The sequence below is a fragment of the Sminthopsis crassicaudata genome, chromosome 5 (genome assembly GCF_048593235.1).
Source record: "Sminthopsis crassicaudata isolate SCR6 chromosome 5, ASM4859323v1, whole genome shotgun sequence".
NCBI lineage: Eukaryota > Metazoa > Chordata > Mammalia > Dasyuromorphia > Dasyuridae > Sminthopsis > Sminthopsis crassicaudata.
Genome location: NC_133621.1, coordinates 202,777,479 through 203,016,086, shown reverse-complemented (window position 1 = coordinate 203,016,086; position 238,608 = coordinate 202,777,479). Strand labels below are relative to the sequence as shown.

Below are 238,608 nucleotides of genomic sequence, written 5' to 3'. Positions count from 1 at the left end.
AAGAGTAATCCAGCCAAAGGCCCAGACACAGCATGGGCACTATCAGCTTGATGTCACATAAATATAAACGCTGCTTCAATTAGCTAATGCCAATAAACCAGCACAAATCAGAGGAAAAAATGTTATGATACTCAGTGTGACAAACCCCACCAGCAGTTGCTAACCCTTCACAATTCAGCTAGTGATATGACACAAATGAAAATTCAAAGATACAGTTACCGGATAATTTTAATAAACATTTTATTAAATATGCTAACTGACAATCAATAAATTGATGTCCAGTGGTTTCTCTTGGTCATCAAAAACAACTAATGGAGACAGTGACTGTTTTAAATGTTGTTTTGAAAGGCAATATTCCTGACCAGTAAAATCAATCTTGTTAAGTGGATATTTAAATGAGGAGGTAGCCTAAAAGTCCTCAGGTCCTCTTGCTGAGAACATAGCTTAATTATAACATTCAGCTATCTCTAGCAGTCTGGACAGGGGAATACATCTCTATCCAAATCACTCTAGTTGGTTTTCTCCTTCATGAACTGGATTATCTTAAACTCACTTTTCCACTCACAACCCCTTTTACTTCAAGAAATTTTTACATGATCCTAGGGTATACAGGTATATAAAATAGATATACAAACCAAATATTTACTGATAATAAATCATAATTTTGCAAGTCTCCACATTCATTAATGAAACCCCATATGGATCATTAAGATGACATGGGCATAAATCTACCTAGGGCTAAAATCTACCTTAAAGATTAGTGAAAACTTGCCTGTTTACACTTTTGAAAGAAAGAATATATCCTAGTTATGTGGGTTCAAACCAGTGACCAACTGAATGACTAGGGATCCTCATTGTGGATTGTGGTGAGAAGAAAGTTTGTGACAAGGAGACCATGCAGCAAGTCATTACAATAGTCTGGATATAAATGATCAGGGATAACCCCAAGGTAATGACACCATCAGAAGATAGAAGAAGGTATATTTTAGAGATATTGCAAAGGTGGAATCAACAGGCTTTGGCAACAGATTGAAGATGGAAAGTGAGAGATAGTGAGTCAAAGATGATGTCTAGGTTATAAAACTGAAGGACTGAAAGGATTGTGGTATTCTTGACAGTAAAAGGGAAATTTAGAAGGGGAGAGTATTTAGGGACAAAGCTAATGAGTTTCTTTTTGGACATTTTGAGTTTAAGATGTCTTTGGACATCTAATTTGAGATATCTGAAAGATATGATATTAAAGATATTAGGGTTGAATAGATTTTAGAATCATCAGCATAGAGTTGATAAATATATTTGATTGATTGCTTTAATTTTTTAAAATTTATTTATTTATTTATTATAGCTTTTTATTGACAGAATATATGCATGGGTAATTTTTCAACATTGTCCCTTGTACTCACTTCTGTTCCATCTTTTCCCTTCCCTCCCTCCATCCCTTCCCCTAGATGGCAGGCAGTCTCATACATGTTAAACATGCTTAAAGTATATCTTAGATGCAATATATGTATGCAGATCCATACAGTTCTCTTGTTGAAAAAGAACAATCAGATTCAGAAGGTAAAAATAACCTGGGGGAAAAAAACAACAACAACAAAATGTTAAGTAGTCCATATTCATTTCCCAGTGTTCCTCCTCTGGGTGTAGCTGATTCTGTTCATCATAGATCAATTGGACCTGAATTAGATCTTCCCTTTGTTGAAGATATCACTTCCATCAGAATACATCCTCATATAGTACTGTTGTTGTAGTGTATAATGATTTCCTTATTCTGCTCATTTCATTCAGCATCAGTAAATGTAAGTCTCTCCAAGACTCTCTATATTCATCCTGCTGGTCATTTCTTACAGAGCAATAATATTCCATAACATTCATATACCACAGTTTACTCAGTCATTCTCCAATTGATGGATTGATTGCTATAACTGACAATTGATTAAATTGATAACTAAATCCACGAGAGCTTATGAGAATATCAAGTGAATATCAAGGGACAAAAACAAGAAAGAAAAAGGGCCTGTGGGGCACTCAGTGATTAATGAAAAGTCTAAGAAGAATCAGTTTGATAAGTAGGAGAAACAGCAGAAGGGAATGATGTCCTGAAAAACTAGAGACAAGATTGTATTAAGGAGAAGAGGCAGATTGATTTTAAAGGCTACTGAAAATTCAAAGGAGTAGGGACTAAAAAACTGCTGCTAGATTTGACAATTAGGTGATCATGGAAAGAGCAGTTTCATTGCAATGATGAGATAAAAAAATGACTATAAAGGGTTAGGAAGTAGGGTAAGAAAATAGGGGTTCATGTTGTAGATGGTCTTTTTGAAGAGTTCAGACACAAAGGGCAGAAGAATTATAGAGGGATGGAAGAATCAAGTGAAAATTTATTGGAGGATGGGAGAGATATGAATGTATTCATGGGCTGTGGGGAAAGATCCAGCAGAGAAAGATCAAAGATAAGTGAGAGAGTAGGGATAAAGGGATAATCTTCTGGAGAAGACAAATTGAAATAGGATGTCTTATAGAGATGTGAAATATTTGTCATGTGAAATAATTGGGGTAAAGGAAATAGTGACAAAAGCCATCTGAGTGACATAATATGAGAAGAAAGGGAGAAGAAGGGACTCTCGGCAAATGGCCTCAATTTCTTTCAATAAAATATGAGAAAAGGTCCAGCTGAAAAGGTGAGCCCACAGGGAGCCATGGAAAGTTATGGAGAGATAAAAAGGTTTGGAAGAGCCAGTGGTATTTACTCTTCTTCAGTGACAGCAATGGTACAAGCACTGTGGCAGCTTCAATTTTGGTTTATAATTGCAACATGGAAAATATATTTATGGATGCCCCCAAAATGGTTGCTTTTTAAACATTCAAAGACTTTATACTTTATACAGACATATATTTGTTTATCCCATGTAAGTGTTCTTTAGTCTTTTTTGTGAACGGGGCTTGACTCAGTTTATTAGTTTCTGTTTGATATCAACAAACTCAACAAATTAGGGCTTGATTTATTTTTTTGTTGATTGTACAGACTTAAAGTAACAGAAAAAACGTTAATAGTGTAAATTAAATCTTAAAGTGTGCTGTATATATATATTTTTTCTCTCTCTGTCTCCTCATGTGTGTGTGTTTGTGCGTGTCTGTATTTCCATAGACCTAAAAGCAGGTTGTTAAACATTCACTAGTATACCCTCTAGAGTTGGGTCATGAAAACAGCGAAAGTATAGGGGATTTAAGAGATGAAAATAATCAACAGTGTCACATGCAACAGAGAAGCTAAGAAGTATAAGGACTGAGAAAAGACCACCAGATCTGGTCTTTAAAAGATCATTGCTAGTTTAGGAGAGCAAGGTTAGAATTAATAAGGCCATATAGCAATGAAGAGAAGTATAAGAGAAGAAGTACATGCAGCAAATGTCAGCAATTTTCACAATGAGTTTGGCTTAGGAAGAAAGAAGAAATATGAGATTTCAACTAGAGGATAGTAGGGTTCAGTGAAAAATTTTAAGGTAAGAGGATATAGGCATATTTGAAGCAATAAAAAAGAAACAAGTAGATTGAAATGTAATTTATTCCATTACTTTTTCTTTCCTTGGTACATGTTTATCTTACCGATGTTTCTTTTTAGGGAGGTATTTGCAATATTCTACTAAAGCCTGGGCTCTCTTCCTCCCAAAAAATGTCTCAAATGCTTCCCTTTATTTGTTTATCCATCCTTTTTCATTGATGATTAGGCTAAAGTTTGTAAAATATGCCCTTTGAGATTACAGATTGAATTCTTTTGCTTTTTAGAGTATATTATTCCCTTCCATTCCACACTTTCCATGTTTTTTTTTTGTTTTGTTTTTATTGAATTCTTGAAGAATGTATTATTTATGAGTAGAATTGTTAAATTCATCTACTACAGTTTATAGCAGTCCTACAGTCATATTTTGAGGCTTTGAAGGAGAGTGTGAAGAAGGTTTTCTTGAGTGAATTTCTGCTGCTTGTGGTTCACTAACCATTTCCCGCCCAGGCAAAGGATACTTCCTCATATGGAAGGGCAGAATCAGTCTGCTTCTTACTGCAATTGGATGGAAGGCTGGGGGTGGGATGTGCTAATATCTTTGCAGCAGAAGGGGAATCCCTGTGTGGTATTTAGAGATAACCTCATAAGTGAATTTCTATATCCCTGCTTTATAGGTTACGGACTAAATCTAAGAGGGGTGCTCAAATAACATATTAAAGTATTAATACGCATTCTCTAATGTTCATTCAAAAGACTTTTATCAGAATTGTTGTTTTCTTATTCTGTGGACTTAACTATAATTGTTCTATACCTGGCTCATAATTCCTCCTTTTTTTTTTTTTAAAGAGTTGATGGAGCCTGGGGGAAAATGTCTACTTAGCTATCTTGTCTCCATTCTTTTCTCTTTGTACTATAAGGATTTTGCAAATAGGCTTCATTGCTATATCTTGCACTATCTTTTCTTCATAAGTCTTTCTGTCCCTTCCCTCTAATCCAGGTCAGAGACTTGAATTTAAAGATCTAAAATAAAAAGATTTTTTTTTTGCTTTACAGAAAGGTTCCCTGACATCCCTGCTCATGACAAGAAAGTCATTCCAGCTCACGTTGTCATTATGAGCCATATTGGGGAACTCTGTACATTGACCTAAGTTCTAATTAAGAAAGATTTTGGGCTTGCTATGTCATTTTCACTCAACACTACCCCTACAGTGGTATATGGGTTGGCTATTTTTGCATTTCCAAGGGCTGTTTCCTATCTAGGAATTCAGATTCCCTAAGATATCCTTTCTTTTTTTACTTTTTTTGGGATGAATTATTTGCACCCAGATGCATCAAAGGATCTAGATATTGACTAGCAGATTAATCTCATCTTACATCTTATATTTTATACATATACTAAATAAACATTATGATTATACCGTGTTCCTTACCAGCATAAAGATGGTAATGAAATCCATGGAAGCTAATGAGATCCCCAAATGAAGTAGAATAGAGGAATAATAGAAGAGGACCCAGAACCAAGCTTTGTGGGGATACCTCTGACTAGGGGGCATGATCTGAATGAGGATCCAACATAGGAGGCTGAAAAAAAGCAGTCAGACAAATAGGAGGAAAACTAAGAGAGTGATGTCTCAAAAATCTAGAGAGCAGAGGATATCAAGAAAGAATAATCAAAGTACAGCAAACTTTGCAAAGAAGTTGAGGAAAGTTAGGATTAAGAAAAAGTCATTGGCAACCAAGAGATCATTGATAATTTTGGATAATAATAATAATAAATATTTATATGGTACTTACTATACTTATTACCTTATTTGATCTTTTATAACAACTCTGGGAGGTAGATTCTATTGTTATCCACATTTTATAGTCAAGAAAGTAAGGCAAACAGAGATTAAGCTAGTAAGTATCTAAAGCTAGATTTGAACTCAGGCTCCTTGGCTCCAGGCTTCATGCTTTGTTCCTGGTATCATTTAGTTAGAAAGAACAGTTTTGGTTAAGGTTGGAAACTAGATTATAAGGGGTTAAGAATATAATAACAGCTAATACAAAGTACCTATTATAGATGACATTTTCAAATAGTTTAGCCACGAAGTGCAGAAAAGATATGATTATCTTATGATAATAAAAGAATCAAGTGAAAGAGTTTTATTGAGGATGATTCTTCACTATCTATTTTAGGTAGTGAAGAATTAATCATTATATCCCAAAGAAATACTGAGGAGGGGAAAGGGACCTGTATGTGCCAAAATGTTTGTGGCAGCTCTTTTCGTAGTGGCTAGAAGCTGGAAGATGAATGGATGTCCATCAATTGGAGAATGGTTGAGTAAATTATGGTATATGAAGGTTATGGAATATTATTGCTCTGTAAGAAATGACCAGCAGGAGGAATACAGAGAGGCTTGGAGAGACTTACATCAGCTGATGCTGAGTGAAATGAATAGAACCAGAAGATCGCTGTACACTTCAATGCTGTATGAAGATGTATTCTGATGGAAGTGGATATCTTCAACATAAAGAAGATCCAACTCACTTCCAGTTGATCAATGATGGACAGAAACAACTATACCCAGAGAAGGAACACTGGGAAGTGAATGTAAATTGTTAGTACTACTGTCTATCTACCCAGATTACTTATACCTTCGGAATCTAATACTTAACGTGCAACAAGAAAATGGTATTTACACACATATATTGTATCTAGGTTATATTGTAACACATGTAAAATGTATGGGAGGGAGGAGGGAGAGAGGGGATAATTTGGAAAAAGGAATACAAGGGATAATGTTAAAAAAAATTACTCATGTATATATACTATCAAAAAAAATTATAAATAAATATCTTGATTTGGTTCAAAAAAAAAAAAAAGAATTAATCAGGAGGCAAAGGGAGAATGCAAATTTCCCTGAGGGAATACTCTATGTCCAGCAGGAGATGAAAGGTTCAAGGTGCTTGGTCAAAGGAAGGTTTGGTACATATAATAAATGTTTTAGTTGCAATAGATGTATGCTTCAATTGTGGTGTTTTGTATATTTGTTAATATGGAGGTAAAGAGATTTATGGCTTGATTAAGGAATAATATATTTTAATTCCGTTTTTTTTTGTTGTTGAGAATCTAATAATTCTCTAAGTTGCTAAGATTACCAGATTTTTAATATTATATGATTTTTCAAAACGTTAAGAATATAGTTATTAATGGCTAGAAACTGCTCTGACTCTACCCTTGTTCTGACTGTCCTCCATTTTTGGAAGTTATGTTCTCTTTCTACCTTTCAGAATTTTCTTCAAGACAAGAAATGATCTCATATTTTAGGTTTTACAGGATATATTTCCTGATTACCTTAATTATTAGCATTCTCTGTCTCTGCCTTAAATTATTAAGTATATACATGTAGTAATTTGCGGGGGGGGGGGGGGGGGGGGGAGGGGAAGAGAGCTGTATTTGCAGGACAAAGTAAGGCCAGAACATGGCAATTAGTTTTCCCCCCAGAGTTCTAGGTAACCCTCAAGGATTGGGGGATTTCTAATGTTATTGCTCTTGGAAATGGTAGAACAAGTTTGTAAGCCTCCATGTAAGCAGGAGCCCAGGCCTGGTATCTCTTCATTTCTTATCAGGCTGCAGAATGGATTTTTCCATTATGTCTGCACATGGGTTATCTATCTTCCTCTAATTCCCTCCACTTTTCACCTTCCTTTTACACACTACTTTTCTAATAGAATGTAAATTCTTTGAGAGCACGGGTTGTTTTTCTTTTTGCCTGCATTACTTCCAACTCTTAGCAAAGACCCTAACAAACAGTAAACTGCTTAATAAATGCCTCTTGCTTGACAGAATCAAAATTTAGGTAGAGCTTTCCTTTTATCAGTTTATAAGTTCTTCCTCTGAAGTGATGATGGTTTCCTTTTTGTGTGCATGTGTTATCTCTATATATCTTAAAAGCAATATAATGAGAATTAATAACTTCCATCACACTACATTTTACCTGTGGATGAGAATTGAGAAGTTATCTCACTCTATTTGTCTTGACGGATGGCAACCTTTGGTTTCCTTTAGCCCCCATGAGCTCTACAGAGTGGTATTTAAGCCTTTCAAAGAAGGCTTATATTGATCCTCACCTATGACTTTTACACAAACATATATACATGTAATATATACATATATATCAGCACACAAGATTTTATAAGGCTGAATGTTGAAAATATCCATGTATTTATTTTGAAAATAAAAAGCTCTAATAAAATATATATGTATATGTATGTGTGTGTGTGTATATATATATATATATATATATATATATATATATATATATATATACATACATAATACCTTTGGTTTTCTGGAGAATTCTTGATATTCAGTTGCTTTGTGTAGGTGTTCTAGTGACTGTAATTTTCTCAGAATTCTTTTTTTTTCCTTTACATTTTAAGATTTGGAGTTGTATTAATGCACTTACCTCTAATTGTTGATTCATTTCTACAATAAATCTTATAGAATATTATATGAAGGGAAATAGTGAAAGAAATCAAGAAATATTATTGAAAATTTTGCTGCTACTGTGTCATAAAACAACAGAACTTAAATTTTCCAACCTAGTCTCTTGTCATTTATATCTTGAAAAAAGCTTTTAAGATATTCATTGTCTCAGTGTATTATTTCTATCTTCACTGGCATACTCAAATTTCCCTGTACTTACCAAGTGAAAATATAATCTTTTCTCATTCCACTGAGATGAATAAAAAGTGAAATCATCTATAAATAGGCTTTATATTATTCATTTGTCTATGACATTTCATTGCATGCAGTTACCTGAGAACTGTCGTATGTGTTTTTGATTTTTAGATGTTATTGTAAGGAAGAGGGTTTAATCCATCTTTGATTTCATCATTGCATTAAAATCTTCCTTATCCATTTTTCTATCCTTTAAATTTATAATATTTCAAAATTTTGAGTTATAAAATAATAAAAATGTGTACTTCATCTGCCTTCTAAAAAAGATCTGCATCTATTAGTAGATGTTTTAACACAGTAGAAATATATTAGGATACTTTATTATCATGATTTCAAATCACAAGTTGTTGTTGTTGTTACCCAATCATGTCAGACTCTTTGTTACTTCATCAATCATAGCATTCCAGGCCCTTCTGTTCTCCACTGTCTCTTGAAGTCAGTCCAAGTTCATGTGTATTGTTTCCATGACACTATCTATCCATCTCATCCTCTGCCATTCCTTTTTCTTTTTGCCATCAATCTCTTTCAAAATCAGAGTCTTTTCTAGTGAGTCTAATCTCATTATGTGGCCAAAATATTTAAGCTTAAATTTCAATTTTTGATCTTCCAGTGAATAGCATGAATTAATTTCCTTAAGATTTTCTTCCTGTCCGAGGGACTCTCAAAAGCCTTCTCCAGTACCACAATTTGAATTATAGTTCAATTCTCACAGTCATACATTGCTCCTGAAAAATAAATAGCCAAAAAAGCACAGCTTTGATTATATGACAAGGTTATATCTCTACTCTTAAGCATGCTGTTTAAATTTGCCATAGCTTTCCTTCCAAAGAGCAAGAATTTTTTTTTTTAATTTCATGGTTATAATCAGCATCTACAGTGATCTTTGACCCCAAATAAACTATAACACTGCTTCCGTTTCTCCTCCTATTTGCCAGGAAATGATAGAACCTGTTTCCAAGATCTTTTTTGATGTTAAGCTTTCAAGTCATCTCTTACACTTGCCTTTCTCATTCTCATCAAGAGGCTTCTTAAAGCTTCTTTTTCTGCAATCAGAGTGATATTGTATAAATATCTGAGATTGTTGATATTTCTCGAAGCACTTTTAACTTCAGCTTTTGATTCATCTAGGCTGGCATTTTGCTTGATGAACTTTGCATATAAACTGAATAAACTGTTGTATGCCTTTTTCAATCTTAAACCAATCAAATTCTAACTACCATTATGATCTTGGGAAAGTCTACTTTGGGGTATTAATTTCATGTAAATGACCCTAAAAGTCCTGTTTAAGATTCAGTCAAGATGAGCATATGATTCTACGTGGTTGAAGGTTCCTTCTAAATTTAAATCTATGGTTCTATGATCTGTTGTTTTTTTATTTTACTTCTCTACACCAAAACTTTTACATTTAAACCATTTAAAATTAAATTTTGATTGAATAAGTAGCTTTCTGTATTTCTTGGAGAATAGCTTAGACAAAAAATTTGAGTTCAGTCATCATCACTTGGAACTTATAGGAAAATTTAGGTAAAAGTTAGATTCTCTGTCTAAATTTACGTTTATATTTATTTCTCATTAATTTACATTTATCTGTCTCTAAAAAATTTACATTTTATCTGTCTCTCATTATTTCTCCTTGCCTCTTTGTGGTTGAAGTAAAATACAGTTTTTTAGAAATGTTTGGGTAACAACATAGCAAATTATATTGTTGTGGATAGACAGGGATTAGGAAAGCTGTGGGAAAAGTAGTCTCTTCACAAGACTTCCCTCAGTCTGAATCTTGTTTCAATATTCTTGTAGAATTGATAGCCATCCTCAAATAAAAAATATCTCTCTTTTCTGTCAAAAACTAACCTTACTTTTTTTTTCCTGATAGAATTTGTACAAATAAAAGTCCATGCTTTTTATAATTTCTCAAACAAAGATTCCTAGAATTTCTCTCTTTGGTTCTGAAATAGTTCCTTCTTTTTTCTACGGATTGGACCAAGTATTTCAATGATTGATTGAAGATAATACAGGACCTGTTCACTCTGTATTTTTTACTGATTGATTCAAATGCTAGATATATAATTACAAATCTTCTTGCACATCTAAGGAAGGATAATGATGGAGTCCTACCCTTATATTCTCCCCCAGTTTTAATATTTTCTGTCCTCAGTAAATCTACTGAAATGTTTGACAAAATCCAGAGTTCTCAAATCCTAGATAACTCTGTAATGACTTGAGGTTCTAAATTTTCCTTTTTGAATGCCTATAGGAAAAAAATTGTACTACACAATTCAAATCCAGTAATTAACAATCTTCTTTCTCCAAAAAATTTAAAGTCACATTGTAGACAGAGTAGTGGGAGAGGGGACAGTGAGGAGGAACTACTTCTCTCAAATTCTGATCCCCATGATAGCCTCTTCTTATCCTGAGTTGAGAAGAAACATATTTCTCAGGGCTTAAGTTATTTATGCTTCCCACTCACCCCTTTACAAGGCAGCCAGATCTAGTTATGTAACGTTTGCTGTTTATATTCAAATAATAATAGCATTAGCAGGCTATAGAAAACAGCAAGATTAATTTGTTAACAATAATTAACAAACTATACAGTCTATGCAGTACATACATGTTAATACAGAGTAAATAAATGTCTAAGAGAAAAAAAAATAGGAGCAAGAAACATTGAATAGATACATTAATACATGTAATTATATACAAGGTATACATTTCATGGTTAAGAGCTGGCATTGTTATCTGATTATATATGTAACTATTTCCTCAGTTTCCCTAGAGAAATGCATTAATCTGGTAATGAATCAAATAACCCTTGTTCTTCTATGATCTGAGGACCTATATTCCTCTATGACAATGCTAGCTAGTTGATATTAGCTGATTGTTTTTAGAAAGGCAGGACAGTAGTTCTGAGCTTATAGAAATCCAGACCACCTAACAGTGTTATTAGTTTATGAGACACAGTATGAAAAGTCTTTATTTGAAATGTCTATTTCTAAGCCACTGTCTGGATCAGTCAGACTTTGTAAAACTGGAAAACAGTCTTTGGTTTAGAAATCACTAAAATGAATGTCCATTCATCTCAATTTACGTGACAGGGAGCACAACTAACTCACCTATTGGTAGATTATCTGAGCAGGATTGCTACTAATCTCTAGGACTATTTTGTAAGTTTCCCAATGGCTCCATTTATAAATATTGAATGACTTTCTATGAGGCTACATGTAGGTTCTCATTTAAGATAAATATTGGTCTCTTTGAATTGTATGGGAGATAATGGAAAGATTCTCTGAGACATTCATTAGTGGAGAATCTAAAAACACTAGGAAAAACCGGAATTTCTCCTTTTTTTCTATTATTTTAAACTCTATAGTAATCTGGTTTTTTTCTAGCATATTTCCTTAAAGGTAATATGAGTTCCTTTTGAGATGATTTTTGCAATGTTTTATTAATTTTTAATTCGTGATTTGTTGAGCATTTATACACTGCCACTTGCTATATTATTGAACCTTGTGTAGATTTTAGAAAATGTGAGAAGTATGGACTTTGCATCCCCAAAATATTGGTGCCCAGCATAAAATACTATATAGGCCATAAATATTCATATTTTTTCCTAAGCAAACTGAGAGTGTTCACCTTATTTATAAAACGATCCCCGGTAGCTTGAATGAGATTCCTTTAGATAAAGATCATCTACAATATGTACCTCTACTTTCTGTTTTTTTGACTGTCTTCCTAACTTTTTAAAATCCAGCTTCTAACTCATCTTTCATCTGATGTGCTCTCTTTAGAGTTACCAGTGACTTTAGCTTCTTCTATTCTACTTTGCCTAGTAATCTTATTAGTCCCTATAAGTTTAATTTTGCTATTGATTTTCAAATCTACTCTGCCACATCCTAATTTTTCTGATGACTTCTAGTCACACATTTCTAACTTCCTTTCAGATATATTGAGCTGGATCTCCAGTACACACTTTAAACTCAACATATCCATTGTCTTCTCTCTAAATCTTCCTCCTTCTACTTTCCATATTATATAGAAGGCATTATTCTCCTCCCAGTCTCTCAGGCTCACAGTCTATGTGTCATCCTTGAATTCTTACTCTCTTTTACCGTCATATCAATCTGTTGCTAAAGCAAAAAAGATTTCATATTTGCAACATCTTTCAAAATATTCTTTTTTTCTTCTCTGACACTGCCATCCACTGGTGCTGGCCCTCATTGCCTCATTCCTGGACTATGACAATAGCTTGCTGACTGGTCTTTGTGTTACAAAGCCTTTTCCCACTTTGTAACTTGGCCTCTATTGCCTTTCCAGGCATCTTATACCTCACTCCATTGCCATGTGTTCTTTGATCAGTAATATTGATCTCATTGCTCCACGAACAATATACCCCTAAACAGAATCTCTTTCTGGTGGCAATATTTGCATCAACATGAGTCAAGGAAAGTCTTTACTCAACAGAGCCTAGCTAAGAGAGTACACTATAACTAAGAAGAACTTCTTACGCATTGAAGAAGTTGAAAAAGACCCAGAAACTAGGCTTCTATCTAGAAAATCCGTGCTTTGAATTCTTTTTTGTCACATGTGCTCTAAGTTTGAATCCTCTTTCCCCTGGACTCTGTAGGTATTTTATGGAAAGTGTAACACAAACTTTTAGGGGAATGTTGTGTGCCAACTGTTCTTTATCATCTTAGTAAATATTCCTTTCTACTTACTTAAGGCCTTTTGAGTAAATTATTTCTAACCCATAATGTGGGCAGGAAGCATATTGGTTCAGCTAGAACTAATGGCATTAGCAAATTACCCCTGATTCCATCTCAGGGATACTTTTAGAACTATTAAGGGGAGATATAGCCAGACTAACTCTGAGAACACAACTAATCAGAAGAAATGAAAGTTAGGATAAATATGTCTTATAGTTTTCAAGGGCTACAAATGCTTCTTAGAGTAGATAGATTGATTACTTTGCCTTTGTATGGAGTCTTCAGTATTAGAAAGTGGAGTGCTAAACCTGAATGTAAGTAGAAAGAAGCAAATTCCTCTGCCTTTTAAAACTCCAATTTCTGCTATCTTCATGTATTTTGTGGGGCTTTCAGAGAAAAGATTTATTCTGTGTAGGGCAGATATGAGAATAATGAATGGGAAATGCAAAGAGATCAATTTAAGCTTTCTAATAATGTTATCAAAAAATGTAATTGGCTACTTTATAGCAGAACTAATCTCCTTAAAGGGGAAAAAAAAAAAAAGAAAGAAATGAATGACCTCTTGTCAGGTAGAGTACATTTTTGTTCAGGAATGGTTTGAACTACATGGTCACTGAATTCCTATCCTGCTCAGATATGTGAAGAGGTTGAATTAAATCACCTCAAATAAGTTCTAGCATGACCAAAATAAATATACCATTGAAATGAAAAGAATCTCAGAAGTCATAGATAATAGACTGAGTTAGAAAAGACCTTAAAAGATGATATAATTCAATTTCTTCATTTTATAAATGAGAATTGTAAGATATAAAGATGTTAAGAAAACATGTATTTTCAGAACCAAATTAATCCCTAAATTGTTTTTTTTTAATAATGAATATTAATGAAGCAGAATTTTTAAGAAGTCTATAAACCAAGGTAGAAACATATTGGCAAATCTCTTCTAATGAGTTTTCCTTAAAATGAACTTATATCAAAGATAGAAATCTCCAATTTACCTTTGATATGTATTGTTTATTCAAAGCTTTTGTTTGTGGTTGTTTGTTTTTTGCATATTGTCTCCCTCTCAAGACTGAGTTCTTTGAGAAGTGACTTTTAATTGCTTTTCTTTGTATTGCCAGTGCTCAGCATAGTGGCACTTAATAGGTACTTAAATATTTGTTGATTTAACCTGACTTTCTCTGTTGATCCAATTATTTTATTTCTTTTCTTCCACTTTCTTCTTCCAGATGCTTAACTTAATAGGTTTAAACACCTATAGATAGCCTATAGGTTTCATCATCAGGCTGGGGAAGAGAAGGGAAGGAATAAACATTTATATAATTTCTATTATAAACCAAATACTGTGCCAAGTGCTTCACAAATGTTATTTCATTTGATCCTCACTACAATCCTGCCTGGTAGGTACTATTATTATCTTTATTTTTCCATTAAGGAAACAGGCAAACAAAGCTTAACTTACTGCCTAGAGTCACACAGCCAGCAAATATCTGAGGCTGGATTTTGAACACAGATTTTCCTGTCTCCAGGTAGCTGCCCCTATTGAAGGATACTTACCAGGGAGTCTCTGTCTCTGTCTCTCTGTCTCTCTCTGTCTCTCTGTCTCTCTCTCTCTCTCTCTCTCTCTCTCTCTCTCTCTCTCCCTCTTTCCCTCCCTCCCTCCCTCCCTCCCTCCCTCCCTTCCCTCCCTCCCTCCCTTCCCTCCCTCCCTCCCTCCCTCCCTCCCTCCCTCTCCCTCCCTCCCTCCCTCTCTCTCTCTCTCTCTCTCTCTCTCTCTCTCTCTCTCTCTCTCTCTCTCTCTCTCTCTCTCTCTCCCCCTCTCTCTCTCCCTCTCCCTCTCCCTCTCCCTCTCCCTCTCCCTCTCCCACACACACACATCCCCTGGAAACTTTGAGCTTGTCTTCTTGGGAGAAAAATAATGACTAAATGTTATACATTTTTTAGTTATCAGAGAAAGTGGAGATTTTCTGTTCCTCAGTTCTGGCTCTTATAATATAGTAGTGTTACTCCTTGTATGAATATGTATAATTTTATGAGCTGCAAATGGAAACTTAGTTCTAAAACTCTATACTCCCCAATAACTAACCCCATTTCCTTTTCAATATACTGTTTTCTACTGAGCATTTATGTGACCTTAGTGAAATGGAATTGGCTCCTTTCAGAATCTCAGAATGAAAGAATATATGCTAAAATGTTGCATACAGTATCTGAACTCCTGGTTTAGAGTCAATATTTAAATAAATAATACTTAAAAACCATGGATAATATATACTAAAATAAATAAATAAACATCTGCTGCAAGCTGCAAGCTCATTGTTTTACTAGGTTTTAGAAGCCCCTCATATTAAGGTTTAATCTGGACCTAAGAATACTAGGATATATATACTTTGTGCTTTCCTTTGACCAGTCAAAAGGATGTATTACCACAAGTTGTTTAATGTATTCTTTTAGAATGGGCCATCATCAATCACTGCAATGGCACGAGAGCTTAGAAATTGGTATCTATTATAATCTGGCACGCTGGTACTTTTCCTATTCTCAGTGTTGGCCTAGTCACTAGTAGGATCTTCTGACCACAGATATATCATGGAGAAGGATAAGAGGATTCAGCAACCAGCCCAAGAAAGGAGCTATCCATGTCTCTACATCCTATTCACTCTGATTGTAACTGTCTTTCTTCTACTCTTGCTTTATATCATTTCCCCTTCGACTCCCCAAATTCAAAGACCCTACTTTTTCTTGAAGCAGAGAGTAGGAGATACAGCAAAATATGGGGCATCAGTGAAAATTTAGTTTTTCTCCTGCACTCCCACATGCTCTCTGTGATCATTTTAAGCTAAAGTTTTTTTTTTTCTTTGTAAAAGAAAATAGATCAAAGAATTCTATTAAATAATGACAGGAATAATATCAAATATCACCTGCCACTCTTCTTAATAATCATAATAATGTCTGAATTCTAGTAATAATGTTGTACTCTTACTCATAGATATTTACTCTAGATTTGAGCTGCACCATACTTTAAGTCCCCACTCTGTTATCTTACCTTGTAAAAAGACCTAGCTTGAGTAAGGTCTTAGTTCCTAATGTCTCTATACTGTTTGTTAACATTCGTGGCAAGATGAACCAGAATGAGCGAAAATTCTAGATCAAATTCCAGAGAGTGATTAAGGTCTCACAATCAGGCCTTGCTACCTCATGCTACTTCTTCCTCCTTTTTTCCTAAAAGTATGAAAGCCTTTCCTGTGTGTAAGGATTAAAAAGCCTCTAGAAGCAAGGAATGCAGTTCAAGGCATGTGGGCGGACCTGAGGGATAAGAGGTTCTGAGGCTCAGTCCTATGTGGAGGTGGGGCACAGCCCCAAGAGTCTATGTCTGACTCCAGGTACCACGCCCCCCTCCTTAGTGCTCTCAAAGCCTAGCACGCCTCCCTCCTTCTTCTTGGGCCAATCCCTTTATGCCAGGTTCCTAGAGGACCTCCCCCTTCACCCAGATCCTCAGGGGCGTACAAATATATGCTATCTAAGAATAAAGTTCTTTCGCTTCACCCCTACCTCCTGGTGGTCTGTCTCTATGGGATCGGATTGGTGCCCGAAGACAGGTAAGTGTGGCCTAGCCGTGCAATCAACCGATGGGCATTAAGAGTAGCTCTAAGGGGAACTACCAGGTTAGAGTAGTCCATAGGGGGGTAACACTGTGAATCTCCTGGTGGAACATCCATTAGGATAGCAGGTTTACTATCATGTTTCTAGATTAAATATACTTTATTCCTCCCCTGGGTTTGATTTAATTTAAGACTTGACATGATCTAACAAGTATTGGGTCATCTCTCAACTCTTTCACAAAATGTTTGGTGCCATATATTGAAGTCTAGTAGTGCCTTTTTATCCCTGCTATTATCAACATTCCTTCCCTTTGCTTTTTTAAGTTCTTTTGAGAACACATATCACTGAGATCTTTCCAAAGCCTACATTTTGGTGAAGGTCCAGATCAGTCATTCTTCATTCTTTACACTCTCTCTGTTCACCCTGTCCATCCTCAAAAGTGTTTTGCTTCTGACTACCATCTCTCCAAATCCTCCCTCTTTTTTTTCAGATCCCTTGTTTTATCCCTTCTCCTCCTACTGTAGATAGATAGATTTCTATAACCAAATTGAATATGTATGTTATTCCTTCTTTGAACCAATTCCCATGATAGTAAGGTTCAAGCATATTTTCCCATCTCTCCCATCTTGCCCTCCCCACTGTAAAAGCTCTCTCATGCCTCTTTTGTGTGAAATAACTCATCACATTATATTTTCCGCTTTCCATTTCTCCCAGTGCATTCCTCTTTCTCATCATATAATTTTATTGTTTTAGGTAACATCCCATATGTTCAACTCATTCCCATGCCTTCTGTCTATGTATACTACTTCTAAGTACTTTAATAATAAGAAAGTTCTCAGAAGTTACAAGTATGATTAACCGTAATGAATATCTTATGATTTTTCTTTCTTGCTTACCTTTTTATTTTTATCTTTAGTATTTGAAAGTCAGATTTTCCATTCAGTTCTGAATTTTTCATCATGAATGCTTGAAAGTCTCTTATTTCATTAAATATCCATTCCCTCCCTCCTGAAGAATTATGGTTAGGTATGTGATTTCTGTTTGTAATCCTAGTTGCTTTTCCCTGCAGAATATCAACTAACCTGGGAAATAGATCCAGTAGTAATAATTTTAAAATTATTGGTTACCTGAAAGCCACAATAAAAAAAAAAGAAACCTAGATATCATCTTTCAAGAAATTATCAAGGAACAGTGTCCTGATATTTTAGAACCATACCATAAAATAAAAATGGAAAGAATCCATTGATCATATCCTGAAAGTGATCCTAAAATGAAAACTCCCAGGAATATTATATAGTCAAATTCCAGAACTCCCAGTCAAGGAGAAAATATTGCAAACATCTAGAAAGAAGCAACTCAAGTATAGTGGAGCCAAAGTCAGGATAACACAAGATTTAGCAATTTCTACAGTAAAGGATCATAAGGCTTGGAATACAATATTCCAGAGGGCAAATTAGCTAGAATTCCAACCAAGAAAAATTTACCTAGCAAAAATAAGTTTAATCCTTCAGTGCTAGTCAATGAAATAGAGGACTTCCAAATATTAATGATGAAAAGATCAGAGTTGAATAGAAAATTTAATTTTCAAATATAGGAGATAATCAGGAAAGGTTAATCATAAAGGACTCAATGAAGCTTGCAACTCATAATAATTTTCTCATTATTATGACAGTTAAAAGGAGTATATATAGACAGAGGGCAGAGGCGTGAATTGAATATAAAAGGATAATATTTTTAAAAATCAAATCAAGGGTCTGAGAGAGGAATGTACTAGGAGAGAGGGAATGAAAGAAAAGGAATGATGTAAATTATCTGCCATAAAAGAGGCTTTTACAATGGAGGGGATGAGGTAAAGGAGAGTGAGTGAACTTTACTCTCAGAACTAATTCAAAGAGAAAATTGCATGTATGAGTATAGAAATCTACTTTATCCTGCAAGAAAGTAATAGGGAAAGGGGAAATGAGAAGGGGGAAGGTGTTAGAAGAGAGGGCATATTGGGGGAGGGTAGTCAGAAACAAAATACTTTTGAGAAGGGACAGGGTAAAAGAAAAGAGAGAATAGAATAAATAGAATAGCAATAGTAATTGTGAAAATAATATTAAAGCAAGTTTCTCTGATGAGGGCTTCATTTCTCAAATATATAGAGAACTAAGTCAAATTTGTAAAAAATAAGAATCATTCCCCAATTGATAATCAAAAAGATATGAACTATGCCCAAAGGTCCAAAAAATCAGGCATATTCTTTGATCTAACATACAATCATTAGGAATGAATCTCAAAAGAGATTTTTTTAAAAGGTAAAGGATCTATATGTACAAAAAATATTTATAGAAGCTCTTTTCTCAGGACAAAGAATTGGAAATAGAGAGGATACCCATCATTTGGGGAATGGTTGAATAAATTGTGGTATGTGATTATGACGGAATATTACTGTTCTATATTAAATGATGAGCAGAATGCTCTCAAAAAAACCTGAAAAATCCTCCCTGAATTCAAGCAAAGTGAAATGTGGATAATCATCCAAGATGTGGATGATTAGTGGTGAATGCCTTTGCTGTTCTCAGCAATATAATGATCCAAGACTTCCCTGAAGGATTTAAGATGAAAAATGCTATCCATACCCAGAGAAAAAACTAATTGTGTCTGAATAAAGACTGAAGCATATTTTTTAAAACTTTTTTTTCTTGAGGGTTTTTTATTTTGGTGTTTTGCATAACTTCCCATGTGCCTTCTTAGTTGAAGGAAAGGGAGGAGGGAGAAAATTTAGAACCCAAAGTTTTAAAAACAAATGTAAAATTGTTTTATATGTAATTGGAGAAAATAAAAATATTTTTTAAAAAAGAAAGATGGTGTCTAGGCCCTTTATTTGGTCATGGCTTTCAGATATTTCAATAATTCTTAAATTATCTCTTCTGGATATATTTTCTGGGTCAGTGGTTTTTCCAATGAGCTATCTCACATTGTTTCTTCATTTTGTTTCATTGTTTCTTGATGTCTCATAAAGTCATTAGTTTCCAGCTGACCAATTCTAATTTTTAAGGCATTATTTTCTTCAGTGAGCTTTTGCACCTCTCTTTCCTTTTGACTAATTTTACTTTTTAAAGAGTTCCTTTAATCAGTGCATTTTTTTACTTCCTTTCCTATTTGACCAATTATGCTTTTAAAGGAGCTTTTATGCCTCTCTTACCACTTGCCTTGTTCTAGTTTTTTTAAGCTATCATTAGTATTTTTGTGTATGCTTCTTTTACCAAACTATTGACTCTTTTTTCATAATTTTCTCATATCACTTTCATTTTTTCCCCCATTTTCCCTTTATTTCTCTTATTTGAATTAAAAAAAAATTGAGTGCTTCTAAGACTTCTTTTTGGATCTGAGAACAATTCCCATTTTTCTTTGAGGCTTTAGATGTAGCAATTTTGACTTTGTTGTCTTTTTCTGGGTTCGTTTTGATCTTTCCTGTTACCATAGTAATTTTTTTTGGACAGCTTCTTTTATTGCTGTTGCTCATCGTCCAGCCTATTTCTTGATTTTTAACATTTAATTCTGATTCCTGAAACTGTTGCTATTTCTCTTGCCAACCTCCTAAGTTTTTTTAGGCTAGAAACTATCTCAGCTTTACCTTTTGTTGGCTCTACTGCTCCAAAATCTAATTTGAAGCATTACTTTAAAGTAATTTAGAGGAGAATGTTGGAGAAATCAGCTGTATTGCTGCCTTTACTTCATCAGACATAATCATTCTTTCATTTTTACTTATCTTATCCTTGCTCAGCTTGGGGAATATGCTAGCTTCAATGAATGACTTGCTTGGCCCACTAACAGCAGATTTAGACTAGCAGCCAAGAAACCATTTCATGAAATCAAGGGAGCAACTCAGTCATCAATTATGTCACACCCAGAAGTGAACTCAGTAGTTAAAAGAATTATTATAGCTACCACTTTTAATTTGAATGCATTCTCCTCAGAGACAAAAGTAGTAGGCAGGAAATTATACTCTAGTAACGAGGGGATGTTTTAATACATCTATTCTCTTATATTTTCTCAGTAAATATATTTTTCTAAAAACTAATTGATTGTAGAGGGTGAAAACTTTGAAAAGGTGTACTTGAATCAGATAGCAGAGCACTTAAGGCTAATTACCTATTCAAAGTAAGATAATGGTTCTATAAACATATACTTAGATGATATGATAATGTAATGGCTCTCCTCACCATTGATGCTTGCCGAATGTGTGGTAGTGAGGTAAGCATAGGCAAAGATTGGAGAGCTGAAGGAGAGAGGTCAGGGGTCACTCAGCTGCAGGATGAGGAGGAGAGAGACTGGAGAGTCTGGACTCCAGAATCCAGGATACATCTTTGGCAAGCTGAGTGGCAGCTTGCGTGCCTCCTTCACTTCTCCTTCTAAAGACCAAGACCTTAGACTGATCTGGACTCCGACTGATCCTGAGGCCCTCCAGAGAGTTAGCCTAGACTTTACAATTGATGTTAATGGCTTTTCAACACTATCAAGAAGCTTCCAACTGATTAACACTGAAGAGATACTAACTGGCACTGGCTAATGATCTTGGAGCAGAAGTCACTTGGGGTTGATATTGATAATATACCACAATAGATGTTTGAGATGATAACATTACAAGCACCTAATTGCCCCTCAAGAATTCATCTAGAAATTTGAGGAGATAAAGCTATTTATGGTCAGGGGAATTGATCAGCTAATATACACATAGGCTGGAGTAAGTTCAAAGTTACATTATGTACAAAAAGCAAATCAAAAAACAAAACAAAAAACCCTGTACATAGTGAAAAGGAAACAAATCATCCAGAATAGAAGTTCACATTTTCACATACAATCATTTGTTCATTGTTTTTGTATATTGAAAGGTTAATATATGGGAGACCAGTCAGATAGTGGAATGGAAAGAAATGACACAGCCTAGCTCTCTAAGTGTTTAGTACAAAGCCTGGTATATATATGATATAAATATATAACAAATACTTATTGACTGACAGACTCTCCACTATGACAAACAATCTCAAATGAACACATTTGTCAGCAGCAAGTGAATGAGAAATTGAAATAAGAGGTTCTATAGGTTCTTACCAGGGTGCTCTAAGATGGTCTAAAAAGAACTTACCATTCAGAAAGAGGAGTCTCTAGGGGATGAGTGCTCTTCCAGAATGGGAAGGCCACAGGGTCAGGAAAATGAATGAGGAGAAGGCCCTACTGTTACACTTCATCATGTATTTCCAAAAGCAGGTTCACCAACACCCCCTTCTCCCCTACACTTCACTAAAGTCCTCAAGAAACAGCACATGTTTCCAAGACTGCACCCTCCTTGGCCAGTTTCCTCCACCTAGACTCGTATAATTCACAGTTAATTACACAAATTACTCGAGCCAATTCAATTTTTTAAAGGGATATTAAGCACCTAGCTGAGCAAAACTAAAAACAAAACCTATCAGCATTTTTCCTCAGACCCTTTCCACCATAGGATACCTGGCCAAGTAGATGAGGGGGGAGATTTGAAATTTTCTTCCACCTGATTGTGAATAATGTAATTAGAATTTCTTTTGAAAACTTGCTCCATTTAATTACAATAAGACCCCTAGATTGCACCAAAAACAATCCCCAATTCCAAATCAAAGTCTGGTTATCCCCAAAGGGCTCATGTGGCTTGAGGGCTTGAGAAGAGCTGAGCACAGAGAAATTCCTTTTGATCCACCAGCCCAACAAGCTATCGCTAATTTCCCAGAGGGATTGAATGTCAATATAATGTAGATCTAAATCTCGAGGGGAAACTCCAGTATCCCCACGACTTGCCCTACATAATAGGAGCTGAGGGCTCCCAGTAAGAAGGCAGCTTTTAAGCAAAGGCAGAAGAGCTCAAATATTCCCAACTACTGCCACTGCCACATGTGACCAATGGGGCTCCGCCTCCCGTTTCAGTCCAGCTGCGCCAGATTCCTAGCTTGGAGGGAGTCTTTTTCAAGGAGTGCGAGAACAGCTCAGATGCCAGTCCCTCTTGTATTCTAGCCCCACAGCTTCAGTAGGTCCTTAGCTGGCATCATCTTCTAGCTTAAGTGTCAGCTGAAACCCCAATAGGAAAACAGAAAAAAAAAAAAAAAAGGAAGACAGGAGCAGCATCAAATACCACGAGCTCCCGCTGAGCTCCTGGAAAGGAAAGGAAAAGGAGGGAAGGAGCAGCAGCAGCAATAGCAACAGCAGCAGCAGCAGCAGCAGCAGCAGCAGCAGCAGAGGCCCGCTTTGCCCAAGGCTCCTCAACCTGCTGTACCTACCTGGCTCGGAAGGTTCTTTTTCTCTCTCACAGGGGAAGGCGAAGAAGGCTCCCCTATGAGCCGCAAAGGAAACGAGAATGTGGAGTACACTCTGCGGAGCCTGAGCAGCCTCATGGGCGAGAGGCGGAGGAAGCAACAGGATCCAGACTCGGCCAGCGTCTCTGGGGAGCAGAGCCTCATTGCTGCCACCGAGTCATTCTGCAGCTTGCAGGGCAGTGGTGGCCCCGGCCCGGGCTCCAGCTCCTACCTGGGCAACAGCGGGGATCTGGAGCGGGCTGCGCGTCGGCAATTCCAGCAGGATGAGACCCCTTCCTTCGTTTACGTAGTGTCAGTCTTCTCAGCCCTGGGAGGCTTCCTGTTTGGCTATGACACGGGAGTGGTGTCGGGGGCTATGCTGCTGCTGAAGCGGCAGCTCAGCCTGGATACGTTGTGGCAGGAATTGCTGGTGTCTGGAACCGTGGGGGCGGCTGCCCTCTCGGCGCTGGCCGGCGGGGCCCTGAACGGCGTATTTGGCCGCCGCGCCGCCATCCTGCTGGCCAGTGCACTCTTCACTGCTGGCTCTGTGGTGCTGTCAGTGGCGCAGAATAAGGAAACATTGCTGACGGGCCGAGCTTATCTTGGGACTGGGGATCGGTAAGTTTAGTAGTGGAGAAACTCCTCGGAACAAGGACCATCTAAGCCCCTCTGGTAAACATTTGTCCCTTCTATTTCTCCTGCCTCTCCATCTTAGCTCATCCCATTGATATTGGGCTACCTTTATCTTTCAGGTCTTCTCCACAACATCATGAGTGTTAACCAAGCCTCAGCTCAGCCTGGATCTTCCTGTCAGGCCTGTCTCTTGTATCTCTTTTAGTAAGCTTGCCTGATTTCCAGGCTTCTCTCATAATCAGACCTATTTTCGTGTTTCTGTCTCACACCTTCCTTTCCCTATTACCAACCCACCTTGGTGTTTATACTTTTCTTGAACCATTTCCTGAAGTCTCTAGCCTGGCCTATTTCCACTGGACTAGTTTACCTGGTTTTCTAAACAGCTTTTCTGGTTCTAAATTATTTTCCCTATCTTAACTCCCTTCTTCCCCTTCTTCATTTTTTAGTTACCTTTCCTATTTTCTGTTTTCACCTTTCATCTTTCTGCCCACATTCATACTTTCTTCCCTCCCCCCCATTCTTTCATTTTTCTTTTCCATAAATGTTTTCTCCTTAATTTATGTAAGGCAGACTTCCTATATCAATAAAGAGAATATTTTCACATTGATCTATGTAGTTCAGCCATTACTAAGATAAGGGGCATCCTCTCAGTTTTCAATTCTTTGCCATGTCCAAAAAAGAAAAGAAAAGAAAACTGTGGTTATTTTTGTACATCTGTATTTGTTTGGTTCTGATTCCTCCCTTATTCTATCTTCCCTCTAATTGCCCTTTCTCTCTTCTCTCCTTTCCTTCCAATTTCCCTGTTGAGTATTTATATACTCTGTGGGTTTTGTGTGTATCTATTTTTTTTTTTCTTTGACCAACTAGCTCAGAGAGTGTGAGGTTAAAGTGTCAGCTATTGCCCTCACTTCCTCCTTCTTGTTTATATAGACGTCTATCCACCCTGATTATGTGAAATAATTTTCCCTAACCTTCCTCTCATTTACCCTACAAGACCTAACAGAATCACTCCTAGGTCTTCTGTCTAATTAAACTCCTTCAGGGACCCCTAATGATGAGTAGGTTTCAGAGGAGATACATGTATCAAATCCCCTTATTAGAGTGTATACAGTAGATTCTTATTTAGTTCCTTATGATTATTCCCTCATGCCTACCTTTTTGTTTCTCTTGATTCTTGTGTTGGCATTTCAGAGTTCTTATGTAGCTTTTGTCTTTTTATCAGAAATACTTCAAAGTTTCCTATTTCATTAAAGGTCTGTTTTTTTCCACTATAGTTTTGTTGGATAAATTATTCTTGGTTGTAAGCCTATATTTTTTGTCTTAAGAATATCCCTTTTTTCCAAGCTCTCCTTTCCTTTATATTGGTAGCTGCTGAATTCTGTGTGATTCAAACTATGGGTTGAAATACTTCAAATATTTCTTTCTGGCTGTTTGAAGTATTTTCTTTTCTTTGACTTGGAAGTTCTGGAAATTGGCTTTCATTTTGCAATTTCTTTTAGGAGATAATGAATTCTTTATTTTTTGTGTAAAGATCCAGCTGGATCTTTTGTTTATTGATTTTTTAAAAAACATTTTACTTGGAATGAAATGCAACCTTAAAGACTGTCTAAAACAGTGTCATCTTTACATATATTAAGATCATACTACAAAATTCTCTCACAAAAAATTGCTACAATTACAAAAGTGTGTCAAGTGCATTCTAAATGTATATTACAGAACCTCAACTAGGCCTTTAGTGCTGTAAGGTAATCTTTTTACATCCCCTTAATTCACTCCTTATTCTATTCCCCACAGCAGCTCTTCTAAAACTTTTGTTTCTAAAATAAGTTTTTATTGATACATTTTGGGTTTTTAAATCACCTTAGTTAATTGCAGTAATCTTTTCTATAAATCTTCCTTCTCTCAGAAAGTCATCCCATATAACAAATAGTATGTTTTAAAGAGAAAAGGAAGGAAGTCTTAATAGATGTAAAATATATTTTTTAAGTTCAAAAGTTAGCTTTATTTATTTTATTTTATTAGTTTTTATCTACCAGATATTTGCATGGGTAATTTTACAACATTGACAATTGCCAAACCATTTGTTCCAATTTTTCCCCTCCTTCTCCACCCAGATGGCAGGTTGACCAATACATGTTACATATGTTAGAGTATAAATTAAATACAATATATGTATACATGACCAAATATTGTTTCGCTGAACAAAAAGAATCGGACTTTGAAACAGTGTACATTTAGCCTGTGAAGGAAATCCAAAATGTAGGCGGACAAAATTAGAGGGATTGGAAATTCTATGTAGTGGTTCATAGTCATCTCCCAGAGTTCTTTTGATGAGTGTAGCTGGTTCAGTTCATTTCCGCTCTATTGGAACTGATATGGTTCATCTCATTGTTGGAGAGGGCCACGTTCTAGATGAAAAATATTTTGAAAAAGTCTGAAAATTTGTAGGCTTCTCACCTCTGCAAAGAGATAAAGTGGAGAGGCTTTTCATATCTCAATTTTCTCAAGCCATGTTTCTTTATAAATTTGCAACATGTACTTTGTAGGTATGTATGTAGATTCTTTTTTCTTTACATTGTTGAAGTTGTGTATATTGGCTATGCTTTCTTCATTCTAAATTATTCATATAGATCCTTCTGGGCTTCCATAGTCATCATATCCATAGTTTCTTACAGCATGGTAATATTCCATTACATTCAGATACCACAATTTGTTTAGTTCTCCAATTTATGAGTATTCATTTGTTTCCAACTTATGCTATCAGAGAAAGTGCTGCTATAAATATTTTGATATATATTGAGACTTTCTTTTTATGAGTGGACTTTGTGGAGTATAATTTCAGTAATGGAATTTCTGATTCAGAGAATCAAATTGCTTCATTGGCAGTTCCAAATTGCTTTTCAGTATGGTTGCTATCAACTCATGGGATCACCAACAGTACACTACCAATGTGCCTATTTTTCTATAGTTCTTCCAACACTAACTATTCCTATCTTTTGTAATCTTTGTCAGTTTTTAGGATGTAAAGTAAAATGCCATGATTATTTTGAGTTGCATTTCTTATTATTAGTGATTCAGAGTATTCTTTCATGTGGTTGTTAATAGTTAGCTATTCTTTTTGGAATAGTTTGTTCCTTTCCTTTGATCACTTTATCTATTTGGGGAATAACCTTTGGTTATGAATATGTACATATATTTGTCATATATATAAACACCTAAATATCTATTAATTTTTAAATATATTTTGGATATCAAATCCTTATCACAGAAGTTTGATATAGATTTTTTTCTAACTTGATAGTTTCTATTCTAGGTACATTATTTTTTTTCTGTGCAGAAGGTTTTTTTTTTTTTTTTCATGTAAGCAGTTAACTATTTCTTCTTTTGTATCAGATTCTATCCCTTGTTTGGTTAAGAATACATCTGTCTAAAGCTATGAGAATTATTTGATCTCTTTAAAAATTTTTATTGTATTATCTCTAATATTAAGGTCATATCTAGGTAGAATATTTTGTGGAAGTGTTTTTTTTTTTTTTAATTCTTTGCCTTCTGGGTCTAAGAAATCTGGGAAGTTTTCTTATGATTTGAAAAGTTTAGATTTCTTTATTTTTTATCATTACTTTTAAGTATTTCAATTAGTCTTTGGTTTTCTCTATTTGATTTTTTTAGGTCTTTTGTTTTTGCCACAAGATATTTTATTTTCTTCTACTTTTCAATCCCTTCACTTTGTTTTAATATTTTTTGATCCCTCAAAGAGTCATTCTTTTTAACCTTATCTTCCCTCATTTTCCTCTTTCTCCTTCTCTTCCTGCTGCTGCTCCTCTGCCATTAGCTTTTTTTTTTTTTTCCTGTCATTTCAGGCAGTTTGTTTCTCAGTTAAAATGTTATTCATCTTGTGACAGGTTACCAATTACCTCTTAAAATTTTTTCTTCCATAATTCATTTCTTTTACAATTTTTCCTTTGTTTGGTTATCTTATTGATAAAATATTGTTTTTGATTATTTGATAAAAATAATTTTAATTCTTTCCTCTTCCCTTCTAAGAATTCTAGTCAAATTTATACTTAAGGCATGCTTTTCTCTGATACTTTCTTTGTAGATGTTTTGGAATCATTCTCTTCTTGGTTTGTGTTTTTCCCCCCAGTAAAGTATCATTTTATTTTTAAAACATGTTTTATTTTCCTCAGTGACATATTAAAGCAAGCAATTTTTCCTTTATTTAATAATTTATTTTTCCCCAATTGCATGTAAAAACATTAGTTTTTAAAATTGAGCTTCAGATTCTTTCCCTTCTTCCCCAGTCCCCCAAATGAGAATACAACCAATTTGATACATATGTTATACATCTGTAATCATGCAAAACATATTCCCATATTAGTTATGTTATAAAAGAAAATATGGACCAAAATAAAAATTAAAAAATAATTTTTAAAAGTATGATTTGATCTATATTCAAACTTTAGTTCTTTCTCTGGAGTTGCATAGCATTTTTCATCATAAGTTCTTCAGAGTTATTTTGGATCATTGTATTGCTAAGAATATCCAAGCCACACACAGTTCTTTATTATACAATATTATTGTTTTGTGTGTATATTGTTCTTCTGTTACTGTTCACTTCATTTTGTATCAGTTCATGTAAGCCTTTCTAGGTTTTTCTGAAAGTACCCTGCTTGTCATTTCAAACAACACAATAATTCCAATCATACACACAGCTTGATTAGCCCCAAACAATGGGCATTTCTTTGATTTCAAATTCTTAGCTATCACTAAAATAGCTGACATAAATATTTTGTATAAATAGGTCCTTTCTCCCCTTTTTTGGATATCTTTGAGATTTGGAATTAGCAATGGTGTTGTTGGATCAGAGGGTATTTCCAATTTTATAGTCCCTTTGGGCATGGTTTCAAATTACTTCACAGAATAATTGAATCACTTCACAATTCTAGTAACACTGCATTTGTTACAATTTTTCCACATCCCCTCAAACTTCCATCATTTTCCTTTTTTTTTTTTTTTGGTCCTATTAGCCAATCTGATAGATGTGAAGTGGTACCTTAGAGTTGCTTAATTTTCATTTATCTAATTAGTAATAATTTAGAGAATTTTTTTCATATGAGTACAGATATCTTGCATTTCTTTGTCTGAGAACTGCCTCTTTCTATCCTTTGACCATTTATCAATTAGAGAATGATTTGTATTTTTATAAATTTGGTTCATTTCTCTATATATTTTAGAAATGGGGCCTTTATTAGAGAATTTATTGCAAAAAATTACCCCAGTTTTTTGCCTTCCTTTTAATTTTGGTTGCATTGGTTTTGTTTGTGCAAAACCTTTGAAATTTTGTATAATCAAAATGACTTTTTTTTTTTAACATTTTGTCATGTTCTCTATATTTACTTTGGTCCATAATTCTTCCTTTATTCATAGATCTGACAATAAACTAATCTATGCACTCCTAATTTGTTTATGGTATCATCCTTTATGTATAAAGTATGTACCCAATTTGATCTTATCTTGGTGTGATATGTTGGTGATTTACTTAGTTTGTGTCCATATCATTTCATTTTCCAATCAGTTTTTGAAAAATGAGAAGTTTTGTCCCCAAAACTGGAGTCTGTGGGTTTATTAAACACTAGGTTATTATGGTCATTTACTACTAATCATTTGTTTTACTGATCTGTAAAGGGCTGAAACTTAAAAGGTTTGCTTGAATCCGACAACCCAGCACTTAAGGCTAATTATCTATTGGACAATAACTATTAGCATATGTTTGGAATTTCTCTTCTCACAGTTAAAGGAAGCTCAATGCTTGGGATTAAGAGAGTTGTAGGTAAGGATTAAGGGGTGGAGTGGGAGAGGCTAGAGAACTTCACTTTGCCTCAGTACTAAGAGGAGAAAAGTGTGGAGATTCTGGTCTCTAGACTCAAGGAAGGATTCTTGGCAAAACTCCTGGCAATTTTGTTCATCTCCTTCACTTCTCTCTCTTAAGACCAAGGACTTTTGCTTATCCTGACTCTGGCTGATTCTGAGGCCTCCAGGGAAGTAGCCCAGACTTTATACTGATCCATTACTCTCTTTCTTAGCCAGTGCCACATATGGATCTGATATAGTTGGATTATCTTTCTTCACCTTTTATTTTTTTATTGATTTCCTTGATATCCACAACCTTTTGTTCTTCCAGTTGAATTCAGTTATTATTTTTTTGAGTTCTACAAAATAATTTTTGATTGTTTGGTATGGTATTAAGTAAATAGATTAATTTAGGCAAATTTTCCATTTTTATTTTGGCTTGGCCTGCTCATGAGCAATTAATATTTTTGATTGTTTAGACCTGACTTTTTTTGTATGAAAAAGTATTTTGTATGTATGTTAATATGATTCCAGGATTTGTCTTGGGATGTAGACTCCCAAATATTTTATATTCCCTGCTGTTATTTTAAATGAAATTTCACTTTTTCTCTCTTGCTATTGGACTTTCTTAGTAATGTATGGAAATGCTGATGAATTTTGTGAGTTTATTTTGTGTTCTGCAGCTTTGCTAAAGTTATTAATTTTTTCAAGTAGTTTTTAGTTGATTTAGAATTTATTAAGTATAACATCATATCATCTGCAAAGAGTATAGTTATATTTCCCTTTGCCCATTTTAAGTCCTTCAAGTTTTTGCTATCCTATAGCTATAGCTAGTATTTATAGTAAAATATTGAATATTAAAGATGATAATGAATGTCTTTGTTTCACTCTTGATCTTATTGGGAAGGCTTCTAGCTTATGCCTATTCTAGATAATACTTGCTGATGGCTTTAGATAAATATTACTTATTTTAAGGTAAAATTCATTTATTCCAATGTTGTTTGGTGTTTTTAATAGGAATGAGTATTATATTTGTCAAAGGCTTTTTGCATCTATTGAGATAATAATATTTCTGCTAGTTTTATTATTAATAAAGTTATTTATGCTTATGGATTTTGGTTTTTGTTTTGAACACCTCTTCATCATAATTTTTTCCCTCCTCATTCTTCCAGTCTACTTCCTAACTTCCAAGTAGGTTGTCATATTTTGTATAGATGAAAAATAATTCTCTCTCTCTCTTTCTCTTTCTACATATATATGCATATATATATATATATTTCATTATTGTGAAATGCTTTAACAATTTAACTTTCTTTAATATTAAGGAATAATAGTTCTCAACTGCTTTTCCTTGAACAAGAATTATTAATGCAATTTTAATTACAAATCTGTGATAGTAGAGAAAAGTTAGATTATTTGATGAGGAGAAATTGATGCAGTCCAACAAAATTTGACACTAAAAAATAAAATAAAATCTTCTTCTCACTTTTCTTCTTTTGATAGGTAAAAATCTAATGAATTGAGGATTAGAGAGTAACTTTTATATTACTGTATTCAACTAATAGCACAGGAAATGACATAATAGAAAAAAGTGTTAATCTTTCAGATAATCATATTATAAATTGGTGACAATACTGATATTCTTTTCTTACTACATATTTTTGTCTAAAACAGTATCATGATAAATTATAAAAGCAAAATTTTTAAGGCAGATTTTAAAATACAGATTCCTCTGATATAATTTTTATGACATTAATTGTTAGATATATAATTTTAAAGAAACCCTTGAGGAAATAATGTGATGAAGTGAAAAGAAGTGAAATGCACCTAACTTTGAAAATAGATTTTCTGAAACCTTAAATTTGGGTGTTCATTTGAAATTGATAGTCTTCTGTAAGAACTTTTGGTCTATGACTTAAACTAGCATAAATAAAATTTAGAAATGACATTAAAAGTGGTATCAATCTAAAATTATCAGCAAGCATTATCTATAATGGGGAGAAGTATTCTCAGTAAGATCAGGATTGAAACTATTATCACTAGTATTATTCAATATTGTACCAGATATGTTAGCTTTAACAATAAGAGAAGAAAAAGAAATTCAAGGAATAAGAATAGGCCGTGAGGGGAATAAAACTATCACTTTTTGCAGATGATATGATAATATATTTAGGGAATCAACTAAAAAACTAGCAAACAGGAAAATCGCAGCATGGAAAATAAACCCACATAAACCATCAATACTTCTATATGTTACCAACAAAGCCCAACAGCAAGAAATAGAAAGAGAAATCCCATTTAAAATAACTGTATGCAATATAAAATAGTTGGGAGTCTACCTGCCAAGACAAAGCCAGGAACTATATGAACACAATTACAAAACACTTTTCACATAAAGTTAGATCTAAACAATTGGAAGAAGTAAGGCTGAGCTAATATAATATAATAATAATATGATTATATAATATTATTATAATAGATATAATATAATAGAAATGATAATTCTATCTAAATTAATCTACTTATTCAGTGCGATAACAATCAAACTGCTAAAAAATTACTTTAGAGGAGCTAGAAAAAATAATAAGAAAATTAATCTTGAAGAACAAATGGCTAAGCATTTCAAGGGAATTAATGGGAAAAAAAAAAGGCAAAGGAAGATGGACTAATTAGATCAGACCAAAAACTGTATTACAAGTGGTGGTCATCAAAACCATTTGGTACTGGTTAAGTTAACAGCGTAGTAGATCAGTGGAATAGGTTAGGTTCTCATTCACAAGACACAATAGTTAATGACTATAGTAATCTAGTGTTTGATAAACCCAAAGACACAGGCTTCTGAAATAAGAACTTTGACAAAAATTGCTGGGAAAACTGGAATGGCAGACACTAGACACCAAACAACATCTGATCCTATACTAAGATAGGTCAAAACTGAGTTCATAATTTAGACATAAAGATTAATATTATAATTAATTATATATATTAATATACATAATTACATATATTATATATGTATTATTATATACTAAATAAAAATCTATAAATATTATAATATTGTGATTAATTAATTATAATTAATATTATAAGCAAATTAGCAGAACAAGGTATAGTCTACCTTTTGGCTCTATGGAGAAGGTAGGAGTTTATGGCCAGGTTAGAGAAGATTATTAAATGCAAAAGAAATAATTTTGATTACATTAAATTAAAAAGGGTTTGCACAAACAAAGCCAATGCTGCCAAAATTAGAAGGGAAGCAGAAATCTGGGATTTTTTTTTCAGCCGGTGTTTCTGAGAAAGGTTTCATTTCTTTTTCTTTTTTTTTTTTCCTTTTTTAATTAAAGCTTTTTATTTTCAAAACATGTACATGGATAATTTTTCAACACAGATCCTTATAAAACGTTGTGTTTCACATTTTCCCTCCTCCCCACTCCCACCCCTAGATGACAAGTAATCCATATATGTTAAGAATGTTAAAATATGTTAAATCCAATATATGTAAACATATTCATACAATAATCTTACTACACAAGAAAAGTCAGTTCAAAAAGGAAAAAAATGAGATAAAAAAACAAAATGCAAGCAAATAACAATAAAAAGAGTAAAATGCTATGTTGTGATCCACACTCAGTTCTCACAGTCCTCTCTCTGGGTGTAGTTGGCTTTCATCATCACAAGATCATTGGAACTGGTCTCAATCATCTCATTGTTGGAAAGAGTTATGTCCATCAGAATTGATCATCATATAATCTTATTGCTTCCATGCATAATTGTCTCCTGGTTCTGCTTGTTTCACTTAGGATCAGTTCATGTAAGTCTCTGCAGGCCTCTCTAAAATCATCCTGTTGATCGTTTTTTATAGAACAATAATATTCCATAGCATTCATAAATCATAAATTCATAAATTCTCCAATTGATATGCATCTGGTTTCCAGTTTCTTGACATTACAAAAAGGGCTACCAAAACCATTTTTGCATGTGTAGGTCCCTTTCCCTCCTTTATGATCTCTTTGGGATCATAATAGCCTAATAGAAACACCACTGAATCAGAGGGTATGGATAGTTTGATAACTTTTTTTTTTTTTTTACCATAGTTTCAAATTGCTCTTCAGAATGGCTGGAGAGCATTGAGTCAAATTTATAAGAATTCAAGCCATTTTCCAATTGATAAATAGTCAAATGAACAGATAAATTTTCAGATGAAGAAATTAAAGCCATTTCTAGTCATATGAAAAGGTGCTCCAAATCACTATTCATCAGAGAAATGCAAATTAAGACACCTCTGAGATATTACTTCACATTTCTCAGATTGGCTAAGATGGCAGGAAAATACAGTGACAAATGTTGGAGGTTATGTGGGAAAACTAGGACACTAATACATTGTTGGTGGAGTTGTGAACTGACCCACCTATTCTGGAGAACAATATGGAACTCTGTCCAAAGGACTATCAAGTTGTATATATCCTTTGAACCAGCAGTGTGTTTATTGGATCTGTATCCTAAGAGAATATAAAAACTTGGAAAGAAGTTACATGTGCAAAAATGTTTGTAGCAGCCCTTTTTATAGTGGCAAGGAACTGGAACTAGGTGGATGTCCAATGGTTGAATAAGTTATGGTATATGTAGAATATTATTGTTGTAAAAGAAATGATGAGCAGGCTGATTTCAGAAAATCCTGGAAAGACTTACATGAACAGATGTTGAGTGAAGTGAGCAAAACCAAGAGGACACTATACACAGTAACAAGATTATGTAATAATCAATTCTGATGGACTTGACTCCTTCCAACAATGAGGTGATGCAAGGCAATTCCAGTAGACTTGGGATGGAAAATGCCATCTGCATCTAGAAAGAGAACTACTGTGGAGACTGAATATAGATAAAAGCATAGTGATTTAACTTTTTTTGTTATTGTTGATGGTTTGTATTTTTTTCTTTCTTATCTTTTTTTTCTCTTTTAATCTGATTTTTCTTATACAACATAACAAATACAGAGCTATATTTAAAAGAATTGCACATATTTAATCTATATCACATTGCTTGCTTCTTGGGAAGAGGGAAGATTAGGGAGTGAAGGAGAAAAATTAGAAAATAAAGTTTTACAACAATGAATGTTGAAAATTATACATGTATTTAGAAAAAATAAAGTACTTTAAAAATTAAAATAAAAATGACATAAAGAAACAATACCTATGTACATAATGCATACTCAGTAATTGCTTGTTATATTGTTTCAAAGAAATTGTGCAGTAGATTTATACATATGAAGTTTTTAAAAGCCACATATTGATGCCATTTTTTGATGTTTGAAAAATGTTATCTTGTTTTTCTCAAATATCTGTAAAAGCAATTTTTCACATTTAAAATTTATTTTTGAATTCCAAATTTCTTCCTTCATCTTTGCTCAAGAAGGCAGATACTGTGATATAGATTATTATATGTATAATCATGCAAATCACATTTCCATATTAGACATGTTGAAAAAAAAAAAGAATACAGAGCAACAAAAGCAAAGCCAAGAAAAACAAAGAAAGTTTTTTTTAAAGTATGTTTTGATCTGCATTCATACTCCATTAGTTCTTTTTCTGAAGGTGAATAGAATTTTCTATCATAGTCCTTTGAAATGATCTTACATCATTTTATTGCTGAGACTAGCTAAGTCATTCACAGTTAATCTTTCCACAATATTGCTGCTACTATGTACATTGTCCACCTGCTTCTGTTCACTTCACTTTGCAACAGAACATCTATGCCTCTCCAGTTTTTTTCTGAAAGCAAATAGTATTCCATCACAATCATATACTAGAATTGATTCAGGTATTTCCCAATAAATGAGCATCCTCTCAATTTCCTTTTTTTTTCACCACAAAAAGATATGTGTATTATCTCTCTCTCTCTCTCTCTCTCTCTCTCTCTCTCTCTCTCTCTCTCTCTCTCTATATATATATATATATATATATATATATATATATATATATATATATATATTACACATATATATATACATATATATGTGTGTGTATATATATATGTATTTGCACAATTGTGTCTCTTTCTTTTTAAAAACAATTTCTTTGGGAAACAGACCTGGCAGAAGTATTTTTAGGTAAAAGGGTATACAAAGTTTTATAGCCTTTTGGATAAAGTTCCAAATTGTTCTCTGGAATGATTGGATCAGTATACAACTCCACCAATAGTGTATTGATATCCCAATTTTCCCACATCCTCTCCAACATTTAACCTTTTCCTTTTCTGCTACATTAGCCAATGGGATAGCCGTGAGATGGTACCTGAGAGTTATTTTAATTTGTATTTCTCTAAACAGTAGTGATGTAAAGCACTTCTTCCTTTGCCTATAGATATTTTTTTTCTTCATCTGAAAATTGCCTTTTCATATCTTTGATGATTTATCAATTGGGGTATAGCTTGTATTCTTATATATTTAATTCTATTCTCTCTATATATGTGCTAAATGAGACCTTTATCAGAGATAATTGTTGTAAATTTATTACTGTTTTCTGCTTTTCTTCTAATCTTGGCTGCATTAATCTTGTTTGTTCAAAAAAGTTTTTTTATGACAAATAATTTCTTTTGCTTTTTCAACTTTTATGAGAATAGGAAATATTAAGAAATAAACCACTATGTAATATCTAAAGACAATACAAAATATGCCCATTCCTTTTAATCTTATCATAATAATATCATAAAAATTATTTTAAAGAAAATAATATTATTGAGAAGTACAAGTGAAGTATATAGTAGTTATAAATGTTCTTCCAAAAATCAAATTATCTGATATTATGGCCAGAACAGATTGTGTGCCTCCATCAATCCTTTTCTCATTACATGTCACAAAAGACCCCACCAATATCAATTACATTTAAAACCATTTTCAGTAGCTGTTTTTATAAATTAAAAAATCCATTTATTCAAGGTTACATACTGAGAACTAATCACACCAAAATTATGTTGTATTTTTTTCCCATTAAAGTATTGTCTCGTTTTTGGCATTTGTATATGTGATAGTTTTTTTTAAATTTGCATTAATTCAAAATATACAGTTAAAGTACATTATCTCAAAGTTTATAAGATATCAAAAAGTTTAATATAGAACTATCAGTAATAAATGTCACACTAAAATGAGATAAATTATAAGGGTTCTTTCATCTATCTATTAAAATTCTGGCTGACATAGAAAACTCAGAAAACATAATTGGGCATTTACACATTTGCCTGGAGCAGACAAATGCCAACATTTGGACTGCATGTGCCTCAGCATAAATGGGAAAATGGGCAGCTTGAGAATTGCCACTTGCGTCAGTGAAGCCCCAGTAAAACAAGTAGATGCCAAACCTGTGGGGGATTAAGCAAACAGGCAGCTGCCATCATGACTTTTACCACATATTATAATATAGCCCTGGAAAAATAAGCAGGTGCCTAAGGCCAGACCACCAAATACTTCAGTATATTCCCAAGGAAAGGCAGAAAAAGATCACAGGCTATTGCATATACCAGACACTAGCATTAAGACCTGGCTCAGCACCAAACCAGCTGCCAAACCCCTCAGGACGTCAGCTGCACCAGCCACACAGCACACTACCTCCTTAGTATAGCACCAGACATGAAGGTCCACTGTGGGTCTCAGAATAACATTAGTGTACAACTAGATAAAGAGTCAGGTCTTCAGGTACTAGCACAAGAAGCCTAAAACAGTGCCCCTTACACACCAGGTGCAAAGAAAAAATTTAAAAGAAAGGACAAAGGCCAAAAAAGATGAGTAAACAGCAGCAACAACAATAACAAAAGTATCTGACTGTAGAAAGTTATGATGGTGATAGGGAAGATCAAGACACAATGTTGGAACACCCATGGGCAAAGCCCTAAAGAAAAATGAGAAATAATCTTAAGCCCAAGAAGGAGGGGAACTCATGGAAAAAACTCAAAAAGAAGCTTAAAATCAGAAAGGTAGAAGAAAAATTGGGGAAAGAAATTAGGGTGATATAAGAGACAATAAGTTAGAAAAAGAAAACTACTTTCAAAGTTGAATTGATCCAATGGAAAAAGAAGTACAAAAGCTGAGGGAAATAACTCCTTAAAGTTAGAACTGGGCAAGTGGAAGCTAATAAATCAAACAAGTTCAAGGGAATGTAAGAAAATGTAAAATGTTGCTTTGAAGAAATAATTGAATTGGAAAATATATTCAGGAGAGACAATGTCAGAGTCATTTGATTACCTTAAAGTCAAAATCAAACAGAGGACCTGGACAGGATTTTTCAAGATATCATTAGATATCCTAGAATCATGTGGTAAAATATGCATTGAAAGAATCCACCAATCACTTCTGGAAAAAGATCATAAAATAAAAATTGTAGAGAACACAATAGCCAAATTTCAGAACTATCAGGTCAATAAAAAAAAAAAAAATTACTGCAAGTGGCCAGAAAGAAACAATTCAAATATTGGGAAAACACAGTCAGGTTTGCAAAGGATTTAGCCTCTGCAACATTAAAGTATCAGAGATTATGAAACATGAAATTCTGGAAGGCAAAGGAGGAGGACTACAACCAAGAATCACTTAACCAGGAAAATGAAGCATAATATATCAAGGGGGAAAATGATCATTCAATAAAATAAAAGGATTTCAAGCTTTCTTAAGACTATTTTTTAAATTGATCTCCAATATTAAAATCCAAGAGGACAAAAAGTTAAAAGGGAAAAAAACCCTAAAGGATTCAATAGAACTGAACTGTTTACATCTATACATGGAAAGATGTTACTTGTAATTCTTAAAAATTGTGCCACTAATATTACAGCTAAAAGGAATATGCATAGACAGAGGGCATAGGTATATGGTGAATTTGAGGGAATAAAGTAAAAAAATAATTAAGGGATGAGAAGGAAGAGTACAATGGATGTAAAAAAAAGGGAAAGATAGAATGCTGTAAATTATTTTACATGAAGGAATGCTGAAAAATCTATTGGAGTGCAGTGAAAAATGAAAAGATAGGTTAGGTGCATCATTTAAACATTATCCTCTTCAGTAATGGCTCAAAGAGAGAATAATACACGCAATTCATGGAATTTAGAAATCTATATTACTGAAGTGGAAAACAGGAAGGAAGGTGAATAAGTGGGGAGGGACTAACAGAAGAGAGAGAAGACTGGGGGAGGCGATAGACAGAAGCTAAACACTGGAGGAAAGACAGGGTGAAAAATGAGAGGAAAAAAAAAGAGAAAAAAATAGAATGGAGGGAAATACAATCCTAGTTAGTAATCCTAACTGTGAATAGGATGAACTCTCCATGGAAGTGAATAGGAGAGTTGATCAAAAACCAGAATACTACAGAATATTTTTTTTGTTTTTTGTTTTTTCCCCTAAGAAACATAACTGAAGCAGAGAGACAAAAAGAGAGTAAAATTAATTAGCTGGAGTAGAATCTGTTATACTTCAACTGAAGTAAAAAACAAAACAGGTGCAGTAATCTTGATTTCAGAAAAAAGTAAAAGCAAATATATACCTAATTAAAAGAGATAAGGAAAGAAACTATATCTTGCAATAAAAGGTACCATAGTCAATGAAGCAATAGTAATGCTAAACATATGTGCAGCATTGTGATATAGTATCCAAATACTTAAAAGAGAAGATAAATGAGTTACAAGACAAATTAGATAAGTAATCATTAGGAAATATCTTACCCAATTATATGCCAATAAATCTGATAATCTGAGCAAAATTTATGAATATTTACAAAATTCAAGTTACCCAGATTAACAGATAAGGAAAAAGAATGCCAAAATGACTTCATTCTAGAAAAATAAATTGAACAAACCATTAATGAACTCCTTCAGAAAATTCAGCCCCCAAGGCCAGATAGGTTCACAAGTGAATTCTACTAAAAAAAAAATTAATTCCAATAGTATATAACCTGTTTGGAAAAATAGGCAAAGGAGCCCTACCAAACCCCTTTTATGACACAAATATGATGCTGATACCTAAACTAGGAAGAGCTAAAACAGAGAAAGAAAATTAAAGGCCAATTTACCTAATGAATACTGATGCAAAAACTTTGAATGAAATATTAGCAAGATGATAACAGCAATATATCCCAAAAGTCATATGCTATTACCAGGAGGGATTTATACCAAGAATGCAGAGTTGGTTCAGTAGTAAGAAAATTATTAACATAATTATCCAAACCAATAACAAAAACAACAGAAGTCATATGATTATCTCAAAACATACTTTAAAAGCTTATGATAAAAAACATCATTTTTTCCTGTTAAAAACAATATGGGAGCAAAGTTATGTGGTGCAGTGGGTAGAGGACCAGCCCTGAACTCAGGAGGACCTGGGTTCAAATCTGGTCTCAAACACTTAACACTTCCTAGCTGTATGACCCTGTGCAAGTTACTTAACCCCGTTGCCTCAGCAAAAACAAAAAACAAAAACAAAATAATATAGGGCATACAAATCAAGGGAACATTCCTTAAAATGATAAGCAGTATCTCTCTAAATTATCTTTGCATTATAATTGAGAAAAAATTAAATACTATTATTATAGGATAGTATTAACAGAATTTTACTGGCTTCTTCTCTGTGAATAGCTAGCGTCATACAGAGCAGTCCTACAGATAGGTTTTAGAGACCAAGTAGTGATTTAATTAATTACTTTCAGAATTAGGATTACAGTGTGAAAACTGGAAGTTCATCTGGGCAAGAGACCACTTCATGTTGCAGGAAAGGTAGAGATTTTGTACTCCAATCAAAGTAAGAATGAGAAGGCAAGTGGATTAAAATACAATCATTTTCAGGGCCTAAGTGATTTCCCATGACAAGCCAAGGAAGAAAGGACAATATGGGTGTTCTCCAGTCCTGTAGCAACAATTCTTTTTTTTTTTTTTAACATATTTCCATATTTGTCATGTTGTGCAAGAAAAATTAGACCAAAGGGTGGGAGGGAGACTACGAGTAAGAAAAAACAAACAAACAAAAGAGTAAAAAATACTGTGCTTTGATCCACATTCAGTCTCCAAAGTTCTCTCTCTGGATGTAGATAGCACTTTCCTAAGTCTATTGGAATTTTAATGAATCATCACGTTGCTAAGAAGAGTCAAGTCCATCATAGTTTATCATTATATAATCTTGCTTTTACTTTGTAAAAGGTCTTCCTGGTTTTACTCACTACTTTCAACATCAGTTCATATAAATCTTTCCAGACTTTTCTGAAATCAGCCTGTTCATCATTTCTTATAGAACAATAATATTTCTATTACATCTACATACCATAACTTTATTCAATCATTCCTCTACAGAGGGACATCTACTCAATTTCCAATTTTTTGTATGGGAACTGTTCTTTTTTGCAGGGAAGGTTGGGGGGGGGAGGTAGGGGGTGAGAAAAGAGGAGGGTTGGGCGGGGCAATTGGGGGAGGGGTTTACACAACTAGTAAGTATTAAGTATCTAAGACAGGATTTGAACTCAGGTCCTCTTGACTTCAAAGCCAGTGCTCTATTCACTGTGCCACCTATCCCCACCTATGGGGCTGTGATTCTTTCAAAGCTTGGAAATCATTACTTGGTGGGGGACAGGATCAGAATTCTGTGACAAGAGCAAGTACTGCAAATTTTGATTCACATCACTTAACATACACAAGAAAAAGTTGTCAAGAATTAATCTTTCATTTCAAGCTGCATTATAAGAGTCTGATTCCCAATCAGAGTTTAATGGGGAAACGATAACTGAAAAATCCACATTATTAGGGTATTATTAGATTATTAGTATATTTATTATATATGTCATATCAATATGAAAATCCTTATAACATTTTTCTACAATAGTATTCATAGTAATCATAATGATAAAAGACTAGAGCAGAATATATTATGCTTCAGTTGACCTCAGGGAAATTTAAAGTAAGAAAAACTGATCCATCAGATTTCTGTCTGATATTATCCAGTATCCTACAAAGATCAATTAAATTGGCATTTAGTGTATACATGGTCTGATTAGCAGTAACACCAATATGATACCCTGGAAAGGTAATTCAAGAACTAAAAGGGATCTAAAAGAGGATTGGATAGTACAGAAGAAAAACTGGTTTTGCCTCTGATTGCTGTAGTAGGGCAAGGCAACTTAACAGTGCCATAGGAAGACAGACTGTGCCATTTTGCTAGTTGGGCTGGGCCAGCATCAGCAAACCGAGATTGCACAAGCAATAGTTTATGTTCTGTTGGGTGGTTCTGATCTTCTCATCTTTCTCATCTTCTAGATCCCGTGAACTATATGATTCAACATATTTCAAATTCTTTTTTTTTTAACTTTTCTTGCCTTTTGTCTGCAGACCTGCTCTCTTTGCCTCACTTACCAGCTCCCCCTGTCCTAGACAGCAAGTAATCCAACAGAGGTTAACCATGTGTAATCCTTCTAAACATATTTCCACATTTATCATGATGCAGAAGAAAAGTCAGCTCAAAAGGTGAAAAAATGAGAAAGAAAAAACAACAAAAAAGGCAAAAATATTATATGTTGATCCACATTCAAGTCCTGATAGACCTCTCTGGATTCAGTTTCTAGTATTTTTACTACTATGAAAAAATATGCTACAAACATTTTGGTGCTTTTCCCCTTTCTTGATTTAATTTTTTTTCTTTAGGTCATAAAGGCCACAAAATGTTGCAGTAGATAGAGCATTGGTCCTATAATCAGGAAGACAAGTTCAAATATGGCCTCAGACACTAGTTGCACGATCCTGGACAAATCATTTATCTTATATGTTTCCTTCAACTTCAGTTTCCTCAGTTGTAAAATGGGAATAGTAATAGCTCCCAATTCCATTTCAGAATCATTATGAAGATCAAATGAGATTAAATTTGTAAAGCTTTTTGCAAAATGCCTGGCATATGGTAAGCATTTAATCAAATACTTGTTTTGCTCCTTCCTAATATTACCTGATTAAAGGGTATGGACGATTTAGTAACTTGGTGCACAGTGTTCCAAATTGCTTTTCATATAGCTAGTTAATTAGTGTATATTTACCCATCGACCTTCCAGCATAACATTATTCATTTTTTTCCTTTTGTTATCATTGTCAGTTTTATGTCTCTGAGGTGGAACTTCAAAATTGTTTCAACTTTCTCTAAATATTAATAATGTGGAGCACTTTCAGATTGCTAGTTATAGTTAGGATTTCTTTTTCTGAAAATTACCCTTTCTTCTTATTTTTTTAAATCTGTTGAGAAATGATGCGGAATTATAAATTTGACCAAGTATCATGATCAAAAAAAATCAGAAAAATTTTGGTGAAAAGGTCCCCTTCTCAATACTTGTTTCTCTTCTTATTATAAATATAGAATTTTTGTTTATGCAAAATCTTTCAAATTTTATGCTATCAGAATGTTTCATTTTGTCTTCTGTGATCCATGTTTACCTCCTTTTTGGTTATGAACTCTTTTTCTATTAATAAATCTAATTTACTTGCTTCTCTTATTTCCTTAGAATATCACTTTTCCTGTTTCAGTCTTGTATCCATTTGGTGCTTATCTTTGCTCATAGTAGGAGATATTAGCCTATACTTATTTTCTGCCAGGTTGCTTTCCAATTTTTTAGCATCTTTTTTTTTTTTTTTTTACAAATATTGAATCCTTACCACATTTACTATAGTTTTAGACAACAATGTGCTTCTCTAGTTATTATAATGTTCTGAATATTGGAATGTTCTGGTTGGTTTTCTGGAGGTCTCTGGACCAGCCTTCGTTTCAGGAGAGTAATCACCATGAGAATAGCCAGGGATAAAGTCCAAATTCTTTATTATCTCCTTCAAAGTCTGTCACCTTCATCTGGGGCTGGCTAGCTTTCTGGAGGTCCTCCAGAGTTTTGGTTTCAGTGAAGAAGTGAAGGAGAGCCAACACTAGGGTGTGAGATGGAATGAATGTCTCTGGCTGAGTTTGTCCTAGTTTATATACTCTATTATAATTACATCACGGTAGGTATGAATCTTGTAGAACTATATAAAGTACTAAGTACATGTGCTGAACTAGAGAACAATTAATCACCATGCTAAACTAGATAACCATTATCTTATCAGTTCCAATGACAACACCTTGTAAGAATCCTTGTTTCAGAGTTCTGGCCCATTATAGTAATTAGATACCAGATCTGTCCAATTTAATAAATTTTGCCATTTTTAAAAAGAATATCAAATCATTTTAATGATTTCTGTGGTATAGTTTGAGATCTTGTTCTGCTAGTCTCCTTTCTTACCCTTTTCTTTTATATTTTTGACCTTTTTTTCCTCCATTTAAATTTAATTCTCCCCTATCCCCCAACTCTCTAAAATAATCCTTTGGAAGTTTCATTCATAACGGACTAATTTAACCCTAAGATAATTTAGGCAGTATCCGAATTTTTATTATATTGGCTTGACATAATGAGTAATTATTATTTAGTGTTGTTGAATCTTTAAAGAGTGTTATATAGTTGGATTCATGTAATTTCTGGGTATGATTGAGTAGGTAAACTCAAAATAATAGATGGTACTTTTTTCATGGATTATCTCTTTCTGTCTCTTTTTACCACTGCTTTTTGATTTTCTACAGAAATACTGATAATTTAGATAGATTTATAGACTTCAACTTTGCTACTTTATTGTTTCAGTTGTTTTTCGTTGACTCCTTAGAGTTTTTAATATATATATATTCTACTCAAAAAGCAATAATTTTGTTTCCTGTTTTCTGTGCTTATTCTCTAGATTTTTTCTGTCTTACTGCTATAGATAGCATTTCTAGCATTGTAATTGTGGCAATAATCAGAATTTTTGCTTATTTTGTTGAAAAAGACTTTAATATTTCTCTATTTCATGCCTGCCATCTAGGGGAGGGGGTGGAGGGAAGGAGGAGAAAAATTCAGAACAGAAGGGAGTACAAGGGATAATGTAAAAAAATTACCTATGCATATGTAATGTCAAAAAAATGTTATAATTATAAAAATTAATAAAAATATTTCTCTATTTCATATAAAGTTTGCTCATTATTTTAGATAAATATTATTTTCTATATTAAGAAAAGGTCCAAGGCTGGGCATAAGATATTCCAGAGGACAAAAGAATCATCTGGCCAGAAAAACTGAGCATAAACCTTCAGGGGGGAAAATGGATATTCAATGAAAAAGATAATTTTCAAGCATTCCTCATGAAAAGACAAGAGTTCAGTAGAAAATTTGACTTCCAAATATAAGACTCGAGACACATAAGAAGGTAAATAGGAAAGGAAAATAATAAAGTATTTAAGGTTCAACTGTTTACATTCCTACACTGGAAGATGATACTTGTAACTCAACATTCTCATTAGTAGAACAATTAGGAGGAATATATATAGATAGAAGGCACAGGTGTGAGTTGAATATGAAGGATTGGTATCTAAAAAAATAAAACTAAAAAAAAATAAAAAATAAAACTAAGGGATATGAGAAGATTGCAAGGAAAAAGGGAAAGGGAGAGGTAGAATGGGATCAATTTTCTGACTTAAAAGAAGCAAAGAAAGCTTTTACAGTGGGGGGGGGAAGATGGGGGAAGTGGAGAGGAATGAATGAACTTTACACAATATGTAGCTTTGTTTATTGCATAACTTTTTCTTTAAAATTTGTTTCTTTTATTTTTATAATTTCTTCTTAATCATTTAGTTGAGCATTTTCATTTGTTCTAGTTCTTTTTTAGCAACTTTTTTGCATTTAGTTGAATTTTTTTTTCTTTTGTTAAAGAATCCATTTAAAGATAAACATTTTCTTCTGAAATGTATGTTGTCTTACTATTTTCATTTTCTCGGATACATTTTTCTATTATTTCTATATTTTGTTCCTGGACCTGCTAGTTCTTTAGAACTAAATTTTTTGGACTTCAATTAATTTCTAATTTTTTTCTTCAAAGCTTTTTTACTTCATATATTTTCATTGTATTGCTGAGAATAATTATATTGTGCATAGCTCATCAATTTTCAATATTGCTGTTACTTTGTACACAGTACACTTCACTTTGCATTAGCTCATGGAATTGTTTTCAGGTTCTTCTGAGAGCATCCTGTTCATCATTTCTTATTGCACAATAATATACCATCATAATCATATATCACAATTTATTCAGCCATTTCCCAATTGATGTATGTCCCCATAATTTCTAATTCTTTGGCACCAGAATAAAAACAGCTGCTATAAATATTTTTCTCCATATAGGTCGTTTTCATTTTTGTTTTTTAATCTCTTTGAGATACAGACCTAATTGTAGTATTGCCAGGTCAAAGGATATAATGTATTGTTTTATAGCTCTTTGGGCATAATTCCAAATTTCTCTAAAGAATGGCTTAATCATTCACAACTTTGTCAACATTGTATTAATTTTTCATTTTCTTCATATCCCTTTTAACATTTGTTATTTTCTGTTTTTACTTACCTATGGTTCCAAGATATATGGACAATTTTCATTAAATTTTTTTTAAAGAAATAAAAAAAGAAATGTCATACAGCAAGTTAGTGATGGAACAACATCTTCTAAATTCTTAGTCTAGGCTTTTCTTTGCCCCATCATGCAAATTGCATCCAGATGTTAATTGCTTTAATTTTGTTATTGTTGTTCAGATGCTTTAATCGTGTCTGATTCTTGGTGACCTCATTTAGGGTTTTCAAAGATACTAGAGTAGTTTGTAATTTCCTTCTCCAGCTCATTTTACAAAGGAGGAAATTGAGGCAAACAGTTTGGTTAGATGATTTGCGCAGGTTCATAAGTGAGGTCAGATTTGACCTTAGGTCTTTCTCTAGACACAGTATTCTACTGTACCACCTGGCTGCCCATTTCTTTAATTAGCTTGCTCTAAAATATATGTGTGTGTGTGTATGTACTTACATATACACACATTTTAAAACATTACAGGTAACTTGAAACAAATTTTTTTTAAAAGTATGGTGTCCTAGTTTTTTTTGTTTTGGGGGGGTTTTTTTGGTCATCATTTTCATATAATTTGGCAATTCTTAGATTGTATTTTGTGTACTTGTTTTTTTCAGATAATTTGCTTTTGATATTATATTACTTAATTTTTTTTCTGTTTTCAAATGTTTTAATTAAAATGTTTTTTTTTTTGTTTTGTTTTGTTTTGTTTTTAACTCTTTGAGTCTTTTGCTGAATGTCCCATTTTAACTTTCAGGAAATTCAATTCTTGGACGATGTTTCTTATTGTCTTTTCCAAAGTTTCAGTTCTTGCCTTTGTTTAATCCCTAGCCATTTCAGTTTTTAGCTCTTATTTCATTTCTTCCACGAACTCTTATAATCCTTATAGCCAGAGTATTTTTCTCTTTGAGGATCTATTTGGACTCTTGGTGGGGGTATTGTCTCCCACGTAATCTTTTTTTCATCCCAAGATATTTCTTCATTATATTTGTTATTTTCTTTGATTTGCAAGTATCAGGAGTCTCAGCATCTGGCTTGTGAGGGGTAGAATGGTTCCTGCTCTTTATTCCAATTATGTTTGTTATGATAAATCCAGAGTGTGGTGGCTAAGACTATGTATGCCTCACCCCAAAGAATTATTTAATCATCTCATATTATGGTTTAGATCCAGATTATCTGGTTGCTGGTTATTGCAAGGCTTTTTGAATATAGCTCTGGAACTTTTCTTCTGCTGTAGCCAGAAGTCCCCTGCTCCTAAGATCTTTTCCTTCTGCTGCTCTAGAAATACTTTGCATCCTCCCCCCTCCCACTTCTAATTTCTTCCTAAGGTTTTTCTCTAGTCTTGGTTTCCTCTTGAAGTTCCTGTTCAGTTTTTCTGGGGCTTCTTAGTATTGAACCTTCCACCTATCCCCAATTGTCTATTTTATGGTTTCCACAGTATTCTGTGTTTCATTTATATTGCTATGGACTGGGTAAAGGTGTGTCTATAGTTGGTTCTTTTTATTTACATTTGAAAATTAAGATAAACTGAGAAACAAGAGTCTGAGCATGATCAATTTATTAGATGGACTAATAGGAACCGATAAATTGGTTGGTTTCTCTCAATGGCCAAAGACTACAAAACAGGGCTTACTAACCTTCATATACTTTTGGGAAGTACATGAAAAAAAAAAAAAAGAATAGAGTTATTGTTGAAGGCTCCCTGAAGAGTTAGAGATAATGGATCCCACTCCCAGTGTCTACCTGAATCCCTTAAGGGTAACAGATTTCCTTGAGGCAATAATAGAACAGTGATTAGCAGAATTGAGTTTCTAAACTTTACTTATAGACAAAGAAATGCAGCTTGAGCAATCATACAAAGTGGGTGAGTAATGCAGAATAAATTTATAGGATAGATTAAAATTAATATACAGAATCAATTTAATTTCTTCACTGGCATATATATGGGGGATTTGGGCTCTTCTTGGTCCTTACACACTGCTATTTCTCCTCACTCGCCCTTTTAAAATATTCTTTAATGAAGAGCATGAAGTACAGAGGTACAGGAGAGATTACTATTTCTTTTAAAAAGGCAACAGTGAAGAAAAGACAACCTGTGCTTTTGTGGTCTTTAGTTTCTCTTCCAAAGCTTCAAAACCTTGGTAAGATGTTTAACTTCTTTCTGGTTTGTGCTATTCATGCCCAAGTTATTTATAAGACATATGTTTCTTACTTCAGGTCACACAGCTAGTAAGTGTCTGAGGCTGGATTTGAACTTAGATATTTCTCACTGCAAGGTGTGTACTCTATTCACTGAATTAATCTAGCTGGCCAATTCTCCCTACTTGTTCATAAAAATAAAATATAAATTAAAATATAGTGAAAATAGGTAGAATCAATCTTATATTCTATTACACACATAACTGGAGGCTAAGAACTGATGTGTGTAAATTTATACAATCATATGTAGTTATCTAATTTTAAAATTTGGGACAAAAATAAATTTAATGAATGTTGTGTTTATTTTTCATCGCTTCTTTTGTAGGTATTGCTTCCATGACAGTACCAGTGTACATTGCAGAGGTTTCTCCACCCAATTTAAGAGGCAGATTAGTAACTGTTAACACACTATTCATCACAGGAGGGCAATTCTTTGCAAGTGTTGTTGATGGAGCTTTCAGTTATCTGCCAAAAGATGGATGGAGGTATGTACACTATTCTTATATTTAATATTCAAATATGTAAATTATCAAGTTTAAGAACATTTAGGAGATGATGATACAGTGGTTTAAGAAATGTATGAGTAACTTAAGATTGCTTAATATTAGCTATTTCCTAATTTATGTGACAGTACTTGACTGCAGAAAGTGGAGAAGTGATTTAATAATAAAGAGATTATTAATGGTATGGTATTAATTTTTTACAGTTTTTTAATGACAGCTAACTGTATGTGGCTTTTTAGAATATTATTTTTTATAAAATAAGTGTGGTAATACTTGCCTTTGGATAAAATCAACATGCTTTTGATGAATTATAAATAAGCAAATTTTGTTTCCTTTTTGGATTTAGTCAGGTAAATTTTAACCCAAAGAACTTCAAATTTCAAATAAATATATAATACCACAAAGAAAAATGTTGATTACATTTATATTGATATATAGTTTGCTGATCTTTTGGCTATCCAAACTTAGATTAGACAAAAGGGCATGTTGAAATGTAAAGCTTTGTATTCAATGAGTTTTTTAATTGAAATGATTTTTTATAAAAGTAAATATATATGGACAACTGAAATTAATTAAAATTCAAAATTATGGAATTAAGGTTGGCTACACATTTCTAAAGCTTTTTGGCTTTACTTATGGCAATTATGTCTTTGTATTTCTCTACCTATGTTCAATGTCTATCAGTCAATCAATAAGCATTTATTAAGCATTTACTAAAAGCACTATACCAGACCCTTGGGATACAAACATAACAATTAAAATGATTGAACAACAACAACAAATCACTTGAATACTTCCTACTAGAATGCTTTCTCTAATCACATAGTTGGTAGCTGTCTTTGCTTCTTCAGAATCTATGTAACTCACGTTTATAAATTATTTTGATGGTCACAAAGCACTTTCCTCAAAATATCTCTGTATGGTAAGTAGTATAAGTATCCCTGTTTTACAAATGATGAAATTGAATATCAGTCACATAGCTGTGTGTAAATAAATGTAATTGTCAGAGTTATGCCTTCTTATTCTAAATTTCTATGCTTAAGTGATTTTATATTATTAGCATAAAGATATTAAAAATAAAAGTGTCAAAATAATTATAGTTTTATGAATGTTTTCCTACAATATAATGTGTGTTAGGGACCTTTTTTCTATTTTTCTATCTTGAAACATTGGTAAAATGGATTTTGGCAATATCAGTAATTGGGTTTGCATTCTATTTGGAAAGATGTAATTATTCCTAAGGGCTAAATGCTTTATGTCAAGATGGCAGAAAACCCAAACAAAAAGCAATCCGTCCAACTGCTTTGCACTGACTCTTACAAAACTTTGACGTTTACAATAAATTGAATAGTGATGTAAATATATATTGTAAAACTATTAACCTCTTCCAATCTGAGTACAAAAAGTTTGCCGGAAGCCCATGTCATAGGAAAAAGGGCCATTGAAAGCAGTGATGCTTTATGTGTAACTTTAAGTCTCTATAGCTGGAATAAGTAAGAGTGGAAGATTGAAATAATGGATGAAGATGGATGAAAAAGAAGGATGAAGACCTTGAGAGCCAGAAACAATCATATTTCTGAGCAGTGTAGTATTGTGGTGCTAACTATTACAGCTGAGGCCCAGGGGCTCTGAAGGCCCTCACACCATGTCCAGAGATACCAAAGATGGCTCTTAAGACTCAATACTTTGCTGTATCAGGGGTAGGATTCTTGCATTGCCCATACTTAGATACAGATCAGGAGGGCAGTAACACACCTCTTCTTAGATCTTGGAAAAACTGAAAACTTGTAAGTCCCTAAAATTATCTCTGAAAACAGATTCACAAAAACCCTGAAGCTTGGGATTGTGCTCCCACCACTCTGGAAGCAGAGCTTTACTTTAGCATCAAGCTCAAAATGTTGTACTCAACAGTAGAAAAATATCCTGAGTATAGAAAGTTACTATGGTGACAGAAAAGATCAAAACACAAATTAGGAAAAAGACAACAAAGTGAAAAGTCCTATATTGGAAGTGTCAGAGAAAATATGAATTGGCTACAAAATGTGAAAGAACCCAAAAAGGATTTTAAAAATCAAGATAGATGGAGGAAAAAATTGGGAAGAAAAATCAGAGTGATACAAGAAAAAAATGAAAAAAAGTTAATATCTTGGTAAAGGAGGTGCAAAAATACTGAAGAAAACATTTTAAAAAGAATAGGCCACAGTGGTCCTCAAACTTTTAAAATAGGGGGCCAGTTCACTGTCCCTCAGACTGTTGGAGGGCTGGACTATAGAAAAAACAAAAACTCACATTCTGTCTCTGCCCCTCAGCTCATCTGCCATAACCCGGAGGGCCACATAAACGTCCTCTGCAGCCATATATGGCCCACAGGCTGTAGTTTGAGAACCCCTGGGCCAGATAGTAGAAAAGGCACAGGAATCCAATGAACAGAATGGTTGAATTAGTTCACAATTCCACCAACAATGCATTAATGTCTCATTGTTCCCACACCCCCTCCAACACTGATCATTTTCCTTTTCTATTCTATTATCCAGAGGTATGAGTTAGTGCCTCAAAATTGTTTTAATTTAATCTCTCTAATCAATAGTGATTTAAAGCAATTTTTATGTCTCTATGTAGTTTTGCTTAAACTGAAACTGTTATTAGGGAATGGCTCTTATTTTTATAAATTTGACTTCAGTTCTCATTTGAGAAATGAAGTCTTTATCAGAAAAACTGCTTCATTTTTTTTCACATTTATGAGTGCTTAATGTGTTTCACTCTTAGTTCACCCATATTTATTCTGTTCTCTCTATTTTTTCATCCTGTCCCTCCCCAAAAACTGTTTTGCTTCTGTCTACTACCTTCCTCAATTTGCCCTCTCTTCTATCATCCCATCTCTTCCCTTCCTATAGAGTAATATAGATTTTTACACCACTTGAGTATGCATATTATACCTTCTTTGAGCCAATTCTGCTGAGACTAAAATTCACTGACTCCTCTTCATCTTCCTCATCTTCTCTTCCATTGTAAAAGCTTTTTCTTGTCTCTTTGATGTTAGATGATTTACTTTTTCTACCTCTCCCTTTCCCTTTCTCTCAATGCATTCCTCTTTCTCACTTCCTGATTTTTAGTTTTTTAGATATCTCTTTATATTCAACTCATACTTGAGTCCTTTTTCTATACTTAGACACTCTTAACTGCCCTAATAAAGAGAAAATTTTTATGAGTTACAAGTATTATCTTCCCATGTAGGAATGTAAATAGTTTAATCTTAAGTCCCTTATAATTTCCCTTTCCCTTGAATCTTGTATTTGAAAGTCAGTTCTATTTAGTTCTGGCCTTTTCTGCTTGAAAGTTCTCTATTTCATGGAATATCCATTTTTTTCTGCTGAAATACTATGCTTAATTTTTCTGAATAGGCAATCCCTGATTGTAATCCTAGTTCCTTTGCCTGTAGAATATCATATTACAAGACCACAAATCCTTTAATATAGAAACTGCTAAGTCTTGTGTTATTCTTACTGTTACTTTATAATACTTGAATTGTTTCATTCTGGCTGCTTAAAATGTTTTCTCCTTGATCTAGGAACTCTAAAATTTGGCTGTATTATTTCCAGGAGTTTTCATTTTGGAATCTCTCAATTTCTATTTTAGCTTCAGGTTTAGCAGGAAATTTTCCTTGGTGATTTTTGAAAGGCGATGGCTAAGCTCTTTTTTTTATGATCATAGTTTCCAGATAATCCAATAATTTTTAAGTTATCTCTCCTATATCTTTTTTTCTGTGTCAGTTGTTTTTCCAATGAGATATTTCACATTGTTTTCTATTTTTTCATTCTTTTGGTTTTGTTTTATTGTTTCTTGATTTCTTATAACATCAATAGCTTACATTGACTCAATTCTAATTTTTAAGGGATTGCTTTCCTCAGCAAGCTTTTATACCTCCTTTTCGACTTGTCCAATTCTACTTTTAAAGGAGTCTTTTTTTTTTCTTCAGTGAATTTTTGTTTTTGTTTTTCTATTTTATCATTTCTGCTTTTCAAGACAATCTTCTAATTGCACATGTTCAACCTATATCAGATTTTTTGCTGTTTTGGAGAGAGGGAAAAAGGGAAAGAGAGGGGAAAATATTGATAAGATAAAGCTTGAAAACTATCTTTGCATGTATTTGGGAAAATAAAATATTGTTAAAATAAAAAATAAAAAAAATTCAGTAAAAAAAAAGACATTATTCTGTTCATTGGATTTTTGTACCTATTTTATCATTAGGTCTGTTGTCTTTTTAAGGTGTAATTTTCTTTAGTATTTATGTGCGTGTGTGTGTATGGGTGTGTGTTATGTGTGTGTGTGTGTATGTTTTACCAAGCTGTTGACTCTTTTTTCATAATTTCCTTGCATCATTTTCTCATCTGAATTTTTACTTTACTCCTTTTACTTGATTTTCAAAATTGTTTTTCTCTCTCAATAGTATTTTATTTTTCCAAATACATGTCAAGATAGTTTTCAACATTCTTTGTGGTAAAATTCTGTGTTCCAATTTTTTTCATCTCTCTTTTTCCTCCCCCTTCTCCAAGATAGTAAGCAATCTGATATAGGTTAAATATGTACTATCCTTTTAAATACATGTTTTATTTTTCATGTTGTATAGGATAAATCAGACCAAATAGGAAAAAATATGAGAAAGAAAAAACCAAACAAATAAAAAATGAAAATACTGTGATTCAATCCACATTCAATCTTTATAATTCTCTCTCTGGATGTGATTGGCACTTTCTTTTTTTTTTAAATTTTTTATTATATATATATATTTTATAATATTATCCCTTGTATTCATTTTTCCAAATTATCCCCCCCTCCCTCTATTCCCTCCCCCCGATGACAGGCAATCCCATACATTTTACATGTGTTACAATATAGTCTAGGTACAATACATGTGTGTGAATATCATTTTCTTGTTGCACAATAAACATTAGAATCCGAAGGTACATGCAACCTGGGCAGACAGATATTAGTGCTAACAATTTACATTCACTTCCCAGTGTTTCTTCTCTGGGTGTAGCTACCTCTGTCCATCATTGATCAACTGGAAGTGAGTTGGATCTTCTTTATGTTGAAGATATCCACTTCCATCAGAATACATCCTCATACAGTATTGTTGTTGAAGTGTACAGTGATCTTCTGGTTCTGCTCATTTCACTCAGCATCAGTTGATTTAAGTCTCTCCAGGCCTCTCTGTATTCCTCCTGCTGGTCATTTCTTACAGAGCAATAATATTCCATAACCTTCATATACCACAATTTACCCAACCATTCTCCAACTGATGGACATCCATTCATCTTCCAGTTTCTAGCTACAACAAAAAGAGCTACCACAAACATTTTGGCACATATATGTCTCTTTCCGCTCTTTAGTATTTCTTTGGGATATAATCCCAGTAGTAGCGCTGCTGGGTCAAAGGGTATGCACAGTTTGATAATTTTTTGGGCATAATTCCAGATTGCTCTCCAGAATGGCTGGATTCTTTCGCAACTCCACCAGCAATGTATTAGTGTCCCAGTTTCCCCACATCCCCTCCAACATTCATCATTATTTGTTCCTGTCATCTTAGCCTGATTGGCACTTTCCATCCTAATCTACTGAAATTGCCTTGAATCATTATCGAAAAAAGCCAAGTTCATCACAGTTGATCATCAAATAATTTCGTTGTTACTATGTACATTGTTCTCCTAGTTCTGTTCACTTCACTCAGCATCAGTTCATTTACATCTTTCAAGACTTTTCTGAAATCAGCCTACTTACCATTTCTTCTAGAACAATAATATTCCATTACCTTCATACATCTTAACTTATTCAGCCATTCCCTAGTTGATGGGCATCAACTCAATTTCCAATTATTTGCCACCATGAAAAGAGCTGCTACAAACAATTCAAATTTGTTTTTGACCCCTTCCATGATCTGACACCAATCCATATTTTTCTTGGAAGCTTTGGATGCTTGGGCTTTGACTTTGTTGTCTTTGTTTGAGTGTGTGTTTTGATTTTCCTTGTCATCAGAAGTAACTCTCTATGGTTAGAATTTTTTAATTGTTGGCTACTTTTTCCAGTCTATTTTTTTGTCTTTTAAACTTTTTATTAAAAATAAAGCTCTGCTTCCAAGGTGGAGGATTAATTGTCCCAAGCTTCAGGGGTTTGTGCAACTATTTCCTGAGATACTTCTAAAGACCTATAAGTTTTCAGTTCTTTCAAGATAGTATGATTTAAGGAGAGATTGGTTTATTACTCTCCTGTTTTGTACTCTGGTCTGTGAGTGACCACAAATACTTTTCTTTGCCCTGAAATTGTGAGGAGGATCCCCGCTTCACTGTAGTACAAACTTTGGTGTGTTAGTATTTTTTGTCACCCTAGGGACTGCCACCCAAAACTATGACCCAGATAAAAATATGGGCAAAGCAACAGAATCCTGCCCCCAGTTCCAGCAAAGACACACTTGTAATCCCTTTTGATCGATGGTTCAACCCCTTATCATTTGTTGACTGAGAGCTCTGGAAGCAATCACTGCTGATGATGATTCAGTGGCTTCCAAAGCTTGCTCCTGGTTTGCTGACCTGTCCCGTACTGGACATTTCTTCACTCTCACCCAAGAGTGATAGATCTTTCCTGCCAATCTTTTAAGTTAAATTTGACTGGAAAATTATTTTATCTCATTTTTTTGTGAGTTCTGTCACACCAGAAATTGTTTTATGACATAACTTAAAGATGTTCTTATGGCATTACTTAAAGGAGAGATTCTGGGAAGAGTTCAGGAAAGTCCCAATCTTTTCTTTGCCATCTTGTCTCTGCCTCTCTTTTTTTCTTTTCTTTTTTTTTCCCACTGAAGTTAAAGAGTGGATAAAGTTCAGGCAGAGTGAATTAAAATTTTATCTTAGAGACTTTTTGGCTAGTTGGGCAGTCATTTAACCTTTGCATCAGTTTTCTCATCTATAAAATAGGGGTGATAAGAGCACATACATTACTAGGTTGTTATGAGGATCAAATGAGATAATATTTCTGGTTTCAAAAACATATTTCTATACTTTTAACTCTTTGTGACTTTATCTAATTGGTACACATCAAATCATGATGCCTTTCTAATTATGAGCATTTCTGAAATGAGGCTGGTACTCAAATGGAAGACAAAGTTTATACCTGTACTTAATGTTCATTTATCTCTTATCATCTGCCAATGTTTGTGATGTGTAATTATAGTCTTGAAGAATATAATCATCTCCAATATAGAAAATGATATCATAAATCTATATTAGAGAGAAGGTTAGGTACCCATAATGTACAAAAAAATAAAATTTGACTATTTTAAGTTAATTTAAACTTAATTTTAATGTAACCAACATAATTATTTTATGCTTTATTACTAATGATATTAGATTCACAGAACTCTATTTTTTGGTAGGTATATGCTGGGCCTTTCAGCTATCCCAGCAATAATACAATTCCTTGGATTTCTCTTTCTGCGGAAAGTCCAAGATGGCTCATTCAGAAAGGACAGACTCAAAAAGCTCGAAGAGTTTTGTCACAGATACGAGGCAACCAAACAATTGATGAGGAATATGATAGTATCAAAAATAACATTGAAGAGGAGGAAAAAGAAGTTGGTTCAGGTATGTTAATTTTACAGTTGTACATTTTGCATAAAAAGCAATTTCATTCTGTTCTTTTAGTGATGTAATATCTCTAAAATATATGGTCTGTAGCCTTCCACCAAGATATAAGATAATAGGATTATAGAGCTAGAGCTACAAAAGACATTGATGATGATGTTCAATCACTTTTCCGTAATGGCTGGCTTTTTATGACTACATGTGGGGCATTTTCTTGACAAGATACAGGAGTAGTTTATAATTTCCTTTTGAAGCTCATTTTACAGATGAGAAAACCAAGGCAAAAAGAATTAAATGACTTGACCAGGATCACACATCTAGTAAATGTATGATGCCAAATTTTAACTGAAAAGATGTTTTTGAATCTCCAGACCCATTATGCTATTCATCGTGCCACTTAGCTGCCCTACAGGAGATCTTTGAGGTCATCTACAATAACCGTCTCATTTTATAGATAAGGAGGTTGAAACCCAGATGGTAATAGTTATTTGCCCCAGATCCAGCCTCCTTTCAAGTAAACATATAGCCAAATTCAACATAAAGAAGATCCAATGAATAATAATTAATTTATTGATCCCTTCAATGTTTGTGAAGTGTTTTGCATACATACTATATGCTATTTAGAATTTCATTCTATTTCATATTAATCATTGTAATTAAAAATTAAATGCCTATTTTATATATAATTTAGTTTCCATAGTAACATTTATATGCCCTACTTTATGCACTAGTTATTATTTTACCTTTTAATTTTATTTTTTAATTTAATTTACAAAAAATAGGAAAAATGGTTTCTAAAATAGAAAATAACTTTTGTGAGAGCTGTTTTAATGAAAGATAATTCAAGTTGGTCACTTTTTGTCCTCATGAAATATGTGAAATTTTCCAGTGTAAATAGGAGATTTTGAGGTTTAACCTTAAAAACAAAAAACACTTCAAACTACTGACTAGAATGTTAATCAGCATAAATGGTGAGGTACTATATTTTAAAAAAAATTACTCATAGCTTCTTGTAATATTCTTGTAGTATTTTTTAAAAAAGAAAAGGATTTCCCTTTACCATGGAATCCTACTTCTCCCAAAAGACTTTTTGATTATAAGTCTATATAAGTCAAATTAAATCAAGAAACATTTATTAACCATTTTATTATGCACCAGAGCTAAGGACTAGGAATATAAATACATGGAAGGAAAAAATAGCCCTTACTCTCAAGGAACTTACATTATAATTTGGGGAAGAATATATAAAAGGAAGATGAAAAATGAGAGTGAAGTGAGGGAGTGGGTTGGAGGGTAGAAAGATTAAGAGGAAGGAATAGAAAGTGAGAGATAAGATTATATCCAAGAGAAGACTGAAGACTTGGTTGGCCTGTATGCTTTCCTTAAAATGGGCATTATGAGAGGAATCAGCCAATTAGATGGAGGCCACTTGGTTACTCATATTTCCAATGTATAAAGTACAAGGATGAAGTGAACTAGGATGCAAAGCTTTCTGGAGCATTGTAGTGTAAATATGGGAGGATCAAGAATGGAGCCTAGAGAATGTTTCTAAAAAGATACTGATGTACAGGAGGGTTTCTCCTTGATCTACTTCCTAATCCAATTTAGATGGTGGTAAGAGACAGGCAACAAAAGAGAACTATATTGTTCTGGACTGGATTCATAACAGTCCCCTGATAGGTTTGATATTGGAACAAAATAAGACGCTTGCAGTCACCCAATAATTAATAAAATGAGACTACCTTATACTTAGCAAAAGGATATGTCTCCATCCATGTCCCAAGACATAATTCAATCAAATATGTGGTGGCGCTTTGACACATTTGTCACATGCCAGCTCCTGAGCAACCTCAGATACTTGCTTATGTGACCCTCATTACCTCACTTGTAAAATGGGATAATAATACCTATATTACTGTGTTCTTGTGAGGATCAAATGAAATAACTATGAAGCACTCAGAGTAGTACCTAGCTCATAAGTACTATATAAGTGTTTATTATTATTATTATCATTATTATGTTTATATGGGATCTTTAAATGTATCTTGTAGGAGAATAGAATAGAATAATAGAAATAATCTAAAGACTGGCCAGCTTCTGAAAAGAAGAAGAAAGCTTAGGGCAGCTCCTGCTAGAGAGGTAAATAGATCCTAGGAGAACCCTGAAATTTTGTCCTGAAGACTATTAGATTTCAAGTCCTTTTATCACTTAATATAAAAAATGCTAAGATCTTATATTATACTGACTGTGACTTCATGATAATTGAATTGTTTCTTTTTGACTACTTGCAATTTTTCCTTGTCCTGAGAACTCTGAAATTTGATTTTAGGGTTTTTGAGAGTTTTCCTTTTGGGATCTCTTTCAGGACATGATTAATAGATTTTTTCAATTTCTATTTTACCCTTTGGTTCCAGGAGAACAGGAAGTCTTAATAATTTGTTGAAAGATGATGTCTTAAGCTCTTTATTTGCTCATGGCTTTCAAGTAGTCTAATAATTCTTATTTCTCTTCAGTTTATTTTCTAGGTTAGTTGTTTTTCCAAAAAGATATTTCACATTTTCTTTTTTTTTCATTCTTTTGATTTTTTTATTGTATCTTGATGTGTCCTTGAGGTGTCTTGCTGAAAACTGTTAGCTTCTACTTGCCCAAATCTAATTTTTTAAGGAATTTTGTTCTTCAATGAGATTTTTATGCATCCTTTTGTATTTTACTAATTCCACTTTTTAAAATAAATTCTTCTCTTCTGTAAAATTTTCTGAATCTTTTCCCCACTAAATTAATCCTGCTTTTAAAAATTCTTTTTATTTTTTATTTTGTTATTTATTTATTTATTTATTTGTTTTTGTTTTTATTTTATTTTACCATTTAGCCTATTTGAGTTTCTTGGGTATCATTTTCTGTAATATTTTACCAAATGGTTAACTTTTTCGTGATTTTCTCTGTATTATTCTCACTTCTCATTTTTCAGTTTTTCCTCTATCTATCTTATTTGATTGTTAAAATGCTTTTTGAAACACTTCAGGAATTTTTTTTGAACCTGAGACCAATTCACATTTTTCTCCAAGGCTTTGTGTATGATTCCCTTTGATTTCATTGTCTTCTGATTTTGTGTTTTGATTTTCTCTGTTACTTTAGTAACTTTCTATAGTCAGATTATTTTTCTATTGTTTTCCCTTTTTGTTTCTTTAACCTGTTTCTTGATTTTGGCTCTGCTTTTGGCATTCAGGGGCAATGTCTCAACCTTCAAATTTTTTTATGCTGCTGTATTTAAAGCCAGTTCTGTGGGTGAGAGGGTCTATAAATTTTCAGTTCTTTTTAAGTGGTATGATCTAATGAAAGAATGGTCACTTCTCTCTTGGCCTGTGCTCCTACTTTGAACTGTGACCAGATTCCGTTAGTCCTTCTCTTAGTTCTGTACTGTAACTTAGACCTACACTGATCAGTGCAACAGAGTCCTACACGTGGTGTCAGCAAAGGTTTCCTATAATCTCTTTTTGACCAATTGTTTAATCCCCTTACCATTTTTTAGCATGGGAAAGCATTCCCACCTAATTCAGTCCCTTCTATGACCTGCTGCTGACTTGCCAAGCATAGCCTGTGTGAAATTGCGCTCCATTCTCACCCAGTGAGACAAACCTTTTCTGCTGACATTCTAAATTATCTTCAACTGGAAAGTTGTTTTATCTTGTCTTTTGTTGGTTCTTTATCTCCAGAATTTTTTTTTGAGGAATTATTTTAAAGTTTTGAATGTAGATCTCAACTAATAGTTGTTACACTAATATGTACTTACTTACAAAAAATAAGCTTTGAAAAAACTATTAATTCAAGTAAACAGAAACTAAAGAAATTGTAGCATTTATTAAAAGGCTGCTGCTGTTGTTTGTCCTTCATACTCAAAGAGAACCATGATATGCAAGTGAATTGGATTTAGGTGAGGAAGGGCTGTGTGAGGTCACCTGCCTCACTTTCCTCTCCAGAGGCATTTGGGTTCAGTGGCCAGCTATAGAAGCATTGAGTATTCCTTCCATCGACCTTGTGAAACAGTATGCAAACTTCAGTGGTAGCCCAGTTATAGCCCATGAAATTGCATTCATGAGGCATGAGACAGATAAATGTGTACATACATAACAAATACATACAAGTGACAGAGTTTCTTTGCTTAAATTAACACAATGAAATTATCAATCAGAGGACATAATGTTTACTTCTTTGATTGGGTGAGAAGGGAACAAGTATAACTGGATAAGCACATTAACTAACTACACCTTTGGAAGCTTGAAATTGCAGTATTAGTAAACGTAACAATATTATTATATTAAAATATATTTATAGTATAATGCTATAACATGTATTATGCACATTGCTTATAAATGTATAAATCCAGTGTAAATTTTTTGTTCACTTTTCTAGTATAATATTTAAATTTCTCAAAATGACTACATCCCTATTGTCATTTCTAGTCAGTGTTAAGAAAGGTGAAACTTTTTTTTTTTAATCATTCCATGTTATATTAAAAAAAAATGATTACTGTCTTCAAGAGTATGAAGGACTTTTATGTGGAAGGATTAGACTTATTCTATTCAGCCTCAGATGGAAGAACTAGCAGTAATGTGTTGAAGCAATAAAGTGGCAAATTTTCTAAAAATTAGAGCTATCCAAAATTAGAATGGGCTGCTTTTAGAGGTTATAGGGTCTTTTTTTTCTGTTTTTTTTCCTTCTCGTTCTTCTTGTTCTCCTCCTCCTTCTCCTGCCCCTATTTTTCCTCCTTCTCTTCCTTCTCCTTTTTTTAGGTTCCTCCTCTTTTGATACCTTTATGCAAAGACTGTTGTAGTACATTTGTTGTAGTGCAGTATAGTTCAAACTGGATGGTTACTGAGGTTCCTTGCAATTCTAAAGTTTTGTGATTTTGTGCTTAAACCATTTCAATTCTTCAATGTCATGTTATTTTTAGTTAGGTTATTTTATACTTGTGTAAAAATTCTTGATAAATATTTCAATATGTTAGATTCAGAGGTATTTTTATTTTGTTTATTTAATTTTTTCCTGGTTATGTGTACATATTAACTTTTTTAAAAATACGCATTTCTTTATAAATCATGTTGGGAGATAAAAATCAGAACAAAAGGGAAAAACCATGAGAGAGAGAAAAAAAAAGAAGTGTACAAGTGATTTACATTCACTCTCCATAATTGTTTTTCTGGATGCAGATGACATTTTGTGTCCAGAGTTTATTGAGATTGCCTTGGATCACATGAAGCACTGAGAAGAACCAAGTCTTTCATAGTTGATCATCACACATTCTTGCTATTATTGTGTACAATGTGTTACTGGTTCTGCTTGTTTCACTCAGTTTCACTTCATATCAGTCTTTGCAGGCCTTTTTACAATCAGCTTGTTCATCATTTTTTACAGAACAATAATATTTCATTATCTCATATACTGTAGCTTATTCAGCCATTCTCCAATTGATGGCCATATACTCATTTTGCAATTCTTTGCTACCACAAAAAGAACTGCTACAAACATTTTTGCACATGTGGGTCCTTTCCCCTTCTTTATGGTTGCCTTGAGATATAGGCCCAGTAGTGACACTATTAGGTCAAAGGGTATGCACAGTTTTAGAGTCCTTTGGACATAGTTCCAAATTGCTTTCCAAAATAGTTGGATCATTTCACAACTCCACCAACAATGTCCCAGCTTTCCCACATTCCCTTCAACATTTATCATTATCTTTTTCTGTCATCTTAGCCAATCTGAGAGATAGCATCAGAGATACTTTTTTTTAAAGTTTACTAGTCTTTATTAGAAGAGAATGGAAAAATTAAAAATAATTCTTAAAAGTAATGAGTCCCCATTAAAGACAAATACATGCTGGAGTACTAATTTAAAAATGGATTATCATATTGATCAAATTAACCCAAGTAGCGCTTAATTTACTGATTGATTATGGATATTGTAAAATGGTAGACTGAAATAGACAGCAATCTGCTTTTTCTTTCACTTTCCCTGCTCATAACCCCAATTAAGAAGCAAAACAAAGTAAAGTTCCTGTTAAAAACACAGGGTTTGGAAAACAATTTCCCACTTGGCTATGTTAATAAAAAAAGGAAAATCTCCGTCTGCATTTTGTGTTTATCTTCTATGTATCATGTAGTATGTTTTATCATGAGTCCTCTTGGTCATTGTGATGATTAGTATTTTTAGAGTTTTTTGGAATTGTTTGTCTTTATAATATTGTAACTGTAAATTATTGTTGCTACATTTATTTCACTCTTCATTAATTCATACTAATCTTTCTAGTTCTCTGAACTATTCCCTTATACTTTACAGCACAATAATGTTATTATATCACATTTATTATATACTATAACTTGTTTAAATATTTCCTTGAATGGTGGGTATTCCCTCATTTTCCAATTCTTTACCTGAGCAAAAATAAAAAAGAGCAACTATGATTTTTTAAAATATATCTTTAGTTTGTTTAGGACTGATTCATGTTTTAATTACTACTTTAAACCACTTTCTCCAGTCTAGCATCTTCTTCCCTTTCCCTGTTGAGTGTAATGTATTTCTGCAACCTGTTCTGCCTGTGTACTTTCTATCATGGTTATATTGCTTCAGGATTTGCTAATTGATTATACTCATTGTCCCCTTTAAGTCTAAGAATATGATTCTTTCTATTATCTATGAACTCGGCTAGACATTCTTTTCCATATTGCACTTCCATCCTATACCATCCCTTAATTTTATCATATGGTAGTAAATGTGGATTCTCCGCATGGATTCTATTCCAGTTGTATGTATGTATTGCTTCATCTGTGGGACTGAGAAATGATGTCTAATGAACAGTATGTACTAGGACTCATGTCCTTTGATGGTTTCTTTTGTCATTGAAGACATAATTAATTCTAGATTTCTTGTAGGCCCTATGGTTGGTCCTGGACAGAAGTAATTTTGGTGAAAGATTCTAAACAAAGAGGGTGAATTTATTTACTCACTTCTGTTCTTTTTGCTAGTATCATGTAAATGATTCCTTTTATTTCTTTCTACAACTCTGAGGGCCCATTTAAATTCCTTTAAAGGTGCTGTGATCTTTTATTGTGGATGATGATAAGTCCTGGACAATTCTAATTGTAGCTCCAGTGTATCTGATTTTTTTGTTTGTTTGTTTGTTTCTTGCAAAATTTTCTCTTTTATCTAGAGGTTTTGAAATTTGGCGATGATATTCTTATGTGTTTTCCACAAATAATCTTTTGAGATGCTGATATTTGGATTTTTTTTTTTATTTCTACTTTCCCCTCTATCACTCCAGGATAATTTTCTGGGATCATTTCTTGCACTATTGTGTCAAAGTTCTTTTTTGGTCACAACTTTCAGGCAGTACAATAATTCTTATACATTTTTCTTCTTCACCTGTTCTCCAGATCTGTATTTTTTCTTACAAAATAGTTCACATTCTATTCTATTATTTCATTCTTCATAATCTGTTTTCTTATTTCTTGGTCTTTCATAGCTTCGCTGTCTTCAATTCTAATTTTCAAAGAGTTATTTTCATCTTTGAGATTCTGTATCTCCTTTTCTAATTGGTTAACTTTTTTTTCATAATCTTCTTTTTTTGCTTGGATGTTTTTTTAAAGTTTTTTCTCAATGTCTCTCGTTTGATTTTTAAATTCTTTTTAAAGTTCCTCTATAAATTCTCTCTGGACAAGGAGTCATTTCACATTACTCTTTGGGGTAGAAACTCTTTTTACTTCAGTATCTGCCTCTGAAAATCAATCCTTGTCTTCCCTGTTCCCATAGTAAGTTTCTATGATTGGATTCTTTCTTCTTTGCTAGTTAATTTTTTTTTTAAAAGAAGACATATTAAGCACCTCTAATAGTGGGGTGAGGGTTGATGCCTCTAGTTTCATTTGAGCTCTCTCCTCTGACCTGAAACCCCCAACCAAGAGCTCTCTACTCTTGCAAGTAACCATAGCTCAACAGTATCCTTGCCTCACTGCTTCTGTACTCATCAAGTGCTAGTTCCTTCTGGCCTAAGGCTGCCCCTGTCTCTGCAGTACAGCTGGGCCTGGTGTTCCTGATCAATCAAGGTTCACTAAGCCAAACTTAGTTGACCTCTGGGAGCTCCATTGGTGTTTTTGCAGAACTGGTCTTGAGGTGTTTGTACTTCACATGGGTTAATCCCTGACCCAAAGTTTTTCTTTAGATTTTTTGGGGTTGTAACAGGAGGACCTCTGTTTTGCCCTATGACTTATTGATTTTTCATCAGTCTATATTTTCCCTGAGGTATGAATTTATTCTATTTGTTGGGAAATCTGAAGAGTTTGAGATTTACCAACGTATTCCACCATCTTCCCAGAATCCTCCACCAAATTCCTTTAAAAGTAAAACAGTTTTGAATAATAAAGTAAAAAGCAAGAAACTGGAGTATTTTTGGTAAGAGTTGATTCAGCTCTTCAGCTTTTCATATAATGGTTCAGATTCAGGTTCAAGACTGAAATAAAATGAACTGAGATACTCATAGATCATGCAACAGTTAACAATAGGAAGTTTACTTAGGTATAGAATGAATAGACTTCTAAAAGAATATAGAATCTATGTCTTCTGAAGCCCTGAACTAGTATTCAGAATTAATTTCTTTTTTTAATTAAATCTTTTTATTTTCAAAACATATGCATGGAAACTTTTTCAACATTGACTCTTGCTAAACCTTGGATTCCAATTTTCTCCCTTTTTCCCCACCCCCTCCTCTAGATGGCAAGTAATCCAATATATGTTAACCATCATAAAAATATATGTTGAATCCAATATAAGCATATGTATTTTTACAATTATACAAATATACAAGAAAAATCAGATCAAAAAGGGAAAAAAATGAGAGAAAATAAAATGTGAGCAAACAACAAAAAGTGTGAAAATGCTATGTTGTGATCCACACTCAGTTCCCACTCTGAGTGTAGATGGCTCTCTTAATCACAAGATCATTGGAACTGGCCTGAATCATCTCATTGTTGAAAAGAGCAACGTTCATCAGAACTGATCTTTGTATAATCTTATTAATGCTGTGTACAGTGATCTCCTGGTTCTGCTCATTTCATTTAGCATTAATTCATGTAAATCTCTCCAAGCCTCTCTGAAATCATCCTGCTGATCATTTTTATGGAATAATTATATTTAATAATATTCATATACCATAACTTATTCAGTCATTCTCTGACTGATAGACATCCACCCAGTTTCCAGTTTTTTGCCATTACAAAAAGGGCTGCCACAAGCATTTTTGCACATGTGGGTCCCTTTTCCTCCTTTATGATCTCTTTGGGATATAAGCCTAGTAGAAACATTGCTGGATCAAATGGTATGCACTATTGTATAGCCCTTTGCGCATAGTTCCAAATTGCTCTTCAGAATAGCTGGATCTGTTCACAACTCCACCAACAATGTATCAGTGTTCCAGTTTTCCCACATCCCCTCCAACATTTGTCATTATCTTTTTCTGTCATCTTAGCCAATCTGAGAGGTGTGTGGTGGTACCTCAGAGTTGTCAGAGAGGTTGCTATATCTCTTTCAGGATTTTAGTATTATGCATTAGGTGTTTGGGGTATTGTTCCACCAATACTTATGATCATGCTCCTGTCTCCTTTATCTTTAAACATGCTCACTTGTTCTTCCATCTTTGCAATCTTCCCATTTTTGTCTAATGGGCCAATTGTGGCCAATTCCACTAAAAGATTATCTACAATAGGTTCTTCCACTGCCACCTCCCACTTCTTAACTGTTTACAATCCAGCTTCCAACTTCATCATTCTACTGAAACTGCACTCTGCAAGGTTACCAGTGATTTCTACATTGTCAGAATCTAGTGACTTTTTCTTAAACCTCATCTTCCTCAATCTCTCCCCAGTCTTCAATATTGTTGATCACCCTCTCTTCTTTGACACTCTCCTTTCTAGGTTCTTGAGGTGGGGGAGTGGGGTATCGCCAGTTGTCTTGACTTTTGTCTTGCCATTGGACTCCAACGTGACTGTGGAGAAGAGAGTGAGGCTGATGACTTTGTGCAGCTCTGCCTTACTTAAATTCAATTCACGTGCAAGTCAAGGCATCACTCCAATGATCTTACTGGTCCTCTTCAAGAATGAAGGACAAACAACAATCTGTGAGTAGTAGCTTCCTTCTGGGAATCCAACCTGTCAGTTTGAGTTAAGCAATGTTTCTTCTTCTCCTCCTCCATTTCCTCTTTCTCCTCCTCCTCCTTCTCCTCTTTCTCTTCCTTCTCCTTTTCCTCCTCTTCCACCTTCTTTTTCTTTCTTATCCTTTATTCCCCTTTCTTTGCTGCTGTTATTCCTCTTCCTCCCCCTCCTATTTAATTTCCTCCTGCTTTCCCTCTCCTCTCCTCTCCTCCCCCTCTCCTCCGTTTCCCTCTCTTCCTCCTTCTTCCTTCATATGTGGTCCCTCTGTCCATGTTGGGAGTTATAGTCTTACATGGGAATGCTCTGTACAAAGGAATATAACTTTGGGTGGCTTATATTTTGTAAGATATCTTAGGGTTTGGGGGCTACATTTTTAGCAAATTTTCCTATTTGTTTATTTTATCATTATTTTTCTTTCTTTTTATATATAGCTTTTTATTTATAATATATATGCATGGATACTTTTTCAACATTGACAACTGCAAAACCTTTTGTTCCAATTTTCCCCTCCTTCCCCTCACCCCCTCCCCCAGATGGCAGGTAGACCAATACATGTTAAATATGTTAAAGTATATGTTAAATACAATATATGTATACATATCATTATTTTTTCAAAATAACTGAAACAATAAGCTCTTTTTCTTAAAATTTTTAATTTATGATTTCTTGAAATTGAGTTCTGAAAAAAAAAACAGGCTTAAAAAAGCTCATTGTAAAAAAGAAAAGAAAAAGAAAAATTCCTATGTGACTATGCTTTTAAAGTCAAATTCCTTTGGCTTTCATTGAATAGTCTCTTTATTTATTGTGTGTGTGTGTGTGTGTGTGTGTGTGTGTGTGTGTGTGTGTGATTTGATGGTTCAGGGTAAATGTTAATATCAATTGTTTTCTATTCTTGCCAGAAATCGCTTGAGGATTTTCCCCAAGTAGGCCATTTTTTCCCCTGAGGTAATTGGGGTTAAGTGACTTGCCTAAAATCTCACAGCTAAGAAGTGTGAAGTGTTAAGTGTCTGAGACCACATTTGAACTCAGGTCTTCCTGACTTTAGGGTCGGTGCTCCATACACTCTACCACCTTGCTGCCTTTACTAGGCTATTTTTTAAAATTTCATTTCTTACTTATTCCTTGATCACTGAGTGGGCTTTGCTTGACAGGCTGAGTGAGACCTGGGAAAGTGCTTAGTTTAAAAGGATCAGTTATCTTGATTTTTGTCTTGCCACTGAACTCTAATTATTCTGTAGGAGAGAGTGAGGCTAATGGCTTTGTGCAGCACTTAAATCCCTTGAGATATTGTTATCATGATTTTTTTCTTTGAGAATAAAGGATGAACAGCAACACATTCTTGGGATACTATATTTATTCAAGTTTTCCTTCCTGACTATTACTTCTCAGCCCCCTTTGCTGATCCTATCCATGCTTTCTAACCATAACAAGTTTCTGTTCTGGGACTCTTCTCTTCTTCTTTTATACTAATTTTCTTTATGATCTCATCACCTCCCCCATAGATTTAATTCTCATCTCCATCATATCTATCTATCCTTCCCTAACTTTTCTAATAACCACCAATCTCCTACCTCCAACTGCCTTTTAGCCATCCTAACTTGTATATCCAGTAGACATTTAAAACTTGACATGTCAAAAACTGAACTCATTTTTCCATCTAAATCTTTCCCCTTCACCCCTCCTAATTTCCCTATTACTATTGAGAACAACACTTCTCAGTCCCTCAAGCTCACACATTCTCAACTCCTCATTATTTTTATGCTCCCTCCACCACTATCTTCCACCCAGCCAAGGACTGTCAAATTCACTTTTACAGTATTTCTCAAATATGCCTCCTTTTTTTCTCTCTTGATATTGCCACAATCATAATGAAGTCCTTTATCCATTTACTTTTGAACTATTGCAATGTCCTATTGGTGAATCTGCATGCCTCAGTCTCTCCCAACTTCAATCCATCTCCAATTCAACTGCCAAAATGATTTTTCTCAGGCACAGATTCAACCATTTTTAATTTAAGGTAGATTTCTCACCCCACATACACTCTCCCCAATAAGCTCTAGTGGCTCCTTATCACATGCAGGATCAAATAAAAAATTAGTTTGGTGTTCAAAGCCATATTTAACCTACTCTCATCTCTAACTTTATAATCTTTTACCATACTCATTTTGTCCAGTGACACTGCCCTCCTTGCCATTCCATGAGCAAGACAATCTATTGCTTGTCTCTGTTCATTTTCTCTGGCTATCTTCTGATTTGATATGCTCTGTTTCCTCATCTTTACCTCTGGCTTTCCTGGCTTTCAATCCAAATCCCACCTAAAATCTGCCTTTTACAGAAAGCCTTTCTTATCCCTCTTAAATGTTATACTTTTCATTTTAAAATTACTATTGCTCTTGTATATGACTTATTTGTATATATTTGCTTGCTTGTTTGTTGTCTCCTCTCTTATAATACAAGCTCCTTGAAGTCAGGGACTACATTATGTCTTTTTCAGTATCCCTAATGCTTAGCTAAGATCAAGTATAGAATAGTATATTTATTAGTATAAGATACTAATAAATGTTTATTGGCTGACTGACTGACTAATACCATTAGCACAAACTCAAATTCTATGTGATTCTCCTCAACATTAGGTGCCAGTGAGTGACCCAGTTATAAATTAGCTTCTAAATGGAATATTTACTTTGAAGATATAGCAATAACAAAAAGTACAAAGCCAGGAAGAAAGGTGGGGTTGTCTGCCTTATACTACCTCAATGTGAAGACAAAGCAGTTTCTACATAGTCTTGATCCCACCAAGTTCACAACCAAATATGGCATCATTACTGGGTGAGTACTTCTTTTAGCTACTTATAGTCTGGGTCCTGATAGAATTGGCTCAGAGTTGGCTGCATCATCCAACATAGATTGTACTTTTGGACTCTTACCCTTATAGGATTACAGGCTCTGGAAGGTTCTCTCTACTGATCTTTTGAAATTCAGGGCAGTCTCCAGATTGATGTCCTCCAAAAAAGAGGTAGGCAAAGAATTGGGGTCTGCATTATCAAGGCTACTTTTTAATTTGGAAAGGAGAGAATCCAAAGCATTTCCCTGTAACAACATTGTTGCTCAGCAGATGCTGCCAGTAAGGGTTTCAAACCAAGAATAGATTTACCTGGAGAGAAAGAGACTAAAACTTTTTGAAGATATCCCCAGTTCTGATTATTCAAATGTAACCACACAAAGAAACTGCTACTGTGTGTGTGTGTTTGTGTGTGTATACACACACATCCAGAAGCAACACACACATTACTTCATGGAAAACTTGGTAATTTCACCTTGCAGTATTCATGATGGGCACTCACCAAAAACAAAACAAAACAAAACAAAACACTACTATGGAGAGGTACTGTGATGTAGTGGATAGAACACTGGATATGGAGTCAGGAAGACCTCAGTTCAAATTCTACCTTGGACACACCTACAAGAGGTATGATTCTGTATAAGATAAGTTCTCTGCTTCAGTTTCTTCACCTGCACAGGTGTGGCTTTTAAGAATCTTTCCAACTTTAAATTTATGTTCTATAACAAAACTTCATAAACTGTGGATCATAACCCTAAATGGGGTCATGTAACTGAAAGTGGGGGTTATGAAAAATTTGGCAACAATAAAAGGTCTCAACTATTCCCACAAGTTTAATTCTTTGTGGAAACATAAACAAGCATTTCCATCTCATTAGTATGCAAATTTGCTTTTGTCTTTAATTAATTAAAAATTTATATGTATACCAAAGAAAATAATTTTATGATTTATTATAAGTAAATGTTTGATTTTTATATCTATTTTATATAACTATATACCCAGGTCACATAAAAATTTCTTAGGCAAAAAGGGGTCATGAGTAGAAATAGTTCTGTTTTATAGGATAATTGCAGATATTCTAACATGTTTTGATGAGGATAATGAAATGGAGAAATTCAATTAAGAACTCAATACTATTTTCAAAATTAAATCAATATAAATTTTCATATTTGATGATATCAGAGCAATGAATTTTTTAGGAGCAAATAATAAAAGGATAAAAATACTTCCAAGAATTACTGGAATACCTAGAGGAAGCTAACGATTTTTGTGTAGGGAAAGTAATAACTAAGATCACAAAAATGAAATTGAATCTATCTTAGAAACAAAATAAAGGACTAGTTACTGATGTGGGAGTTATTTAGAACTTAGCTGTTTGCATATAATCAGATTATGAAATTGTTAGAAAAAAGATAATTAGACAAAAGAATAAAAATGAGAAAAAAGAGTGAACAATAAAAAAAACAGCTATAATCTGATGTATTTAAATGTGTTATAGTTACTGAAATTTGGAAATGGATAAAGGAATAAAGAAATTATCATTTGCTTTAGAAATTTAATCAATTTTATGTCTAGAATACAGAGTCTAGAAACTGCCAAAATGAGCAAATATATTCCTTCTATTAAAATAGACATGGAAACCAAGGGTGACACTCACTTAAAATATAAACTTGTTTCAAAAACCTCTCAGTGGAAAAGATTATGAGCAGTATTTCTTCATTAGATAGCAAGAAATTAATATAGGGGAAAATAATTTATTAAAAAACTCACTTTAAAACCAAATTAAGTCAAATGAGTCCAAGGCCATTTAAAGATCAGGTAGGAGGGAGAGTAGATCAGAGGGAATTAGGACAGAATATCAATAGCTAGGGCTTTACTGACATTGAAGAAAAGGGAAATAATGAAACTATAACAAGATGCTCAAGAAAGGCTCCAGAGAGAAATTAAGAATCTTCAAAGAATTTAAGAGAACAAATGGCAGAATTATAGCTTGTATCACAGAAAGAGAAAAAATCTTAAATCCATAGTGTTAATTAAGCCTTTCTAAAGAATAGGAAGGAAACCATCTTGTAGATAAAATTGGAAAATATATGCCAATTATATTATTCTCTCACATAGATAATTTTATGCTCAAGGAAGATAACAAAATCTCTTTTAAAGTCTACTTGATTTCCTTTTGGTGCAGTTTCTGCTAGTATGCTCTGTTCCTGACTTTCAGTATCTTGTTGTGAATAGCAGAAAATTTTGATTCTGCCCTGTAGTGTTTTCTTTTGGGCTTTCTTAGGATCTCTGGGAACAGCCTTCCTTTCAGTTCAGTAATCATCATGGGTACAGCCAGGTGTTAAAGTCCGAATCCTTTATTATCTCTTTCAAAGTCTTCTCTCCTTTCCTGGGGCTCGGTTTAGTTCTTAGAGGCCTCTCTCTATCCTTGGTACCGAGAGCTTGAGCTCCTGCCACTAGTCCTTTGTGTTCTCTGCCTCTGGCAGCTTCAGAGATCCTCCTGAATGTGTCTTGGTTTCTGTAGGGGAGGCAGGACGACCACCACCATTGTCTCTGTCTTTCAGTTCTGTCTCTTCCTGAGTTTGTCTGAGCTTATATGCTCTCTTGCCATAGGTGTGAATTTTGTAGAACTATAGTAAGTACTAAGTACATGTACTGAACCAGAGTACTGTTAAGTGTAAGGATGCGGTTCCCGCAAAACAAGAGAAGGGAATTGTAAGGGCCTTTTAAATGGGCGGTGCCACAGTGCAACGGGAGATTTGAGTGGTCCAGAAGTATTCTCTGTGGATATTAGGACTGCCCTGTGGGTGGGATCTTGGCCACATTGAGATAGCTTTGTAATGGGTGACTCTCTTGCTGATTGGCTGTGTGTGTGACCTCACAGGCCCTTTATAAGCCCACTGCAGACAGCAGTTGCTCTCTTTAACCTGGCGCTCTTTAACCTGGCTCCCTGAGCCAAGCGGATGGATAGCCCAGAGAGGTAAGGAGTTTGGTAGTGAACACGTGGTTCTTCTGACCAGGTGTTCACTAGGGAACCAACAAGTCAGGGCATCAAGTCAGGGCATTATGTGAATAAAGGCTTTTAAGATTACATGTGGCTATTCTTGAGTGTGCTACCGGTTATTAAACTATAGATTCAAGAGATTGTGGCCAGAGACCTTTGAAGGCCTCAGAAGAAGCGAGCCGGGTAGAGTTGACACTGCAAAGGTCAGTGGTCAAAGGCACTCTGTTGGGCCTAGGACAGACTGGTAATAGTAACTGCCAGGAGGGCATGTTACAGTTAAGCACCATGCTAAACAACCATTGTCTCTATCAATTCCACTGACTTAGCACCTTGTAAGAATTCTTTGTTTCAAGTTCAGAGTTCTGGCCCATAACACTGCCCAGTCATATGTTAAGGAGTAGGAAAAGGTCACATATGGAATCCATAATGGTAGTCTCTCCAAAGAATAGGGAAGAATAGTATGCAAATATATTGAAGGACAGTTTGAAAAAAGAGAAGGAAAACCTAATAATATTAAAAGATCCTCACATAACAAAATATTGTTCTTAAAAACAAAGTGGGATGAGAAAACTTAAAGACCAGAAGAACATATCAATTTTAAAAATCTGAAGCACTTTAATGTGAGAAATAATACAGGAAAACATCCAATTTCTTAATACATAATAAACAATAATAAACAATAATAATAAACAATTCAAATATCATGAAGCCAAAGTATGCATTAAAGGATCAGAAGGCTTGAAAAATAATATTCTGGAAGTCAAAGTAACTATGATTATAACCAAAAATGACCAACCCAGCAAAACTGAGTATAATCATTAAGGGGGAAAATAAATGTTCAATGAAGTAGAGGGCTTTCACACATATCTGATGAAAAGATCAGAGGTGAACAGAACATTTGATTTCAAACACAAGATTCAAGAGAAGTATAAAAAGGTAAATAGTATAAGAAAATATAAGAGATTTAACAAAGTTAAACGATTCACATTGCTATATGGGAAGGTGATAAAATTCATAAGAACTTCATTATTCAGGCACTTAGCATGAGTATATAGAGAACACTGTGTAAGTTGATTATGATGGGATGACATCAAAAAAATTAAGGGGTGAGAAAGAGGGATATACTGGGAGAAGAGGGAAGAGAGGTAGAATGGGTAAATTATCTTACATGAGCAGGTGTGAAAAAGCTATTACAATGTGGAAAAAGATGAAGTGACTAATAAGCACTTGAACCTTACTCTCATTAGAATTGGCTCACAGAAAGAATAAGATATACACTCAGTTGGATATAGAAATCTTTCTTGCAATAGGGAAGTAGTAGGGGATGGGAATAAAAAGGGGAATGACTGATAAAAGAAAGGGCACGTTTGAGGAGGTGATCAAAAGCAAAGCACTTGTGAGGAGGGACAGAATGGAAAGAGTGAGAAAGAGAGAGAGAGAGAGAGAGAGAGAGAGAGAGAGAGAGAGAGAGAGAGAGAGAGAGAGAGAGAGAGAAACAGAGACAGAGAGATAGACAGAGAAACAGAGAGAAAGAGAAAGTTTGAGAATGCTAAATTATGGGCTGGAGCCTAAGCAATCATGCTTCAGGTGAAATAGAAAAAAAAATTAGTAGCAATCATGATCTCAGACAAAGAAAGAGTATGAAGGGAGTAGGGGTTGGGGGAAGGGGGATTTCCACCTAATAGGAAAACTATTAGCATAATTGATCATATCAATATATCAAAGCCAACAAACATAATATTATCTTAGTAGATGACAAAAAAGCCCATTCCTATTAAAAATATTAGAGAGAATTGGAGTAAAGGGAACTTACCTTAAAATGATAAATAATATTTATCTAAAGCCATTAGCAAGCATTATTTATAATGAAATAAGCTAGTAGTTTATGTCAATTAATATCTCTCTTTTTGAATATTGTACTGGAAATTCTAGCTATAGAAGTAAGAGAAGAAAAAGAAACTGAAAGAATTAGAATAGGCAAAGAGAGTACATGATGGCAAACTTAAAGAATCCTAAAGAATCACTTGAAAAATTACTTGAAATAATTAACAATTTTAGTAAAGTTGCAGGACATAAACTCAAATAAATCACTAGTATTTACACACACACACACACAAACAGCAGCAAAAGATAGGAGAAATTCCAATTAAATATGAATATTTATGATGTGAATATGAACTAATATGAAATATTTCAGAATCTACTTGACTGGTTGAATCCAGGATTCATACAAACATAATTACAAAACACTTTTCACACAATGCCAGATGTAAACAATTGTTTAAAAATATGAATTTCTCAGGTAGGTTGAACCAATAAAAGAAAAAATAACAATGCTATCTAAATTAAAAGACTATTTCATGAAGTTAGAACAAATAAGTGTGTTTTTTTTTTCCTGGAAGAACAAAAGGGCAAGAATATCAAAGGAAACAATGAAAAAAATTTTAAAAGGGGTGTCTAGCTATACCATGTCTAAAAGTGCACAGAACAGCAGTTCTTATCATAACTATGTGGTACTGGCTAAGAAGTAGTATGCTGATATTGAACATATATTGGATTACTTGCCCTCTAGGGGAGAGGGTGGAGGGAAAAGAAGAAAAATATTTGGAAAACAAGGTTTTGCAAAGGTGAATATTGAAAATTATCTATACATATGTTTTGAAAATAAAAAAAAGCTTTAATAAAAATTAAAATAAGAACAGGCACACACAAAACCAAGTAATGTGCTGGATTAATAGAATAGATTACATACAGAATGCACAGTGGTAAGTGACCATAGCTATATAGCATATAAGCAGCCCCAAAATCCAAAATTTTGGGGTAAAAACTCCTAATTTAACAAAAATTGTTAGGAAAACTGGAAAACAGTATAACAGAAACTAGATATACACAAACATCTGACAGTATATATCAACATAAGGTCAAAGTGAGTATGTAATTTATATGCAAAGGATAATACTAAAAGGAAATTAGGAGAGAAAGGATTGATTTACCTATCAGAATTACAGATAAGGGAAGAATTTAATACCATATAAGATATAGAGCATAATGATATAAAATAGATAATTTTGATTATATAAATTTTTTTTTTTAAATTACACAAAAAATCCCTAATGCAACCAAGATTAAAAGGAAAGGAGAAACAGGGTGGGGAGAGGAATTTGTAGAAAGTGTCTCTAGGAAAGGCCTCTCTGGCTTGGAGAGACTTACATCAACTGATGCTGAGTGAAATGAGCAAAACCAGAAGTTCGCTGTACACTTCAATGCTGTATGAAGATGTATTCTGATGGAAGTGGATATCTTCAACATAAAGAAGATCCAACTCACTTCCAGTTGATCAATGATGGACAGAAATAACTACACCCAGAGAAGGAACACTGGGAAGTGAATGTAAATTGTTAGCACTACTGTCTATCTACCCAGGTTACTTATATCTTCGGAATCTAATACTTAATGTGCAACAAGAAAATGGTACTTATACACATATATTGTATCTAGGTTATATTGTAACACATGTAAAATGTATGGGATTGCCTGTCATCGGGGGGAGGGAGTGAAGGGAGGGGAGGATAATTTGGAAAAATGAATACAAGGGATAATATTATAAAAAAATTCTAAATAAAAAAAGCTTCTCTTCTTGAGTATATAGAGAATAGAGTTGAATTTATATGAATATGTTATATGATTGTTTATGATCTCTTTGCTAGTATTTTATTTAAGATTTTTGCATCAATATTCATTAGGAAGATTGGTCTATAATTTTCTTTCTGTTTTTGTTCTACCTGGTTTAGGTATCAGTACATGTTTGTGTCATAAAAGTAATCTGGTAGGAGTCCTTCATTCCTTATTTTTTCAAATAGTTTATATAGTATTGGAGTTAATTGTTCTTTAAATGTTTGGTAGAATTCACATGTAAATCCATCTGGTCCTGGGATTTTTTTCTTAGGGAGTTGATTAATAGCTTGTTCTATTTCTTTTTCTAAAATGGGACTATTTAAGTAATTTATTTCCTCTTCTGTTAATCTGGGCAATCTATATTTTTGTAGGTATTCCTTCACTTCACTTAGGTTGTCAAATTTATTGGCATGAAGTTGGACAAAGTAACTCCTAATAATTGCTCTAATTTCCTCTTCATTGATGGATAGTTCTCCCTGTTCATTTTTGAGACTAACAATTTGATTTTCCTCTTTTCTTTTTGTAATCAAATTAGCTAAAGGTTTATCTATTTTATTGGTTTTTTCATAAAACAAACTCTTAGTTTATTTATTAATTTATTAATTCAAATGTTCTTTTAGTTTCAATTTTATTGATCTCTCCTTTTATTTTTTAGAATTTCAAGTTTGGTATTTCATTGGAGTTTTTAATTTGTTCTTTTCCTAGCTTTTTTTAGTTGAATCCCTATTCATTGATCTTCTCTTTCTCTATTTTATGCAAGTAAGCATATAGAGATATAAAATTTCCCCTTTTACCATTTTGGCACCATTGCACAAATCTTGGTATGTGCCTCATTATTGTCATTCTCTTGGATAAAATTATTGATTGTGTCTATGATTTGCTGTTTCACCCATTCATTCTTTTTTTTTTTTTTTTTTTTTTTTTTTTTTGATAAACCAACAAAAGTAAATATTTATTTATTTATTTATTTTTATTCATTTTTCCAAATTATCCCCTCCCTCCCTCCATTCCCTCCCCCCATGGCAGGTAATCCCATACATTTTACATGTGTTACAATATAACCTAGATACAATATATGTGTGTAAATACCATTTTCTTGTTGCACATTAATTATTAGCTTCTGAAGGTATAAGTAATCTGGGTAGATAGACAGTAATGCTAACAATTTACATTCGCTTCCCAGTGTTCCTTCTCTGGGTATAGTTATTTCTGTCCATCATTGATCAACTGGAAGTGAGTTCACCCATTCATTCTTTAGGATTTGGTTTCCAATTAATTTTTGGCCTATTTTCCTTGGCTTTTTATTGAATGTAATTTTTATTGCATCATGATCTGAAAAAAATGCATTTACTATTTCTGCCTTTCTGAATTTGGTTTTAAGGTCTTTATGTCCTAATATATGGTCAATTTTTGAATAGGTTCCATGAACTGCCAAGAAGAAAGTATACTCCTTTCTGTCTCCATTCAATTTTCTCCAAAGATCTATCATATCTAGTGTTTCTAGTATTCTATTTACCTCTTTAACTTCTTTCTTATTTTGTGGTTTGATTTATTTATTTCTGAGAGAACAAGTTTGAGATCTCCTACTATTATAGTTTTGCGATCTATTTCTTCTTGCAGCTCTTAACTTCCCCTTTAGGAATTTAGATGCTACACCACTTGGTGCACATATGTTTAATATTGATATTGCTTCAATATCTATAGTACCCTTTAACAGGAAGTAGTTTCCTTCCTTATCTCTTTTAATTAGATCAATTTTTGCTTTTGCTTGATCTGAGATCAGCTTTTTTGACTTCACCTGAAGCACAATAGGTTCTGTTCCAGCCTTTTACCTCTACTCTACATGTATCACTCTGCTTTAAATGTGTTTCTTATAAACAAGATATTTTAAGTCTGGTTTTTAATCTAGTCTGCTATCTGCTTATATTTTATGGGAGAGTTCACCCCATTCACATTTACTGTTAAATCTACTAATTCCTGCCATCTTATTAACCCCAAATTATACTTCTCTTTCCTTTTCCCCTTTCTCTCCTCCCCAGTATTTTACTTACAAGCACTATTTGCCTCAAGCAGTCCTCCCCATTCAGAGACCCTCCCCCTTTCTTATACCTTTCTCCTATTATTTCTGTTTTCTCTTCTATATAGCCTACCCTTCCCCTTTTTGCCTGTCCCCTTCCACTTTTCTATAAGGTGAAAGAAGTTTCTTGGTGAAACCAAATATATCTAATATTCTTTTTTTTTTTTTTTGGCGCCAAATCTGATGAGAGTAAGATTCACACAATATTTGTCACCCTCTCTTCTTTCCCTCAAATATAATAGGTTTTCTTTGCCTCTTCCTGAGATGTAATTTCTCTTATTTTACCTTCATTTTCCCCTTTTTTCTGTTACAATCAATCCCCTTTCCACCTCTAGTTTCTTTTTTATATTATAAGAGTAAAATCAGATTATGTGTGTATTCTCTATGTATAGCCATAACAGAAATAGTTCTCAAGATTTTTTTCTTTTTACCTTTTGAGTTTTATATTTGGAGATCAAATTTTTTCTTTAGCTCTGGTCTTTTCATCAAAAAAAAATGGAATTCACCATTCCATTTCACTGAATGTCCATCTTCTTTCGTGAAAGAAAATGCTCAGTTTAACAAGGTAATTTATTCTTGACTGCATTCCAAGTTACTTCACCTTTCAGAATATCAGATTCCAGGCCCTTCGATCCTTTAAAGTGGAAGTTGCTAGGTCCTGAGTAATCCTTATTTTGGTTCCTCAGTATTTGAAAAATTTTTTTTTCCTAGCTGCTTGTAATAGTTTTTCCTTGGACCAATAGTTCTGAAATTTAGCCACGATATTCATTGGGGTTTTAATTTTGAGGTCTCTTTCAGGAGGTGTTTGGTGAATTCTTTCAATGGTCATTTTAATGATGATTTCCTGAAAAATAGTATGAAAGATCTTTTTTCATCACGGATTTCAGGGAGTCCAATAATCCTTACATTGTCTCTTCTAGATTTATTTTCCAGGTCAGTTATTTTCCCAATTAGATATTTTACATTTTTTCCTATGTTTTCATTTTTTGGGGTTTTGCTTGACTGATTCTTGTTGTTTCATTGAGTCATTCATTTCCATTTGTTCAGTTATGAATTTTAGTGAATTAGTTTATTCATTAATTTTTAAAGTTCTTTTTGTATTTTTCCAATTGAATTTTTAAATGAGTTGTTTTATTCTATGGATTTTTTTTCCCATTTCACAAATTCTATTTTTTAAGTAGTTATTTAAGTAGTTATTTTCTTTTTCTGTTTCACAAATTCTGTTCTTCTGGGAGTTATTTTATCAAATCTATCTTTTAATGAGTTATATGCCTTTTCCAAACCCTCTTGCAAAGTTTTCATTTCCTCTCCCCATTTTTCTTCTAGCTCTCTTTTAAGATTCTTTTAAATTTCTTCTAGGATAGCCTTGTGTGATGGGGACCAGTTTATATCACCTTTTGGGGCTTTATCTGGAGACAATTTGCCTTTAGTATCCTCAGAGTTTGATATCTGTTCTTTTCTTTAACCATAAAAGCTGTCTATCATCAGAGTTCTCTCTACATTTTTACTCATTAAAAAAAAAAATTAAGATCTGCTTTTAGGGCAGGGTAGGTTTTCCACACTTCCTCTATAAGTAGTGGCTTCCTCTCTAAGCAGCTATTACTGCGGTGGGTCAGTGCTGACTCACTCCCAGTGCTGGGTAGATGTGGCCAGGTCCCTTGAGATTCTGGTGCTTCAGGGTTCACTCTTTACCTTTTGTGTTTGTCTTGGATATTTTTAACTTCTCTGATGATCTACTGGCTTGCAGCCAGGGAAGAGTAGCCAATACTGCTGCTGTAGATTCCTCCCCATAGCATGTGGAGTCTACACCACCACATGGAGTCCACACCACTCTGGGACTCTGTATGCTGTTTGCTTTGGCATTTGTGCTCAGCTGGTTGTGCTGGCTGCCTCCCTCCCATTTCCAATTAAAACAGACCTTTTCTGGTGATTTTCAAGATTATCTTTTGCTGGTAATTTGCTCCTCTCCCTGCCAGTCCAGAGCTAATTCAGAGGCTGGATTTGCTAATTAGTCTGAGAGTTGTAGAAGGTCAGAAAGAAACGTGTGTCATCTCTGCCATCTTGGCTCTGCCCCCATAACATCAATCTTTTATGAAAAAAGAATTGAATGCCTTCGCTATTCTCAGCAATATTGAGCAAAGCAAAGTAAATTAAAATGATGAAACATGTTTTCCATCTCCAGAGGGGGGAAAAAACCTGATATTATCTGAATACAGCATGAAGCATACTGTTCTGTTCTGTTCTTTTTCTTTCTTGCTTTCTTTCTTCCTCTTTCATTTTTTCTTTCTTTCTAAGCTTTATTGTTAAAAATTACTAATATGGAAATTTTCTTTTATAAGCCATGTTTGGGTTACTTACGGTATCAGGAGGGAGGAGTGGAAGGGAGGTTGAGAGAGACAGAATTTCAATCTTAATAGTTTTTTTTAAGTGTTAAAATTGCTTGAATATATAATTAAGGGGCATATTATTAAAATGTATTTGGAAATTACCTAATCCAAAAAATGAGTATGTCATATGAAAAAAATACTCTATATCACTTTTGATTAAAGAAATATAATAAAATAACTCTTTTGCCACACCTCATGCTCATCAGATTGGCAATGTGACAGAAAATGAAAGTGATAATATTGGAGGTGATGTGGGAAAATTCAGAAACTAATGGACTCTTGATGGACTAATTGATGCTACTCTTCTGGAATATTCCAAGCAATTTAGAATTATTCTCAACATATGATAAAACTGTGAATAACCTTTGATTCAGAAATACCACTACTAAATTTGTAAACCAAAGTGATCATAAAAAGGTAAAATGACCTTTTACAACAAATATATTTATGGTATCTCTTTTTTGTGACGGCAAAGTATAGGTAACTGAGGGGATGCAAATCAATTGGGGAATGGATCAACAAAATCAGGGGTTCTCAAACTATGGCCCACAGGCCAGATGCGACACACTGAGGACATTTATTCGGCCCACTGGGTTATGGCAAATGGGCTGAGGGGTGGAGACAGAGTGTGAGTTTTTGTTTTTTGTTTTGTCCAGCCCCCCAAAAGTCTGAGGGATAGTGAACTATTTAAAAAGTTTCAGGACCACTGAACAAAATGATTATTGTAATAGATTATGAGTGGGCTGTAAGAAATAATGAGTAGAATGATTTTAGCAAAATCTGGATAGACTTACATGAAGTGATACAAAGTGAAGTGAGAAGAATCAGAACACTGTAAATGGTTAACAACAATATGATTATCACCTGTGAATGACTTAGCTTTTCTTGGCAATGCAATGATCCTAGACAATTCCAAAGGACTTATGATGAAAAATGTTATTGCCCTTCAGAGAAAGAACTGATGGAGTCTGAATATAGATCAAAGCATTTTTCATTTTCTATATTTTTCATGTTTTGCCCCCCTTTGCATCTTTTTCTTCTTTTACAATATAACTAATAATTATAATATATTTTTCATGATTTAACATATGTATATATTTATTTATTAGGATAGCTAGATAGGTCTATCTAGCTATCCTAATAAAATTGCTTTCTGTCTCAGGGAGAAGGGAGAGGAAGGAAGGTAGAGAAAGCCTGCAACTCAAAAGTATTTTTTTAATCCTAAAAGTTGTCTTTAGATATAATTGGGGGGAAATTAAATATTTTTTTATAAAGAATCATTTTATTAAAGAGAATAATAACATACCAAAATTTATGGGATTCAGCCAAAGCAAGACTTAGAAGAAAATTTGTAATTTTAAACATTTACATCAACAAAATAGAGAAAGATCTGATCAATGAATTGGGCATGCAACTTTAAAAAAAGAACAAATGAAAAATTCCCAATTAAATACCCAATTAGAAATCCTGAAGATCAAAGGACAATTGAAGCTAAGAAAACCATTGAATTAATAAATACAGCTAGAAGCTTTTTTTTTTTTTTTTTTTTTTTTTTTTTTTTGGAGAAAAATCACCACAATAAATTGGATAAATTATTGGTTAATTTAAATTAGAAAAAAAAGAAGAAAACCAAATTACTATTGTCAAAAATGAAAAGGAAGAATTCAACATCAAGAGGAAATTAAAACAATTATTGGGATCTATTTTACCCAATTATAGGGTAATAGATCTGATAATCTAAAAGAATTGAATGGCTATTTATAAAAGTAAAACTTGCCCGTATTGATAGAAGAAGAAAAAGAATACTTAAATAACCCCATCTTAGAAAAAAAAATTGAACAAGCCATCAATGAACCTCCTAAGGAAAAAAATCCTCAGGGACAGATGAATTCATAAATGAATTGTGCCAAACAGTTAAAGAACAATTAATTCTGATACTTTATAAACTATTTGGGAAAATAGTCAAAGAAAGAGTCCTACCAAAAATTTTAATAACACAAATATGGTGCTGATACCTAAATCAGGAAGAGTTAAAACAGAGAAAGAAATCCATAATCCAATATTGATATGAATTTTTTGAATAAAACACAAGGAAGGAGATTAAAACAATGTTATCACCAGGGTACTACACTATGACCAGCTGGGAATTATATCAGGAATTTGGGGCTGGTTCAGTATTAGCAAAATTACTGACATAATTTGCCCATATCAATAACAAAACCAACAAAAATCATATAATTATCTAAATAGAGGCAGAAAAAGCTTTTATCAAAATACAACACATTCCTATTAAAAACACTAGAAAGCATAGGAATAAGTGGATATATAATTGTATATACATTTATATATATATATAAATGATATATAATAATAATAAATGGAGCTTTAATTAAAATTATAAGTAGTTTTTATCTGCAATGATCAGTAAGCATTTCTATAATTATATTATAATTTATAACATAAGATGAGATAGGAATAGTCCTAAAATCTAAATCAGGAAGAATAAAATAGATGAAAGATACTGTAGGACAATATCATTAGTAAATATTATTACAAAATTTCAAAAAGTATACTGTATTACAAATTGGTGATTTTTACAAGTAATCTTTTATAATGTAATCTTTTAATAAGTAATCTTAACGTAATCTTTAATAAGTAATCTTTTTATAATATGAGGTGTAATGTTGTGTTGTCTCCAGAAACTGCCGATCGCTCTCTGGGAGGAGATCTGCTGTCTCAACTCAATCTCTCAGCCAGATTCTTCTTCCTGTAGAGAGCTACCAATTCTGACCTAGAGTAGACTCTCCTCCTCCAGAGTGCCGCCCTCTTTTATCCTCCCAGCGAATGGGCATGGGATAATGCAAGGGCTTGTGGGAAGATTACTTCTACCAATGAACTTGCTCCTCTTAAACATGCAAGCTCCTCCCCAGAAGTTCAAAGGGGTAAAACTGACCTTAAAGGCCGGAACTAGAGAATTGTTAAGTACCGACTTAGCACTTAGTAAGAACCTAATATCTCATTATCTCATTAGCACTTTGTAAGAACCTAACAATGGCTGAAATGGATTTTTAGTAGGGACAGTTCAACAATAATCACATGATTTATTTCAGTCGATGAAGAAAATACATTTTACAAAATACAGCACTTATTTATGTGAAAAAACATTAAAAGTACAGGTAGAGGGAGTGTTTTTGAATATCATAAGAAATATTTATCTAAAACCAAAACCAAGCATAGGATTCAATGGGAATACATAAGACCCCTTTTAAACAAATATGGGAGTGGAACAATGAGTGCTCACTTTCTTTCCTCTTATTTTATATAGTTCTACAAATGTTAGCCATAATAATAAGAAAAGATAAAGAAATTAAAGGGATAGCAATGAAGTTGCGATAAATGCATAAAGTATCTAGGGATTTATCCACATTTCATTTACAAAATGCTCCTTAAAGAAATGAACAACTTAAATTTTGGGACGGATATTCATTGTTTAATGTTGGTTTTTGCCAATATACAAGAATGACAATACTACGAGAGTTAATTTGTACTTTTGATATGATGACAATCAAATCACCAAGAGTATTCTTTATAGAATCTGATAAAAAACAAAAGTCATTTGGAAAAAACAGAGTACAGAATATCAAGGAAAATTATCAAAAGAAGTAGGAATGAAAAAGAAAATCACACTTCTAAACCTTGGAATATATACAATGTAGTGCAGTAGTCACCAAAACCACCTGGTCTTGTTTAAAAAATAGGAAGAGGAATTCAGACTAGACAAAGAAATATCAGAAACAGTTGAACTAAATATTTAGCCCAGAGCTTGACACAATAAAAATAACTTTTTACAAATAATTACTGGTAATATTGAAAAGCAATGAGGCAAAAATTATATTTAAGCAAACACCTTACACCTATTCCACAAAACATTCTAAATGCATATGTAACCTTAAAATTAAAGGACATAGGGGGCAGCTAGGTGGCGCAGTGGATAGAGCACCAGCCCTGAATTCATAAGGACCCAAGTTCAAATCTAGTCTCAGACACTTAACACTCCACTTCCTAGCTGTGTGACCCTGGGCAAGTCACTTAACCCCAGCCTCAGGGGGGAAAAAAAAAAAGAAAGAAAGAAAATTAAAGGACATAGTATTGAAAAGAAACAGATCATATGCCTCTTACAGCTATGGGTATACATTCTTAACTTTTAAACTGACAAAATTAATTGCAAAAGATATAACAGCTAACTGATTACATGAGTTCTGCACAGACAAAATTAATGCACCTAGGATAGGAAGGAAAGTGATTGGCAAAAAAATCTTTACATAACATTTTTATAAGACTTTAATATCCAAGATATATAAATAGTAAACATATATATTCTACTAGTTATTCCCTAATGTGGTCAGAGGATAACAGTGGTCTCAAAAGAATTGCACAGTATTCATAACCATATGAAAAAAAATGCTCCAAATTAATAATACTACTTGCCTCGGGAGGACCTCCTGTGCCTGATGACAGGGAGACATCAGAATTGGGAGTCTGCTATATGCCTTAACACATAAGTAAATATCAGCACTTGGACTCCTACATGCCTTGACTAAGCATCAGGTAAGCTGCCAGATACCTATGGCCTCCAATACCACCACCCACCACCCCTGAACCAACCCCTTCAGTACAAAATGAGATTCAATGGGCCCCCATGAGTCTCAGGACAACACTTAGTATAGCACTGGGCAAAGCAGTAAGTCTTTCACAATAAGCTTGGTATACTGCCCCTTCTACCCTAGTAGCATAACTCAAATATAAAAGTAAGAAAAAAGGCTAGGGCCAGCTAGTTGGCACAATGGATAGAGCACCAGCCCTGAAGTCAGGAGGACCTGAGTTCGAATCTGGTCTCAAACACTTCCTAGCTGTGTGACCCTAGGCAAGTCACTTAACCCCAATTGCCTCAGGGGGAAAAAAGGTTAAAAAATGTGCAAAAAATAACAAAATAATTTGATCATAGAAAGTTGTTAAATTCAGAATACCTCATTGGAAAAGCAATTAATCTGGAAAATAGATCCAGGAGAGATAATTTAAGAATCAATAAGCTACCTGAAAGCATAGCTTATTGATTCTTAAAATCCTCAAAAAGAGGACCTGGACATCATACTTCATGAAATTATCAACGAAAACCACTTTTGTATCCTAGAACGAGAGGACAAATTAGACATTCAAAGAATACACCCATCATCTCTAGAAAGAAAAACCCCAAGTGAAAACTCCAAGAAACATTATTGTCATATTTCAGAACTATGAAGTCAAGTCTAAGACTGCTAAGACTATAACCAAAACCACCTATTTAGCAAAAGTGAGCATAATCCTAAAAGGGGGAAAATGGTCATTCAATGAAATAGATTTCAAGCTTTCATAAGAAGAGCAGAGCTAAACAAAAAAATTTATTTTCAATATCAGGACTGAAGAGAAGCATAAAAAGGAAAGAGAAAAATGTAAGGTATTCCATAGGGCTAAACTATATTCATCCCTAAATGGGTAGGTAATACTTGTAATACTTAAGATTCTATCAATAGTGAAATTAACTGGGTTTATATCCCAAAGAGATATTAAAGAAGGGAAAGGGACTTGTATGTGCAAAATATTTGTGGCAGCCCTCTTTGTAGTGGGCAGAAACTAGAAATAGAAACTAATTGAAACAGGAAGAACCAGGAGATCATTATATACTTCAACAACAATACTATTTGAGAATCGATTCTGGTGGATGTGGCTATCTTTAACAATGAGTTAGGATCCAAATCTGTTCCAATTGATCAATAATAAACAGAACCAGCTACACCCAGTGAAAGAATGCTGGGAAATGAGTGTGGACTACAAAATAGCATTTATATTCTTTCTGTTATTGTTTACTTGCATTTTTGTTTTTCTTCCCAGGTTATTTTTACCTTATTTCTAAATCCGATTTTTCTTGTGTAGCAAGACAACTGTATAAATATCTATACGTATATTGTATTTAACATATACTTTAACATATTTAACATGTATGGGACTATCTTCCATCTAGGGGAGGGAGTGGAGGGAAGGAGGGGAAAAGTTGGAACAGAAGTTTTTGCAAGGGTCAGTGTTGAAAAATTCACCATGCATATGTTTTGTCAATAAAAAGCTATAATAAAAAAATAGTGAAGTTAAAAGGAAAAAGACAGATTACAGGTACAAGGTGAATTTGAGGGAAAATAAAAATAAATTATTTTATAGGATTACACTGGTAGTAGAAGGAAGAGTGGTAGAATGGGGTAAATTATTTTATATGAAGAGTTGTGAAAGAGCTATTATAATGGAGAGGAAAATGTTAGGATGGAAGATGGATACCAATTGAATATCACTCTCAGTAGTGGCTAAAAGATGGAATAACATATACAATCAGTTAAGTATAGGAATCTATTTTATCCTTCATTGAAGTAGGAGGCAAAGAGATTAAGTGTGTATATGTGCATGTGTATGTGTGGGTTGACATTAGGGAAGGCAGATTGGGGAAAACCTTGTACAGAAGCAAGAAGCTGTTGAGGAGGGAAAGAGTGAAAGCAGAAAAAGAACAAACAGGAAGAAAAATGAGATGTTGGGAAATATACAATTAGAATCATAACTGTGAATGTGAATAGGATGACTATTCCCATAAAATGAAAACAGATAGCAGAGTAGATCAGAAACCAGAATTCTACAATATGTAGGTTAGAAGAAACACACCTGAAGCAGAGAGACATACACGAGTAAACATAAAAGGCTGGAGCAGAATATATGATGCTTCAGCTAAAATTTTTTAAAAGTAGGGGAGAAGTCATGATCTCTGAGAAAACAAAAACAAAATTATAATTAAAAGAGATAAGGAAGGAAACTACATCTTGCTGCAAGGTACCATAAACAAGTAAGTAATATCAATACTAAATATATATGTACCAAGTGGTATACCATCCAAATTCTAAAAGAAGTTAAATGAGTTACAGGAAGAAAAAGACAACAAAATTATATTAATAGGATACCTCAATTGTCCCTTCTTAAAATTTGACAAATCCAACCAAAAATAAATAAAAAAGAAACTAAAGAGTTGAATAGAACTTTTGTGAGTCATTTCTTTTTTTTTATTATTATTATACCTTTTAATTTATAAGATATGTGCTTGGGCAATTTTTCAGCATTGACAACTGCAAAACCTTTTGTTCTAATTTTCCCCTCCGTCTCCCCACCCCTTCCCCCAGATGGCAGGTTGACCAATACATGTTAAATATGTTAAAGTATAAATTAAATACGATATATATATACATGCCCATACAGTTATTTTGCTGTACAAAAAGAATTGGACTTTGAAATAGTGTACAATTAGCCTGTGAAGGAAATTAAAAATGCAGACAGACAAAAATAGAGGGATTGGGAATTCTATGTAGTGGTTCATAATCATCTCCCAGAGTTTTTTCACTGGGTGTAGCTGGTTCAATTCATTACTGATCTATTGGAGCTGATTTGGTTCATCTCATTGTTGAATAGGGCCATGTCCATCAGAATTGATCATCATATAGTATTGTTGTTGAAGTATAATGATCTGGTCCTGCTCATTTCACTTAGCATCAGTTCATGTAAGTCTCTCCAGGCCTTTCTGAAATCATCCTGCTGATCATTTGTTACAGAACAATAATATTCCATAACATTCATATACCACAATTTATTCAGCCATTCTCCAATTGATGGGCATCCACTCAGTTTCCAGTTTCTGGCCACTACAAAGAGGGCTGTCACAAATATTCTTGCACATACAGGTCCCTTTCCCTTCTTTAAAATCTCTTTGGGATATAAGCCCAATAGTAACACTGCTGGATCAAAGGGTATGCACAGTTTGAGCATAGTTAACTTTTTGAGCATAGTTCCAAATCTTTCTCAAGAATGGCTGGATGTATTCATAGTTACACCAACAATGTATCAGTGTCCCAACTGAATAGAATTTTTTAAAAATATTAGATATGAGAGACCTTTGGAAAGGAAATAAATGGGAATAAAAAAGAATGTGTCTTTTTCTCAGTAGAAGATGGTATTTCCACAAAAAACTGGCCATGTGTTAGGGCTTAAAAAAACCTCATAATCAAATATCAAAAGGCATAAATACTCAAAGCATTCTTTTCAGATCTTAATGCAATAAAATTAATTTTAACAAAGGGCAATGGAAAGATAGATTTAAAATTAGTTGAAAATTAAATAATCTAATCCTAAATAAGTAGGTCAAAGAACAAATAATAGAAACAATAATTTCATTAAAAAGAATAGAAATGAAAATATAGAAAAATTCATGGCATGCATTCAAAGCAATGATTGGGGAAATTTTATTTCTTTAAATTTTTATATCAATAAAATCAAGAACAAGCAGATCAATAGATTGGGCATAGAATTAAAAAAAACTAGAAAAAAGAACAAATTAAAAATTTCCAATTAAGCACCAAAGTAGAAATCCTGAAAATTAATGGTGAGATCAATAAATATTGAAAGCATTTAAAAGTTTGGTATTGCACTGAAAATAGATTAATTTAGGCACAATTGTCATGTTTTTATTATATTGACTTGACCTATCCATGAACAATTAATACTTTTCCAATTATTTAGATCTGATCTGATTTGTATAGAAAATATTTTGTAGTTATATTCCCATAATTCCTGGGTTTGTCTTGGCACATAGAATTTTTTTTTTGTCCCTTGTTGCTGGACTTTGTGGATAGAAAAACTGGTGATTTTTGAATGACTATTTTGTATTCTGCAACTTTGATTAAATTTTTAATTATTTCATGCAGTTTTTGAGTTGGCTTTCTAGGATTCTGTAAGTATATCATTAAATTATCTGTGAAGATAGTTTTGTTTCCACATTTCCTATTCTTATTCCTTTTCTTCCCTTATTTCTACAGCTAACTTTCTAGTACAATATTGAATATAATATTTATTGTATTAGGGTTTAAAAGGGCATGTTTAATATTTCTGCTTTTTTTTGCATTTGTGAGGTCTTTTTGCCCTAATACATGGTAAATATTTGTGAATGCACTAGGTACAGTTGACTAAAATGAACTCTTGTTTCTATTCCCATTCAGAATTCTCCAGAAGTCTGTCATAACTAACTTTTCTAAAATTCTATTCATCAACTCCTTAATTTATTATTTTCTATGGCTAGATTTATCTAGATATAGATGGATAAATTGAGGTGTAATTTATTTAACTTCTCCCCCCAACAATTTAGATGTCATACATGTCATTTGATGTAAATATGTTCTGTAGTATTATTACTGCATTGTCTGTGGTGTACCTTTTAAAGAAAATAAAATTTCCCTGATTATCTTTTTTAATGAGTACTTTTTTTTTTTTTGCTTTTGTTTTGTTTGAGATCGTGAGTACTACTCTTCCCCTTTTCACTTTGTCTGAAGCATAATAGATTCTATTCTAGGTCCTTATTTTAACTCTTTATGTGTCTTTCTGTTTCTAGTGTGTTTCATGTAAACAACATATTATTGGATTCTAGTTTCTAATCCATTCTGCTGTCCTATTCTGGTCTATGGATAAATTCAAATTCTTATTCATGCTTACTATTACTGTGCATTTCATTCCATCTTATTCTCTTCTATTTATGCTTCTTGTTGTTTTATCCTGTCACCTCCTCAAGAATTTGTTTTGCTTCTGACCACTGCTTCCTTAACTGACACTCCCTCTTTTTACTGTTTCCTACTCTTTCTTTGAACCCCTTTCCTGTTTCACTTTCCTGTGGGGGAAAATGAATTTCTATCTTCTGCGTATATTTTTCCCTCTTTACCAGTTCAGATGAGAGTGAAGTTCAAGCACTGTGACAATCCCCACTTTCTCTCTATTGTAAAAACTCTTTCTTGTTCACCTCTTTTATTTTAGATAATTCTCCCCATTTTTCCTCTCCATCTTTCCATTGCATTGCTCTTTCTTATGTTTTTATTTTTCTTTTGATATTAACCCAAAATAGTAGATGCATATCTGTGCCTTTTTTCTAAGTGGACTCCTAGTTAGCTTAATGACAATAAAATTCTTAGTCATTACCTGTATTATTACCTTCCCATTTGGAAGTGGGTACAATTTAACCTTATTAAGTCCCTTGTGATTTCACATTCCTGTTTACCTTTTGATGTTTCTCTTGAGTCTAAATGAATGTGAGATTTTCAATTCAGCTTCGGTCTTTTCATCAGAAATGCTTAGAAGTTTTCTATTTCATTAAATACCTCTTCTCCCCTTCCTCCATATGATTATACTCAGTATTTTGGGGAAGATTACTCTTGATTATAATCCTAGTTCCTTTTAACTTTCCAAAATATTATGGTAACTGTTAAGTCTTGCATGACCATGATTCTGGATCATTGTATTTGAATAGTTTCCTTCTGATTGCCTTTAATATTATCTCCTTGACCTCAGAGCTCTAGAATTTGGTTTTAATATTCCTGGGGGTATTCATTTTGGGATCTCTTTTAGTAGAGGATCAGTGGATTTTTTTTTGCCCTCTGATTCCAAGATATATGATAGCTTTTCATTGTAATTTTTTGAAACAAGATATATAAATTCTTTTAAAAGATGTCTTTTAGGTAGTCCCATAGTTTTCTAGGTCAGTTGTTTTTCCAATGAGATGTCACATTTAATGCTTTTTTTTTTTTTTTTGGTCATTCTATTGAATTCGTTAAATTGTTTCTTGATGTCTTGTAGTCATTAGCTTCTATATGACCTATGCTACTTTTTAAGGAGTTAGTTTTTTTTTAGTAAGGTCTTGTACCTCTTATCTTTTGGTTAGTTTTTATTTTTAAGGAATTATTTCCCTCCATATGATTTATGCTTCTTTTTCTAAGCTCTTTTTCTTTATAACTTTCTTAGTTTACTCTAATTTATTTCTCAACTTTTCCTTCACCATTCTATCAATCACTTTTTTAGCTCTTTTAGCAATTATTGTTGGGTCTGTGTCCAATATATAGTCTTCTTTGAGGAAGATTGTTTGATGATATTTTCAAGCTGATGTCCTCTTTGAAGAAGTGTCTTGAGTTTTCCTATCCCCTTAGAAGCCTTTTATAGTCAGGTTCTTTTTTGGTTGTTTGCTCATTTCCCCAGCCTATTTCTTGATTTTGGATTTTATAATTTGACTCTATTTACTTTTGAGGGAGGATTCCTGGCCTGGGCTTCTATTGCTTAATATAGGGTCTGTAATTTTTTTGGTACTTTCTAGATGGTATGATCTGGGCATAGGTCTGGTTACTTCCCTCCTGCTCTGTGTTTGTATCCTTCATCAAGTATATAGCCTGCTTCCTTGTGACTGGTATTCTCCACACTAGAATTGTGACTTGGAATTTGGTAACAAACTATGAAACTGTCCAGTGTCATAGGATACTGTGGTCACTGTTAGCACAGGAGCCCTCTGGAATATCTTTTGGATAAAATGTTAAATTGTTTTACTGTTCTGGTATGTTGGATGTGTCCAGTGCTCATGCTGTTGCAAGAATCCTCCTCAAATCCCATAGCACTGTGTCCTTCTATTTTTCTTTTGCTATTTTACTATTATTTTTATGCAGGGCTCTCTGTCTTCATTAGCTTACCTATAGTGGAACAATGAGTAATGCTGATTTTTTGTTGGCTTTTCTACTTAGAATTCAATTTGATATCTTTTAAGTTAATTTTGTAAGAGGTTTTAGGGAAATTTTGGCAGTCATGATACTTCACTTTGCCCTTTTGGTTCCATGATCTGGTCCTAAAATACCTCTGTATATTTTATTTGTATGTAATTATTTGCACATTATTTCTACCATTAAACTGTGAATTTCTTGAGAGCAGACCCTGAATTTTTTGGGGGCAATTCTTTAGCACTTGTACTTTAAAAATTCTAATTGAGTTACTGAATGACTTTCACTAATTCTTGAATAAAAGAACTGAAATGGATTGATGCACAATGTCAATAATTCACCTCTTTTTGGATTGTCTCTTAAGCAACCAGTGGTTTTCAATGCTGCATTTGTGTAGTACTTAATATCTAATTCTATAGAAAAGAAAGAAGAAAAATGGCTTGCCTTTCCTTAGAGGGTTTACCAGTTTTAGCTTTTGCCCCATAAAGTCTTGAAGGCACCTAACATCTTTTCAGTGTTCTCTTGGGAAACTCATTGGAAATACGAATTATCTTGGATTGTGGATATGCTTAAATTGCCTTATTTCTTTTGGAAAGTCACTAAAATAATGTTAAAAAAAGACTTATGAAAATGTTAGATCAAGTAGAGATGGTTGCTATGAAGATATTAATTTATAATTATCAGTTTGCAGAGTTTCTATTAAGTATTTAGGTCATATAATATCTCAGCAAGGAATGAATGCTGATCCAGATTCAAATATGATCCCTGATATTAAGTAGCTGTGTGACCTTGGGAAAGTAATTTAATATTGTTTAACTTCAGTTTTTTTCATATGTGAAATGAAGGAATTGAACCCTACGTTTTCTAAAAGTCCTTCCTGTTCTATATCTATGACCTTATAAAACTATGACTTAGAAGAAATGTAATTCCAAATGAGTGATGAACATCAGAAACCAACACTTCTTCCAGTAAAGAATTTAGTGACATTGAAATTTGCTATTCTGTACATAAACTGTAATTCATAATTTTGAAGTTATATGTCACCTGAAAAATCAAAGGCCATGTGTATGTATGGAGCTAAATGTGTATTTGGAATAATTCACTGACATATTTTGACTAGTGCCAAGTTACATGCTGCTTTTCAGAAATGAGTAACAGAACTTGCCAATTTTAATTTCACTAATGTGAATGAAGATGCTCTATTTCAAAGGTCACATTTCTCCAAAATTATAGTAACACCTAAGGAAGGAGCAAAGGCTAAAAGTGATGATATCTAAAGGGCTAGGTAACAATCAAATAAAAATATAGCTGAGAATTTAAGATTCCATAAGAAACTATGCCAGCATTAAGTGTATGAAGACTATGTTTTTATCTCCGTTGTCTATTGATGATGAGTAGAGAAAGCAGATGGCTGATGGAGGTCTGTGAGAAATAATACAAACCAAGAAAAAAGGAATTCAAACTCACTGATGCCCATTTAATTCCCCAGAAGGCATCCTATTATTCAGATAATGACAGAAATTAGTTATTTAACAGAGTATTCTATTGGACATAACTTATTCCTTATGTGTAATCGGGGGAAAAAAGCTATTGCTGCCCCATGCATATAGATCTATGGTAATAAAAACATTTTATAATGCCTTTGGTCATATGGACCAAGAAATAAATCTAAAATTATTAGGGCCTAGCTTTATTGGCCCAAGATAGCAAAAAATATAATGATGAAATGTAAGAATTGTACATGTACTGCATATTTGGAAAATATATTAACAAATCTTTAGAACGTAATTGTATATGTTTTTAATCCCCACGAGATAGTTAATATATAAGCTACATTTTATAATAATTGATCATTTCATAAGACATGAACAAACATATGCAACTATGAACCAAAAAACTTCTACTAACATATTGAGGAATATGAATTTTTTAGTGTATGGGTTTCCTATGACACTATGAGAGTCATTTGGATAGGAATAGAATTTTGAAAACAAATTACTTAAATATAAATTTCAGCTTTACCTTCTAATAAAATATCAAGAATTATATCTCACTCAAGGAAATTCATGACCTGAGCATTTCAAACAATGATTATGTGGCATTTTTTAGTTCATGTATTCAATTCTACAGGAAATGATGACTCAGGATTTATATGATATTTAGTATTCTTTGAATAAGAGCCACATTTACTTATTGGCTTATGATTTGGAGAGTTGGGGATGAAATCACTCACAATTATGCACATTACTCACAATTAATAGCTTTTGTGGTTGAGAAAGAAGTTGAGCTTAACCAGCTATACTTTTACTCAAAAGAATTCTGACAAATAAAAATACTTTGCCCAAATTTGTTATCAAGAACTGTGAGGTAAGAGGCCTATAAAAAGAATTCATAAAGCCATCTGTTTTATGTATTGTCCATTTCATAATGGTCATTTCTAAAACTCTGCTATGTATTGTTGATGATATATTTATGTTCATGTGCTCTGTGTATATATACATGTCCATATGATTTTCTATGTCTATATGTAAATACATACACACACACACACACACACACGACTGTACTATATTTCCACTTGTCATCCATTTCTTTGGAGGTAGATAGCATCTTTTTTTTTTCCTTCTGAGACAATTGGGGTTAAGTGACTTGCCCAGGGTAACACAGTCAGGAAGTATAAATTTGAACTCAGGTCCTCTTGACTTCAGGGCTGGTGATCTCTATCCACTGTGCCACATAGTTGCCCCGCTGGATAACATCTTCTTTCATAAGTCCAAGTCTTTCTATGTTTTTCTAAATCAACTCACTCATCATTTCCAAGATGAGAGTGATATTCCAATCCAATCACATTCTACCTGAGAGACCATATAAAAGTTTTTCCTCATTTTCTACATTCTCCCTATTTTTGGTTACATAGGTTTTATTTAAATTACACATTTTTAATTAAAATAATCAAAATTATCTTTTGTATACTGTAATGAAGCTTTCACCTTATAATATGATTTAGGTTCTGGTAGTACTGATTCTTTTTCCTTTACATTTTTTGTTCTTGACCTTTTTTTCTTCTAATTAAACTTTGTTGTAATTTTTAAAATAAACCAGTTAAGTAGTTTTTAATAATTTAGTTGTGATGGCATTACAAAAACAGATTATTTAGATAATATTTCCTTTTTCTTATTATATTGGCTTTACTTACTAATGAAAAATAAATATTACTTCAATTGTTAGATCTAACTTTATATAAAAAGTGTTTTATGTTTATATTTATATATATTTTGGCAGATACTCTCAGTTATTTTATACTGTCAAGTTATTTTAAATGGTCTAGAACAACACTGAATAATGTGGCTGATAATTTGGTTTCTTTATTTTTTTCTTTTGATTAAATCTCTTTAAGCTTTAACTTTATCTGAAATCATGATCATTACCCCTAGTTTTTTTTAACATCATAATTTCAATCCTGACCTTTGTTTTATGTTTCTGTATAACATTTTATAGCATTTCCTGAAAACAACATATTGTTGAATTTCAAAATTTTAATTTTTTATCAGTTTTTATTTTATAGTAGATTCATCCCATTCAGATTCTAAGCTATTATACTTTTATATATTTATATATTTTTCTTCTTTCTATTTTTCCTCACTGTCGTCCTTACCTTATTCCTTATCTCTCCTCACTCCTCTGTTTTACTTCTACCCACACCTTACCCTTCTATTCCTTAACCTACTCACCTCTCCAAAAATCTCTCTCCTGTTCTCCCCCTCCCATTCTATCTCCTTGTCCTCATTTCTTTTTTTAATTTGGAAGACTTTTATACATACATTGACACATATGTACAAAGATAAACACACACACACACACTTACACACATACACACACACAAAATTCCCTTTTTAACTCCTTCCCAATGAGAGTAAGATTTTGACCCTATTCACTCTCTCCCCTACTAGCTTCTTTTTAAATTTATTTTTTTTTTTTGTGGCTTCATTTGTTTGAGATAATTGATCCTTTTTAATCTCTTTACACTGATTTATATGTATATGTTAGAAGCACCCCATCATTATTAGCTTACCCCAACTCTTTTTTTTCAGAACACTCATTTAAAAATGACAATTATGAAAAATTAATAATATTTTCAAATATAAAAAGTAGATAATTTTACCTTACTAAGTCCCTTATTGCTCCTTAATGTTTACTTTATATTTCTCCTGGATGTTATATGTAGAATTTATCCTTAAGTTCTATTTTTGTCACAAATATATGAAAATCTTTCTCCATTTTTTGTTGTTGTTCAGAATTACATTTAACTTTGCTGGGTAAGTGCCCTTGGTTGTAACTCCAGTTCTTTTGCTCTATGAAATATATTATTCCAATACTTACAGCTTTTCAATATAGTAGCAGCTAAATCTTGTGTAATCCTTATTGTAATTCCATTATATTCCATTATATATTTTTTTCTTTTTGCTTCCAAAATTTTTTCTTAACCTGGGAGCTTTAAAAATTGGCTGTGATATTCTTGTAAGTTTTCCTCATGGAATCTCTTTTAGATTGTGACTGATGGATTTTTTCCTATTTCTGCTTTGCCTTTTTATTGTAGAACTTCAGGGAAATTTCCTTTGATAATTTCTTGTAATATTGCATCAAGTTTTTTTAATCATAATTTTCCAGTAATATAACTATTCTTATATTATTTCCTCCTCAAATTGTTCTTCAAATCAGTTGTTTTTCTGATGTTTCACATTCTCTTCTACTTTTTTTCATTCTTTTTATTTTGCTTTATTATTTCTTTTTGTTTTAGAATGCCATTAGTTTCTCCTTTCCCCAATCCTAGTTTTAGAGAATGATTTTCTTTCTTAACTTTTTGGTTCTATATGACAAGTTACTCACCTTTCTTTTCATAATTTTCTTGATTTTGTTGGATTTCTCTTCCCCTCTCTAATTTTTTCTTGATTCTTCTTATTTGATGTTAAAGTCCTTTTAAAGTTCTTGTAAAAATCTTTCTCTGCTTGGGATCATTTAATGTTTCTCATTTTAAAAAAAGAATGACTTTTTAAAGCTCCATTATCTTCCTCTAAATATGAACCTTGATCTTCTCTATCTCCACAGTAATTAACTATGGTTAGATTCTTTCTCCCTTACATGAGTTTTTCAAATGTGGGGAAATTATGTCAGGGAACAAGTCATGAAAATCTACTGGAAGAAAATAATCAAGAGGCCCATAAGTACAACTGGGAACATCAAATCCATCAAATGGAAGATAAATTGAATGTTGTGTGCTTATCCTGAGTTTGAACTATGTGAATTAAAATAAGAGGTTTCAAACCTCTTTCATTCAAAATATCCTAGGACTGAAATTTATAGAACTCATCATTACCTATCTGATATTCCTAAGCCTGCCAGCCAAAACCTCCCTTCTTTAGAAACCCCATCAGGAGGATAACAACAAATTTTGGTTGCTTTGAAAACATGTGAATTTGATGATTTTCTCTTTCATCTATTAACTTAAAAATACAACTGAATAGATCAAACTCCTTTTCCTAAAACTCCTTGTCACTATGATTTAAAAAAAGATAATTTTATCTTCTCTTTATACCTTTAAAAAAGCAAAACCCCTCCAATAATTCCACCTTAATTTGGCCCCTTAAATACTTTTTGGTCAAAGGAAACTTATGACAAAAGAGAGACCTAAACAGTTTCTTTGTATTGCTTGGATTCTTTTGATCAGAAAAAGCCTTGGGTAATTCTACATGAAGGATAGAATAGGAAAAGCCAGAAAAGTATCAAGGGATACTGTATAAAATGCAGTTTCAAGAAGCTGATGATGATGTGGAGAATCCCTTTTTGTGGAATTTATTAAAGATACAGCTTCTGGAAAGTAGGACAGCCACCAGTGGTAACTAGGGATGTAATAATGAAGCTTTAGTTTTTTTTTAAATAGAAAATTCAGTGAATATTATGATGACAATAATACCAAATCTTATTTGTAATAAACTGGGTACCCTATTAGAAGTTAAATAAAGTTATAAGGGGGCACATAATGAAAAGAATGTCTTCAAGTATCTTGATAATGGCTACAGTATTAAAACATTTAATTATCTCTACAAACCTATATTCTGAAAAGGTATCAACTAGAATAAATCTCTTGTCCTTAGATGGAGTAAAATGACTGACTTAATAAAATTTCCAAGCAAAGGCAGGTTAAAAAATATGTGACATCATGAGATCATACTATATTTATTTTTCAAAAGAGGATGCTCTGATTGGCTTAGGTGGGCAAAAGTGGCTGCATAATCCTTGGTTAAATTGATCAAGTAGTCCAATGCAATGGAGCATCACAGTCCCTACGTCCAGCTATCTGATGACTATAATCCCTAATCTCTTCTGTTCTTGTGAGGGCATTATCTTTGTTACTTAATTAACCACAGCTAGCATGATGTTTTTGATGGGTATTCAAGTGGGGACAGGCTCAAGTAATCAAACCAGGCAAAGGGAAGGAATAGAATGGTACTTCTCACTTTCTCTGTTAGAGAAGCTCAAGCAGGATAGCCCTGGAGAGAACAAGGGAATTGTTCCTTTCCCCATCAGACAGGATTGGGCACTTAATCTATGTAGGAAGTGAGTAGGGTGATATCTCTCCTACTTCAGTAGGCAATCCAGGTTAGGCCAGAAGACTGACAGAAGGGAATGCAAGGATATTTATTTCTTTCCTAAGCAGGTAGGCAGGAAGATAAGCAGACCAAGCCAAGAATCCAGCTGAGAGAGCATGATTTTCTGTGGAAGAAGGAAATGAAAACAAAATAGATGCCCATCGTTTAGGGAATGGCTAAACAAACTATAATATATGACTATATGGGATATTATTTCACTACAAGAAATGATAAAAATGAAGAATTTTGAGAAGCTTGGTAAGAGTTGTATAAATAATGATAAATAATTACAACAGTACAAATGAAAATAATAATAAAGCAAAACTCTTTCTAAAGACCAAGCTTGGCTCATTAGAAAGCTGAGAAAATGTAACTTCTTTACTTCACTGCAGTTGTGGAATATCATAAAAGTTCTCATATATGTGTTGTGTGCTTGTTAGTTTTGCTGTTTTGAATTTTAAAAGTCAGTGTTACATGGGGTGACTCATTGGGCAGTGAATGTGGAAGGGATAGCCACATCCCACATATATTCAAAAATATAAAGAAAAATGTCATCTTTTTTTAAATGTTAAACTGAACTAGATGTTCATCTAGTTTCCACTTACAGATCTGAGTTCATTAACAACAGAATAATTCATTCCATTTTTAGAAACTTTTAGTAGTTCATTTATTTTAGAGCCAAAATTCCTAAAAAAAAATTGTCAACTACATTGCAATAATTTTTGTATTTTTGTAAACTAGCATAGATACTATTCACATGGTAGACTTAAAGTTTTATGACTGACTTTGTGTATAGGAAAGGAAGGTCTAGTTCCTACACAGAGTAATTTTTTATATATTCATAAGAAGTGGTAAACATAAAGTAAATGTTTGATCAATATTTATCACTGAAAAATTAAAGAGATAAAGCTTAGGTTTTTCCATTTGGTCCTAACTATGTAATTCAAGGTTTCCATGAAATTCTTTGCAAAGTTTTCTCATGTTGATTTCAAAGTTTATCCCTAAGGATATTCAAATCTAATTGAAGAAAATGGCTTGTAACACCAATAATTCTAGAAAAGTAGACATTTTGTTCTACCTAGAAGTATTTAAACAAAATTGAATAATCTGAATTTTGAAATTCAGGGTAATTTTAATGTAGCTCCTCAATATGAGAATGAAAAAATAATACTTCTCTCTGTTTCTTTGTTTTAAAGCTGGACCTGTGATCTACAGAATGCTGACTTATCCTCCAACTCGCCGAGCTTTAATAGTGGGTTGTGGCCTACAAATGTTTCAACAGTTATCAGGCATTAACACTATCATGTATGTATTCATTTCTTGCTTTAAAATGGAATTGTTGATTTGGGAGTTTTTCAACATTAAAATTATCTGAAAAAGATTTTATAAGTAAATTTCATAGACTTATGAAATTACTGTTATTTGCTAACTACATTGGTTTATTCTTTTAAGTTTGGCTATAGATAAAATGTGGTTTAGAGTAACATGGTTTATGTGGCTAAAAATATTATTGATTTAATTCACCTTAAATATTTGCTACAGTAGATAATATTCATTATAGTTTTTATGAGGGTATCTCAAAAGTCTTTTAAGCTTTAATAGCTATTAAAGGCTTATATTATTAAATTTTAATAAATATCATAATTTAAAACTTAGTAAGACTTTGGGAATATCCTGTATTCTTGGCCATAACATTGATTGTTACAGAGTAAAAATGGCAGAATAGAATGTATAGAGGGAATGTATATGACATAGAATTAGTCTGCTTCTTGTGTAGTTTATGTGATCTAACAAAGACAGAGACAGGAAGTCAGAGAGAAGGGACAAAGAGTACAGTCTCCCTATGATGGTCTTGTGACAATACCTTCTTAATAGTTTCAATTTGTGATGCCAAGAAAATAATAGGGGGTCACAAAACCTGAGTTCTAATTCTCACCCTACCACTTTTATTAGCTTTATAACCTGAACTAGTCAACTTCCCTGAGTCTTTTTTTAAATTCAGTTTTATTTCATTTTCAGTTCCAAATTCTTTCCCTCTTGTCTCCCTTTCCCTATTCAATGAAAAAGTATGAAAAACAAAACTTCTTACAAATGTTAATAGTCAAGAAAAACAAATTCCTCTGTAATTTATGTCCAGAAAAAATGCTTCATTTTACACTCTGAATCTAGTACCCCTCTATCCAAAGATTGCATTTTTCATTAAGAGTCTTCTAGAATTGTATTTGATCATTTTGTTAATAATAGTTCCTAAGTGTTTCAAAATTGTTTCTCTTTACGGATTCTTATATAAGCATTTTTCTGGTTTTACTCACTTCATTTGGTTCAATTCAAACAAGTCTTCCCAAGTTTCTCTGAAATGCTCCCCCTCATCAGCTCTTATAGCATCATATATTCCATCATATTCATAAAGCATAACATTTTTGGCTATTTCCTCAATTGACAAGTACCCTCTCAATTTCCAATTCTTTGTAACTACAAAAGTAGCCTAATATTTTTGTACATACAGTATGAAATGCTGGTCTATACCTAATTTCTGTCAGACTGCTTTCTAGTTTTCCCAACAGTTTTTGTCAGATAGTAAATTCTTTCTCCAAGAAAGAAAATAATCTTGGGGGTATCAATATAAGAGTACTTTGCTCATTTATTTTTATATATTATGTACCTAATCTATTTTACTTAATAAATGTCTCTATTTCTTACTCAGTATCAAATTGTTTTGATAATTATGACTTTCTAGCACAACTTGAGATCTGGTACTATTAGTTGTCCTTTCTTCTCACACCTTTTCATTAATTCTCTTGATATTTTTTACCTTTTTTTTTTTTAAACTACAAGTGCATTTCATTATTTTTTTTTGTTTCATAAAATTATTCTTTGGTAATTTTGTATGACACTGAATAAGTAAATTAATCTAGGTAGTACTATCATTTTTTATCTTATTAGCTTAGCTTTTCTGTGAATAATATTTTCCTAGTGATTTAATTCTATCATTATTTATGCAAAGAATGTTTTGTAAATGTGTTTATGAAATTCTGGTGTGGGTCTTGGCTAATAGATTCCCAGTGTTTTATATTATCCATATTTATTTTCTATCTCTTCCTGGCTGATTTTGTTGGCAATATATAGAAATGCTGATAATCTTTTTACATCCTGCAATTTTGCTGAAGTTATTAATTATTTCAATTACTTTTTTAGTTAACTCTAGGTTTCTCAAAATAAATAATCTCCCTATAAAAGAAATAATTTTATTTTCTCTTTGCCTTTGCATAGTCCTTTAATTTCTCTGTCATATTATTATTGCTAGCATTTATTTATTAAATAATGGCAGCAACAAACTTTCTTGCTTTTTCTGTGTTTTACTGTAAAAGCTTCTAACATATCTATTAGAAATAATACTATTTGTTTAGAAAAATAAAGCTTATTAGTTTTTTTAAAAGCTTCATTTATTCTTATGCTTTCCAGTAATTGTTTTTTTTTGTTTGTTTTTGTTTTTTAATTTTCCAAACAAGAATTGCTGTTGTATCTTGTCAAAAGGTTTTTTTAAATTTGATGGTCTAATCTTAGGTCATTGCATTGTTGAGGATAACTAAGTCATACACAGATGATCATTTTATAATATTGTAGTGATTATATACAATGTTCTTATTCTTCTCTCTTAACTTTGTATCAGGTCCTTTAAGTTTTCCCTGGATTTTCTAAAATCATCCTGTTCATCATTTCTTATAGCACTATAGTATTCAATTACAGTCATATGCCTAATCTGCTTGTTTTCCATAATTCTTTCAAAAAATCATGATTTTTGTTAACTTTGTCTATTTGATGGTGTAAGGCAAAACCTCATAGTTGTATTAATTTGCATTTATTTAATTTTTAGTTTTTAGAGAGTTTTTATATATATTTGTTGGTAGCTTGTATTTCTTACTTTGAAAGCTGTTTATTTCCTTTGACCATTTATATATTGGGGATTGGCAATTATTCTTATAAGCTTTAATTTTGGTGACTTTTACATCTTACATATGACTTTTTTTTCAGAGAAATTTGATGAGAAATATTCCCCCAAGTATGTTTCCCTTCTATTTTAAAAGACATTCATTTTATTCAAATTTTTTTTCAATTTGATAATAATAATTAACATTTATATAGTGCTCACTACATGCCACATACTATGCTAAGTACTTTATGAATATTATATGAACAAAGTTGTCCATTTTATCTTTACCAATTCTCTCTATGCATTGTTTAGCCATGGACTTTTCCACTACTCATGGATGTGGACATTATTTGTTCCTTGTTTATTTGTGATATCAGCGTTTTACAGCTAAGTCATTTGAATCCATTTGGGGTTTATTGTGATATATACAATGTGATCATGATCTATACTTTATTTTTCCAGGTTGTGTTCCACTTTTCTCATCAGATTTTAGTCAGATAGTTCTTGGTTAGATAGTTTGGTCAGTAAATTCTCTTTCTAGTAATTGGGGTCTTTGGATTTTTTGAACAGTATTCTACTGCATATATTTGCTTCTCTGTGTTTTGTAACCAATCTGTTCCACTGATCAACCTCTTAATATGTTAAAGAGAACAATTCATTTTGATGATCCCACTTTGTGAGTACTGGGTAAATTTGGTCAAAGTATATACCCTTATTTCCTTTCTTAAAAAAAAAAAAAAAAAAAATTAATGGGACAACTAGGTGGCGCAGTGGATAGAGTCCTGAAGTCAGGAGGATTTGAGTTGAAATCTGGTCTCAGACACTTAACACTTCTTAGCTGTATGACCCTGGGCATAACCCCAATTGCCTAAGCAAAAACAAACAAAAAAAAGTTTATTTTCTCTATTTTTTCTAATTAGATAAATTTAAAAATTGATCCTTTGTATCCACCCTCATTGAGAAAAACAAAACAGAGCCTTTAATACATAGTTGCATAATAGCAAAACAACATTAGCCATGGCTGAAAATATCTCTTTCTGCATTTTAAGTTTATCACATTTCCTTCAAGAGGTGATTGGCATCATCAATTGGAGAATGGCTGAATAAATTGTGGCATATAAATATTATGGAATATTATTATTCTGTAAGAAATGACTAATAGGATGATTTCAGAAAGGCCTGGAGAGACTTACATCAACTGATGCTGAGTGAAATGAGCAGGACCAGGAGATCGTTGTATACTTCAACAATAATACTTACTATATGATGATCAATTCTGATGGACGTGGCCCTCTTCAACAATGAAATGAACCAAATCAGTTCCAATAGAGCGAGCAGTAATGAACTGAACCAGCTACACCCAGCGAAAGAACTCTGGGAGATGAGTGTGAACCACTACATAGAATTCCCAATCCCTCTATTTTTGTCTGCCTGCCTTTTGGATTTCCTTCACAGGCTAATTATACATTATTTCTTTTTTTATCAATTTATAATTATAACAGTTTTTGACAGTACATATGCATAGGTAATTTTTTTTACAACATTATCCCTTGTACTCCCTTCTGTTCCGAATTTTTCCCCTCCTTCCCTCTATCCCCTCCCCTAGATGGCAGGCATTCCCATACATATTACATATCTTATAGTATATCCTAGAATTGTACATTATTTCAAAGTCCGATTCTTTTTGTACAGCAAAATAACTGTTTGGACATGTATACATATATTGTATTTAACTTATACTTTAACATATTTAACATGTATTGGTCTACCTGCCATCTGGGGAGGGGGGAAGGAGGGGAAAAATTAGAACAAAAGGTTTGGCAATTGTCAATATTGTAAAATTACCCATGCATCTATCTGGTAAATAAAACTATTAATAATAAAAAAAGAGATGATTGGCATGTTTTATTGTCATTTTTTTTATTTTTAGTTTGTAATTACATAGAAAATGCCAAAGCATATAAAAGTTGCTTTATATTATCATTTTACACATTGCTTATTAATTCTTCATAGCTTCCTCTTAAAATTGTCATCATATTCCCTAAGAAAGCTACTTCTTAGTTTCTAATTTGTTGACTAGGAAAAGAACTGTTATAAATATGTTTGAATGGGGGCAGCTAGTTGGTGTAGTGGATAGAGCACCATCCCTGAAATCAGGGGGACCTGGGTTCAAATGTGGCCTCAGACACTTAATACTTCCTAGCTCTGTGACCCTGGGCAAGTCACTTAAGCCCAATTGCCTCAGAAAAGAAAAAAGAAAGAAAAAAAAAATATATGTGTGTGTGTGTGTGTGTGTGTGTGTGTGTGTGTGTTTGGATGTGGGGATATGTACTTTTTTCTTTTCTAGCTAGATCAATTTGGTAACTTTCTAGTTATAGTTTCAAATTATTTTTCACAACAATTGGACCAATTTATCAAAAGTGATACTTGTCTGTCCTTGGGTAAAATTGCTTAACCTCAACATCTATAAAATGAAGATTATAAGTCTAGAAGGAACTAGATAAGGATATTGAGGTCCAGGAAGGTTTAGTTAGTTCATCTTTAGAATGAAGGGCCGGGTCATGCTGAGGTTTCAGAATGATAGAGGATGGCTAGAGTATTAAGTGAAAAAGATCACATCTTTAAATTATCTAAAGCAGGATTCAAGCTAAGACCCCTAATTTTTTTAATAGTTTTTATTTACCAGATATATGCATAGGTAATTTTACAACATTGACAATTGCCAAACCTTTTGTTCTAATTTTTCTCCTCCTTCCCCACCCCCAGATGGCAGGTTGACCAATACATGTTAAATATGTTAAAGTATAAATTAAATACAATATATGTATACATGTAAGACCCCTAACTCTAATTCAGTATTCTTACAATTGTACTAAACAGCTTCATTGCAATGTGTCAAACTACATTTTTATAGTTTTCCCATTCATTTTTTTAGGATTAGATTATTTAGTTTCCAATTAATTTTTGGTCTATTTTCCCTTGACCTTTTATTGCATGTAATTTTTATTGCATCATGATCTGAAAAAAATGCATTGACTATTTCTGTCTTATAGTTTTCCTATATAAGATAGTATACAGGCTCATAGTCATCTATACACAATGTGACTTACTATGAGAATAAACTAATATTTACAAATATACTTCAAAGATTAAAGTATAAGTCAATACAATTTTTTTCTAATTTGAATACACACATGTACACACACACACACACACACATTACAAATTAAATATAACAGTTTGGTACTTATTGTCTTAAGTACATTACAAAAGTCTATACTTGAGTTAGAAATATCTTGGATAATATGGAAAATATATATATGCATATTGGTCTACATACATATAGACACACACTATTTGAGTATATATATTTTATACATATTCAGATTGTCAATAAATTGTTTTTGTCTCCAGTTTTATTACACATTCAAACTAGTTGGTCTTTAACTCTCCCTCATGTGGAATCATTTAACTCTCTCTCTCACTCTCTCTCTCTCTCTCTCTCTCTCTCTCTCTCTCTCTATATATATATATATATATATATATATACATATATATGTACATATTGATATACATGCTGTTGATCTAATATGTATGAATATTATTCAAGTATTTACCTTAATATTTCTACTAGCTCTGTAAGCTTTATGAGGACATATTTTTTTTTATAGGACTGAGAAATAGGAAAGGAGGAAGATATAAAAACAACAACAACAAAAACAAATTATATGCCAAATATCTTTACCAAGTTAATACAAGAAAAAATAGTTAACCCAACTCAAAAAATAAATAAAAGTCACATGAGTGTAGTGTTCCATAGCTAATAGTTATTTAATCAGTATAAAGACCAGTTGTGGTGGTTATGTGATGGTAATTCCTGCTATTAGGGACACTGAGGCTGGTGGATATGTTAAACTCAGGAATTCTGAGTTGCAGTGAGCTAAGACAGTAAGTTGTATGCTTGAAAAATAAACAGAAAAAATCAATGACAATTTAGAAAAAAAAAATATATATATATATGTATATTGTATATACACATAACCTATATATGTATATATATATATATATATATATTGTTTTATTTTGATTATCTTAAGGAAAAAAGAGGCAAAAAGGATACAAAAAGGAAGAGGAAAGAAGTGTGAAACTTAATATTTTACATAAATAGAAAACATATAATCATTACAGAAATTACAGAATTAGAGCAACCTATCTAATATTTAATATTTATTTTAACTAGACAAAGTAATAAATGTGTATCTTGTGAACAAAGAGTTTGGTATTGGAAGTTGGAATAGGAAAGAGGGTAGAAATTAAAAGAGAAAGTAAGTACCTTATTATTACCATTTTATGGATGAAGAAACTCATCCTAAGAGAGGTTAAATGGTTTGAAAAGGGCAAGATAACTAGTCAGTACTAGGGCAAGTAAGAAAACTAGGAGATAAGGTTTTCAGTCAGGAAGACCTGAGTTTCAATTGTGACCTCCGACACTTACTAGCTGTGTGACTTAGGCAAATCACTTCATCCTATTTGCCTCAGTTTCCTCATCCATAAAAAGCTGGAGAAAGAAATGGTAAACCACTCTAGTATTTTCATCAATAAAATCCCAAATGGGGTCACTAAGAATTAGACATGATTGAAACAACTGAACAACAACAAAAAAAAAGGTTGGCTGGATTTACATTCAAATCTTGATTTACACTTTACCCACTTTCATTTTTATTATATTAGTATAACCCAAAAGTAGACATTTAATTCTCTCAAATTGTTTGTCTCCTTTTAGTTTTGTAGTGAGTCTTGTTTTTATTGTTCTAAACTTTTTATGTGTCTTGATAAGTTATATTCCAGATTTCTATACATTTTGTTGACTATTTTGAAAGGAATTTTTTTCTTTCCCCTGCTGGAATTTTTGTAGACTGGCTGATGATTTTTCTGTTTCTATATTTTCCTACTTGACTCACATTTATTATATCAAATATTTTAATATCTGATATACTAATTTTAGCTGAATTTTTAAGGTTCTCAGTTTATCTACAAAAAAATTACATTTTTCTTCATAAGTATATATTTTTTGTCTTACTGCAATAGCAAATATTTTTTGAACTATATCAAAAGATAATGGTGAAAACAGGCTTTTTTTTTGGCCATGGAGCCACAATATAGAAAATTTTAGAAGAAAGTATGGATATCTCTGAACTAACATGGAGTAAAGTGAGCAGAACTTAGAAAATGATTTATATTACAACAACATTATAAAGAAAACAAGTTTGAAAGATCTAAGAACTAGGATTTGTACAGTGTTATCCACAAATCTAAAAGACTGAAAATAAAGCATATCACCTGTGTCTTGCCAGAAATGGACTTAATTGGCCATAGAAAGTAGAACAAGACATGTATTTTTATACATGGCCGACACTGTCATTTGTTTTGTTTAAATATGAACATTTTTTTAATCAAAGTTTCCTTTTCCTTTTTTGTCATTGTTTAATTGAGGGAGAGCAGTAGGAGATTGATAACAATGTATCACAAATAAAAAATTTTTAAGTTCTTTATGCTTTCTAAGTTTTTTTTAAACACAAATGTGGTATTTTGTCTATTAAGGTTTTATTCTTTCTATTGTTAATGTAGTCTAAACTCTTTAACATTTTTCTAATGTTGAATCAAAGTCTAGGCTAGATCCCTGGAGGCCTCAGGATCACTCAGAGTCAGGATAAGTAAAAGTCCTTGTTTTTTAGAGGGATAAGTGAAAGAAGCAGGCAAACTGCCAGAAGGCTAGCCAAAGATGTATCTTCGATTCCTGAGTCTGAAGTCACCAGCTTCTCTGCTCCTTGTCCTGCTGCAAAGTGAATCTCTAGCCTCTGTCCCTCTGCCCACTAATCCTTGCCTATGATTATCTTAACACCAGACATTTAACCCACATCAACTGTGAGAAGAGCCATTTATCCAAACATATGCTAATAAAGTCATTGTCTCATCTGGAATAGGTAATTAGCCTTAAGTACCTGATTCAAGCACACCTTTTTCAGAGTTTCAGCCCTTTACAAACCAATTCTGCATTTCTGGAACAATTCCAGTGTAATTTTATTGAATTTCAAATGGGTTGTTAGCCAATTTTTAAGATTTTATTAAATATTAATTAATATTTATTAGAAATATTGGCCAATAGTTTTCTTTCTTTGCTTTGTCTCTTCTTGTTTTGGGGATGAATCAGTTTTCCTATCAAAAGAATTTAATTGGGTACTTTCTTTCTCTGTCTTTGCAAACTGAAATATTATAGTAAATATTTAACATAAGCCATTTGTAAATCTACATGTACCTATTTTCTTCACCTGGAACTTCATTTGTGACTTTTATTTATTTTTTGAGTTTGGGTTAACTCTATTTTTTCTTCTATTAACCTGGTAAAGATTTTTGGCACATAATTTGAAAAAAACATTTCTAATACTTTGCTTTTCTCCTCACCTTTTCATCTATGATTATTTCTTCAGTTTCATTTTTGATTTAAGTAATTTGCTTTCATTTTTATTTCCCAGAAGTTAAATTCAAAATAGTTTAACTATTTTATTAATCTTTGCAATAACATTGCTTTAATTTTGGTCAACTCAGTGTTTTTAAATTTTGCCTGACCTTTCTTTGATTTTCAGATTGTTTATTTTTGTGTTTGGTTGGGGGATTTGATTTGCTGTTTTTCTAGTTTTTAAATGTTCTTGTCCAATTATTTGTTCAATTTCCCCTCCCCTATTTTATTGATGAAATTATTTATAAATGAATATTTCCTGATAATTAATTTTTCCACTTCATCCAAAAAAAATGGTGTCATCTTATTGTTGTCATGCTGTTTGGAAAAAAATATTATTCTTATGTTTTGGTATTTGACCCACTCTTTCTTTAGGACTATATTATAGAATTGTTATTTAAGTCTGACTCCTTTCTTCAAATTTCCCCTATCATAATTTTTGTGTCATATTTATTTGTAATGATGAAAACTAATAGGACATTTATGCATTTCCTTATATGTTATCTCAGAAAAATTATGTGCTTAGTGTCTATTATTCTTCATTATCTATTAGGTTTTTTAATGCATGAGTCATAAGATTAGTTTTTATAAGTTGGCATGTGAAACTTTGAAATATACAATATTTACTAAATATATAAATTTAAATAAATAAAATATATAAATATATAAATTCCAATTCATTAATAATCAAGCAATCACTCGAAATCCTCAAATTGCATCCTATCCTTAAACTTATTTTATGGTTGTGCATGTGTGTGTGTGTGTGTGTGTGTGTGTGTGTGTGTGTGTGTGTATGAAATAGAGAGAGAGAGAGGGCTTTGTCTTTGTCTCTGACCCCAATAATTATTGTTTTGTGTTTAATTTCTCCTGGAAATTAAATTGACTTTTCTCCTAAATATTTAAAGGAATTTTTTTTAGCATATATATATTTACTATACATTATTTTGTTAAGTGATGTCAGCTTGTCATAGTGGATAGAAATCTGATGCTGCATTCAGAAGGCCTGGGTTCAAATTCTGTCTCTGATACTACTAGCTACATGAAATTGGGCAACTTGCTTAATTTTTCAGTATCACAAGCAGCTCCCTAAGTCTTTAATTTAGTAAACATTTATTAAGATTGCATTATAGACCAGGCATAGTGCTAAGCACTGGGGATAAATCTGATGATCAAATCCTAGGCCATGTTAACTCCCGTCAATCCTCCTCAGAGGTACCGTGTAAAAGTCAGTTGGTCTTGCAAATTTCAATTTGTGTATGCCATATAATTTTCATAGGTAGGCAGTTCTAAAAATCTCAGTGTAAGGGTGATTCAAATTAATATTTCCATTGTTTTGATTCCTTTTAGCTTTGATTACTGTATGTAATTTGATGACCTTATCTCTAAATTAATGTTCTAGTGGGTTTTAATGGTTATGTTCTAATGGGGATTCAATAGACCTTTATAAATATCATCTCTCTTCATCAATCCTCCATGGCAGGGCCAGACTCACATTGGTACCCAGTTACTTTAAGTTTGGTGTCGGAACATTATAAAATCATATTCAACAATTAACAAAAGGACATTTACTTGGTTATAACACTGAAAGTATATTGAATAAGAATATTGAAACACTTAACTTGGGAAGAAGTAGTTCCCCTTAGGTTCTATATGGAAACAGGTCTGATCAGCAGGGCAGTGTGTGGTGAATTACATGGGTCATCAAATGTGAACAAAGAAGACAAATCATTCTGGTCAGATATCCTAAGAAAGTTGCATCAAAGGCTTAGCTGCATCCTTTTCCTTCTTTCTCCCTCACTACCTGATCCCTCATTCCCACACTACTTTCCAGAATGCCTGCTCCATAGGCCACCAAGCTGCTTTCACTTTAAATCCTTTCTTTTCCTGCTTAATTGGTCTTTTGGCTGTCATTGAGATCTAGCTCCCTCCCTGGCTGTCCTTTCTAGATACTGGCTATATATTCATTTATCTTCCTGACTCATTGGTCACAGCAGATGAATTGGATTGCTCTTTGCTCTCTACAGCTACCTCTAGGCTCTCTCTCTATCACCATGACTTAAGAACGTCTCTTTCTTTGAGGTTCACGCAATCTATCACTACCATTCAATCAAAATTCTAGTAGCTGTTGTCGAAGTATCTACAGGACACTTCTGTCTTTTCCCTAATGAGTTCAGTACCTAGCTCATAATTAATCCAATACTTGGATCAAGATTTCTCTCCTCAATTCCCTCTTCATACTAGGGGATATCAACATCAATAAAAATATTAGTGTTCCCTTAAACTCATTATTTCCCAGTTCCTACCTTACTTATATTACCATGATCTACTGCTCCATCCCCATTACACATATACAAAATATAATTTGATGATTTTGTCCCTAAATTAATGTGTATGATTATGCCCTTGATCTAGCCAGGACCCAAAAACATACAAGTTCTATGTTCATTGTGAATGCCCTCAAGGCATTCACTACTCTTGTGAATACCCTTGTTAATGCCCACTCTGCATTTACTACTGCCAGTCTCTCCTAATTCCCAGGCCCTCAGAGAACTCTCCTGTTACTTTTGTGGTGCTTAAACCAATTTTATCAATCTTACCTTGGTCTGAGGTCTTCAGAGATCTCTGGCCATCACTTTATGGAGCCATCATTTAAATGTACAATAGAGTTCTTGAGAACAGTCATGTGCAAGCTCAAGATCTTTTATTCACAGGCTCACATCCTGATCCTAACTGACCTCCTGCTGACTCCTAATGAACTCCTGATGAATTCCCAGCCAGAGAGATCTACTTCCTCATGCCCACAGCTTAAAAAGGGTTTATGAGGTCATACAGCCAATCAGAGAAGGAGACACCTCCCGTTAATGATGTGATCTCAATGTGCCCAGAGTTCCCGCCCACAAGGTTGTCCCTGTTTATTCACAGAAATCACATCCTGGAATCTCAGGCTTCAATGCCTCTATTTACTTCCTGATTGTACAATGCCTGATTCCTCTTTCCACTCTTATAATTCATGAACTCTGAAATTCCCTCATCTGATCACAATCTATTGTCATTCCAGTTCTCCCTTTGCCTTTCAACTCCACACCCTGTTTTCTGTCAATGCCATGTCTTCCAATCCCCTGATCCCTTAGTTCTCTCTCAAATCTTCACCCTTGCAAGAGCCACCCTCTTCTTTTTTTCCCCTCATATTGACTTCTTGGGGATCCAGTCTGACTCTGTAAAGTCTTTGATATCTTGTTCTTTACTCCTATGTAGTCTTAGGTCCTTCCCACCATTTACTACCTTCATTCCTACCTATGTCCCGTTGACCAGAGGTGGAGAAAATCATGAAAATGTCCTGACTGGGTCCAAATTTGTGTTACACAGCCTCAACTGGGACTTCACTTTTGCCAGGCAATTTTTTTACATCTCCCCAGTTAAACCACTAGGAGCAGCTTAGATGACTCACTGAAGTTGGAATGAGGAAGACTCATTCATGTTCATGAGTTCAAATTTGGACTAAGTCATGTACTAGTTGTGTGATCCTGGACAAGTCACTTAACCCAGTTTGCCTCAGTTCCTCAAGTATAAATTGAGCTGGAGAAGGAAATGACAAACTATCTTTTTTAAACAAAAAGTCCATCCAAAACTACTTTCTCCAAAGTTAAGAACAATCTTGATCAGTCTTCATTCCTGTTGACTTTCTCTGCAATCTTTGTTGCATTCTGACCTATTTTCCACTCATTTGCAAAGTAATCTTTCTAAAATGTAGGTCTGACATGACTGAGGTCATACTCAGTAAATTTCAGTGTCTTCCTGTCACCACCAGAATAAAATATAAAATCCTCTGTTTGGCATTCAAAACACCTCATACCCTCACATTCATCTTAAAAATAGTACTAAACATTTATAAACTGCTTACTCTGTGTCAGACGTTGTGCTAAGAACTTTACAATAATTCTCCACTTGATCCTCACAATCTTGGAGATAAGTGATGTTATTATTTATTAATGGAAACTATTATTATCCCCATTTTACAGATGAGGAAATTGAGGCAAACTGAGATTAAGTAATTTAGTCAGAGTCACCCAGCTAGTAACTGTAAGGCTGTTTTTGAACTCAATCTTCATTACTCTAGTCTCAATCTATTCATTGATCCATCTTTCAGGCCTGGATGCTAAATATCCTGGTACATTTTTACTAGTATCCCCATGGGCTAGCCATTAATTATTTTCTTTTCAACTCCAGGTTTCAGGAGTCATACTCAAAGCTGGAAAGAGAGGCCCTTTGCTTACTAAGTTAATTCTTGATGGTAAAGTTTTGAAGACCAGTACTCTCATAGTTCAGGCTCCATTTAGGAATGAACGAGACATTCACAAATCTTATATGTTTAACAAGAGGAGGTTTACTTGACTGTATCATAGCAAATGCATTAGCAATTAGTCTCTTTCAATAGGGCTTCTTTTTTCCACAAATTCATCTGGTCAGTAGGTAGGGGAGTTTCTTGCAGTAAATAACACAAATCCACCAAATCTAAGGAGCCCAGATTCATTCCATATGCCTGGGAGGATCATTGCCCTTAGATTACCAGGAAGCTGTATGGATGAAGACTGGGTCAATGAAGTTTCATGGGAAGTTTTGTCCTTGGCTTACTCCAAAGTCCTTGGCTTGGGGGGCAGTGAAGGGAGAAAGAATGGAGTTACATCTGGAAGCTTCAACCAATCACATAGGTCAACTCAGTCCTGAAGACAGCTCTGCCTTCTATTTTAGTAAAGCCTCCCACATTGTGGTAGGAAGAAAGAAGTATCATCAAGGAAATAACTGATGCTATCACACCATATGGCAGGGGGAACCCTGATTGATCATGATCCTGTCATGCTATGAAAATATAAAAACTTATCTTCAAAAAAATCTATCCTATGTAACATTTCAGTTAAGTTCTATCTTGTAACAAAATTTCCCAAGTATATAAAGTTTTTAATTATTCAGTATAAGATAAATAGATCTTTTAAAAGAAAACTTTGTTTTCATTGTATGCTTACAATCTGTACACCTTTCATCATATAAAGGAAAATTTTAAAACCATACAAACTACCAACCAATTATATCCCGTTTGTTTTTATTGCAAATATATATAATTTAACAAGTATTGACAAATCTTCTCTATGTGCATTTCCCTAGCACTTTTCTATTTATTTTAATAATATTTTATCAATGCCTCTGTTTTTTTGCATATCCTTCATTCACTACTACTAATCTACTGCTTCCTTGCTTCTATCGTTTATTTTAATTTCTAACAAATATGCTTGTCCAGAAAAACATCATCACACTGGCAATACTTATGACTCTATATTTAATTCTATAACTTTAGCCTCCACACTAAGTTAACTTGTTATTATTATTACAAGTCTTCACTGGGTTTATGAGGTGACTTTATATGTACTTTTATATTTGAATGACATTATCTCTTAACATAATTACAAGAAAAAAATCTTGTTCCTATTCTTACCTTGTAGGTATTACAGTGCAACCATTTTGCAGATGTCAGGAGTAGAAGATGATCGACTTGCAATATGGCTAGCCTCAGTTACAGCTTTCACAAATTTTATCTTCACTTTAGTAGGAGTCTGGCTTGTTGAGAAAGTAGGCCGAAGAAAACTTACACTTGGTAGCTTAGCAGGTAAGTTTCTGATCTGGAAATTCAATTGTAAAATTTCTCATAAATAGGGAGGAATATAAAGAAAATAGTAATATTCCAAGTCTAGTAATAGTAATCCATTGGGATAAATGGAAATAATTTGCACCTAGAAACTAACATTGTGAAAGCAATTTTGACATTATGAAAGTATTTTTCCTTTTATTATTTTTGTTTATGTTCAAGGGTACTGTTAAAATAAGAAGTGCCCTTTTATGAATATTTAATATTTATTTTAAAGACAAATATCATATTACACTTCTATAATGTAATTTAATTTTAAAAACATATTATCCTTTCATATGTGAACATTCTGTGGAAGCATAAGTAGAATCATATTGTTCCAAATTATTCAAGAAATTAAATTTGAGAAAAATTATTTTTTTCTATTAAGAAATAGCATAAATTTTAGACTTTTTTTTTACAAATCTAAATTCTAGTATAATTTACACTTGAATCATATCTTCTTTCCATGATTAAAAATGGTTTTGAGTTTCTTTCCAATATATCTTCTGATTATCGATTTGTGATTTTCTGCATAATAGAATAAGTTCTTTGTTTGCTACAATGTGAATTCATCATCATTGTTTGTTCATGGATAAAACCTCTTTCTTTTAAATTTTCTGTGAAGACTCCAGGACTATTTAAATATATAGCTAATCTTCAACTTAAAACAGATTTTGTTATGGAAGTTTATTCTCATTTTCTCATAAACACAGTGTTATGAATGGTACCAAATTCCTAGGGCAGCCCACGATAATCTCTTCAAATGTACTAAAAATATCATATTAAAAATAATGTTTTGACTACACCAAATTACTATTTGTAACTTTATTTCTGTGGGCAATGAATTCTTAGTTAGAATTTGCATTAATAGGAATACAAATTCAACTATCTCAATCACAAGATAAAAAACTTCTTTAAAATTTCCTTCCAATCCTATCTAGTCAATGGTAACACACTATACCAAAAAGAGGTTATATATTAATAATAGTACTTGATACTCTGATGAGAAGCTAAATAAAAGAGTCAATACTCTTATATACAAAGAATTTGCTAAAACTTCAACAATTTCTTGTAATGAGTATGATCACTGGTGATGTAGTAAAAAAAATAGAGGAAGACTCCAATTAAATTTATGGGATTATGTGGTATGGGCTTTGTAGAAAGCATTTCAGTCCTCCCATAAAGTTAAACATGTGCCCTAGTGAGAAGACAATATTTAACTTTTCTCAGTTTGCAGCAACCCTCTAAAAATTATAAAGCAGAAAATTGAAATAGGCCTTCAATAGTGTTGATGTTTTAATCTTGCCCTACTACATCACCTACATCACCAAAAGCTGTTTTCTTTAAAAAGTTGGCAGTAAAACCTGATAAGCCCATGGAGATAAGATGATTTTATTTAGGGGGGGGGGATTTGAACAGAAATGTGGGGAATTGGCAGAGTCAGGATGAAGAGAATTGGAGTTAAGAAGAAATAAGTTAGGGGTTCTTAATCTGGAGTTTATAAACTTTTTAATAAACATTTTGATAGCTCTTTCAATCAATCCTTCAAAATTTATTAAGAGCCTACTATAAAAATCTCAAAATCAAATGCATAAAGGCAGAAATAGTAAGTGTATTTTACATGCAATAAAAGGTCAGGGGAAAATAGACCAAAATTAATTGGGAACTAAATAATCTAATCTTAAAGAATGAGTGGATGAAACAACAAATCATAGACACAATTGATAATTTCATCCAAGAGAATGACATTAATGAGACAACATACCAAAATTTATGGAATGTGATCAAAGTAGTTATTAGGGGAAATTTTATATCTTTAGATGCTTACTTGCATAAAATAGAGAAGATCAATGAACTGGGCTTGCAACTACACAAGGTAGAAAAAGAACAAATTGAAAAACTCCAATTAAATAAGCAAATTTGAAATTCTGAAAATAAAAGGGGAGATTAATAAAATTGAAAGTAAGAAAACTATTGAATTAATAAACAAAACTAATAGTTGGTTTTATGAAAACACCAACAAAATACTTTTAGTTAATTTTATTAGAAAAAAGGAAAGAAAAAATCAAATTATTAGTATCAAAAATGAAAAGGGAAACCTTTCCACCAATCAGAAATTAAAGCAATAATTAGGAGTTATTTTGGCCAATTATATGTCAATAAATCTGGTAATGTAAGTAAAATGGAAGAATACTTACAAAAATATAGATTGCCCAGATTAATAGAAGAGGAAATAAATTACTTAAATAGTCCCATCTCAGAAAAAGAAATTATTAAGTGCCTACTATGTGCTAAGCTCTGTGCTAAGCACTTTTTCACAAAATGGCAAAAGGCAATCCATATTCTTAAGAAGTTAACAATCTAAAATTGATTTGGTAATCCTGAGTATTTTGTCTTTTGAATTTAAAAACACTGTTTTGATAAGAGTTCCATAGGATTCACCAGACTACCAAAGAGGTCCATGGTATAAAATTTACATCATTTGTCAAGACCATTTCCTTGTCCTGTCTTCCATATCAGTTATTGCTCTGGTGCCTCCTGCCACTTTCTCCTCCTTCACTCTTTTCTCCCATGATGAAATAGAATCACCCTGACCTTTACTTTTTTAAGTGATTCCATATCATCCTATTTTTTCTAAAATATTGCCCCTCTCTTTTATTTTCCATTAAAAATGAATGGCTTTATTTTATTTTTTTCTGCTCCATGTAGAAACAATTTTTAATAATCATTTTTGTATTTTTGAATTCCAGATTCTTTCCTTCACTTTCTTTCCTCCCTTCCCCTTGAAAATGCAGGTATTTTATATAAGTGTAGTCATGCAAAACTTATTTTCATATTGGTCATATTGGAAAGTAGAATTTTTTTCCTTTAAAATAAATCTCTGGGATACAGACCTAATAGTGGTATTACTAAGTCAAAGTATATGCAAAGGTTTATAATTCTTTGGCCATAATTCCAATGTTCTCCATGTTTGGACTAGTTCACAATAACACAAACAGGGCATTAGCGCCCTAATTTCCTTATATCTCCTCCAACATTTATCCTTTTCCTTTTCTGTCATGTTTGCTAATTTGATAGGTGGGAAGTGGTACCTCAAAGTTGTTTTAATTTTCATTATTTTATTCAATAGTGATCTAGAACATTTTTATATTACTAAAGGTCACTTTAGCTTCTTCTTCTGATAATTGCTTGCTCAAATCCTTTGACCATTTATCAATAGACAGATGATATTCCTCATAAATTTGACACAGTTTTTATGTATTTGATAAATGAGGCCTTTATCAGAGAAACCTTACTAAAACATTTTCTGCAATTTACTGCTTTCCTTCTAATCTTGGCTGCATTGATTTTGGTTGTGCAAAACCTATTTAATTTAATATAATCAAAACTATGCATTTTATATCCTATAATGCTCTCCACTTCTTGTTTGGTCTTAACTCCTTCCCTTATCCATATATCTGATGGGATAAACTACTCCATGCTTTCTGAATCTGCTTATATCATTTTTTACTTGTAAAAATATAACCATTTTGACCTTATTTTGGCATATAGTGTGAGATGTTGGTTTATACCTTGTTTCTATCAAACAGCTTTCTAGTTTTCCCAGAAAATTTTGCCAAATAATGATTTTCCCCCCAAAAGCTTGGATTTTTGCATTTATCTAACACTGCATTACTAAAGTCATTTAGTACTAATAATAGTATTAGGTAATATTTAAACTATTGATCCATCACCCTCTCTCTTAGCTAGTACTATATTGTTTTTATGATTACCACTTTGTAATACAGTTTGAGTTATGGTACTGGTAGACATCTTTCACATGTTTTTCATTGATTATTTTGATATTTTTGAACTTTTGTTTTTTTCAGATGAATTGTGTTATTTTTCTAGCTCTGTAAAATAATTTTGGAAGTTCAAATGGTATGGCACCGAATAAGCAAATTAATTTAAGTGGAATTATCATTTTCATTTTATTAGCTTTGCTTACCTATGAGGAATTAAGATTTCTCCAGTTGTGAAGATTTATCATTATCTGACTGAAAAGTGTTTTTTAATTGTCTACATATAGTCCCTGGGTTTATCTTGGCAGGTAGAAGTATTTTTTTTATTGTCTGCAGCTATTTTAAATGAAACTTGTCTTTTTAATCTCTTCCTACCAGGTTTTATGAGCAATAATGAGAAAGGTTAATGATTTATATGGGTTTAATTTATATCCTGCAATGTTGCTGAAGTTCTTAATTATTTCAACTGGTTTTTACTTGAATCTCTAGGATTCTCTAAATATACCATATTGTCTGCAAACACACAAAATTATCATTTTGTTTCTTTATTGCCTTGTTTAATACTTTTAATTGCTTTTTATTCTTTATTGTTATTGCTAGAATTTCTAATGCAATAGTGAATATTAGTAGTGATAATGGGAATCTTTGTTTTACCCCTGATTCTATTGGGAAGACTTCTAGCTTATCCCCATTATAAATAATGCTTGCTGATAGTTTTGGACTAGATACTACTTGTTACTTTAAGGAAAGCCCTAATAATTCCTGTTCTTTATAGATATTTTTAATAGGAATGAGTGGTTTTTTTGGTAAAAAACAAAACAAAATAATTTTCTGCATTTATTGAAATAATCAGAAGATTTGTGTTGTTTCTGTCTTTGATACTCTCACTTATTTTCACTCTCTCTCTCTTGCTCATTTCCTTCTCCTTATAAACATGCCTTCATCTCCCCTGTTCTGGAAAAAAAAAAACCTCCATTTACAGTGACATCCCTGTTGTTGATCTGTATCTCGTCTTCCTTTTGTATATAAATTCCTCAAAAAAGCTGTCTATAAAAGATAACTTCACTTTCTCTCCTCACATTTTCTTCAAAACCTTTGATATTCTTTCTTCTTACCTTGCCATTCCACTAAAACTACTTAATCCAATTACTTTTTCTCAATCCTCATTCTCCTTGACTTCTCTATAGCTTTTTGACACTCTCATCTCCTCCCTCCCATAACTCTTGCCAAGGCCTGCCAGTTTCACATTTTCAGCAACTCTTGAATATATCTCATTCTTTTTTCTGATATTGTTACCAATCAAATGAGGGCAGGCCCTTAATCACCTCATGTCATGATTACTGCAACAGCCTGCTGGTGTGCCTGCCTCAAGGGTTTCCCCGCTCCAGTCTTGTCCACCAATCACCCACTAACTAATCACCCACTAAAGTGATTTTCCAAAGCAAGTGACTATGTCATACTCCATCCATCCCCCACTCAATAAACTCCAGTAACTCCCTACTGTCTCCAGGATCAAAAACAAAATGTTCCAATTGGCATTCAAAGCCCTTCATAACATAGCCTCTGCCTACCTTTCTAGTATTCATACACATTATTCTCTGGCATATATTCTTTGATCCAGTCATACTGGCTTCCTGATTGTTTTGTGAATGCGACATTCCATCTCTCATCATTGGGCATTCTCTCTGGCTAATTCCAAGTCTGGAATGCTCTCTCTCCTTCTTCCTACAAAACTACTAGGATTCCTTTAAGTTCTAACTAAAATCCTATCATCTACAGGAAGTTTTCTTCATTCCATTACTATCCCTCTGTTAATATTTCATATATATATATATATATATATATATATATATATATATATATATATATATATATATATATATATGTATATATGTATATATATATATGTGTGTGTGTGTGTGTATGTGTGTGTGACATATGCACAATATATGTAATATATATTATATGTATATAATAATATATGTAATATGTGTTTATACACACATATACCCATATACAAATGTATGTGTAAAAAAGAGAGAGAGAAAGTGTTAAATCGATAAATTTGATAAAATTTATGCATATGCAGTTTTCAGACAAAATAATCATTCTATAGTTATATTAAAAATGCTCTGAATGATTATTGATTAGAAAAATTTAAATTGAAATAACACTGAGTTATCACCCCACACTTATAAATTGGCTAATATAACAGAATGAGAAAATGACAAATGTTGGTGGGGATGTGAGAAAATTGAGATACTAGTATATAGTAAAGTGGAATACAGATTAAAACATTCTGGAGAGCAATTTGGAACTCAAAGGGCTATAAAACCTTTCACCAAGTAATGCCATTACTAGCTCTATATTCCAGAGACATAAAACAAGAAAAAAAGATATAAAATATTTATGGAAGTTCTTTTGGGGTGACAAAGAAATGGAAACTGAGGAGATGTTAATCAATTGGAGAGTGGGTAATCAAACTGTTGTATATGATGGTGATGGAACACTATTAGGCTAAAATAAATGACAAGCAGGATATTGTCAAAAAAATTAGAAAAACTTACATGGGCTGATGCAAAATGAAATGAACACAACCAGAAGAGCATTGTGTATAGTAACAGCAATATTGTATGATGATCAACTATGAATGACTTAGCTATTCTCAACAAGACAATGATTTAAGACAGTTCTCAAGGACTTAGGATGAAAAAAGCTATCCATCTCCAGGGAACAAACTGATGGAGTCTGAGTATAGTTTGAAGCATACTTTTTCTATACTGTCTTTATTTGGGGATGGGGGCAGTTCATCTTTTTTTCCCACAACCTGACTAGTATGGCAATATGTTTTGTATGAGTATACATGTATAACTTCTATTTAATTGCTTGTCTTCTCAACTTCAGGATAGAATTTGGGATACAAAAAAATTTAAATAAATATTAAATATTATTTTTATGTGTAATTAGCAGAAAATAAAATATTAAATTTAAAAGAAAAAAGAACCATGACAGCAAAAATTAACAATAAATTACCCTCCAACCAAAACAAAAATATTACCTGAATATTGTGTAGTTATAATGACCAAACTTGTATCTAAAGAATAAAAGAAGTAATGTATCAATTCTTTTTTTTATTTTTTATTATATATTTTTTATAATATTATCCCTTGTATTCATTTTTCCAAATTATCCCCCCCTCCCTCTATTCCCTCCACTTGATGACAGGCAATCCCATACATTTTACATGTGTTACAATATAACCTAGATGTATCAATTCTTTACTGAGTTACATATCAGATTTAGTTGTTGTGTTTAGTCACTTTTGCAGAACTCCTTTATTTCTCTTTCCTTTTTTTCCAAGAAATTATTTTCTATGTAAGAAGGGGAAGAAATATATTTGGGAAAGATGACATAAGACTAAGTATCAATAAAAACCCAAAGTCTGGAAAATTAAAATTTTATATATAATTAGTGCTTTTATCAGTGCTGTGGATAAAAGGCAAGGGCATCATATGAAAAAAAAAAACAGATTTAGGAACTGAATTGCTTATAATTTCTAAACCACTGTTAGTGATTTTTAAAAGACTTTTAAAAATGGAAGGATAGATGTCCTATTTTTCAAAATATAAGAAAAAAAATGACCAAAATATTCACCCAATTATCATTGCAAAATATTTCTTTCCATTAGTCTCTCATTCATTTCTTTTTTAAAAATATTTTATTGATGTTTTATATCATCATAATTATTCCCAAAATCCTTACCTCTCCCTCTCTTAGAGAACCATCTCATATAATCAATAATGAATAAACATTTATTAAGAACTTACAGTGTACCATTCATTTTTCATATTCCCTCCACCATTTGTTCTTTTCCCTTTTTGTCATATTAGCCAATCTGATAAATATGAGATGATATTTAAGAATTATTTTCTTTTGCATTTCTTTATTAGTAATTTATAGATTTTTATAAGATTATTAATATCTTTAACTTATTAATTCCAAAAACTTCCTATCTTCTTTGACATTATTGCTGGGGAATAACTCCTATTTTAATTAATATGGCTCAGTTACCTAAATATTTGAAAAATGAGATCTTTATCAAAGAAACTTGCAATAAACAGTCTTCCCTCCCATCTGCCCAGTTTCTTGCTCTCCTGATTTTGGCTACATTGGATTTGTTTGTGTAAAATCATTTTAATGTAATCAAAGTTGTATATTTTACTTTCTGTGGTACTTTCTAGCCTTTATTTGATTATAAACTCTAATCTAATATATGGGTATAAAAGGTAATTTTTCCCATGCTCCCCTAATTTGCTTAGGATATCACCCTTTCCAACTAAAATCATGTGCAGTTTCATCTTCTCTTGATATATGGTATGAGATGTTTTTCCATACCTAATTTGTATCATTCTGCCTTCCAGTTTTTCTAGCAAGTTTCATCAAATATTGAGTTCTTTCTCCAAAAGCTTAAAATTTAGTTTTATTAAACATTGATTATTACAGTCATTGACCACTCACTGCATATTGTTCCACTAATCCATTACTTTATTTTGTATACTGTCCAAGATTGTTTTGATGATTAATTACTACTTTCTAATTTAGCTTGAAGTCTGGTAGTTGTGAGGTCACCTTCCTTCACTTTTTTCATTGATTCCCTTGATATTCTGATATTCTTTTGTTCTTCTGTGTGAATGTTATTTATATTTTTACTAGCCCTATAAAATAACTTTTTGGTGTTTTGATTAGTATGGCACTGAACAGGTAAATCAATTTAGGGAGAATTGTCATTTTCATTATGTTGGCTCAGCCCACTCATGAGCAATTAATATTTTCAAATTATTTAGTTCTGTCTTATTTGTCTGAAAAGTGTTTTGTCATTGTATTCATATGGATTCTATGTGTATTTTGACTAGTAGACTCCCAAGTATTTCTTTCTGTTATTTCATAAATTTAATAATATTATTTTAAATAAATTTCTTTTCTATCTTTTTCTATTGGGTTTTGTTATAATATGGATTGTGTGTGTTTGTTTTATATCCTGAAACTTTGCTAAAGTTATTGGTTGTTCAGAATAGTTTCTAGTTGATTCTCTATGGTTCTGTAAGCATGTCATGTAACACATGACAATAAGTATGTATTGTCTGCAAAGAATAATTTTTCCTTGTTACCTACTCTTAATTCTCAAATTTATTTTTTTTATTGCTATAGCTATCATTTATGTTAGAATTTATTTTATTTTCTCAGAAGTATTTTATTTTTTCCAAATGCATGTAAAGACAATTTTCAACATTCATTTTTGTAAGATTTTGCGATCCAAATTTTTTTAGCCTCTCTTATTTAACTTTTCCCTTTCCAAGACAACAAGCAATCTGAAATAGGAATGCAATTCTTTAAAACATATTTCTATATTTCTCGTGTTGTACAAGAAAAATCAGACCAAAAGGAAAAAAAAACATGAGAAAGGAAAAAGCAAACAAATAAAAAAGGTGAAAATAGTATGCTTCCATCCAGATTCAATCTCCATAGTTCTCTTTCTGGATGTGGATGGTATTTTCCATCCCAATTGGAATTGTCTTGGATCACAACATGGTGAGAAGAACTAAGTCTATCATACTTGATCATCACATAATCTTACTGTTACTGTATATAATGTTCTCCTTGTTCTACTCACTTCATTCAGCAATCATTTCATTTAAGTCTTTCTAGGTTTTTCTGAAATCAACCTGCTAATTTCTTATAGAACAATAATATTCCATTATATTCATATTCCATAACTTATCCAGTCAATTTCTAATTCCTTGCCACCAAAAAAAAAGAACTGCTATAAACATTTTTCTTGCATATATAGGTCCTTTTCCCTCTTTTATGATCTCTTTGGGATATAAACACATCTATTAGAATTTTGAAGAATACTGGTGATAATAGACATCCTTGCTTCATCCTGATTTTACTGGGATGGGAAGACTTCCAATTTATAGGCATTATACATGCTTTCTTTTTGTATAGTATTTATTTTAAGAAAGGCTCCATCTATTTAATGCTTTATAACGTTCTAATATGAATTGAGGATTGTACTGTGTCAAAGATTTTTCCTGCATCTATTGATTTAATCATATTATGTTTGTAGTATTGTTATTGATATCAATTATGCTTTTAATTTCCCTACTAATGAACCAGTTCTATATTTCTCACACAAATATTACCTGTTGATAATGTATGATTTTTGTAATGTATTGATGTAATCTCCTTCTTAGTGTTTGATTAAGATTTTTAAAGTCAATATTAATTTCCCTAATGACCTATAGATGTTTTCAGATATTCAGTTTTCTTATTCTTTGCTTTGTGCTTCCTGGTTTTGATATCAAATCGACATTTGTGTCATAGAAGGAAGTTAGTAGAACTCCTGTGTCTATGTTATCAAGTAGTTTTTATATTTTGGAACTAATTGTTCTTTAAATGTTTTGTAGAATTCACTTATAAATCTATGGAGTTCATTTTTCTTATGGAGTTCATTGATGGCTTGTTCAATTTCTTTTTCTAGTATATGATTATTTAAATGTTCTATTTCCTCTTCTCTTGAACTAGATAATTAATATTTTTGTAAACATTCATTTTTCACAAAGATTTTTAGCTTTGTTGGCATATAATTGTACAAAATACTTCCTAAGTTTTAATTTCATTTAAATTTACCCTTTTAATTTTTATATTGGAATTTTTTTCTTTTTCTTTCTTTTTTAATCAAGTTAATTCGGGTCTTATTTAATTTATTGTTTTCCCCATAAAACAGCTCCTGAATTTATTAGTTTAGTCTAATTAGTCTAAAATTTCTTAACTTTTAATTTCATCAATCCCTTCTTTGATTTTAGGATTTCTATTTCATTGTTTAATTGAGGAGTTGGATTTATTCTTTTTTCCAGCTTTTTAAAATTATATACTCAATTTATCTGACCTTTTCCTCTTTTTATTGATGTAAGCATTTAAGATATAAATTTCCCCCTAAGAACTGCACTAACTGTATCCTACAAATTTGATATGCTATCTCATTACTATTATTATCTTTAATAAATTATTATTTTTATGACTTCTTCTTTGACATGTTTGTTCTTTTTTAATTTAAAAATTATTTTAAACAATTTTTCTTTTACATTTTTGAATTGCAAATTTTTAATCTCCCTCTCACATCCTTTCCTATTCTCTAACAAGCCAAATAATGTGATATCAATTATACATGTGAAATAATGCAAATCATATTTCTTTATTAGCCATATTTTTTAAAAGCAAGAAAAATAGAGAGAGAAAATTATGCTTAACTTTGCATTTGGCTATCAATTTTTCATCAAGACAATTGAAATTGTCTTGGATCACTGTCTTGATCAGAGTAGCTATGTTTTAAAGAGTTGATCATCACTACAATATTGCTCTTACTATGCACAATGATCTCCTGGTTCTTCTCACTTCATTTTGTATCAGTTTATATAGGTTTTTGTAAAACCACCACTCTCATCTTTCTTAATAGCACAATAGTATTCTATCACAAACATACCATAACATTCAACCATTTTCTAATTGATGAGTATCCCCTTGATTTCTAATTCTTTTCCATCACAAAAACAGCTGCTATAAATATCTTTGTACATATAAGTATTTTTACTTTTTCCTTTTGATCTCTTTGAGATACTGATCTAGTTGTGGGCCAAAGGATAGCCCTTTGGAGTTGTGCTCTCTGCAGCAGAATTTGAATGTTAGTAGTTTAGTTCAAGCAAGCACTTCAGTGTCTTTTATCTTGCCAGGTGATCTTCAGAATCTTCCTAAGACAATTCAAATGGAAAAAAAAATCAGTTTCCTGGCATGGTGCTGGTATTGTCCAGGTTTCACAGGTATACAACAATGAGGTCAACACAATATCCCTATAGACCTTCAGTTTGTAAGTCAGGCTAATATTTCTCACCCACACTTTCCTTTGGAATTTCCCAAACAATGAGGTGGCTCTGGTAATGAGAGTGTCAACCTCATCATCTATGTATACATCCCTGAAAAGTATACTGCCAAGGTAAGTGAACTTATTTATAGTAATCATTTTTTTTCCATTTGCTTTAACCAATGGTTTCATATATGGCTACTGTGCTGCTGGCTGGTAGAGAATGAGTATATATTTGAGAAATGAGGTCTTTATTAGAGAAACTTCTTATAAAATTTTTTGATATTATTTCATTGTCAATGGTATCTCTTAACAAAATATTTTCCTGTGTCTAATAGCATGATTATTACCCCTACTTCCTTTTTATTAAGCTAAAGCTCATTAGATTCTGCTCTAGCTCTTTAATTCTGCATGTGTATTTTTGTGTTTCAAGTGTGTCTCATGAATTCTAGTTTCTAATACAGCCTACTAAGCTTCTATTTTATAGGTGAGTTCCTCCCATTTACATTGACAGTTATGATTACTGTGTATTCTTTCCATCCCATTATTGTGTTTCTTCTCCCTCCCTGTCTCTATTCTGTCTCTATTCAAAAATGTATTTTGCTTCTAACAAATACTTTCTTTAATTTATTCTCCCCTTTATCATACTATCCTTTCTCTTATCCCTTTTTTCTTTTTTCCCTATTGAATAAATTACATTTCTATGTACAAGTGAGTGTATGTATATATCTTCATTCTTTCACGAGAATGAAGTTCAAACATTGCCTGCCACCCCTGCCATTTCCTCCTCCATCGTAAAAGCTTTTTCCCCATATTCCTCTTAAGAAAAAAAATCCTCATTCTATTTTTCCCTGCCCATTCTCCTAAGTTATCCTTTCTTATCCCTTCATTTAAAAAATTGTTCCAATAAGTTGATTAACTTACTCCATTCCTTTTTTGACCTAATAATGAAAAAGATCTTAGAAATTGCATGTATCATCTTCCCATGTAAGAATGTAACACTTTAACTTTATTGAGTTTCTTATGATTATTCTTTCATGTTTACCTTGTAATACTTCTCTTGAATCTTCTGCTTTAATATCAAGTTTTCTATTCATCTATGGTCTTTTCCTCAGGAATGCTTGAAAGTCCTCTATTTCATTTAATATTCCTTTTCCCCTGATGGATTACATTCAATTTTGCTGGGTAGGTGATTTTTTTTTATTGTAATACTAGCTTCTTTGTCTTCCTGAATATCATATTCCAGATTTTCTACTCCGTTAACATGGAAGTGCCAAATTTTGTATGTGATCCTAAATATAGCCCTATGATATTTGAATGGTTTCTAACTGACTCCTTTTATCTTTGAGCTGGGATCCTTGCAACAGATATGATTTTCCTGGTGAATAATAGATTATTTCAATTTATATTTTACCTTCAGATTCTCAAATGTTATGACAGTTTCCTTTGATAATTTCTTGAAAAATAAGAAAATCAAAAGCACAGAAGGCAAATGAGAGACTTTGAGAAGACTATAGGGACAAATGGATATTCTAAGGTCAGGAGGCCTTAAGTTCTAAATGAGGAATGGTATTGAAAGCCATAGAAAAACAATTAGGATGGGGATTCTGAAAGAAATAGAGACTTCAAAAAGAAAGATAAATTCAATTTGAGCTATCAATGGTCATAAGCATAGAGATGATAATGAAATGGGAGTGAATAAGATAGCCAATTAAGATAAAGAAAAAAGGGGAAACTACTTGATAGGGTGGAATGCATGTCAGGCCTGAAGTCATAAAAACTCATCTTCTTGAGTTCAAATTTGGGCTCAGAAACTTAACTAACTGTGTTATTCTAGACAAGTCACTTAATCCTGTTTGCCTCAGTTTCCTAATCTGTAAAATAAGCTGGAGAAGAAAATAGCAAATTACTCCAGAATATTTGCCAAGAAAACCTTAAATGGGATCACAAAGAGTAAGACATTTGAAATAATTGAAAAGCCAAAAAGAGAGAAGAATGCCATGAATAGGGTATGGCTGAAAAGTAACATTAGACAATCAGGCAAAAGATCCATTGAAAAAGACAAAGAATGGATACTGAGAGAACCAAGAAGCTATCTGAAACCAGGGAAATAGTGTGTTTTTAGAAAGAGAACTTGGTCAACAGTTTCAAAAGCTGCAGATTAATTAGCAGGAATCAAGACTCAGAAAAATATTGCTATCATTTTGGAAACTAGGAAATTGAGACTAGAGAAATTTGTTTATTATAGTGACATAGCTAATAAGTGGTGGAACTGGTATAAATAAATCAAAACTTTTTATATTTATTTCACCATATTTCCACTATAGCATGCTACAGATTATGTTAAACCATTTGATCTCAAAATACACTCAACTGAAAATGATTTAAAGAGATACATTTGGGGCAGCTAGATGTTGCATCACATAAAACAGTGGAGGAAGAGGAGGAGTCCATATCTGGCCTCAGATGCATATTTGTATGATCCTAATCAAGTCACTTAAACCTGATTGCCCCTTTCTCCTAAAAAAAAAAAAAAATCAGAATAGATGAGAATTCTTTGTTGATGGATTTAATAGTGTGAAAAGGATAGGAAATTAAAAAGGAAATACTGGAGACATTTTTAGTAGCTGAACTGTTTACCCTCATTCTGATTTTTTTCGAATCCCTTTTTGTCCATTATTTACTTTTGAAGGCTTCAGAGTGTTTGTTAGAACATTCCAAATACTTGTAATTGTGGTTGAATGAAAGGGGAAAATAAATCATAGCTTCAGGCTTAAGGCCTTTTTTTTTTTTTTTTTAAACAACTGATTTAATGAAAACAGGATTTAATCTAAAGGAGGAGACTTGGTCTCAGATTGTGGTCCTGCTATATTTTTGCTGGTGTGACTTTAAGCAATTCATTTAATCTCTCCAGACCTGTTGCTTATTGTAAAAATGAAAGATATCTTATTTTTAAAAAGCAACATTCTTTCAGAATCCAAATGATTAGTGGTACTATCTACAGATAATCTCCATTAGCTACCTCCAATCGTAAATTTATATATTTCATTTTCTTTTCTATCTTCCACACAATTTCTATATTTGAGACAAATATGTAATTGTTATATAACCAACCACTTACCTCATTTAGGAATATCTTATTTGGAGTAAATAGCTGCCATTTTTCATATTCCCAATTAGAAGATATGCCTAAAATATAGATTGAAAGGTCTAAATGTATTTTATAGCCATGTTGAGATGCTCCTGTATTAATAATGAGGATGTTAATAGCTAACATTTATTCAAGCTTACAAAAATCATTCTCTCTTTTAATCTCATATTAGTATAGACTTTTTTTTTTTTATTAGGACCTCTATTTTGGCTTACAGGTTTAGTCCTTAATAATAATAATATTTTAATAGATTCTACTTGTAAAACAGGTAGTGTTTTGTGGGTTCTATTTTTTTTATATTCTGTTTCATATCTCAAATGTTCAGATACTTCTGCAGCCTGAAATCATAGGTCTTGTGAAATTCCATCTGTGGAAATATTTATCTTCCCTTATGGCTCCTTTCTGATGCAATTAAGCTTTACCTGAATTTCAGTCATCATAATAATGTCTCCCTCTCATTTTGAGCATATTGTGTGAATATTATTGTCCTCTACCACATTTATATATTATATTATATCATATTCTTTTGTGTGTTTGCATTCGGTTTAAGTCCTGTGCTGTCAGGGATTGTGTCGTTTTTTTAAATCTTTGAATCTGTAATGCTTAGTACAGAGCCTTCCCCTTATTTATATGTAGTATATATCAGTCATATATCTATGATTTTGTTTTCACTTGCAATTTGCTATTTAGGATAATGAATATAATTTGAAAGTAGTAATTTCCATAATTCAAAGGATGATACCAGGCTACTGTTTGATAATCACACTGCAGATATTTTAAGGAGCATACTTTTTGTGGTAGGGAGGTCAGTTCAAAATATTTTAAACAGCTATATTATAGCAAATTGAATACAATATTGTAGGGTATTATTTACCCTTCTCTGAAGTATAACTTATTTTTATCATTATTTTAGGTACTTCTGTAGCGCTCATTATCCTTGCTTTGGGATTTTTGCTGTCAGCTCAGGTCTCACCACAAATCTCTCTTAAGCCAACAGCTCCTTCACATCAGAACTCTTCTTGCACAAAATACAGGTGAGAATTTTGTTTTCACCTTCTGGAAGATTTTAGTCAATTTTTGATTTTAAAATGCCTGTAAAATTACCATTCTAAATACAGTTCTTATACAAAAATTCATATCACAGGCCATTTTGTAAATATCAAAGTGCCTTTTACTGACGTATTTTTTATGATTCAATTAAATAAGTATTGAATCACAGAATTTTACCATGAGGTAGTGTTTATCCTGCTTACCATGAAATGTTCAAAATGAGACTACATGACCACTTATTGGGAAATATTATATTATTTTTTTCTAGCTCTAAAAAATAATTATTTGCTAATTTGATTGATATGGCACTGAATAAGTAAATACTTAATTTAGTTAAGTAAATTAATTTAGATAGTATTGTCATTTTTTCACATATTAGGTTGGCTTACCCATGATAAATTAATATTTTTGAAAATATTTATATCTCTATTTGTATGAAAAGTGTTTTGCCATTGGGCTGATATAGTTGCTGTGTGTGTCTTGGCATATAGGCTTCTAAGTGTTTTATACTGTTTTCAATTATTTAAAATGGTTTCTTTATCTCTTCCTGCAAAGCTTGTTAATATACAGAAATCTTGAAGGTTTATGTGGATTTAATTTATGTGCTTCAACTTTGCTAAAGCTGTTGTTTCAACTAGCTTTTTAATTGATTTTCTTTTCTCTATGCATTTTGTGATCTGCAAAACATTTTTATTCCTTCAATTTCCTTTTCTTGACTTAATGATATAGTTAGCATTTCTGGTACAGTATTAAATAATAATGGTGATAGTGGACATCTCTGCTTTATCCTGATCTTATCAGGAAAGTTCTAGTTTATTCCCATTATAGAAAGTGCCATTTATTATTATACTTTCTAATGTTTTTTAGTGCCAAAAGATTTTCTTCATCAATTGACATAATTATATAATTTTTTGTTGCTTTTGTAATTGATGTGGTCATTTATGCTAATAGTTTTCCTAATATTGAATCAGCCCTGGAATCCTGCTTTAAATTCCACTTAGTCATTATATATGATCTTTGTAATATATTGATATAATCTCCTTACTAGTGTTTTATTTTAAAATTTTGCATTTATATTTATTAAGGAAGTTGGCATGAAGTTCTCTTTCTCTTGTGTCATAGAAGAAATTTGACTGGACTCCTTTACCTTTTTTTCAAATAGTTTGTACACTACTGATATTAATCTTTAAAGTTTGGTAGAGTTTGTTTGTAAATCTATCTGGTTTTGAGGGTTTTTTTTCCAACAGATAAGAAGACTGAGGTTCATCCCAGTTAATAAGTCTGTCCAAAGTTCCATGACAAATAAAAATGTTAGGATTTAAGATATAGATCTCTTGACTTCAATCTTGATCCTTTTTGATTATATAATTTCATCAACATATCTTATGTTCATTAAATCACACTACAGTAATTCACTCTTGAACTTAGTGAATGTTAAACTCTAATGATCTGAGAATGGAGATAGTATATTAGTGCAGAAGAAATGGAAACAAGTTGTGACCACACTGAGTAAATATCAGGGTCTGTAAGTTAACCAATTTAGACTTGCACCAGGAAACAAGTATACTACAAAGACAAGGAGATATCTTAGTCATTGAAAAAAACACATATTAACATGATTATTACAAAAATTTTTATTCTTACTTTTTGTCCTACAAAAGTATGAATTTTAATTAGTTGGACTTGGTTTTATTTCCCATTTGTTGAGTCTTTTCAAACATATGCAACATTTCATGACCCCTTTTGGTTGTTCTCTTGGTAAAAATACTGGAGTAGTTTGCTATTTCCTTCTAAAACTCATTTTTCTGATGAAGGAACTGAAACAAATAGGATTAAAAGATTTGCCCAGTGTCAGGTAGGAAGTTCCTGAGACCAGATCTGAACTGAGGAAGATAAGTCTTCCTGATTCCAAACCTGGTGCTCTATCCATTGTGCCAGCTAGATGTCCTTATTATTTCCCATATTCTAATGTTATGCAGAAACAATAATCCTTTTAGATTCAGTTATAATTTGAGCTAAATGAGTGTAAATGGGATCTTAAATTTTTATTATATAACCTTACCACATTTGCAATGTATGTAGACATAGACACTATTACTTACTGGCAGCTAAGTAGCATAGTAGATAATGCTGTACATGCAATCAGAAAGATATGGTTCATATCCAATCGCATAAACGTACTAGGCTGTGTGATCTTTGGCAAATCATTTTACTTCTGTTTGCCTCAGTTTCCTTATTTGTAAATGAAAATAATAACACATTTCTCAGGGTTGTTGGGATGACCAAATGAAATTACATACATATGCATATGTATATATGTATGTATATATATATGTATGTGTGTATGTGTTTGTACACTATATATTTTCATATATGTAGACATATGTGTGTGTTTTGAGGATTAACAGAAGTTGCATTAGTTAATTTATCACTTATATAATTATCTTATATGGCACATATTATGTTATTACTCATAGGAGGCATCATTCATTGGTTTCCCTAATTTACTGGTTACACACTTAGTGATTTATGAATTATGTGGGCAATAGCAAACACAAAAACAATCAGAAATTCTAAAAGTAAGAAAAAGCAAAAAGGGATTTATTACAATCTCACCAGAAAGGACAACTCCCAACAGACAAGGTGTCAGTAGAAGAGTTCAAAGCACAACCTGCAAACACAAGATTATATAGAAACTAACTAGATGCCCCACCGTGCCCTCTGACTTTTTCTTCCATTGACAGAAGAATTCTAAATTACCCAGAGACTAAATATTGACCACAGAACACATTTTACTATATTAAGTACTTAAATGTTAATGAAAAGGAGAGAGGGAGAGACAGGGGGGAAATGCTTGTTTATATAAAATAATCAAACACTTGCAGCTTTTAGCCATAGCTTAATTTGTTATTGCAAAATTTCAAGTCACAATTAGGGCTTAAGCTGAAGCCACATCCTTATGAGAAGTCTTCACTCAGTTTATCCCATACATGAATAAACATTTATTTCACAATTATATTCATAGGTATTAATAATAACATTCTAGGCCTTTCAAGAATACTACAAAGGGGACAGCTAGGTGGCACAGTGGATACAGCACCAGCCTTGAAGTCAGGAAGACCTGAGTTCAGATTTGACCTTAGACACTTAACACTACTTGGATGTGTAACCTTGTACAAGTCACTCTACTCCCAGTTGCCTCAGAAAAAACAAACAAACAAAAAAGAATACTACAATGATACTCTGATTGTTTAAATGCATACTCAATTTTAATGTTTTTCTTTTGCTCACTAATAGCAATAATAATTAATATAATTAATTTTTAAAATATATTATTTTTATTTATTATAAATTTATAGTTAGGGGGCAGCTAGGTGGCGCAGTGGATAGAGCACCAGCCTTGAATTCAGGAGGACCCAAGTTCAAATCGGTCTCAGACACTTAACACTTCCTAGCTGTGTGACCCTGGGCAAGTCACTTAACCCCAGCCTCCAAAAAAAAAAATTATAGTTAACATAATAGAGTCTATTAAAGACTTTATAACTTTAGAAGTCTTCATAGCTAAGCATGAAATTGTTCATATTAATAGAATTAACCACAATCTGTGGTTTTGTATTGTTGTATGCAACTATATCATACTTTTATGGAAAATCCTAACAAGAAAGAAAACAATTGAATCTCCTAAGACTGATTTCAAGTTCTAAAACTTTCTACAAGATAGTTACTTTTTTTTCCCTGAGGCAATTGGGGTTAAGTGACTTGCCCAAGGTCACACAGCTGGGAAGTATCAAGTGTTTGAGGTCAAATTTGACCTCCTGACTTACAGAGTTGGTACTCTATCCACTTCACCATCTAGTTGCCCCTATAAGATATAAATATATACTTAAACCCTATATAACTTAAATGTCATTTATTTTAACTGGGATTTCAAGAGTTGTATTACTTCCTAAAAAAGAATTACTATATTTTTATTATAAATCATTAATAATTATTTTAATTAGCTGTTAATTATATGTATTACTCTCATGCTAACAACACAATTAACTCATATAATTCAAGAAATTATAACTATCTGAACTATTTTCCTAGTTTTAATTACTATCCTTACTTCTTACATATTCCTTACATAATAGAGTGAATAGTTCTTATTTAAAAACAAAAGCTATAGTTATCAATAATATTGAAGTTTATTATAAATACCTAACATTTGACTCAGTCATATACAAGAATTATCCCCTGAACAATTATGACTATATAGACAATAATGTTGTTTTCTATGAATATAGAACAATACAATAATAAAACTTCCAAGTTCAATATTAATATCATCAGATATTTTATGTGGATGAGCCTTAACTACATAGGTTTAAAAAGTTATACAATTCCAAATGACTATTTCAATTCTTATATCAACATGGATCAGATAGTATAGCATATAGCAAAAATCTTTATGCAATTCTAAGTTTTAATAACTGACAATATATATAGTATAAATTAACAAAGATATGATTTGGAGGTTTCATTTTTTAAAAATGTATATTTGTTTACTTTTGTGTATTTTTAATAATCTCTTTCATTTAAATTTTAACAATATGAAGCACCCTGTCATTCATATTTCTAAAGTTATTAAAACTTATTATTATGCTAAGACTTTGGGGACATTATATATTATGGATCCAGAAATTTATAGAAACTATAGCATTATACATATTGTTCTTTAGAAGTAATTTAAATATTTTGAAAATTGATCCTCTATAATACAATCTTTATTGAGAAGTTATGCATTATTATTATAAAGACAGTCCTCTATTCAAAATATGTCACAATTAGATATTTCTGTGATTTCTGACAATTCTAATATGTGTTAGTCTTTTTTACATTTCAACTACATTTAACAAGAATACACTAAAAATTTAAATCTATTACTTCCTTGAAATACAAAGATGAATGAAAATTTATTTGACCTATTCATCCTAATGAACTAGGTATTACAAAGCTACCATTTCTGATCGCATTTCCTTGTTTATTTTTATCAATTTTAATTAGTTTCAGAATTAAATTCAAATTTCACAAACAATTAATTAGATTAATCACTAAGATAATAATAGTATATAAAAAAACAAGATTGAATATGGAATCTCACACTATACATATGATGTTGTTCAGTTGTTTAGTTTTGTACAATTCTTTATCACCTTGTGAATTATACTGTACACAGAGTTTTGTTTTTGTTTTTTTGGCAACGATACTGGAGTGGTTTGCCAATTTTAGGCAAGTGGCTTTCCCAGGATCACACAGCTAGTAAAGGATCTAAGGCCACATTTATTTTAATAGCAATCTTAGAATTAGTTGTAGTTTAATTCAGTATCACTTGTTGTCCCATATTTATATGATAACACCTAAATGACCCAACAAACTCATGCTTTCCATATTAATTATAAATTAACATTAATAGGTGCTCTTTCATTATTACTCCATATATTAATTCTTAGTCTATGATTTAACTTCAGTTTTACTTTTCTCTTTGTATTGTTCTATCATTTAATTTTCCAAGTTGTTGATCACAAAATGTAGTTCTAGGGGGGAATATTTCAAAACCACCAAACCCCTATCATACACACACACACACACACACACACACACACACACATACACACGTGTGTATCTATGTGCATATACACTTATATTTATATTCATATACATCCATGAACATCTGTTATATATGTGTATATTTATACATATTTGTTGTTAAGTATTCTTTTTATTGACTTCTTCTGAATATTTTATCATTCTAGTGTAGCCTTAATATCTGAATTTAGAGGATGCTATCACCAGCAGGAATTCAATTGCTTTAGCACATTTGAAGTGCCTCTCCCTAACACCTATATTCTGTTAGCATCAGGAGAAGACATTACATTAATTTATCAGTTTGAGAGAAGACAATCCTGAATAAGTATTTAAAGCATCATCTATCATTATTATTTTGGGCCATAATGTACCATAAATATTCTATTATTGTTATCAGTTTAATGTACAATTCTACTTTTTAAAAAGAATTCCTACAGGGTTTCAGGAAATACATATATTTTTTGTTACTATATTTCTAATCATTACAGCTTTTGGATTTTGTGAATTATTAAATTATTTATATCTTTTATTTATTTGTAAGCATTCATTCTTCTTTTATTTATTTTTTATTTGTTTATTTTTTTTTAGGATGGGGTTAAGTGACTTGCCCAGGGTCACACAGCTAGGAAGTGTCTGAGACCAGATTTGAACTCGGGTCCTCCTGAATTCAAGACTGGTGCTCTATCCACTGCGCCACCTAGCTGCCCCCTGTAAGCATTCATTCTTAAAATTTTTACTTCCAAATACTCTCCTTCCCTGCAATCTTCTCTCAGTCATCAAGAAGGCAAGAAATATGATATATATTAGACATGTAAAGGCATGCAAAAATATATTCCATAGTAGTCATATTGCCAAAAATAAAGACAAGAAAAAATCAATGAAAAAAATTATGTGTGGATTTGAAATCTGAGTTTATAAGATTTTTTATCTGAATATGGATAACATTTTTCATAAGTTGTTTGGAATTGTCTTGAATCATTATATTGATTAGAGTAGCTAAGTTAAGCATAGTTAATCACCATTATTGTCCCAATCGATAGGCAGCCCCTTAATATTCAAATCTTCTATGAGTCTGTCTATGGTTCCACATATTTGAATTGTTTTTTTCTGGCTGCTTGTAATATTTTCTTCTTGATCTAGGAGCTCTGGAATTTGGCTATAATATGTCTGGGGGTTTTCATTTGAGGATCTCTTTTAGGAGGAAATCATTAGATTCTTATAATTCTATTTTACTTTATGGTTTTAGAATACTTTTACTTTTAACTCTGTGTTAAAGAAGAGCTCTGTTCTGGGATAGATGAGCCACTGTCCCAATCTTCAGGCCTTTATTGCTGCTATTGCTTTTAGAGCTAATTCAGTAGGAAGATAGCGGGAGGAAGCTCTGCTTTTTTTCAGTTTTTTCAATGATATGATCTAATCACTGTTCTCAAATTTGCTGTGGTCTGTGAGTGACCAGAAATATTCTCTTCTTCTGTGACCAAGGTCACTGCTCCAATGTCACAGCAAGATCTGGTATGCTACTGGTCTTCCTCTCCATAGGAATGTGACCCAGGAGTGCAACATGAATCCATATTTGAGCAATACAACAGTCTTGCATCTAATGCCAGCAAAAGGATCCCTTCTGACTAGTTGTCTTACCCTTCCCTAACCATCTTTGGGGTGAGAACTCTGGTACCCACAACAGCTTATTCAGTTGGCCCCAAGGCCCATTGTTGATTTTCAAGAATGCAGCCTGCACTTGACAGTGCTCCACTGTTACTGTGGTAATACTTACCTGCTGATCTTCTAAATTTCCTAGAACTGGAAAAATTTTTATCCCATTATTTTGTGGGTTCTGTCACTTCAGAATTCATTTTGATGTATTATTTTAAATTGTTTTGAGAGTGATTTGAGATACTCAGTCTAGTTCCTGCCTTTTCTTTGCCATCTTGACTTTGCTTCTTCCAGTTTTGTTTTGATAATTACTACTTTGTAATGAAATTTGAAATATACTACTGCTATTCCACCTTTTTGCACATTGTTCTTCCAGATATTTTTCTTATTATTTCAAGACCTAAAATATTTTTTTTGCTAATTTGATTGATATGGCATTGACTAAGTAAATTATGTAGGTAATATTGTCATTTTTATTGGATTGGTTTGCATTGTCCAGGGGCAATTGATAGTTCCCCATTTATTTAGAGATTTATTTATTATGAGAAGTGTTTTATAAGTATGGTCATACAGCTTCATGTTTGTCTTACCAAATAGACTCCCAAGTATTATACATTGTTTGCAATGATTTTAAATAGAATTTCACTTATCTCTTCTTGCTGGGTTTTATTAATAACAGAAATTCTGGTGATTTATATAGATTTACTTTATATAGTTATTAATGATTTCAATTAGTTTTTTTAAAATAGATCCTTTAGCATTCTCTAAATATATCATCACATCACCTGCAAAGAGCAATAATTTTGTTTCATTGCTACCTAATTTGATTCCTTCAGTTTCTTTTTCTTATTATTGCTTAATAATTAAGCATAATAATTAAGAATGATGATGATGATGATGCACATCCTTCATGCACCCTTGTTATTATTTGGAATGCTTCTACTTTCTCTCCATTATGTCAGGCACAAATAGTGTGTTTAAAACATTTTGGATGTTGATGTCTTTAGATCTGTACATCTCACATTTCATTTGTGCTACTGCAATTCTGCTTTGCTCATAGAGCCCATGCCTTCTTTGATTCAGACATGCCATGCTAGGCAGTCCTGTGTCAATGTCTTCCTTGTCTCACAACTGATACTAAAGTTCTTAAAAGAAACCTTAAAATGTCCTTTTACTATTTCTTTTAAACTCCATGTGAATACTTGCCTTTTAAACTCTATCACAGTTGCATATATCATCGTTCCTGATAGGAATGTAAACGATTTGACCTTATTGAGTCCTTTATGATTTCTTTCTCATCTTTACTTTTTATTTCTTCTGAGTCTTGTGCTTAAATATCAGATTTTCTATTCATTTTTGTTCTTTTCATTAGAAATTCTTGAAATTTTTCTATTTCATTAATGTATGTATATATATATATATATATATATATATATATATATATATATATATATTTTTTTTTTTTTTTTTTTTTTCTCTTGAAGGATTATACTCAATTTTTCTGGGTAGTTTATTTTTGGTTATAATTCTAATACCTAGCAGGTGGGGTTGTTTTTCTGGTGATATATTTTATATTTTTACTTATTCTTCATTTTTAGTTTATTTTACTATTTCTTGATGTCTCATGGAGTCATTGGCTTTCACTTAGCCAATTCTGATTTTTAAGGGATTTTTTTCACTTTTTCTCTATCATTTTTATTTCAGTTTTTAAAATTCGCTCTTTTTTTCTTAAAGCTCTTTCTTTAACCCTTCTAGGAATACTTGTTAGACTTTTATCCAATCTGCATTTTTTTTTTTTTTTTGAGTCTTGCTTTGTGTTGGGTGTTTTCGGAACACTCAGTTCTTCTTTGTGTCTTGAATTTGCCTATTCCCATATTAGTTTTTTATGATCAGATTCTGTGTGTGTGTGTGTGTGTGTGTGTGTGTGTGTAGTTTGCTCATTTTCTAGCCTATTTCTTGGTTTTGAATTTTATGTTAATTTCTGCTCACTTGGGAGAGCAGGAAGAGTTACTGTCCAAAGCTTCAATTTTTTCACAGTGCTGTTTTCACAACTAGTTTGAGGAGGGAGGATTCTGATCTAATCTCAATCTAAATAATTGTATATAATCCTATAATCCTCCTTACTGTCCCCGGTTGGCAAGGACTCCTGAAATTGCTACTGTGTTATTGCCACTTCAAAGGCCGAGAGTTAGTGTGACTGCCACATTCTGTTCTTGGATAGCACATCTCACTCCTGCCCACTGTCATCAACCTTTTCTTTTCACTATGTAGTCTTGGTCTAGAAAATTAGCTTACTCTAGCTTTTATTGACTATGTCCAAGGAATTTGTCACCAAAATTTTATTTGATGTGTTCCTTTCAAGTTCTTTGAAAATGAATATTTGGCTGCATTTTCCTTTACTCTGCAATCTTGGCTCTACTCCCACCTTTCAAATTTTGATGCAGCTAGTAAGTCAAAGTTAATTAGTTAATTAACAATAGCTAATCTACATATTTTTCTAATATAATTATTACTACAGAATTCCAATAGTAAATATAATAATCCTTTTACTAATTCTTATTGCGAATCTTCTTAGCAACTATTGTAATAATATTTACCTTTTGACTACAGTATCTCTACTTGTATTTGAAAAAAAACAGACTACATTAGTGTGGCTTTAAGCCTTTTAAGATCAGCTTGTTTACCATTTTTATTCAAATCTTTGTAGGTATAAATCACTTTAATTTTTGATCTTGAAGTTGCTATTTTACTTGCTTTATATAATTAATTAAATTAATCTTACATTGACAATAATTTTCCTATTTTTAATTGATTAGTAATATAGCACATAAAAAGGATTATTGTAGGCAGAATAGGTATTTAATCTAATTAAATAAATGATTTAATCTAATCAAATGGAGGATAGTGGTATGACAGATGTGAAGGATAAGAAAGTGAGAATGGATTGTGTCTATACTGTTATAAGATCTATATAGGTGAATCAGTGAAATTATCAAATTATATATGACATTACTAAGTATTGGGAATGCAAATGGGAAAATTAATTAAATTTCTTTAAGATTTTCGAGTTTGATAAAGTAAGTCATTGACAAGCTTTTATAAACTCTAATTAAATACTTGCATATCATTTTTCTTTTATGAGTATTAGAAAATAGAAGAGAACTTCCTCATTTAATACATAATAAAATGAGGCCAAAAAACTGGAAACAGAGTAGATGCCCATCAATTGGAGAATGACTGAATAAATTGTGGTATATGAATGTTATGGAATATTTTTGTTCTATAAGAAATGACCAGCGGGATGATTTCAAAAAAGCCTGGAGAGATTTGCATGAACTGATGCTAAGTGAAATGAGCAAGACCAGGAGATCATTATATACTTCAACAACAATACTATAGATGATCAGTATCCTGTCATCTGGGGCAAAGGGTGGGGGAAAGGAGGGGAAAAATTGGAACAAAAGGTTTGGCAATTGTCAATGCTGTAAAATTACCCATGCATATGACTTGTAAATAAAAACCTATAATAAAAACAAACAAATAAAAGAAAAGTCAAAGAAAGGATTTTAGATTTTATCCTGGAGAAAATGGGGAGTCATTGGAGTTGATGATCTAGGAGGGTAATATTTTAAACCATACTTTAGGAAGGACATATTTATTGCTAATTAGAGAATAGATTTAGAAAAGGGACAGATTTGGGGCAGGGAAACAAACTAGCAGGTGAACACCAGAATGTGGATAGTATAATAGAAGAGAAGGGAATAGAGTTCAAAGTTGCTTGGTTATATGGTACTATTATTATATACCATAGTTTATATTCTGTTTATTTTATTCTTAATCTTAATATTCTTAATTAAATTAATTAATAAAAACCAATAGATGCTATAATGAAAATAAAATAAAATAAAATAAACTGAGGCCAATTGTGGTTTAATGAATTTCTCAAGATTATAGAATGAGTCAAAACTAGAAAACTTATATCCTGCTTTCCTCTACATCATACTGTAGCCTCCAACATTTTTGATTTGTTGTTTACTATACCTGTCCTATTAATTTTGTATAAGTTGTAAATTTAAATCTTGGATAATGCCTTTTTATAGCATATATTCATGTACACATACATACACATGGATATATATTTATTTAATTTTCCTTCAACATTATAAATTTCTGTCATTTACTAAAATTAAATTCAAGATATTTAGTGTATTGTGAGTGAAAGGTCAAGCAGTAGATTCCTTAAAATGTGGATTTAAAAAAAAAAGTTTTCACTTTCCAAAATACAAATTTAAATTTAGAATATTTTTCCATTTGAAAAAATTTTGACATAAAGTGCTCTAAGTTATATATATATATATATATATATATATATATATATATATATATATATATATATATATTCACATATGCTTGTATTTTAATTGATAAATATGTTTTTGGAGGGTTGGTACTTTAAGTATTCTAAGGTATTTCCACTGTCTCTTTTCCTTCTTTATGAAGGACTGAAGCTTCAATTGGACCTTCTCTGATATAGAGTTTGATGAAAAGAGGAATGGCAAACAACTAACATGAATCATATTCTGAATTTTGACATTTTCCCACATTTTACTTAGAGCACTTTATGTCAAAATTCTTTCAAATGGAAAAATATTCTAAATTTAAATTTGTATTTTTCAGTTCCTTTTATTTTAGTATTTTCAATTGCTATAATTTTTTTTAAAAGATAATTAATAATATCCAAAAGGGGAAAAATGATATTATTAACTATATTTCTTATGAATTAACAAGCTTTTAAGTGCCTACAGTGGGACAGAAATGATACCAGGTGTTAGAAATACAAATCAAAGCAATCCCAATCCTTAAGTAGGTTGCATTCTCTCTAATTTTTAAATTTCATACACCAGTTATACAAAAGTGTTTTGTTGTTGTTGTTGTTGTTGTTTTGTTTTGTTAATTCAGGCCATTAAGAAAGTCCTTAACATAACTGAATATCCAGGATAGAAACCTAAAACTTTACTCCTGAAGCTTAAGCAATAAAAAATGAATAGATAATTATAAAAACTACAAAAACATAAAGGAATTTTATGATGCCAGGGATGACCAAGGTATAAAATTATAAAAGAAGAATGACTCAAAAATATCTATAGTCAAAATAGAAAATATCTCATATCAAAAATAAACCCAGAAAATTAATCAAGGAGAGGTAACTTAAGAATCATAGTACTACCTGAAATCCATGACAAGAAAAAAATTTGAAATCTCAATATCAGTTTCAGAAAATCATAAAAGAAAATCACCCAGGCATATTAAAAAATGTTATATAAGTAAAAATAGAAAGAATCTACTGATTACCTCCTGAAAGGAAACCCCAAAATGAAAACTTCCATTTATATTTGCAAACTTCTAAGATTTTAGGAAAAGAGGAAATATTACTAGCAGCTAGAAGAAAAAAAAGTCAAATATTCAAGAACCACAATCAAGATTGAACAAAATTTAGCAATTGTCACTTTAAAGAAATTGATAACATGTATCCAGATATTCCAAAAGACAAAAGAAAAAAAAAGATTTACAACCAAGGAAAATTGAATATAATCCTAAGAGGAAAAAATATTGGAGTTTGAAAAGAAACTTTAGAACATAAATATGGAAATCAAGAAAAATAAAATAAAAAAGGTAATCACAAGTGAAAAGATTGTATAAGGCTCTATATGCCAGTGGAAAGAAAGCATGTTAAAAGCATTCTTTTAGAATCCTAAAATCACAAGAAATCATATAGTTAAAGGACACAGAAGATCTATAAACAGCTTTCTTGCATTTTGAAAAATGGGGAGGGGGAAGGAGAAGATAAATGGAAGAAAATGGGGATTTTAACAAAAGATGGGGAAAATTGTTAAAATATAATTGAGTTCAGCAGATACAGCTGCAGGTTTCAGTAGGAAAAAAGGAGAAATGAATTCAGGGCGGAAGTAACCATAAGGAAAAACAAAAAACAAGCCTTCAACTTGGAGAGCGAATAGGGAAGAAAGAGTTAAAAGGGGGAAAAAGATAATAACTTGAAATAGAATAGAAGCAAAAAGAAATATAACGAAATAAACAGTTAATCTTACTGAGAATGGGATGGATTTGTCCATTTAACAGGTGTTAGTGTGGATTAGCAAAGATAGGATGGATCAGAAGGTAATTGCAGCCACTTTGTATTTCTAAGAAATATACTCGAAACATAAAAAGTCAGAGTTTTAAATTAAGGGGTTGGAACAAAATTATTACCGTTCAACTGAGAACAATAAATCATTGACAGCAATTATTTCAGAAAAAATCAATAAGGAAAATTAATATGCACCCAATGGCATGACTTCTAAATACTTAAAAGAAAAACTAAATTAATTACAAAGAAAAATATACAATAAAACTATAATGCTACAGAACTTTTTAGCCCGATCAGCTCTCAAAAAAAATTTATGATAAAATAACCAAGAAAGAAGTTAAGTACCTGAATAGAATATTAAAAAATTTACTGAAAATAGACCACTGGTAATTACTGAATGGAAATAGAAAGGAGTAAAAATATTTTAAGTTGTGTATGGCATTTTTACAAAAATTAATTTTGCCTTAGTCCAGAAAAACCTCAAAAATAAATGTGACAAGTAGAAATATTATATACATCCTTTAAACATATTGCAATCTAATTTTATTAAACTAAGGGCTAGATTAATGTGTTTAAAATAATATTTAAAATGAATGATGATGAAATAATTTAATCCTAAAGAATTATTGATCAAAAAAGCAAATAAAAATAGATAGTTAAATTAAGGATATTAATGACAATGAGATGGTCTCTCCAAATTTTAAGGCTATGGCCAAGGCAATCCTAGGGACAATTTTTCTTATCTTGAAATGAAATAACAAAAAAGAAAAATAAATCAATGCATTGAGAATGCAACTACAATTTTTAGAAAACCAACAAAAAGCCTCAATTAAACATCAAATTATAAATCATTAAAATTAATGGAGAAAAATTAAATATAAAACTTAACTGAATAGTAAATAAAATAGATAATAAAATGGTCTATCCATTAGCTAATTTGCTTAAAATGAAGAAAGAGAAAAACCAAATTGTCAACATCAAAACTGAAAAAGAATTCATAAAAAATGAAGATGAAATAAAGAATATTGTTACAAACTATTTAGCCAACACTGTGCCAACACTACCAATTAAATTAACTATATGAATATTTTGAAAATACAGTATCCAAATTAGCTGAGAAAAAAAATAGAGAATTTTAGCACCTCAATTTCATAGAAAGAAGTTGAAAACTTGCAAATGAATTTCTGAAAACAAAGCTTTAGGATGATTATAAATTCATAATGAATTTTATAAGAAAAATCAAAGAATAATTCCAGTTTTTAAATTAGTCCTAAGATGTTAATTGCTTATGGGTAAAATGAGCTAATATAATACATATAACTACACTACACAAAATAATTTATTTATTCAATTCTTTGCCAAGGAATCTAACAAAGGTTTATTCTATAGAATTAAGAAAAAAGAATAATGAAATTCAAATGGAAGGGAAAATGTCAAGAATCTCAAAAAAATGAGAAGAACTAGGAGAACAATTTACACAAAGCTATGAAAGTAAAAAACTTTGAAAGCTATAAAAACTATGATCAATAAAATGACCTTTCAGGATTAAAGAAGAACAATGAAAGAACATGTTATACATTAAAGAAAAGTCATATAATTAGGGTGCAATATGAGGTATGTATATGTGTGCATGAATATATGCATATATATGTTATACATATATATTCACATTATACACACGTGTGTATAAATACATATATTTATATTTTTATTTAGTCATTACCTATTTGTTTTGCTTAACTGCATATTTATTACAATAATTTTTTTCTTTCTTTTAATGAGGTAAAGAGTGGGAGAGATGTAAAATAGATTTCTACTTTCAAATAATGGAAAAGGGATATAATAGATGTGAAATGTGGCATGTGCTTTCAGATAAAATCACTGTATTAGTTTTATGCAACTTTTACTTTTTTATAAGTAAAAATCAATAAAACTTTCAAAAATAACAAAATCAAGCTAATAAATTTCTGTGTTCACTTATGTCAGTCAAATTAATCAAAATTTTGTGACCTTTTATTTTATTAATAAAAGTGTTATAAAGCCATAATTAATCTTTGGATAATGTTTTCTCCATGTTCCCTGAATAAATCTAGTAAATCTAGAATGAATAAAATAGGCAAATAAAATAGCAGAATAGGAAGTGACAAAGGACTAGACAGCTGTTCCTTTTTGCCTGTGGTTTTCTTTCACAAGCCTATGAGTGTCAATAAGGAAAGGTCTTCTAAATGCAGAAAAACATTTAAGGGCTTTGAAACCCTTAGTCTTTTTGTCTTTGATTTCAACTAAACAATACAAATGGTTTAGTGTACCCAATATAATAATAACCCAATGCCAAAGAGGATAGCAGAGTGGAAAATGTTGTATTTTAAATCAGAGGACATCAGTTCAAATCCATATTCTTCAACTTACTACTTGTATGATCTTAGGCAAATCACTTATGCTTTAAGGACATCATTTTCTCATATGTTACTAGATACCAGCTAAAATACCTTTCAATTCTAATCTAGGAACAATAATCTACGAGACCTAGCTCCTCTAGCATCACATCTAATGACTCATTAAGATAGCACTTTAAATTTGCAAAGACAATGTGTTGTCTTTTTTGACCCCCACAACTACCCCCAAAATAACTAAATAAATTTGTATCAGAAGAAAAAAAAACTGCTCCCCTCCCATGCTTAATAACATGGCTTAGAAAATAGAAATTATGTTTGTATATATAAATTTGTGCAACTAAGGCAAATGCATCAGGTTAATTCTATTTTCTTCTACTTTTTTAATTTATCTGTCTGAATTTTAATTTAAAACAATTCCTTAAATTAAAAGTTAAATGTAAGTAAGATGTGTGTCATAGCAGATGATGTAAAAAGATTTCTTTTCCTTAGATTTAATGTCCTTATGGCAGTGAGGAAGGGATGACAGTAAAGGGAAGAAGGAGGAAAGGGAAAGTTTCAGATTGACACTCAGTATATGCACATTTAGGTAATTATCTCCTGTTATTTACCTATACACAAGAACAACAAGATGAATACTCTCCTTTTCTTTTACAGTTCCTGTGATGGATGCATGCTTGATCCAGGCTGTGGATTCTGCTATAAGATGAATAAATCAGCTGTGATTGACTCCTCCTGTGTTCCAGTCAATAAAGCATCAGCAAATGAGGCTGCCTGGGGCAGGTATGTAAGTTGTTAATTACAATCAAGTTCCATTGATAGGGTGCAGCTTCTAGGAGAAATATAGCAGTAATCCTAAGGCCCCCAGACCTTAGGGATGCTATAGTTCCAACAATTTTGTCAATTGACCCAAAATCTCATTGAGGAATTCTATAGTATAGTCTAACAAGTTAAACATTGCTGACTGCCAGATAATAATCTGTTGGTCAATGATAACAGGGTTCCTGAGACAAATGGTGAGTTACTTACCAAACTACTCCTCAAACCCATCTCTAAACCACAGAATTCAATATTGAGGTGCATGCCAGGCCATTCTTCAGTTCTACCTCTAAGCCATAAAATTAGCATATCAGTGACACAAAGAACCAGATCTCTCTGTTTTTTGCTATAAATTTATCTTCTTGCTCCTGATTCTTTGTTAAATCATTTTGAAACTTAGCCCACTTCAATTGGCGTTACAATTACAAGAAACTTTGCCCTTTGACTTTGAGGTGGGTTCAACCCTGAAAGTTCTTTTGAGACATCTTGTGACACTGGTCTGTACCTTTTGGGATCTCCTTTTGAACCTCAACACTATGTCTTTAATTTTAAGCAGAATTGCCTTTCAGATTCTTTCTGTATTCACTTTGATTCTTGCACAAAAGGCTACAAGTTGAACTGTAGCTTGTGTGGGTTTTCAGAATTTGATTGCTTGATGACTGTCAAATACTTCAGAGTAAAAAGAATCAATAAAATCCTCCCTTCTACCATAACTTTACTTCAGAAAAGATGAAAAGCACCAGACTGAGTAATGATGAGGAAATCAAAAGAGATATCCAAAGAGATAATGGGGCTTTCCCCTCTTAGACTAAGGCAGAGATTCAGCCTTTGGGCATGTAACCAGAGCAGAGACTACTATTATGATTGAGTCTGTGGCTCTGTTTCCCTAATCCCCTGAACATGTTTCAGGAGAGTAACCAGGGAAAAGAGAGAGATATTGGGTAGGAGCTTATAGCTCTATCACCCTGAGAGTAGAGTAGGATTTTGGATTCAGTCCAAAAGCCTAGGCTGAGGCCAGTAGCTGAGAAGCAAGGGAAGGGACTGAAGGGTAGAAATGAGCTTATCAAACCATCCTGAACATAAAGAACTTCCAACTTTGCTAATAGGGATTGTAGGGATGAATGTTTTACTGGAGCTCTAAATAAGGGGAAGTCTGCAATTGTGTTGCACAAACCCAGACCAGAGTCAGAAGCCTACAAAGCTTAAATTAGGATATCAGCAATCAGACTTTATCTTATTTAAGACTTTTGTTGTTCAATCATTTTTCAGTCAGTCTGATTCTTTATGACCCCATTTGTAGTTTCCTTAGCAAGGATACTAGAGTGATTTGCAAGTTCCTTCTCCAGCTCTTTTTATAGATTAGAAAACTCAGGTAAACAGAGTTAAAAGTTCTTACAGCAAGTAACTGTCTAAGACCAGATTTAAACTCAAGAAGAGAAGTCTTGGCCTGACATTCCATCCACTGTGCCACCTAGTTGCTCTTCAAACTATTTAGGGCACACTGGAAATCTATAGCTTCCTGATGTGAGACACCTCTGATATTCCTTCTCCAGTGAAAAGATCATAAGAGCAGATCTATGCAAGACAACAATATAGCCTCCAAAGTGCATATACTATGACCAAAAACAAAGTCTCAGTTCAGGAAGTAAAACTGGAAAAATGAATAAATGAAAAAAAGATACTAATAGTAAAGAACATGGGACAGCCAAGACACAAACCAAGAAGAAAATCTGATTGAAAGATCAAATAGAATTACTGGAAGAAATGAAGCAAGATTTTTTTAAAAATTAAAATGGTATTATAAATGATATGAAAACACTAGAGGAAAGAATTAGAAAAAGAAGGAAGGTCTGGAAGAAAAACTGAAAAAAATTAACAGATTTTATATATGATAAAACATATGGTTATTAACAGCAGAGGGATAAAATATTACTTAAGAAACAGGCTTCCCCCCAAATTAAGTTTTCCATGAGTTAAGAAATATTAAAACAAAGTCAAAGGACTGAAAAAAATAGAAAAAAAAATAAGATTTCTCATAATTAAGATATGACCAGAAACACAAGTAAGATGATTTTAGCATCATTGGAAGTATCTCAAAGCCATGATCAAGAAAATAGTCTGGATATCATGTAAATAAATTATGATTGAACTCTACCAAGATCTATTAGAAAGAGGTGATAAAAACAAAAAGAATCAAATGGTCAATTTGTTAAATAAACCTCAAAATAAATTAGATATCTTAATGTCACACTAGAAATAGGACAGGCAAAACCAAGAACTTCAGGTCAAAGAAAAAATATTTAAGCAACTAGAAAAATTATGATCAGACTCCCTACCACAAAATTTTAGGATCTCACAGACTCTATAATAGGTCTTAAATTGACATTTGATGTCAAATTTAGTTTTTCAATAGTACTTTCTATCCATAAATACTCAGCAGCCACAGTCAGGATCATATAAGATTTCACAGCATCCATTATAGATGAGCAAAAAACATGTTAAAAAAACTGACAACTAAGAGCAACTTAACCAGTAAAACTGAATAAAATCATGTTGAGGATGTTTATTTACAAAATAGAAGACTTCTAAATATTCCTGATGAAAAGGTCAGTTCTTAGTAGAAACTTTGAAACACAATTGCTAGGGTCAAGAGAAACATTAAAAGATTATTGCAGTTGAGGAATGAGCATAATATAAAGATAAAATGTTTACATTTTTGTAAAGGGCTAATACTCTTGAGTTGATGCATTAAGGTTGGACAACCAAGCACTTAAGACTTGGTTAGACATTTTGGTTGGACATACTAATTGGACATTTCTCTATTAGCATATGCTTGAAAAATGCCCCTTCTCATTATTCTGTGCTGGCTCGATAATTGGTGTATACAGAGAATTGTAGGAGGGACTAGAGGGTAGAGTAAGACAAGCCAGAGTCACTTTCAGGTGGTAAAGACAGAGGAGAGGTCATGGAGATCCTATGTCCATCCTCCAATTCACTTCTACCCCTAAAGACCAAGAATAAAGACCAAGGACTTTTGTTTATCCTGACTCCAGATGATTTTAAGGTATCCAGGGTGCTAACTCGGTCATCACACGTTTTAATATGGACAGAAAAAAACAAGGGTCCTATCTGAACTATAATTTCATTAAAGTGCAGGACTGGGCAGCACTTGAACCTCACATCTCAAGTATTCAGGGAAAAACAGAACACTAACATTGGTCTAGAAACATATTAAACTCAATCAGGAGAGATGAGGGAATGGGGAAATAAAGGGGATAGTAGATAAAGAAGTAGTCAGTCATAAGCAAAACAAACAAACTTTGAAGGGTGATTTGTAAAGAAGGGTTTAAAGAGGTAAAAAAGAAAGGGTAAAAATTCATGACTGAGCTTTTTGAATGGGGAAGAAAATCAGGGCAGGGGAATAGAAGCAGATTGCAGAAAGAATAGAGCAATTATACTGAACATCTTTTTCTCAACATGTCTTCATGAAAAAGGAACATGGGGAGAAGAGAGGAAAACATAAATACATAGGATGCACAATTAATGATCATCAATTTGGGTGTAAAAATATGAATCCATCTCTAAAATGAAAAGAATAACAATGAATTAAAAAGCAAAACCCACTAATACATTGTTTATATAAAACACATTTAAAAAATGAAGTCACAACTTGAAGCAAAGGGCTGAAGCTATTATGCATCAGTTGAACAAAAAAAAAAGGCAAAATTCAAACTCATGATCTCAGATGAGGCAACACCACAAGCAGAATTGATTCAAATAAATAAAGCAGGGGAAATTCATTCTATTTGAAGGTATGTTTTTCAATGAATAAATATAATTTTTTTCCTTTTTGTTCTTTCTTTCTTTCTTTTTTTCCCTGAGACAATTGGGGTTAAGTGACTTGCCCAAGGTCACACAGCTGGGAAATGTTAAATGTCTGAGATCAAATTTGAACTCAGGTCCTTCTGACTTTTTACTGCTGAGCTCTATATACTGTGCTGCCTAGCTGCCCCCAAAAAACTTTTTAACTTAATATAATCAAAGTTTTCTATTTTGTGATCAATAATGATCTCTAGTTCTTTGGTTACAAATTCCTTCCTCCTACACAGGTCTGAGAAGTAAACTATCCTATGTTCTTCTAATTTGTTTATAATACCATCCTTTAGGTCTAGATCACGAACCCATTTCAACTAGTATTATGTGTGCCTAGTTTCTGCCATACTAGTTTCCAATTTTCCCAGCAGTTTTTTGTCAAATAGTGAATTCTTATCCCCAAAGCTGGGGTCTTTGGGTTTGTCAAACACTAGATTGCTATAGTTATTGATTATTTTGTCCTGTGAACCTAACCTATTCCACTGATCAACTTCTCTATTTCTTAGCCAATACCAAATGGTTTTGATGACCACTGCTTTATAATATAGTTTACATCTAGGCCACCTTCATTTGCTTTTTTTTCTAGATACATTTTTTTAAAAAAAGAAATGTTAAAGGTATGTGTAGAATTTTAGAAGTTAAATATGATGAATCTCCCCACCCCCTGACATCTCTGTGACTGCCTACACCAACCTAGAATTGTACACCTTCTGTTAGTGAGTAGGAAACCACGAGCAACTGAATAAGAAAGAAATTATGGCCTCCAAACAGATTTCCAGCAACAAGTGCTTTGTATGTGAACATGACAGTGTGGAGCTAAATTGCAAAATGAAATTCAGAATCTACTTGCTTTTAAAGGCAGAAACTGGAACATGTCCTGTACTCTACTGGCTGTCTGGTTTAACTTGTACTAAAAAAATTTAATCACTAAAAGCTGATTATCACCAAGTTGCAGCAGAGCGTGGACTTGTTGCTGCATCAGACACTAGTCCCTGTGGCTGTAATATTAAAGGAGAAAATGAATGCTGAAATTTTGATGCTAGTGCTGGTTTTCTGCATGTATGCTGCTTAAGAACCTTGGGAAACCAATTTACTTACTCTTATTGATATATACTCATTATTATTTTCTCTATTTGATTTCCTATCTCCCTCACCATTTGTAGTTCCACATAGATTTTATTCAGACTTTGCTTCCCACACCCTCTCTTCTGAATACTTCATCTCATATATAAGGTAAAATACTTTCCCTAGGATAGCTAGGAGGCACTTGGTCTGGAGTCACAAAGTTGAAATTCAGCCTCAGATTCTAGTTATGTGACTCTGAGCAAGTCACTTAATCCTGTTTGCCTCAACTCAATAAAATGAGCTGGAGAAAAAAAATGGTAACCTATTCTAATATTTTTTGCCAAGAAAGCCTCAAATGGGGCCACTAAGAGTCAGAAATGAACAATAAAATCCTCCAACCCCTCCTCATAAAATGGACTCCATTTGCCAACAACTACCTCTTCTTTCTTTTTCCTTATCTCACATCCTTCTAACATCTTCCTTCAGTCTCTGAAGAAGAATTGGCCTTTTGTTTGCCAAACTAATCCTTGCTCATGTACCCCTGATCCCATTCCTTTCTATCTTTTCCAACAGATTGCTTTTAACATTAACCCCATTCTCTAATCTATAAGTTCTCTCTTTCTACTGGCTTCTTCCTTGCTGCATATACCTTAGTCTCCCATGCCCTTAAACTAAAATTCACCACATCTTATCAAAAATATTAGCTCTTGACTTATATTTCTTTTCTCCCCTCAGCAAACACCTTGAAAAAGTCCTATACACGTGATGTTTCTATTTCCTCTCCTTTCCATTTTCTAAACCCTTTGCTATTTGCTTTCTGATTTAGTAATTCAACTAAAATTGCTCTCACCCCAGTTACAAATCTAATAATCTTTTCTCTGTCTTCACTCTTTTTAAATTCTTAGCAGCATTTGGCACTGTTGACCACTTCCTCTAGGATACTTTCTCCCCAATGGATTTTCATGATCCTGATCTATTTTGGTTCTTCTATTTTTCTGATCATTCCTTTATCTTTTGCTTCATCTTTATCCACATCATTCCTACTGTGGCTATCCTTCAAGTCTCTGTCCTGATCATCTGAATTTTTCTCCCTATACTATCTCACTTGGTTTTTTCCTCATCTTCCATGAGTTCATTTGTCATCTCTTTGTAAGTGATTTCCAGAGCTACTTAACCATTCACATTCTCACTTCTGAGTTCTAGTCCACCATTACCTGTTACTATATTTCTAAATGGATTACCATGGCATCTCAAAGTCATTAGTTCTATTTCTCCAAAACAAAATTCATTTTTCTCCCAAGATCTTCCACTGAATTTCCCTATTATTATTATTGGTACCATTGTCCTTCCAGTAAATGTTATCTTGTCTCTTCTCTCTCATGCCATGTATCCAATCACTTGCAAAATCTTAGAATTTCTTTCCCTATAATACTGTGTCCACCCTTCCCTCTACTTTTGTGGCCACCATCCTAATCTAGACCCAAATCCCATTATGCTTAGACTAGTTTAATAACCATCTAATTAGTATACCTTCAAGTCTTTTTAATCCAGCCTCCAATCAGGTGCCACAGTATTGTCTTAAAATATATATGTTATGCTTTCCTCATTAAAAACCCCAGTCTACCCATTAACTTCATAATCATTATAATAAAGTCCACTTTTTACCATTTGAAGCACTTCACAACCTGACCTCTTTTTGCCTTTCCACTCTTCTCTTCAATTTCTACCTTATGCTTTCCATTCTTGTTCCTTCCATGCATTCTGTTGTTCATCCATACTAATCTACCTACTGTTCCTCCTATATAAGAATCCATCTCCCCTTCTATATCTTTCAGGAGCTATTATTCTTGTATTCCTGAAATGTTTTTCCCAACCTTTTGATCCTTAGAGTTTTTAGTTTCCTTTTAAAAACCTCATCCAAAAGAGGAATTTTCTTTCCAAGATTTGTTTTCCATCTATTTTATTTATCTTGTGAATTACATTATATATGTTGTCTCCTGCATTAGAATGCAAGATCTTTTAAGGCTTTTCTTTTGCCTATCAGAGATCACTATGAAAGGCATTTTTTCTTTTTTAGGGGGGAATTGGGTAGCATTGTTTCCTTTTTGCCATTCCCTGTTGTCATCCCAGGATATACATTTTCTTTATTTCTACTTTCCCTTCCCATTTTTTTTCAGAGGTTAGGGGAAAAACCCCCCTCAAATTTGCTCTGTTACAGGATAATCAAATTAGCTACGGAAAGTTTTAGTCCAGGATAAATGTTTCAGTTTTCATGACTTTCTTTCTCTAAAAAGGTATTTTAAAAAATAAAAAACTAAATTGTGAATGGAATTTACAAAATAATCTGAACTCCAAGCAATCTGTTGATTCCCAAGCCAAACATGTACTCTTCTAATCAATTGAATTTATCATAATCAGTTATCTGCTGGGTTCTCTTCTCTCATACACTAAGCCTCTGCCGGGTCCCTGGAAAGCTTCCTATGCATGCTGTCAGCCAGGCCAGTCCCCAAAGTCTGAAATATTTCTTTTTGCTAACCCATTCTTACCTGGGCCGGAAAAACGACACACTGACTGTTTTCTTGGATTTTCCTATCAGTATTTCGTCTGTTTCAACTTGTTTGAAGGAGGGATTTTATGGGCGGGGGTGAGGAGAAGCTTTCTGCACCATGCTTCCTGTATCTATCTTGGGGCCACCCTTTATCTTTTGGATTTGATTAGTAAGCCAAGTTGTGAGTCAGGGAAAGGAAAAGAGTTCTCCATATGCCACTGCTGCTGCCATTGTCAGTGTGTATCTTATTTTATCCTCACAATTACCCTGGGAAATGGATGCTATTGTTATCCCTGTTTCTAAGATGAGGTGAACAAAGGTTAAGACACTTGCCCAAAGTAGCCCAGCAAGTAAATATTTGAGCAAGAATTTGAACTCACATCTTTCTGATTCCAGGTCTAACACTGTCCATTAGACCTAACAAATCAAAAAAGATAATTTGTGAATCACTAGACTTATTTGAAAATCATAATCAAAAAAGATCCTAGAAATTATATTTCAAAAAAAGCTTGGCGGAAAACTGCTCAGATCTCTAAGAGACATGTGACAAAGTAAAAATCACTATAAGCAACCAGAAAGAGTTAAAGTATGGAAGACTCATAGTCATCTCATGATTTAGCAGCCACCACATTATGGAGCAGAGAGAGCTTGAAAAGAAGATATTCCTAAAAGTAAAAGCCTATATAGATTTACAACCAAGATTAATTTAACTAACATAATCGATATAATCTTACTCAGAGGAAAATGGATCTTTAACAAAAACAGGGAATTTTAAAGCTTTTCTCATAAAAAAAAGAGTAGACTAGAAATTTGAAATACAAACACACTTGAATCCAGAGAAACATAAAAAAGGTTAAGTCAAGTAAAATGTTTATGTGAAAAATTAAATGCATTTGCATTCAAATAGGAATAATTGATACAAATGTCAGTAAGAACTCTATCAGGAATTGGAAGGAGTCAAGTGAAGACAGAGGGGCTAGAATGGTTTTGTTGTTTTGATTACCTTAAAAGAAAAAAGGGAAGGGGAAGAGGAAAGAAATATATTAGGGGAAATAAGAGAGAAGGAAAGGTGAAGAAAATTAATTCACATAATCAGCATGACTACAAAGAGAAAAGGGAGGGGCATCTTTGGGTGAAGAGATACATTTCACTCAATAGAAAAAAGGGGAAAAGAGATAGAAGAGAACAACAGTCAGTAAGTCACTCAATATTTGTTGTCCTAATGTGAGCTTATACTATGCCAAGAGCTGGGGATACAAAGAAAGGCCAAAAAGCTAGTTTCTGCTTTCAAAAAGAGCTTCCAGTCAAATGGGAGAGAGGACATGCTAGTAACAATAATGTAAATGAGCTATATACAGGATAAATTGGAAACAATAGAATTAATGGGGATTGGGAAAGATTTCTTTTAGAAAGTGGGATTTTAGCTGATACTTGAAGCCAAGGAAGTCAGGAAGTGAAGATGTGAGAGTGAGCATTCTAGGAATGAGACACAATCAGTGAAAATTCCTAGTCAGGATATGGTATCTCATTACAGAAACAGCACAGAGGCCATTGTCACTGGTTCTCAAAGAATGTGAGGAAAGGGGTATAAAATATGAAAAATCTGGAAATGGGGAGAAAAGGGCCAAGGTTATGAATATTAAATAAAGGGTTTTACATTTGATAGAGGAATTTTTAACTCTTAGAACTTTAAAATTTTATACTCAAATATTGTAATGTTATTATAAGTTTCTTTAGTGAATTAAAAATTGTATTTTACTTTAAAAAGTATCCTTTCTTGCAGGTCTTCAAGGAGAAACTTGAAGTTTTTTGAAGAGCACTCTTTGTACACGTTATAGTAGAATTTATTTTGGGTAGAAATTAGATCAATTGGGACATCAAGTCCCTTCCAACTCTCAATTTATTCTGATTCAAAACACAACCTATGAATTTTTCTTAGGTCCTCAATCTCCATCCCACAACTATTTTTGAAATTTTGTAGATACTACCTCCACAAAATCTTTTATGACATGACCAATATTTTAATTCAGGCCTTTATAATCTCTTACCTGACTAAAATAGTCACCTCCTAATTGGTGCTTTTGCCTCTTTTCTCCAATCCATACAACCAGTTATATGATATTCTTAAATCATAGACCTGATCATGTCATTTGCCTTCTTAAAATTCTCTAGTGACTACCATGATCTCAGACTAGGTCACATACATCCCACTCCCCATGCCTGGAATGCAATTCTTTTTTTACCACTGCCTCAGTTTCCCCAGCATCCTCCAAAGATCAATTTAAATACTATCTTCTACATGAAACCTTTATTAATTTTCCAACTTTGTAGTATTTACTTTGTATTTATTTGTCTGTTTATTTCATTTTCTTCCAATAGAATGTAAACTTCTTGAGGGAAGGGTATATCTTTTTTTTTCCCCCCTTAGGCTGGGGTTAAGTGACTTGTCCAGGGTCACACAGCTAGGAAGTGTTAAGTGTCTGAGATCAGATTTGAACTCAGGTCCTCCTGAATTCAAGGCTGGTGCTCTATCCACTGTGCCACCTAGCTGCCCCGGGAAGGGTATATCTTGTTTTGTATTTTTGTATATTTAAAATTAAGTGACCACCACTTAATTAAATGACCAGAACAACTGCTGTTGTTGAGTCATTCAGTCATGTCCAATTCTTCATTACCTCATGGATCATAACACAGCAGGACCTTCTATCCACTATATCTTGAATCTATCCAAGTTCATGTTCATTGTTTCCATGACACCATCTGTTCATCTCCTCTGTTTCAATATTTGACCTTCACCAATTTGACCTCCTAGCTGTCCACAGGATTCTCAAATGTCTTCTCCAGCACTATAATTCAAAAGCATCAATTCTATGATGTTCAGTTTTCCTTATAATACAACTCTCACAATCATATACTGCTATAAATGATTGATTAATTGATTAATTTGTCCACATTGAAACTCTTCAATAATGACCTAAAATGCTGAATAATTTTTTTTTTACTTTTTTTTTCAGATGTACTAATGAAACAAAATTCAAAGCAGAAGACTTATTTTGGGCTTACAATTTCTGTCCAACTCCATATTCCTGGACTGCGCTTTTGGGCCTTATTTTATATCTGGTTTTCTTTGCACCTGGTAAATAAATATTTCATTTTTACAAGAGCTTAGTTGAAGAAAAGAAAAAAGAAAGTTTTCGATGCTATTACTTATCAAGTTTTTTTTAATTGCTAATTTATTAAAGTTTCTCTTTTGCATTTCTGAGGAATGGGACCAATGCCTTGGACAGTGAATTCTGAAATCTATCCACTTTGGGCAAGAAGTACAGGAAATGCATGTTCATCTGGAATAAACTGGATTTTCAATGTTCTAGTTTCACTGACCTTTCTACATACAGCAGAGTATCTTACATATTATGGTAAAAGTTTATTTTCTTCTTCTATAGTGTAATTCTTTGGTTCATATATGTTAGAACTAGTAATTTAAACGAATTATAATAATAATTAATATTTATATAAGACTTTACAATAATTAAAGTCCTTATTTTTAATATCTCATTTGATCCTTAATATTATATTATTGTACAGATAGTATTAACCCCACATACAGGAAAAAACCTGTTAAGAGAACTTAAGTGAGTTGTCTCTTTACACAATTAATAATTAAAAAGCAAGGATATGCCTATATTTCAGTGTTCTTTCCACTATATATCGTATCTTCCATTTTATTATAACTGGGATCTTATGTTCTCTTTGTTTTTAAAAGACCTCAAAAAGTTACCTGAACAAGAGACTGGAAGAGAACTACAAAAGACTATGAATTACCCATATCATAAGAAACAACTCTGTGTTTTGTGGGCTTGGATTAGTTGATCTTTAAAGGTTTTTCCTATTTCTGTTTACCTGGATGCCATCTGCACAAGACTTTGCTCCCCTTTTATCCCATAGGACAAACTGGGTTTTTTGCTGACATTCTAAATTCTCTTGGGCTGGAAAACTGATTCAGCCTTGCCTTTTGTTAGTTCTACTACTCCAGAATTCATTTTAAGTTGTTATTTTACAGTTGTTTGGGGGTGAATTTGGGTATGTTCAGGCAAGTTCCTTTCTTACTCTGCCATTTCAGCTTCACCCTCTCTGAGTTAGATAATTTTTAAATTAGCACCACTTGATCTGTTTTCTAGGTTAGTTGCTTATAATATCATATATCTTAATTTTTAATTTTTAAAAAATTTTCTTTTTGTTTTCTTATTCTTTTTGTCTCATGAAGTTTTTTTTTTCCCATTTGATCTAGTTTTCAATTGTTAAATGAGATTTACAATTTTCTCTTCTAAGCTTTCTCAGCTTCTTATTCTCCTTATTCTCAAGAACTTTTATTTTCTTTTTTTATTTCTTGCTTCATTTCTTCCAGGAATCCATGTAATCGTTGTGGAAAATCCATTTTTTCCTTTGAGATTCTGCATGCCATCATTACATTTTCTCCATTTGGAGAATCTCTGGGTTTAATGCAGTTTTTAATACTGCTTTATGACTTTTGATCTAATTCTTTTTCTATCTATTCCAGAACAGAGGTTTTGTGCTAATAACAAGCTGCAGTATATTCCATGTTTTTAGAGGGACAAGAGAAAAAGCACTTTTTCTCACTATATGTCTCCTGAATTGTTATACTAATCTCTACCTTTCAGGGTAGGCTCCACATGGATCTTGAAGATGCAGAGAAATGGACATTCAAGATACTTTCTACTGTCTCAGAACAGAATGTTAGGGGCCTCAGAGTCTCTGGACCTGAGCTGTCTGAATCAGAGCACTGCAGTTTAAAGTCTACGGCTGTAACACCAAGATATTCTACTTGGCTGTGTTACTGCTCTACAGGTGACCATCCTGGGCTTTCTTTCTCAGGTTATCACTCTATTTTAGAGAAATAGGTAATAGGTCTCTCATTCAGAGAGCCATCTTGGCAGCAGTGATCTCCTGACAAAATTTATCTATTCCATCTTCTGCAACAAATGTTGGTGCATAAGCCAGGTTATCTTCATGATAATATATTTACTTAATGCTTATAATGAACATTACCACCTAAGATAATGTATGATATGAAATTATATCTCTTGTTGCTTTGGATACTATAATGTTCTGGCTAGCTTTCTGGAGGTTCTCCGAACTGGGCCATTGTCTCAACAGAATAATCATCATGAGAATAGTCAGGAATAAAGTCCATTATTGTCTCTTTCAGTCTCCCAGTCTGCACCAGCAGTCTCAGTCAGTCAGTCTGTCAGCCAGTCTACAGTCTCTCTTGTCTTGTAGTCAGCCAGTTAGAAGTCTGCACATCTCAGTCTCTGACTTCGGTCTGACTCTGACCTCTTAGATACTCTATTACAATTATATCAAGTCATTATACTGAGTATAAGCCATTCGTATCATTAGGGAACCATTATCTCATCAATTCCACTAAATTAATATCCTTTGTAAGATTACATCATCATATTGAGTCTTAAGTATACTTTTTCAGAGTTCCTGCCACAAGACACATTGTGAAATTCATTTGGAAGATCCTCCAAAAATTTCACTTCTCCAAGCAAAACTAATAAATAATTTTCCATTCAGCGACAACATCTTTATTTCTTATGTTTTAATTTTTAAACGAATATCAATACAAATGTTTTTCAGTACTTCCCAAAACATAACAACACACTAGTATATAAAAAAATGCACTTTAGAAATAGTAACAATTTAATTAAATTATATAAACAATCTTAGAATTATGTGATTATTCTCCTTAATCCCCAACCTCCCCCCTCAACTTTTCCTGGCATTCTTTTCTCTTCACTACAAAATAGAATGGAGCTGAACACAATTTTTAAATGTTCATGTACTGTCATTTGTTATCAGCCACCAAAACTTAACAATCATCACCTGTTGGCTAACCTTCTACATTTCCCTACACTGATAGTGGCTTGATCCTCAGGAAAGAGTATCCATCAACAGTATCTTACTTGAGCTTTCCCATCTTTGTAGAATATACTTATATTTCCTTCTATAGCTATTGTGAAAACAAGGTCACTCTTGAGTCATAATGAAATATTGAGGTATGACTTTTTATGAGGATCTATTTATCTGCTGGACAGCTAGGTTGGACCTGGATTCAGGAAAATTTGAGTTCAAATATAGCCTATGGCACTTTACTACTTTATGACTTTGGGCAAGTCATTCAACTCTGTGTGCCTGTAAAATAAGCTGGAAAAGAAAATGACAAACTATTCCAATATTTTTGCCAAAAAAAATACCAAATAGGGTCACTAAAAGTTGGTTACAATTGAAATAACAACAAAACTGTACTGCTAGTGAGAAATCTCAGCATGGAATGAGTTACATTTCTTATGACGTTTATATTACTCCATGTCTGCATGTATAAGTTTGACTTAGCTAATTAGTATTGACAAAATGACATAGTTCTATCAAGTACCTGAGTATCTGAGCAAATCCCTTAATTTATCTGGATATCATTTTCTCTCTTATAAAAAATGACCCTATTGGATTAAATCATATCTAAGATCTCTTCTAATTCAAAATGATGAAATTATATATTAACTTAATTATTTGAGTTGACCAGTTACTTTCCTTTCAAATGGTCCATCATGTACTTTTTTGATAAAACCTTATTTCTTAGGCTAATATTGGCAACCCACAATCTTAATTTGATCTATTTGTTTCTGAGTTAAATTTAATTCATAGTACATATGGAAATGTAGTATGAACTTCCTTTAATCTCAATTAAATTCTGTTACAGAGATCTCAATTTACTACTGTTTAAGGTCACCTGAAAACTGCTTCATCAGAGTGTCTTGTTTAATAATAAATATAGTAATAAAGGTAGCATTAAAAATAGCCTAAGCATTAAAAGTAACCCAAAACAATGTAATCATATTTTGTCCCAGCTTAACATTCTGAATTTTTTTCTTTGTTTTTATCATTCTGAACGGGCTTTGAGCTATATACACAGTCAAGGTCTACATATGAAGAGAATATGGTCCACTGCTATAAAACTTTATTAGCTAGCCTTAATTTATGGTTGCCTTCATAATATAGCTTCATGGATGAAATAAAGAGACAGTTTAGTCACTCAGCACTTGGACAGCCAAAATTTAAACCAGCTATATTATTGATTCTAACAAGAATCCTAGACTTTAGGTAAGTTTCTAAAGCAATAATAAATTAATAATAAATCAAATTGTTTGGGGATTAGAAGTAGTTGAGACCTTTGTTCACTTTTATCTCTATGCCTACTTTTTCCATATATATCATATCACTCCTTGCCTTCTTTCTACCTCTTGCTGTCAATCCCTCATTTATTTAACCATTATTTATTGACTATTATATTTAAAAGAACCTTGTTAAGTGCTGACTAATAATAATAATAATATCCTTTATCAATCAGAAATGGCCATTAAAAACCTGGCCATTTGTTAAAATAAAAAGTTTAATTCATGAATATTTGTACTATTTTCAATTGCAGGAGCCTTCTTTCTCTATGCTGGATTTGCTGGTTTGGGACTCATTTTCATCTATGGCTGTCTTCCTGAGACCAAAGGGAGAAAACTGGAGGAAATTGAATCACTGTTTGAAAACAAATTATGTACATGTGGTACTTTAGATTCTGATGAAGGGAGATACATAGAATATATTCGAGTGAAGGGAAGCAATTATCATCTTTCTGACAATGATGCTTCTGATGTGGAATAAATTTCAGCTGCTGATCTATCTATATTTAAAAAACTTATGGGGGAAGAAAAATAGCTTTTGATGACCTTTTATTGTCCTATTCCTGGCCTGGTTCTCCTTTTTACAGTTTAGTTTTAAATACCTTCATAATTCTAAAATAATTGGAAAATTATGTGCAATAAATTTTATTGAAGAGCAGAAAATTGATTCACAGATATCGAAATCTATCAATTCTTGGCCAAAATTGCATAGTCCATGGTTAATATTTAGTCCCCTGACATCCTTATTTCCTGACTAATATTATATTTGTGACAATATAGCAAAAAAAAGACAATCTAAAAACATTGAAATATGATTTCATTCTAACTGAAAAGGTTTTGGCTGCTATATATGGGGTGTTACTCTCCTAGAATACCATAGCTTATATCAGTATGATCAACCATAATTTACCTATTAAAGGTCATTAACAAAGATTATTTAAAATTATGTCAAAGTACTAAAAGTCCCTTCTGTGTAGACAGACCTACTTCTCACCATTATAGTTTAGTGGAGTTACTCTTTGAAGCCAAATCAGGTTCCAAGAGAAGATGCAATAGATTGACTGCATTTAGAATCTTTTAAAGATAATGTTGCTATCCTCAATTGGCACAATAAGCTAATACAATTTGATGATTGCATTTTTTTTTGCCAGGATAAGATAAAAGAGTTTTAGCTGGATTGCCTAATTAAATAATAATTTAGGTACCCAATTGCAAACAGAAAATAATATCAGATCACCATTTCATTAAATTCTTTTTTTTTTTGTTTTTCTAAAATGCTGCTTAATAATCACCTCTGGCTTATTAATATTCATATTCTCTTTATTTTTTCTTTTATTAGCATTGTGCAAATAGCTTTTAATAGATCTTTCTCCCATTAATTTCATCAAATTTATGACTTTTGAAACAATAACAAAAGCTAGAGATACAAACAAGTCTGTGTTTTAGTGATACTTATTTCCTTCTCTTTTGATTTATTATTATTATTATTGATTATGCTGACATGGATAATATATTGCTATCTATTTGGGTTTCTGAAATTTTGCCACTACCCACATTTTTTTTTACTTTTAATGGATATATTGTTTTTGGATTTGCATATTATTCACACTTTTATTGTATTAAATTAAGAAAACAGATTTTTATTGTTATGCCTGACTTAGACTTTTCCTTTCCTATCTAAAAATGATTATTTAATAAGATAGTTAATGATATGTAGGTGATGAATTTTAACATTATTTTAATGTATTTGTTTAATGTCTTTAAATACTATTGGTTTTTCATTTCTATATTTTAACCTTTGTAATTTGGGAAGCTGTCTTTTTAAAATAGTGCAACCTCAAATTAGTCATCTGAAAAGCCTAGATAATGTTTACCTAACTAAGGAAGCATTCTCAGTTACCAGATCCTAGTAAATTTCCTAGTAAAGGAAATCTATATTATAAACACTGGAGGGGCTAATGTTCATCTCATCTAGAAAACTTCTTGTCCAGATGAGACACTGTCATTTCTTTCATAATTGTATTTTTCCTTGTTAATTTGTGACAGCTCCACAGGATAAAAGTTTTTTTTTTTGTACTGACCTTAAGACAGGATATTAGTTTGCTGTCGAATAGTAACATTAACAGAAATAATCTAATATTTAAACCAGCAATGAACAAATATCACCTAGAAATAAAAAAGATTGACAGCTATTTTTATTTGTCTCTAGATTTATTCATTTATCCTTGTGATTATGCCAGAGTCAGCATAATGTGTATGAATGCAACTGCATTTCAAATTCCAAGGCACTTGCAGCTCTTTGGGAGCTTGTTAGGATTACAAAGCACTGGTGCATTTTAGAAAATATAAACAAAGATATTTTTTGGAAATAATTCTATTCAACTAAGTAAATCTTCCTCCAGTGCTTTATTATGTGCAAAGTATTGCTAGCACTAGAAATACAAACAAAAATAAAATTGTTTCTGCCCTGAAGGAGTTTGCTCTTAGATAAAATATTTACTTATTTAAATACCAAGGGAAAAAATACAAAAAGAATAGTCCAGGAGGACAAGAGAAGATTTTTATGTAGGATTTGAGATGTACTTTGAAAGAAGCTAAAAATTCTGTAATTAAGAGGTAAGAAAGGAGTAGGAGACCATTTGTATAAAGGTAGGAAAGATGAGATAGAATTTCATATAGGGAAACAGAAGACCAGTATGATACAATGCTATTTTATGCACAGAACTGGTATCTATACAGCGCTAGGACAGATTTCTACCTTTATGTTTTTACAAGCTCTCTTCATAGTTATTTATAATGAGGATCTAGCCTATTGAGTCCATTCTTTAAGCTAACTTATACGTAGGTTAAAGTCCTGAAATTGAAGGGGGAAAATGAATATATCATTGTCGTTTTATATACTAAAAATAATTATCTTATTCTCGTGATATTCTCATATGAATATTTGTTTCAGTGGGCATATTATCATTCAGTGTTTTATGGAAATGGGGCTTCAGGAAAAAAAATATAATTTAATGGAGAATTTTGTCCTCTTGAGATTTCTTACCCTCTGTATTGGTAAAGAAGAAAATTGAGCAATTGTGGCGTTAGATGATAATCTCTAGTTATTCAGTGAATTCAGCTTACATAGAAAATATACAAAGCATTGGACCTGTTTTCTTCCCAATATTTTCGCCTAATATTTCCTGACATATCTAATAACCACTTCAGTTTTTCTGGTTTGTCTGTATTCATTGCCTTAATTCTTAATTATTTGCATTTGCCTTTGCTGAATCCTTAGTTCTTACATTGAATATACAAACTTATTTGCCACTTTTCTCTAACACTGTGTTTGAAACTTCTGGCCTATATTAAAAGAAAGTGATTTTTTTTTTAGACCAGGTCTATGAATGCAATTGTTGACATCAATAAATTAATTATTGTCTTATTTGTTACTGACATCGTACTTTCACCTTCTACCCCCTTTTGGTGTACTATTTAAGTCTTCCTTTTTTTCCCCCCACTTTATATAAAAGTAAAGAGGATATTCCACATATTTTTAGATACTAGACAAAGGCACAATATGAGAATTATTTGTAATTTTTAAATGTAATAAATACCTGAAAAGTGAGCCTTAAAATTAGTTTTACTTTTTGATTCAGTGAAGATTTGTAGAACATGAAGAAAATTAAGTTTATATTTTACAGAATTTTTAATATTATGCTTTTTTAGTTATAAGAGAATAATTAACTCAATATACTTGACAGCATTCCATGTATAAATTCCACAAAATAATGTTGGTAGAATCTTTTCATATAATATAATAGAATTTTCATTTGTTAAATTAGAAAAGTCTGAGCACAAAATCATTTTATTAAATTTTTTTGAAAGAAAATATAGATTTCTTTCTAAAGATGCATTTTTAATTCTGGTGCATTGTGCTTCAACTGAAAAAGAGGTGAAATCCCTACTGTTTCCAATTTTATTGATTTGAAACTAATTAGAAAGACATAATGTTGGATGTATTTTGATAGAATTATTAGATTATAATGTATTGATATTTCAATTTGCCTCTGACTCAGCTATATCTTTTATTTAAAATCATATTACTCAATGAACTTTATGAGAATGTTTGACATAACAGGCCTTTTAAATTAACAAGAAAAAGGAAAAACATATTGAAGCGAAGAATAATAAATTAGATCTTTTTCATTTTTATTACCATTTAAAATCTCTTATGTAAGAAAAATTGTGATCAAGCAAAAAGAAGTAAGTAGGTGCATATAAGTGTAGAAAAATGGTGAAACTCACAAATAATGTGAAAAATAATAGCTATCCTATAAAATGTACTCCATACACAATTTGGGATAATGAAACATTTGTTCATAATTTATGTATTAGTTTCTGAATGTTATAATTAATTTTGTGGAAAATATTTAGAGTATTTAAAATTATGAGCACAATACTACGGGATAAAATTGAGAAAATATTTTCCCATTAGCCAACATTTTTATGATTTTTCAATTTATAAAATATATATTAAGATCTACCAAGTACTAAAAAAAAACTCAGACATTTCACCATTATAACAAATTTCTAATAACCAAATCTTAATTGTTGTAGTCGTTGCAAAGTTTTGTGTATCAGAGCAGAAGCAAAGATGTAACAGTGTGTATTATAAAGGCAAACTATTTAATGGAAAATGTAATTTGCTTATCTGTAGCTACTGCCTATAAAATGACTCAGATTGTTGTCTGGATTAATTACAAAGCTTTGTTTTATGTGCAGAAATATTAGTCTTTTAAAAATCAAACTTCATAGCTTTTTGTATATTAATGTCAAGTTTAATTTATGATATAATTAAGGTTGTGGTGGTCTTTTGAATGTCAGAAAAATAAACACTTCTTTGATGTTGGGGTTTTTTTGTCCCTGTCTTCCAAAATATAGTACAATGTATAAAAAGTTAAACAACTTGTTATTATTAATTCTATAGTGAATGCTGCTGCTTAGAAAAGGAGCACCATCTGTGCCAATAATGATCACTATGGTATTTTGTATCAAAGTATTAATGATATTTAAAATTATATGAGAGTATTTTATTCAATAACTTGTGTTAAAATATAATTGCTGCAAATCTTTTACTTTTTATTGAATACATAATCTGTTTGAACTTGAGTAACTTGACATGTACAATTTTAAATTTGTTTATTTTTCTTATGTTTTACTTGTTCACACCGGTTTTAAATGGTTAAATTCATGTTGAAATTGTCACATCAATATAAATAAGAATAGTAGAAAGGTACTAACAGGATTTATTTTAATATTTTGATGGATCTGTATTTTATCATATGGCTATTCCTTTCACTGATGTATTGTATCACCAAATAATATATAATATTCTTAAAACAGAAAATAAAGGTTTCATTAATTTGAAATATTTGCCAGTTTTACATCATGGGGAAAGACTAAAGAAAGTTGATACTTAAAATGAAAATAGAAGATATTGGTAATATAAATGCCCAGTTTTTTTTGACAATTTCTCTTGTTGTTATAATATCTTTTAAATGTAACAATTATTCAGATTTATATTCAAAGTCTATAATATTCATTAATAATCAAAATTAGTTTTTATGTTATTCTTAAGATATTTCAAGAAATATTTTAACACCCAAGTGCATGCTCTATCATTGAACATTTACCATATTATAGGAAACTAATCTGACTATGTACTGCCAGACTTAATATTCTGAATATCTTTTAATAGTAATATATAGTTTCCATTTCTTTTAAATTCATTACAGCATATATTATATTTAATTGTATATTTCAAAGAATCTAAGTGATGTAAATTTGTCTCATGATGTTTTGTTGAAATTAAATCTTTACATAAAATTTAAATCTTTTTTTAAAGTGTCAGTGCCAGAATTATGAATTAAAAAAATAAAAGTTTAAATTGTTCATTAAAATTTTTGCTACCCCTTGCATTCTTTCCAGGTTTTGTGAATCTTAGAAGTTGGAGAATGTTCAAAATCAAAATCAAAAAATTTACATCCACTAACAGAAAAACAACTTTTAAGAAAAGCAAATCTGGTTCTCTATTTTTTATGGGAAATTAAAAGTTTTATAACACTTTTGCATGTGTATTTACATATACATATACAGAGAGATATTAGTAAATATTTTACAGCTGACTCTGGAGGAGGAGGAAATACATACACAATATATTTAAAAATTATTTTAAGAACTATTCCTCCACTGATAAAAGAGCAAAAGATATGAACTATGGCCAAAGAGCTATGGAATCATGTATATCCTTTGACTTAAAAATACCACTATCAGGCATGAATCCCCAAAGAGATTTTTTAAAAAACAAACAAAAAAAAGGATTATATGTACAAAAATGTTTATAGCAGCTCTCTTCTCCGAGCAAGGAATTGGAAATTGAGGGAATGCCCCTCAATTGGGAAATGACTGAATAAACTATGGAATGTGATTATATGGAATATTATTGTTTTATGGGAAATGATGAGCAGAAGACTCTCAGAAAAACCTGGAAAGTCCTCTATGAACTCAAGCAAAGTGAAATGTACTGTGTACAAACTAATAGCAATATTGTGGGATGAGCTGTGAATGACTTTGCTATTCTCAGCAATAAAATGACCCAAGACTAAACTGAAAGAGTAATGGTGGAGAATGCTAACCACACCCAGAAAAAGAACTGATTGTTTCTGAATACAGATTGAAGCATATCTAGATTTTGTTGTTGTTTTCTTTTATTTTCTTGTTCTTGAAGGTTTTTTGGGGGAAAGGGGAAATTATGTTTTCTTTTACAACATGACTTTTATGGAATGTGCTTAATTTTATATGTACCTTCTTAATGGGAATTGGATGTAGGAAGAAAGGCAGAAAATCTGGAACTCAAAGTTTTAAAAACCAATGTAAAAATTATTTTACATGTAAATGGAAAAAAATTAAATATTAAGCATAAAACAAGCATTTCCATAACATAGTATGATTTTTTAAAAAGATGATTCCACACGAAATCTATTCTGCATGATTTGCAATTCTTTTAAATGTCTTTTCTTTCTTCTCTCCCTACCTCATCCTAAATATGAGTACCATTAGATACAATTATGTATATATATATGGAAAATAATTGTATACATATTTCTATTTATTAGTTCTTTCTCTGGATGCAGATAGCTTCTTCCTTCATATGCCCTTTGTAATTGGTTTGAGTATTATTTATATAGATCAAAATGAAATATCAGTCAAAGTTCTTCTTAAAACAATATTGCTGTCACTGTATACAATGTTTTCTTGGTTGTATTCATTTTTCTCTTCATAATTTCATGGAAGTCTATTCACACTTTTCTAAGGTCATCAAATTCATAATTTTTATAGCATACTAATATTTCATCATAGTCGTGTATCACAACTTGTTCAGTCTTTCTCAATTGATGAATATCCTTGTAATTTCCCATTCTTTGCCACCACAAAGAGTGCAATTATAAATATTTTAGAACATACAGATTTAAATTTTTTTTCTTAATCATCTTTTGAAATATACCTAGTGTGGCATTGCTAGGTCAAAGGGTATAGGCAGTTACTCTTTTGACATAATTTCAAATTATTCTCCAAAATGGTTGGACCAGTACACAATTCTATCAGCAATTAATTAGTACCCCAATTTTCCCAAATCTCCCCCAAGATTTGTCACTTTTCTTTCAATCATTTCAACCAGATACATGTAAAATTATATCTCAATGTTATTTTAATTTATTTTCTAATTAATAATTAATTTAGAGCATTTTATATGACTATAAATTGTTTTGATTTCTTCATTGGAAAACTACCTGCTTATATATTCTTAGAGATTTGCCAAATTTCTTTATATTTTTGAGATATGGAATTTTTATCTGAGAAGGTATAAAATTTTCCCCTAATTTTATGCTTTTCATCTTTTTGATGGAAATGATGATGTTGGCTACATTTGTTTTACTTTTACAAAATCTTTTTAAATTAATGTAATCAAAATTATCTGTTTTATATCTCATTTTGCTCTCTATCTCTTGTGTATTTATAAATTGTTTGCCTAACTAAAAATCTGATAAGTAATATGCTCCATGCCTTTCAAATTTTCTTGGAATATCTCTCTTAATGTTTAGGCCATGTATCCATTTTGATTTAATTTTGGTAAATGGTATAATATTTTGGTCTATGCCCAATTTCTGTAAAACTGCTTTCCAACTTTCCAAACAAATTTATCAAATAATGAATTCTTATCCCAAAATTTCAAGTTTTTACACTTGCCCAATACAGTCACTTTGTTTTCTTGCTACTATAAATTATATGTCTACTCTGTTCTATTTATTCTGCCTTTCTATTTCTTAGCCAGCATCAGATAATGTTGACAATTACTATCTTATAAAATAGTTTAAGATCTGGTAATGCTAAACCTCCTTTCTTTACATTTTTTTCATAATTTTTTGATATCCTTGCTTTTTTTCTTCCAAATAAATTTTCACTTCCTTTAGCTCAATAAAATAATTTTTGGCACTGAATAAGTTTAAACAGAATTGTCATTTTATTATATTGGCTCCACCCAGCCATGCACAATTAATATTTCTCCAATTAGTTGTCTGACTTAATTTTTATAAAACAATTCTTTTATAATTATATATAACATATTGTGTATTTTCATAGGTCCATTTTGGTAAGTATAGTCTCAGGTATTTTATGTAGGTTAGCATTTTTTATAAAAGCTTTTTTATTTTCAAAACATATGCATAAAAATTAAATATACACAGTGTAAAATGTAGGGCAGTTTTAGAGGGAAGAAACTAGGAACTGGTGAGGACAAGGAAAGGTCTCCTACAGAATATGAAATTTGATCTAAACCCTGAATGAAGGAAGCTAGAGAGATGAGAAAGGATAAAATTCTAATCATGCGTAAACAGTTGATACAAATGTACCAAGTCAGGAAATGGTGTATTATGTCTAAAGAATGATATGTAATATTGTATTTAATTTATACTTTAACATAATTAACATGTATTGGTCAACCTTCCATGGGGGTGGGATGGGGGAGGAGGGGGAAAATTGAAACAAAAGGTTTGGCAATTGTCAATGCTGTAAAATTACCCATGCATATATCTGGTAAATAAAAACTATAATTTAAAAAAACATCTGCATAGATAATTCTCAATATTCACCCTTGCAAAACCTTGTGTTCCAAATTTTTTCCCCTCTCTTCTCACCATCCCCTCCCTGAGATAGCAAGTAATCCTATATATGTTAAGCATGTACAATTCTTCTATACATTTTTGCACAATTATCATGCTGTACAAGAAAAATCAGATCAAAAGGAAAAAATGTGAAAGAAAACAAAATGCAAGCAAACAACAAAAAGACTGAAAATACTATGTTGTGATCCATACTCAGTTCTTACAGTCCTCTCTCTCGGTGCAGATAGCTTTCTTCTCCACAAGACCACTGGAACTGGCCTGAATCATCTCATTGTTGAAAAGAGCCACATCCATCAGAACTGATCATGATAAAGTCTTATTATTGCCATGTACCATCTCCTGATTCTACTCTCTTCACTTAGCATCAGTTCATATAACTCTCTCTAGGCCTCTCTGAAATCATCCTACTGATCATTTCTTATAGAAAAATATTTCATTATTTCTCTGTAAGAAATGACCAGCAGGAGGAATATAGAGAGGCTTGGAGAGACTTACATCAACTGATGCTGAGTGAAATGAATAGAACCAGAAAATCTCTGTACACTTCAATGTTGTATGAAGATGTATTCTGATGGAAGTGGATATCTTTAACATAAAGAAGATCCAACTCACTTCCAGTTGATCAATGATGGACAGAAATAACTACACCCAGAGAAGGAACACTGGGAAGTGAATGTAAATTGTTAGCACTACTGTCTATCTATCCAGGTTACTTATACCTTTGGAATCTAATACTTAACGTGCAACAAGAAAATGGTATTTACACACATATATTGTATCTAGGTTATATTGTAACATATGTAAAATGTATGGGATTGCCTGTCATCAAAGGGAGGGAGTAGAGGGAGGGGGGGATAATTTGGAAAAATGAATACAAGGGATAATATTATAAAAAATTACTCATGCATATATACTGTGGAAAAAAATTCTAAATAAAAAAAAATAAAAATATATTCCAAAATATTAATATATGATAACTTATTCAGCCATTCTTCAATTCATGGACTTCCACTCAGTTTCCTGTTTTTGTTTTTGTTTTAATTTTAAGGTAGCTTTTGAAGTTAACTTTTTTTCTTTATTTTTTATTAAAGCCTTTTATTTTCAAAGCATATGCATGGGTAATTTTCAATATTCATTCTTGCAAAACCTTGTTTTCCAAATTTTTCCCTCCCTTCCTCCAACTCTCTCCCCCAGATGGCAAGTAATCCTATTTAAGCATATACAATTCTTTTATACATTTTCGCACAATTATCATGTGCACAAGAAAAATCAGATCAAAAAGAAAAAAAAATGTAAAAGGAAACAAAATGCAAGCAAACAACAAAAAGTAAAAATACTATGTTGTGATTCACATTCAGTTCCCATAGTCCTTTCCCTGGGTGCAGATGGCTCTCTTCATCACAAGATCATTGGAACTGGACTGAATTATCTCATTGTTGAGAAGAGCGATGTCCATCAGAATTGATCATCATATAATCTTGTTGTTGCCATGTTTAATGATCTCCTAGTTCTGCTCATTTCACACAGTATTAGTTCATGTAAGTCTCTCCAGTACTTTCTGAAATCATCCTGGTAATCATTTCTTATAGAACAATAATATTCCATAGCATTTGTATACCATAACTTATTTAACCATTCTCCAACTGATGGGCATCCTCTCAGTTGCCAGTTCCTTTGCCACTATAAAAAGAGCTGTCATAAACATTTTTTGCACGTGTGGATCCCTTTCCCTCCTTTAAGATCTCTTTGGGATTCAGGCCTAGTAGATAAACTATTGGGTCAAAGGGTATGCACAGTTTGATAGTCCTTTGGGCATAGTTCCAAATAAGCATGATTTTAAATATGATAACTCTCATAATTTCTTCTTTTAAGGTTTTGTTTGTGATATATAGGAACGTTAATGGTGTGAGTTAATTTACTTTCTATCCTGGTACTTTGCTAATTTTATTATTTTTTTCAACTAATTTTTTAGTTGAGTCTTTAGGAATTTTCTAGTATATCATCATATCATCTGCAAAAAAGCAAAAATTTTATTACTTCTTTCCTATTTTAATTCTTTCTATTTCCTTTTCTTTTATTATTGCTATTGCTAGGATTATCATATTAATTATATTGATGATAGAGGGTATCCTTATTTCATACCTGCTCTTACTGGGAAGAGTTCAAGCTTATCCTTATTACAAACACATGCTTGCTGATGGTTTTAAAGAAATTCTTTTTTTTTTTAATCAATTTAAGAAATCTAAGAGAGAAAAAAAATAACAGCCATTTTTACAGCTTGGGTCAGCTTGAACAAAGATCTGCCAACACACATGACTAGGAGCACACAGTGCTGAATACTCCGAAACAGGAAGAGACTGTGCACTAAGGGAAGAGAATATCTGAAATTCAGCACAGAAAGTCTTAAACCAGTGCTTTTGAATAACTTGCAGTTACGATATGCTACACAGTAGAGCCAACTAGCTGCTCTGCCTCTCACTATATAGTTTCAGGTTACAGATCCAGAGTGGACTAAGAAAGGGACTTGTACTGAGAGGTTGCTTTCCATGCTGAGGAGCACAGATCAAGTTCACAAGCAAGCAGCAGTCTTGTGACTCATATTGCAGGAGCAGAATGGGGTGAGCCTAAAAGCCTGTTTTTCAGATCTAAAACCAAGTAAAGAACTTGGAGAGCTCAGACTAGGGGGCAGATTTTTCTCTGTACTTCAGAAGTACACAGAGCTCAGCCCATCAGATCCAATCAGATGTAACTTTAAAATCTATTACAAGCTATTGCTATCTCTATTGGTATATACTTTTTTCTCCAAAATGTATTTATCTATCCCTTTAAATTAAATTTAAGGTATTAAATTCATATTGAGATTGTACTGTGTGTGACATTAATTAAGCTTTATAATTTTGTGTCAGGTAACTGATATTCACTCTAATAAGACACTACATCATTATAATAAGGGTAAAGAGGAAAAAATTGAACTGTTTTAAAAATGTTTCTATCCCATAGCATTTGGAGGAAAGTAGTTTTCTTTGGCATGAGGAATCAATCCTAGATTCCCAATAATTATATTTTTATTCTACTGAAATATGCTGCCTTTTCATTCAATAGTATTAGTCCTTGAAGTTAGAATATGTCATATTTTAGTTTAAAATAAAGCAGAAAATTTTGCCTTTTGAAATAATACAAAAAAAGATTTTATTCCCTTTCATGGATGATTGCTATATTTTCAAGAAAATTACAAATGTGTCATTTTGTTCTCTGAGGCAACAATTAGGAGATTGCTACTGTTTGAATATCTGATGTGTGTTTTTCTAGTGTCATGCTTCATATCACTTTCTTAGTTCAATTTACTGAGTAATATTTGTGTTTTTCTCCCATTCTCTTGGCATGCACAAACATCTCTACAAATTTGATGATTTAGGATGACACCAATTACAATGCATGCAGTGTAAATATTTTTGTTTTGTTTTTTTCATAGAGAAACATTTAAACATTGTACTAACTGAAAAATAATATTGTTGAAAACAAAATAACCTTATAATTAATCATGCATATATTTATCCAGATTAATCAAGAAAAATGAAAAAAGGAATATATGAAGAACATCAAATATATTTATACATTCTTAACCTCTGCTGACTCAGTCTCAAATCTGCAATTGCCTTTTTGTTACCTTGACCTCAGTGTCCTATTTTAAAAACTTTCCAAACTGAACTCAACTTTCCCCTCAAACCCTCCTCACTTCCAATATTATTGTCAAGGATACCACTGTTAGGATTACTAGGTGAGAACTCAGGTTGTCTGGATAGTGACAAGGTGAGAATTCAGGTTGGACAATTACAAGGTGAGAACTCAGGTTGACTTGATAGAAGGAGCAAGCTCATTGGCTGAAGTGGTTCTTCCCAGAAGCCCTTGCATTATCCCATGCCCATTCTCTGGGAGGATAAAAGAGACAGCATTGGGCCCAGAGAGCAGATCGGCCTGGAGAAGGATAAGAGCTGGAGGAGATTCAGAGCCAGGATTCAAGAAGAAGACTCTGCATTGCATCAGGCTTGACGGGGCTCTCTGCAGGAAGGGAAGTCACTTCTCTGGACAAGAGTTAACAGCAAGTGCCTGGAGACAACGGTTCACTACAGGAAGAAGAATCTGTCCAAGAGATTTGAGTTGACACAGCAGATCTCTTCCCAGAGAGCGATCCAGCAGCTTCTGGAGACGACAGCTCGCTACATACCACCATCTTCCTATTTCCTGTAGACTGAAACTTAAGTATCATTCTTAACTTTTCACTCTCATTCCCCACCCACATATGAAATTTGGTGCCAAGGCCTGTGGATACCTTTGTGTCATACAGCATACACCTCCTTCTCTCTTAGGAGCACTACTACCATCCTGGCGTAAGCCCGCATCACCACATAACCGGACTAATGGAATAGCCTATTGGATAACATTTCTGCTAAAAACTTCTCCCCACTCCTATTCATTCTCAAATCACCTGTCAAAACGATCTTCCTAAAGCATAAGTCTGACCAGGGTACTCGATAAACTTCAGTGACTCCCTATTAACTTTAGAATTATATATAAAACCCTCTGTTTGACATTCAAAGCCCTTTATAACCTGCTCCCTCCCCACCTTTTCAATCTTCTTTACATGTTGTTTTCCTATCCTCACATCCCCACTTACCACCATAATTAGAAACTATGCTCTCCTTATGAATAGGTATTATCTTTTACTTTTGGGGGAGGGAGTATCTACAGCACTCAGGTACAAGGAGTTGTAGAGTAATCCTCAGGATTAGACCAGAAGACCATCAACAATTCCAACACTAAGAAATTGTGCACAATGAATGTCCATATTAGGTATTGGCTAGGAAAAATTCCTTTTTGGTAACTGATAGATTTTGAGTGTATCATCTTGTTCCAACCTTGAATCTGAGCTATCAGACTGAACAATCCTGATCAAATAGCTTTCTTCAGTGAATTTAATGGAGATAATGACCAACAAAAAGAAAAATTCCAGTACCAATTAACTCTCAAAAATATGAATTATGCACTAGAGGTAGAGAAGTTATAACTATTTACATGAGGTAAGACAAGTCCAACAGTGTAACAGTCTTAAGAACAAATACTGGAAAATGCTAAGCCTTGAAAACTTGATGGAGCACCCTGCATGTATGCGGCTCTATAGATAAAGAAGTTAGGGAACAAAATCTATAAAGACAAAAATATAGAAACTGGTTAGAATATAGAACTAAAACTTGTTACTTTAGGAGCTAAATACATTCTTCTTAGAAAAGTATGATAAAAAAGGAAAACAAATAAAAAGATAGTAGGAAGAAAAATTAGAGGGATTTTGAATTAAGCATTTGGTTGGGAGAATAAAAAAAGAGAATTACATATAAGAATAAAAGGAAAAGGAAAAAACATCAAAAGGTTAATTAATGGCTCTTTTCTTTTTTTAAATTTTATTTATAAATTTTGACAGTATGCATGAGTAATTTTTTTATACCATTATCCCTTATATTCATTTTTCCAAATTATCCTCTCCCTCCATTTACTCCCTCCCCTTGATGACAGGCAATCCCATACATTTTACATGTGCTACAATATAACCTAGATACAATATATGTGTGTAAATCCCATTTTCTTGTTGCACATTAAGTATTAGGTTCCGAAAGTATAAGTAACCTGGGTAGATAGACAGTAGTGCTAACAATTTACATTCACTTCCCAGTGTTCCTTCTCTGGGTAGTAATGGCTCTTTTCAACAATGAAGTGATTCCGTCTAATTCCAATAGAATTGTAATAGAGAGAAGAACTACCTCCATCTGGAGGGCTATGAGAATTGAACATGAATCACAACATAGTGTTTTTGTTGTTTGTTTGCTTTTTTTTTTCCTTTCTTCTCTTTTTTTCCCTTTTGATCTGAATTTTTCTTGTGCAGTTTGATAAATGTGAAAACATATTTAGAAGAATTGCATATATTTAACTTATGTTGGATTACTTGCTGTCTAGTGGAAGGGTGTGGGGGAAAGAGAGTGAGAAAAAAAACCAAGGTTTTACAAGAGTGAATTTGAAAATTATCTTTGTATGTATTTTGAAAATAAAGAAGTTATTAATTTTTTTTCAATTTTTATAAGGTAATTCCTGAAAATTATAGAAAGAGTTGAAAAGTGTTAAATGTCTGAGAACCAGATTTTTAAAAGTTCTCCTGACTTCAGGGCTGGTGCTTTATTCACTGTGCCACCTAGCTGCCCCCTTATCTATTTTTTTTAATGAAACCAGCACCTGGTTTTATTTATTAGTTCAAAAGTTTTTTTTCTTTTCAATTTTAAAAATCTCTTTGATTTTCAGAATTTCTAATTTGGTCTTTAATTGGGGTTTGGAACTTGTTATTTTTCTAGATTTTTTTAAGTTACATACCCAATATATTGATCCGCTACTTTTCTATTTGATTGATGGAAGCATTTAGAAATATAATTTTCCCTGAGAAATTTGGATGCTTGCCATAGATTTAGGTATGTTGTTTCATTATTGTCATTCTCTTTAATGAATTTATTGCTTCTATGATTTTTTTCTTTGATATCATTCTTTAGGATTAGATGATTTTGTTTCTAATTCACTTTTAATCTATTTTTCCATGGCCCTTTATTGAATGTAATTTTTATTGTATGATAATATGAAATAAATTCATTTACTATTTCTATTTACTATTTACTATTTTACTATTTTGACTGATACTGTGTATTTCCCTCTGTCCTATTTTCCCCCTTTTATCATTCTTAGTCTTTTCTTTAACCATGTCCTTCTTCAAAAGTGTTTTGCCTCTACTTTCTCCCCAAGATCTGACCTTGTTTTTGTCAGTTTCTTCCTTTCAATTATTCCCTTCCTATCCTGCTTTCCTATACAGCAATATAGATGTCTGTATGCAATTGAATGTGAGCTATTCCTTCTTTGACCCAATTTCAGCAAGTGTAAAGTTGAAGCAAAAGACCATTGTAAGAGGTCTATTGTACCTCTTCATATGAGATAATTTACCCCATTCTGTTCTCCCTTCCTCTTCTTCCAGTGCAATCCTCTTTAATTTTTTGGGAGAAGATATCATCCTATCCATGTCCTCCATGTATACAACTTGTAATTTCTCTAAAAGTGATGGAACTCTTAGAATTTTAAGTGCCTTTATAGTGATAGACTTCTTAGAACTTAACAAATATCATCTTCCCATATATAAGTAAATGGTCTTTTCACCAGCAATAATTGAAAATCCACTATTTCCATTTTTTCTCCCTAAAGAATTATACTCAGTTTCATGGGGCAGATGATTCTTGGTAACAATTGTAGCTCTTTGCCTTCTGGAATCCAAGCTCTCTTATCCTTTAATGTAGAAACTGCTTTTTTTTTCACTGATTGGGGCTCTTAGATATTGTTTCTTTCTGGATATTTGCAATATTTTCTCCTTGACTTAGGAGCTCTGGAATTTGGCTAGATTATTCCTGTCAATTTTCCTTGAGGGATCACTTTCAAGAGGTAATCTCTGATGTGAGAAAACTGGGACACTGATGCATTGTTGGTGGAGTTGTGAAAGAATCCAACCATTCTGGAGAGCAATCTGGAATTATGCCCCAAAAGTTATCAAAATGTGTATACCCTTTAACACAGCAGTGCTACTACTGGGCTTATATCCCAAGGAAATCCTAAAGAAGGGAAAGGGACCTGTATGTGCCAAAATGTTTGTGGCAGCCCTTTTTGTAATGGCTAGAAACTGGAAATTGAATGGATGCCCATCAATTGGAGAATGATTGGGTAAATTGTGGTATATGAATGTTATGGAATATTATTGTTCTGTAAGAAATGACCAGCAGGATGGATACAGAGAGGCTTTGAGAGACTTACATGAACTGATGTTAAGTGAAATGAGTAGAACCAGGAGATCATTAGACAATTCAGCAATAATACTATATGAGGATACATTCTGATGGAAGATCCAATTCAGTTCCAATTCATCAATGATGGACAGAATTAACTACACTTAGAGAAAGAACACTGGGAAATGAATGTGGACCACTTGCATTTTTGTTTTTTCTTCCCAGGTTATTTTTACCTTCTGAATCCAATTTTTCTTGTGCAACAAGAGAACTGTGTGGATCTGCACACATATATTGTATCTAAGATATACTTTTAACATGTTTAACATGTATGAGACTGCTGCCATCTAGGGGAGGGGGTGGAGGGAGTTGGAAGGGAAAAGTTGGAACAGAAGTGAGTGCAAGGGACAATGTTGAAAAATTACCCATGTATATGTTCTGTCAATAAAAAGCTATAATTTTTTTTTAAAAAAGAAGGTAATCTATGGATTTTTCTATTTCTATTTTGCCTTCTGCTTCTGGGATATCAGAGTGGGTTTCTTAAAACATGATTTCTCAGCTAGTCTCTTATCATAGTTTTCAGATGGCCAATAATTTTTAAATATCTCTTCAATATATTTTCAGGCCAAACTTTTTACAATGACATATTGCATATTTTCTTTTTTTTATTTTATTTATTTCTTTTTCTTTTTGATTTATTGTTTTATTGATTGTTTAGACCTAAGAAAATGGTGGAGATATTAATGATGCAGATTAAATTTAAAATGAGTCCAGCATATATTCCCTCTCCCTCCCAGTCAATTGTTAAACATTTACCAACATACTTAGAGCCCAAATCCCAAAGTGCCAAGCTTTTTCCAGACTCAGAGCTTGGCGAAAGTTAGATAGTGAATATTAAAGTTTTTACTATTAATCATTTTTTAAATAGAATTTCCCAAAGCTGAACTAGAACTAGACCAGAGTTTTTTCTTCCTTTGCAGGGATTCTTTTTTTTTTTTTTTAGAAGGGAAGCAAGAAACTGGGAATTTTTTTTTAATATCCAAGGGTTCTGATAAGAGTCTCATTTCTTTTTTTTTAATTAGTTTTATAATTATAACTTTTTTTTGACAGTACATATGCATAGGTAATTTTTTTTTACAACATTATCCCTTGTACTCCCTTCTGTTCTGAATTTTTCCTCTCCTTCCCTCCATTCCCTACTCTAGATGGCAGGCATTCCCATACATGTTAAATACCTTATAGTATATCCTAGGTACAATATATATGTGCAGAACCAAATTTTGTTGTTGTTGTTGTTGTTGTTGCAAAGGAAGAATTGTATTCGGAAGGTAAAAAATAATCTGGGAAGAAAAACAACAACAACAACAAAAATACTCACAGTTTACACTCATTTCCCAGTGTTCTTTTTCTGGATGTAGCTGATTCTGTCCATCATTGATCAATTGGAATTGGATTAGCTCTTCTCTATGTTGAAGATATCCACTTTCATCAAAATACATCCTCATACATTGAAGTGTATAATGATCTCCTAGTTCTGCTTGTTTCACTCAGGATCAGTTGATGCAAGTCTCTCCAAGCCTCTCTGTATTCCTCCTGTTGTCATTTCCTACAGAACAATAATATTCCATAACATTCATATACCATAATTTACCCAACCATTCTCCAATTAATGGACTCCATTCATTTCCCAGTTTTCTAGCCACTACAAAAAGGGCTGCCACAAACATTTTGGCACATACAGGTCCCTTTCCCTTCTTTAGGATTTCCTAGGGATATAAGCCCAATAGTAGCACTATGCACATTTTGATAAATTTTTGGGCATAATTCCAGATTGCTCTCCAGAATGGTTGGATTCTTTCACAACTCCACCAACAATGCATCAGTGTCCCAGTTTTCCCACATCCCCTCCAACATTCATCATTATTTGTTCCTGTCATCTTAGCCAATCTGACAGGTGTGTAATGATCTCTCAGAGTTGTCTTAATTTGCATTTCTCTGATCAATAGTGATTTGGAACACTCTTTCATATGAGTGGAAATAGTTTTAATTTCATCATCTGAAAATTGTCTGTTCATATCCTTTGACCATTTATCAATTGGAGAATGGCTTGATTTTTTATAAATTAAAGTCAATTCTCTGTAATTTTGGAGATGAGGCCTTTATCAGAACCTTTAACTGTAAAAATGTTTTCCCAATTTGTTACTTCCCTTCTAATCTTGTTTGCATTAGTTTTGTTTGTGCAGAAACTTTTTAATTTGGTGTAATCAAAATTTTCTAATTTTTGATCAATAATGATCTCTAGTTCTCCTTTGGACACAAATTCCTTCCTCCTCCACAAGTCTGAGAGGTAAACTATCCTATGTTCCTCCAATTTATTTATGATTTCATTCTTTATGTCTAAATCTTGGACTCATTTTGATCTTATCGTAGTATGTGGTGTTAAATGTGGGTCCATGCCTAGTTTCTGCCATTCCCTCTCACTTTTCAATGAAGTGGAAGAAGTTTCACTATAAATCAAATATGTCTATTGATACACGCTATGTTCATCCCCCTCCTTTTTTTCTCTCAGATATAATGGGTTACCTTTGCCTCTTCATGAGATGTAGTATCACCACTTTACCTTTTTTCATGATATAATTTCCTTTCCACCTCTAGTTTCTAGGACAAATTATATATGTGTTCTTTACATATCTTTATGGCAGAAATATAATTCTCAAGTTTTCATTTTTCCTTTTTAGAAATCTCTTGAGTTCTGTATTTGAATATCAAACATTTTGTGTAGATCTGGTTTTTTCATCAAGAATAGATGGAATTTATTTATTTTGTTATATGTCCATCTTCTTCCCTGGAAAATGATGCTCATTTTTGCTGGGTAAGTTATTCTTGGCTGCATACCAAGTTCCTTAGCTTTTCGGAATATCTTATTCCAGGCCCTTCATTCTTTTAATGTGGATGCTGCTAGATCCTGGGTTATCCTTATTGTGGCCAGTATATTTCTTGGCGTTTTGATTTTAGGGTCCCTTTCAGTATATGTTTCCAAAACATCTGGGCAGTTCTCTTTGATAATTTCCTGGAAAATAGTGTCTAGGCTCCTTTTTTCCTCACATTTTTCAGGGATTCCGATTATTCTCAAATTATCTCTCCTGGATCTGTTTTCCAGGTCTGTTGTCTTTCTAGTAAGATACTTTACATTCTTTTCAATTGTTTCGTTTTTCTGATTTTGCTTGACTACTTCTCCTTGAGTCATTCATTTCTACTTGTTCGAGTCTAATTTTCAATGATGTATTTTCTTCACTCACTTTTTTTTTTAATATCTTTTTGTAATTGTCCAATTGAGTTTTTATCTTCTATGGAATTTTTTTCCATTTCATCCATTTTATTTTTTAGAGAGCTGTTTTCTTTTTCCAGCTCACTAATCCTGTTTTCCTTGGAGTTGTTTACCTTTTCTAATTCACTAATTTTATTTCTCAATGATTTGTTTTCTTTATCCACTCTGTCTTTAAATGCGTGGAATGACTTCTCCAGGCTCTCTTGCCAAGCCTCCCTTTCCTTTTCCCATTTCTCTTCTAGCTCTCTTGTGAGAGCCTTTTTGATTTCCTCTATGAGAGTCTTATGTATTGAGGAGCAGATCATATCCCCCCCTTAAGGGGATTCCTCTGGGAACAGTCTGCTTTTAGTCTCCTCAGTATTTGAAGTCTGCTCTCTCTCCATACAGAAGCTGTCAATGGTTAGAGCCCTTTTAAATTTTTTGTTCATTTTGTCAGAGTGGGAATGGAAGAAAACAAATTGACAAGAGAAACAATTGGTCTGGTTTTTTTTGGGGGGGTGTTACTGGGCTTCCTCTACAGATTGAGGAAGATAGCATCGAAGCACTAACAGGACAGTGATGGCTGTACTGTGTCTGTGCTCTGAGGCTCTAAGAACACCCTGAGTCACTCTGGGTGGGGGTGGGGGTGGGGGTGGCCGTCCTGAGAGACACTAGCTTTCCGGGGTTTTATTCTTCACCTCAGGAGATTACACCTTCTCTGCTGCTCCTGGCTTGCTGCCAAGATGGAACATCCACACTGGGGTAAAAGTCTTTTCACAGAAACAGAAGAGATCACACCCCTCCCCCCTCCAGTCTTAGCTGTGTGAGCTGCCTGTCTTGCTCTCGCTGCCTGCCCTCAGTCTGCGCCCAGTCTGTTTGACCCTCCCCCGAGCAAACACAGACCTACTCTGGCGAATTTCAAGGATGTCTTCTATTGGTAGTTATTTGTGGGTTTCTTTTACGGTCAAGCATTAACTCCAAGGCTTGTCATGAAGCAAGTCCTGAGAGAAAACACGGAACTCAAGCAGCTGTCTGCCTCCATGCTGCCATCTTGGCCAGAACCTCTAGGTTTTATTTATTTCTTGATGTTTTGAGGTGTCATTAGCTTCCACATATCCTATTCTAATTGTTAAGGAGTTATTTCCTTCACTGAACTTTGCATCTCCTTTTTTTTTTACCCAATCTTCCTTTTTAATAGATTTTTAAATAAAATTTTAATCCATGGCAGAACCTAGGCATGGACCCACATTTAACACCACATACTAAGATAAGATCAAAATGGGTCCAAGATTTAGGCATAAAGAACGAAATCATAAATAAATTGGAGGAATATGGGATGGTTTACCTCTCAGACTTGTGGAGGAAGAAGGAGTTTGTGTCCAAGGGAGAACTAGAAACCATTATTGATCACAAAATAGAAAAATTTGATTACACCAAATTAAAAAGTTTCTGCACAAACAAAACTAATGCAAACAAGATTAGAAGGGAAGTAACAAATTGGGAAAACATTTTTACAGTTAAAGGTTCTGATAAAGGCCTCATCTCCAAAATATACAGAGAATTGACTTTAATGTATAAGAAATCAAGTCATTCTCTGTTAGGATTACTAAGTGAGAACTCGGGTTGTCTGGATAGTGACAAGGTGAGAATTCAGGTTGGACAATTACAAGGTGAGAACTCAGGTTGACTTGATGGAAGGAGCAGGCTCATTGGCTGAGGTGGTTCTTCCCAGAAGCCCTTGCATTATCCCACACCCATTCTCTGGGAGAATAAAAGAGAGGACTCCCAGAGATAAAAAAAAGACTCTGCATTGTATCAGGCTTGACGGGGCTCTCTGCAGGGAGGGAAGTCACTTCTCTGGACAAGAGTTAACAGCAACTGCCTGGAGACAACGGTTCGTTACAGGAAGAAGAATCTGTCGGAGAGATTTGAGTAGAAGACACAGCAGATCTCTTCCCAGAGAGTGATCCGGCAGCTTCTAGAGACGATAGCTCGTTATAATTCTCCAATTGATAAATGGTCAAAGGATATGAACAGACAATTTTCAGATGATGAAATTAAAACTATTTCCACTCATATGAGTGTTCCAAATCACTATTGATCAGAGAAATGCAAATTAAGACAACTCTGAGAGATCATTATACACCTGTCAGATTGGCTAAGATGACAGGAACAAATAGTGATGAATGTTGGAGGGGATGTGGGAAAACTGGGACACTGATGCATTGTTGGTGGAGTTGTGAAAGAATCCAACCATTCTGGAGAGCAATCTGGAATTATGCCCAAAAAGTTATCAAAATGTGCATACCCTTTGACCCAGCAGTGTTACTATTGGGCTTATATCCCAAAGAAATGCTTAAAAAGGGAAAAGGACCTGTATGTGCCAAAATATTTGTGGCAGCCCTTTTTGTAGTGGCTAGAAACTGGAAAATGAATGGATGTCCATCAATTGGAGAATGGTTGGGTAAATTATGGTATATGAATGTTATGGAATATTATTATTCTGTAAGAAATGAACAATAGGAGGAATACAGAGAGGCTTGGAGAGACATCAACTGATGCTGAGTGAAACGAGCAGAACTAGGGGATCATAATACACTTCAACAATGCTACTGTATGAAGATATATTCTGATGGAAGTGGATATCTTCAACATAGAGAAGAGCTAATCCAATTCCAATTGATCAATGATGGACAGAATCAGCTACACCCAGAAAAGGAACACTGGGAAATGAGTGTAAATTGTGAGTATTGTTTTTTTTTGTTGTTGTTGTTTTGTTTTGTTTTGTTTCTCTTCCCAGATTATTTTTACCTTCTGAATACAATCCTTCCTTTGAAACAACAACAACAACAAAATTCGGTTCTGCACATATATATTGTACCTAGGATATACTATAAGATGTTTAATATGTATGGGAATGCCTGCCATCTAGAGGAGGGGGTGAAGGGAAGGAGGGGAAAAACTCAGAACAGAAGGGATACAAGGGATAATGTTGTAAAAAAAAAATTTACCTATGCATATGTACTGTCAAAGAAAATGTTATAATTATAAAAATTAATTAAAAAAAGAAAATTTTAATCCATCTTTTCTCCATTTTTTGTGCTCTCCTTATCATGTTGACTCTTTTCATGAATTTCTTGTGTCAGTCTCATTTCTTTTTTTTTTCTTCAATTTTTTGATTTTTTTGGAGTTCTCTCAGAACTTAGTTCTAAGCTTGAGATCAATTCCCATTTTTCTTTTGAAACTTTGAATGTAGGTATTTTCCCATTGTTGTCTTACGCATTTGTGTTTTGATCTTTCCTGTTAGCATAGTAACTATCAATTAGTTCTTTTATGTTTTTTGTTCATTTTTCAATATACTCCAAAACTTTTAAATTTATATTAAAATTAGGTTCTGCTTTTGGGGGTGAAGGGGACAATGTGCCATGCTTCTTGCACTAGGGACATGGGACCTTGCTTTGTATCTGTGCTGATGACATATAGCCCCACTGCTAGTCAGTCCCAAGGAACATGGCCTCACTGCTCCCTTGCTGGGGTCCTGCCTGTTGCTGACTTCCCTAGACAACATCTACAATGGACTTCACTTCCTTTTTGCCTGCGTGCCTTTCTATTGGTCTAAGTTGTCCTGAGCTGGAAAACTGTTTTACCCTCTACTGGTTCTTCTTATCAAGAATTTCTTTTGAGATATTAGTTTATAATTGACTAGAGGTGAATTTAGAAGAGTTTAGGTGAGTTCCTGCCTTAATGCCTTCTTGGCTCCATCCTTCATCCTCTTGGTTACCTTGAGATACAGAGCTAGTAGCAATATCACTTGGTTTTTGAAATTAGTGAATTTTAGGAGTATGGCCCCAACTTGTCCAGAATTGTTGGCTCAATTCACAGTCTACCCCAGAAGAGCTGGTATTTCCATAATCCTTTTTAAAGGATCATTTGCTTCTTTTTGTTTGTCTCTGCCTATTTGATAAGATAGAACCTCAGATTTGTTTTCATTTATAATTCTCTAATGATTTTGACATTTAAAAATGGTTATTGATTCATTGCATTTCTTCCTCAGTATTTTTGACTCTTTAGGAATTGAAGAATGAATGCTATTCTTATATCTTTGAATCAGTGCTGTATATATCATGGATATGACACTGTCATAAGAAAAACTTGTAGAAGTTTCCCCAATTGTTTCTCTTCTCATTTTAATTGAATTGTTTTTGTTTGTGCAAGACTTTTCCATTTTAAATAATCAAAATTGCCCAATGTATCTCCTACCATTTTCTTTAGTATTGGTCTTTTTCTCTCCATTGTTGCAAAAGCATTCACTTCCTTGCTTTTCAGATTTGTTTATATTATTCTTTATGTCTAAATTCTATACCAATTTATAGCTTATGTTGGCATATGATGGGAGGTATGTATAATCAATTTATGTTTCCCTTTCCACTTTCAAATTTTCCATGTAGTTTTTGTCAATCCCATCCAAACAAGTTATTTTTTTTAATTTATTGAATATGAAGCTACTAGAGTAGTTGGCTTTTGTATGTTGCATTTACTAATCTCTCTCATTATCAATCTATTATTTAACCAGTACAGAATCTTTTTTCATGATTATTACTTTGTAGAATAGTATGAAATCTCATACTGCTAGTCCAATTTCCTTAACACTTTTGTCAATTATCTTCTTAGGAAATTTTTACCTTATTTTTTCAATTAAGTTTTATTATTTTTCTAGTAATATTTTATAGTTTGATATGGACATTGAATCAAATTAATTTATCTAATAATGATATCTTAATTTTGCTAGCACAGCCCAACCATTAGCAATTAATATGTCTCCAATTATCTATTTCTGTAAAAAGTTTTAGTTATAATGAGATGATTAATGCCAGTTTTAGTGATCTTGTGATGAAGAAGAACCATCTACACCCAAAGAGAGGACTGTGGGTACTGAGTGTGGACCACAACATAATATTCTCACTTTTTTTTGATGTTGTTCACTTGCATTTTGTTTTCTTACTCATTTTCTTTTCTTTTTGATCTGATTTTTCTTGTGTAACAAGAGCATTGTATAAATATGTTTACACATATTGGATTTAACATATATTTTAAAATGTATAATATATATTGGATTACTTGCCATTGGGTGAGCAGAAGGAGGGAAAAATCTGAAACATAAGACTATGCAAGGGTCATTGTTGAAAAATTATCCATGTATATGTTTTGAAAATAAAAAGCTTTTTTAAAAAAAGTTTTAGTTATATTCATAGTTACTATGTATGTCTCCTTAAGTTAGCAGATTAATTGAAACTTAATATTATGTACCAGCCATATTGCAAAGTGCTGCTGATACAAAAAAAAAGGGGCCAATATTTGTAATGGATATTGTGTGTCTTGACTTCGCAATATGGGGAGAGGGGTGGCAAGAGGGAAACAATTTGTAACTGAAAATTTAATTTTTTTTAGGCAAAAGGCCTCTTGGAGCTCACACTCTAATGAGGGAGAAAACAGATATGTACAATAAAGTTACATACAGGATAAATGAAGGGAGGACAAGGGAAAGGACTAGAATTAAGAGGAATTGGGAAAGACTTTCTGTAGCACACAGCATTTTACTTAGATCTTAAAGGAAATAAAGGAACCCAATAGGTAGAGATGAAAGAGGAAGAACTTTCCACCATAAGGGACAACCAGAGAAAATGTCAAGCTGAGACAGAGTATCTTATTCATAAACAAGGAAGCCAGTGTAACTGCATGAACATTCATTAGAAACATTGCTCTATAGTTTCCTTTCTCTATTTTCTTCCCAATTTAAATGCCAAGAACATATTCATATTGAATGGGACTGAGTTAAATAGACAGGTGAAGCTTTCTCAAGAAGTCTATGAGACTAGGAATAAGTCACATGATCCTTATTCCCAAGCGTCTGCAAAGCCATAAGATCAGGTCGTCAGCCCAGGTTGCAGGAAGTTAGTTAGTTACATGATCCCTAGGCCTAGACTATCCTAAAGGGCCTAGGTCAGTGACAGGAAGTGATGTAACCCACAGGAATTTGTGACCACTGGTCAATGATGGTTACCTTTTGGTCTATCTGATGAAAGGCTTGGATCTTTTGCTATTTAACCATCTGACCTTTTTCTGGATGGTCAGGTATGCCTGGGCCTCTCCCTATAGGGACTAAATAAATGCTTTCTCTTTGTACTTAAAGATGTCTGATTAGTTAATTTGGGGAGGGGGTCCAACACCTGTCCCATACAATATCATTAAAGGATTAGTTAAAGTCTGAGCTTGAATTATCTAAATTAACTATTTTTTATTCTGTTGGGCATTTAAAATTTTAAAGTATTTATATTTTTCATTTAGATTGACATTTTCTTTGACTGCGATTGTTAATACTTTGTTTCATTTGTTCTGAATTATTTCATTTTTGATACTGGCAATTTGTTTTTCCTCTTTAAAAAATTCATTCTAATACCTTATTTCTTCTTTTAAAATCAGCTGCTATTATTAATGATTAGAAGAAATAGAAGAATTCAGGAAAAAGTTCACAAATCTGGCAAATAATAATGAAATATTTTATTTAATATCTACTAAAATTCTCACTCCAAAAAGAAAAGTCAATACTTTTTCTGACTTTACTTAATAATTTTGTAGTGAAGAAGAGTTCAGATGAAGAACAGTACAAACACAAAGAGATAGGAGTTAGCATACCTATATTACTACTCACAGGGAGAGAAGAGGTGGCAATAAAGAAGTTTTGGTTAGCTGAGCAGCATTCAATGCAGGGCCAGAGGCCCAGGATCTCATCAAAGGTTAAACACAAGTTTTAAACAAGAAGCTAGTCTGGCACCAATAGAAGACTTTTCTGTTATCTATAGGATTATGTTTTGGATCAAAGAAATGAGGATAGTTTCCAACTTAATAAGGCATGATGATGAGGGGCAGGAGGCAAGGAACTTAATTCTGTGTCATCCAGCAAAAGATTGGAGAATGCTTAGTATCTAAGTTTATTGAATAAAAAGCTATATCCCAGAGGTTGAGGGTTAAGGGGAAGCTATGGATACATAACAAACTTAGTTTATTTTTTTTATCAGTTCATAATCTACTCCTCATTCATAGCATCCAATATATACATATATATATATATATATATATATATATATATATATATATATATATATATATATATGCCAGAATTTGGATAGCACTTGGCATCCAACTATCAAATACTCCTGAAGCCAGGTGACAAAATCTCTCTAGTGCTCAAGTTTCTGTCATAGCCAACTGCTTGAATTGGGTGTAAGAAGGAGTTCAATGGCACTGGTTCCACGCTGATGTATTTTGGGAGGAAATCACAAAAACAAGAGTTCCTGTGAAAAGCAGAAAATCACCTTCATGGTACCTTCTGGGACTCTTTGTCTCTATTGTAAACATAATAGAAAGAGTTGAAGATCAAATGGAAAATAAAAACAAGTCAATAGGTACAGTGAGAATGTGTTTCTATAAGTGTTATCAAATGATATTTTAAAATAAAGCAAGGAAGATGCAGGTCAGAATCAATGGTTGCTCTCCCTACCACCCCAATTTTCCCTTTTCTGCCTTTCTTTCCGCACAAGCTTATAGTGGACAGAATGTAGGGCAGGGTAGAATGTTTTATTATTTGTTTTCTGGAGTTGCTGTTGGTCATCATACTGACTGCATTCCTTAGTTCTGTCAAAATTGTTTTCTATTGCTATAACTATAATGCAGCAGTTTGTCAATATTATCACTATCTAGATTGTTCTGGCTCTGTTCATTTTCACTGCAAGAATTCATAAAAAGTTTCCAAGATTTCTCTGAAACCATCACTTTAAAAATTTCTTTTTAAATTTTTTATATTTATTTATTGAACTAAACACAGAATAAGAAAAAACAGAATAGAAAAATGACCAAAAAAGAAAATAAAAAACCTTGCCATGTGGTCAGAAAAACAACAGGAAGGATTCAAAATATATAACAATAGATTTCCATTTCAAGAAAGCATATATAATAGTAGAATAAATTATATTCATGAGTGTTCATCTTCTCTTTGCTTCCTTGTAGGTTATTCTTTTGTTTTCTGTTGTGCACTTTTTACTTTTTTCCCCTTTCATCCCCGCCCCCTTTCCCCAAGCAGAGGAAAATTTATATATATGTATTTATATATATATATATATATATATATATAAAATATGCTTATATATGTGTGTGTGTACACATGGGTATATGTCTATATATACATATATCTCTATATACACACATACATATTTATGCATACATAAATATTAATATGACTGACACATAATGTAGATTTCTCTTGTTGAATCTTTCAAGTTTGATTTGTCTAAGATCAATGATTACTAGCTCTTTTTTTTTAAATAAATTCTACTCCTGATCTTTGCTATAGTGTTTCTATATCTCTTCTCTTCTATCCTTGTTAACTCTCCTTTAATTATGCTCCTTAACTTGCCTTGCTGTTACCTAACGCCCCCCCCACCAATGGTTCCTTCTCATCACCTCCCCTCACCCTTTCCTTCCTTCTTCATCCTATTCCCATTAATTTATACACCTTATCCCACTTCTGTTATATATCCTTCTGTATCCTATGCCACTCTTCCCTCATTTGTCATTTTCCCATTAATCTACACATCTCATCTCACTATCATTACTCTACACACCCTTACATACCCCACCTTATCCTTCATCCTATACCCAAGTAGATTCGTATATATCTTGTGCCACTGCAATAAATCTATGCAATTCTCTCCTTCTTTCCTCCCCCCTTATTTCTTTATAGATTTTAGAGGATATGTCCCTCATGGTATTTATGTAGTGTTGCCTATTGACCCATTCCTAATGTTAGGTTTTCAGAACTATAAGCACTCCTCCCCACTCTAACTCCTCTGTCTGTTCTTCCTCTGTACCTCATCTGTACAACAAAATTACTATTATTACTTTTTCCTAGACAGTTTTGCTTTTTAGAATCAGATCATACTCCTCTAACCCAATCCTTCTTTTGAGTTACCCAATTACTGATGTCAATCTTAAATATTGTATACATTTCTATGTAAAAGATCAGAATTTGTTCATGTTAAATTCTTTGAAATTAATCTTTGATATTGGCTATTGTGTGTTAAATTTCCTATTAAGTTCAGATTTGGTTGAGACAAAATCCTGAAAATCTGCAAATTCATTTAATGTCCATTTTTGTTTCATTCAATATTATAATTTTGTTGGATATGATATTTTTGGCCATAGGTCTCATTCTTTTGATTGCCAGAATATGAGATTATAAGATCTATGGTCTTTTATTATGGTTGCTGATAAGTCCTTTATAATTCTAATTATAGCTCCAGCATATTAGAATTGTTTTTTCTTCTTGCAAAATTTATCTTTGACTTGGGCATTTTGGAAATTGGCAATAATATTCCTATGTGCTTTCCACAAAGGATCTCTTTGAGTAGGTGATCAGTAGATTTTTTTCCTATTTCTACTTTTCCCTCATCTATTCCTCCAAGACAATTGTCTTGGATTATTTCTTGTATTTTTGTGTTAGGGGTTGTTTTGTGTATGTGTGTTCACACTTTTTCCAGGTAGTCCAATTATTCTTATTTTTTCTTTTCCTGATATGTTCTCTAGATCTCATCTTCCTTATGTTTCACATTCTGTTTTATTTATTTTTTCTTTCTTTGTAGTTTATTATTTCTTGGTCTCTTAAAGCTTCACTGACTTCCCCTTGCCCAATTCTAATTTTCAAAGAATTATTCTTTTAATGTTTCATATTTCCTTTTCAAATTCCTACTCCCCCCTGCAATAATCTTGTTTTTATTTTTATTGTTATTGTTGTTTTTCCTCAGTCTCTCTCATTTGATTTTTAACATTTTTTTGAGTTTTTCTATAAATTCTTTCTAGGCAGGAAGCCATTTAACATTCTTTGTAGAAGCTGCTTTTTTTTTCTTCACTATCTTTCTCTGAAGATGAACCTGGTCTTCCCTATTCTCTTAATAACTTTCTGTTGTTGGGTTCTTTCTTCTTTTTAATGAGAGGTATTAGTATAATTACCTGTAATCCTAGGGGGAGGGGATGGTGCCTCTAGTTTCACTCTGGCTTGCCCCTCTGACATAGAACTCCAAACCAAAAGCTCCTCCATTCCTTCAAGCATCTGCAGCCAGCAGCATGTCTGTGCCCCTGCTTCTGCAGTCATCTGTTATGTTGGTTCCTTCTTCTTTTATTATTATTATTAATTATTATTATTATTATTATTATTATTATTAGTTCCTTCTTTTTCAGAACCAACTTTGCAGCACAGCTGGACCTGGCCTTCCTAATAATTTCAATTTACTCTTGTCTTCCTGTACTCTAACCCCTCAACTCCCCATACTCTCCAGGAGGTGAAAGTTCCTGTGGTTTGCTCCCAGAAAAGATAGCTCACCCTAGGGCTCCCAATGGTTATATCTGCAGAGCTATCCCAGAGGTATTTGCACTTTCACATGGGTTAATCACCAGCCTAGGGTCTTTCTTTGGGTCTTCCTGGGTTGTCCCAGGAGGACTCCTATTCTGCTCTAAGTTGTCATTATTTTTAACTTATGTTCATTTAGAGGTACACATTTGTTCTGTTTGTGGTGGGAAATCTGTAGAGCTTGAAATCTGCTGACTATTCCCATAATTTCTTATGGCACAATTACTTCATGAGATTTATATGATTAACCATTTGATAAACACTCAGATTCCCATTCTTTATTACCTAAAAAGAGCTATAAATATATTTTATAGATTCTTCATTAGAACTTGTTTTGCTTAGAAATAATCCTTCCCTTAATTTACCCTCTAATACCACCCCCTTCTTTTTTCCCTTATCTCCCTGTTAAAATATATTATTCTATTCAACCCTATGTGTGCATTCTTATCCTCTTCTGACCAGTTCAGATTAAATATCCATGTTAGCTTGTCCTCTCAATTCCCTCTTGTGTATAAATATCTAAAATATGCCCTTTAATTATATGAGATAATTTTCCCTCACCTTTCTTTCCTCCCTCTCTAACAGTACATCACTTTCTTCCTCTATTTCTATTCTTCTATTATGATCATTAACACATAACAAAACCACTCCCACACCTTCTGTATAGTCAAACTTCTTATATGACTCCATGACTTCTAATGATAGATTTCAGAGGGTACACATGATCATTTCCCATATTTCAATGTAAACAATTTATCCTTAGATTGTTCCTTATAATTCATTTACCTTTTTCTGTTTCTCAAATTCCATGTTTGAACTTCAACATTTTCACAGTTTTTGTCTGTTCATCAGATAGATAATTCCCCCAAAAAAGATACATAGTTCCAAGGAAAATAAGAACACATTTCATTTATTACTTGTTAAGGGGAAAAAAAGAATGGACAATTTCACAATAGTTTCAAGCTAAACGATTGAGAAAATATTTGAATTTATCAAAAAGCAACTAAAAGTTTTATAAAACTGAAAGATGACATGACCAGTCACAAAGCTTATATATGTATAGAGGCAGAACCTTAACCCAAATTGTTTCAGTTCTAAAGGAAACTTGATGCTCATTATGATACTGTCTCTTTGTCTATTAGCTAGACAACAGTTGCTGATATGTATTAGTAGAGGCTATTTACTCAATAGGAGTTCTCTCAAAGTTTTAGGAAAAAAAGTTTTCTTTAAGAGCAATGCTATACTATCAAATCTAGGTAGGAAACTATTTAAAACATCTGAAGTCTTGTTTTCATTGAACCACATTATTTTAGAGCTGGAACTCACTTAGCAGCTATCAAGTTCAACCTGCACACAAAAGGATTTAACAATATGTTTATACCCAAGAAACACAAGTCTAGTCTCTCCTTGAGATCTGCAAGGAGGGGGAATTCAAACTAGCTTAAGGCAGTCCAGTTAATACTTAAACATCTTTATAAGTAGGAAAAATTTCCTTATTTCAAATCTAAAGTTGTCTCTGCATTTCCTATCAATTTCTCCTAATTATATCCTCTGGAACCAAACAGTCTAATTTCTCTTCCACATGACAATCTTACAAAACCAGCATTTTCCCATTAAGTCTTTTTTCCAAATTGCTCATACTAAACTAACTCAATTGATTTTAACATGACAAGGACTAACAACTTATTCACTAACCTGACTGTCCTGCTTTTCAATGACTGTGATACTTAAAACTGAGTACAATAAATGTAAATAAAATAAAACAAATGTAAGTAAGGTCCAATGAAAGAAAAGTATAAATGGGGCAGCACATTGATGGGTGACAAGCTTTGCATGTGAGGAACAGTAAGAAGACTAGATTGGTAGAACTTCAGAAAGCAGGAAGAGTATAAATGTATTTTTTTTAAAAAGTTAAAATACTTTTGGAGCCAGGTTGTGAAGGGCTTTAAATGACACATATATGTAGCTAGGTTTAAGCTTGTTCAACTATTTGCTTAAAACTCATGCCAGTCAACATTGATTTGTCAAAAAAAAAGTCTGGATTCTAGTCTGTCTCATGTGTTTGAATATAGATACAAGGAGGAAAAATCGACAATATGATCAGTGAAAAACCAGCTCCAAAGTAATGTCCATTTTTATTTTCTCATATTAATCTCAATAGAAACACTTGGACTTTTACTGAGGGATAAGTAGTATAATACAATGGAAGGAATACTAGTTCTAAAATCAGATTTTGTTTTAATTCCTACCTTCAATATTTATACCTTGTATGACCCAGGGCATTTTGCCAGACCTTAGTTTCCACATCTATAAATTGAGATTGAGCTAGTCTGCACATTAAAACCCCTTCCAGTTCTAAATCTGTGATCTATAATTTTTTTCTCCTCCCATCCAAAAGTAATATTTATTTTATTAAGCAAAGTTATTGGGTAATATTGACTGGTGTTTATTATAAATGTTGATCTTGCTTCCAAATCACATCTTCTTCATCTAAAGAGAATCTAAAGAGAAAAAAAGTTCAATAATTTGGCTATATTATTTACATTTTGTATATCTGCCATATTTAAATATTCACTGTTATAAGTCAACAAAAGTTAAATGTTATCATAATGTTCCTTTAATTTCGATCTTTAAAGTTTTAACTCAAGAAGTTAATTTAAAATTTATGAAGAAAAATTATTTTCTGACATGCAATAAAACACAATTAGAAATATAAGGGCTTCTACAGAAATTGAAATTCATTACAAAATCATATTGAAAAGATAAGTAGTCATAACATCTATATGTTTGATATGATAGAACTATGTCCCCTGATCTTTGTGGAGGGTACTTGCCAGTTGGCCACTTGGCCTGGGGAAATTCTAAAAATGATCCCCACTCTCCTACTAGTTTCCTAGGGAATCACCCACCTCCAATTAATTAATTAATTTGTGAATCACTTTGGTCTGGGAAACAATCACCACTTTTTATTGATTTGAAAATTAGTCCCTAATGGCTCCCTAGTCCCAAACCATAGAAGACTAATAAAAGACAAGATTCTGTACCTAAATCTTTGCTAAATTCTATTTGGAACTGGCCTGCCCCGGTAACTTCTCAGTGTGAAAATAAACTTTTTTTTTCTTTTTTTGCCAAAAACTTCTCCCGCAGATTGGGACTGGGAATTCTTTCATGATTCCATTGCTGTTAGGGTATCTCTTACCCCTCAACATTTTTCACCCCTAGATATGTTTACCATCTATAAAAATGTTTATTTTGTTATAGGAACACTTGATATATAAATTAAAACCCAAATTATTTCTTAGTTCAATAAAGGAGTGTTCCAGGAAGAACAAATGCTAAAGAAAAAAATACTAAAGAATTTTTTTTGTTGTTGATGATGATAAGAAATAAATCAAAAAACAAAAGGCAAAAGATTCTTCTTCCAAATTTTCAGAGAAACTTATTTACCAATTCTATAGAATTTGGCAAAGATGGACAAGATATACGAAATACAAATAAAATAAAATGAAATGGTATCATATGACCATCAAGACTGAAATAGCAATTTGCTATAAATCTCCCCTACTACTACATCTAAAACTAAGAAATTAAGCTTCATATAATAAAGTAATTTCAGCTTATTCCAAAGATAAAATGATATTATAATCTTGTACAAAGTAAAAACTCCATCAATTAATGCTAGAAAAATGTCCACACACTTGGTTCTCCTCAAAAATGAGGTGATTCAGGCCAATTCTAATGCACTTGTGATGGAGAGAACCATCTGCAAACATAGAGGGCCTTGGGGATTGAATGTGGATCACAACATAGTATTTTCACCTTTTTGTTGATGTTTGCTTGTTTTTTTTTCTTTCTCATTCTTTTCTTTTTGATGTGATTTTTCTTGTGCAGCATGATAACTGTGGAAATATGTTTAGAAACATTACACATGTTTAACTTATTTTGGATTACTTGCTGTCTAAGGAAAAAGGGAAATGGAGAAAGAGGGAGAAAAATTTGGAACACAAGGTTTTACAACAGTGAATCCTGAAAACTATCTTTGCAAGTATTTTGAAAATAAAAAATTCTTATTATGAAAAATGTCCACTCAAAGAACTCACTGAATAACATTCCTTCACAGATTCTGAGGTTTGATCATAAACTAGGATTGTCACTGAAGATTTGGATGTAATTTTTTTCCTGTATCTGTAATGTTTCTCCCCAGACATCTCACTCTTTTCCCCTTTGCCATAGAAGAAGCTAGAAGTCATTATTCTGCTAAAATATGGAAAACTGAACTCAGCACAAAAACAGATAAACCAATAGTTAAGCAACCTAAAAACTGAGGGGAAAATGTAACTCTTTAAAACCTTATTATTTTTTCTTCCTGGACACCATGCTTCCTTTATAAACTCCCTGGTTTTTCATGTTTAAATGTTGTACTTAGTCTCTGAGGGCTTTCCTCCCCATCCCCCCCACAAAAAAAAAAGGAAATTAGAAGTGAATTAATGTCAGTTATTAATGCTGTAATCAATATTTTTTAAATTAGGGAGGATCAATATTAGGAAAATTATTAGCATAATTGACTATATCACTAACCAAAATACCAAATCCACATATGTGCTTGCTGATGGTTTTAAATAGATGCTACTGATCATGTTAAGGAAAACTCCATTTGTTCCTATACTCCCTAGTATTTGTAATAGGAATGGATGTTGGATTTTGTCAAATGCTTTTTCTGCATCTGTTGAGATTATCATATGATTTTTGTTATTTGTGGGAACAAACTAGAACTATTCCCAATAAGATCATGGCTGAAACAAGGTTGCCCACTATCACTATTACTTTTCAATATAGTATTAGAAATGTTAGCTTTGGCAGTAAGAGAAGAAAAATAGGTTAAAGGGTTTAGAGTAGGTAAGGAGGAATCCAAATTATCACTCTTTGCAAATGATATAATGGTATACTTAGCGAATCCTAGAGAATCAACTAAAAAACTACTAGTAACAATTGATAACTTTAGCAAAGTTGCAAGATACAAAATAAATCCACAGAAAAATCATAAGCATTTTTATGTATTACCAACAAAGTCCAGCAGCAAGAGATACAAAGAGAAATTCCATTTAAAGTAACTGTAGATGATATAAAATATTTGGGAGTCTATCTGCCAAGACAAAGTCAGGAACTACATGAGCACTTTCCATACAAATAAAGGCAAACTAATCAGATGGAAAAATATCAAGTACTCATGAGTTGGCTGAAATGATAAAATAAAAATGTCAATACTACCTAAATTAATCTACTTATTCAGTACCATACTAATCAAACTCACAAGAAATTATTTTACAGATCTAGAAAAATTAATAACAAAGTTCATAGGAAGAACAAAAATCAAGAATCTCAAGGGAAATAATGAAAAAATGCAAATGAAAGTGGACTATCTGTCTCAGACCTAAAACTGTATTATCAAACAGCGGTCATCAAAACCATTTTGGAACTGGTTAAGAAATACAGTAGTTGATCAGTGGAATAAATTAGGTTCACAAGACAAAATGGTCAATGATTATAGTAATCTAGTGTGTGAAAAACCCAAACCCCCAGCTTTGGGATAAGAACTCACTATTTGACAAAAACTGCTGGAAAAACTGGAAATTAGTATGACAGAAACTTGGCACTGACCCATACCTAACACCATATATGAAGATAAGCCCAAAATAGTTTCATGATTTAGACATAAAGAGTGATATTATAAGTAAATTAGAAGAAGAATGGAATAATTTACCTCTCAGATCTGTAGAGAAGGAAGGAATTTGTGGCCAAAGAAGAACTGGAGTTCATTATTGAACACAAAGTAGGCAATTTGAACTATATTAAGTTACAAAGTTTTTGTACAAACAAAACAGTACAGACAAGATAAAAAGAGAAGCAATAAAATAGGAAAAAAATTTACATTCAAGTGTTCTGATAAAGGCCTCATTTTCAAAATATAGAGAGAATTGACTCAAATTTATAAGAATTCAAGTCATTCTCCAATTTATAGATGATCAAAAGATATGAACAAACAATTTTCAGATGAAAAAGTTGAAACCATTTCTAATCATATGAAAAGGTGTTCTAAATAACTACTGATCAGAGAAATGCAAATTAAGACAACTCTGAGGTACCACTATACAACTCTCAGATTGGCTAAGATGACAGAAAAGGGAAAACTGGGGAACTAATTCGTTGTTGGTGGAATTATAAAATGATCCAACCATTCTGGAGAGCAATTTGGAACTATGCCCAAAAGGCCATCAAACTGTGTATACCCTTTGATCCAGCAGTGTTAGTATGGGGCTTATATCCCAAAGAGATCTTAAAGGAAGGAAAATGACCCATGTGTGCAAAAATGTTTGTGGCAGCCATTTTTGTAGTGGCAAGAAACTGGAAACTGAGTGGATGCCCATCAGTTGGAGAATGGCTAATAACTTCTGTATATGAATGTTATGGATGATGTCAGAAAGGGCTGGAAAGACTTACATGAACTGATTCTAAGTGAAATGAGCAGGATCAGGAGATCATTGTAAATGGCACCAACAAGATTATGTGATGATCAATTTCACTCTTTTTGTTGTTTGCTTGCATTTTATTTTTTTCATTTTTTCCTTATTAATCTGATTTTTCTTGTGCAGCAAGATAATTGTATAAATATGTATTCATATATTGAATTTAACATATTTAACATGTTTAACATATGCTGGATTACTTGATATCTAAGGGAAGGAGTTGGGGAAGGAGGGGGAAATTTGGAACAGAAGGTTTTAGAAGGGACAATGTTGAAAAATCTAAGCATATGCTTTGAAAATAATAAGCTTTAATGTAAAAAAATAAAACAATATAAAAGAAAAAAAATTAGGGAGGATAAAGCCAAGTGGCAGAGTACAACAAGCTCCTCCATATTCCCCCATAAAACAAAAATAATGTAACAGATTGAATCATGATGAATAAATCCAAGAAAAAAGTTATAGTGAATCAGTTTTCCAGCCCAATTTGGCATAGGAGATAAGACAAAGAGGTCTATAGACACTAGGAAAAAATGTCTAGCTGGAAATATATCTTGTGGAGCCAAGGAGGAGGAAGTTCCAGACTATATTGGGCTATTGTGATGGAATAGGTGCCAACTGAAAGCTTCCTTGTCTAGTACCTAGTTCTAGATCTGGGCAGATTTATCTCTATTAAGCACCTTCTGAGAATTGAGCCATTATTTTAGATAATGTGTCACTCTAATAACAAGGTAACAATCTGGTAACAATCAGAGGCCATGCTTGGTGATCCTGGCTGGAAATCTGTCACTTATTAGCTGTATTGTTACACTGGACAAATTACATAACTTTTCTGAGTCTTACCTGTAAAATGAAAGGGTTATACTAAGGTGACCTCTACTACAATTCTATTTCAGACCGACTGTAGGCTGAAAAGATACTTTTAGATGCCAGATCTACAGTCTGAGTTAACTATTCTTGTTTCTTGCCATCTGCAAAACAGATAAATCCCGTTCTTTAAATAGTTCCAAATGCTTTGTAGCTATAGAGGCCAATCATTTTAATACTCAAATGCTTTGTAGCTGTAGAGGCCAATCATTTTAATACTAATATTATGTAGCTGGTGCTACCAAATTGCAAATTGCTCACAGGGCAGAGGAACGATACATAGTAGACAGGAATAAGCTACAATAGCACATTACTAAGAAATTTGCATGAGAAAAGATGTAAAAATGCATTTATTGTGGATGTGCATGATCAGAAAACTACTGTTTATATAGTACTATAAATGGTTTATAAGTCCCTTTGCTTATAGCCTGTAAAGTTAGTGACTATGTTATTAATACCAACTCAGTCATTCTACAAAAACAAGAAGGGGATTAAAGGGAGGATAGATTGCAAAAAGAATTATTCCTAAGCAAAAAAAATGTACAAAAAAGGTTTTTTTTTTGAGATTTCATTAGATTTTTCAATTTTTAAATATTTTTATTTGAAATTTTGAGTTCTGAATTATCTTTCCTTCTCTCTTTCTCCTGCTTCCTACCTGAGATGGAAAACAATCAAATATGTTATACATGTGAAATTCTGTGAAACATTTCTATATTAATCATTTTGCATAAAACTCAAAAAAGAAAAGGAAAAAAAGTAGAAAATAACATGTTTCAACTTGTATTCAATCAATATTCATCCTTGGGAGGCTAATGCTTCATCATTAGCCCTTCATCGCTGATGGAGCTGTCATCAAACAGGAAATGACTAAAAGTTTTGTTCTGGTTTTTAACCTAAGAACCATAATTCAGGAAAAAATACAAGAAAAATTTTCAGAATTTTTAGAGACAACAAATCACTGATTAAGATAATATAGAAAAAAAATCCAAACTTGCCCTTCAAACTCCAAAATTTTAACAATTTCAATAACAAATGTTGTAAACTCTGAGGATAAAGACTCTCAAATATGAAGGAAAGACAATTTGAGTAATATAAATTTATTCCACATTCAAGAGAAATCATTAGAAGAAATGGAATAATATATTCTAAAAAAAAGCTTCAAACCAAAATAACATATGCAAATCTAAGTCTAATCATCAATGAAAAAACATCAACTTTCAACAAGAGAGGAAACAGTTTTGAAAAAAGCCAATGCTGAATATATTATTTGATTTGTAAAACATAATGATCAAAAACATGCTAAGTAATGAAATTAATCATTCCATATTATTTTTAAGGGAAAGACAGAATTATGAGACAAAAAAGCTGGGTTTCTTTTTTGTGTCATAGATTTTATTGATAGTCCAATGAAGCCAACTGGCTCTCAAAAGAATGTTTTTAATTGCATAAAATACAAAGGAGTACAAAGGAAATTAATTATATTGAAATGATGTTATCAAAAATTTTAAAAGTCCACAGAATTTAGGTGAAGAATTATTAGTTTAAATATTTGAAAGAAGCCTAAAAAATAAAAAACAAAGATGGAAGAATTGATCTGAAATACTATGAACTAAATTCCCTGATTTCAACTGAATCAATATCTTTTGGGGAAGGAAATAGCAGAGAAGGAAACTACTTACATGGGGGAGCAAGAGAAGAGGAAGAATTGCTGATGTAATATGAACAATGAAAGAAAGGCTTTTCCTCTAGATTTTTGCACTGAAGAGCCATTGGATCATGAAGAAAAAGTATCTAAAGTGAGAGATGGGAATTTCATGATGGATTTGGTGTAGAGTCTGCATTGGGAGACCTTTCCTATTCTTCCATACTTCCTTACCCTCATCTCCCAGAAAGTTGTAAAAAACAAACAAACAAAACAAAACAAAAATGCTCAACCCAGGCAATACATTAGAAGGTAAACAAAAAAGATCAACTCTAAAGAACTTAATAAGATCAAAATATTTATTTCTTCCACAGGAAAACATTATCTGCAATTCTTAAGAGTGTTATTATTACTTGAGTAGTGTGAAAGAGCATTCAGAGATAGAAGGCTTGAGGTTTCATATGATAAGATGATCTTTAAAAATAAAAGTCGGATTGCTCTCCAGAATGCAAAGTTGCAGGATACAAATTAAATCTACATAAATCATTAGCATTCTTATATGTCACTAACAAAGTCCAAAAGTTAGAGTTACAGAGAGAAATTCTATTTAAAGTAACTACTGATAGTATAAAATATTTAGGAATCTATCTGCCAAGGGAAAATCAGAAACTATATGAGTAAAACTACAAAACACTTTCCACACAAATTAAGTCCGATCTAATTAGAAAAATATTAAATGCTCTTGGACAGGGCGAGCAAATATAATAAAGATGACAATACTACCTAAACTAATCTATTTATTTAGCTATACCAATCAGACTCCCAAAAATTATTTTAATGACCTAGAAAAAATAACAATAATGTTCACAGGAAAAAAAAAAAAAAAGGTCAAGAATTTCAAGGGAATTAATAAAAAAAAATTGGAACTATGTTCAAAAAGTTATCAAACTGTGCATACCCTTTGATCCAGCAGCGTTGCTACTGGGTTTGTATCCCAAAGAGATCTTAAAGAAGGGAAAGGAACCTGTATGTGCAAGAATGTTTGTGGCAGCCCTCTTTGTAGTGGCCAGAAACTGGAAACTACGTGAGTGCCCATCAATTGGAGATTGGCTGAATAAATTGTGGTATATGAATATTATGGAATATTATTGTTCAGTAAGAAATGACCAACAGGATGATTTCAGAAAGGCCTGGAGAGACTTACATGAACTGATGCTGAGTGAAATGAGCAGGACCAGGAGATCATTATATACTTCAACAACAATACTGTATGATGATCAATTCTGATGAACGTGGCCCTCTCCAACAATGAGATGAACCAAATCAGTTCCAATAGAGCAGTAATGAACTGAACCAGCTACACTCAGCAAAAGAACTCTGGGAGATGACTATAAACCACTACATAGAATTTCCAATCCCTCTAATTTTGTCCACCTGCATTTTGGATTTCCTTCACAGGCTAAATGTACACTATTTCAAAGTTCGGTTCTTTTTGTTCAGCAAGACAACTGTTTGGTCACGTATACATATATTATATTTAATTTATATTCTAACATATTTAACATGTATTGGTCGACCTGCCATCTGGGAGGGGGGGAAGAGGGGAAAAATTGGAACAAATGGTTTGGCAATTGTAAATGTTGTAAAATTACCCATGCAAATATCTGGTAAATAAAAACTATTAAAAATAAAATAAAATAAAAGTCAGGTAGGGAATAGTAATATGAAGCAATTTTCTCATATAAATGAAGCATGAATAAAAGAACTACTAAAGTGTAGGTAAAAGGAGATGAAGGGTAGGTAGTAATAGAACCTTATTCAGAACTTGTTAGCTTAAAGATGGAATAACATATGCATATCTCTAGAAGGGTATCAAAGTCTTTTTAACTTTCAGAGAAATAGGAGGGTGAAAGCACAGAATAAGGGACACATTTTTAGAAGAATGCACAAATCAAGAAATAAGAAGGTAAAGAGAGATTTTTAAGAAAGATTCTTAAAAGAGGGGAGAAGATAAGTGGGGGACTCAAAAGGGTGAATTGATAAAGGAATAGGAGGGTAAGGGAAGACGATAAGGGAAAGATTTGCAAATTAGGGAAGTGGTAGTTAAACATCAATTAGTGTCTGAGGAGAAAGAGTATAAAAAGAGAGGGAGAGAAGGATAAAGAATGAGGATATATAACTAGTAAGTTTAGTTTTGAGTTGAATAGAATGAACTCATCCATAAAATGGAAACAGATAGCAGAATGGCTTAAAAATTAGAATCTGGCAATATATTGTTTAGAAGAAATATATTTTAAAATGAGGATTATATAGAGTAAAAAAAAAAAAGGGGGGGGTGGCTTGAGCAAAATGCATTATGCTTCAGCTAGTGAAGAAAAACCAGGAATAGCTATACCTGATCTAGAACTATATTATAAAACAACAGTCACCAAAACCATTTGGTTTTGGCTAAGAAACAGACTAGTTGATCAGTGGAATAGGTTAGGTTCACGGCAAGATAGTGAATAAAAATAGCAATCTAGTATTTGACAAACCCAAAAATCCCAACTTTGGGGATAAGAATTCATTATTTGACAAAAACTTCTGGGAAAACTGGAAATTAGTATGGCAGAAACTAGGCATGGACCCACATTTAACACCACACACACTAAGATAAGATCAAAATGGGTCCAAGATTTAGGCATAAAGAACAAAATCATAAATAAATTGGAGGAACATGGGATGGTTTACCTCTCAGACTTGTGGAGGAGGAAGGAGTTTGTGTCCAAGGGAGAACTAGAGACCATTATTGATCACAAAATAGAAAATTTTGATTACACCAAATTAAAAAGTTTCTGCACAAACAAAACTAATGCAAACAAGATTAGAAGGGAAGTAACAAATTGGGAAAACATTTTTACAGTTAAAGGTTCTGATAAAGGCCTCATCTCCAAAATTACAGAGAATTGACTTTAATTTATAAGAAATCAAGCCATTCTCCAATTGATAAATGGTCAAAGGATATGAACAGACAATTTTCAGATGATGAAATTAAAACTATTTCCACTCATATGAAAGAGTGTTCCAAATCACTATTGATCAGAGAAATGCAAATTAAGACAACTCTGAGATACCACTACACACCTGTCAGATTGGCTAAGATGACAGGAACAAATAATGATGAATGTTGGAGGGGATGTGGGAAAACTGGGACACTGATGCATTGTTGGTGGAGTTGTGAAAGAATCCAACCATTCTGGAGAGCAATCTGGAATTATGCCCAAAAAGTTATCAAAATGTGTATACCCTTTGACCCAGCAGCGCTACTACTGGGCTTATATCCCAAAGAAATACTAAAGAAGGGAAAGGGACCTGTATGTGCCAAAATGTTTGTGGCAGCCCTTTTCATAGTAGCTAGAAACTGGAAAATGAATGGATGTTCATCAATTGGAGAATGGTTGGGTAAATTATGGTATATAAATGTTATGGAATATTATTGTTCTATAAGAAATGACCAACAGGAGGAATACAGAGAGGCTTGGAGAGACTTATATCAACTAATGCTGAGTGAAACAAGCAGAACTAGGGGATTATTGTACACTTCAACAATGATACTGTATGAGGATGTATTCTGATGGAAGTGGATATCTTCAACATAGAAAAGAGCTATTCCGATTCCAATTGATCAATGATGGACAGAATCAGCTACATCCAGAAAAGGAACACTGGGAAATGAGTGTAAACTGTGAGCATTGGGTTTTTTTTTTTTTTTTGTTTGTTTTGTTTTGTTTTTCTTCCTAGATTATTTTTTACCTTCTGAATACAATCCTTCCTTTGCAACAACAACAAAATTCGGTTCTGCACATATATATTGTACTTAGGATATACTTATAAGATATTTAATATGCATGGGAATGCCTGCCATCTAGGGGAGGGGGGTGGAGGGAAGGAGGGGAAAAATTCAGAACAGAAGGGAGTACAAGGGATAATGTTATAAAAAAAAAATTACCTATGCATATGTACTGTCAAAGAGAATGTTATAATTATAAAAATTAATAAAAAAAAAGAAAAAAAAGATTAAGGTCTCATTTCAATTACACAGAGAACTCTTGTCAAATTGATGTAAACTGAGATCTTTTGGGGGAAAATAATGGGGGTGAACCCTGAAACTTCCCCCTTCTCGAGGGAAGTTCTTGGGTTTGAGACCCAAGAACTCTGGGAGACGCCCACCATCAGGGAATCAAGTTAAGTGGTCTTATTCAGTTGGAGAACTTGGCCAGGGACATGGTCAAACCCTCTGTGGAGTTGAAGATTAGTCCTAAACCACTCCCAGCAGTTCAAACTCCCAGTTAGGTGATTTTATTCAATTGGAGATGTTGGCTTGATAGCATGCAAATTGCTCCCCAGCACCCAGGCCAAGATTTATCCATATAACCAAAGATTAGTCAAACTGTCTTTGCAAAAGTCCTAAACAGGATTATGCTTGCCAAGGAAACTCTCTTTTTAGCAAGTTGTCCTGCAAAGACTTTTTGCCCATTAGTAAAGATATTCTCTTCTCAATTTTAACCTTTGTTATCTTCCTAACAGGAGTTTTTGCCCACTGAGAAATCTGTCTTCCTAGCAAGCTGGCTTCTCGGTGCCAATAAATCCCTTTTTGCCATATAGATTTCAGGTTTGTGAATTCTTTCACATCGGACCTGTGCCTCTGACCAGAGGGGATCTCTCCCCCCATTCCTGCATCTCATCAAAATGGTCAAAGCATATGAACAGACAGCTTTTTGATGAAGAAATCAAAACTATAGTCATATAAAAATGTCCAAATCTTTATTGATTAGAGAAATGCAAATGAAAATAACTTTGAACTATCATCTAACACCTATCAGAATAACTAAAATGATAGAAAAGGAAAATGACAAATGTTGGAGAGAATACGGGAAAAGAGGGATATTAATACATTATTAGTGGAATTCTGAACTGAATCAACCATTTTGGGAGCAATCTGGAATTATGCCCAAAGAGTCATAAAATCTTTTGCCTAGCAAGAGCACTAGACCTGTTTCCTAGAGTGATCAGGGAAAAAGGAAGAGAAACAATGTTCTAAAATATTTGTACCAGCTCTCTTTGTAGTGGCAAAAAATTAGAAATTGAGGCAATACCCATAAATTAGGGAATAACTAAAACATGTTGTGTTACATGATTGGGATAGAACTAGGGCAAGGTAGCATTAGATATATTAAACACTTTAAAATTCTATGAAAAAAGTTTTTGCAAGAAATCAAGAAAAAGATTGACTAACATAAAGGAAATCCAACTAACATTAAACTATTCTGCCTGATCAGAAACTCTAAAGGCAATGAAATAATATGTAAAGAGGAGACAAACAAATTATCAAATAAGAGGTAAAAAGAGTAAGAAATCAATAAATTAAACCCTAAAATTAAGAAAAGGAAATGAAAATCCAAAACTCTATCAATTATGTGATTTTTGTGATACACTTTTAAATGACTTAATCATTAAATCATCAAATTGGAAATCATGAAATTAAAGTGCATCAAACTAAGATCTCTTGCACTAGGAGACAGAGAAGTGATGAATTTAATGATAATCATTTAGTACCTACATCCCTGACCTACTATACAATATATCTCAGTGGTTTTCCAGTCTTCCTGACAACACAGTCACCTCTCCAGTATGAAGGCCAGTTTAAAAATATCTCAGAAGACATGATGGAGACTGTTTTATATGGACTGACTACAAGTAACCTCAAAAGAAGAGAGAACCTTTGTTAGAGTTACTCATAGCACAATAACTGTCCTACTGATAAATTGCATTTAGGATTTCATATTTCAGTGATAAGGGAAGTCTGAGAGAACTATGAACAGTCTAAATAATAATTTGATATAACATGAAGTGATCTGATCAGCATGGCTTCATATATGGATTGCTTATAAATAATATGAAACCAAATTAAGTATCAGTAAATAAAGGACCCCTTTATTAAAAAAGGACTAGAGTCAAAGGCTATGCAAGCAAGTCAATTCCATAAAACATAAAGCTTTAGGACCTAAAAATGATATTAATAAATAAATGCTCCATCTTGAATTATAGGTATTTTCAGCTAAAGAAAAAAGTTTCGCCAATTATTTTAAAACAACCTATCAACGGAGTTAGATCCTTTCTTAATGTCTATCCTTTGCTGATGCTTATTCCTGAAAATTTACAAGAAAAATTTATAGGTTACAACACAAACTTGACTTCAATATAATTTATTATCTCTGTAATAATTTTGAAATGTACATTCTACATAAGTTTATGGAAACTTATAAAACTGATAGTTTTCTCTCCAAATTAAATGTTCAAAGTCTATGATATTATATCATTTCCTAACTGGAAAGGTATTAACTGAGCTGGGTAGTGAAAGAAATGGATATTTCTCTCATATTAATAAAGGATTATTAAAATTGGGGCAATCCAAGCTTTTTCTCTTTTTTTCCTATCCAATCTCCCAATGACAGGGCTGATGGAAGAAATAATTAACATTCTCTATCTTGCTACTTCACCCAATTAAGTCAGGCTTTGGTGGAAGATAATTTCCTTTCTCAAGGCAGGTGATGGTCTGGATACAGAAAGAGTCTTTTTGACCAAGAGTTACATGATATCAATTTCAGCCTTTCACTGGAGTGAGCTTTCTTCTCTTTGTAAAGTCTACTTCTCATTAACTGTTAATCAGTCAAAATTGACTATCACCCTCAAGACATTTCTCTTCCACAGGCATATAAACCATGAATCCATTGTCATGAGGGCCTTTAACATTTGAGAATATCACTGAACTTTTAGTAAAAATTCTGACTTACTTAATAAAATTATTTAGTTATCCAGAAATGATATCTCTCAAACATATTCAATACCACAAAAGATGGTAAATACATTTTAGAAGTATTTTAGAGTAATGAACTATTTGGAGATGCCCAATTCTACCACAATCACAAGGAAATATAAAGTAACTCTGAGAATTTAATAGAAATCCCATGGCACCCAGGTTCCCTTCAAGTTCTGTCTATTTATATTTTATTAAGGTGATTAGTGAAGACAAATAAATAAAGAATACCGTTTATACCATCATTCAGCATTCCTAACTCTCCTCCCACAGCATACAAGGCTGTCAATCAATGATCAAGCCAACCATCAACTGTTAAATTATTATTGGATGACCTGATCCCGGTATGACAATTCAGCCAGTCAAGAATTTACATTAAGAGAGGTAACTCATAGTTTCCTCTACTTACAGTTTAATTAACTGCACTACATTAATTAAAAGATCTTGCATATAGCTCTGATATCTAGGAGGCTAGATACAGAAGTCATGGATTCAGAGAATCATACAATTTCAGGCTAAAAATGGCTTTGAAAATACTCTAATCTAACCTCTTGAAGGCAAATGAGGAAGCTGAGATCCAAAGACAAAGGAAAATAACTTGGCTCAAATTCCCAGAGAGAGCAACCAGCACTTTCTAAAAGAATTGAGAGCCTTTTACTTAAATCCAGGGTTCTTACTATCACTTTTTTTTTACCAAATTAGGAATCACTAACTCAGGAGTTTTTAGTCAGAAATGTTAAATAATTGCACAAAAATTGGCTTGAAACACATGATGAAGAAATTAAAGCTCTGTATGAAATATAGATAAAGATAGTTATAAGCTTTGCCACTTGACAATTCTAAAGCAATGATTTTACAAAGGCAAATGAGGATTTTTGAGAGATGAAAAATAGTGTTAGGAATGAGAATGACAGTAACACAATATCCCACTCTTGAATATACAATCAAGTATATAAAGTTAACAATAATCTATCAAAGCCTCTAAATTTAAAAAAAAAAAAGAAAAGAAAAGAAAAAAAACAACTTTCAGTATGTTACCAAGTTTTAAATTACCTGTTTTTTATGTTGAGACAGAGGTTGGATACTTTATAATGAGAAGGCATTGAAAATTCTAAATTGTTCCTTCTTATGCATATTTTTGTGTTCCTATTTACATTTACAAATGTTGGCTTTTCCACAGTGGCTGTAATGAAAAAAAGTTCAAATTCTAAATGATATGAAACTATAAAGCAGTACTAAATATTTTTGCCACATTCAATCAATTCGACAACCATTTATTAATTGCCTACTATGTATAAGTAACTGGTTTTGGAAAGATTTTTGCCCCAAATATGTCAATATTACCCTAACCTAAATTTTATATCTTTTTTTAAATCTCTCTATAAATATCTTTATATCTATCTTTTTATCTGTTTATTTTTATTTTGTTTGTTTCATAAAAATGTAAGTACAAATGGTTTGTACCAGACAAATTTTCTATAAGCATAAAGAAACTACCTATTTAGATCTCCAAACAACAATGCTTATGTAACTAATAAAGTACATTTGCAGATACTACCTAAAATGAAAAGTATATAGTTTTTTTTTCATATGTAGTATGTATATTTTTCTATATATACATATACTGGCATATATAAGTATGTATAGATAATCATATATGCTATTAAAGAAAATGTGCTTTTGTTCAAAGGCAGTGACTGACACCTTAAGTTTATATCTACCATTTTTTCCTTCCCCCCTCTCACAACACATACAGATATGCTCTCCAATTCATATGTTTCATTCTGTCATAGATGCATACATATACATATGTGTGTATGTACACACAATTGAATATGCAAAATTAAGAAACTCTTCAAAGATTTGAGGAATTAAATAAGTCTCAAAAGATAAACTAAGAATTCATAATAACTTTTATCAAAACTGTTGCTATTGATAATTTAATCATTGTTGAATATATAAAATTAGCAGAGACCTTTAAACATACATAAAACACAATATCTCCTATAATAGTCCCATTCTAGGAAAGAAACTAGCCAATAAAATAGCAATGAAAAGTGAAAATGTTATAAATAAAATCATCTTATGATACTCAAGAATAAATAATACAAATTATTTTTCCAAACTTTTAAAACATAATCTGAAACAGTTATTAGCAACTCCTGAAAAGTCAATTGCCCAGTTAAAAAATCCTATTTATAAAGCATCTGGAAGAGAACAATACTCTTCCAGAATAAGATACCAACTAGAGATACATTTGTAATTTTTTCTATATTTGCATTCTTTACAATATAAATATTCAGTGAAGGATTATACCTAGCAACCATCTATAGCTCAATATGATTAAATTATTCATATAATCAAAACATTTTCCTTTTAAAATTAACTATATGGTAATACACGCTGACAAAATGGGAATGCTTACTAATGAATGAAGATCTAAGGAATGAATACTTTCTGAGCATGGAGTACACTGAAGTAGAGCAGACTCAATGCCAGAATGGGAGTTTGGCTACCCAGAAGGTAGAATGAGGAAATATAGAGGGCAGATTGGAGTAAAAAAATCAAGGGATACAGACAAATAGATAGAATGATAACAAATATAAATTTATTTGACTCTGTACTTATTGCCAATGAAAATGATTTATTTGGTATATCACAATGCCTCTTTCAAAGGCTATTTGCATACTGTTATTACAATAGTTTAGAAATTTTCAATTATTTATACTTTCTGCTATTACAAAAACCTAAAAACTCTGTTGCCTATTTTAACAAATATCCTTATAACAAATTTAAGTTAACTCCTCAAGAATATTTAAAGAATTATGGAATTAGTGAACTAAAATAAAACGAGCCAGGACAACTACTTCAGAAATATTTAATGTTAATTCACAAAACTTCTTTAGGAATCTAATAAGAACTAGTAAAAAGATATTTATATCAACTAACATTCACCTACTTAAACATAGATATATACAAATATATTTATTTGGACATATATGTAATATATTGTATGTTTTAAAGTTAAAAAAATTAATAATACAAAATTTAGCTGAATTTAAAGATATTTGCCATTGCCTCTTAATCTTAAAGCTATAGATACTATATGGTTCTCAGAATCTTAAATATATACTTACCAGTTTCTTCCTTCTTCATAGAAATCTGATTTACCATATGCAAATCGAGAAGATCTAAACTGACTGAAGAATTTTTAGAGGATGATAAAACCCCCACAAACTTCTTTGATTTTAGCTTTTTCTTCTCAAAATATTCCTAAAATATTTCAAGGTAAGGGAAAATTTGTTGTAGTTGTGTAGTCATAGGATTAATTCAGTAATATGTTATTGCTGTTAGTGGGATAACACAGATGCATGTTAATAAATATTTATTATTATATTAATATTATTAAAGAATCATAAACAAAATTTGGGGTAATAATTTCATATTTTTATTCTGTAGCCTTTTAAGTCAGCCCCTATTTAATTTAGGCAAAACAAATCAATGTTAATTTCTAGAAAATCATTTGAAGATCTTGAATTTCACAACTTACTATAAGCTTTCTTTTATTTTTATAATAGCTTTTTATTTTTCAAAATACCTAAAAAGATAGTCTTCAACATTTAACCTTGCAAAACCTTGTGTTCCATAACTTTTTCCTTCCTCCCCACTTTCTCTCTTTCCTAGACAGCAGGCAATCTAATATAGGTTAAACTTATGCAATTCTTCTAAACACATTTCCACATTTTACATGCTGCATGAAAAAAATCATTATCAAAAAGGGAAAAAAATGAGAAAGAAAAAAACAAGCAAGCAAACAACAAAAAAAAAAATGTGAAAATACTGTTATGATTTGCATTCAGTTCCCATAGTCCTCTCTCTGGATACATATGACTCTTTCCATCACAAGGCTATTGGAACTGCAATGAATCACCTCATTGTTGAAAACAGTCAAATACATCACAGTGGATCACACATAATTTTGTTGCTATGTACAAATGTTCTCTTGGTTTTACTCACTTCACTTAGCCTCAGTTCATGTAAGTCTCTCCAGGCTTTTCTGAAAACATCTTCAAGCTTTCTTTTAGAAAATAAAATTATTGATAACATCTTTCAAGGAGAAATCTCCATGGATTAGCATCCAAAACCCCATTCTGGTATGATAACACAACTTCCTTCAGTTATGGTGTTGATTGTTTTATGTGAGACACCTTTTTAAAAAGGTACGCCAAAAAAGAAAAAAGGCCTTAGGGAGTGTTAACAAACAGCCTTTGACCTTGTCCAACCTTTTAGAATTCTCTGATCTCAGACATTAGGCAAATTACAGCATAATCCTGTCCATAAACCCTATGCAAGGTCACACACATACCACAGAAGTACAAGACACATGGAAAGTTACCCAGGAACACTAGGGGCTAGAGTAGCTTTTTTTTTTTTTTTTACTACGTCCTTTCATGAAAAGGTCTTACCTATGAATTCAATTACTTATGCAACTATGGAATAAGAAGCTAATTAAGAAAAACGACAGAGAAGTTCGAGAAAGCAAAGTGTGTTCTTATTAGGGATACTGGCAACAACTGTTTCCTTCTTGTTACCACAACTGAAACTGTCCTGCTTCCCTGACTATGCTAACATTGACACTTTCTGAAAAACTTAAAATTCCTAGGATAAAATATCTGAATTCAATCATTCATTAAGCATTTATTAAACACCTACTTTGTGTCAAGAACTTGTCATAGAAGTAAACTAATAAAAGCTTTACTCTAAAAGAGCCATGACTATTCTTTCTTCACAAGTGGAAGAAATGCCTCTTTTTTTGGGGGGGGTATTATTTGGATCTGTAATTTAATTAGGTTAGGAAATTCCCAATGAAAAAACACCCTAATATAAACTGGCAATTACTATACAACAGAGAAGCTTCCTGGAACTCTGAAGGGTTAAGTGACTTATTCAGGATTGCATAACCAGGAGGTATCAGAGATGGTCATTTTATCCAGGTTTTTCTGATTCAGAAAGCTAACTCTTCACTATGCTGCAAACAAATGCTCTCTACTCTCAAATAAGCAGCATCCTCTCTGATAAGGTCTTTTTCAATTCATTTAACAAATATTTTATTCCTCCCATCACATACACAAATATTTCCTTGAAAAGCCTTTCAGGAGAGTAATTAGACATGGAGAATCCAAAGGAGGTAGAAGTCAGTTGTACCTTGGAATCCCAGGGAGTTATCTATATGCTCTAAGACCACTGGTTCCTCTTGACCTAGAAAAAATTATTAGGAACTTGGTAACAATACCTTCCAAGGACCAGTAATACCAGATATTAATTTCCTACACTGTCAAGAAAGATGCTATGGAAACATTTTTCTCCCTCCTATCAATAATCTATTGATGATTTTCAAATGATCTATGATTCTTCATAAATGCTACCTTTTTCAATGTTGACTTAAAAGTGTGGAGAAGAAACATGGAATAGTGGGAAGAATGTGGGAAGATCAGAGGTCTTGGATTTGAATCTCAAGTTCTGCTACAAATTAGGTATCCTTGAGAAAAGACATTTAAATACATTTAATCTTTCAGGGCTTCAGTTTATTCATGTGTAAATTTTGGGATGAGGAGTTGGATTTGTTTTTTACATAAAATTACAAACAGAAGTCACTTAGGCTCCTAATGCCCATAAAATATATTTTTGATGTTAGTTAATCATGTAAAATTCTTCGTGGCCTCATTTGGAGTTTTCTTGGCAAAGATATGAAAGCAGTTTGCTATATCCTTCTCCAAATTATTTTACAGATGAAAAAACTGAGAAAAACAGGGTTAATATGCGTTCAAAGTTACATAGCCAGTAAGTATATGAAACAACTTTTTCCCTGCTGCCTCAAATAGCCAAGTCAAATTCTCAACCAATTTCTAGTCCCAATAAGGAAATGCCATCCACCTGAGCTGAATATTCATAAGTGACTCTGGGAACTTCCACCAGGTCTGGGTCAAGATAGAAATGATTTACTGCCCTCCACATCTGACATCAATTACCCATTCTCAACTAAGGCTATTTCCAGAGTATAAAACTTCCCTTCTCAGATTCAGACTTTGAAGCTTATTCTGCTCTGCCCCCCCCCCCCCCCCAATCCCATCCTTTCACACTCAGATCTTTGTTTCTAGACAGGACTTTCTTCTCAATCTGGGTAAGTTCCTTTGCATCTGTGGAATGGAACCTCTGTCTGTATTGTCATATAATGTGTGAGTTGAGAGAAATGATTATTAAGTACCAAATACTGGGAAGAAGCAGGATTTTTTCCCTTCCTCATTTAAAGATTAGGTCAAAGCTTAAGGTCAGGGTGGATGATGAATGAACTCTTGAAAGAGCTTTTTGCAAAGAATTTAATTTAAGATGAATTCCAGCCAGTCTGCGTTCCTCTCAGCTAGTCTGAGCAAAGGTAGATCCCTTTTTGCTTAAATTGACCTAAGCAAGATAAGAGTAAAAGTCTCTGTTCAAAACTGGGCAATAAGAATCGTGTCCCCACCTCCATTCTCTCATTAGAATAAATCCACCTCTCATTGTAATATTCATTCTTTCTTATTATTAACCAGAGTTGATTGCCATCCTCAGGAACATCCACTTTCCCAAAGGCATATAAACTTTGAGTGGGTTCCATGAAGGGTCTTTGACATTCAAGAGTGTCACTGACCTCTTTTGTTATGTTACCATAATTAATAAAATGATTACCCCAAAACTCTCTCTCAAATAATGTACACATCATAGTTTGGTGACTCGATAAAAAGACCAAAGATAACAAAAACTCCCCTATAACTTGGGCTCGGGTGGAAAAATTCCCTATAAGTGGAAGTTTGTTGTTGGGAGTCTATGATCTGACTCTCCCTTTTATCAGAAATTAAAATTTTCTCTGGGTAAGCTTGGATGTTCTGGCTGTTTCAAATATTTGCATTGCAGCTCACTCTCTCTCATCTTCATCCTGACAAAACATCTTGTCTTCTTGAACACTCTACAGAGACAGATTTTGTGTGCAAGTAAATCCTCTGCTGAAGAGAGCTTTGAAAAGAATTCTTGGATTTTGTTGTTGTTGTTGTTGTTGTTGTTGTTGTTGTTTTTTTTTTTCCCCTGAGGGAGTGATATGGCAGAGGTGTGGGGTGCCTTCTGGAAAATTCAGGGTATATTTTGAAATATGGCATGAACATTTCAGTCCTCCTATAAAGTAGGAATGGACCAAAGTTTCTGATAGTTCAAGGGAAACCGAGGCAAGTTGTGAGAGTACAAACTCTTCTAACAGCTACAAGGGAGCACCTTTTTCAGGTAGGTACCTCTAAGTTCAGAATTGGCTGTGGTGCTGAGTAAAAAATTCACTGTAACCACAATAAGTAAAAGAAATTACCTTGAACAAAGTAGAAGATATTCCCAAACTAAGAAGCAGATTCCAATATCTCAATTTTGCTTTCTGTGTGTGTGTGCGCGTGCGCCTGTTTTTGTCTGTGTCTTTTTCATCTCTGTAGCAATAATTAAAATAATGGCTTGCATTTGCTAGCTGGGGAAAATCTCTTCCCAATGCATAAGAATTTGTCAGATTTAAAGGTAGAGAAGAGATTTTTCTGAGTGAAAAATATCAAATTTTTCTTTGGATGGGGCTTTAGTTACAGATTAAAGCTGATCTCAGACTAAACAGCCTATAACTTTGAAGTAGTTTGGAAGAACTGAATTCTTAGAAGCCAGCCTACCATACCAAGACACTTAAATAGCCACTAAAACCACTTGGCAAAAGATATTTTTTTCTTTTGATCACTCCAAAGTTTATTGATTCAAATTTAATTGGATCCCAAAGCTAAAATTTGTATACCATGTTAAAATTAAATCTAGGGAACTGTGTGCCTGCCCAATACATCTGACACAAGAGCAATGTATTTAAAACTGGAAAAAAAAATAAGTTGTTTTTTTTTAACTTTTAAAACAATTTGATCCTGGTTTTTCCATCATATCCTTAAATGCAATCACTTCAGTAATGTGTTTAAAATATATGTTAACACTATAAAAGCTGTTTTTGTAAGTAATGGTTAATTGAAAATTGTGAGATAAATACAACTCTTTTTGTTTTTTTAATTATTAAAAAGTGATAACTTTCTTCAGATTCTCAAGAGTGAAGAGTAACAGGAAAGAGGTGAATATTATTTTAATTTAAAAAACTGTTTTTAGCAACATAACACCCCTATTGTTAAATAGGTAGTCAAGCTTTTTGTAAATTAACAGATATAGGGACAAATGTGGAACATGGAAAATAGTGAAGCCATGTTTTCCAAGAACCTTTTGTGCCAGGACATCTGCTCTGAGTGCTCATGTGACAGTTCAGGTGGTCTAAGCTGTTTGATTTTTTTGTTTGTTTGTTTAATTAGATTGAGGATGAAAAAATTTCACCACTTGCAATACAGGCTATTATTGGAACTCGGAGGAAATTTGATGAATGTGTTCCTAAGCATGACAACTAAAATTTCTTAAATACTCTCACTTTTAAATCTTTGGCAGTAGATTAACTAGAAATAATGAATTCCATAATATGAAAGGTTTAGAGCAAATAGCCCTTATGTAACATAGTGCTAATTTAAGTTAGAAATTGAGATTTTATATGACACTTCTTGGAAAGCAGATCCAGATGTAATAAAAATTATTTTGGTCTCATAAGTGAAATTTATTATAACTATATATTATTATTGTACTATGTGGTCAGGAAACTTCTTAGCTATGTAATTTTTAAGCTATTACCCCAGTTATGTGAGTGATATTGTGTAACATTTATTTGATAATTAATTGTATTAGAAATATTGTTTGAAAAGTGAACTGCTCTCTGATTCTTTGGGATTATAGATTTAATTGTTTAATTACTAGAAATGCATTCAACTGAATTGAGGCCATTGGATTAATAATGGGTTTTGTTTCATGGGTTAAATACATTTATGATTGTTTACTGTATGATATGTTTCTTAATTTTCTTATTATAAAAGGTGGTAAACAATTGTATCAAGTATTAAATACATGATATTTATGAAATTGTTATGCTTTTTAATTACCTCATATGATAAAATTTGGTAAACAATTGTATTTGGTAAGTAAACTATTCAATTGCTAAACAATTATTTGGTAAACAACTGCTCTTAGAAAAAACAACTTTTCTTAAAACCCTAGATATTGTTAGGTTGGGAATTTTATTGTTAAAAGAATTTGAAAAACATGTCTGAAAACTATTAGGTTATTTTATCTTCCCTGGGGACTATGTGCTATAATATTCTGAAGTACTATAATTTAAGGACTTAGAAACTTCCAGATTTTCCAATATGTAAAAAGAATGTTCATATAAAACTATTTGGCCATCACTAGTGAAAATTACGAGACTGCTAACTAAATTATTTGGAGTTTTTGTTATAATGTTAAAACCCATTAAGTATTTACATAAGTATTTTAAAGTAAAATTGATAACTGATTAATTTCTGAGAAAAGGTGTAACAAAGGATCTTGTAAAATCTCCTTTGTAAGCTTACAAAGATTCTTAGAATCATCTAGTCATAAATTCTTATCAATCCTTTATAACCTGCTGTGTTGTGGATAGTAAATGAGTACAAATACCCCTTGCACAAAATGAGGGAAGAAATTTTCAAGACTGCTTACAAAGTGATTTTCTTCTAGATTATTTGTCTATCACTCCTGGAGATTCATCCAGTGCTACTAAACCAATGATCCACGATGCCAGCAATCCTTAAGGAACTGAAGTTCATGAACTACAGGTTCTCGAGGGAAAGGTTAAGAGAGCAAATTCTTAGCATGGACTAAAATAGGATTATCCTAACTCAATTTCCCCATTCTCCTCCAAACAGAGTCTGATGGAATGGAACAACTCTCCAGCTCAAGAAAGATTGGAAGGACTTCAAGAAAGGTCAGAATCACTGGGGTAAAAAGGGGTGCTCAGCCCAGCTCAGACTCGGGGGAAAACCAGTGAGAGGATCTTCAACGCAACAAATCAGCAAATAAAACCCTGGGTCCTGACTCAATACCAAAGCAGACTGGTGAGGCAGCCCCCAGCACCAACTCTGAAGGCAAATTCTGGGAAACCAGGATCTTTCCTGGAAAGAGCAGGTAAAGCTGCTCCTCTGCTGGGAGCAAAACACCAAACTCCAGAGGCCCCTGTGCTCAAAGGCTCAGAGATGCACAGGAAGCCTGGGACAGTGGCCCCCATTCCTCAGGAGTAAAGCTTGACTATAAAAGTTTAAAAAAAATTTTAAAAAAAGAAGAAATACAAAAAGAAAAGGAAAGAAAATGAGCAAGAAACAGAAAAGAACCTTGACCATAGAAAGGTTACAGGAAAGATCAAAACACCAACTCAGATGAGAACAAATGGGGAATGGCTAAACAAAGTATGATATATGAGTAAAGTGAGCACAACCAGGAGAACAATATAAACAACGATTAAAAACCACATAAAGACAAATAACTTTGAAAGACTTTTGAACTCTGATCTGTGCGATGACTAGTCACAATTCCAGAAGACCAAATATTTAACATGATATGCACTTTAATGACAGAAGTCTTTAAAATGTATCTACAATGGTCTTGGCTTTGAATGAGAAAATGAATTGGTTTTGATTAAAAAAAAATGAATGATTACATAAGAACTAACTTTTTGAAAAAATTCATATATTGAATACCAATCCACAAGGATGAACAAAACATGAAAATATAAGTGCATTTACTTTACCTTTTGCTTTCTCTTTTCCTGTTTAAACAGAACTCTGGTCCTTAATCTTAAGAAGGAAAGAAGAAAAAATAAAATAAATATGGATAAGATCTTTAAAAAATGGTTATTTTAGCTGAATCAAATCTAAAGAACTAAAATTTAAATATTTACAAAATTGTTCATGCAAAGAAATAATACTTTCACTTACTGTTTGATAAGTATAAAATTCATTCAAATAAATTAGGATTCAAAAAATTATTTACAATGGCCTAATTAAAATACATATAGATTAATGAGATTATTGGTCTAGTTATTAGCTTTATTTCACAGAAAACAATTCTTTTAAAAATTTATTTATTTACTATTTTTGCCCGGTTACATTTAAAACAAATTTTTTTACATTTGTTTGAAAAACTGAGTTCTAGTTTCTTCCCTTATCCCACCCACAATTAAGAAATTACTTGTGAAGTTATGTAAAAACATTTCCATAAATGTCAAGTTGTAGGGACAAAAAAAACCCCAAAAAACCTTAGATCTCTCAACCAATGAAAATAAAAACCCTCAAGAAAAGTTCAGAGAGCAGGAGGGGTGTAGAGATAGAGAGAATGCTTTAATCTGTATTTTGACACAATGAGTTCCTTTTCTGGGAATGGATAGTATTATTCATTATAAGTCCTTCAGAATTGTCCAGATGATTGCATTACTAAGAATAGTAGTCATTTCTACTTTCCATCTAGGGGAGAGGGTGGGGGGAAGGAGGGGAAAAGTTGGAACAGAAGGTTTTGCAAGGGTCAATGTTGAAAAATTACACATGCATATGTTTTGTAAATAAAAAGCTATAATTTAAAAAAAAAAAAAGTCATTCACAACTAGTCATCCCAGAACATTTATATACAGTACATTTCACTTTGCTTGAGTTCATGGAGGACTTTCTAGGTTCCCCCTCCCCACAAGTATCCTGTTCATCATTTCTCATAGAAAAATAATATTCCATCATAAACATACCACAGTTTATTGAGCCATTTCTCAATTGATGAGCATCCCTTCAATTTTTTTCCCCTGAGAAGAGTTACTATGAATTTTTTTTTGTACATATGCCATTTTCCTTCTTCCCCCCTCCCCCATCTCTTTCTGTATTTATGCCAAGTAGTGGTGATATTAGATCAAATGATGTACATGGATTTATAGCTTTTGGGGAACAAATCACATCTTTTAATCCTTTATCAATTAGGGCATAGCTTTTTTTTTTAAATAAATATGACTCCATTCCATTCCCTCTCTGAGCAACGAGACCTTATCAAATAAACTTGTTTCAAATTTTTTTTTTTTAACAATTACTCCCCATTTACTCTTTCCTTTCACCCTATCCCTCCTCAAAAGTGTTTTGCTATTGGCTACTCCCTCCACCAATATGCCCTATCTTTTATCATTCTTCCTCTTCTTATATCCCATTTCCCTCTTAATTTTTGCAGAATAAGATAGGTCCATGTTGAGTATGTATATTTCCTCTTTGATCCAATTCTGATGAAAGTAAGGTTCACTGCTTTATCCTTTTCCCCCCTTTTCTTCCCCTCCACTGTAAAATCTTTCTCTTGCCTCTTTTTTTAGGACAGTTAATTTGCATCGTTCCACTTCTCCCTTTCCCTTTCTCTCAGTACTTTTTTCTCTCACCTCTTAATTTCCTCATTTTTACAAAGATATTATCCCTTTATATTCAACTCGACTTCATATTTTTCTGTCTATATATACTCCTATCTGCCATAATAATGATAAAGTTCTGAGTCACAAGTATCATCCTCCCACATAGGAGTAGAAAAGATAAACCTTATGATATCCTTTATGATATCAGGAAAAATGCTTCTCCAGAATCCTGTATTTGAAAATCAAAATTTCCACTCAGCTCTGGTCTTTTCATCACAATTTTTTAAAAAATCCTCCATTTCATTGAATGACCACTTTTCCTCTGAAGAATTATACTCAAAATTGCTGGATAGGTAGTTCTTGGTTGTAATCCTAGCTCCATCTCTCTCCAGAATGAGCCCTCCAGGCTTTAAATGTACAAGCTGCTAAATCTTGTGTTATCCTTAGTGTGGCTGTACTATTCTTGAATTGTTTCTTTCTGGATCTTTTAAATATTTTTTCCTTGACCTAGGAGTTCTAGAATTTGGCTATAATATTCCTGGGAGGTTATTTTTTTTTGGGGGGGGTAAATCTCAGGATTCTTTCAATTTCTTTTTTACCTTCTGATTCTAGAATATCAGGACAGTTTTCCTTAATTTCTTGAAAGATGATGTCCAGGTTCTTTTTTTTTTTTTTTTTTTTTTTTTCCATCATGATTTTGAGGTAGACCAATAATCTTAAAATTATCTCTCCTGGATCTATTTAAATTCCAGATCAGTTGTTTTCCCAGCGAAATTTCTCTTCCCTAATTTTTTTTTCATTTTGGGGGGATTTTGTTTTATTATATCTTGATTTGTCATAAGGTCATTAGCTTCCATTTGCTCAATTCTATTTTTTAAAGAATTATTTTCCTCCATGAGTTTTTACATCTCCTTTCCCAAATGACCGACTTTGCTTTTTAAGGCATTCTTTTGAATTTCCTTTTGTACCACTCTCTATTCTTTTCCTAATTTTTCCTCTATCTCTCTTATTTGATTTTCAAAATCCCTTTAGAAGTGTTCCATGACCTGAAAGCAATTCTTATTTTTTTCTTGGAGGATTTTGATGGAGGAGCTTTGATTTTTATCGTCTCCTGAATGATTTGATCTTCCTTATCACCATTGTAACTTTCAATGGGTCAGAAACTTTTCTTGTTGTCTACTCATTTTCCTATCCTATTACTCAGCTTTTAATAATTTGTTAAAGTAGGGCTTTGTTTCCAGGGTGGAAGATGCACTGGCCCAAGCTTCAGGGGTTTTGTGCAGCTATTTTCAGAGCTTTTTCTAGGAACTTGACCACAAGCAAATGTTCTATTCTGTCTTTTGGGGTGTTCTGACACTCTAAAATTTGTTGTCATTATTTAAAGGAATTTGGAGAAGTTTGGGGGAGAAGTTGGGTCAGTTCCTGCTTTTACTCCACTATCTTGGTTCCACCTCCCAGAAACCAATTCTCATTAAATCTCAATGGTTGGTCAACATTCTGTATTCTTTGCTCTTATTCATATCTATACTGGCCAATAATATAAAAATCTATTTTGCATTTCTGAAAACATTGTAGAATTCGGAAATGGGACAGTCATACCTAGTTTTTTGGCTACTTCCTAGGCAAGACCACACTGGTAGCAAGAAATAGTTTCAATCACACTTTAAAAAGGCACAGCTGGTGCAGGGGTTACTGCAATTAGGCACAGAAAATAGAGATAAGCATTGAAGGGGGAAGGCATACTACAGTGGCAGATAGTGATGTGATAGGGATAGAGAGGTAGAAAAAAAGCAAGCAGCATGAAGAAGAGGAGTGGGAGGGAGAGGGAGAAGGCACAGGGAATCCCTCACATAGCCATGAATTAAGAGTTGGGAGTGCTTGGCAGCATGGACCTAGATGAAAATGGAAGAGTAATGGGGCGGGAGTATGAGGAACAGTAATCTGGGAGTCATATTTTATAGGATTTTGGGGGGATGCTACCTTGAGGCTAGTTCAGTAACATATCCAAAACATCTTAAAATTGTCAGTAAAACGTTAAAGTTAACATATCCACATCAACTCAAAGTTAGCAACACTATTTGATGCTCAGTGTCACTACCAGTGTCAGGGCTTATCTTAAATTCACATACCATAGAACCAAAAGGCCCTGACAGCAAAGCTTAAATGGATTCTCCTGACTTTTAGATATACTCAGGATATGAATTTTTCATTATTATATTCCTTTTATCTTTCAAAGATGAAAGTCTATATGTGTGACTTTTAGCTTTATCTTATCAATATTATTTCCTATTGTTATTTTTTTACTAATAAATTTACTTATAACTAGAAGGGAAGCAGGTAAGTAGGGGAACTAGAACAGTTTAACACATGCTCCCTAGCCATCCCCATGTCCTTGTGCTATACAAAGTGTCATGCATAAATGATCACATTAATACTGTTTAAAATATTTTTGAGACAAGTATAATAATATAGAAATATTATTTGTAAAATGACTTTTATGTACACACAAGAATTTTGCTTCAAATACTAGAAAAAAATAAACAGGCAGGATTGCTCTTTACCCATACCAGGATAGAATACTGTCTTGACAAATTTTCATTTATATTAATTAATAATTTATCTAAAACCAACTGTGTGGAATGGAGAGATAAGGTGAAGAACTTACAGGAATGTTTAAATTCTTTTTCTGTATTTTTTTTTTTATTATTTGTATGTTTCTGTGACCTACATAAGTATGGTGTGTGCTAGCCAATATTTACTTAAACTTTAAATATATTTACTTAACCAGAGATGATGACATTTATCCTTGTTCAATGTTATCAATATTTAGACTATTTAAATTATGTCAGCTCAGTAATCTGAAGTTTGATGGTCTGATGGATGGTTCCTCTTGGAACCAGGGAAACTGAAAGCATTCTGTTCTAATCTGCTTTTGGCACCAATGTTTAACATTCAGTTAGCAGAGAGGGCACCTATTTCTCAATGCTCTCCAACTTAATGATGTAATCCTTTGTAACAGAACCTATAAAAACTATATATCTTTACTAAATCTTTAGCCCTCCTACCACCAGCTTTCTCTTTCCCTAATCTCGTGGTAGAACTGCTCATCAGCATGAGGATCAATAAACAACCTTTCTGCTTTCTACTTTGAGTGATCTCTGAGTAGTCATTTTGGGTAAGGGTCTTCTACATCCCACACACAACTGTTCCATTCATTACAACTAGTATTCTCAGCACTTAGCATTGTTCCTGGTGCATATAGTACTGCAAGTGCTTAATACATGTTTATTAATAAATTAGTTGTTCTAATCTTTAATATTGCTTTATTATTCCCCAAGATTTATTCCTTGTTTGGTCATTAACCACTACATCCGACTTTCATGCCTCAAAATAGAGTAGAGGAAAGGTTGTGGTTTTTAGGGGATCAGGAAATGCCTCCATGAGGAGGCTTAAGCTGAGTCTTACAGGAAGACAGGTATTTTTTCTAAGGTTTTTCTCTGTGTCTTGCCTCAGTCTTTGTCTCTGTCTCTATTTTTTTGTGTGTGTCTTCTCTAATTTGTTGTCAAATCTTGTCATTTTTACACTATGCAAAAGCCCTTGACTTTCACTACTTTTTGCCACTCAGATAGCTACCATCCTAATTCAGGTCCTCATCACCTCTCCTAGATTATTTCAACAGCCTCTAAATTGGTCACCCTATTCTAATCTCTCATCTCTTTAATTCATCCTAAACAGTTACCAAAGTAATTAATTTTCCTTATGGGTACATTTGACCATATGACACCCTAACTTGATTAACTGCACTGACCTAGCTCCTCGAGATAAACTTTGTTTAGCTTTTAAAGCCCTTAAGAACCTGACCTCAATTTATCTTTCTAGCCTCACTGGACATCACCTGTTTTACTAGTTTTAACCTTTCAACTATATTACATATATTCATGTTTTTATTTTGTCATTCACCCTTCATTAGAAAGCAGTTTCTTTCAAGTTGTAATTGTGTCATTCGTTGTACTTACAACTCTCCTATCTAGCAAAGTAAATTCCATTAAAAAAAAATACTTGTTGATTAATTTATCAAAATCGCTGGCTTCTTTTTTCCACTCAAGTACTACTATGCAGGAAGCCTTTAGGAGCTGGGCAACCCTAGCTGCTAACAATCCCTCTAAGAATACTTTCCATCAAATCTATTTTTACCTTTTATGTACGGATTTATGTATGTTATTTCCCCTGTATGGTGAGCTTCTTGAATACAGTTTTTGCTTTTGCTTTATATTCTAAGACTATAGTATATAATGGCCATTATAATGGATTTATATATATATTCGATCAATATCCATTTATTAATTGCATGCAATTAATAAATGGATATTGATTGAATCATTTAACCAGAACTTGAATGAAATATATGAAGGGAAGCATTGTGAGAAAAGATGCAAAGGTAAATCTGTAAATGGTCTTGAATTTCCATTTCAATGCTCCTTCTACTCCACCATAAATACCAATAACATACTGTTCACATTATATTTTAAACTTCTGTAAAGCAAAGATTTCCTTCTGTTTCTTTTATGTTTTCAACAGGGCCAATGTAATTTAATTCACTCATTTTGGAAGTCTTACATTATATAATTTTTTATATTTCTAAGTTAATATTAATACTTGCAAGTTCCTAGAGTTCTTTATGATGAACATAATTCAACAGATGTCAATCACAAATAAATGACAAAGGTAGAAGTAAATATTGGTCAAATAAACTATTGTTTCTCTTAAGTGCATGTAAATATTACAGTATTATCAACTGGAAACAATTCAAGATGAATTTTCAAAGCTATTAATTTTCTCCAGTGATGTAAATATTTATGCTAAAATTATCTAACAAATATAAAACAAAAATAAAATTTCCTTTATAATGTATTTTAGTAAAGCTAGCAAGGAGTAGTCATCACAGACCTGAATTGAAGTCCCATCTTTGACAAATATTGACAAATAATCACAGACATCTAAATTCTCAGTGCCCTAGGCAGCTCTTTTACTATCAATTGTGGAGCAGATCTGTATTGGTAATGGGAATTTTCTCACCTCACCAACAGTACCATGAACCAATGAAATCAGAGAGCACTATCCAAAAATTGACGTTTCAGTTTTAATGTTACATTTTTATGGTAATGCAATTTACCTGAATCATTAAGTTTCATAATTAACCAAAAAACTAAAAGACATATATAGTTTATTTGCCAGTGGAGACAATATTTGTTTCCAGGCCTAACCTAAATTGCATGATTTTATATAGATATAGATATGTGTGTGTGTGTGTGTGTGTGTGTGTACATAGCCACATGCAAATATTGTCATCTCATTTTCTCATTTCATATAGTGTCATTTAAATGCAATATTGCACCATTATTTATACATATAAAATATGAAAAATATTTATACATATGAAATATTGCATTTATATATATATATATATATTCAAATTGTCTATCTTCTATATTATTCATGGGTTAAATCTCAAACAAAATTACACATTTCCCTGGGGATAATAAGCACCATTAACACCCTTATACTCATTCCAAATATTAAAAGATTAAGGATTAAGACTCAAACGGTGGTCATTGGTAAAAATAGAGAAAAGTTAAAATTTGGGAGGATTTTGATTCTTCATTATGTGTGACATTACAAATTCCCTGTGGATAATAAAAACAATTTACATCCTTATGCTCATTTCAAATATTAAAAGATTAAGGATTAAGACTTAAATTGCAGTTATTGATAAAAATAGAGGAAAGTTAAAATTCGGGAGGATTTTGATTCTTCCTTATGTGTGACATTACAAATTCCCTGTGGATAACAAAAACAATTTACTCCATTATACTAATTTCAAATATTAAAAGATTAAGGATTAAAACTCAAATTTCAGTTATTGATAAAAATAGAGAAAAGTTAAAATTCGGGAGGATTTTGATTCTTCATTATGGATGACATTTAGGTTATGCACAGAAATGGGGATAAAGCAACCCCAAAGGCATTTACCTTATCGATTATTTGTTTTAATGAGAGGCAATAGGGATAGCAGCAGGTGACAAGGTGACGGGGTCACAAGGCACTGCCCTTTAAGAATCGGCCTGTGGACTCTCTGCGTCCTCGGCTCAAGCAGGAGAGGAAGCCATTGTCATCGGTGGGAAGGATTCTAAGTACCGGGGACGACCTACCTGCATCCCCCAACCCAGTTCATCTCGTATAGACTGCTGTGGGGCAACCCCGCTTGTCCTCCGGGCCTTGGGCCGCCTCAAAGCCTGCGGGCCTCGGCTTCCTCAGGTCTCACGGGGCCTGAGACGTCGAAGGGCTGACCAGCTGTGGCCCAGGCAGGTCTGGAGAGCCTAGACTGTACGTGAGAGGAAAGAAAAGCGGTTTTATACGGCCCGTTATCCAAAAGTCAGGGCTTTCCTCCAATTCCAAACTGAAAAGAGAAAAAGAAATAAAAGCAAAAGGAGGCGTAGCTGCAGGGAGCGTGTGGGGGAGAAGATACGTCTCAGTGTGGGGGAGCCGGACCGCCGCCCTACATTCCATCCCCACTACGACCGGGCATGACTTGGGAAAACTCGTGGGGGAGGGGCGTGTCTCTGTGCCAGCTGCAGAACCAAGGGGATGCTGGGTACTTAATGTGCAGTGGGACAAGGACTAAGTGGGAAGTGGTAGCTTTAGGTGTGTATCTGTATATACACAACTGTATATATATATATATATATATATATATATATATATATATATATATATATATATATATATATATATATATATATATATATATATATATATATATATTGTTCTATACTTATAAATTCCTAACCTAGAAGCCCCCCAACAAGACCACCTCATTCTCCGAGGATGAGGGCATAGAAATTTAACTTCTCTTATGACCAAGTTTGGTATTTATAATTTTGTACTGATAGTTTTTAATTTATTTTTAACATTCATTTTTATTATATTTTAGCTTCCAATTCTCTCCCTCCCTCTTGAGAAGGCAAGCATTATATCAATTTTATATGTAAAGTCGTGCAAAATATATAATACTTGCAAGAGGATATATGGAAGGGAAGGAAGGAATGGAAAAAAGTTAACTTCAATCTGCAGTTTGTCAGTAGTCTTTCTGGAGATGGATAGCATTTTTCATCCTTAGTCCTTTGGAATTATCTTTACAATATTGCTGTTACTATGTACAGTATTTTCCTAAGTCTACTCACTTCATTTTGCATATAAATCATCCTAAGTTTTTATAAAACCATCCTGTATTTCTTAGATAGGCACAATATTTTTCCATTATAATCCCACAATTTATTCAACATTTCCTAACTGATAGACATGCCTTCAATGCAAATTTTTGCCACTATGAAACAAACAAAAAAAAAATTCTTTGAAAGACATAGGTAATTAATCATTTTATTAATCAGGCTAGGAGATAATTAATTTTTTGTGTAAGCATATTTATACAGTTCCCCTATTTCACAAGAAAAATCAGATCAAAAAGGAAAGAAAATGAGTAAGAAAACAAAAAGCAAACAACATCAAAAAGAGAATGTGAATGTTATGTTGTGGTCCACACTTAGTTCCCACAATCCTCTCTCTGGGTGTAAATGGATTTCTTCATCACAAGATCATTGGAACTGGCCTGAATCATTTTATTGTTGGAAAGAATCACATTCATCAATTGATTGTCGTATAATATTGATGTTGCTGTGTACAATGATCTTCTAGTTCTGCTTACTTCACTTCACATCAGTTCATGTAAATATCTCCAGGCCTCTCTAAAATCATCCTGTGATCATGTCTTATAGAACAATAATATTCCATAACATTCATATAACATAATTTATTCAGCCATTCTCCAATTGAGGGGCATCCACTCAGTTTCCAGTCTCTTGCCACTACAAAAAGAGCCACCACAAACATATTTGCACATGTGGGTTCCTTTCTTTTCTTTACAACCTCCTGGTTACAAGCTCCAGTAGAAACACTGCTGAATCAAAGGGTATGCACAGTTTAGCAGATGACAGCAGTACTCTTGGAATGTCAAGGATCCCTTACAGAACCCACTCAGTGCATAAATGGTCTTGGATGATTTTCTGTTCTTGAAGGTAGCAATCAACTCTGATTGGTTAACAACTAATGAGAAAACAAATATCATAAGAGTTGGGCTTATTCTAAGGGCATCTGGGGGTTATGATTGATCAATCTTGGTTAAAGATATATATTTACACCTATATCACCTTGTCTAGAGTAACCTGGATAAAAGGCAGAATCCACTTTTATTCAGACCTTTTTTGAATAAAACACAATGGGTTGGAATCCATTAATTCACCTAAATGAAATTTTCTTTACCTCTTAATCAGACCTGAGTTTTCTAGTTTTGCAGTTTCACTCAAACTTGTAAGCCCTGCACATTAAAGTCTGCTTGAATAACGTAGAGGGGCATGATTGGCAAAACTGCTACAATAGAGGCAGGAGGAATGGAAAACTGGTAGTACAAAACACTTATTTTCATCAAAACTGATTTAAAGAGGAAATATACAGGTTTTCATAAAATTATCCTGTACTTCTTATATAGGCACAATAATTTTACACTACAATCCCATAACTTGTTCAACTATTTCTTGATTGATAGGCAATTTTTTACCACTGTGAAATATAAAAAAAATTGAAAGGCTAGTTTTAGGTAATTCATCATTTTATTAATCATACTAGCAGATAATTAATACACTAAATCCTGCATAATAAATGAGTTTCAAAAAAAAGATTTAATTAAATGAGATAAATGGGGAAACTATATAAAAATAAAATATATCATATATAATGAAGTAATTAATACCAATACTAATCCTCTGTTACCAAGAGCTAAAGCATTTTTAAAGGAAAAATTAAATGAATAACAAGTGAAAATAAATGGCAAAACAATATTAAGAAGGGACCTCAAGTTTTCCCTTCCAGAACTAGATAAATCTAACCAAAAATAAATTAAAAACTCAAGGAAATTAATAGGATCTTAGATAAGCTAGATATGAAATATCTTGAGAAAACTGAATGTGAATAGAAAGAAATACACCTTTCGTCAAAATACTGATACCTTCTCAAAAATGGGACATGTATTAGAGCATAAAAACTTAATAGTCAAATACAGAAAAGCAGAAATACATCTTTTTCATATCATAATGCAAAAAAAATCATTTTTCTTCTTTTCTTGGTTTTGTTTGTTTTTATGTTTTATTTGTGTGTCTTTTCACAAAGTGACTATTATGAAAGTAAGTTTTGTATGACTGCATATATATAACATATATCAAATTGCTTGCCCTCTAAGGAAGAAGAAAAGGAGGAGAAAGGATGAGATTATGATTACATCAATAGATGTGGAAAAAGCTTTTGACAAAATAAAACATACATTCCTATTTTTTAAAAAAGTACAAAAGCATAGGAATCAACAGAATCTTTCTTAAAATGCTAAGTAGTATTCATCTAAAATAAAGTAGTATTTATGTAAAACAAAGATCAAACTTTATCTCTAATGAAGACAAACTTGAAGACTTCCCAATAAGATCAGGAATGAAGCAAGGATGTCCATTATTACCACTATTGTTCAGTATTGTACCAGAAATTCTAGCTGTAGTATTAAGACAGAAAAAAGAAATTGAAGGAATAAAAATAGGCAATGAGAAAACAAAATTATCACTTTGCAGATCATACAATTTATCCTTAGAGAACATTAGAAAATCAACTAAAAAACTAGTTGAAACAATATCTTCAGCAAACATACAGCATATAAAATAAACCTACATAAATTATGCTCATTTCTATATACTACCAACAAAATCTAGCAAAAAGGACTTTGGAGAAAAGTATACTCTCTCTTTCTAAGTGGTCCCCCATGTCTGGAATGCATTCCCTCCTATAGGTGTGACCTTTGCATTAGCCTTGACTCTCCCTTTCCCTCTCTTACTCCCTTCCATCTCTCTTTTTTTCTAATTAGTTGCCAGTTCCTTTTTCCAGTTAAATTTTGCAGAAGCCCTTGATTCTAATCACTTCTTCCCATTCAGACATCTACCACCTCAGTTCAGGTTCTTGTCACCTCTCCTTTAGATTATTTCAACATCCTCTAAATTGGTCACTCTGCCTCTAATCTATTACCTCTCTAATCTGTCTCAAACAGAGCTACTAAAGTAATGTTTATGGGTATATATGACCATGTGACTCCCTAACTTGATTAACTACACTAGCCTATTGACTCAAGCTATTTACCTAGTTGGTAAAACAATATGAACAAGCAACTTTGAGAAGAAATACTCTAAATCACTACTGAATTCAGAAATGAACATTAAATCAACTGTGAGGCATCACCCATCAGTTTGGCTAATGATAAGAAAGGAAAATTAGACATTCTGGAGGAGATGTGGAAAAACAGGTACACAAATATATTGCTGATGAAGTTGTCAACCATTTTGGAGAACAATGTGGAATTATGCTTGAAATATTCTAAAACTTTGCATATCTTTTTTTCTTTCACTAATATTTATGTTTTCTTTTTTTTCTTTTTTATTAAAGCTTTTTATTTTCAAAACATATGCATAATTTTCAACATTCACCCTTGTAAAACCTTGTGTTCCAATTTTTTTTCTGTCCCTTACCCATCCTTTCTCCTAGACAGCAAGTAATCCAATATATGTTAAATGTGCAATTTTTCTATACATATTTCCATAATTATCATGCTACACAAGAAAATCAGATAAAAGGGGGAAAATGAGAAAAGATCAGAACTTTGCATATCTTTTGATTTTGCAAAACTACTGTGAGATTTATATCCCTAAGAGATCAAAGGAAAGGGCAATGGGACTATCTGTACAAAAATATTTATAGCTTCTCTTTGTGGTGGTAAGAGAAATGATTATTTCTGTCCTATATTGAAACCTAATTATTAAATTAGAATTAAGTTTTCTCCCCTTCCTTTCCTCATTTAGAAATCACCCATGCTAGACTGAATAGACAAGACATTCTTTGTAGGGTTGAGTTGGCTCAGATAAAGTTTAGCTCAACTTCAGATACTGAGATATTGAAATAGATAGAGAATATTAATGTGCAACAAGAAAATGGTATTTACACACATATATTGTATCTAGGTTATAGTGTAACACATGTAAAATGTATGGGATTACCTGTCATGGGGGGGAGGGAGTGGAGGGATAATATTATAAAAAAAAGAATTGTATAAATATGTTTACATATATTGAATATTGTATAGCATATATTGGATTGCTTACTATCTAGGAGAGAGGGTGGGGGGAGGAGGGGAAAATTTGGAACACAAGGCTATGCAACTGTCAATGTTAAAAATAATGCATGCATATTTTTTGAAAATAAAAAGTTTAAAAATAAAAAAAATTGAGAAAAAAACTTATGGAAAGAAATAAAAAAGCAATAAACAGGAAAAAAAGAAATAGAGGATAGAGAAAAGGGTAAATTTCAAATCTCACCAAATTATTAGTTATTAATACTTATTTCTGTCAGATATAACTGTTTTATTTGCTAAAATAAATCATATTCTTGTAAGGCATTTCTGAACTCAAGGCAAAATTCCATTAGTGTGTATTGAGAGAAAGGCTGGCTTCATTTGACTACAATATCTACCAAATTATAAGACTCATGAGAAGTATTCCAGTATAATAGATTCCTATATTCAATTCAATAAATATTTATAAAGTGTGTACTGTGTTCCTGGTAGCATGCTAAATATTGAGGATATAAAAAGAGTCCCTGCCTAGAAAGGGCTTACTATCTAATAGGAATGACAAACAACTATACACAAAGCAGGATACATAGGAAATAATTAAAAGAAAGTACTGAAATTAAAAGCAATTAGAAAAGGTTTCCTTTTCTAATATCTTTGGTATCTAGCTATAGTATCTAAGACACAAAAAAGAAATTGAAGGAATAAAAATAGGCAATGAGAAAACAAAACTATCACTCTGTAGATTATATAATGCTATCCTTAGAGAACATTAGAAAATCAACTTTAAAAAGGTAACAAAGTACCTTTATAGAAAAGGTAGAAGGTAGAATTTTAATTGGGACTTAAAAGAAGACATGAAGTTTATTAGTAAGGACAGAGAAAAGAGAGCTTTCTAGGTAAAAGGAGCATCCCCAGGAAGATGCCTGGAGCTAAAAGGTGAAGTGATCATTTCTGGTGTCATTGTATTGAATATTGAGGAGGAAGAAGTAAGAAGACTGCAAAGATTGAAGGGAATTCAGTTATGGTGGTTTTTTAATATCAAATAGAGCATTTTGTATTCACTCCTGAAGCAATACTATTAAAGTTTGTTGAGTTAGGAGAATGACATGAATCAGACCTGTATTTTAGGAAAATCACTTTAGTGGCTGAGTGGAGAATGGGTTAGAGTCAGGAGAGACTTGAGTTAGGCTATTGCTGTAATAGAGTGTTGAGATGAAGAGGTCCTGCACTAGAAAGGTGGCAATATCAGAGGAGAGAAGGGAGCATATTCAAGAGATGTTGAAATTGTGACAGGTCTTATCAACATATTAGATTGGGGGAAGAAAGTAATAAGTGGGGAGAATATGAAAAAGTAAGAACTGTTTATACATTTTAAAGGAACAAATCATTGTATTCCAAGCCAGTTCCTTGACTTCAGCATGGAATTTGATATCTATGTCAATAATTTGTTCCTTAGAGAAAGAACCAAGTTTGTTTTCTTGAGGTTCTAGGGATTTAGGGATTTCTTTATTTTCTATGGAAAGACAACATTACTTTTTAATTGAGTCCTAGAAATTGACCAATTAAAAATGTCATTAGAGACTCCTTGTCATGGGACATCCCAAGTCATTGACCACATTCTTGGATCCCATAAACTACATATAAATCTCTTCTCACCTACATATTGCAATCATCTCCTAACTGAACTCTCTGCTTCAAATTTCTTCCCTCTCCAATTTATTTTCCATATAGCTTTTATGGTGATTTTCCTGAAAGTTTAGTCGACCATTTTATTCTCTTCAGTAAACTAATTACCTCTAGGGTCAAATGTGTTCTCCTTCCTTAGCATTCAAAGATTTTCACCTAATTTCAAAAATTTTTTTAAGCTTTATTTTACATTACTACTTATAATTCCATGTTTTGGTCAAACTGGTCTTCTTGACATTCTTCACATAAGATAGACAATCCATCTTTTTTGTTTGCATATTTTTATAAGTTCTCCTTCTTAGACAAAGTGAACACTCAACACTCTTACCTCTTACAATTCCTGGTTTGTTCAAAGCTTCACTCTAATGACACCTTCTACATGAAGTCTTCCCTCATCTCTTCCTCCTCCAAGTTGTGTATCTCTCTCTCTCTCTCTCTCTCTCTCTCTCTCTCTCTCTCTCTCTCTCTCTCTCTCTCTCTATATATATATATATATATATATATATATATATATATATATATTTTTTTTTTTTTTTTTTTCTCCCACACAGAATGTAAGTTTGATGGGAAGGAGGAGAGGAAAACAGTTTTATTTTTTATTTCAGTGTTAGCCTAACCCAGTGGTTGATCAGGTCACTCTAGGCTGGAACCACAGAACTGGTCACAAATCCTTGTACTGTACCTATTTTCATACTTTTCCCTGGGTTCATATTTCTGTGTTTGTCTGTCTGTCTCAATAGAATGACTAGGTTTTCACTAAGACCTCAGATTCCTGAAGAACATTTCTATTTTTGGATCTAGTCTAAGAGGTTCTTCCCAGAAGAGGAAAGAAAGGAAGTAAAAAGCTTATTCAGACAAACAAGAATCAGTTATAAAACAGTTTTAATCCTGCACAAAAGGAGAACTCTGCAATACAAAATGATAGAACAATTTCAATCAGTCGAGAGACTAGTACACATTTCTCATTGGGACATTTACAAGAAAGTTGCTCATTATCTTTATTGCATTTCATCTCTACTGAATAATGCCTGATGAATATCAGGAGAGCACTTTTCTTCTCAGTAGTTTCTTTCCGTGTATGGTTGACTTTCCCTCTTGTCCTTTATGTTGCTGCCTTTGTCATGGCTGTTATTGCTTCTGAAACCCTCCAGTAATCTAATACTTTACTATTTGGATGCTTGGGAAATGATGAGACAAACTGCCCTTCAAGATTTCCCAAGGCACTATATCAAAAAAAAAGAAAACACAAATAAGAGGACAAACACTTGCCTTATAAGACTGTTTTTATAGGCAAATCCAGGGGCATTCAATGCCAGTTCTCCAGAGCTTAGTTTCTTCCTCACATCTTAACAACTAGCAGGAAAGAGGTCCTTGAAGATAGGGATTTCTTCTATAGCCCAGTTTCTTAAATTGTGATTCATGATCCTCATGTGGAATCTCATAACTGAATGTGAGGATCATGAAATTATTTTTTATCATCAGTAAATGTTTGATTTTTATTTCTATTTTATATATCTGTATACATGAGGTCACACAGAAATTTATTGGGCAAAAAGGGATCACAAGGGGAAAAAAAATTTTTAAAGCCCTATTTAACAGTGTATTCACAAAGTTTTAGCTAAGCAATCAGTTAAGAGTACTGATAATCAACAGGAAGGGCCCTCCCATTGTGCATCACCAAGAGATTTCTATTCTCTCATTATTGTATCATAGGTATATAGTATTTATTAATTGGTTGATTGAATAATTTTGTGTCATCTGAAAAATCTTATGTATCCTGTATTCAATTCTTTGCTAAATATGTTAAATAAGAAATGGTCAAGGAAAATATGGTTGTTTGCAAATGTTGCACTAGCTGCTTGTGATTCAGGAATTCAGAGGAAAGAACCATATAAAGTAAGGATGATCAATCTAAGCTTTAGTATGGAGTTCACTTATAGGAGACCCTGAAATGGAACCTTGCGATGGCCAGCAGGACAGATCTATGACATAAGGCAATACAGAAACTTGGTTTTTAAGTTGTATATGTGCTTTACTGAAATGATTTAAAGAGGGAGTAGGTTGAAATTTGCAGAAAATGTTGGTCTATATGATCAAAATAGGATGTGTATATGCAAATGTTTTACCAAGAATTGGATGCCAATCACGTCATTCTTGACCTAGTGAGATGATTTTTGAATTTTTCACTCCTAACTACAACCGTGATTCAATAACACATTTTGCTAATGTTAACACAGAGCAATTAATTAATTATCTTTGAGTATGATTAAACATCTTCACTTCCTGATTCTCTTCTTTCTCTGCACTCTGTTCCTTGGAAATCTTATTCATTTTTACAACTCTAATTATTAACTCTTGGAAGCCTATTTTCCAAAGTATAAATGTAGGTAGTGGAGATTTCCAACTCAGAAAGATGTGACTCTACTCAAATTCTTTGCTGTATATTTTTACCTGAAAATCTTGCACTTGAAACTCAACAGATCTCAGAATTATCATCCTCCCTAAACTCCTCTGCACCAAATTGCCTCCTCCTGTTTTCTCTTTTTAAAAGTCTTCTAGAAAGATTTTTTAAATAAAAAAAAAAAACAGGAATTTTGCTAGGCTTATTCCAATTTGCAATTTTTTTCTTACAAGTATTTTCAAATAATTGTTTTCTGTGTTAGTGAATTTTTTTATTCTTATAGCTTTTTATTTACAAAACACATGCATAGTGCTACTACTGGGCTTATATCCCAAAGAAATAGAAGGGAAAGGGACCTGTATGTGCCAAAATGTTTGTGGCAGCCCTTTTTGTAGTGGCGAGAAACTGGAAGATGAATGGATGTCCATCAATTGGAAAATGGTTGGGTAAATTATGATATATGAATGTTAGGGGAATATTATTATTCTGTAAGAAATGACGAACAGGATGAATACAGAGAGGCTTGGAGGGACTTACATCAATTGATGCTGAGTGACATGAGCAGAACTAGGAGATCATTATACACTTCAACAATGATACTGTATGAGGATGTATTAAGATGGAAGTGGATATCTTCTACATAGAGAAGAGCTAATCCAATTCCAATTGATCAATGATGGACAGAATCAGCTACACCCAGAAAAGGAACCCTGGGAAATGAGTATAAACTGTTAGCATATTTTTGTTTTTCTCCCCAGATTATTTTTACCTTCCAAATCCAATTCTTCCTTTGCAACAACAACAACAACAAAATTCGGTTCTGCACATATATATTGTACCTAGGATATACTATAAGATATTTAATATGTATGGGAATGCCTGCCATCTAGGGGAGGGGGTGGAGGGAAGAAGGGGAAAAATTTGGAACAAAAGGGAGTACAAGGGATAATGTTGTAAATAATTACCTATGCATATGTACTGTCAAAAAATGCTATAATTATAAAATTAATTTTAAAAATGAAAAACAAAACAAAACAAAACAAAAAACACATGCATGGGTAATTTTTCAATACTGACTCTTGCAAAACCTTTTGTTCCAAATTTTCCCCTCCTTCCCCTCACCCCATCCCTTAGATAGCAGGTATCCCAACACATGTTAAAATATATATTAAATCCAATATATGTATACATATCCATACATATCTTGCTGCACAAGAAAAATTGGATCTAGAAAGAAAAAAAAAAAAAAAAACAACCTGAGAAGGAAAACAAAGATGCAAGCAAACAACAACAGAAAGGGTTAAAATGCTATGTTGTTGTACACTCTCAGTTCCCACAGTTCTCTCCCTGGGTGTGGTCTGAAATCAATTCATTGTTGAAGAAAGCCACCTACATCAGAATTGATCATCATATAGTTTTCTTGTTGTCGTGTATAATAATCTCCTGGTTCTGTTTGGTTCACTTAGCATCAATTCACATAAGTCTCTCCAGTCCTCTCTGAAATCATCCTGTTGGTCATTTTTTACAGAACAATAACATTCCATATGTGTTCATGTCTAAAGTTTTCCTGTCACAATAGTAAATTTTTGTGGCTGGGTTCTTTTTTATTTGTTCATTCTTCTATAATTCTTTGGATTTTGTTAATTTGAAAAACTTTTTTTATTTTTTAAAATTATGTTTGTACTTTTATAATTTGTTTTATCTCTAAATAAAGAGAAGCTGGCTTTTACTGTCATCAAAAGATAATATTTGCTATGCATATATTTGCTTTCAATTTGTACTTTGCCCTTTTGTTGAAAGAGATCTGGACAATTTTCCTTTATGTTTTCTTGAAATATGATATCTAGACTTTTGTGGAAGTTATCTAACAGTTGAGGAAATACTCTATGCAAAAGGAACTTATTGGCTAAACACTCAGAATAAATAGGTCAGTAGATTCCCCAATCAGTCCAAAGACCATCACTACAGGGTAAAGGAGATTTTTATACATAAAAGGCAATCAAATAAGATCAATTAATTATGATAAAAATAATTAACTAAGATACATACTAGGATAAAAAATTAGGTAATCTAGTCTTTAACTGGAGGAAAGAGTAGAGACTTTCCCAATTGGGAGGGGGTCAAGTGGGGAATTTGACAAATGGGATTCAGCATCCTTATTTCATAAAATGAAAAGATTATTAACTAAATTCACCAACAG

At 32.7% G+C, this 238,608-nt stretch overlaps 2 protein-coding genes and 1 long non-coding RNA gene across 3 annotated transcripts; 1 reads left to right on the top strand and 2 right to left on the bottom strand.

Moving 5' to 3' along the window:
* Positions 1 to 22,487: 22,487 nt before the first annotated feature.
* SLC2A13 (solute carrier family 2 member 13) lies at positions 22,488 to 162,449 on the top strand. Its single transcript, XM_074269490.1, is given in 12 exon segments — positions 22,488 to 23,431; positions 23,433 to 23,454; positions 48,275 to 48,434; positions 55,879 to 55,937; positions 55,940 to 56,086; positions 99,741 to 99,849; positions 114,488 to 114,651; positions 130,437 to 130,557; positions 147,050 to 147,175; positions 157,712 to 157,833; positions 157,961 to 158,113; positions 162,205 to 162,449. Coding segments are annotated over 12 exon segments (1,965 nt in total). The 5' UTR covers positions 22,488 to 22,876; the 3' UTR covers positions 162,432 to 162,449.
* LOC141543764 (uncharacterized) lies at positions 125,682 to 212,844 on the bottom strand. Its single transcript, XR_012482515.1, has 3 exons — positions 212,703 to 212,844; positions 180,412 to 180,639; positions 125,682 to 126,262 (listed from the first exon to the last, which is right to left on the bottom strand). It is a non-coding gene; the product is annotated as an uncharacterized LOC141543764 (long non-coding RNA).
* REDIC1 (regulator of DNA class I crossover intermediates 1) lies at positions 194,112 to 211,946 on the bottom strand. Its single transcript, XM_074267222.1, has 4 exons — positions 211,823 to 211,946; positions 209,739 to 209,868; positions 196,619 to 196,698; positions 194,112 to 195,300 (listed from the first exon to the last, which is right to left on the bottom strand). The coding sequence occupies exons 1-4, from the start codon at positions 211,857 to 211,859 to the stop codon at positions 195,290 to 195,292; spliced, it is 258 nt and encodes an 85-aa protein (XP_074123323.1). The 5' UTR covers positions 211,860 to 211,946; the 3' UTR covers positions 194,112 to 195,289.
* Positions 212,845 to 238,608: the final 25,764 nt, after the last annotated feature.

Excerpts from the sequence above, each read along its gene's own strand:
- REDIC1 (XM_074267222.1), bottom strand. The coding sequence starts at position 211,859 with ATGGTAAATCAGATTTCTATGAAGAAGGAAGAAACTG. Across the intron at positions 209,869-211,822 it reads TATGAAGAAGGAAGAAACTG|CCACTGTGGAAAAGCCAACA; the intron begins GTAAGTATATAT and ends TTTTCATTACAG. Across the intron at positions 196,699-209,738 it reads TGTCTCAACATAAAAAACAG|TTATCATGCTGCACAAGAAA; the intron begins GTAATTTAAAAC and ends ATATTTCCACAG.